The sequence below is a fragment of the Drosophila innubila genome, assembly GCF_004354385.1.
Source record: "Drosophila innubila isolate TH190305 chromosome 3L unlocalized genomic scaffold, UK_Dinn_1.0 0_D_3L, whole genome shotgun sequence".
Taxonomy (NCBI): domain Eukaryota; kingdom Metazoa; phylum Arthropoda; class Insecta; order Diptera; family Drosophilidae; genus Drosophila; species Drosophila innubila.
Genome location: NW_022995376.1, coordinates 16,412,396 through 16,679,474, shown reverse-complemented (window position 1 = coordinate 16,679,474; position 267,079 = coordinate 16,412,396). Strand labels below are relative to the sequence as shown.

Genomic DNA, 267,079 nt, shown 5'->3' with positions numbered 1-267,079 from the left:
ATTAGGAAACTTGGCCTGTGGCTGTTAAATAAACTTTAAAGTGCTGAGTGCTGACTTAAAAGTCAGAGCAGGAAATACTTTGCTAAGACGTATACCTTAATATATTGCTGGTCGCCTTTCATCCATTTCGTGCTGCTTTCGCCACTAGCGTGGACTGACGTTCAAAGTAATATGTCTACAATTTTAAAGTTGTTTTCTTAATAAGAATAATTTGCGTATACTTCGTATTTTGCTAGTCGCCTTTCATTCATTTCGTCACTAGCGTGGATTGGCTTCCATAAAAATGTGTCAACAATTTGGAACTGTATTCTTACTAAATATATTTTGCTTAGTTATTTATGAGGCGTATACTTACTCTACTCTTACTCTAAATTTTTTGCTTATTTATATATAGGGCGTATAATTAATATATTGCTAGTCACCTATCGCCTATTTCGTGCTGCTTTCATCACTAGCGTGGACTGGCTTCCATATTAATGTGTCTATAATTTTGAAACTGTATTCTTACTTAATATATTTAGCTTAGTTATATATAAGGCGTATACTTAATATATTGCTTTCGTCACCAGCGTGGACCATAGTAATAACATATGCCGATGATTTTGAAGTTATTTTCTTACTCTAAATATTTTGCTTAGTTCTATATAAGACTTATATGTTACTTAATATATTGCTAGCCACCTTTCGCCTATTTCGTGCTGCTTTCATCACTAGCGTGAACTGGCGCTCATAGTAACTTGTCTAATATTTTGAAGCTGTTCTCGTACTCAAAAGTATATGCAAATTTCAACTTATATGCCAAACAGTTGTCTATTTCTAAACTCTGGCTATTCTTAGTCCATGTGTGGATTTTCTATCATTTATACTCTCTTTATTTCTCTCTGTCTATCTCATGCCGTACATTCCCCATACGCTACCATAATTTAAAATCGTAAATCCTTTTAACTTGCTACCGCAATGTGCCAATTGCCGGGGCCATTTTTATTGTCGCCTCGTTAGTCAGGGAGTCGGGACAACTATTACCAAATCCTCGAGTGATGTCCTGCTCCTGTCTCCATTTTCCTCTCATTCTCTTGCCGTGCGTGTCGCCTAAGCCGGCGATAAGGTGTGCACATTCGTTGTATAACCCCTCTGCAACCCCATCCCGCTTCATTCTCTCCAGTACGTGCCTTTCCTTGGAGCTGCGATAAATTGCTATTGGTATGCTGTTTGGCCAAAGGTAAAGCTGCTAATTTATTAGCCAAAGCGGCAAACAAAACGGCAGAAAAACATAAATAAGCCAAGAGAATGGGGTAAGGCAGGTTTGCAGTTCGAATCTGGCCAAAGCATTCTTGAAATTGAGCAAATCTGGCAACCCCAAAGACTACTCTTTGCTCTCGTTTACTTTCTCTCTCTGTGTGTCTCTGCTGGCTATTTGGCTTTAATGTGAAACTTAGCAATGTGTGAAAGTGGCGTATAAATTTCAATGGTCAAAATGCTCGCTAAGCTGCACCTTTGTGTGGAGTATCAAGCCTAGTGTGTGTGTGTGTGTGTGTAAATGTGTAAGTGTGGCAACAATGGGACAACGGCAACGCATATTCAATAATGTCCTCGCTTTCAACTTTTATGCTTTGTAAATGCAAAATCTGCATGACATAGCGAGTGAAAGAGTGGGCGAGAGAGAGAGATATAGAGAGAGAGAGAGATGGCAACACATATTTTACAATGTTGCCAAAGCCGTGGACTAAAGTTCTTGTGAACAATAGAAAAACGAATTAAACAAAAAGCCAGGCTCGCTACATATGAATGTGTAAATGTGTTGGTGTGTGTGTGTGTGTTGGCCCAACAACAATAACTACAAAAAAGCAAATGCAACAAAAACAATAACAACAACGACAACATTAGCAACAATGGAACATGCCATGAACAGTGGCAACAATGGCGAAAGGCAAAAATGAATGCGTGTGAATGTGTATGTGTGTGCGAGTGTGTGTGTGCGAGTGTGAGTGCCTCTGTCAGTGTGTGAGTGCGTGTTAGTGTGTGTTCGGCTGCTAAGACGGCAGTTACTGTAGCTTTAACTGGCTTTTGTTTGCTCTCCCAACTCATGTTGTTGTTGTTTCGTGGCATCTGCATTGCATTTGAAGCTTTGTTGTTGTTGTTGTTTCGTTTCTTGCTATTGTTGTTGCATTAGCAACTGTAGTGCATTAATACCACACACTGTGAACGAGTGTGAGTTGAGTGTATTTTGGTGCGTATAAATGTAGTTCACAGTTTTTGTCAACCACTTCACACACTCAGAACTTGAAGTCAGTTTAGGCTTAACTTTTATCTTTGTCTTTCTGAAAAGTGTTCTTAAATTAATTCTTATTTCAAAAATAATAAATAGAATTTAAAGTTCGGAAAATGGGAGCAAATTGATTATTTTTAAATGCCTGTTATTTGTGTAATCCAGCCTCATACATGCATTATTTGAGTGAAACCAACAGGAAGGCGATTCTCACAGTGGCCAATGCCAAAGGAGCTAATACCAATAAGTCGGGCCTTATCGGAAGTGACCAGAGGACCGCCAGAATCACCATGACAGATGGAGTTGCCTCTTAGAGTGCTAGCGCATATGATTGCATTAGCACACAGTTTAGCATTTATTTCAGTGCAAAATTTACTATTGATAGTCCTCAGGTAGGTATATCGCAGATTTTCGGACAGTGAACTATTTGTATTGGTGCTGCCCCAACCAATGGCAGCGCTCCATTCCATTTTCTTATAATACGGCGTAGATTGGCTATCGATAAGGGGAATCTTATTAACCAATCTAGTAAATTGGATCCGGGGAGTGTTGATCAGGGCTGCATCATTTTCATAACTTATTTCGTTGTATTTCGGATGATTAAATATGACGATGGACTCAATTATAGTTCCTTGCAGATGTTTAAGTGAAGCATACGAAATCAGTACTTTTGGTGCGTTAATTGTGCAGTGTGCTGCTGTCAGAATCCACGTTTCGCCAATAATAGAACCGCCGCAAAACAAGTGATCATTTTTGGGCTCGTTTCGAGTTATCAGCAGTCACACAATGTATGGAAAATCACCTTCCGCTGCAAAATTGCCATTGACAATACGACTCTGATTATTGTCAGCCTGAATGCCTTTGACCACTTCCTTAACTGAAGATCCCAGTGCAAATACTGAGGACAAAGTAAGTATTAGAATTACTTGAAACAGCTTCATGTTTACAAAAACTTTGTTGTCTACAATGAATTTGAGCTCTCCCTTATATACTCCAGTGAACAGAGCAGTTTTCTTTGTAGCTACCAATCTTAATTATGTTAAACATATTCGTTGTCTTTTTTTGAAATACTTTTCAGATCAGTTATAAATGAAACAAATTGATGGATTTATTGACTAAATTGTTTCCAGTAAGTTTTCGCATTCCGCAAGCACAAATTGCAAGTTTGCTAACTGTTTTTTTTTTTTACCTTCAAATAATCATAAATCATGACGACCCGTTATATACAAAGGGGCTATTCGATAATATATTATCAGCACTGTCGGTAAGGGTAAGCAGTTCAGAAACAAAGTACAAACCGCACCGCTTGCTTTCCTTGCGACTATGACGGCAAGCAGTGAAAATACTTTGGTCTGTGAGTAAACTTGATCACACCACCTTTCATTCTTACTTGCAGGGAGTATAGTTGTTCACCTACTATTATCATATGTACATGTAACGCTTTGAAGGAGGAGTCGCATTTATGGTCCAAATAGATCACTTAAGGTGTATTCACCGTCATATTGAAAAACGCATAATTTAGTACACAGCAGGATCAATCTATAATTAAATATAGATAGCTGTTGATTTAAATTATATTTGAGTTAAGCAAATCAAATTTGTATATAAAAATAAAGTTCTTTAAGATAGTTTTTATTAGTATCTATTCAAATTATAGAATAAAATTCAAAAACATTTTGTGATGCAAATTGTAGTTTATTTAGTTCAAGAGAGATCGAGACATGTTGTTAGTCTATGCCTGTGTGATCACGTATCCAGTCCCGATGAGCACTAACTCGGCTAAAACCAGCTGGCAAGGAGCTACGGGTGAAGAGTGTAAAGGAGCTAACACCGACAAGTTTGGGTTCGTCATGTGTAACTAATGGACCGCCAGAGTCTCCACTGCCGATAGTTTTGCCTTCCGAAGTGCTAACACATAGAATGTTGTCAGATTCTCGACCAATCCCTTTCCAGCATTCATCTTTGCTTAGAATCTGCAAGTCGGCGTACTGAAGATCCTCTGGTGAATGACCGTCATCAGAGGCGTCTCCCCAGCCACTGGCTATAGCCCAATTACCTTCATAGTCATTGTCGCGATCCGCAAGCTCCACTTTGTCGACTAATTCTGTGAAATCCACATGGGGAGTCTGAATGAGTGCGACATCATTCTCTAGACTATCATCATCATAGCCATCATGCTGAATAATTTTATCAGCGCCGACCTTATGACTAAATTGACCCTCTCCACGTTTAGTCGAACCATAGAAAATTTCTATAGACTCAGCGTTATGTGTGCAGTGAGCGGCAGTCAGAATCCATGAATGGTCAATGATGGAACCACCACACGCTGAACCCTTTCCATTGTTAAGAGTGATGCTCAGAAAGACTATATATGGAAATTGACCTTCCTCTGCCTTTTCCCCATTGTAAATACGTTTCTGAACAGTAAAATTTAAAGGCAAGTCCTTGGGAGAGTGAGGGTGTCCTTCCCATTCCCATTTAATTCGACGAAGTGAAGACGTCTCAGCTTTAAGTGCCAAGAAACTGATCAGGGCCAGAATGAAAAGTGTCAACTTCATGGTTACAAAACTGACTGTCTTTAGCTTGAAGAACTCGTCTTTATATATGTTCAGATAGCTTTGAATTTTCCAATCAGGTGTCTTATATTTTATGAGCTGCAATTTCAAAAAATATTTGCAGTAAATTTCGGACTTATGGAATCCTTATATACTAATTAAGTATTATCTGGCGAGCCCCCATAATAAAGTTGATGGATCTATTGAGTTCTCTCTGCATTAGTTGGTCGGTTCTCTTTAAAATTTTAAAAAGAGTTCAAGTCTCAGTTTATACATTATTATTAAAGCTTTTCACTTACTTAAAAAATTCATTTGAATTAGTCATTTCTTTTATTATATTTGCTATAAATCTTAACGGATAATGTAAGCAAATTAAGTTGTTTATATGCCTGTCATTCGGTTAATCCAATCTCGCACATGGGTTATTCGAGTGAATCCAGCAGGAAAGCGACTCTCGCAGTTGCCAGTGACAAAGGAGCTAATACCAATAAGTCGGGAACCATCGGAAGTGACCAGAGGACCGCCAGAATCACCATGACAGGTGGAGCTGCCTCTTAGAGTGCTAGCGCATAGGATTGCATTAGGAGGCAGTTGAGGAAAAAAGGCAGTGCAAAATCTAGTTCTGATAGTTCTTAGGTAGGTATATCGAAGATTTGTGGATGTTGGACTATCTGTATAGGTACTGCCCCAACCACTGGCAACGTTCCACTTCATTTTCACTGCTATAATACGGCGCAGATTGGCTATCCATAAGTGGAATTTTGTTAACCAATCTAGTAAATTTGATATATGGAGTGTTGATCAAAGCCGCATCATTTTCATAACTTTTTCCGTTATATTTCGGATGGTTATATATGTTGATGGCCTCAATCACAGTTCCTTGCATATGTTGGATTGAACCATAAGAAATAAACACCTTTAGTACGTCAATTGTGCAGTGTGCTGCCGTCAGAATCCACGTTTCGCCAATAATGGAACCGCCGCAAAAAAAGTATTTAATTTCGGACTCTTTCTTAGTGATCAGCAGCGACACAATGTATGGAAAATCACCTTCAGCCGCAAAATTGCCATTGACAATACGACTCTGATTATTGTCAGACTGAATGCCTTCGACGACTTCTTCAGCTGAAGATCCCAGCGCAAATACTACGGTTAGAGTTAGTATTAGAATTACTTGTAACAGCTTCATGTTTGCAAAAACTGTGTTGTCTATAATGAATTTGAGCTCTCCCTTATATACTCCAGTGAACAGAGCAGTTGTTTATGTAAGTACCTATCTTAATTATGTTAAACAAATTATAGTTATTTCTTGTTTTACTTAGAAGTACATCTCGGTTCAGTTATAAATGAAACAAAATGATGAATTTGTTCACTGATTGCAACAATGCTTAAGAAAATTAAAACTCGTCTTACATTGTAGCATAAATATTAAATTGTTTCTAGTAAGTTTCCGCATTCCGCAAGCAAAAATTGCAACTTTGCTAACTGTTTTTACCTTCAAATAATCATAAATCATGACGACCCGTTATATACAAAGAGGCTATTCGATAATATATTATCAGCACTGTCGGTAAGGGTAAGCAGCTCAGAAACAAAGTACAAAACGCACTGCTTGCGACTATGACGACAAGCAGTTTAAATGCTTTCGTATGTGAGTAAAGTTTATTACAGACAACCTTTATCTTAATTGCAGAGAGTATAGTTGTTTGGTGTGCAACACTTTAAGTTCTTATTTATGGTACGAATAGACCACTTTAGGAATCACCCTATATATTTGAGATCAGAGAGATGAGTTTGTCTCTGTAGTCATGCTTCCCGACATTAGTTTAAATAATTAATTTAAACTTGGCAGACATAAAATGTAGTAGAGAGCAGGATCGACAAATATAGCTACAATATATAATAACTGTTGAATTTAACTAAATTTGAGCTTTAGCTACGTAAATTAAATTATTGTAATTAGATTAAGTTGTTAAGTACGAAATTTACAAATAAATCATCTAAAGATATCTTTGTTATATTTGCTCTGTAATTCCATTAATTATTAATTTACAAGTATTCATTCATTTTGTTAAAATTTACAAAAACACATTTTGGAATCCAAATTGAAATTTATTTAGTACAAGTATTAAGTAATAGCAAAAAACTGATTCAAAGAAAAAGAGATCGATTTGTTTTTACAATATGCCTGTGTGTGTCTGTATCCAGTCACGATGAACACTAACTTGGATAAAACCAGCTGGCAAGGACGCATCGGGGTTTATAAAGGAGCTAACACCGTCATGTGTAACCAAAGGACCGCCAGAGTCCCCATCGCCGATGGTTTTGCCTTCCGAGGTGCTAACACATAGAATATTATACTAATTAAATATTATCTAGTGATCCCTTATAATAAAGTGACTTGATGGATCTATTTAATTCTCTCTGTATTAGTTGTTCGGTTATCTTTAAGCTTTAAAAAAAAGTTCAAGTATGATTTTATACATTATTATTAAAGCTTTACATTTACTTGGCTCTTTTGTAAATGCAAGGATACTCCCTTTGCCTACGCCTCTGTTAAGAAGTCTTTCAACTCCGTGTGACAGACTGTACAAATGTATTATTGCATTTGCATTGTTTTGCTTTCAGAGCTCTCTTTGTTGCTGCTTTTGGTACTTTTAGTTGATCGAACTGGCGCGGAAAAGTGCTTGCAAAAACTTTCAAGTTCAATCGATGGGAAAAGTTAATGGAAAATGTGAATGCGGCAGCAATTGGCACGATCCTTTGCAGGCGGCAGGCATATCACTTGAAAAATGTTGAATTCTGGTCAATAGCATGCAATTTGGGTTAGGCAAACAAGTCAACAGCAGCGTGGCCCGGTTCGAAACGGGCTCCGAGTTTGGCAAACATTGCGGCATAATCAGCATGGATGCGGACGGAGGGAGAAGGAACACGTCCAAATCTTTGTCTGCAGCATACTCTACGATTGGCCCGAGGGGGCATTGCGCAACCTCTGCCAATTGGCCAAAAATGCCACAAAAACATATTTGGCAACGTCAGAGCCGCAGTTGCAGTAGGAGTTACAGGAGTGGCAGTAGGAAAAGTTACCAATACCACAAACTGCTCCTGGGTCAATGTTGATGTTGATGTTGATTTTGGACATGAAAGGGGGGCGATGTTGCCAGTCAGAGCCATAAAATCAGACAGTCAATGAGCCAAATGGCCAAATAGCTGTTATTGTTATGGCCGCAGCCTGGCAAATTAATGAGGTGTCCTGTTGGCCATCCATGCATAATCATAGAGCCCACCAAATGCATCAGTTCGCCTACTGCAGTCATCGTTGCAGTTTTGTAATTGACCAGGCCGGCTGGGGATATGCAAAAGTGAGAGAGATAGACTCAATTTAGCCAGATTGGCAACTGTTTGGCATGGACTTTAAGGACATGACTTTAAGCAGCAATGCGACCAGCTAAGATTAGCATTTTCCGTTCAGTTTCTTTGCTTTTCACTCTACTTTTGGCAGTCAGTCCAACATTTCCCCAGACAATATTTGCATGAAAACTGTTACTGCCACTTAAGCATATCCTTGCCAAAAAAACTTCCTTTACATGCAGCGACAACACACAAAAAAGAAAATACTTGGCTGGTTGTTGCTTTTTATTGTTTTTTCTTTCATTTTTTTGTCTCTTGTCTCTGGCATTGTTGTAGTTTTAATGACAGCCTCCGAACAACGAGCAGCACTCAAAATTGTCGCCTTAATGTCAGCGAAAGCGTCGCGACGCCTCAAAGTATGCAACTTTTTTTGTTGTGCACGAAAAAGTTTTCATTTTTATGCCGAACCAAGTTAAGCGAAAACGCAGAAATGCTAAATGTTAGCACAGGCCTCTGGCTTTCAGTTGGATTTTAACATAACTGCTGAGTTCTAGAAATTATGGCTAAAATGTTGTGACAGTTTGGTGAACGCTTAGAAACAGATGAAACTTCGTTAAATTAAAAGTAAGGATTGTAAATATAATAATTTAAATTTTTTGTCTTATTTTCTGATCGTAAAAAATAAGAAACTATAATAATAATTAAATTAAAATTTTTATTTAGACATCATTGTCTAATTATAACTTTTAATTTTTAAAGTCTACTTTTTCGTGATTCTAAAATGCTGGGGATTAGATGGTTTGTTAAGAAATATACTCGAAGCTATGGTTTGCTTTTTATTTCCATCTTTCACAGTAAACCAATGCTCGCGGCATTTAGTTCCATTTAAATGAAAGTTATAAAAGTAGCTGTCTCGTCGTTTACCTCGCAGTCATAAAACACTCAGCGCTCATACGCCATGTGTTACGCAAACAAAAAAAAAAACAGGAAAACTTTCAAGACAGTGACAGACATAAAACCCAAACCAATCTACAGCCAAACATTTTTAATTAGCCTAATGAAAAAGTTCAAATGTAAAATTTTTTTTCGCAATTTTCAGAGAAACTGCTGCTGCTGTTGAGGGTACAACAAAAGAGACAACGACGGCTGACAAATGAGGAAAACGCAGCGTAAATAAGCGAGCAATAATTTCTGCCATTGTTCAGCTGCAACGTTAAGGGGGCAAAGAAAGAGGGGAGAAAGCGAGTTGAGAAATGAGAGTTGAGGCTTTAATGCGATGTCGCAAACAAAGAAATGCGACAAAATGAAGCAGGAGAAGGAGCAAAGAATGTTGGTAAATAATACAAATATGAAAGACGTCGCAATGTCGCTGCAACTGGAGAGACCCCTCTTACTGTGCTCCCCTCCTCTCTGTCGAGACCCTACCAGACTGAATTGTAGAGCCATTCTTCGCAATGGCTTTTGGTTTTGGCCGACTATTTTATTTGCCTTTGTCCTTCGGCCGATCGGCCATGAAAGCAAATAGCGCTCATTACGCAAATGACATTGGGGAGAGAGCGAGCTAAAGAGAGAGAGAGAGAATGGAGACATTGCAGAATGTTCAATTAAAAAACTTTTCATTTTGTTGAATGGGCGACCCAATCGAGAAAATGCTTACGACATAAATACATAAGTATATACACGTACACGTTCACATACATAAACCACTTAAGAATTATCCTCTTCACAGAAAGTAGGCAATGGCTCATAATTGATTTTCAACATTTGTGCCTTTGGTTGTTTTTGTTTTTGTTGCTGTTGTTGTTGTTGTTGTTGTTTCTTGGCCACTTTGGCTTATTAAATATTTAATGGCAAATTGTCAAAAGCAGGCAAGTGAATGACAGGCCTCTTATCCCTCCGGGCCGTCTTCTCTTTTCTGCGGCAATAATTGACAAATAAAGTGAATTGACAGCAAAAACTTTTGCCAAAAGTCGCGTCGAGCTCTCTTATGAATACTTTAGGCTGCTTAGCAGCACAATTCGAGCTGTCCGACTGCCAATTTTCCAATTATTTAAATGTTTTTCACTGTATTTCTTTTCTTTTCTTTTCTTTTCATTTTATTTACGCACGCATTCGTGTGTAGCGAGCCCGATAATTGCAACAAAGCAAAAACTTTTCACAGAACATGAAAGCAAAACCAAAAAAGCAGAAAAGTAGACAACACTTTGACACCAACAAGTAGAAGTATCCAAAGGAAGAGAGCATTTGGAATGAGCCAAAAGGAACAAAGGAACTGAAAAAAAGTCGCCGTTGGCTAAAAACTTTTTCCATGTTGCCATCGAAAAGATTTGCCACAACTTTTGCGACGACGACTGAGGAGGAAAAAGTGTTTGGCCGAGGCTGCAATTAAAAAAGGGATTACGTGGCTGGTCAGACTTTGATTTGGCCAGGACTGTTGCTTCCTTTGCTACTTTTCGATTAAAACTTGAGCAAATTAAAATTGTATAATGACGGTGATTAGGCCAACAACAGACTGCAAATTGCCGGACTTCAATAGCACAACAGATGATTCTTCATCTATTCTTTTAGGGAACTTCAGTGATATCAATACTGTAAAGGACAATGAACATTTCTTTTTCTGAATGATGAATAAAAGAATTATTTGATTATATAGAAGAAGAACGTGAATGACAATTTGGAATAATGATTTGGAAAATTAAAAGTGTAAAAGATTTGTTAAAGAGTTTATAATTAAAATATTTAGATAAAAATAAACAAATTCAATGTAAAGACGATGGGATCCCATTTCACATTTGTTTAATGCGTGTACAAAGAGAATGAGAAAGCAGAGAGGAGGCGAAAAAATGAAAAACAATTTGAAAGCCAATGGGGAAAACGGAAAAATGGAAATGCGCGGCGTTATTATTAATATAAATCTGAAACTGAAATTGTGTCGCACTTAAAAGGCGAACATAATTAACGTGCGAAAATTTATGATTTCGCAGCTGCTGTATGGAAATTTGCATAATGAGAAATTGATTATTATTATTTCGATTAAAAATATTTTTGTTTTTTGTATATAAATTAAATAACTTTATTTACTCAATTATATTAGGGTACTGAATTATTTACATATTTAGGTTTATGCGTTTTTATTTATCTTAGTTTAAAATATGCAATACATATGCTTAGTACATTTATTTACGCTTAACAATTGAAGCAGCAACAACATTTAACATATAATTTTTTAATATATACTTTATTTATTTATATTAATTTAATTAAATACTTATTTACTTTTAGGGCCAATTGAAATATACTGAATAAAATAAACAAGATACAAACTAAACTTCAATTTATTTCAACTCAAACCGAGTTGAGAGCAATTCGAAATCTGTGTAATATTTAGAGTGTAACAAATTCACAATTTTCAAATTTTATACTCTTTAATATGTTCTATCAATTTGGGGGCTTTTATTTATAGCCAAAATTCGAAACTAAACTAGAATTATTTTCACCATTTATCAGCTAGGCGTTTCATTTGCAGTATCCGTGTGAGTTTTGTGTGTCCTCTGTGTGCGTGTGTACGTGTTTGTGAGTAACTGTGTATATATGTTTGTGTTTTTCTTTATAGATTATCACATTTTTGTTATAGAATATTCAAGCAAAATGATTTTGCCCCATGCTTAAGTCTAAATGTAATATTGTGCTAAATTTATAGTAAGAGATCCTTAAGATCCTGAATTAAAACTTTTGCTACTGCTCCGCCTCCAGATTCTTGGCTCGCAAATACTTGAGCAGCATCTGCAGCGAATCATAGGTATCAAAGTCATCCAGATTTCGTCTCGAGGAGGATATATTTGTGGGTCTGGGCATGGCCAGAGGCACGGGCAGCAGCTCCGGCATCACGGAATGGTGGGTTATTAATGCCTTGAGACTTGAAAACTCCTTGCGAAATCCCTGAACATACAATAATTGTTGAAGTCATAGAAAATTTGGTCATATTGTTTAAGTTTACCTTGATCTTGTAGCCTCGCGGTGATCGCAAAATGATGTAGTTGGCAATGTTGGGACCCGGAGGCGAGGGAACACGCAGAGTCAGAGCATAACATCCTGGCTTGGAGCTGCTCTTGCGTACGAGAAAGGCGCCAGGACTCTTGCTCTGCAGCACCTCGACGGCAATGTCCCGCGAGATGCCCGCCTGATACCAACAGGCATCCTTGAGCTCGGCATCCGCCTCCTCCTCGCTGCTGTGTGTGTTGGCCAGGCTGCTGCTCCGTTGATTGGCGGCCAGAGTTGCCGCCGCCGCAGCCGCCGCATTGTTCATCCGCAGGCGATTGGCAAAGATCTTGGGACTGGAATTGGCTGTGAAGATTACAATTAGAACTGATTTTTGCTACTTCTTGGGGTTCATCTCTTACCGCTGCTGGTTTCGCGCAGATAACGCTTCTTGAGATTAAACTCGCTGTTGTCGTTGAGATTCACATTGTCCAGCATGGGAATGGCCGTCAAGGATTGACGACAGGAGTCTCCAAACTTGCTGTCGATATAGGAGTCCTCATTGATGTAGCCATTTGAGTAGATGGGCTGACTGTCCTCGCCTTTCAAGGCAGCTCCGCTCATGGGCGTCACATTGCCCACAAGGGGGCGTGACTCCTCGTTGTGACGCAGCAGACCCATGGTCAAACGCTTAACCTGTGAATGAAAAAAGATGGCGAAGCAGCTTTAAGATTTAACAGTTGTCTGCACTCGACTCGACGCTTAAAGGATCAAGAAAAGGCAGCGCGTTCAAGTGGCAACAAAATTAACTACAATTTAAACACCTTGTAAGCCGAGCTGGGACTCTCCGTTGGATGGAGGGGGCGGCGTGGCCGTGCCCTGCAGCCATAGACCGGGGGAGGGTCGGAAAAAAAAGAATTTATTACCAAAAACCGCAACTAGACAAAAAGCTTGGCGAAACGAGCAGTCGAAAAAAGTTTTTTGCGCCTGCACTTAAACAGGAAGCGGATGCTTGGACTAGGAATTACTTGCAGCAAGCAGAGGGAAGAGGGAAGAGGGAAGAGAAGTGGCCCAAAGAAAAGGCAGGCCATAAAAGGCGCATAAATTGCTGGCACAGACGCAAACGCAGACGCCGACTCGCATTGCAACCAACGCACGCGACCGACTGGCAGACCGACCGACCGACCGACGGACAGACGCTTAAAATGTTGCAAGCCATCCGATGCGGCGGATGCGGAAGTGGCGTGCTAAGCGGAAATGTGCCGCAGGACTAACAGCAGCACAAGTAATACAAAAAGGAACAGAACAGAACAGAAATATATATGGAAGCGAACTATGTGGGCATAAAGGAAACTGAGAACAGGCGGCGATAATTCAGCTGCACTTGTGCGCGCATGTTGAGATCGTGTTCTCTGCTGCCTTCATCCTCTATTTTTTGTATTTTTTTTGTCCCTTACTTTTTTTCTATTTTTTGAGGTCAGTGGCTTTGAAAAAGTCTGTCTGTCCGTCTGTCTGTCTGGCTGTTCACAGCGGCTGCTGCCTGCGAGCCTGAAAGTAGACTACAGTTCAGCTCCCCAGCCATAGGAGTGTGTGTGTGTGTGTGAGTTTGGCATAATTTAAGGCGACATTGACAATGAGACGATGAGGCGGCAGGCGGCAGGTGGCAGTGGCAGCGTCGGTTTCATTTGGCGGTTGCTTTACCTGGCGAGAGCCTGACAGCAATTGTTTGCTCATTGCTGCATAATTTAACAGGGCTGCATACTTTTAGGCTGCTTAAGCAAACATTGTTTGCATATTTCACGGCGCATTGCACAGTGATTTGCCTGGCAGTCGAGCTCATTCTTTTCCCACTCACAACACACATTTTATCCTGTACTCTATAAACACACACAAAAGGTGTGCTATGCTAACACTCACATACACATACATTGCACAACTTGCTGATATGAATTCATGTATATATTATGCATTTTCTAACAAAACACGGTACACCCTTCCTGAATACAAATTTTGAATACATTTTTGCAACAATTTTTGAAGAATTTTTCAACAATTTGGATTTGGAAGCTAAATTAACTTGAAATTGAATGCAAAAATGATGTGAGAAGTGAAGAGCATTTTAGAAAGTATAACTTAATAAATAAATTTGACATTTCTATTTAATAAATTGTGAACTAAAACTTGCAAAAGTTCAAAAAATTAAATTTTAAAATTATATAAATAGTTTCATTTCAAATATGAGCATAATTATATAAGGTCTTGCAGCCCAATTATATTGAATTAAATACGATGGAGTGTAACACTTTCCTTTTAAATTATCTTATAGAAAAAACACTATTTAATTGTTTTGTATTTTTGATAATATTATTTAGATAATGTTTAAAAATAAATTTAACAAACGTTATCATTTAAAGCAACTCTTAATCAAACAATGTGTGCAGAAAGCAGTTCGCTTACCAAATCATATCGTACCGTATCAAATTCAAATAAAATGAAGAGAGCAGAAGAGAAGACTGGGTAAGCAGGTATCTCAGGTGTGTTTGCCAAAGCACAGTCTACTTTTCGGTGCTTATTTTTTTTTTGCCAGGTCTCTGTTTGTTTTTGGGGGTTGTCGAGAATTGTAGCTCTGTCTGTGGCTGCATATTACTTTATTACTTGCTGAGCTTGTCAGACACATTTGCTGTTTGTTTTTGATATTTTGATGGCATTTTAAATTGAATTTTGTTTTTCATTAGATGGTCCACAGTCATTTCATTTATGTGCATAACATTCTACATTCTACATTCTACATTTTACATTTTGCTGGCTATAAACAAAGTGTGTGTGTTGCAGACTAATTGCCTCCGTTGGCTTAATGAAGTGCCTAGCAGTCCGGACATTGGCATCAGCTGTTGCCAAGAATTCAGCACGTGCAACAGCAGCAACGAATGTGGCCAAAAAGCATTTATGCAAATTTAATAAACTGCTTGACTTGGACAGCATTGGTGGCAACTGAGCCACGTTTAAATTGGGCAACAGATTGCGGCCTTTTGTGGGCGTGGCTGCGTGTGGCCCACAAAATATTATTTATGGCATTTGAGCCGAAAAATATTATTTGGCCCCCATGATACACGAGTAGGCGTGTCGCTTTGGCCGACCACATGTGGCTGCCTAGCTGCTGTCACTCAATGCCAGCCACACTGCCAGCAATCCTGGAAGGACGAGTGCAGGACGTGCAGGAAGAGGACTAGATTCAGTATATTTGGTTTGCTGTTGGGCTCTGAGGTTGTTGTTGCTGTTGTTGCAGTTGCTAAACAAACATTTAGCGGCAACGAGTCAACAGCATCGATGCATCAACGCCAGCAACAGGACGACGTCAGGATCAGCACCATTGACAGACAGAGCGTTATTTCCGGCATAGCCATGCTCTGTCTATATATATATATATGTATAAATATTGTGAGTATGGGTGTGTGTGTGAGTGTGTGTGTCTTGTTATGCGGGTAAAGTGCATAATGTGCCATCGCATTTGTCTTTGGCTGCGTTTCGGTCGCTCGGTCGCATGTGCAACTTGCCTGCTTTATTTTGCTTATCTGAAATTGAATCAGGCAGCCAAGCAGACGACACTGCGATGGCGATGGCAACTTTGCCGTCGGGCACAATTAGGGTAGCTGCCATGTTCACCTCCCTTTATTCCCGTGTCCCTGTCCCTTTCTCCTGCCTAGTACTACTCGTACTTTATGCTTTGGGCCAAAAATTAATTTGCTTATCGCGCTGCAGCCGCACCCTGCTGCCACAAAATGATGTTATTGACAGGCAGCCAGGCGGTGTATTGAAAAACTATGTAAAGTCAGTCCTGCCAGCTCTGCCAGCAACTGCTGCCACGTGGCGTATGCGTGTTATGTTTATAGCAAAATTGATTTATTGACAAAACAGAAACAGGAGGCGAGCCCCAAAAAACAAAAAAATATGAAAAATGCCAAAGCAAAGCATAAGAGCTGCCTCTGAAATTGAGTAAAAGCGTTGTGAACCCTTTTCGACATATGGTTTTGTTTTTGTTCTTCTCCATTCTTGTGTTTTTGTTCTTGTCCTTGGCGAGCATTTTGCATATATACATTGCCATTTGACTGCGGAGTAAAAGGGCAAAGAGATTGACAATATTTATGGCTTGCCATTAGAGGCAACTGATTGGTTTTCGCTTTCGTTTTTAGCGCTGCAGGAATTTCAATTTTGTCGAGTGTTTCGTTTCGATTGCTTCGATTGCTGTTTTGTAGTGTGACATGGCATTGGAATTTGAGTTGCTGTCGCTTTTTGGGCTGTGACTGTGGCTGCACTTTTGCTCCATTTAAGGGCCATTAGCTCAAAACGTAATCATCATAATGCGCCCCAGTAGCAATCCGGCCATAAATAAGACAAACACATTACGCATACGCCGTGTGCACACAGCATACACCATAGAGCATAGAGCACATGGCACAAGAGTCTTTCTCAGAGTTTCTCATATGAATAAACTCGCACGTACTTATCGCATAGACTATGCTCGACTGCGCACAGCTGCCTCTCTGCTCCTATGATTATATCTACATATCTATGTATAAATGTCTGTGTGTGTGTGGCTGTCTGTATGAATATTTAAGGCGTAAAATTTATGAAAACAACGTGCCTCAACTCAAAGTCGAATACCGCGTCTTCCGTCCACGATTTCTGTCCCAACTAAAGGCCAAAGTTGTGCAATGCTAAGTTTTCGGGGTTCTGGTCTCCACGTGACAAAAAATGACAAAACATTTGATAAACATTGCACATGTGAAACAGTTCGACATCTCCCACTATCTCACTTTTCTCAGTCTACGTGTTATGACAATAGCCTCAAAAAAGGGTAGGAGAGTTATAACAAAAGGCAACAGCTTATCTATGACACAGCAAAGTTTGAATACTCTTGCAAGTTCTCATACACAAATAGTTTCTCAGCTTATGTGCAGCTCCTGAGGCTTACATAGTTTTAAAATAATTCATAAAAGTTATATTTACAAGCGCGTCAAAGTGTAAAGTTCAGGTTGCTTGCCCTTGTTTTAGGAAACCGACTACAAACATAGCTATGCTAAAGTTTCTATTAAATTTAGATATTGTTTTTCAATTCTTTAAGAACGCAAAAGCAAAGCAGAATTTCTATTATTAGGTTGAATAAAAATTAATTTATTTAAATAGTTTAAAGTAATTTTATGATGAAATAAAACCAAGATTATTTTCAGAAGTTTACTTATTGTATACCAAAACTAAATAGATTTCAAGTATGTAATTTTTAACAGCAGATTTTTGTGATTTCGAAACTATCAGGTGTGTTCCAGCAATCTCCAGAGATTTTGAAGAGAAATGTTTTTCAAGACACCCGTTCTAAATGTTGATCTTCCTAACATGTTAGAGATTTAATATTTTGGAACATATTTTTTTACATTTTTATTCAATTTAAAAATATTCTAATTCAATTTAATAAATAATTGCTTTTTTGTTGCTTAAGCGCTGTTAGAGATTTGTAGAGCACACCTGTATGTTCGAAAATAAAATTTCTGAAATTCCAGAAAAACTGGCAATTCGTCTGGATGTCTAATAAGCAAAAATCTTAGACGAAATAAAAAGTAAAGCCTACTTTTGGGCGTAGCCGTAATAAATGTCAGTACTAAAAGCTGAGTACTGTGAAAAAAATATAACGTGTTCACTTTACTTTGAAAAGATAAAATTTTTAGTAAAGAATAATTTAAAAAAAAAATGAATTATTAAAATGCTAAGCTGTTATCTTAAAGGAAATTTAATTTTATCTGAAACTATTATAGTTTAAACGAAGCAAATATTTGAATTCAGAATTTCTAATCATACATTTAACTCCAAAGCTATTAATACTCTTAAAGAAGCCATCGCAAACCTTACTTAATAGTCGCTATACCCTAGCTGACCAAGCAAGTGAATACAAATGGCATCAAATGGTGTGTAAGTCTGCAAGGGCTGGGTCAGCTGGGGTTTGGGGGCTGCTCAAGCAATTCATTTGGGGTGTGTCTAAACTTGCTTCAAGTTTTTTCTCTTCCGGTTCTTGTGAATTGCGTGCAAGTGGAAAAAGTTTCGCAAAAAGTACGAAAAAAAAAACGAGCTCGTCGAAGTCGCCCAAAAGAAAAGAAAAGGTTTAGCTGAGCTTAGGCAAAAGCTTTTGATGTCCTTTGGGCACACACTTTATTCAGCCAATAATTCATAAGAAGCGTCAAATGCAGCAGAATAAACAAAACCAAACAAAACAAATCAGCAAAAAAAATATAGGATTCATAAATTTGAAATATCTGCGAAAAATTGTCGATGACAAAAACCAATAAATGGCCGCAGTTGCCATCGCACCCTTATCAAAGTCAGAGTCAAAGTCAAGGCGCAGAAAACACATCTAATATGCAATGATTGAGGGGGGGTTGACCTTTGATCTGGTTTGTAGTCAAAAAACGGAAATAGATTGAAATTCTTAAGGTTTCTTGGGGGCTTTCTTACCAGTGGTGGTTTGTCCGTCAAACGCTTGCAATTGTTTAGCTCTGTGGGTGAGTTGTCCTCATCGGAACTGGGCGTTTGTGCCACCTTCTCGTTGTCATTGCAGCTGTGGAAATTAGGGGGGAAAGTGGGTGGGTTTAGCATATGAATTTGGTCAGATTGTATAGTCAAATAAGTGTATTATGTGGTTCAGTGTCGGATGAACATGAATAAAGCTCTCTGTAGGGGAATCCAAGCCACATGCTCTCTACTGTACTCACTTGAGATTCGCCTGGGTGAATAGCTGCAATGGACGACGTCGCCCCAAGGTGGCTGGCGATAAAGGTGTCGCTGTTCTGCCCCTCGCCATGCTCGAATGGTGCTGAGAGGATCTTGTCACTGTCGTTGCTGTATTCCTGGCATTATCATGCACTTTGCCCAATTGTTGTTGCTGGCGACTGTTGCAGGAGGAGGAGCGAAAGCGGGCGCCAGTTATAACCGCTGCCAGATTGGCGGCAATGCGATTGTCGAAGCGATTAAAATATGAAATCGAGTTCGAATTCGAGTTCACATTCGAATTGGAGTTGTTCAAACTGTCGGCAGTTGGTGACGAATTATTGCTGCTGCTGGCGCTGCCATTGCTGTTGCTGTTGCTGCCGCCAGCAATTGTTGCTGTCGCTGTGTCTGTTGCTGCCGTTGAGCTCTTCTCATAATCCAAATTATTGTTGGTTATCATTGTGGCGGCTTTGGCTTTGGCTTCACTCGCCTCGCTTTTGGGCATTAACTTTAGCAGTGTTTTTGAATTATGTGCGCATATAAAAACGCTGCGGGCGGCTTTTGTCGCACTGCGTGTGATCCCCGGCCAGGACGAGAGCAGCAGCAGCAGCCGGAGCAGGAGCAGGAGCGACCGCCAATGAGGGCGGCCTTTATTAAATTCTCTGCTTCTTTTTTGGGGTGTTGGGGGCGCAGTCTCTGACGGGGAGAGGGGATGCCAACACTAACCGCAGGGGTCGCTCGCTACTTCAGCAAACTGCAGGCGTGGATGAGGATGAGGATGAGGATGAGGAGATGGACGTGGTCGAGGACAACGACGCAGATTTAAACACAGAATTAATTCAAGCGGAAATTGGCAAAAAAGGAAGCAAGAAAACAACAACAAAAATAAAGCAAAACAAAATCGAAAGCGTGAAGCATAAACAAAAATGGAAATAGAAATGGAGATGGAGACAAAGGAAGGGAAAGTAGATGGAGACGGTTGCATAAAAACGCAAAATAGAAAGCGAAAATGGAAACGCATATGAAAATGTTTTAAGGGGAGAAGCCACAAAAATGCACATAAATAGCAGCGACAACAATAAGGGGGAGTACAAAAGAGTGGGGGAGAAGGGATTGTGAAGAGGGGAGCGGGGTTGTTGGCCAGGGGGAAGCGCAGCATGTGACGTCACGTTGTAAAGCGCATAAATAGCAGGATTTGCGGGTTGTTCATGACGATGATGATGATTGTTTGTTGTTGTTGTTGTTGTTTTTGTTGTTGTTATAATGATTTTTGTGGGTGGTTGTTAAATACAGAACAACAATGTATTTGTGTTGTTATCGTTGTTGTTTTTGTTTTTGGGTGGAAGCATTTGAATTTTGTTTTTAGTTTCGTTTCGTTTCGTTTCGTTTTGTTGTTGTTAGCCAATTTCACAGTTGAACATTTTTGCCAATTAGTTGCCAATTTTTATGCCATTTGTTGTTGTTTTTGATAATTTTATTTTTTTGCATTTTGCCAATTTGAGTTCGATTTCGGTTTTGGTTGGATTTTGATTGTGTGTGTAGTCCATATTTCATGTAAATAAAGAGTTCAGAGCACAAAAATAAGAGGATTTACTCTATTGATAAGTGTTTTCTCTATATACATACATATATTTTGTTTTTAAAAGAAACTTTTGCTGTGCTATTTTTTGCATTAAAACTTTTGATTATTTAATTTGATTTGATGCACAGGATTTGCCGTTGGCAGTTTGTTTATAATAGAAATTTAGCATACTTTTAATGGGTCAGCTAAATAAAAGTGAAATGCAAACTAGCACAGCTTTAGTTTTATTATGTTTTAACTTAAATATGCTAAGGATTCACTAAATACTCACGTTGCTTCGAGGGCAACCAAACTTTTCATTGAATTGTCAATGGGCCACGTTTAGAGTTGTGAAAACTGAAGCTGAAAATAAAAAGAGAGATAGAGTAAAAATTACTTAAGCAAACTGTTAACTGTTGAGTTAAATTGTAATTACAGTTGACTTAAAAGCGAGACTATAAATGGCAGCCATTCATGTGTGCTGGTGTGTGTGTCTCTGTGTGTGTGTGTGGCAATCATTAGACGCCCATAGTCAACACCTCATTAGGCGACTAATCAAGCGTGTGCTGGGCAAGAAATAACAACCAGTTCAGACACAGCCACAGATTAAAGCAACAGCAGAAAGGACGTTGCTGTGGAAAACCTAAAGCAAGTCAACAACAACAACAACAATACCCAACAGCATTGGAAGGCATTGGAGCCTAAGATCAGACGAAGAAGCTGCCACCACGGTGCAGTCGTGCGTTGGCCAAACGGAGTAAACAACCAGTCATTGCCATTGCCAGGGAATGAGACTGAGTCAGAGTCTGAGCCAGAGCCAGAGCTATAGTCATGGCCATGGGCCAGGATTGTGCCGCAAATAAAACGCACAGATTAAAGGATGCCCGGGTGAAATGTCTTCTTAATTACTTCGCAATGAACAGTACAGAGTACAGGGAGCTAAGGCGAAGAAAGCGGAGACAAGCGAGTGTTGTTGTGGAGCGCCAATGGGAGGTTGACTGCAGTGCTAGTAATTGAGAAGTCGACGGGCTGGGATACAGCAACGGTTTGGGATTGGAATTGGTATTGAGATTGGGATGGGGATTGGGATTGGGATGGGGATTGGGATGGGGATTGGGCAACCAATGTCTCAGCATGGACCGCAGCGTCATGTTGGCAGCGCACTTTAAGCGGAAGTAATTTAATTAATTACAAATGAAACGGAAACACGGCGAGCAAACGAAAGTCCTGTATCCTGTATAATTATGTGTGTGTGTGTGTGTCTGTATGCGAATGTGCGTAGACCATGTCAAATTTAAGCATAATTTAGTTAGGCTACAGCATGAGGCAACTTGGGATCCACTTGACGCTTGGTTAAGCGCTTTTCAAAAAATACGTCCCGGCAGCGCAATTAAAATTTTTCTATGCTCGTACCGCAAACTATTAGGACAGTGTATAAGCACACACATACACACACACACACAGCGACGCATTAAGCACAGCTCATTTGCATTGCGGTTTTAATTGCCAGGCAACCCCAAAGAGCTGGAGAGAAAAAGGAGTATTACTGAAGAGAGATAGAGATAGAGTGAGTGAGAGAGCGAGAGAGGAGGGAGTTGCAAAGCTCTGCCCGGCAAGGCTTACAAGGATAATGAAAACAATTTAACGACTCTCTCGACGATACACTGGGGCGACCGTCGACTGGGCCTGGCCAACCAACTCCTGACCAAAATTCAGGCCGTGCACTTTGAGCGCTTAAACAAATAGAAACCTTTTTCATATACCATTTTGCCAGTATTTTCCATTTCCATTTGCTTGGCATTTTTTTTTATTTTCTCCATTTCCTCATTCCTGTTGTTATTGTTGTTGTTGTTGTTGAACTTTGCGTGTCTGCGCAAAATATTTGCAGATATTTTTGACATTTTAATGAAAATATTTTGCGTAACATTTCGAACAGGCAAAAGGCAAGCGCCAAATGGTTGATGAATTCCCCGCATCGGGTTGGCTTAATATTATTTTAACGAAGTGAGTTTGCCAGGACGACAGAGCAGAACAGCAGTGAAAGCAACAGCAGCAGGATAAAGATTGCTGGCGAATGAAGACGAGCATTTTTAAGCTCCTCTGATGGCCAGTAATTAAATGCTTGACATGCCGTTGGGTGTGAGTTGCCGGATGAAGTGGATTAGCGCCGGACTGAGAGGATTGTGCTGGGTCTGGATCCGGGTCTGAGGTAAATTAACGCTGATGTTGGCATTATAATTATGGCATGTAGTTAAGGCGATTCCTGTCCAGACCAAGGACCTGACCTGTCCATGACAGGTTGATAAGTTAAAAGTTGCCAGCGACAGCGCAAGAAGTGAAAAATCAAAATGTTAACATTTAAATTTTATACTTATTAACTAGGGACACAAAAGGGTTAGGTGAAAGTAATTAAACACATTACTGTTGATACATTAAATGGACCCTATTTATGTACATATATTTTTATTACGTGTATAAATAGTTATTGTCTCAGCAGCTTGCACATTAACTATTGCGAAATGCTTCAAGTGTTATTGGAGTTGATTTTCAATTTGAACTTGAAAAAATTATGGAAGAAGTTGATACATACAGCAAATTAATGCAAGCACTTTTTCTTGTGAATTTATTTTATATTTTATGTTGTTTTTATACTGACTACAGTCAATGCAGACCGATAGTAAATAAATTCGTATAAATATGTAAATTTTTCATATCAAATTGAGAGAGATCTTAACTATAATATTATTTAATTACTTATTCTTGAATATCAAATATTTACTAGCAAGTAATATCATTCAATTGCTGCTCTTGCTGCTTTCCTGAGTAAATACAAAAATACAAATATAGATTTTCATATGGAAATGTTTGGCCATAAAAATGGTACATTAAATATTAAATATACTCATTTGACTAAGTGAGTGAACGATGGTAACAACATTGCGTAATAAAATCAACAGCCTAAACAAAAACATTAACAAAAAAGAAAAAACATTTGCCTGCAAAAAGTAAACAAACAATCTTGTTGCTTGTAGCTGTTGTTGTAGTTGTTATTCTTGTTGCTTTGGTTGTTGTCGTTGCTGCAGATGAAGTAAACAACGAGACAGGCGAATTTTGGCAGCCAAATTAAAACAAATCAAAATCATATGAGCATTTTCAAGTGATTGCCGCGAACGTCGACTGAAACTTCGCTCGCGAATCCTGTTGGCGGGCAAACATAAACAAGCAATTTAACAGGCACTCACACAAGTACACACACGAACACACACAAACACACATGCACGCCTACTCTGGTGTACAGCTGCAGAGAGATCCTTGAAGAGGCGTCAGGCAGTTGGCAAACAAACGAAGCGTTCAAGCGCAAAAAGCCAACGCAAAGCAAGGCAAAAAAAAGTGGAAAATAAAAGAAGAAAAATCGAGGAAAAACGCAAGAAAAGCGGGCAGGCCAAAGCAACCAAAACGTTTTATGTGGCACTGTGTGAACATCTGCCACAGCTTGCCTGTGTCTGAGTGTGTGCGTGTGTGCGTGTGTGTGTGTGTGTGTGTGTGTGTGTGTGTACCACCGCCACCGCAGATTTCTCACACATGCTTTAAAGTATGCCGCAACTTTTTGTTAATGAAATTTTAATCAAGCTGTAACCGAGTGACTTTGCATAGCATCCTTTTTAGCGTCAGATGTGTAAACTTTCTCTTATCCCTTTTTTTTTGTGTACTCTTTCGTTCATCTCAAAGCAGAAAAAAGCTCAAATAGCCGGCAGCTTCATTAGCAGCTGCCAACAACGCGGCGTATGCGTAATAATTTATTTAAAATGCAATTCGTTTACGCGAAGCATTAATCATAGCTCAAAGACGAGGCATCACGTACCGCACGAAGAGAGACAGAGAGTGAGCGAGAGTGAGAGAGAGGGAGAGAGAGTGTGTGAGCGAACAAGCTGCATTTATTAACAATTTATGTCATAAATAAAATTGAAAAACATTCATAATGTCAATGGGAGAAGTTTTGGAGACGTGAGTGCATGTTGATGATGCCGCCAGAGACATGAAGAGAGTTTGAGAGAGACATAAATCGCTCTGCGCCCAAAATTAGGCAACAAATTTACATGCAAAACGAGCACGACACACAGGTAAATCACCAAGAAAAACAACAATAACAACAGCAGAACGGAAACAAAGCGAACCCCACAAAATGACAAACATTAAAATGTTGAAAAAAACAACAAGAGTAATGGCTAGGAGGTAAGGAGGAGCTGCCAGGCAACATTTCCTGGCACCAGGACCTCCGAGCTAAGTAAAACACTTTTGCTTTTCCAAGCGCGTTTTCGACTGCGCCTTTTGTTCAGTTATTTAACATATTTCTTGTTGTAACGCCTTTGACTGAAGACCGAGGATTGGGGAACTGTACACCGAAGACCTAGTGAATAATGTGCACTTCTCACGCCAAATAATTATTTTCGCTTAGCGGCTTACAAAACGGCCAACTGGCATGCAATTTTTAGGCCATTTGACTGGCTGTAGTTTTTTTTAATATTTTTTTTTGTATAATTTTTGAGCTCTTATCGTCAGTCTAACACTTTTTGGCCTTCTCCCCCTTAATTTTGCTCACTTCCCGTTTTCAGTTCATTATGTGAATTTTTTTGAAAATTGTTTAGCTGCAGGGCTTGGGGCAGAAAGAGAAATGCCAACACGTCGAAGGGCTGAGTCGGAGGGTGATTCTTTATTTTATTTTGTAATTTTTGGTAGGTTTGAAACAACCCCCAAAAAAGGTGTCGAGTCAAGCAAAATTAGAAGGAAAAAAAAGCGAGCTGCTGTTTAAAATGTTTTAAATATGCGCATTTGTTATTTAGCCAAAGCAAACGGCAAGTTGAAAGCAGAAAAACTCAAAACAAAAGAATTCTAATTAGTTTTAATTTTGTTTTTTTTTTTTTTGGCAATTAAGCAAACGTTGCTCGTTATGATTGCTCTTTGTCAATAATAAACAAAACAATTATTTTCTTAACTTATGCACGAAAATATCTGCACAGTAAAAGTTGAAACTTTCGTTTATGAAAAGAGAATATGTATCAAATTTATTCATTTGTTTAAATACCATTTTTTTTTTTAGTGAAGGTTAGCTTTATATCCTTAAAAATTTGTTTTATGTTTAAAAGCATAAAATCGTTAGAAAACTAAGCTGTTTCTTAAATTCGGATACAAGAAACTCAAACTAAAGTAACTTAAACAAATTTAAATTTTTACTGACTAACAAGAACAAGGATGATGGAAGGAATTGAGTGCATGTAGGAAACATGCAAACTATTGATTAAAAGTTGTGTAATTTTATGGCCCCATAAAATTTGTCTCAGCCAAAAAATAGAACATAGAAGACAGCAGGTGGCAGGGTAAAGGAAGCTGGAAAAACCTGACGACTGAATAAAGAAAACCGAAGTTGCTATAGATTTCTTGGCTGGCAAATTTAAAACGACAGGGCACCAAGTAAAACTATTTTATATTCGACGACAGCAACAAAATAATGTGACTACCTTTCGGCCGCCCTCGGGGCAGACACCAACTGGGGGAATTTCCCTGGCTGAGGACGGCAGTCGGTCCAGTTGTCTGAGCAGAGCTCCCACTTCGACTCACATTACCCCAAGCAATAAATGTTCAAATCAATTGAAGCGTTTTGCTAAAGCCTCACACCTAAAGGAAAGTCGTGGAATGGGAAGACGCATATAGATCGAATGCACGAATAAATAGATTCCTGGGCAGCTTAAGGCTGCGATTTGCTATGCGCAAAAACCAAAATCGATAAGGGATGCCCAATACCACACAAAAACAAAAATATAGAAACGAAGGAAACGTAACGAAAATGTCAACTAATTTTGAATGTCGAGCAAGTGCAGCCTCCAAGAGGAAAGAAAGAAAGAAAGAGTAGAAGACGTTGCTCATACGCCGTGCGGCCACAACGTGGCGTCTTGTCCCATATTCGAAACTAGAATTCGTTCGACGTTGTCGAGAAGCAATAAAACGCAATTCGGTCATAAAAATAGTCGAACGTCGAAACGAATGAATGCCAGGACAAAGAGAAGAGGCCGCTTGACTGGCAGGCAGTTAGGCAGACAGTCAGACCAACAACTGCCCCTGGGCTGCCGTCGTTCTATGCTGTCGTCGTCCTGGGCCCATCGTCTGGCATGGCAAATTGCGAATTTTGCATATTGCCAGTAGCCGACGTCCCTTTGCAGCTGTTTCTACTGGCTTTCCTCTTTAGAGTTCGCCCTCTTCCTGGTCCATTAGTCATTTGGCCAGGCTACCATTTTGGCGTGTCGCCACTTTGCAGGATGAATGACCCCAGAGCACAGTTTCTCCCCTACTCACTCCTTCCTCCATTTGGCAAGTCGACTGCCCGCAACGGAAATTGCACACACGTCGTAGTCAAAACCGTTTTCATAGAAGCGATTGCTATTTTTTTTTAACAGTTCACAGTTCTCTTACCTAGCAAATCAAAAGAGTAAAAGGTTGAGTTAGACAAAAGTTAGCTGTTAACTTAATAACAAGTTGGAATGTGCTCTAAGGAGCCTCAATTACAGCAAGAGCTATAATTCAGTATGTAAAACGAATAATTGTACAGATTTAGTTACTTGAAATTAGCAGAAAAAACTTTAATTTGGAACAAACTTTTTTTTTTTGTGTTTTTTTTTACTTTTTATTCGATGACAGCTATTAAAATCTAAAATTATCTAAATTAGGCTCACTTTAATATCATTCTGTTTCTGCTGACTTATATCTGTCATTTAATTTATTTAAAAAATTGTTATTATTATCCAATAGTTCCCCTTTAAGAACAACGTTTTTTTGGTATATCATTAAACTCAACAGCTGCACTTTGCTGCTTCTGAAATTACAGTAGCAAACACAGAACCCATTAACCACACCCACTTGGCCTCATTATTAAACACACAGTGGCCTATCTTGAACATTGTCAGTTTTATTTTTTCCAGGCTTAAATTAAATATTATTTTTAATGCCTGGGCGCATTAACAAATTGTGCGCTCAGCTGAAATCATTGGCTTGTAAAATGTATATAAAAATAACTTTTGAAAAATATGCAGATAGTATGTTGTCTCCCGTTTCTGGTTATCCTGTTGCATTTTATGCATTTCACATTTAATTGATTTTTTGCATTCGAGTGCATCAAAGATTCATGCGTATGCAATTAATGACATTTGCGATATGTGGGAAATGTGTAAACTGCAAACTGACACTTCTCTCCAATAATCATTAATGATTTATGTAAATTATAGGACAATTGAAATATGTATAATTAAAACACTTATTAAGCCTAAATAATTGTATTTAAAAAGTGTTATGTTAATAAGAAATATGAATAAATATTTCAACTTGTATAACACACTTGCTTTAAGGACTGCTCTCAGTCATTTAGCAATCGCTTCAATACCCAGCAACAAATTGTTAGATAACTCAGCTCCTCTTTCTTCTCACTCACTCCCAAGCAGCCCACACTTCCGCCCGCCATTTCACATGTAGGTCAAACTGGCACAGCACAAAAAGCATTGCATACCTTCAGGCTGTCAATTTATTTCTCGCGCTTGGCACATTTTGCCTGCCTGCCTGTGTGTGTGTGTGTGTGTGTGTTGTTTATGTTGATTCTCTGGTCGCTCATCATGCGCAACGCGGCTCCAGTCACGGCTTGGCACACTGTCTGACTCCGTCCGTTGCCAGCTGGGCAGGCTCGCGTCCTTGAAATTTATGCGTTCGACGCAGGCGATGCGCCAAGCTTTGAGAGAACAGAACTCGCTCCTCGTGGGGCTCACCATGTTTGTGGCTCTGACTATGACTCTGGCAGTGGCACATGGCGTGTAAAGCGCTCATTATGATGCTACACACTCGTTTGGGAGATAAATGGCCATGCAAAACTAGAACTACTTACGCTTCATATACTTTGGCTGCTCCTCCTGGAACTGGGCCAATGTGAAAGGCATTGTTTCCTTTTCGCCTGCCAGCACAACAAATTGTGGCATTGGCATGGGACTACTGATAACTCTGCCACAGATCGGACCACACAGATAGCTAAAGCACAACACAACACAAAGCCTTGTTGCTCAATCTCTCATCAGCTCTTAATGTCTTTGGCTCTGGGCCGTACTTCAAATGGTGCTGCATATTCTCAACTTGAAGTTACAATTTGCCATTTTGTGCTGTGTCCTTCATTTGGTGTCTGCTTTAACGATTTTGGCCATAATCATTTTGATATTTTCGCGCTTATCTGCATGTTGTCAATCAGCTTAAGACCAGCCATGTCCAGACCACAAAAAGCAGCATTAAAATAGCAGCCAACTGAAATGTTGCGCATACGCAATGTTGTCTTGGCTTAAATTGTTTCCCTTGCCAAATATTCGCAGGCAACGCGCTTTCATTCCATAACTTCATGTCAATTTCATGGCAACAGAGCCACAGAGCCACAGGAGCCACATCCTTCCTTTCCGTGCGAAAGCCAGATTATTGAAGCTATAAATTTTTATGATTTTCCATTGGCTGCGTGGGAAAATGTATAGCGCACAACACGATTTTTATGTGAATTTAATAGCCCTGCAGATACGATGCAGAAAATTATTATAGCCTCGAGTATCGCGGCAAGGAGCGAGTGGGCCAGAGACACACCTAGGAGTGTCACAACTTTAATATTTCGATATTTCCAGCTGCAGTTCGGCGGCCATTAAAAGAAAATTTGATATAAAACTTAGAGATGTGAAAAAAGGAAACCCGCAGCTGACAAGGGCGCTACATAAAAAGCATATTGACATCATTCATCAATCACGCATGACAGGCGGTCCACTTGGGGGCGGGCAGGCGTGGCAACAACAAAAATTTATCAACCAAAAGCAGACAAGCAGAGGCAGCAGGACAAAAGCAGGAACAGGAGCAGGAACAAAACCAGGAGCAGGTAAAAGAAGTAATCTAATCCAATTACTCAACAATGGCAAACAAGCGGCAAGTGGGCGTGGCAGTTGGGTTGCGTGCTGGGCGCTAATGGACGACAACGAGCCGAGTCGAGCTGAGCCAACAAAAAAATCAAATGGAATTCCGTATACGAGCATATCACATGTCTACGTGAAAGTTAAATAACCAAAGGCAATCACAAAGTATCAATAACCAAACCGAAGGGCAGGAGAACAGGCTAAAGCCGAAGACGCAACGTATGTATCCTGTGCCAAAATCCTTACAAACTAGCGAGTCCTGGCAAATGCGTTTGATCATTAACTGGTAGAGAGTGCAAATCCAGTCAGCAGTCGAAATTGAAATTCATGCGCATTCAATGAATTTTTGTGGGCTTGCCATTGTGTTGGGTCTTTGAGCAGGATACACAGCCCTTCAGGACATTGTATTGACGAAATTATCATTTTTGTTGCTTCAATAAAATGACAAAGCAAACTAATATCAAAGGGGGAAAGGAAGGGGCAGTATTTCCTCTGTTCTCCCCCAAGTAAGCTGGCTTAGGCATGAAATTGAAAATGCGCCCCTGAAAGCTTTTCTTGCGGGGTAAAATGATATAGAAAGGGGATGCGGTTATGCTGATTGGATGTGGCCAACAACAAGGCTGTTTATAAGCTGTTACCAATGGGGTGGCATATTAAAGTAGCGAAAACTATTGAAGGCAAGATTTAATAGATATCTGCAAGTTCATGAGTTTTCTATCCTTTGGAATTTAACTCTTTTAGCATTCATCAAATAACAATTATGCCGCCCAGTTTTCAAATATTTGTCATTGACACTCTCTGAACTGAAATCGTTTATGTAAATATGTCAAACGAGCCAAAGAGCCAACGATTTCATTAAAAGCCAAACCGACACGCCTTATCTGTGGTGCCACACTCCCACACACGCACACACACACAGAGGGACACTCACACTCTTGCTCAACACTAATTTCAATATCAAAACCGCCTCAGGATAGTGCATTAATATTCACTTTAGCTGGTTTGCCAAACTGTAGGCGTGTCCTTGCTGATAAACAGCCAAAAAAAACCCACGTTTAGTCCTGTAAAAGAGGCGACAAATTGAACAGGCAACAAAGTCCGTACAAAAGCTCATAACAAATCCTCACACTACAGGAAAGACCAAAAAACACACACTCACACACACAGACCAAAGGGTCAATTTGGAGCGCATCGAAAGGACAAACTGTTGGCAGTATTTACTAGAGAGATATTTAGAGAGAAAGGAAGAGAGAAAAGGGACAGACAGGCGGCAAGTTAATAAACAGACAGAGGCCAAACAGCCAGCATATTTATAAACGCATTAAAAGCGCTTCACTTGATCAAATATTTAAACCTATTTCCAGCAAGTGCGTACAGTTTTGGCTTAAATGCCTGAAAGGTATTAGATGAATGTCTGGATAGTTGGTTGGTTGGTTAGAAGCTGCTTAACACTTGCCATGATACTGATAACAAGTATGCGCAACGTGGCAACTTGCAGAATTAACACAGCACAAGTCAAAGTCAATGTTTGGCAATGCTCAGCTGCACTCAGTCAACTGAGAATGTTGCCCCAAAAAGGGAAGGGCAATGTTGAAAAATGTCAGCTGCACATGAGAGCAAAGCGGAATTCAAGAAGCTCAGTAGCAGAAGGGCCTCTAAGGACATACACTAGATGTGTGTGTCAGAGAGGAGGAAGCTTGGGTGCTTTTTGAGGTCAACTTGCAGCTGGCGGCTGTTGCACTTGTCAACAAGTCAAAATGCAAGTAGCAGCATCTTCCCCCAATCAAATGCAAGTCTCTATTACAATTGGCGACTTGCAGCTTCATTTGACCCGCTTTGTGACTATCTTTTTGACTCTGTTGCCAAAGTTAAGCGTTTAAATGGCATTTAAGCATTTTATGGTTGTGGCGATTTGTAACCTTCATGTTAATGCGCTTGCCAAAGTTATTTATGTAAATTACTTGCAACTGCAACCAGTTGCAGTACTTTTACTTCTACTTCTTCTGCCACTTTTTTCACTACTCTGAGCTGCTTTCATGTTTTATAATTAAGTCAGTAATTTAAAAGTGTCGAGCATTGTGGGAAAAGCAACTTTTGTCGAGTTTTACTTTACTGCGTTTCTTGTGGCTTACAATTCGGTTGGGCAAACTTTTCATTTGTCGAGCAGGACAGAGAGTGAAAGAGCGACAGAGAGAGAGGAAAATTGTTAACAACTACTTTGACATTTGTGCTGTGCGTGTGAAGCAAAGTATTTATATTTGTATATGTATTTGTGTGCATTTGTGTTGTTTGCCAAGTTGAAATTACATAAGTGCCAGCGCGACGAGGCGTATGAATGGCAAACCGACTGACTGAAACGGAGGCCATCATCAGGTGTGAGTTGAGCTGAGTTGGCTCATAGATTAATGCCCATGCATTAGGTTGAGTATTATGAAGAGCTTCACACTGTGGCCCACATGCTGTGGTTGTGGCACACTCAGCGACACCCTGAGGCAGACAACAACTGGTGTCAGTGATGGTAACCAGTGTTGTCGAAAAAACAGCACAGAAATGGATGAAAAAAATTTAATAAAAAAGGACTTACTAAAAGTTCTGATATTTTAAATCTTTATAATATGCGTAAACTATTTATATATGGCTTCGTGAATGATATTTTAGCTACTATAAAACATTTTTCTGTCCAATATTTTTACATTTTTGTGGTGTTTTAATTATTGAAATAGACTGAAAATTAATTAAGCATGAGCATTCTTTTTCTGCGCTCAAGTGTACAAGGATTTTATAAATTAAAAAATATGTATACAAAAAAATTTCTAAATCAAAACTTAAAAACGATAAATCTTAAAATATAGAATGCTTTCCAATTATTCAGTCTGAAGTCGATTAATAAAGGACTCAACTATCCGGAAAAAGGCTAAAAGGGCAACACTGGCTGTAACAAAAATTCAAGCTGTCGCAGCGAGGCGTGAAGGACAACGAAACAGGACTACCAGAAAAGAAGAAAGAAAAGAAGGGAAAAAAAAACTATAGCATACTTTACAGCACGCCTCTCGCATGTCAGTGCCGATCCACAACAACAACAACAACAAATGCGACTTAAATTTGTTGTTACATTTGTTTTTTGCCCCCAAAAGGTATTCACATAGAGAGACTCAGAGAGAGAGAGAGAGAGAGAGTGCGATGGCAGAGAGATACGAGTACTCATGTTGTTGGCAACTCAACTGCATTCAGAGTGCATAAGTCAGTCCATGAGGCAGCAACGAATACAAATCGCACAAAAGTTGTTTGTTAGTCCAGCGAGGACACCCCAAAAGAGCTTGAGTTGACTTTTTGGCAGTTGTTCGCCTGTGAAATAAAAGGCCATTTATTTGTTTTATGCTAAAGTGTTTGAAGCTATCTCTCTCTCTCTGTCTCTCTCTAACCCCTTATCGCGCTTTAAGCTTGCCAAGTAAAGTTTGTGGCATTAAAGATTACACTTCCCTTTTATGCCTTCACTCGCTGTCCTGTCCTAAAATGCCTCACTTTGATTTGCCTGTCTAGCTGCAATCTCTATATTCACTAAGTTTACCCCCTTGCACAAGAAGTCTATCTATTGTCTCTGGTCTTTTTTCTGTGTTGTGCTGTGTAGACTGTCCGTAATAGCCTTGAGGTATGCATTAATTACTGTGACCATAAAAAGCGTCTCGTGCGAATTGCAGTGCAGTTGCCAAAGGAGTTGAAGCTTCTGTGCCGGCGAGCAAGTCCTTAACCCTTTTACTTTGTATTACATTTTGCATTTTATGACTCCAGACTATTGTTTTCCCTTACCTTTGACTGCCTTCCTTTTCTCTCTGCCTATCTCTTTCTTCAATGCATTGTTTTTATGCTGCGAATCAAGGAGATTTAGTGCATCGTTTATGCTTTTTAATGCTCTACTCGCTGTTTTTTGTACTCGTTGGCGTTCCTTCTACTCTCCTGTAATCTTCGTTGTTACTTTCTCAATTTAAGTTAAGTTTATTTCACTCGCTGTTTCTTGCTCTCGTTCTCGTTGAACGTATCAACTCTTAGTACATTGGCTATATTTTTAATGATTTACTCGCTGCTTTATTTCATCTATTCTCGTTAATATTCTGTACTCGTCGCTGCCGGCTTTAAAATAGCGCTGCATACTTTTAGGCCCGCAATAGCCAAGCAACAAATGACAAACTCATGTTGAAAGCTCATTTGTTTTATGGCAACGCTTAGACAGACATATGCGTCCTGTCACCCATCCCCCTTTTACACCCTCCTGCTCCAGTTATTTGACACGATTTTCCAGCTAGAGATGAAAAAAGGGCCAGACTACATCTTCGTTCTGCCGCATTCATTATATTGTCTGCTGCTGACACACTCACATGCCCTCATCCTCACACACCCGCAACACGACTATTTATCGGCTTACACTCTTTCACACACACACGCACACAAACACACATATGCAGAACATAATTGCGCTGTTGCAAAGAGCAAACTCGTTGCCTACTTTTTGGTGATTTTCTTTTTGAGCATTACAAAAATATTCAGCGTCTCGCCGGCGTATCAACTTTATTATGCGCGCCAAAATTAACAGACTTCTTCGCAAGTCCTGCCGCAAATAATTTCCCTCACTCTATCCCTTCTCACTTTCGCCCTTTGCAGCATAATAAATGCAGGGAAGAGTTTATGAGGAAATCTGCCTCTTTACAGCAATTGTGTGTGTTGTGCGTTTGTGAGTGTGTGTGTGTGTGCATTTATTCTCCACCTTGCTTTCTCGTTGTTTTGCCTGTTGTGTCCTCCTTTTAGCGTCGTTTGGCCCAAAAATGTGTCTTGCTTTGCCAGCTTGCAGCACGATTTTGTGCCCCTGTTTCAATCTGTTTGTATGTGTGCCTCAACTGAGTGTGTATGTGTGCGACGGAGAGTGTAAATTTGTGTATATGCGTGTGTTTGTGTGTGTGTGTGTAGTGCGTGCTTCGTTGTGTGTCTCGCTGATGTTGTGGCTGCCAAACGTCTGCTGTTGTTCCTGCTGATTTTGTGGCATTGTTCGCCGGCTGCTGCGCGCCTGGTGTGAAATATTTTGTTTGTGTGGGTGTAACGCACACAGACACCAAATACCATGATAGCTGCATGCATGTATGTGTTTTTGGGGGCTGTGTGCCTGTGTGTGTTAGGCTCAAATGTTGCTGGCAACATTTACGTTTACTGTTGCAAATGTTGCTTGCAATCGCAGTTTGATGTGTGCTTTTTACACATGTGGCACAAATACAAAGGCACACATAAAGAGATTGACAGACAGACAGACAGACAGACTCAACTCGGCAATTTTAAGCCGCTTAGAAGAGCCGCAGTTGAAAAGAGCCTGAGCCAAAATTTTCATTAAAATGCCAGAGGTGAATCCCCTAAGTAAATCCATGGCAGCGAATGAGCAGCCAGCTTCACATTACGTACTCGAGAGGTTTCTGAAAAGCGTTGGAGGCAGCAGCGCAAAAGCAAACAAAGATCAAATCTTATCGGCAATCATTTGATGCGCACTTGAGATGTGAGCAAACTGTGCTCCAAATTTGTAGACGTTTTGTACGTTGAGTTGCCAACAGCGCAGTCAAAGGCACAAGCAACATAATGAGCTGGGCAGGTGGGCAGCAGTCTTATCAAAAAGTAGATACTTAGCATAGACTTACAGACAGGCAACGACAACAGACAACTGACAACAGACAACATCGTCATGGAAATTCTTCATTAACTCAACTTGCGCATCTGAGAGAAAAGAAGTTTATGTTATTAAGAGTAGCGAAAGGGAAGGTCTTGTTGCCAAGTTACATTGAGATTGGATTGGCAATGGTAGGATGCTAGGAGGACGGGCAGCAGCTGTTGTTGTGCTGCTAGAGAAATGTGTATGTTTCACTTGACGACTGAGAGATAACGGTAAATGAATATGCAGCAATTTGCACGCCCACATAATGAGCAAGGCTCAAACAACGAATGAAGGCTGCAGTATGATAGGGTAAAGTAAGGTGTGGGGGGGATAGGGAATAGGGAGAATAACAAGTGCCGCCAGGCAAAGACTGAAATAATAACAGCAGCAGCAACAACATGAGGCAGGCAGGCGACTAACAAAAGTCGATAAACAACATAAACCAAGGCAGAAAGCGTGAGTTCAGCGAGGGACCAGATAAGTATGCTACACTTTTGAAGCGCCTCAAGTAAGTGCGTGCGTATGTGTGTGTGAGTAACTTCACATATATGTGTGTGTTTGTAAATGCGTGCGTGTGAATAACTGCGAGTATATGTATATATATATATGTGTGTGTGTGTGTTTGTGCAGCAAAAGTAAATTAAAACGATTTTAATTACGGTTGCCAAGACGATGAATGAAAATGTCAACGATGAAGTAGCAGCAACAGCGAGATGGCAACTTAAGCTTTTGGGGGCGTGACGCAGCAGGTGGGCGTGAGCCAGAAAAAAGAGGACCATGCTTAAAAGCGTTTCACTGTTGCCAATGCTTTAGAGCTGGAGTGTGAATTATTGCACATGTGTGTGTGTGCGTTACTGAAGCCTCTTACTTAAGAGCTTCATTCGAGATTTTCATTTAGGCTGCCACTGCAAAAAAATAATAAAAGAAGCAGCCAAAAACAACACAACAAAATTGTTGCCTTTCGCTTGCTGTTGTTGGCCACTCAGTTCATGGTGAAAGCAAAGTCATTGCCAAGAGCAACAGCAACAAAAACCTTGGCAAAAAAAAAAGCGTAGAGCGAACTGAGAAGCAGCAGCAAGAGGAAGAGTAAACTGAATGCAGCGCCAAGCTAAACAAACAGCCGCCATTTTTATGACGCTTTTTTGTTTTCTTTCCCCTTTTTTTGTACACCTTATTAACGGTTTCTATGGAAAGTTTGCCCGTGGTGACAGGCGTGAAAATTTCTGCGTTTCACAAGCTAAAAAGCTGCACAAACCGCGTGGCAAAAAAAACAGAAAAAAATATTGTCGCGGGCTGATTAACTTGACACCATTTACCTCTGCGGCAGGTGGAAAGATGGCAGCTTCCTGGGGGACACAGCTTCATGGTTTTTCATGCAGCTGACAGGCTACACCTGTCGTCATTGTCTCACTCCTCTCGTTGCTCTCCCCTCGTTCCCGCGTTCCTCATTCTACACCCACCAGCTGCGGCTGCCAAACCGCTCTGACATTTCCTTTTGCTCACCGCTGACGTTTGCCTTGACGACGGTTGTGAAACCGCTGCGGTTGCTACACATTTCAAAATATAATTCTACATAACTCACACTGCAAATTGCAGCTTAAAGTAAAACCACTTTAAATTTAATACAAATTTCTAGTGCACATTTAATTCAGTTTGTAATCTTATTTATGCTGACTGAATTTGTTAAATTTGAATAAATAATTCCTATTCAATTAAAAAATGATTCAATTGAATTTAGAGCGAATTTAAGCTGAAGTTTTCAATTATTTTTATATTTGTAGAAGTTTTTAAATTCAAATTTTTCTCTGAGAAACCTCTTATGATTTTTACTTTATCAGGATGGTTTTAATTTTTAATTAGCTTAGGTAGTATCTTAAAGCTATAACTTCTTTCATAAATAAATACTACTAAATATATGTTACTCCTAGCCAAATCAATAATTATTTTGAATATAAATGAAAACTGTTGACAAGCGAAAATTTTTTATTTGAGTTTTGAATTAGTTTAATGATTATGGAATTACTGTAGTCAATTTTCCTGATTTTCATATTCACGAATTTCCCTGATGATTTACCTTATTAGGAATTGCAGATTTCACAATTGTTTTTATTTTTCACATTTTTGAATAATATTATTTAAATTACCTTCAGTAAAATAGGAAGCATTTATTTGGCCGTTATTTTCATCTTACGAGTTAATAAAAATATCTTTAGTCTGCACAGAAACTCAAATCAAATCAAATCAGTGGCACTTTAAATTTGACTGCCCTTTTTTTTATTTTGAACTAATTCATCAACTTTGGTTTATGTAAGATCAACTTAAAACTTATTTAAATGAAAAAAAAGTATTCAAGATGCATTTTAATTTTATTTAGTGCAAGTTAACACTGTTATTTATGTTAATTAATTTGCATTTCATTTATATTTTAATCAAGTCTTTAAATAGTAGAGACTCATTTCCTTCGCTGCACTGTTCAAGTTTACTTTCGCCACAATGTCGACTGCATATAAAACAAGGCACAAATATTTAACTCCCGAGGCAAGTTGTAACAGTTGACTCAAAACATGTTGACAGCTTAACAAGGACTCGTTGCCAAACTTAACCAAGAGGCAGCATTAGGTTGCCTCCCCGAGAGGAATAGCTTACAACGCTGATGGAAACTTTCGGCAAGAAGATGTGAAACAGTTGCTACAGTTTCTAATTCACAGCTTGCAAAGTTTGTGTTGCATTTCGATGCGTTTTAATATGCGGCAAGTGCAGCGCTAAATGTCAACCAAAGTGTCAGCCAAGGTGGCGACAACGTTGATGTGGATAAGGATAAGAGAAAGAGTAGATACTGCAGCCGAGTTGTGGCATGTTTGCATAATGAGAGACACAACATGATAGAGTATAAACGCCTACTAAGAAACCTTAACGAGATCAAGGTCAGTGAACTTGTTGTACATTTAAAAAAGGGTTAAAGAAAAGGATAAGCCAATTCCGAATTTATTTCACTTTTAAATTGACCAGAAAATATTACAAATTCGCCATTAAAATTTATGGCACATGACAAAGATATTGTTGAGTAAATTTACCTGGTATAAGCTTCTGTTTTGTGTTTGGTTTTTGTATATTTTTTTTTGGGCTTCTCGTTGACAATTGTCGTAAGTGTTCAGCGTTATCGGGCCAGAAACAAAACAAAAGCTATTTGACAGCGAGCTGAAAAAGCCGCCAACTTTTCACATAAAATTCAATTACGATTGCGAGCGCATAAATTTCAACACTTTGCGCGCGTTTTACGAGCGGCTTTTGATTTGCCAGTTTCTTATCGCTGTTATCAGTCGCAGACTGGCAATAAAATTAGCCCGTTGCCGACATTAAAAGTTAAGCATCCCTTGGCCTTTTTTGTTGCCAAATTGGCAGTTTTGTTATGTTAAGTTTATCGCACCAAATGCGCTACTTTCACACTCGCCAAAAAGATACGTATCTGGCAGATACTTTAGCTATTTTGAACAGAAACTAACAGCTGTTTGGCGCCGTCTGGGCAACCGTTGCAGTTGAAAGCGCGCAAGGAACTGTTTATGCTCGACGAGTGTTAAGGCATTTTAGACTTGCTTGCGACGAAACTTGGCCAATGTTGGCCGAAACTTGGCATCCACCAGAACGCATGCGCTGGATGTCTTGCCACTTCCAGTCGGACTCTGTTTACGTGGCATGCAACTGGTGGTTGCCACAACAGGCAGTCTGAGTTTCCACATCAACATCAGCTTCAGAATCAGCATCAGCCTCGGTTCCCATGGGCAGCCATATGTGACGACTTTGGCTTTGACTGTGACTATGACTTGGCTTTGACTCTGGCATTGGCTTTGGTTGTCGTGACAACTTGATTTCTTTGTAATTTGGCTCGGCCCCAGAGGTTTTCATTTCAAATGACTTTAAGTTTAATGAAATTGTATTTTGATTTGCAGCTGCCAAGGAAGCTAACGCCATTGGCAACCTTTGAACTGTCTCCATTTAGCTTGGAAACTCAATGCTTTTTGGCTCACTTTTATGCCTGACAGCTTGTCAAATGAACGTTTATCTAATTATGGGACAGTTAAGAGTCGCATTGCATACTTTCGGGCGCAGCGGCAAACATCTGAGATGGGTCAACGGAAAAGGTCCCAAAAAGGACTCGCAAAACTGAATGGCATTATCAAAGCAAATCCGCTTAGTGACACAAAGTTACGCACAGATACAGTTGCAGTTAGAGATAAAGATACATAGATGCGGATTGAGATTGAGATAGAGATACACACGCATTGTTCATGCCAGTCTCAGCTCAGATATGCAGATCAGCAGCTACCACACCCTCATCACACCCACAAGAGGAACGTTGCCAGTTGCCAGTTGCATGTTGCATGTTGCACGTTGCCTGTTGCTGCCTTGTGGTTGCAAGGATGCCGACTGCTTAGTGCAGTAATAAATAGCCAAACCGCAAGGCGTACTCGAAGTGTTTGCTTGTGGGCGTGTTCCGGCATCTTTAAGACAACTGCAAGTAACTCGGCAGCTGGCCAAGTATCTGTAGCTGAAACCAGCGAAGCACAAAGTATCTACGAGATAAGCATTGTGGCAACAAGGCTGCGGCAGCGGCAGCGGCAGCTTTGTTGTTCTCATTGTTGCCTCACAAGCAGCTCATTACCAGCCCAGGTACAGACAATAGATAAACGGACTGGCAATGTTTACGTCTACCTGTCAGTCATGTGTGTAACTCAGCACCAAATTGATATCGTATCTCATAGATGCGTGTACGTGCGCACATATAAAAAAAAGCTAATAAAATCTCCACCTTTCGCACTGTGATTTTTCAGCGTTTTTCATGTCGATTTTTGTCATGCAATTTTTATACACATTTCTTTTTATTTGCATTCCATTTTATTGTTTATTTAACGCATTGTTTAGTTGTACTTGTTGTTGTCGTAGGCTTTGCTCTGATTTAATGGTTCTAAATTGGAATGGTTTTTCCGCCGAGCGAGTTTATTTCACGGAATTGCAAAAAAATATTGCGATAAATGCTTCGAAGGCAGCACGTGAAATGACTATTTTGATAGAAAATGTCTCTGTTGACACTCCAATTTTTGTGGAGAGGTGTATACCCTAGCTTATATCCAGGGTATTTTGATTTTATAAACGAGTTTATAAATTATATTTATTTGATTATAATTAAAACTTACAAAAATGCAATTTGTCAACTTTGGTATCATAAAGTATTTCAAATAATATTAAATCAAGTATAAAAACTTTCTTTTATTGCTCCACTTTATTACTATGTTAACTATTTTATAGCTATATAAATCTATCAATCTAAATTCCTCTGTCATAACATTTTACTACATTTTAAATCGATATTCCATTTTCTAATCAAACGAAACATTTGGGAATTTTGTGTATATTTGGACTTTCTCAGTTGCAACCGGAAATTTGATTTGTTACTGATAAATGTTATTTATTTTACTTATTTAAGTTGAATATTTCCTGGTTCCCTCACTCTTTATCTCTATCTATCTCTCTTTCACCATCTAATGCTATCAGCATCGACTTTGTTGTAAAATTCAATTGCCAAATTGATTCAACATTTTGCCTTTTCGCACGCTTCTTTCCCCTCTTCCTCTCTCTCCTCGATTGGAGGCAGTCTACAGTCGTGCTGAGCCGCAGATAATTGAATGATTTGAATTTTTATATTGAATTTTTGTGCCTTACACGTGCCACGCCCACATTTCCGCATGGTGCCCACGCGGCTTTTCATATTTATTCTATTTTTTTTACCATTTTTTTTTTGTATTCTTTTGTGTAGATTTTTTTCTATTAAAATGGAAATTGTTGGCGAATTGGAAAATTGCTTATCAATTGGCAGGCATATGCTTCAAGGATCAAACGGAGTCGAAATTAAAGTATGCGGAGGGCATAGGGGCCGTCAATGTGTGACCTGACTGTTGCCCTCCCCCGTCTGCCTCGCTCCTCCCTCCTTTCCTCCTCGCAGTTCCCCTCGTCGAGCTGTTTATGCTGCAATTAAGAATTAAATTAAGTTTTTCGCTTGGCAACTGTGAAGGCAACTTAATTGAGTCGTTGTTTGTGCTCTACTACGAACATAATTTAATATATTTTCACACACACACATATATATATATTTTTTTTTTTTTGTCGGTCTACTGAAGCGTTACGCCGACAGAAATGCATAGCAAATTTTTGATGCAGCGTCAAGTTTTTATTCTTTTAATTGTTTGTGCAGCTTATGTCTGGGAATTATAGACAACTGCCCGCATAACGGACTGGAAGTTATATATATATATACTACTCCGCTGATGATGTAACTACGCTGAGGAAGGGAGCGAATTTGATTAACTGAGAAGAAAGAGAATTGACACAGGACGGTACAAAATATTGCAGACTTTCTGTCGTCTGAGTGCAAGGTGAAAACGTGGTCTTTGTTCTTGCAACAAAAAGCATTTAGTTATTGCTTCGTGGAAGGCAACTAGAACACAAAGGGACTCAAGTGCGACCTCATTCTCTTTCTCATTCTCTATGCGCATTGTTTCGCAATCGAGTTTCAATTCAAAAGCAATACAAACATGCTCTGCGGGTTGCCACTTGAAAGGCAATCGCAATAACCGGAGCAACTGCGTCTCGTTGCCAACTGTAATTACCCAGAATTCACGCGACCTTTGCAACGCTCCTCAAGTGAGTGTCAGACGAGGGCGTTTGCTAGTGACGCCCGCCCGCTGCCACCAGGTACCGTTGCAAGTGGCAGCCATGCTGGACCCATATGTGTCACATAACTCGCTGACTGTTCCAAATGAATTAGGTTGGGAAACTGAAACATGCGCAGGCGCGCAGCTTGACTTCTTGAAATTGGGCAGCAACTTAATGCCAGACACACAGACGTCGACGTCGACGTCGAAGCATGCCACATGCTGACTTCTACCAATGCCCCATCAAAGTCATTGGCATTTCTAATGCAAAACGTGTGGTGACATTGCCAGCAATAACAACACATCAAGGGGCAGACACAGATACAAGTACAAGATACAGATACAAGATATGCTAGCTTTGAAACTTGCACACGTTCGCATCTGCCTGGCAGCTGACTGTCCCTTAACAAATGTTTTCTAAAATTATTAATACAAAATACTGTGGCTGACAGTAATTGAAGTGTGACATACTCATAATATGATTACGAGCTGTTTTAACTCAAAACTCATTCCGAATGCGTCGAAACTGTCGAAAGTGTCGACTGATGGCCAGATTACAAAGCATAAAGCCAACATTATACCAACAACATATATTATTATTATTATTATGTGGTGTGAACCAAAAGCGGATGCAATCCAATTAGATGTCAAAGCTGTTGATACAACAAATGCATACAAAATGGCAACCAATCAATTTAATGTATTTGCTTTATAGGTGATAAAATTTGACTTAAATATGTATAGTATATGAGAAGGACTTGCTAAATTATTGAAATATATAGCAAGAAAATATTATAATTTAAAGTAATAGCCAAACACACAAAATTAGCTAAATTTTATTAAATATGTATAGTATGTGAGAAAAGATTTGCTAAATTATTGAAATATATATAGCAAGAAAATATTATAGTTTAAAGTAATATCCAAACACGCAAAATATTTAAATTATATTAAATATGTATAGTATATGAGAAAAGATATGTTAAATTATTTAAATATATAGCAAGAAAATTTTATAATTTAAAGTAATATCCAAGCACACAAAATAACTAAATTATATTTAATATGTATAGTATATGAGAAAAGATTTGCTAAATTATTGAAATATATAGTAAGAAAATATTATAATTTAAAGTAATATCCAAACACCCAAAATAACTAAATTATATTAAATATGTATAGTATGTGAGAAAAGATTTGTTAAATTATTGAAATAAATAGGAAAAAAATTTAAAGTTATATCCAAACACACAAAATTAGATAAATTATATTATTATTACTCAAAATATATAAATAAATTATTAAAATTCAAAAGCTTTTTTTGTTATGATGCTAAACAACCCAGGCAACTATCTTATACGTAGTCGAAATATATTTGTATTCGTTTAAAATATCAGTTTCCTTATCTTTTTTAATTTTTGTTACTATTTTAATATCGTGTTAATAATCATTAATTAAATTATCATGAATTATAGATGTTATTATCAATAAAAATTAAAGAGTCTCAAATTGAAAAAGAAACTAACTCTAAATTGTACTTCTCTTTTATAATGCTTTTACTACTTGAATCATTCTTTGTTGAATGTCAACTGTGTGTGACAAAATAATAGAAATTTAAAAGAAAGTCCAGCTCAACTGCTGTCAACTGGTTAAACTCTCATATTACCTGTCACACTTTCACATCGCAAACAGTTAACACACACAAAGACACAGTGACGGAGACAGGAAAACAAACAAGTTGCAGTCTCCATTCTGATGGCAATCCAATTCAATTCCAGAACGGATAAGGAGAAGGAGAAGGAGCTCATATCAATAATTCGGAACTGCGGTGCACATAAAAGTCAAGAACTTAATTTCCAGCTGCTGTCGTTTTAAAGAACAATATCAGTTTTATGGCTCTTATGTAGAGCTATCAAAGATGGAGCGAAAGAGAGAGGAGAGGGAGTGTGGGATTGAAAGGGAGAGAGAGTGTGAGAGGGATAGCGACAGTGAAGAAGTTGAATACCAGGAAAAACTTTCGATATCCGTGGTCATATCCGGCTTACACACACACACACACACACACATACAGATATAAAGCTGCAGCCGCTTTGTTGACTTTTGTGCACAACTCGCAGCTTAAAACAAACAAAATGCGAATGAAAATGTATTTTATGCATGTTGATGCCGCTGTTGTTGTTAAGTATATGACATTGTTTTTGCAGTGACAACATAGACGCAGTTGCACCTGCACACACACACACACACACACACACACACACACACACACACACACACATAGACACACAAATACACACAAATACACGTGATGTTTGCCATCAACTGCAACTGGCAACTGGCAACAAAATGGAACTTGAAGCTCCCGAGGAGCTGTCTGTGGTTGCGCTTATCGGGGCAAGACTGTAAGATCTTTTTGTGGTTGCATTTAGTTTGTCTTTGTCTTTGTTTTCGTTTTCGTTTTCGTGTTTGTTGTTGTCTTTGTTTATTTGTTTGCTTGTTTGGCAAGTGGCTGCTGCTTCTGCTGCGTTTACCTATGCACAAGTTGAGCAAATAAAGTCGTTAAGTGGAGTAGGAAGCTGCTGCCCAGGTGAGTTGTCCCTGCTGCTATGGTATGTATTATCTTGATGATAACATCTCAGTTGCAACTCAGTTGCAACAGTTGCTGTGGCAACAGTTGCCGCTTTTCATTGCGTTTTATTTATTTTTGTGTACAAATGACAAGGCTGCTTTATGCTGCCAATCCAGTGACACGATAAACAAGCTAAAAACCCATCCTAGTCAGAGTATTCCCTTGGTGAGACTGAAAAAAAGCTCTTACTAATGCTAACGTCAGCTTTCTCCTACTCCTGCTCCTCCTTCTCCTCCTGCCCCATCTACTTTATCCTGGCAGCTCTTTTTCCTGTCGCTGTTTTGCACATTTATCCTGTTAGTGACACCTTCTTTGTCCCCATGTTTGCCGTCTGCATGTCACTCTTCATTCAATGCTCCCCTCCCCAACAGCTCCTTTTGCTCCTTCTCCCCCAACACGTAATGTTGCCGTCGTCGTCATATGAAATTCAAAGCAACAACTAGCATGCATGTTCTATTGCCTGTCTCCCTTCCTCCCCCTCTCTAGCCACATCCAGTGTGAAAAACGTGGAAATTGATTTTCTATTTTGCTGCTTGCTGTGGATTCCCTTTTTTCAGTACACTCTGCCACTGATTGTCAGTGGCAGCTACACGTGATGGAGTCTTATCTTTAGTTTTGTCACTTCAACTGCTGGCAGCTACTTTAAATGTCACCACAGGGCATTCCCATTCCCCCAGCCCCTCTTTACCCTCCTCCTTATCTATAGTCCCTCTCTCTCTCTCTTCTCTTCGCACGTGCTTGTGCAAATTTTTGATTTTTTTAGGGGGCGTTCCCCTAACTCTGATGTCTTGTCAAAGGCTTAACCAGCGCGTGTGCTGCATATGAGGAGTGCCACACTCCTTGTCCTTGCCCCTTGTTGTTTTTGGCTGCCCCTTCGTTAAGTGCAACACATGTTGGCACTTTGTTGAGGGATTTTAACACACACATGCGGCGATTTTAGCAGCTTGTTTTAAGCACATTTCACAAGAGGCTGAGATAATTTGGTTTAAATTGATGGGATTTAGTTAAGGTATACGACAAAGTCAATTGGCTAATGTTGAGAAAAAGGAATTCACAAATATTGTAATGTCATTGTTATAAATCAATTGAAATGCAAATTTAAAAGAAATTCGGAGAATCGAACCGGAAAGTGAATATGACAAAAATTTCATTAAATAAAAATGATCAAATATATAATATATATATAACATTTATTATTTAAAATAAAAAGAAAATATTTACAAAACAATAATTTATGAAAGTAATTTCCACACATATATTACGAATTTTACAATAAATTTTTTAATTATTTTAAACTAAATTTAATAAATTGTGGAATAAAAATTGAGCATCGAATCGAATCCCTTTTTGAATCTCTCTTCGAACATTTAATATTCTAAAGGTAAGCCATTGTGCTGTCAGTTTACTTAACTTTAGCTCAAAGCCTCAAAAGCCAAGTGGACAACAAAATTCGCAGAATTTACCTTGTCCCCACACTGGTACCAATAAATGAATTTGTATGTCCTTGTCATCCTGCTGGCAGCTTAGCCAAAAAAAAAGAATCACTTTTAAACAATTTTAACCAAAATATTTGTCTACACGTCAACAGCATCTAAATTCTTCCTGTTCCTGTTGTTGTTGCTGTGGAGAGTGAAATCAAAAGGACCGCAAAGTTTATTTAAGGCGCTGAGATGAGGACGCCTTTCTCCCCATCCCTGGCTAGGTTCGCCCATCAGCAAAACGGCATGGGACACATTAGCGCCAGTGCGGGAGGACTAACGACCCGCGGCCCTGGCCAGGACATTACGCTTTAAATTTATGTGATTAATAAATTTCCATAATTTTTGGGCAGCAAACGCATAGGAAAATATAAAAATGCCTGGCAGGCAAATAAAGCACAGCTTCATCGAGGACCGGAACTAGGAACACGGCCAGGAAACAGCATTACAGCTCCGCAAGGAATCAAAAGAAGCAACATCGCAACATCGTTTTCCCTGTCAGCAGTATTTCCGCCACTCTCCTTTCAGCTTCATTTCGAATGCGTGTTCAAAAACTGGGGAAACTGAGATTGCCAAAAGATGAAAATTAAAGATTGCCAAACAAATAAATGGCTCTGTCCCTTTGCCCACACAGAGGGTAGACTAAAATTTCTGTTCAAGTAGGTGCGGTAATAGAACGAACTATAGGAACTCCTTGAAACACTCTTCAATACAGAATGTAAAATTTAGTACGTAATCATTTGGTTTATATGACATTTTATAGTTTTATTCGCTTCACAAATATTGGCTTAAGTATTAAATAGATATTCATATATTTTTTTTATTACATTATTTATCGTCAACTAAAAGCGGTCGAAAAAAGTGATGAAAAGTTTTAAATATGTTTAAATTTGAAGTAACACTTACAATTAACAATTTATATAATAATCTTAAATTTTAATAGAAATAAAATTATTAAAAGTCTGAGGGTAGTAATAAATTTTAATCATATTAGTTATGTAGCTCTAAGAAAATGTTTTGTAAAACATAAACATGACTGTCTCCATTCCCTGTAAAATGCCTGCATAGTAGCATCAAAAAGAGAACAATAATTATATATACTATCTTTGTTCATTCAACCTATTAATTTTATCTAATTTTTTAATCCACAGCTCACAACTCATATAAAGAAGTGTAATTTAAACCAAAACACCCTTTTCTCTTACATTCCAAAGAGTATCCCAGCTGCGGTTTTATAGAGGTTTTCCCCCGATTTTGCCTGGGTAGGACATTTGCTAATTTTAGATATTTTTCTTGTGGTATTAAAATAAATTTGCGCGCTTAGATGCCAGCTTAGCTGTAGCTTCGTAGCGAGCGTAGAAAATTAATAAAAATTAGTTTGCAGACCATAAAAAATTAGGGCAGCTTAAGAAGGGCAAAGGAATGTGAGAAAGGAGGCAGGGGGTGTGGCAGCTGGCCAACGGGGAGCACTCTGGCAAATTTATGACAGTTTGCGCTCAACGCATAAATCCTGGCAATTGTGTACGATTTTTAATGCTAGTTAAATCGACTGAAAATGACAGTTTAATGATTGACATGCGCCACAGTTGCCGCTGTGGTTACGACTGAGCTGGCCCAGAGTCCCAATCGCATTCGAGTGTCACTGACAGTCCAGGAGTCCAGGGGAGGGCACAGGCTCAGTGTGTGGTTCTGGAAGGGTAGACAAGGGAATGAGAATGGAAATGGAAATGGAAATGGAAACGGGAGCAAGAGCAAGAGCGGGTTCATGAAGCGCGCAAACGTTTCAAATGAATGTCAACTGTCTGCTCGAATGACGAATACACTCGTTAAAGGGCATACGCCGGAATGAATACGATTTTGTGGAGCGTAACGGTGGCAGGGACGCTGTCGGGTTAGTCGGGTAGTTGGCCGGCACGCCCACTTGTCAGTGGCATACAAAAGCAGCTAACATCAACATCAACATCAACATCAACGTCAATGTTTATGACAGGCGCAGAGGATTAGCGGGTTACCCAGTCGGAACCGTTTCTAAGTTGGGAAAAGGGTATTCGAGGGCGCTGCAACGTTGCCATTATGCAAAATGCGCACAAGGGGAATATGTGAGCTGCCCCATTTTCCCCTAGCCGCTATGTGCTTATCAATCAGCGCCCATATTGAGAATGATGAAAAGTGCATAATGCAGCAGACATGACTGGGAGAAGGAGAAAGGGAAGAGGGGGGGTCTTTTCATCTATCCATCTGACCGAGCGACCTCCCACTGAATGGCGACCACACTTGAAGCCGTGCAGCATTAAACGAGCTGCCCCATTGCTGCAATCATGACTGCTGATCTCATTGTTGATAAATGCAGTGGCAGCAACATTCCAATGATGACCGACGACGTCTTCAATTGTACTACTGTGTACACTGAAAAAAGAAAAACTTTCATCTTAAATATTTTGTTCTTAAAATAAGACCATATTACTTATACTAAGAATATTAATCAAAAAATTATAGTTCTTAATACAAGAACAAATATCGTAATTTCTAAGAAAAGTATAAATATGTCATATGTTACTTAAAGCCAATAGTGGGCTTAAACACACTCTTAACAAGGAAAAAGCGTCAGTAAAATAACATTTCAAAAATTTCTAAGCCAGAATAAAATGTAAATAAATATTGTATATCAAAATAAAACAATAAAAAAAATTGAACTTTAAAATTTTCCTTATTTTTGACTTAAATTTTAAGTACATTTATTCATATTATTAATTTTTTTCGTATTATAAAAACTTTGTCTTGTTTGAAATGTTCTTAAAATAAAGAAGTGTTTACTTACTTTAAAAATTTTATGTTTTCGATCCATTATTTAGACCAAAACTCTTAGTTTTCAGCTTAAAATCTTGATTTTAAAACATTTTTTTTTATCAGTGTAGTCTGTCTGTGGCATGAAAATGACAAAAACTCACTTGAGACAAATTGTGAATTTACTTAAGCATCTTTTTCAAGTGCGCTCAACACAATTTGTTTGCCACAGTCACAGTTGCTGCTTGAGGCAATTGAAGTTCTTGGTTGCATGTTGATTAGTTGACGTTTTGAGCTGCCCCTTCCTCCACCTCTTCAGCCCCCCTCTTGGTGGGGGTGCTTGTCGTGTAGGCGTTTGATTCAAAATGCTAGATGATGATTAATTACAAGCACTTCAAGTGGCTTGTGCAACTTCTGGATGGCCAACGCGAAGGGCAATCAAAGGTCGTCTGTACTCCCTACTTATATCTCAAATGTATAAAGCTGATCAGCTAGCAACTATCTTTATAATTGGCAACTGGATCGTAATAAGCTTAGTAAATTGGTTTGGCCATCATTACCTTGGCAGCGCTGACATAATCTTTGATGATGGCAAAGAAAAAACCGTGAGATAAACATCGGCAAGGTATCATTTTCATTTTCATTTTCATTTTCATTTGTAGCCAATAGCAGATTTTGCAGCTATGGCAACTTTGCAACAGGGTTGCAAATGGGCAGTCATTCAACTGAAAAATAAGCAGACACACGTGCGAAGGGAAGCGAATGGAAGAGTAGACTAAAGTTCTCCCAGCACTCAACACAAATTATAATAACTGTAATTACCAGTAGCGGCAACATACGCCGTGCCACAATACCATCGTGCCACAGTGCCACGCACTTAACAACAGCAACAGGGAAACAGCTGAGGCACAGACAGAGGCAGAGACCGAGTCACAACTTACGTGTTTCCTACAATACAATTTATGGCTCAAGTGCAGGACACCCCCAACATCTAAAGCAACCCCTTGGCCTATAGGTAAAGCAATTCCTAACAACAACTTCAATTACTTGCCAACAATTTGGCATTGGCATCTATACTTAGTTGCATGCCGCTTGTTGCAACTAGCACTAAAGTCGCGAGACGCATTTGATAAATGAGGCCACGTGCCTTATCAGCAAAAGTAAACAAGCAAACATACAGACTTATAAAAATAGACCACGCTCCGATCACGTCGAGTACCCAGAGACACCCACTACTTTCCCCTCTCCCACATGACCCTCCATTCCCCTTCCTTCCTACACATAGCCTGTGATTATGCAGCAAGGCAAAATAGATGTGAGTTGAACACGAAAACCAATTTGTAAACGACAAATGCAGGCAACGCGGGGGGACACAGTCGGCTGCCGGGACGGGGGAGAAGGGGGACCAGAGACGGGGACAGGGACACGCTTATTTGACTGCCATTAATGCGCCATGCAAACGAAATTATATTTAAAATAAGTGGAAACATTACAGTCAACAGTTCAGCTATAAAATACCCCATATACCATTTACATGTTTTGAAGATCAACTTAATTTTAAGGGGAAAACTATTCGAAAACTGATCTTTAATTAATTCCTATTGATATTAATGATATTTATATAAATTGTTATGACACCAATAATAATAAAAATAATTAAATTAATATATATGGACAGTAAAAATAAGTAATAATAATTTTAAGTAAAATAATAATACGTTTTTTATACGCCCCGATTTAGCTATCTTAAAAATTATAAACAATTATAAGTAAGGTCTAATAGATTTTTTGTATTTTAAAAGACATACAAACATATAAAATAAACTCAAACTGATCAAGAGTATAAATATTATTTATATATAAGCTGTGATTAACTTCCTTTGTAAAATTAGATGGAATGTAATAAATATAATATTTATTTTATATAGAATATTCCATCACAATATACCCTTTATTTGCTTTCAGTTACAGGGTAAAAGCAACAATAATAATAATAATAAATACCACAGTGAAAGTAAGTGAAAATACATACGAGAGAGAGCATAAAGAGAGTATTAGGTTCCCCCACCACATTCTCTTTTGAGTCTTCAGTTCGCCCTAAGCCGCAGGGATCCCTAAGGACTTTGGCAACATGTCGCCAGCGTCAATGGCCCTCTCCTCCTCCTTCTCCCTCTGCTTCTCTGTACTCTTTGTGTATTGGTTTGCTGTTTGTTACCTTTACACATTTTGGCCGCCTATCGGGCTTTCATCAATTTTCGTTTCTTTTTTCATATTTTGTCAATCGGACAAAAGTCTGGCGCGCGTGTCCTGGCAGCGTTTTGAATTAATTTAATGCCCAGGGATGGGCACAGATGATGGTCATGACGTCACGGCGTCACAGCGTCAACAGAAAACATCATAATTCAAAAATTTCATTCAAAAACATGACGTTTTCATTTCGGCACGCGTCTATTCGTCGCCCCCGCCCACCGCCTACTTGCCACAACTGAGGCACGAGGGTTGGCCGAGAAACTTTTTTCGGGGTTTCAGTTTTCATAGTGCGCTATTCGGTGTGAAAGTTGCCGCTGGCGTTTGTTCTGCGTTTTCATAATCATAATTCCATTTCGCTTTTAAGTGCTGAGAAATTATGTTTATGTTAAGTTTAATTTGCAGTTAGCAGCTGAGACGAGACGAGAGCGGGGGAAAAGGACGAGCCCAGCCAAATGTTGTCCTGTCATGCAAAGGCCAAACTAACAATAAGAAGCGTCGAATTGTTATTGCTGTGTGGCCAAGCACAAAATTGCACAATAATGCAGAATGGCATGAAGATGGAGAAGTGAGTGAGAGTTTAAGGGTTGCATGCAACTGCAGACAAAAACAGACAAAGACAGACAGAGAGTGAGTGAGAGCCAAAGCTAGTCCAATGTCAAGTTTGGTGGTTATCTAATGGACTTGATTGATGACTCATTTGAGTGGCGTGCAAAGTGGCATATGTTTAGCCTGTGTGTCCTGTGACAGCTAAAACAAGCTCTATTTTTAAATATAAGTTGGCTAATGGGAAAACTTAGTACCAGCTGCCAAAAAAGTGTACTTAAAAAATCAGAGACAGCTCCAGAAATTCCTCGGGGAGTTGAGCTATAAACTTAAGCTTTAAATGAAAGGACATTAAAGTCACATTTCTCAAATTTCAACTGTCAGCTGACAGCAGCAAGCATTAAAAATGAATAAAAATCAATTTAATAATTCAAGCTAAATACCTTTCAATTAATGGAACAGCAGACCACAGTCAGACCACAATGTCTAAGCGCTCCTAACAGCAGGACGTTTCCTCTTAAGGCAACAGAATAACGCCCCCAAGCAGCTGAGCCATCAGCCCAATGACCCAATGGAGCGGAAGTCGATGATGCTGAGCTGCCAAACTGCCAAACTGCTGCTAAACTGCCAACCATCAAAACCAATAAATTTTACGATGTGGGAAATTATGAAAAACGTAATTGAAGCGTACAAGAAAGGAAAAGAAAAAAGGAAAGCGCGCATTTTGCTCATTTAAGAGAAAACATATAAAAACCCCGAAATTGTCTTTTATACTTCAACATTTACCTGTATTTGTAGGTGTATCTGCATCTGTAGGTGTAGAGGGTTCTAAATGGTGGGCGTTGGCCGTTAATAGCATTTCTAATTGGTCGATCAGGCAGTCGCTATTCTGAGTACTGAGCGGATCCTTTGATGACTACCCGTCTGACCCTCTAGCAAGGACACACACACAGCTTAGACTTTATTTATGTCTTCTTTTAAACAACGTCTAATTTTAGCGGGTTAATGATAATGGAATTCTAAATAACAAATTTATAGTTACAATTCTTTGTAAAATTATTTGTACTTAACCAATAAATTAAATTTTTATATATTCAAAATTAACTATTAATTATTAATTAATTATTCTTAATTATTCTTAGCGCAGTAAGGAGTTCCTTTGATTAATGCACTAGCTATTATTAGTGTCTGAGATTAACAGACTTTAAGAACTATAATAGTATATTATAACATTATCTTAAATTATATTTATTTTTCTATTTATTTGTTTATGTATGGTATTAAAATATGTTTATTTACAAAACAGCAGTTAAGATCTACATTATAAAGTTTTCTGTTTATCCCAAAAATTTCATGACAATCAGCTAACAAAAGTTAAAGTTAATTAATAATCCTAGCGTCAAAGTGCTGCCATCTAACGTTCTTAGGTGGAAGTAGGGGTAAGGTTAATTTAGAACTATCCCAGGGTATCTCCAAGTGAAACCATCTTATGTTTACTTGTTTAGGCCACAAATCTTGATATGTCGCACAAAGAGAATTTCAAAGTTTATCGATAAAAAAATGAGGAAAATCGGCAAATAATAAGCAAAATGTCGCGTTTGATTTATGGCAATTGACGCCTTTTGAAGTAGGTGCCATCCAGGCAGCAGTACGAGCTGAAATCCCTGTTGGTCTTAGCCAAACTCAGGCTGTGTGTAAATGTGCCTTTAATGGCGCTTTGTCATCATCAACATTTGTCCTTATGCCGAGTGCGTAGCCAGGATATGATTTATGTGCTCGCCTTGGCACCCACGCAAAAGGACTCACATACACACAGAAACACATGTGTATTGCATACAGTATGTGTGTGTTGTGCTATTTTTTTCAATTCAGCCAAAAACCACAAATACTACTAACGGGAAAGCCGCAGCTAACTTTTGGCTTTTTGGCATTTCGTTGACTTGGCTCGAAGTTTTTGTTCTGGCTACTTTTTGGCATACTCGCTTTCCTTTTTGCCTTTTGTCGTTTTGCCTAATGACAATTTTTCATGTCGTTTGTCGGGCCGACGCTTTTGTGTTCTTGTAACTTCCTTGATGTCCTGATAATAGTCCTAATCATAATTTATATACATTTGCTGCCTGCTTACGCTTTGTTCTTTAATTTTTGCTGGTATTTGCTGGCTTGATTTATGTATTTTAGTTTGTGCCCAGATTCGATTGGATCTTAATGTTGAATTGTAACTAAAGTTAAGCGACAATTGAAATTGAATTCTCAACTAATGAGCTGACATTGCCAGCAACTAAAGTTCTCTTTTGTCAAACTCTACTCTGAAGTGTAGTCTAACTGTCACACCCAGTCGAAAGGGAAAGATACAATTGTATCTCAATACATTGTCGCATTGTCTTGCACTTTGGAATGCTCGTAAATCATATTTCTCTTGACATTTCAACTCAGTTTCAATTGAAAAATCTTCCAACTGCGCTATTCTTTACATAAGCCAATTTGATTACGTTCCATTGACAATTGAATTGCAAGCCATCAATCAGACTTGAACTCAAAATCTATGCACTACTCCCACTTGGCCCAAAGAGCACACACACAAACACACACACATACACTGAGTGCAATGTAGTAGAAAAGACTGTAAAAGTTAGAATTGCAATGGAAATTGAATTGCTAACCAATGACAATTATGGCGGCAGCAATTGCAATCTCAAAGACTGCGTTGTCAATAAAGTAATTGAGACTGGCGCCGAGGAGCTAAACAAACAAAACAGATGGGAAAAGTGCTTGCAGGGGTTGCCAAATGCTGCTTAGAATGCGGGCCTGCAGTTATGCAAATAGCAGATACAGATACAGATACAGATACAAAGATACACTTACCGACAGCCTGTTTGACTGACAGACTGGGAAGCTAAATAAATATTTACATAAGCAGCGCTCACATTTAAAAGACATCAACGCGAAAGGGTTAAAATGATGCCTTGAATTACCAAAATAAACACAAATACGAAAATACTTTTAGGCAGTGAAGCGGGCAACTCACACACAGACACTCACACACACACTCACACGCACACACGTGCAGAGGGGTTAATTGGTCTGCTTTGTATCTGAAAGATACTAGCTGACAAGTCTGTCGAGTCTGTCGCTCACTGCTTATGACAGCTGTCGGTTGGCTAAAAGTTTTCTTCTGTTGATTTTGGTTTTGCCTTTGCTCTCAAAAATGATGACTGAAAGGTCACAGAGGAGTTTGGGGCGCAGTTCATTAAACATCGATTTCAGTTTATGAAATGAAATTATTTCGTATTTTCTTTTAATTTTGCTCGACAATGCAAAGATCCGTGCAGCATGAGAATGAGGACTGCCTGCTGACAGCACCATTTAAATTGGCCATTGTGCAGGATTTTATGCAGGATACTCGATGCTTGGCACAGGTAGTAAACACCGATCGCAGCTGCCTCATTCGAATTGACTTTGATTCGTTCTATTTCTGTCTCTCTCTCTCTCTCTTTTTCTTTGCTGCTCTGTGTTTGCTGCATGTTGCGGTGGATAGACGACATGGCGCGTCCTTTGGCAACGCTTTTCAAGCCGGGAAAACTCATTATTTCTCGTTTGTTTTCAATTGCAACGTCATTAACTGCCCGGTGCACTATAAATTTTACCCATCACCTTGTTGCCTTTGCCAAAAATTCATTTGTCGCTCAAGCGTAACGCCATTCTATCCATGTCTGGGACTCCTTCTGGGTCTGTTTCAGGACTTGTATACAGGACACTTCAACGCGCACAATGGGTGCCGTCCAGACAGTCAGGCACTTGGCTTTGTTTTCCCATCTCAGTTTTTTTTTCATTTTCCCGCAATTCTTTGTCCCAGTTTTTGGCATTGTTTTGCAGTTATTTTTTTTCGAAGCAGCGCAGCCTTGAAAATTAGAAAAGTAATCCATATATATGTGAAAAGGTATAAGTTATGGAAAAGGTGTAGATATAGATATACATGGACAAGGCTCATTGCTTTCCACTCGAAAATCGCATTAAGCGGATTTTCAGTTGTCTTCTTTCGCGCCTTTGTTTAGCCGCATCTTCATCCATCAGTTTACTTTGACATTTTGCATTGGAGTTGATGCGATTTTCTTTAAGTTGAGGGAGGAGGAAACGACTTACATACTTAAGATACTGTTTCATATGACAGTTGGCTAAGTATTATATCATAGTTAAGGCGTGTGTGTAGAGAGATCTAATTTGGAACATAATAAAGTCGCAGAAAAATCTTTCTTATATCAATAAGACTTGCCTTTACTTTCTCTACCTTTGATGAGGGTATTTTAATATTGTGAGGATATGTGTAACTGATTACCAAAAAAAAAACTTTTGTAATCTTAGAACAATATGAAAATTTCTGTATTTAGATTTAAAAATCTGCATTCGTTAAAAACAGTTGGAGGAATGAAGAACTACTTTAAAATATGAATTTATCTTATGTATCAAATCTTCCAAATTTCGTAAATCTTAAAGTCAAATTTTTTTAATATTGAAATAAGTTTTTAGATATACAACCTCAAAAAATATATATAAAAATTTGCATAATGTCTCTTAAATCAAATTAAATTACTTATTTATTGTCAAGCTATTAGCAACACAATAAATTTAAATTAAATATTCAAATAAAATTGTTAAATACCAATGAAAATTAAAGTTAAAATATGTAGATTTAAATTTAAATGATCTGGGTATCTAAAATTAAAAAATAAAACGGGTCGTAGTGTATCTAAGCTTCGTTAATCTCTTGACATTTTCGATCCCTTATCAAGCTCAAAGGATTTACATGCACATTGACAATCACATTTGATTCTCTTTTCAGTTGATATGCAAACAAACAACGAAATCACTTTGAAAACTAAAACCAAACACTAAGTTTATATAACTTAAAGAGATTCACCCCAAAGTTGATCCCTACCATAGCATATGCCGTAATGACCTTATGGATAACTCAATTCTAGCTGATTACCCTTATGGAGGAACATCAAAAACAGGACATAGGACACGGGACCGACTTTCTTTTTGTCTCTCGACACTGTTTGCTTGTTCGAAAACATTTTTATGTCTAAATTTCATTAATTCCAAACAAATACGAGGACGTTAAAGGCGACCGGCGCCCATATCGAAAATTACTTCCTCTCTGTCGAGCGTCTAGGAAAATATTAAATTTCCACAAGGCATATTTAAATGCAGGAATACAAGTTTCCCGGGCAGCTGGTCGCGCCTTGTTTGGGCTGCCATTAATTCAAAAGACAAGCCAAATGCCAGCTCAGTTTCGGCGGAAAACGGCTGTTGAGTAAAAGGATAACGAGCCTGGAGACTGAGAGCCTCAATGCACATGTCTTCATCCTCATTCTGATTAAGAATATGTGCGGCAGACACGAACTCAGTCACAGACACAGTCTCAGACTCAGACTCAGACAGAGACTGAGACGGACACACACACGTAGGAGGCAAGGCGCCTTAGTGCTCTGCACCTTTAAAGGTCGCCCTGAACAGGATGCGGCAGCAGGAGTCTCGAGTAGCTGGCATATTTTTTATGTTAAAGCGGCAAGTGTGACATTGTCACTTGGCCGTGACACCTTACATATGGTTGGGGAGAGGAGGAGGCGTTGCTGGCCCTGCTTCTAGAACGCATCCTTTTGAGAAATTGTCACACATTTGTTGCCAGACTCTAAAGGCTTTCTCCCAGTGTCTTTGCCTTGCAGCTATTACATATGATTTGTGTGCATCTTTTGTAGTTCATTAATCATGAGGGTTTTGTCGCTATGATGGCTCAGACATGTCCGTAAATGGGTCACTAAGGCACTGACATTTCGTAGGCACTGTCGCCTAATGAGCACACACAAAATACTCGAATCTGAGACATTGACTTAGGACAAGGAAAAGTACATTTTTCGTAGACAACGCCAGCAGCTTCTTTGACATTTGTATAATAAATATTCCTTGCATAGATTTATCATCCAATTTGAGCATTGCTTTTTCTCGGATCTATCGCAAAATTCGTTAGGCTCAACCCTCGAAATATTGGCAGCTGTTCGCACTACTCTATCTCTAGATCTCAGCTTAACAATGGACAGTAGCACCTACAGACGCCTGGAGGGTCCTATCATGAGTGCCTTATCGCTAGATTTTCCAGTTGCGATAACTCAATGCATTTCCGTTCAGGTTTTCCCGTTTTCCCAACAAAGACCAACCGCAAACGCCACGGCGTTGATTTTCCTGTCTTGGGATTTTTCACGCTTCTCCTTTTCGCTTTCGTATATGGTTTTTCATTTAATGAGCATGAAAATAAAATGCAGTACAACACGATTCGGCACTCTATCGCATATAATATAAAAAACAAACCCCTCGCACGCCAATTACGATTTATTTGTCTGTTTCAAGTAGGAACGTAAACAAAACTACCAACAACAACAGGAATGAATCCCTGTATTGGAAAAACTGAACCCTGACTGCATTTAATGCTACGATCTCTGCGTGTTCCACCTTATCAAGCACTTCTCGCTTTGTGGTTTGTTGAGACTAAAAAATAGGGTCATACTCGTGGTTTTCTATCGCTCGCATTTTGTCACGTTTTTTTATGGTGGTTTTTTCATTTTTCCAGCGATTAAATGTATCATGCATGGCATTAACAAAAACCCAAATAACCGAAACTCATTTGTAGTGCATTCAGTGTCTGCCTCGAATTAAATGCCCACTGGAGAACTGGAGAATTGAAGAATGGAGAATCGTGCTCAGAGTAGATGTTCAATCTAATTTCCATGCATGTTGGTTGCGTAGTTAGTTCTCTCTTCGCTTTATTTTTTTAGTAATTGCCCTTACAGGAAATTAGTTATTCAACTCGAGTTGTGCTTAATTTATGCATCGTATAATTGTTTGTGCTGCTGGAAAATCGTTTTGAAGTAGTTTCAATCGAAAGTTCTTGTTAATGTGGGCGTTATCGAATAAGGGGAAAAATACTCCGTATAAATATTTGATATGTAACGAAACGTGTGAGAAATTCAAATGCAACGCAACTCCAAGAAATGGGGCGAGTCTTTGACTTGGATTCCGACCACAGCGAAACTTGATGGGAAAATGTTGAAAATAATGTTATGTTGTTATAGATGTGCCACAAAGTTATCTACTCGTCTGTGCTATTGATAAATGACTTATTGATAAAGAAAAGTCTTCAACTTGATGGAAATTCTGTGGCAAGTCAAACAGACAAGTTAATGCCACTATCAGATAAGTACAGTAAACTGTTTAAACCCTCTTGAAATGTGTGTTGTTCTTTGTTTTTTTATTGATCAAAAAAAAAATACATAAACAAAATTTAAATAAATCAAATTATTCAAAATATGCACGCCCTTAAACATGCTACATAAACATAAACATAAGCATAACTATGATCGTCTGTCCCCCCTTAAATGATTTATGATAGAAGGCGGTGCCTAACGGGGCAAAACATCCAATGGGGAAACAGAAAAATAGAAACTGAAACACTGGAAAACATAAACCAAAAACGAAGCACAGCAATTAAAAATCTGTTGAACTTGCCGCTAGACATAAAGTAGAATTCCAAATGAGAAACCCAATGTCGCTTACAGCCAAAAAAAAAAAAAAGAAAAGAAAAGAGAGAACTATCTATTAAATACACTGTAACTATGCGGTTTCATTGCCCTGAAGACATTGACAATGCACAGAGCCAACAGAATTATAGTACATTTTAATGGTTTCACACATAATTCTTCAACTATTTATTGCCGTTGGATGCATATGAAATGAAGGATTACCGCATACGGACAAACACTTTAGGAACCGACTGAAGAATCGACCAACAGACCACCCTAACAAATCATTTATAAACATAATTGCCAGAGTCACTTGTAAAAGATAAAAGGGAAATTTAAAAAATAAGAAAAAAAAAAAACAACGCCATACAAAGACACCGCGGGCCACATTTTCTCAATGAAAAAAGCAAATGAAATGAGTTGAATTTCTGGAGTCTCTTTGGAGTCTGCTATATTACATTTTTTTCGAGTTATGTGGGCTGCCTGTGGCTATTTTTTATGCATTTTCACTAAACAAATTGTTGTTAAAGAAGTGATTTAACTACATTTTTAACACTTGCAGCACCCCTGGCGATTTCTTAATGACGTTTCAACTATGGGAAAATTAATTTACTCACATTGAGTAAAGTGTCCCCCCCAAACAACTATGTAACTCTAGTCGATCTAGTCGATCGAACATATTTGTTTAGTTGTATGTTGTTGATTTTTAAAGACCAAATAAATAACATTTATTTGCGGCCATAAATTAAACAAGCCAAGAACAAGAACAGCGTTGAGAGTGCTTGTAGGCCATTTATTGCTGCCAAAGACTGAGACTGAAACTGAAATGATGATGATGAAGCCATTAGAAGGGGAGGAGGATACAGAGAGGGGGGTGTTGGGAATTGAAACCGATGCTGAGTAGTGCAGTCAACAGTCATGTAAGTGCAAATGGCCATTAAAAACAATTTAGGGTAGTTTACTCGCAGCAATCGCACTGAAAATCCCAGCCAAAAGCGTTTAGAAATATTGCAAATTACTGCAAATAATTGACAAACATTAAGAGCACTTTTGTTGTGTGTCGACAGAGAAAGAAGAAGAACTGAGTGTGTGTGTGTGTGTGCGCGCTTGTGTGTAACTACAGCTGGCAATAAAAATCAAAAAGTAGATGAAATTTATGCAATTGTCTGGCTAAACAATTTGACAAATCAACGTAAAAGGTCACGCCACGTAACATAAAGAAGCAGAACATGCAAGGAAAAGCATAAAAGAAAAGAAAAGCTTTTTATGTAATGAAATTGAGTTTGCCACATGAGGAACACACATATATGTATGGAGTACTCGTTATCCTTTATAGTTCTCCGCTCAGCTGCAAAACGTAGGGGTTGCACTTGATTTATGAATGACACTTCGAGTGTCCTGCAAATGCTTTTCTATTGATAGCTGCAATATATTAAACGCTGCACAAATTCAATTTTCGATTTTCGCAACTGTTGCCAAATATCGAAAAGCCCTTCCCCTTTCCCCTTTTGTTGCACCCTTCGCCCTGGGTGGTTGCCAAATTTGAACATTTGTTAAAGCGACTTATTAATGTCATAATCTAATTATAAGCAGAGGTTTAATGCTCAGATTTGAAAGCATATTTCGCTAAATACGACTTTACCATTGATTATTTCCCTTAGCCTTAGCGAGGGATTTGTGAGAGGGCGTTGCGACCATAAAAAATTATATTCTATATAATACAGGGTGCAAAATATGGGTAATAAGATTTCAACTGTATCAAACTTACCCCAATTTGTAATTTTTTGAACGTTTTCGGTTTTTTTTTGTTTTTTTTGTTTTGCTGGCAACAGCTGAAAGGCAACAATAAAATGGATTAATAATAAGCTATAGCCGTTTTTGTTGGGAGTTATGACCTTAAAGGACCTGTATATTAGCAGTCTTAGTAAATATGTTGTTTAAATTTAAACAGCTGCTTCGAAATAAAATGCAAAGTGAATTTAATAGGCTTTAATATAACCCAATAAATGTTTCAATAAAAGCAAATACGTATGCAACTATTGCTTGAATATATATACATTTATTTTCAACGATATTGTATGGATTTGAAATCATCCAAGAAATGTCTACTTTGTACACATTTTTTGCTTCTACAGCTATTGAGACAGAAATAAACGAAAAGAGACCCTAATATATCCTTAATATCAACTGCAAGTAGTTTTATAGTGAAGAAGACAAAGTTTTTATACACCTCTCGTATATGAAAGTCTGGTTAGCTTTGGGGATCTCTTTGTGCTGTTGGTAAATCCAAACTGTGTACACAGTTTGCCAAGCAAACTGTTTCAATTAAGTGCATCCTCTTGCTGAATAACCACAACGTTTACAACGCAGTTGCCTCTGGCCGTGGCATGCAAAGTGCTGTCCATGTCCATGTCCATGTCCTTAGCCATACCGTTGAGCTAATTAAGCAACAAAAGCAAGCACAGTCTCGCTTTCTCTACATATTCTCTCTCTCTGTCTGCTCTCAGTCAGTTGAGCTGAATCTCAACCTCAAGCCAGATGGCAACTCAATTAAAAATGCGGCGAGCTCGTAAACAAGCCACAAAAACTTGAATGCCACACCGAAACTCATAATTTGCGGAGGTGCTAATAAGTTGCAGAATAATTTTCAATGAAAATGGCGCCATGGACTTGCAACAAAATGGCAAGTCAGAGACGTAGATGGTTGCAGCAAAAGTTGCCACAGCCAGCCACAAAGTAGAAAAAATTGACTTCAATTAAAGTGCCATAGTTGGCCATATAAACAGCGAAATGAAAAGCACAAAACGAGTAGCAAAAGGATAATGATAATTACGGACACATGCAGCAAGCAAAAGCGGTGGAGAAGGCGGTGCGGGGGCGTGGCACAGTGTGCAAATGAAACGTTGAAGTTGGACAAAGCCAGAGAGAGCGACAGACAGAGAGAGGTAGTTCCAAAAAGGCATCCTTTCTGCTCCTGAATGAGACTGCAAAGTTTTTGTGTTTATTTTATGCTCAAGCACAAAAAAAAAAAATGCAAAAAATACTTTTGGAAAAACTAAAAAAAACAAGGGGGCTCCGCCCCCTGCTCGCTTCGCTCGCCTACCTGGCTCCTTCGCTCGCGGTGAGGTGTGGCTACAGTCGAGCACGCTCGACAGTAGGATACCCTGAGCCCATGTCCTCTTTATAAAGTTGATTGTTGCCCATTTTCAATGGGCTCAGGTATCAAAAATTACACACGCGAAACTATGAACAACTTTCGGTTTTCTGAAGTCACTGTGCTTATCACTGCAGACTACGTTATTAATGCCTCACTGAACTAATACATCACTCGATTACGATTACGACTTGCGATTTACCAATTTATCAATTTCTAATTAATTTTAAATAAGTTTAATATAATAAACTTTAATATAATAAACTTGTTTAAAATTAATTAGAAATTGATAAATTGGTAAATCGCAAGTCGTAATCGTAATCGCTTGCAATCGATGAAGCGTGTGTCAAGAGTAGCCACAAACTACAACTTTGCTCAGCCTGCAATCTGGCAGCACCCATTTTCGTCTCTCACTCTCTCCCACTTACGCAACAAATTCAAGCCTGCCAAAGGCTGCTGCAGTGCGCGCGAAATTTGAAATAAAAGGCAATGTCTAATTTTATGAGATTCTTAAAGCGGAAAATGCTAAGCTTTTTTTTACAACGATAATAAGCAGATACTTATTATATATATGTGTAAGGAATCGAAAATATTAATAATTAAAATTATTATTTTGCAGCTTTCAGTGCTCGGCAAAGATGCAAGAGTAGTGCTGCAAAATGATCGCTATTTCTCTCATGCAATTTCATACATACATAGCTATCAGCTTCTGCTGATTTTTGCCATGCAAAAATACATATTTATATATTAACACAATTATATTTCAATCAAATTGTATATTTGTATATACATAAATTATACATTAACATTTTCATTACATGATATCGATAATATTTTTGCTTATCGCTTAATTCTTATTTGGTACCAAAAAAAAAATGGGTACTTATTCGTTCTGTCTTTGTGCGCGCCTTGCATACAAACGTGAACATGCTGTCTCGCTCGCACGTTTGATTTGCCATCCAAATGTAATTATTCAACTAAATCTAAATTCCGAAATAACTTCTTTATTTATGGGTCAATCGCTTTGAAATTTTCAGGGTCGTTTAATAGACTTACTTCTCAACTGATTGTTCAGTTAGGGAGTGCTATGTCAAAAATTGCGCCTGTAAATCGTTATTTTTCAATTTGTGGGCGAAGGAGGCGTGGCATCAAAAATTGGAAACAAACTTGACCTGCGTATGGTATCCAGGAACCTACATAACAAATTTGAAGTCTCTAGGTCATATAGTACTTGAAATCGAAGCACAAAAGAAAATTGGTACTATTTCTTACTGTGTTTGTGCGCCTTGCATACAAACGTGAACATGCTGTCTCGCTCGCACGTTTGATTTGCCATCCAAATGTAATTATTCAACTAAATCTAAATTCCGAAATAACTTCTTTATTTATGGGTCAATCGCTTTGAAATTTTCAGGGTCGTTTAATACGCATACTTCTCAACTGATTGTTCAGTTAGGGAGTGCTATGTCAAAATTGCGCCTGTAAATCGTTATTTTTCAATTTGTGGGCGAAGGGGGCGTGGCATCAAAAATTGGAAACAAACTTGACCTGCGTATGGTATTCACAAACCTGCATTCCAAATTTGAAGTCTCTAGCACTTACAGTCTCTGAGATCGACGCGTTCAAACAGACGGACAGACAGACGGACAGACGGACAGACAGACGGACAGGGCTAGATCGACTCGGCTGTTGATCCTGATCAAGAATATATATACTTTATGGGGTCTGCCACCCCTCCTTCTGCCTGTTACATACATTCTGCCAAACACATTATACCCTTTTTTGCCCATTTTCAATGGGCTCAGGGTATAAAAATAGAACGATGATGCAGCGCTTCCTCCACGTGGCAGGGGCAGGGGCAACAACAAGTAGCACAGCAGCAACAACAACAACAACATGTGAGTACGTTAAGCAAATAGGCAAAAGCTGAAATGAAATGTGCAGCAGGCAAATGAAGTAGCGAAATGTGGAGCACACATACAATGACAGCGATACAGATACAGATACAGATACAGATACAAATAGAGATAGCTATAGAGTTAAGCAAAAGAGACAGCGCTATATAGAGACGTCAATAGTCGTAACTCGTAACTCGTAACTGAAAATGAAAAGTCAGAGTCTGATCCGCCGTTTGGTCAAATGAATGCGGTACGTGAAATTGAATGTGCCGCCCAAGGGGCAACAAATTGCACCACCCACTCAACTTGTTGACGAGACGCTCTGAACCACCCTTCAGTCACCCTGCGTCAGTCACTCAAAATGAGAATCTGAATCTGAATCTGAATCCACGTCCGTTTCCGAGTTCGAGTTCGAGTTCGAGTCTCTGCCTTCAACTACAACTCACAGAGTCTCTTCTCTCATTTCATTTCCATTCACTTTGCCGTCTGCCCAAAATGAAGTTTATTTAGTTCTTTCTACTGCTTCGTCTCTTTTTTTTTGTGCAGTGTATATTCGTCGTAGTAAATTTTTCTCATTTCGCTTTTTGTTGAGTGGTTTTTCTTTTCTATTTTTCAGCCCTGTCGCTGTGAGTGAGTGTTTGTGTGTGTGTGTGTGTGTGTGTGCGTTGGTTAGTATTTTCTTTAGTTCTAGCTGTATCTGTGTGTTTGAGTGTTGTGCTCACACACACACACACACAAGCGCACATTGTGAGCTAGCGGTAAATGCTGTGTGGCAGCGGCAGCGTTGCATGAACAACGCCGTTTGTGACGTCGACAACGAACATCGACGTCGCCGTCGTCGTCGCCGTCGCCGCCCTGACATGAAATTTGTATCTCTGTCTCTGCTGCTGCCGCTGTCGCTGTCGCTGCTTTGCCTCCCTTGTGCGCTGTTGTTGTTGTTGTTGTAGTTATTGCTGACTGTTGCTTTGCCTCTGCCGCTGCCTCTGCCGCTGCCTCTCTGCTCTCTGCCGCGCTCTCAGTCGTGCTCATTTTCCGTTGTACTTTTTCGAATGCACTCAGTTGTGGCCCATCATTCCCTCTGCGACCGTCGCGCTGATCGCTAGCAACGCTCCCGGTACCCGGCACATATATATATATATACAAAATATACCCGATACTATTCGATTCAACTCGACTCAACTTTACACAACGTTATTGAACACTTGAAACAGTTGCTCTGTTCTTTTGTGGAAACAACGCAATAAGTTTGTGGATATTACGAGCACGCGTCTGTGTTTCAAAACTTTTGCACATTCTGCGTGTATTTGTGCGTGTGTGTGTGTGTGTGTGTGTGTGTGAATAGACAACGAGCAACAACAACCAACAGCAATATCAACAAAAACGTTGTTTATTAAAATTGTAAACAGTAGAACACACAAAATGGGTCGTCTGTTTCAGTACAATCGCTTTGGCGCCTTGGAAAGTGGCAACAAGCGCAAAAAGGATACACAAAAGAAGCCACATGATAAGGCCAAGATGGTAAGTGTTGACAGGAATACAGCCTAAGTTAAAGATAAGCAAAAGGAGCATAGAGATCTTAAAAAATTAAGAAGAGCAATATCTAGAGCTGTATGGGTAATTAATAGGTTGACAAGATTTTGTGATATTGGAATTGGTAATATGATATTTCAATAGAATAATATGGGGATTGTATTACTTTGATTTTTATAGAGAAAATTAAAGTCAGTAAAAAAAAAAGAACATGTTTCGGTTACAGAATTCATTAATTAGTAAGAAATATAATATTTTAATCACATAAATTGTTTATAAGAAAGACAATTTATCTATAAAGGTAATTTTACTCACAGAAAAACTGAAATTCAGACTTCAATATAGAGAGTATATTTATAAAATGAAAGCACTTCTCAAAAAAGATATGAAGATGCCATATTTATACTGAAAACAAATAGCTTATCTAAAAGTAACCATAGAACAGATTATAAATGGTATAGAAAAAAGCAAATGCACTTTTCTACACCTCTTTGTAAAGATAAAAGTTGGTAATTCCCCATTGATATGCAAAGTTATAGAATCCCACAAATTCCACCGACAACAGTAATCTGTTAACTTCAAAAAAAAAAAAAAAAAATCCCACGTAAAAAAACAGAACACGCACTCGAAGTTCATATGGCACTGCATAAATGTGGGGAGGAGTGAAAAAGGGGCGGGAAGAGCAGTAGAGGGAGCTGCAATGAAATTCAAAACACGAATGACAACAATTAAAATGATTTAGTGTCAGAGATAGCAGCAACCACAACAACAACAACAACAATGACAACTACGCGTTGTTGGAGGGACAACAAAGCATAATAAAGTCGACTGTCGACGTAAATCAGCCGCACACTAAATCAAATATAATCAAATAAATATGATTTGCATAAAAACTAAATCAAACTGAAGGCTAAAGCGTTAAGCTAACAAACTGAGAATTAAATCAAAGAGAGAGAGAGAGAGAGAGAGGGGGAGAAAGAGAATGGGAGAGAGCTGAGAACTGCAGAGATTTTGAAACAAAATCGTATAAATCAAAGCGAAAAACTGCGTCGAGTGTTTCCTATCGATAAAGCAAACATTGAATATGGAACTGGGAACATGGAAAACATATGTTGACTCATAAAGATAATGATTGATTGAACTAAACGCATTTAAGTATATTTATACACATATGTTATTTGTATTTCGTATTTGTATTCTTGTTTGATCTGTGATAAGCGCTAACTAGCCAGATATCAGACTATAAATGGCGACGTCTGGGTGCCGTTAGCTGACCGGGTTTATAGAGAGGGGGAGAAGGGGGAAGGGTGACCGATGCGATGCCAAAGCTGATTAGTCAAATGCCTTAATTAAGCTCTTACCCAGCTACCTGTATTCCCAAGTCAAATCTCTCTAATCTCTTGTTTGACTGTCAGTTTCAAAATATTTGTTGAGGTTCAAGAAAATACAACAACAATCACAAAATGAGGAGAAAAAGATAAAGAAAAAGTTTGTAATTTCAAACTGCATGACAGTTTGCGTTTTGGCTTCTGCCTTCTGCATCTTTTATCATCTCGTATCTGAGTTCTATTGCTTTGCTGTGCATTTTTCATCATCATTTTCATTTCATTGTTTCGCTTGTCATTTTTCACCGGAATTGACACCCATCCGTGGTCCGAGGCACTTTATCTCATTGTACTTCTCTCCTCTCTCCCTCTCTTTTCATATCACTGTCTCTGCTTCTTGCGTTCATGTTTTGTTTTGATCTATGAAAATATTGTTGTTGTAGGTGTTGTTTCAGCCAGCTCCCTAAAGGATTGTCTCCGAAACAAGCGACTATTGTTGCTACCACTCTTGTGGGTGTGTCTTCTATTCGTACTTACTCCGCGGGAATTGATTTTACTAGAAGAAGCAAGCGTGAAATGTCAAAAGAATCTTTTGAAAATCACAAATGAACCTGATAGTTGAAGTGAAGGAGAGTTCCACGAATACTCTACTTTAGATAGAACTAAGGAGACAATTGATGTACTTCGAATAAATACTTAAATTTCTTAGGTTTGTAGTAGGAACAACATAAACAATTTCAATAAAATTATTTTTATTCTTTTTCTAAACTCTTCTCCAAAAATTTAAATGAAATTCTTGCGTGAAATAAGTCATTTCAATCTAGTACTACTACTCTATAATAATTTGTTGATTTTAAAGAAGCGAAGGATCCTTAATTATTTTATAAGAATGACTAAATCGATTCCAAAGCTATCTTTATTGTATTCAGCATTAATATCTGACGATAAAGAGATTTATTGAAACTAAAGGGAGAACAGTATATTTTTTTTTAATTAATTATAACTTTGAAAACAAATAAATTATTTGCCTTTTAAAGGTATACTCGAATTTATTGCTGACACTTCCTTTCCTTTATTTAAAATCGAACTCCATTTGTAGCACCTCATTCTAGTATCTGTCTAGCTTATTACGAAAATCCCTTAGATCTTTTCGAAAAGCCCAAAACCGAAAATTTCGTTTATAAGCACGTCTATCCGGCATAAATCGTTCGTCACCTCAGACGAAGATTTCCACATGCCGCCATCGTTGTCGTCGACGTCGCCAACACATCCGTTATCAGCAAACGAACCGAAAAATTTTAGACTAAAACATTTATTGGCAAGACAAACGAAATGCAGACGCAGAGTAAAAGAAAGAGGAAGAGAGAGACAGAGACAAAACATTTCTGTTTACAGTCGCTGACAAACGTTTTCAATTAGTTTGTTCGAGTTTCACTTGAAACAGGCGAAAAGGCGACGCGCGTATTGCGGGTCAAACGATAAGGCAACAAACTGCAGACAAAGTGCACACACCACACACAGACACACACACAAACACACCACACACACACATTAAAACAAAACTAATAAAGTTGTCACAGAAATGTTAGCAACAGAGTACCAAACTCGACCATATGTCGCCAGAATGAGCCCAAGTGGACGCCGAACTCAACGACCATATTGCCAGATTAAAATCTAAAACAATTAAGCAAAGATAAACACTTTTTATTCTCTGCTTTTCTTTCAACTAAGGGAAATTTAATTTGTTGGCGAAATGCAAGCAGAAATTGACAGACGCTCCGACAAAGACAGAGGCAGTGACTGTGCTCGGAATCAGATACAAAGACAGATACACAGTCTATATAGAGTGGAGCTAATGGAGTCTGGAGTCGCTTCGACACCCTCCCTAAGTGGCAAACACACAAATACACACACACACACACACATTCTTATAGATCTGCCTCATAATTTGATATGAGCTCTGTCTAAATTTAAATTAACTTTGAGAACGTGCAGCGATTAGCAGCAATGAGTGAAGCATTTAAATTCAGAGGTATTTTAATGCTTACAGCCTGCTTTCAAGGGCAATGATTAATGCAAGTACAGCTATACAAGTGTCTATATATGCATGGCTAGCAGTGTGTTTATAAATAATATTACACATGTCATGCTATGTTTTTGGGGTTTGAATTTTGATTTCTAAGTAGTCTGTTTGAGCGTTGAAAATTAATTGCGCCGCTTTTAAGTGCATTTAATTTTGAAATTTCCATAAAAGCAAACCAACTGAACTGAAGTGCTTGGCCTCGTTAAGATTTATGGCCAAATGCAACTGCAACGTCAGCTTTTACTTTGGCGCTGGCGACTGCTGCAAATTGATGAGCATAATTAAATGACTGGCGACGGCTTCGTCGTCGGCGCATTGCATGCATTGTTGTAATTTATGCTCCATATTGCACCGCAAATTCCCCTCCTTTACATTGTCCCCTCAATCTACCCCCCTCGCTCAATTTGACTGCCCTGTCGTTTTGAGTAAACAACAATTTCACTTATTTTCATGCCGTCTGCCCGTCTGCATTGTTATTTTTACGCTCGACTCAATATAAATTTTCGCTTCGTTTTTTTTCATTCTCTCTCACTTGCTCTCGTTGCTGTTGTTGCCACATGCCACGCCAGGAAAATGTAATGCAAATATGCAAAAAAAAAAAAATAGAAATACAAATAAAAATAAGAAAGAGAAAAGCTTTCAACGGCAATCCAACAACGTCAATTCCCTCCTTCCTAATCAACATAACACCCGCTGTCTGTTGGCCAGGCCAACAAATAGTTTAGATGGGGGTTTACTATGCTTATGGTCTAGCCATCAACGTCTGACCAACAACAACAACAGTAACAACGGACAACGGACAACTGACAACATCATCGTTATCATCAGCTCGTCATGTGCTGAGCCGCGTTCGTTGAGCTGTTTGAGTTTCATATGGCTTCCACAAGGATTTGTGTGCATTAGAGACATGGCCAGAACAAGCGCAAGAAGAAGCGAGCGAGAGAGAGAGAGAGGGAGACTGGAAAAAACTATTAGCCAAACTAAAAATGTGGCTAGACATTGTTGTAGAAGAACTGACCAAAGCTGTCGAGAGCTCAACATTTTTAAAATATGCTTAAACAAAAGGCAACTCTATCATTGACCATAAAAAAAGTTATGTAAATTCATTTCAATGTTGAAGCACCTTATTAATATTTCTATTATTTTTATTTCATTACCATAAACAATTCCCAAGTTCATTGCACTTTCAATCTGCATATCTTCATCTGCCTCTTGAGACAACGACTTCAACAAAGATACATCTTCTTTTCTCAGAGATTCCCATGCATCTGCCCACATAAAAAATGCCCATAAAATACAATTAAAAAATTTCAACAATTTTAATTTGCATTTAATAAACTCATCAAAATGTTTTTTTGTTATTTTTTAAATTCCCATAAAAAAAAAATACAAAAATAAGCTAACCAACAGCTCAATTTGAAAAGCGTTTGATATGACCCCATTTTTTACACCTATAAAAATGTGAACAAAAAACGTGTCGAACGGCGTTAAAATAAAAAAAAACCGACAATAAAGCGACTACACAATGCCACATGCCACATGCCACAGATGTCTGTCTATGTGTCTAAACAAAGGATTTTCCAGCGAATGCTACGCTAATTGCAGGTTCCAAATAGATACAGCATATCAAAACCAAACCAGCCAGAAACTATAAACTATAAACATTTTACATTTTTACCTCGGCATAAAATGAAATTAGTGGAAAAAAATGTTAAAATCATTTTACGATAGTTTTTCGGGGCAGAAGTTTCCTAAACTTTTCCCCGCACACATATTTAAGTAGTAGTCCCCCCTCCTCCTCCACCTCCTTCTAAGAAGAAGTAGAGAGAGAAGAAAAATACCGAGTTCATAAATTTTCAAATACACCGCAGGGGCAGATAGACGCGTGTTCCACAAAATGTCATAAACTAGTCACAGTTCCATCTATATCTCTCACTCCCTTCTCTGACATTTTGAAAGCCCTGAGACACGTGTGTGTGTGTGTGTGTGTGTATGTGTGTGGATTATGTCGAACTTTTTGGTGTGGCATAAAACTGTCAAATTAGCTGGCAGCGTACAACAAAATGTGTCTTTCAAATATTCAAATAGCCAAGTTGCTGTTGCATATAACTAATTTACAGCTGTATCTGAGCATAGTTGACATGCCACAGCTACAGATACTGATATAAATGGAGCAAGCAATAGTTTTAGATACATTTTAGTTAGTTGCAAGCTAGACAAAGATACATTTAATTTAAATCTATTTAATAGACACAACTAGACCAAGATAATATTTTTAAAAATATTTTAGGTTAGCTGCAAGTCTTGAAAAATGGCCTAGAACTTATAGACACATTTACCTGCATCTTAAGTATATTCTATGAGTATAGATACTTTCAGTTTTATTGTGTGTATTTTCTTCGCATACAAATAGAGCTAACTAATAGTTATTGATACTTTTTCAGTTAGCTGCTAATATATACATTTAACTACATCTTAAGTATACTCCATGACTATAGATACATTTAGTTATATTGAGTGTTTTTTTCTTCGCATACAAATAGAGCTAACTAATAGTTATAGATACTTTTTTAGTTAGCTGCTTATGGATACATTTAGCTGCATCTTAAGTATATTCCATGAATATAAATAGATACATTTAGTTTTATTGCATGTTTTTTCTTCACAAATAGAACTAGCTAATAGTTATAGATACTTTCCAAGTTAGCTGCAATTCGGCTGTAGTTGTTGGCGGTTTTTGCGGTTGCTACACTGATTGGCATTGCGTGTGGATTGCATACCACTTTCAGGGTGGTTTTATTGAACCACTTGAGCAGCTGTTTGATTTTCCAGCATAAAATTTGTGCATATGCCGCGTGTGGTTCAAGTGCTTTCTCAATTCAAAGGTTTTATTTATACCCAAAAGCAAGAACCTTAACAAAAGGCAACATTTTGAACATTTCAATAAATTCATCAGGCAACGAAAAGGCGCAACTCATGCCGTGTCCACTTCAACTAATTTCTTTGGGTACCTCAATACCACTCTCTCTCGCTCTCTCTCTAAATGCACAATAAATGGAAAACTAACAACTGTTTTTCAAAGAAGTTGGTAAATGTGCCCCCGGGCAGAGAGCACTATTGTTGTTCTCTCTCTCTTTGACTCTTGTTTGTTGTTGTCAGCTGGCAGCATAAAGGTGTTCCATTTTGAATTTACCTGAACTCGGTTCATTTTTATTGTAACACAATTTGATTACGAAAATATATGCTAACACCTCGCTGGCCAAACAATGAAAATGGCCCCTGGCCATGCTTCATCATCAATTAGAGTTACCTTTCCGCAGGACAGGATCAGAAAAAACGTTAAGACGCTACGTCGATCCATCCCCATCATTATTGCATTAGCACGCACACAAACGTAGACAGACAGACAGACAGACAGACAGACAGAGAGAGAGAGAGATAAAGAGAAAAAGGTGCAACACCTTTTGGCTGCCACTGTACACGCACTCTTGTATTTACTACTCAAGCGTCTCTGCTCTATAATCATTTCAGTTGTCTTGCATAAATTAAAAATCATGTATTTGTGTATTTTCTTTCGTGTCGTTTCGTTTTTTTTTTTTTTTTGGCCTGGCTATTAAACGCCTGTTTTTCCGTCCATTTGGCCATTGTGTTTGATTTAAGCCGATAAAAGGTAAACTTTAACGCTTCTTACACGCCGCTTACTTGGCTCACAGCTTTCAACGGATTTATTTATGTGCTGTGCGTGGCCAACACATCAAAAGAGTTGGCCACGGCTTGTTGGCTTTGAATTAATGGCCAACAGTTTGTGGGTAATTTTAAAACATGCACGAAATATTCAATATATTTCCGATACTGCATGCAAATTAAAGCAGCACGGAAGTGCAGCAGTTGTTTTTCCGGAGAAAACTGACAGCAGGCACTAGAGAGGGAGAGACAGACACAAAAGAATGATAGAGAAAGACGCTGCCACTCAAGACAAAACATCATTATGATTATGGATCGTCTGGCAATCCATGCCATGTTCAATTTCAATCAAATTCAATCAATTTCAATTTGGCTTAACGCTCAGACTCATTTTTTATGAGGATGGCTACCTGGACTGTCATTGTCCTGCTGAGCAACTCCATTGAATGCTCATTATTTTGCCATTTTATTATCCACACTCGCAATGAGTGTGTGCGTATGTGCGTGCTGAAGTGTCATTGTATTGTACTCCCCCTCTCTCGCTCTCGCTCTCTCTCTCTGCCTCTCACTCTGCTTGAGTTGATTTTGGAGTGCATTGCACACTCGAACGCACTTTTCGACAATTTATTGAATACTTTTGCATAGGTGAATGGACTCGCATTGTGTGCCCAAGTGCCAAAAAGGGGTGTGTCAACAAGCGGGCGACGGATTTGGAATTGAAGAGGGGAGGCTGATCAGGAAGCAATATCGAGCAAGTTGTTAAACGAGATGATTTCCCATAGCAAATGCTAAGAGGAGCAACTCAACTTGGTAATGACCATATGACATGAAAAAGTAGCCCCAGGCAACAGGACCTTTTTCCTTTTAGCATATGCATATTTTATGGGGCAAATGAAAAGCAAACAACGCAAGTGAAAACAGGCAAATTACAGAACAATGAAGAGTTGTAACAAGCGCATTACAAGGATATCACGACAACAACAGCAACAACAACAACAGTGGTGAACCAAAGGCATTAGCAGCTCAGGGAGATATGCTGACAATAGCAAAAGTAGAAACCGAATAAAATAGAAAGAGTGAGCAAGAGAACAGCAGCGGTAACTGTGAAATAAAATGCGCATAATATGTATGTGTGTTATCAGGCCAAAAAGAGAAAATAAAGGACTCGACATCCTTTTGTCTATGCTAGTTACATAAGCGACTGAAATACGACTCTTTGTTTTGTAGATTTTTCAGGTAGTAGAGCAGCTCTTTTATTCTCACATTCTCTTGTGGCAAGTTGACTTGACCAAAACTAATCACGGTTTTTATCTTTTCTCTTTGCTTCATTCTCCCCACAGTTACGCAATGCAATCAATTGTCCGAGCTACACGGACATCTATTGCTCGAGCAACACAAATGCCGGCAAAAATCTTGACTTGGCCTTCAAGAAGTGTCAACAATGGAGCAACAAACTGAAGTTGCAGCCAACAACAACAACAACAACAGCTGCTGCTGCAACAACAACAACAACAGCTGAAGAGCCTGCAGTTCAGAGTCGCACGCATAAAGTCTATGACAGCATGAAGAACTTTCTGCAGCGCAAACTATTCGCGCATCCCTCGCAGCACAGACAGACCGAGGAAGAGGCAACCAGCGATTATGATGAGGTGTGTAAGAAATTTTATAAACTAGTTTTTATTTATTTAACGTGAACTAAGAGAGAAATTAATATTAGAAAATTGATTTGATTTAAAAATTTTTAGTTTTAAATAAACATTTAAATTAAAAACTATTTAAACTAAAAAATTATATTTGAAAAGTTAAAGAAAAATTATAAGAGTTATCTGATCAAAATTTCTTATCAATGACCTTCTCGAAAAATTAAAACTAGAAAATTATATCATTTTACATGTACAAAAGTAAAAATAAATTTTAATTAGGAACTAGAATGATAAATAAATAGAAATAAAATTTTAAAGAAAAAAAATTAATAATAATAGTCCACTGTTCAACAAATCAAAATTTACTTCTTATCAAGGACTTTCTCGAAAAATTAAATTTAATTTAACAATTTAAAAATATATAATAATATGTACATATAAATGCAAAATTAGTATTAATAGTTTTTAAAAAGAAGGACTTTAAGATTAACTAATCAAATTTAATTTGTTTAGCAGGACCTTCTCGACTCCTCGTACCAGGCAGACGCGGAGGAAGACGAAGAGGAGCTGGTGGCCGACAGTTGCAGCTGCAGCTCCAGCAATGCCACGCCCAAGCGCGCCCACAACAACAAGTCGCCACAGAAGTCGCTGCTGTCGCTCAACTGTTGGCAGAGCAGTCAACCGAGCGATTCCAGCGGCAGCGAGGAGGCGCCACCAGAGCAGGTGGATTCCGATGCTGGCATCTCCGATTGCTGTCAACTGTTGAACGAAAGCAGCAACAGCAACAGTGGCAAGCGACGTGGCACGCCCAAGAAACGTGCAACACAGCGCTACAACATCAACACGGACGATGAGGAGGATGAGGGCGAGGAGCCGGAGTTGTTGCAGTGCGCCTGGTATCAGCCACGCATCACGGCCAAGGCGGCACAGGAGCATCTGCAGCAGGCAACACCGGGCAGCTTCCTGCTGCGCCGCAGCACGCCTCGCAGCTTTGAGCTCTGTCTGCGTCTCGACCACAAGGTGAAATCGTATGCGGTGCAGTGCAGCCGCAACGAGATGTACAGCCTGAAAGGCGCCAAGAAACAATTTAGCACCCTAAAGGCACTCATCACACATCATTCGGTGATGGCGGAGCAGTTGCCGTTAACCCTTGACATGCCCAGGGAGCGACATTTGGTCAAATCCTCCGCAGTGCGTTATGCGGATGACTTTGAGCCTCTCGAGTCCCTCCAATTGCTGGGCATCTTAAAAAGTCTGCAGGCCAAGAACTTTGAGGCATAGTTAGTAATTAAAAAAAGGGGGAATTTTATTAGAGCATAGGGATTTATCGAACTGCAAAGGGAACGATAGGTGAAAAATATAATATGCTAAGTTTTATTCTTTCGGCCAAGGCCTTGTGATATAGTTTACGAAAGATACGATTTACGATTTAGATCTTAAGTGTGTGTACATTAAAAAAAAGAACCAACCTACACGTAGTTTTTTTGTATTCAATTGTGTTTATGCTTAAGTTTTCTATTGTACAGTCAAATATTTTGTGAGTTATGAAATAATAAAAATTGAACAATGCAATCCTGCAAATGCAACCCTCGAGTATTACTCCATTTGAGTTGGCAACCACGCCTCTTAAATAAAATTGTTTCCTGCCTCGTTTTCCGCCTTCATTGAGGATCTCGTTAGCTGCGTAAATTCCCAGTCCCTTGAGTAAATTGTGTGTTCCTGGAGGGTAAACCTGGACTGACTGTGCTTCACTTACATGTGATTAGCGTTTCAAGTGCCTCTCATTAAATTTTCAAGTGCGGTTCACAGCGCACTTCTCGCAATGTGCCTAGCAGCATGTTGCTAACAGCTTTAGCAACATTTCCGACTGGAAGACAAAATGTGTCTAAGCTTATTTGAACAGAGAACATCTTATTTAAAAACAACCGATCGGAAGTGCTCAAAATGTATTGGATATATAGTTAAACGTCTTTAACAATATCATTATGTTAACAATGTTTGATTTTATCACGCGCTCAAAAGTATGCCACATTTTAATTAGTTATTTCTATTACTCAGCAGCACAAAAGTATGCTACAAAAATATATTCTATCAGTAAGCATTTTTAGTGCATACTTTCAGATGCAATATTTACGTCAGCTGTAAGTTATGCAACATAATATTAAAAATAATACCAACCGCACTTACATTTTCTTTTATTTTTTTTAGCAAAAATTTTCAAAAAATTAACAATTTAATGAACATTGTTTATTCAAAATTAGACGATATAAAGGTACATTTTGTTGTCTCATAATGAATTAGTTCATCATTATGTATTTATTTTAATAGAACATTTTGTAGCATCATTATAAAGCCATCAGCAGAGGATGAGGATTGATAAACAATGTAGTTTACAGACAATCAGCAGGCTACTAAATAAATCAATGTAAAATGCAAATAATCACACTGCCAACAGCCCATGAACGTTAAAAGGTCGTTAAAATAACGACCCAAATAAATACAAAAAAATAACATTTGTAATAAAATTGCAAATAAATTAAGTAGCTGACACTCTTTATTGTGCAACATAATTAATAAAGAGGCATCGAACTGAATAAAATAATAAATATGGCGAAAGATTAAAGATTATAACAATATAACAAAACCAAAAACAGACAGGTCTTTAATTTAAACTGCTCTAAAAAGTGTGATAAATCCAAATCAGTTAAATTCAAACCAGTTCAATCGTAGTAATCCAAAAGTTTTGCTTCCGAATTTTTATCAAAAATTAAAATGATCAATTTAAAATTATATTTTTGTAATACTTTGAAGAAAATTTCCGGTTCATCAATTCGTGTGAGCATTTTTAATTGGCCTCATTTTCATTATTTTGTGCAAACAATTTGCACTCGATTATTTATAATGATATAAAACGATGGGATTTCAAAGTAATTTGTTTCTAATGTGCCTAATCGGTCTCTATGTAAGTTGTACTCTTGTTTTATTTATGAGCTATTTAGCAAATTGTTATTGAAATTCCAGGGCGTCACAATAGCCGAAAGAGAGTCTGTGTCAAAAAAAGATGGTACTGTTGTCTACAAATATGTTGATCGGGACGGCATGGAGTGGGAATATGAGCAGAAACTGCTTAAATTAGATAACAGTCTAACGCCATCTAGTGTGATGGTCTTTAATGGTCCCTGGACTCCGGAAACAAAGTCTGGTTCTGTCAAGAGTTCGCCATTCGGTTTATTGGTACTTGTGCTCTTCCCAGGAACACTCACAATTGTCTATTCATCAATTTAATTCATCGGCCTAAATATATGCGCTTACCTATTTGTAAATACGAGTAATTAAATATATTCTACATTTGGTAATATGGTCAACTCTGTTTGGTAATGTAATTTTGACACAAATGTTGGCATCATTCAAAATGAGAATTCAAAGCAAATGAGTGTAAAAACAAATATTCAACATTCTCTCTCACTAATGAACCGCTTTCAACTGCAATGTGTGCTCCTGCATTTATTTAATTTCCATATTTCCATACACTGCGCCTGTAAAGGACATGCCTTTCACTTAACTCCTGTTTGTTTAGCTTTTCATCGCTGACAGAGTGCGACACATATTCATACATATCAGTCATAAGGATACTGTAAGGACACAAATATTCGCTCTCGTTTTCATTTATTCGTTTGTTTATCGCGCACTAATTATGAATATTTAATTGCAATTGAAGCATCATTTTACTCAACATAATTAAGAGCTCATATCAATACAACAGACAAAATAATCACTTAAGTATATATATGTGTGTGTGATTTATATAAAAATTATATTTACAAAAATCATTAATATCTAAAGATTAACATAAATACGCTGCAGATTTTACTGCATTTATCATTCTACAATCTACAAAAAAACAAAGGATTAAAAAGGTTAATTAAGTACATTTTTAAACGTTAATCAGTAAATTTTAACGTTCGAATGCTCAAGCATTATTTCTCTATTCACCCAAGCATTTGAAAGAAAATGACTCAATTTAAATTAAAAAAAATAAGACGAAAATAGTTTAAAATAGTGATGTGAATCGAGTTTAAAATTGAAATAAAAAATATCTAAAAAAAATAAGGAAGTTTATGGAAAAAATGGATTTAATTTTCCAATTTTTTTTGGTCGAAATATAGTTGTTTTTCATGAAAATCGATTTAACTAACTCGATTGATTATCAAAAACTTACATCACAAATTTAAAGACTGCAAGTCAACCAACAAAATTTAACGGTTGTTGAAGGGAAAAAATTAAATAACTTCAATTCAGAATACAGTCTCATAGAAATCAAAAATAAGAGCAAACAGCATTAATGCATCCAATGCATTTTCAACCACTTAAATTCTTGAAAATTACCACAACGTCAACTGCTGTCGCAAGCAGAGAGTTGCAACAGATGCGAAACGAGTTTTGGCTTTTTGATTAATTAGAAAAACAGTTTTTCTAATTGAATGCACTCGAAATAGGAGCCTAGAACACGCACACAATTGCGAAATTGCCACGCCCCTTGTCAGGCTCAGTGATGTGCAGTAAAATCAATAAACGTGACTATTGAGATGCGACGACGATGGCCAATACATTCAGTTAACACACACACAAGCACACACACATCGCAACTGGCAGCAGGCATTCACCTGTAGCTGGCGAGCCAACATTACAAAGGAGTCAGGTGGAGGTGGAGAAGGAAGAGTAACTGCAGCAAGGACCAAAGCAATGAATGACGTTTGCCATGCTGTTGACGGGATTATCTGCTGTTTATATGCGATTTATTTGCCCCAACGAGCGGGAGAGAAAATCAGAAAAAGAAAAAGAGATAGGAATAGAGAGAGACAGGTAAAGTGGGTCCTTTTGGAGCAACTGCTTCTGTCTGTGGGCAAACTGGTTGCCATGACGGCCGCCATTGGCTTTGTACTCGTATGTTTTGTGCCATGTGTGTGTGTGTGGCCAAAGTGCAGCCTGGAAATTGCATAAATGTTGTGCCTTTTAATTAGCACACACACCCACACTCACCCAAGCACACACCACATTACATACACAGAGATTTTCACATCCTCTCGATTATCTGCTGTGCATAATTAGACGCATAAGCCGCGATACGTTTGGCATTTAATCCGCTTAAAGCTGCCAACGCAGTTGATGATGAAACATATATAAACCCAAAGTTGCAACTGTGCAACAACTGAGAAAATTCAATCAATTGCCAAGCGTAATGCAATAAGGAAAAATAACGAAGGGCAACCGCAGGATCGACCACAAGCTTAACGAGTACAGCTTGCCCGGAAATTATGTGCCACTCGAGTGTCCAACGAGGCGTCAAGCGACGAGCTCTTTGCAAGCCAAGTATGATGTAAGAAAGTGCACAACTGATGTGGCAAGAAATTGTGTCAGCAGTGTGGCAGCAGCTGCCAACTTATTAAGCTGATCAGCAACACACGCACAAGGATGGATAACCACGAACTGACTCAGACTCTGACTCTGACTCACTAACAGACTTATCCTTGTTACTCGCTTGGCCAGCACAAAGTGGTGGCAACATGTACGCTCTGACCTCAGCATTGGGGCACGAATGCATCACAGCAGCAGCAGACGAGGCAGCAACAGCAGCGCCTGAAAGTATGCAACAAGCAGCGCAAAGTGCACTCAATTGTGTGCAGCACATAAAGAAAGTAGTAGAAAAGGCTAAATGCCCAGATGACATTGAAAATGCAATCTCAATCTTTATGAGAAACATAATATTGGCTGCATCTTACGCTACTCCGGTAAATCAATGATTTTCAAGTCACCGTCGACAAGCTACTCTTCCACCAAGTGCCGATGCCCTCTTACGACTGAAAAGAAGAGTGAGAAAAGAATATGCAAGAACTGGTGATATTCGTATACATCAAATCTACTTAAGATTATCAAACCGTTTGCAAAAGGTTCTTGCAAAAGTCAAGCAAAGAAAAATTGATGACATCTTAGAGAGTGCTGGTCCAGATGCATCCTTTAACTATACTCTCTGGAAGCTAACGAGTCGCTTTAAACGAGTTGTCATTCCGAAAACTCCAATTAAAGACCCAGCAGGTGGTTGGTGTTACTCAAGTCAGCAGAAGGCCGAAATCTTTGCAGACAGCTTAGAGGAAAGGTTCAAGCCTCTTAGGTTATCATCTGCGGTTATTCGAAGGGCGGTTGAGCTACGTTTGGATGAGCCGTTTCAAATGTCCTTGCCTACAAAGCCAGTCACACTGCAAGAGGTGGTGCAGCAAATCAAGAATCTGAAGGCCAAAAAATCACCGGGAGAGGATCTTTTAGATAACAAGACCTTAAAACTCATGCCCAAAAAAGCCCTGCTGTTTATAGTTTTGCTCCTCAACAGTATACTCAGGCTGGGTCACTTCCCAAACAGCTGGAAAACCGCACTGATAACTATGGTACCAAAACCAGAGAAACTACACACAGAAGTTGATGGATACAGACCAATTAGTCTGCTCTCAGCGCTAGGGAAAATGACGGAAAGGGTAATCCTCAACCGTATGCTGCAGCTCGATCCCGTGATTCAAAGAATTCCAAAGTGGCAGTTTGGATTCAGACAAGGTCATGGCACGCCGGAGCAACTTCATCGTGTGGTCAATTTTGCCCTAGATGCAATGGAGCAAAAAATGTATTCAGTAGCTGTGTTCATGGACATTCAGCAAGCTTTTGACAGGGTGTGGCATGATGGCCTCCTCTTTCCAACTTGTAAGTAGCTTTCTCAAGAACAGAAGCTTCAGAGTAGTTGTCGACGGCGCAATATCTTCGAAGCGCCCAATCTGCGCAGGCGTCCCTCAAGGCAGCGTTCTTGTTCCTACGCTATACACTCTGTTTACAGCCGATATGCCTACCTCAAGCGTTATAACTGGATTAGACGAGGACGATGTGCTGATAGCAACCTACGCGGATGACACTGCTGTGTTGACCAGAAGTCCAAGCATTTTTCTAGCTACGGAAGCCTTGCAGCAATACGTGTGCAGCTTTGAGAAATGGGCTGCGAAATGGAATATAGGCATCAACAGCAGCAAATGCGCAAATGTTACCTTTGCTACAAGGACATTGTCGTGCAGCGGCATTACGATGCTGGGCTCCACCCTTATGCACAAGAGCTCCCACAAATATTTAGGTGTTGTACTGGACAGGGAACTCAATTTCCAAGCACATACAACAATGGTCCGACAATCGGTAATGGCAAAGGCCAGAAAAATGGCGTGGTTACTGGCTCCCAGAAATAAGCTGTCATTGTACAGCAAAGTCACTATTTATAAATCCATATTAAGCCCCATATGGAAATATGCACTTCAAATTTACGGCATTGCGGCAAAAACAAACTTAAACAAAATCAGAGTTGCCCAATCAAAAATCCTGAGGCGAATATGCAACGCACCATGGTACATGCGAAATAGGGACATCGAAAGAGACTTAAAGGTTCCTAAAGTGGGCGATGTTATGCAACTACAGGCCTCGAATTACGTTCAACGCCTTGGTGGTCATCCTAACGCGCTAGCCAGACGACTAACTACCAAACCCAGAAAGAGAAGACTCAAAAGGTGCCATCCATTGGATCTCCCTACTAGGTTCCTTCATTAATTTGTAAATTTTGTAAATAATATACTGTAAATAATATAATTCTATATATGTATCTCCTGTGATCAATTGTTCCTTCCCTTAAATGTAAAACTAGATTAAGTTGCCACTAATGGTAGCAGAAAACCAGTTTAAATAAAATATACAAATTTTTATGAAAAAAAAAAAAAAAAAAAAAAAAAAAGAAAAGGCTAAAATGAAGCAAACTCGACTGTGCGAGTCCCTGTACACATTGTGAAAAAAAAAAATACAATTTAAAAATATAACAAAATTATATTCTTTCAAAATAAATAATACAGACACTTATATTCCTGAAATAGGATTCGAAACGCTAATTACTAAGTCAATAAACCTTGTACTTGTCAAGTACAGGGCCTAAACCAAAGGGTTGATGAGGGAATGTCTACCCTTAATTATAAAGTTTATATATATAAAATAAGAGAGGCGAATGCATTGTGCTTTCTACAGAAAATACAAAGAGAATCAGTTGGCATTAAGCCAGAGCTGCAGATTAAATGCAGCATATCCTTTCCTATCAAAGCACCAAGCAAGTGGGTCACCAGAGCAGAAAAAACGCATAGACAGCAACAGCTAAAGGTGGATGAGATAAAATTGATAAAAAGTCAGTTAAAGTTGGAAAAAAAAAGGGATTTGTTTGTCTTAAGCCATGAAACAAACTATGATGACAGCTTAATTTCAGTTCAGTTAGAACAACTGCAGAACGTGCTTATCTGATGGCATTTATTATAATAATAAGGCTTAAATTGAGCCATGCCAAATACTTAAATAGCAACCCTCTGGTATACACTCTCCAGATACTACTTAATTAGTATTTACAAATTGCAGCTCATATAGTGTGAAAAACCCAATTAAAAAGCTCGGTGAACATATGTATATAAATGAGTTAGTTGAGTTAGAGACTCACAGTTCTTTAACCATGAAGTTGTTACTAGTCATTCTAGCTGTGATCGGTTTCTTAGCACTTGAAATTGATACAGCTTCGCTTGAACGAATTCGCTCGTCTTTGAAAGGGCATTCACGCACTCGGACAAAGGACTTGCCCAAAAACTTCACTATCCAGCAACGAACCTACAATGGAGTACCGGCAAACAAAAGAGAATTCCCATACATAGTCTACTTAAGTATTACTCTCAATAATGGAGATGATTATTCGTGTGGTGGTTCCATCATTGACAATTCATGGATTCTGACTGCCGCTCACTGCACAGAAGTTGCAGAATATATAGAGATTTTCTATGGTTCAACCAAGCCTGGAGTGGGTATAATAAGTCACAAAGTCGGCGCTAGTAATATTATTCAGCATGAGGACTATGATAATGAAAGTCTTGAAAACGATGTGGCCCTCATACACACTCCCCATGTAGAGTTCACCAAACTTATCGACAAAGTGCAGCTTGCGGATCGGGACAATGACTATGAAGGTTATTGGAGTGTAGTCAGCGGCTGGGGAGACATCAATGATGAGGGTGATTCACCAGACGAGCTTCTGTACGCCAATTTACAAATTCTCGAAAAAGATGCATATGAAGAACAGGCTGATCCTGACATTGTTCTGTGCGCTACTTCATCTGAAGGAGTAAACATCGGAAAAGGCGACTCTGGCGGTCCATTGGTTACTTTTGAGGATCACAAACTTGTTGGTGTTACCTCGTTTAACTTTGAATTTAATGCCTTGCCAGCTTGTTTCAGTCGAGTTAGCGCTTTTCGTGACTGGATTGATGAAAACACAGATATAGAGTAAAACCAACGATCTCTTTTTCGCTGAACCATTTAAAAATAATTCAAAAAATTAGTAGCAATCTCAGTGGTTTATTCTTAAAGCATTGTTGCAATTAGACAATAAATCCATAAATTTCTAACTTTTCTAACAGAACTAAAATAGTAACATTAAACAAACAGAATATCTTTAATATAACAATTATAATAATTATGAAAAATAAATTAAAATTAAATAAATAACTGATGGCATATTTCAAATAATACACGTATTTAATGATACCATTTGATTGTTATAAATTACCAGCTCAACATTAAATTAATATTAATGAATTTTCACATATTCATTTAGCGATTTCCTTTTTTCTCAAATCTAAACTCAAATCACTTCACTTCCGCTCCTATTTCCATCCCTTGCATATTAATTTTCCGTTTCCCGTTTCAATAAATCAAAAAGCGAACAACACATGATGAGGGTGTCTGTTGGCTTCAAAACTTTTAGCTTTTAATGTCTTTAATTAATCGATATATATATATCTCCCACCATATGGCTAAGCCTCAGAGCCAGACAAGCAATTAGAAAAACGTAGGAGAAGCAACAGCAACAGGCAACAACAGCAACAGCAACAATAACAACTGACTCGGCCCCGAAGGCAAAGTGAACAACAATAAATGAAATAACAATAACAACAACAACTGAAACAAACTGACACATATGGCAGAGGGTATGGTGACCCTCTCTTATATGATTTACAGCCTCAAATACACGGAACAACGACTCTGAAAAGCCGTCGGCAAAAGTTAAGAAATGAAATTTCAAGAAAATTGCACACACAAAACAACAGGAAGCCCACAACAAAAATAGCGATTGGGATGAGCGAGAAAATATTGTAAAACTCTGGCTATAAAGTAAATACACGATACGATATCGGCAGGCAACAGCAAACAGACGGAGATGCCAAACAATACAGCCAAAAAAGAAAGAATAAAGTAATACTGAAAAAGCCAGCACAAAAGTCGTTATCTTAATTACTTTTATAGCTTCGATTTGGGGCGAGAGAAACAGCAGTAACATGAGACCAACAACAGCAACAGCAACATGAGAATAACAACTACAAATAACTCAGACCCAATATATCTCTTTGGGGTGCAGATTTGAGTACTTAAAGCAGCAGTTTAAAGCCTGCCTGCCTCACATATGTGGCAAGCTATCTGATGCTGCCTCATTAACGAGTCTTTGCCATGGAGAGAAAATCTTTTGCATATTTTCACAGTTCATTATGACACATTTCTTTTACAGCTTTCATCAAGTGTGGCCTCATGTGTTTGCCGAGTTAACACGCCAGTTAATGAACTGCTCAACGCACACAGAAACATTCCTCCCCTGTATGTGTGTGTGTGTGTGTGTGTGGGTATTCAGGTTACTGGGGCTCGTCCTTGAGCCTGGTCATAGATATTTAATGAGCATGCCTTGGATATATATACATTTCATACCTAGCATATGCATACATATTTCATTTTCCGCCTAATTTCCAGCTCAACTTTCAGCTTTAAACTAGCACTTAATTAACATTGCGTATACGACAAGTGAGCCTGTCAACTGACTCAGCTTTACACGAGTACAGAACCAATTTCCCTGGTGTCCGGAAGTCCTCTAGCGGATATGAAAGACGACTGCCTATGGCAACAATAACAACCAGCAACAACAACCGCAAACATCAACGAATTGAACAACCACAAAAGCAACTACAACAACAATAACAACTGCAGGGCTGTTTTGAGAGTTAAAATTATTTTGACATTTGGCATTGTCGCAAATATTTTTCGGTTATAAAATGTTGAGAAGCCAACATCAATAAACTGTTGACAACTTGAAAGTAACAAGCAAGGTGCCGTGGCTGTGGCAGGGGCAGGGGGCAGGGGGCAGAAAGCTGGAGTGGGGGATTGAGATGGCACTTCGTTTATTGAAGTACGCTAAAAGTTTTAGTTGCCGTCGTTGCCAGCGTCGCTTGTTAATATTGAGACGCGCATTATTTATGGCAAACTTTTAGCAACACTTTGGATTGATGGGCGTGCCAGTCAAAGGTGTGGGGGGCAGGGGTACGGGATTTCTCTATATAGTTTGGCTGAGCAACTTTTAACGAGTTAGCGACTCACTCGGGGGCTGCATTTGTTGAAAGTTGCTGCAAATGTTTACACCTAGGCACTGCAATTTTCTCGCTTAGTTTTACATCAAATGCTTGCAAAAAGTTGCAAGCTGCTTAACTCGTTGCAAACAGTAGCAGCCAAGTAAAAAGGCTACAACAAAAATATACAAAATAAAAGTTGCTACAACTTGACAATCATACGCAACGTTGGCCCCTTGTTGCAAGTAGCCTGAACTGCCTTCAACTGGCTTTTTGCTGACTTCTGTCTTCCGACAGCTTTAAACAAGTTGTGTCGTTTCTATGGCAGCCCAACAATAAACACAATCAGCACAGTCTCTTTCCACTGCCCATTTCTAAACAACATCAAGCCATAAGCATTTCATTATTAGAACACAAAAATGTTGAAAATTTCATTAAATGGCTGCGTTGTGCAACCAAAGAACTGGACTCTAGTACTGCCCCTTCTACTGATTATGCCACAAACTAAAGCCAAGTTGAACTTATGATGGTTCTTTCTTGCTGTACAACTGTATACACTAAAGTACTATACTTGTATTAATATAAATATATTTAAAATATCAAAATTTTACAAATATACACATATCATCATCATATTCTGAGATAAAATTTTGAATTTTAAAATGTTTTGTTCTAGAGATAAAATCATATTATTAACTTTAAAATAAATACGTTTCAAATTGCTTTCCTTTTTTATAAATTAAATTTATGCATTTTTAAGTAATTAGTAGTATTTGTGAAAGTGTAGATTTATACATTACATTGGTAGAATAGTCTTAAAAATTTCAAAAAAGGTGATATCATACAAGGTTATGTTTTAAATGGAAGAAATAATATAAATATAGAGTATTTAAGCTTAGATTTCTATACAAAAATTAACTAGAAGTTGTGAAAATTATTTGAGAGTTACTTGCTCTGCTTATAAAAATATCTCAATAATTTTCTAGCTTAAATTTAGGGTATTAGTTATATAAACAAACATATCTAGCTCTCTAGATACCATCATCAGTATAGAGAACACATTTTAGCATTTATATGACAACAAATATGCATAAAGTTTCCGCAACAGCAGCTAGTTTAACCAACAAGTGGCAACCGCATCCCAAAACAACAACAACAACAATCTGAGCAACCGCATGGAAATTCATAAAAACGTTTAAAAACACGCAAAAGTGAAAAGCCCCACAGTCTGAATGCCCCAAACGCCTCGAATTGACCAACCGAAACCCCAAACACGAAATTCCCAGACAAACAGGAGCGAAGGGCAAAATGCAGAACTAAACAGGGTGAAGGAGCAACGGAGGCAGGACCAAAGGAGGCAGGACCACAGGACCATGACTGCACTCATAATGAGGGTTTGAGCAACTGGATGTGCTCCGAGTGCTTCGGAATGGGAATGGACTCATACTTATTTGTGGTGCTGGTCAGTGGCAAACATTGCAATTACATTTAATAACAAAATATTTGGTCAGCACAAGCGTCCCACTTAGATGCCAAGACGGAGGGGAAGAGAATGGGAGGGCGAAAGCGAGAGGGAGAGGGAGCAAATTATTACGTCTTTATGCAGAAATTATTTATGATTGGATTGTCTAGACTTCATGGCGCGCACACAATGCACCGGAATTCCGCGACGCCCGAGCAAAACCTTACAATGTTTTTTGTCTATAATTTATGTGCTGATTGCTCATACGCCACGTGTGCCAGTTTGCTTAAAGACGGTTAAATGCCGCTTAGCACGCATTAGGATGAAAGTTTTTAGGCATTGCACAGATTAATTTGCTCAAGTTTTACATTAGAGCTGTGTTTATTCATTTAAATTTGTCTAAAAGTTTTCTTTTAGCAGTTCTTCAAGACTTGAAACTAGGTCATAACATCAACTTTCAAGAAAAGAAAAAAATGATAGTAAAGCTTGGCAAAAGTAAAAGTTTTGCCGCGTTGACTTAAATAAATATTTATAAGGAAGATTTGCTAATGATGAAAAAAAGCAACGATGGATATCAAAATAAATTAAATCTGGAAGAGCTTATAGAACAATTTTTGATTAATAGGGATTAGTAGAGCTAGGCAACTAAATATCTTAATGAAGTTTCAATAAAATAACTTTTATAATTCAGACATAAATTTTTTGTTCCTGTTACAGATTCAAAAATATTATTTTTGACACTTAAAAAATATGATTCATGTCACCAAAAAATGCAACTTAAAGCTGAATTGCAGCTGATCAGGCAACAGCTGCCAATTGGCGGTTGGCGCAGCAAAAAAACATGGCTGTAAATTGCATTGGCAGAATTTAATTAACGTCGCATTGAATTTTAATCAAGTTCATTCAACAGCGACAACGACAACGACAACGACAACGTGACATTATTTGCATGCGAAATTAACCTGCGACAGGAGAAAGAGATTGCGTGGTTTTGGGCGATAGGTGGCGGTCGCGGTCGCGCTCGACAGGTGGCGCCCTTTGACAAACATGACACGACACGTTTGCAAAAAGTATTGGTATGACAGTAAACAGATTTTTTACACAGTACTCGTAGGTTGTTTGCTTTGTCATTATGTCAATAGATTGAAATTTTGTGATTTCAATAGGATTACTCCAATCAATGGTTGGGGCACTCTCTCAATTAAAGCTGGCTTCTTTAAAAATGGATTATCTGCTATTAGCCAAAAATCAAAATAATTCTAAGCATTCAGTTTAGCAAACAATTCAATTGCATTGTGCAAATACGAAGCATTTTATGGGATATCCTTTACCTCGACTGCAATTTGTAGTTTTGGCAACAATTACAGCCCAAAATATGCAAACAAATTTTGTAACAATGCCGTAGAGAGAATATGTCTGTCTGGTTGCCACCAACAACGTGCAACATGCCAAATCTGCAGGTTTCGTTTTCTCTCTTTGCCTTGCAATTCTGTTGATTATTTCACACTGCCTGTTTTTCCACTATTGTTGTCTCTCATCTCTTACTGGCTGACTTTTAATTGAAATATGATTTTCCGACTAACAATGATTGAAAGAAGAGCAGATGTTGCATATTCCAATATGTGGCTGATGCCACAGCATTTGATCTCTGGTTGCAACAACAAATGCAAAGTGCATGCACGACACGTCTGTTAGATGTCCTTTGGCTAGGACATGCGAATAGTGGAAAGTGGCAAAACTAGAGCCAACTAACTCTTTCTCCCTGGGACGCAACTTTATTCATATGCCAGGCACATAAAACTACACAAAACTGTCATGTTTCAGTCCATGTTTCAGACAAGGGCGTCGACTTCACTGCCAAAAGTCACAAAGTTTTGTGGCATTCAACAATATGCAATATGCAAAAATGGCCGAGGCGAAATATGCAAATCTACTTTTGCCCAGGAAAACTGAGAAACGCCGCACAAAATGAAAGCCAATAATTTTAACAGCAGTTGCGCTCGGAAAAACCACTTGAAAACCAAATTGAAATGAACTGAACATGGAAATTTCGACTGGTACAGTCCGACCCAAAAGGGGAAGCCAGAAACTCATGAGTAATACGAAAGTTTTGGCCAACTGCTTGCCAAATTTAATTAAGTTGTAAGACGGAATTGAAGTTGTGGCTTAAATAAGTTAATCTCTGACAGCAACTAAATGAGAAATGTAAGAGAAATGTAAGAAAATATTTATAAGAGTTAAGAAAACTGTGTAATGAATGTTGAATTTTCACAAAGTAAAATACTGTATTTATTAGTTTGATTATTTATATATTTTATTTATGCTAAATTTATGTTTTTTCAACAAAAATTTTTTTATTTATTTGTTTATTTATTTAATGTCAACTAAGAACAGTTGACTTAAGTTAAATTAAAATTATGATAATACCTTTAAAATTAAAATTTTAAGCTAAATCGGTAATGATAACAAATAAAACAAATTAAAATTATTTAAAGTATAGAAAAGTAAAATTCTGTTGAAATTAAAAAAATTATTAAGTGATACAACATTATCAACAATTATATGGTTAATATTCTACTTGAAGTGTTATCTTTTTTCCGCTATAAGATTCTGTATACTCTTCAAGATTAAGTTAGATAATTGAGTTTCTTTATGCCTTTAATAATTATATTAATATTTTAAGGAATCTATTTTTAATGCTGTACAAATTCTGTAAATTCTGTTATAAAAGTCTCTCAATTTCTAAGTTTACTTTTGCTTTGCTTTTTCTACTACATATTTCTGAAGATATTTTATTTCTTTCTTCTTCTTTCAACTTGCTGCTGGTCATTCAACAACTGTTCCATCTGTTCTCTGCAATTTTACATCATGTACTACCTTGAGCTGGCGGTCCAGTTAAACGCTTGACATATGACCATCATCATTTAGCACAGATCTCGGAGTCTCTTTTAAAGTTGCGCTTAAAACCATTTCAAATCACGCACTTCTCATCAGACTACATTTCCTCTCCCTCTCTACCTCTCTCTATGTCTCCACTATTGTCAGACCACATTTCACAGAGACAACAACATGGCAAGTCGCATGAAGTTGCAACTTGCAACGTCGCCAGCGTTGCATCAACAGCAGCAGCCCATCGAGTGGGCGTGTCAATGGCTCATTGCTGCATTTACGTAGCCCATTCCATTTGGACATTTACGATGAGGCAAACGATGTGCAGCAATTTCAGTGTCCCCATACCTCATCCCATCCCATAGTCCGACAACAGGACCGGACCGGACTGGACTGTAGCGGACCTTACCCTGGGGCAACCAAAATGCACTTTTCGGGCCACGACTAATTTTATGGCCAAAGAACTTTGTATGCGTCGGTTTTAATGGTTGTCGATCCGTCGAGTGATTCCTCTTAACTCATAATTGCCCGCATAGTCAAGCTCTGTGGCAAGCAACGTCTTGGCCATTATGACAATTGGCAATGCACCAATACCACAAATACGAGAGCCAGAAGCAGCAGGACGAGGCCAAGAACCCTGAACCGAACAAAGACATTCAAAAAGTTGGCAGCTTTGGCAATGCGTGCAAAATAAACGCGAGAACAATTAAATGACAATCCGTTTAATGACCAGACTGCGACGACCATTTCGTCGTCATCGTCTTAATGGCCAAATTATTGTCACTTTGAAGTCGGCGCCATTAAATTAGCTTCAAGAGCCGCAATGCTTCAACATTTTATGGCCACAGTCCAAAATTTAATTTGTCGCGATAAACTTTTCGCATGACTTTATTGTCGCTTCAATTTATCGTAATTTACAAGTATTTTGCACAACTTTTGCATTTTACATAATATACTTTGGCCATTTGTCAACACTCGACGCGTCACGGATTCCCCAATGGACCCAAAACAAAAGCCAATTCTCGCCAGAGTTCACATTGAATGAAATGCTCCCAAACTTTAATGGCAACAACAAAAATATTTGCAGATTTCGTGAACTCTGTCTGGTCTATTACACTATGCGAGAAAAATATGATTTTATTTTTCCACAACTCCAAAATATTTTTAAGCAATTTTAAGCTTTGATCCTATATTTATTGTAGAGATTTAAAATTATTTAAGTACTGACTAGTGTCAGTAAGTCCCTTACTCAGTTGCATAGTGTATTTACATAAAAAATTGACATTAATTGATAAATCGATTTATAGCGCCCACTAGCGTTGACTTTTCGTTTTATACTCGGTTCACTGCGCTCCGTTAATTTTTGTTTAAAGCTATACCCGCATTATTTTATTAGCACCTATTTAAGTTAACAAACTAATCAAATGTTTTTGCTGTTGGGCTGCCAATAATTAAATTTCTACGCAAAAATTTCAATTAGCTTTTTAATTTGATTTCAAAATGTATTTGCTTTTTCTGTTCGCCTGATAAGTTTATTTAATTATGCTAGCTAATAAAGCATTAAAATGCGTTCAACAGTAATTTTATAATGAAAAAAATGACAGCAAATATTTACTAATATTTGCATAATAAACTTGATAAGTTTACTACAATAATTTAGTAATATGTAAATGTAGAGTTTCCATTGAATTATAAACTTGATAAAATTGTAAACATATATTTTTTATGGATAGAGAAATTTAATTGAAAAAATGTAGTATTCATAGTATAAACAATTATTTATTCAATATACTTTTCATATAAATTAAAATGCTTAAAAAAGTCATAACTAAAACTATTGTAACTATAAATAAAAATGTCAAAAAAAGTTGTTTACTTTTTATTATTCTATGACAAATAAATCAAAATATTTGATTTGAGTGTAATAAATATTTGTTTAACAATTTTAAATAATAACAAGTTCGCTGCCAATTGTTTTTTATAAAAACGAATTTAATTTAATTTTAATAAATTCGCTTTCTAACCATACAACAAAATTGAATATTTGAAACTGTAAATATAAGTGACCACAGCAGCGAGAATCATCAAATTATTAGGTAAACGATTTGATATCATTGTCTCCATGTGACACAGTTTATTTAAACATTAACAACGTATTCAACTAGCCCCTAAAAGGAAAACAAGCTGAAAATGAGGGTCGACTTTGGCAAATACGAGTATCTTTGCCAGCAGCATTAAAACTCGGTTAACAATCTCTGGTGTGGCCAAGATACACATAACGCACGCATAGACACACAGCACAGAAATACACACACATCTAAACAAACACACACACACACAGCACAAACACACACAGACAGAGAGGAAAAGCATTTTTAATTTGCGTATTTTAGTCACGTCCAGGTAAATCTCAATTGAATCGAATGTGACACCGGATGTGAAAATTGTGCACATTTTCCAAGCATTTAACATCAACACACAGTGAGAAAGTGATAGAGAAAGAGGCAGTGAAAGAGTGAGTAAAAGAGAGAGCCATGTAGCAATGTTTGTTGTTGCACAGTTGTCATCGACGCGATGTTCGGTTGTAATTGTTGCTGCTGCAAAGCAAAGCAAAGCAAAGCACGAGACACAAACAAAGATCGCATCACTAAACATGCTGCAAATGTTCAGCAGCCAAAGGAAAACACGTAGTCGCATGTATCTCATACAGATAGATGCACATGACCAGCACTCAGACGGACAAACGGTCGCACATTGAGGATGAATGGCTACGACACGGCTACAACAACGATTCCAATTCCGACTTCCTACTGCGATTCCTTCTCTCGACATGAGGCAGCAACAACAACGGCAACGGTGTAAACAAAACGTTTAGAGAGTGCGCAACATTTCTACACCTTCCTTGCCTGTTCCACTTGCCACTGATGACGGCTAGTTTGTGTCGAGAGAACTGTTATAGCGATAACTCTATTTTATTTAAGGGTAGTATAATTTGGTCACGACATAAGTAACGCATTAGAGGAGACGTGTTAGACCCCATAAAATATAGGATTTATTTATATTCCTTATCAGAACGGCGAACCGAGAAGATATAGTCCTATCCGTCTGTTTCTGCATGTTTAGTATAAGAAACTTTCTTGCATTTTCAGCTGTGATCACAAATAAGAGTTATATTTAATATAAATCTTAACCCTGAAACTTAATTTTGATAATTTTTGATTAAAGTATAGCAAAATAACTTTCAATTTTGATTTTTATAATACAAATACAAAATAAGAGTTATACTATGATTTTCAAATAAAAATTAAATTATTATTATTATTTAAAAAATTGTATCAGAACCGTTAACTGAAACTAACCGTTTCATTTTTAGTACCGGAACTGAAACCGTAACTGATACGCCTGAACCGCTATGGTTACAGTTAAGTTGCTATGTCAAAGAGTTGACAAACTTCCAACTATCATAGCTTAAAGAAAACTGATCCGATTTTCAATCGGAATGCCATTTTGATCATGATTCGGTCTCTTAATTCATACTGCATTCAAATTTTGTTCATTTATTGAAAAAAAATATTTTTTAGTAAAATTCGATTTTGATGGTAAGGGTACCCCCTTTGAAATTTTGAAAATTAAAAATTTTAAATCTCAAGTTTTTACTTTAAATCAACTCCTTATATCGTGATTTGTATAAAACAACACTTTGAACTTGTTTCTGAGGCCTTTCATTTCTTGTCAAAAATCATGGGAAATTGATCAAAAATTGTGACTTGTAAAGTTGCTAAATCCAATGTCTGACCAACTTCTAACCGTCATAACTTTGTCAAAACTTAACCGATTTTTAATAGGAATGTCATTCTGATTATGGTTTGGCTTCTTAATTCATTCTGCATTCAAATTTTATTAATTTATTTAAAAAAATTATTTATTGCTAAATTTCGATTTTGATGGATCAGAGGCTTGAGCAACTTCGAACTGTCATAACTTTTACCGAAATAGTTGTTTCATAGCGTACCGGTTTGATTCCTTGATTGAAATACATTTTTATAATAAAATAAAATCTTAATTGTGATCTCTCTTACAAATTCAGTAAAGATTGGACTATATCATATATCAAATTCAGATAAAATCTGTCTACTTTGTCATCTATAATTCAGAGAAGCGATAAGTCGATAACTGAATACAGAACTCTGCAAGAGTGTATAACCTTCGGTGTGCCTAGAATAACATTTCTTTTTATTTTCATAAAAGGTCGGTGCGAAATTGTGAGTTGTTATAGCAGGCATTCACATTCAACACAGTTGGGAAAAATAGAAAATGTTTTCCTTTTGGCCGTTGTACGTACATGTTGTTGACCCAAGCAGAGGTGGCAAATACCAGCACAGAAAGGATACAAAAGCGTAAACGTCCTGCAGCTGGATAACTTTTGCTTTGATGTCGTAGCGTTTGCAAATATTGAACCAGCACATTAACGGCAATTCAAATTGCTATGTGAGAGAAATGATTTTCCATTGTCCGATACAATTCCCAGCGGCCTTTTATAAATGCTTTACAACATGTAATTGATGCCCTACTCATCGTCCAATTTATTTATATAGTTTTAAGCTGAACTCATACATCAAATTGCCGCAGTGTTCGGTTTGGTTCTGTTCAACACGTAATTACAATTTTTATTTATTGAATTTTCGCCCCATAATAACAAGAACAACAGCAGCGGCGACAACGACGGCAACTTACAATTTTGTCGGTTACCAAAAATTGTTTAGCGACAAATTGTCACAGACGCTGACGTGACCGGCTCATGTTGTCGTCGGTTGTCGGTTGTCTGTTGTCGGTCGTTGCATCCACATCCATATCCTCATCCGACTAACTAACCGACTGACTGACTGACTGACTGACTGTCCTCACATGATGCGTTGCTGTTGCTACCACAAAATATTCCACAAAGTCAACAACGACAGAGCTGCAAAATGAGGTCAACCATGAAAATTGCACCAGCGGCAGCAGCAATTTCTCATTTTGAGTTTAGCAGCCAAAATAAAATCCCAAAAACAAAGACAGCAACAACAACAACAGAAATAAGGTAATACAAAAAAGGAAGAATTTCGCGATGCGGTCCACTGGCAACAACGACAAACGTGTGTTGTTGTTGTTGTTGGTGGTGTTGTTGTTGTTGTTGCTTGTTCCTGCGGTCGATCCGTTGCTGCTGACGCTGCTTGTTGCTGTTGTTGCTGTAGTTGCTGCTGTTGCTGTAGTTGCTGCTGTTGTTGCTGCTGCTGGTGTCATGTCGTTCATCAGCATAACAATTTTTATTGCTCAGCGACCGCAACATTGTTGTCGATAAAATTTTAATTCGCATTGCCAATTTTTTGTATATTATTTTAGCCAAGTTTTTGGCAATTGCAACTACACCAAAAAATGTGAAATAAACTAATTAAAATCATTATACAAGAAAAGTAAAAATTACATGTAAATTAATTTATTAACGTAAATTTATCTCAATTAAAATACCCTGCAATTGCAGCGCATTTAACTGTCTGCATTGCTTTAACTTTTACTGCCTTTTTGCATGTTTCCCTTTTGCACAGCTCTTCCGCCAAATTGATTTATAGCGTTCGAACATGTTGCAAACTCCCCAAAAATTTATATCAGAAATAATAAAGGGAAAAAAACATTTTAAAAAGCAACAGTTTTTGAGAGCACGTCCCCAATTATAAATGCAACTAATTGCGCTCGCAAATGTTGCATGAAAGCGTTGCAAATTCATAATAACATGGCAGGCAAATGTTGTGCTAAATTGACAACATTAGCGGCCCCAACAAAAACAACAATAACAACAACATCAGTTGACAGTGTGGCATCAACAGCAGTGTCAGAGGCAACATTAATGTAACAACCATTCACAGATTCTATGGACTGCATTTATCATGGAGCATGCAGCATGTTGCAATGTCTGCCGGCTACCGTTTTTAGACTGCACGCTTTTGACCTGCGCCGGCGCGCGTGCCATCAACAGCAACAACAACAGCAACGACAACAAACAGACAATGGCAACACGAATTGTGGCCAAGTTGAACTTGCTGCCTGATCTTTGATCTTATCGCGGCCGCCAGGCAAAAGTGTTAACTGAAACTGTATACACATCTCTTTCACTCTTTCTACGCTGTCTCTTTCAACGACTGCCGCTTGCCTTGTCTCACATTGATTAATTGAAATTTCACTTTTTGTGCCGCAATCTTCATTTATTTTGTGGCACTTTAATTTATACCTTCCCCAAAAATAATGCACACGCCCCAAAAAACATGTTGCAAGTGCCACTTAGGGGCGCATTTGTTGTCGCTTTTAAGGCGTATGCGGGACACGCCCCTTGGGCATTGCGTTCCCCCTTTTTTTTTGCAATTTTGCACCAAGCAATTTGGCCAATATTAAAAATGAGTTGCACCCTCAGCTGTCAACCGAGTGAGCTTAATCATCCTTCATGTGGCAAACAAAGTCAATTATACATGCAAATTGCCAAAAACAAGAACAAAAACAGATTCTAGGCACTACCATAAGTCAACTGACTGTTTGTACTAGACCAAAAAACCAGATTCTCAGTTGCATCTGTAAATGATTTCCTGGGGGCTGCTGCCAGACTCGAGAGTTCATTAGCAGCTCACCAAGCCAAGAGCTGTGCGGCATCATTAATTTTGGCCATTATCAGCAGACTGATGGATAAACAAAAAATAAAGACCGAAAGCAAAAAAGGCCAAAAAATATATATGAAATAAATCTGAGGAAAATATATTTAACAATATTTGCTAATTTACTCATCTTTAGGTCGACTAAAAATTAAAACTGTTATTTAATGTCAATATAAAGCAAAAATAATTAAAATAATAATAATTATTATTATATGTAAATAAACATTTTTATGCAAAATTTTCGTTTATCGAAATTACTTTGAGAAATTAAGATTAAAAACGCATTTTTAAGTTAACTCAGAAAATTTGTTTAAAGAGTGAAATGTACTAGAAAATTTATTTATTTTAAAGTAAAGACTTTGTATCAGTTAAGTTTGAAACTGAAATTTTATTTTGCAGCCAGCTAACTTCACAATAAACTTGAACTTATAGTCATTAATAGGTTATTTAAAATTTATTTTAATAAACAAGAAAAAATTATTTTTGTATAGCTGCAATTTAAGACAAGATATTTTCTCAAAAATTTAGTTTACCTTACAATAAATACAAGAAAATAAGCTTAACATTTTTCAACATAATCTAAGAAAAGCAACAGATCAAGAATTTAGTGTACTCAGATTTTGAAATTGTTTTTGACAACCTGTTAACTTTTTAAAGAAGTCGTTAAAATGCGCATAAATAAGTTCTAGCAAGTTAATCTGTAAGAGTTTGATAAGTAAGAAAAAGAATCATGTACAAGTTAAGACACGATTCCAGTTGACTTCTAACGTTGAGCTGTCATTCGAGAGTTTATAAACAGAACTTAAAACAATTTAGCTTAACAACAGCCACACATTCACAGATAATCTGTTCCACTCTCTCCCATCTCTCTCTCTCTGTCTCTCTCTTGATCTCTTGTGTTTTTCTAGTTTTGCTTTGACAGCTCAGCAACATTTGGCCCCCATGGCAACATTCCAGGAACGTGCAACCAAAAGCAATGTTGCCATGTCGCTCGTTGCTGCTGGCGTCGACGCGGCGACAAAAAACACGCTGCCAACTGATGCGGCGCACAGCAATGAACTGCACGTGGATGTCAGCAATAGGAGCAACAGCAGCAGCAGCAACAACAGCAGCAGCAGCAGCAGCAACATAAGTAGCAGCAACAGCAGCAGTAGTAGTAGTAGTAGTAGTAGTAGTAGCTGTGAGGCAGCTAGCAACGTGTGGCACGCAAAACCGCGTGGCAGCAACAACGACATTCGCTTCGTATGAACAAGTTCGGCTTCTGTCTGCACTTCGTGTGAATGTGGATGGGAATTGTGCTTGAGCTGAAGATGTTGCTGCTGTGGCAGCTGTTGCTGTTGCTGTTGCTGCTGCTGCTGATAATGTTGCTGCTGGGAAATTGCCAACAATTGCCATGTGTTGCCAGCAAAGAAAAGAAATGATTCTCAAAAATTGCATTGGGGTTAAGTTGATGGCTAGCTGACTTGCTTTCTATTTTATTTTTTATTTTTTGGTACTATTCTAACTTGGCTCAGACGAAGGCGCTTATCAGTCAACGCTTCTGCGTCTTGTCATAAATTATGAGCAATGTTTGCAGCTGGCTTTTGTGTGCAACATGAGTGCTGCATGCACCCACACTCAAACTTATTCACATTCGGCGGTAACACTCACGCGTGGTCGCCTCGATAACTCATCCTTCATCCAAGTCACGCCGTCTGCGGTCTCTCGACATGTTACGCTTGCCTGCCCGAGTTCAAGCTAACAGCGGGAATAACTAAACCAAAAACCGCCTTGCATTTCCTGTCTCCCTCTTTTAGCACTCCCACTTCACCCACCGCATTGCAAATCATTTTGAAATGCAGCCACGCACGCAAAAAATGAGCTCGTTTGAAATCCAAACATTTTAGCTGCCTTCTTGCCACACACTCCCCTTTTAACTCCTCTCAATTCCCCATCGACATGCCTCCTTCAGTCTCGACTATTTATTCATTGGTGCGTGTTGCCAAATGCCAAACATTTTTAGATGCGACTGCGAACGATGCTTGTAAATACTTTGGAGTTGTGCAAAAGTGGAAAAAGATTTGCTGTCGCAGCTGTTTTAGCTGCCACTGCCGCTGTTGCTGTTGCTGTTGCTGTTGCTGTTGCTCTTGCTTTTGATGTTGTTGTTGCTGTTGTTGTTGTTGTTATTTGGTATTTACGAGAGAATTCGCTGTGTGCTTCTTTGACTTGATTTCAGCATCCACAGACTGCCTGGCAATGGAACACTTTGTGCGGTCCCCAAGCAAACGTTGCAAACATTTTTAATGCATTTTTAATTAATTTTCGGCGCAAACGTGCAAATACATTTATATTGTATTGAAAGCGCAAAACAAACTTCAATTTTTTAAACCAAAATCAAATCAAATAACCGAGTTATACATTTATCTTCTAGAAACATTCTTTTCATCATCTTCAAACATTTTATAGCCCCTTCACAATCTCAACAAATCATTGGCACATTTAACGATTATTGTCTAAAACTGCAGTAAACGCAACTTTAATTACCCAACAACAAGTTTTATAAAGTCATCAATTAATTAAGCAGCAAATAAACATTCAAAGCAGCAACAACAATTATCAATAAGCTGCACTTTACTTAAGACCAAGAAGTGCCACTAAAAATTTATGAAACTCCTCTAGCGTTTCTTATCATAAAATGACCTGTTATCATTAGAGATAAGGAAAGCGCTGTGGACGACGCCGTCAATGTGGATGCTGGAAGTCTAAACTTGTCTCTCTATAGGATCCTCACACAAGCACATAAGCACACACACTTACACACGTCGGCAAGCAGCAGTATAAGTGCGGCCTCACTTAGGTTCCACAAACAATATCCATGTGAATGGAAGGAAACTGGTTGTTGTCAGCACAGTGGGCCAGCAGCAATTGTTATCAGACGAAATTATTTGGTACTTATCAAATTTGTAATTCAAATACATATTAATATTGTCATTTTGAATTTAACTATTTATTAATCAACATTCTGTTTTTTTAGAGAAAATAAAATGATTTTAATTTAAATCTATAAGTATTTTCAAAACGGCCGAGTTGAAAAGTGTAAGATCTTGTTTAAAATTTTAAAATATGCCAGTGATACACAAATTTAGATTATTTATCACTTTAAATTAAATATATTAATGAGCAGTTGCTAATACCATTATTATTTATGAGTCAAATATTTTATCGTACATTGACAACTATTGTATACTATACTTTTTGATAAATTGAATGATATAAAAAACAGTATATCAGATTTAATAAGTACACTATAAATTTAATTAAATAATTAACCATACATATTCTTATAACTCTATATAATTTATTAATACATTATTTATAAGTCAAATATTATATCATACATTGACAACTCTTATATACTATACTTTTGGATAAATTGAATGATATAAAATACAGTATATCAGATTAAATAAGTATTCTATAAATTTAATAATATAATAAACCATACATATTCTTATAATTCTATATAAATTATTAATATTATTAGTAAATTGAAATAATTTTAGGATTGATTTCGAATATGTAAGAAAAGAATATGAAATTTATTATAATCCAAAATTTAGTAACTCAGCATTTTATTATAGAACTTCAAATGAATCTAAAAAAATTAATTTTACATTATACACTAAATAATATTTGTAGCCCACTGTGCGGCGTCGACGTCAGCTGCTGGCTGTGTTTGCTGGTACAGAGCGGCCGCTGCCTGGCTGCCTGGCTGACTGCCTGGCCTATTGAAATTTATGTGGCCGTTTTTAGTCGTTTACGCTTAGCCAGCGGAAGCGAACGTCGCTGTCGGAATCGGAGTCGGAATTAAAAAACGGGCTACCAAGTGAATAAATCGTCGGTGTCGTCAACAAAAAAAAAAAAAAAAGTTGCTCCACCGTTGCCTTTGTTTGTTCATTGCTGATGTGCCTACTCAGATTCATAGGTGCAGCTGCCTCCAAACCCATTTCGTAATACGTTTGAATATTGTGTAAATGATTTATAAAGTTTCACAGTGCAAAGTGTTTGAGTAGTGTCAAAATTGTTTATATAAAATTCAATAGTTAATACTAACTTAAACGGCAATTGATTAGTTTTTCTATGTGCTCGTTTAGCTTAAATATTTTGAAGGCAAACATAAACGTTCATTAGTTAACATTTGAAGCCAACGGTTTGTGGAAAACCTGTTGCTGCTGACGGTTGCCAAAGCGGATATATATGTAGCAGAGTGTAATAAAGTTACGTTCTTTAAGGTTGGTATAATTAAAGTATTTGGTGTAATTATTCAAACATGATCATCTAATCGCTTGCTCAGAACTAACAAGCCATTTAAATTAATCAACTTGACATACACAACTTATGCAAATTATTTATATTGAGGAAGTCAGAATAAAGAAAGAAAAAAAAAAACTGTTACACTTTGTTGGCCAGCAGAATGCAAAAGAAGCAAACAAGTTTCATGTTTTCACTGTGTGTGTGTGTTGAGGCTTCCCAAGCGTGAGAAAATTCACAGCGCATTAATTAGCAAAAAGTAATCATTTTAAGGTAATCGACAATGCGGGTAGCACTACCAATACCCAAGTCTCTCATACACAGTCCCAATCCCCATCGAGTTTAAGCCAGCTCTGCTTTTGGTCTATCCAGACTCTTTCGCATGTGAGCTTCATTTGGCCAAACGTGTCAGTTGACACGCTAGCCTCAGAGGCTGCAGCTGCAATTGATTGCAACTGCAACAGCAACAGCAACACAAACTGTTGCTAGCAGCAATTTTGGAATGTAACTGGATTTCTCACAGGAAAATCGTACAAAGCAGAGCTTATTATCTACTTATCCAACAACATTTAAGAGCATTTTTCCATATGTAGAATCAGCATTCAATCACAGCTGCAACAATTTCAGTTGTACATTTAAAATGGCCAAAAGAGGCGCATAAATTACACGAAAGCACAGCATGGTCCAAAAGCCAAACCAAACCACGATTCGTACAGACTCATTAAGGTTTTAATTTACAAGTTTAGCTGGAGATTTAGGCACTGCGATTTATATGCGTCGCAAGGCAATAATCAACAGCAACAACAACGTGCAACAAGCGGCAATCACGCAGCGTGCAATACCAACAACATGCACCAAGTGTCCTCCTACGCAGTCCGAGAAACAAAGCCAAGACTTTTAGGGCTGGCCAAGCAAGGGAAACGCTTGGGATGGAACCAAAAAAAAAGATAAAAATTAACAAACACGACAGCAATTTTAGCAGCGACAATAATGTAGAAAATAACATGAAAATGATAGCAGAAAAGGGTTGGGTACATCACAAAATATGTTGCTTTGATTAAACACAGCTTTGACAGGGTTTTTTGATTGACTTGGCCAACTGATTGGCGACCTTAGACAACAGCAGTCAACACCAGCAGCAGCCGCAGCAACCGCAGCAACACTCACTTTACACACCTGCAACCGCTGCCAATTATACAGAGAACTTGACTCGACTCGACTTGACGCACGTGCATGTGATTTGAAAGACCAAAAACCGTTCTAATTTCTCAACTGTCAGTGGCAAGAGGCAATTCAAGCTTGCAACAAGCCCGCACCCGAACTCGTTAGGTGCTTAGCAGCAACAGCAACAACAGCAACAACACTTGCAATTATGTAGCGCGTTTACAAAAGAAGGTCGTCAACGTCGTTCTTGCTGTTATTGTTGTTGTGGCTCATGTCTTCATTTTGGGCTTTTTGCACACACAACAACAACGGCAGCTACACATGTTGTTGCTGTGCACCAGAGCAACAGCAGCAGCAGCATCAACAGCAGGAGCAACGCTTTTTGTTTGTTTGTGTTGCCAACACTTTTTGGCCTTTGGCGTTGACTCTAACCCCAATGCGCCTGGTCCGCTCGCCCTTGTTGCCTTTATTAAGCGAGGACCGTACCAAAAGCCACTTGCTGCAACAACAACAATGGCCTGGCCTGCAATCGCAGCGCTTTTTTAATAGTTTTTTTAGCTGCAAACAAGTTTTTAGCCCGGCTGCTGGCACTTTGGTCCCCTCCGGTGTTGACGTCGCCGCTGGTTGCCGATTTTTTCTCTAATTTGCACCGCTTTAATTTTACCTTTTTATTTGCAACACTTGTCGTTTAAATGCAGCAGCCGAGCCAAAGTGTTGCCAATAAATTAAATGCAATGCAAGCAATGAAAAAAGGCCAAGAACGAATTATGTTTGGTGCAAGCCGAAGCTAATATACACTAATTGTAAGTAGTGTAAGTGGATAATTCTAAATAGTAATAAATAAGTTCACTATGATTCGGATTAATTTAACAAATGAAATCAAATTTTGTAAGAATATTTATTTTTATTATTATAAATATTTGCAATTTTATTCAAGTGTAATAAAATAGATTCAAATAATTTTCAGTTTAATTCAAAGTCTACCTTATCGCATTTATGTCATTTTATTTTTTTATACTCTGAAATTCTCTACTAACAAATACTTCTAAATTAGGCCAATAACTCCATAAACAAATATCTTAGCTTACAATTTTATTGACTGTTATTAAAGTAATAACTTAAATATTTTAATTGAACAATCTTGGTCGAGTCGTTGGGTTTTAATTTGAACTTGGCGCCGCGTAAACATCATAAAGAACTTATTAAACTTGCTGCAAGGGTATGAAAAATCCAACTAAAGCTGCAACCCAAGTGCAGAGCATGATGGCTGAAAATTATCTATGTGGCCGGGGCAATTCCCAGTTCTCAGTTCTCAGTTCGTTTTTGTGGCACGACGCAATCGCAACAAATGGCATTTTTATTGATATTTCGGTCGGTTTGCCTGCCTGGGCAGCTTCATGTTGAAATATGTGCGCCACCTGTTGATTTTGTTTGGCGATTGGAGCTCAGAAAGACTTCAGGTCTTCAGGAGGATATGAATAGCAAATGGCAAAAGACTTAGTCTCTGTTAAAGTCTCTGAATATGGCTGTGGGGAGACTCGTGATTTGCAGCACAAATTAAAAGCGAGGGCGATGCATATAAATAGCAATTTGGACAGACGAATTAAGGCAAATGACTCCCAAGTACACAGAACATGGACAAAAGTTGTAAAGTTGTCGTGTCACAGAAATGAACTGAAGTTATGTCAACAGCGTGACTCGATAGTTGTATGTTATGTTGTTGTGGGCAGAGACCAAAACCAAGTCATGTCAACTCATATGTAGAGTCTATGGGAAACTGAAAGAATCTTGCGTAAACTTACAGGCGGGTTAAGTTTCTGTCTAACAAATTGGCCATTTGTTAAACTTGTTTATGTCTATCGTACAGACTAGGTATCTATAAATGAATATTTTGTCCATCAATTTTAATTAAACATTATTAAATGCAGTGTAAATAAGTATATAATAAAATATAATATTCATTTATAATCTGCTATCTCAATCTTTTAGCTAAAGTTAGACATTTTATGAGGCTTTGCGATAAGCTAGAATGTAACTTTTTTCTTCAACTATTCAAGACTTCAATTGAGTTCCATAGACATTATCAACAATTACAACTTTATCAACTGCCTTCATCCAATTAAGAGTCTTCTTGCACGTTTTGTTTGGTCCAATAAGATAAGCAATCAGATGGTAAACTTCCCCTGCATTCAAAGTGCATTATAGACTTCAACTTCTTCATGTTGACAGACGAACGACAGGTAGATAAGTAGAACGTTGATAAGCAACAAATTTGACAGCCATAAAGCAAACGGGGCAACTGACATGGGGCAGGTAGAAAAGATGTCAAAACGGACAAAGAGTGGGAATTGAAATAGTGACAAGGAAATGAATTGTAGGGGAGAAAACACAGAAGCAGTTGTAGGTACGAATACAACTGAAAATGGGGCAAAAACCAGTTTTGGAGAATTTTTATTGTATTTTGCGCATGTTGCTTAATTAAAAGACAATCGAAAGCTGCAGCTGCATCAAAGACAAAGCAATAATGCAGATTGAATCTCACAGAATCCTCTCACAGGTTCATCAACAGAACAAGAGGAACAAGAAGACACAGCAGGAGATCCAATAAACCTGCTCCAAAAGCCCCCGAAAATGACATGTTTATGAGCCTCAGACATAAATATTTAGACGAAATCTTACGAAAGAAAGGGGAGAGTATTAAGACGGGAAATTTGACATGCCGCCTCTTAATGAAATGCTAACGATATTCATTGGAAAAAATCAAAAGCGTAACGAGCCAACTGAAACCACAGACTCTGAACGCCCAGGCAGAAAAAAAAAAAGAGTTTACATTTCCAAACGGCTTTTCCAACAAAAGAAAATTATGTAAATGCTGGAAAATTGTTTTGGCCATTCTCGTTGTTGTTGTTTCTGTTGTTGCTGTTGTTGGCCAGCAATTTGCGCTGCCTCCGCTTAGGCTCGACTGCGCTTTTGGGCAAATCAATTTGAAAAGGCCCCCGCGGTAGGGGCGGCTGCCTGCCGAAGGGCGTGGCCCAGCAGCCAACGAAGGCTTATAATAATAATTGAATACATTGATGCCGCCAGCAGTATTTTGACTATTTTGCAATTGAATTGAGCAACAGCAGCATCAACATCAGCATCAGAGGCTGTGGCAGCAACAGAGGCAGGTGCAAGTTGGGCCTGGCAAAAAAGCTAGCCAAGTGGAAATGCTATCTGCCGTTCTTGCTGCTGTTGTTGTTGTTGCCCCGCAGCTATTGTTTTGCCCATTCATTTGTGGCAAAAATCAATGCCAAAAAGCCTTTAGCAAAAAAAAGAAGCCAAAGCAAAATTATTGGTTATCAAATTTGGGTCATAGCAATTAAATTTTGCAATAAACTGATTACAATTTATGGCAAATTGAAAGACATTTTAAAATATATGTTATACAGAGATTTAATATTTTAGCATGATTTAAGTAAACAAATAAATTTGCAGCATATATTTTAAGTGGCAATTTGCAGTAGAATTTATATTTTCGTCGTATAATATACGACCACACAGCAGAGTGATTACGAGTACGTTGCATGCCCCATGCACCCGTCAGCAGCTTATTTATGCACATGCAACTGTAACTCTTCATCAAAATAATGTAATTATCCAAATTGTTTTCTTTGAAATTTGTTTACATCATTTTTTACTGGTTCGCAATATGCTAAAATGCCAGAACCATGCAATGCGAAACGCTTCCCGTTAAGAGCCACTTCAAGTTGAAGTTGCACACGCCTCGAGAAGTGGAAAGAGGGCGGGGGGCAGGGATTGTGGCAGGGACAGGGACTGGGACAGATGTGGCACAGCCAGAGTCAGAGCAGAGCCGCAAGCAGCTTTGCCACTGCTACAACTGCAGCTACAATTTCATTATGCATACAACGACAACAACAACAACAACGAGACCAACAACCAAACACATCAACAGCATCCTCAGCTACATCCATATCCACATCCACATCCTCATCCTTGTGCTTCCTCGCACACTCTTTCACCCTCTCCTTCTCTTTCTCTCTCTCTCCCCATCTCTCGTCTCGCTCTCCAATGCAGCGCCATAATCTTCATTATCATTAAAGCCTCGCGGAAAGCGACGCTAAACAGTTTTAACTCTTTTTGCAGCTTCCGTTTTGATTTTTTTTCATTCATTTTTATTTTATCTATCTTTCTCCTCGTTTTCATGCTAACTGCTTGCATGTGCCAGATAGTATAAGCACATATAAGCATATAGCAGCATTATCCAACTCAGCGCGCATTTTAATTGCATTCCACACCCACACACACACTCAAAACACACACACACACACACACACACACACATGGACAGCATCTCATCATGTTTTCGGGCTCGTTTTTCCAACTCCAGCATCAATTTCATAATGAAATATTTTTAGCAACTCAATTTTTTTGGGTTCTGTGTAAACCTTGCCAAATTACTTTGGCTAAAATGCGCGAAAATTTGCTAAATAAGCTTAGCCACGGTTTTATGAAGGGGAATCGAGAAATTAAGGCACTCAATAGTTTGTTCTTTAAATTAAGGAAATTACAGATTTTTCATTGAATTCAACTTAATTTTGAACTTTTACCAACGCTCGACGTCTCAAAAATTTTGGCAAACAAAGTTAGGTACAGTAAAATACAAAAATAATTGTTGTGTTTTCTGTAATTTTTTTATATCTTGATTTCTCAATATTAAAAAGTGAAGAACTTAAGCATTACTAACTAAATAATATTTTTTTTCAGCTGAAATTCTGAATTGAAATAATAAATTGCATTCATACTAAAATATTTTGTATATTTAAAATTTTATTTAGATCTGATTAGAAATACATCTTCATATTTCCTCACCCGATTCAGAATTTGTCGGGAATGTGTAAAGTTAATAACTCAGTACTTAAGTGATTATCTGATTAAATTGCTATAGTCGTAAATTGCTGATGTTTGCTGTAGTTGGATGCATTTATAAAATTGAGCCGGAAAAAAACGCTTAACTCTTAAACTTTGAAGCGCCATTAGAAAGCAGTTTTCAGTTTTCCGATTGCCTCGAAACGGCAGACAAGTGTAAAAGCTACACTTGAGCAACGTCAACTATGAAGTGTGTGCCTCCGTTCAGAGATGGGATAAGATGGAATAAGTTGGGATGCAATGTGATTCTCGATCACTTGGCGGTCTAATTGCTTTGAATTTTGACTGGGGACAGCTGTCTGGACATGGCAGCCACTTGGAGAAAGAGAGTGGTCAACACCCAACGAGAAACACATACTTGAGATACTTAGAAGGCAGGCAGTAACTCTGGCTGGTTAAGTAGGCGCCTCTTGTTGCTTCTATTGTGGGAATAACATTTCAATGGCGATGGCGAACAATGCAGGAAAGGCAACTCGGAAAAGCCACTAAATTGTACGCTGTCAGAGTGGAGCGGCATGTCAACAGCAATAATAATCGTAATAACCAACAGAGCACCATGTCCCCATTGCTGTTAGTATGTGAAATACACACACACACACATAAACACACATATCAAACTATTAAGGCCATGCAACTGAAGCTGGAGCAGGTTCAGCGGGTTGAGAGTGGAAGTTGACAGGCAATGCGGTGGGGCAATCAAGGCACAAAACTCTCTGCCAACGATTTACTTTGAGAATCGTCGTGTGGGGCGTCCCCGTCTTTAGTCTTCAGTCTTCAGTCTGTAGTCCATAGTCTTCTGTTGTAATAGTCTTGGTTGTTGTTCTCTTGTCCGGATGAACTGGATATTGGCCGCTAAGAATAGCGCTAGTCGCTAGGTTGCAGACGGACAATGATCTGCACACAGGACAGACGAAGTGCCTTGTAATAAAGAGCAAGGTTGCCAGATTGTTATATTGTACCTCCTGGCTATGTTAAGAAAGGCCATACGTCTAAAAATGTTGATGTGCGGAAGTTACAAGAAATTTAGTATCTCACAACCATCACTTTTGATAAACTTTGAGATTGGTATCTAACGGAGTTGCTATTTCCATCAGCTTGATGGAATTTCCAGTTTAACAAGACCTTTATAGGCTATTTCCACGACCACTCACATTTGGCTCATTTGGTCACATTTGGATGTGGCTAATTTTTGGCTTTCCACGACCAAATGTGAAACTGTTAAGACACTCAAAGCAAAACAGCTGTTCGGCTTCTGTGCACAAATTACAAAAAGCAGACAATAACAACATTTTATTATTTATTATGATATTTTAATTTGCGCAAATTTAATGCCTACCGATTTTATTGATGAAAACAGCTGGTTTAGGTGATAATTGCTATTTTTTAAGAGTTTATCGATAAACATCGCGTGTTCGATAGAAAAATACTAAAATTCACGAGGTCGAATGACAAAATATCGGCTCATTCATTATGGATGAGCCAACATCATTATCCGGATTTTGTACTGAAATGAAGTCCACATTCGGGCCGGATGATGAAAATGGCGTCGGATGAGCCAAATGTGCTGTCGTGGAAATAGCCTATTAATCTAAAATTCCTACTCCAGACTATTAATTTTCAGAATCTTTCTTGTGTTTTTTTTCTCTTGCTCTTTCTGTATATATTTCGGTCGCTCTCATTGATGATAAAATTTCTGCTTTAACTAAAACCTTGTTCTTTAACATTATTTAGTCTTAAACCTTATACTCGTAGTGCTATTTTATTGTCCAACCAATTCAAAAACTAACTTAATTAAATTTTGAGTTATAAAAATATATTTTATTATAATAATTTCTTTTATAGTTTATACCACGTTGCTAGAATTTTTAGAATTTAACTATAGATCTATAGATCTTTTTACATAAGATTTCGGTCAATATTATTTTCCTAATCCTATCCACACTAAGTATAGATCTTTTTAGGATTTCTCATTTTATCACCTTTTTCTGTAGTAAGGTCGTCCTCTTAATTTTATCTTAGGTCTAAATAGCTATTTGCCCATTGAAGAAGCTGTATATTTTCCTTTGTTACTTAATAAATATAATATCATTTTTATTACCATCTCTCGCTTTATCCCTCTCTCTTTCTCTCTCTCACTCTCTCTGTCTGCTATCCCATCAGTTTTACAACAATCCATCAGCTTTGCTAGCCAGTCCAACACTTCCTCGGGCTGAATCACCCGAAATTGCCGCAACTTGATTAGCAATTCCAATTAGAAGTTTTCTCATTTCTGACAGGCATAACATTCACCATGCCACAGCCAGAACACAGAGCAACAATTTCCAGCAACGAATCCACATCATCATCATTATCGTTAACATCATCATTGTAATCATAATCAAGATAATGAACATTATCATCTGGCATGCACAATAAAAATAAACAGATCATAAATAATATATGAATTCAATTCATATCCGAAAGGATTTGCGGTTAAGATGCCGACGCTGACGCTGACGCCGACGCCACGCACAAGTATGGACAGAAAACAAGTTCCAGAAACTGAACACTGAATGCACCGATTCTATGGATCAGGAACGTAGTGGGGAGTAAAAAGAATCGAGCTCAAGATCGCGTAGATGCGCTGCAAAAGAAAACAAGAAAAACACGTAGACAGCCGGCAAAGCATCTCTGTGTGTATGTGTGTGTATGTGCTGTGTCTTTCAACTCACTTTTTCACAATTTCCCGATGCCGGTTGTGAAATTTGCCAGAGCATCGAATGTTTCATGGCCAAGTTAACAGGCGCACAGAGCTCAGAGTTGGCAAACGGAGCTAGATAAACCAAACCAACCAGGCGAAGCCACTGAGAGCGATCTACTAGCCAAGCCAAAAGAGAGAGAGAGAGAGAGACCATCATTAACTCAATGTCGTGCAACATGCAACACTGAAATTCAAGTTCAACGAAAAGGCAACGAGTTATTGTTTCTAGACAAGATTCTTTCCACTTATTACACAAGTCATCAAGTGGCCGCAACGTCATCGTCATCGCTGTCATCTTTTGACATCACTCAAAGATCTTCTTGCCACAGCGAGTTGATGATCTTTGCCCCATCCGCCGACTGTGCTGGCTGCGCTGCCTGTCTTTGTTTCTGTTTCTGTGTCTGTTTCTGTTAACGGTCAATGTGGTTGCTACCAAATTCAGCAGGCGTTGCCGCATCATTATCAACTGATTGTACTGTACGTTGCAACCCCGGCTACCGTATCCTGACGATGCACCGGAAAGCGACGCGCAACATCAAAAAGTTGCCTCCTACCCTTTTCCTTTTCATTCCCTCCTTCTTCCACTCCTAAATCTTCCTATCAGAGACATTTCAGCGTTGTTGCATCTGTCTGTCTGTCTGTCTGTCTGTCTGTCTGCTGTTGTTGTTGTTGTTGTTGTTGCCGCCGCGCCTTTGATGGCACTAATTGTTAATTAATGGAATGCAGGCGGCATGCTGCATGCAGCATGTGGCGTGCCCAAGCAATGCCTTGTAAGATTAGCGCTCTGAGCATCACCTTGGCAAAAGTATCGACAGATTACCTTGTGGCTGCTCAAGTTAATTCGAATGGCTATTTACTGCAGGCTTTTATTTCACCCAAAGTCAACACAAATCTTCAACATATAATTATTATTATTTTTAGTTCCTTTAAACAAAATTCAAAGTAAATTTAGCTGGAGAGGCAATATATATATGTAAATACTCTTTAATCTTTATATAAAGACAAGAACAAATAAATATAAGCTGACAACTTTATAGAAAACTTAATAGCTTTGTTTTGAATTAATTATAGAAATATTGTGACTGAAAACTGAAAACATATTGAAAAGAATTTTATCTTAGTCACAAGACTAGATTCAAATAAGATAAATTATTTATAAACTCTTTTAATCTACGATTTTAATAAAATTTAAATTTTTGAAAGCAACATTTTGTTTAGAAAAGTTCAAAATTAAAAAGTATTTTTTTATTTAAGCAATTTAAACGCCTTAAAATTCCTCTTAGAGAATAAAAGAGTTATTCCAGTTTAGCTTTCTATTCCAAATTCCTATTTAATGTAATTTAATCTTCAGAATATTCCCATTAAATTAACTATAGTTTCCACTTAAATATTACGTCAATTAATATGCAATTATGTATGTTTAATTGTTTTTATCAATTTCATCTCATTTTCAGAATTTCTATGGCTTTAAACAAAACAATAGGCAAACAATTAAAAAAAAATTCTAGAAAGCCGAAAAGCTTAGCGAAACCCATGCAGATAAACTTTTTATAAATTAACCAAATATTTTGGGAAATCGAAAAAAAAAATAAAAAGAAAACAGGCTCACAAAAATAAAATCCTCGACGAATATTATTTTTTAAAACTTTCAGCAAACTTTACCAATTATATTTATAGATCTCATGAGATTGAAAAGCGCTTAATAAACCGTATACGAATCATATAAGTTATACGCTTTGCGGAATTGAAAAACTTGTCAGAAAACATGTCTCGTTGTCTGTGTCAACCGTTGACAGCAAAAGTAACTTAAGATCTGAGCGAGAAACCCAGTCATGTGACAAAGGGAAGCTGCATTTCTCAAGCGTTTCGCTTGTCTCCAAGGTGCTTATCGATACCAATGCCAGAGACTTATCCACATTCACAGACAGCATTCGCAGCTCAACTTTGCATTTTGCAGCGTTTGCTGTTTCCCCCAAAAAATTGAGGCGAAGGAGGGAAAAAAGTGAAACGCTGAAACATATTTCATTTTCAGCTTCAACGAGGCAAAAGTTTTTCAATCTCACCTGGCCAACCCTCTGGCTGCAACATCCTTTCACCCAAGCTGCAACTCGGGCCACAAACTGTGTCATCAGACGTCGTTTGTCGCCTAACTTTTATTGAACTGTCGCTAACGTGGCAAGGTGCGGCAGCGGGTTGGGAGGACAGGAGGGGAAAGGTGACAAGTGGCAAGTCAAAAGCCGCAGACATTTGTATAAATTATAACAGTCGCATGCGTGGGCGCCTTGGGGAGTGTTTGACTTTTTTGGCCCCCAACACTGCGGCGTTATGCATTTATGATTGCATGTGACATTTGCATGGAAAGTCCCTTGACTCTCCACCCCGCTCCTCATCTTACTGCTTGTTGAAATCAAAGTGCAACAGCTGAAGTTGCCGCTGCGGGGCGTGAAAATCGTTTGCGATTTTAGTTTCTTTCACCAATTCGAGAATGCTGGCAGCATTCAAGTTGCACGTTGCACGTTGCAAGTTGCTTTGCTTTGGCAGTTGCACGACACAATCATTAAATAGCCATGGCCAAGTGCTGACAACAACAGCAACAACAACAACAACAGCGACAACGACAACAAATTACAAGCGCACATTGTCAATGTTGCACTTTAGGCGACATAAATTTCATGTACATTGCCAGAGCAACATGGCTAAAAGGCAGCAAAAAAAAGCTAAATAAAAAGTAGGCAGCCATGAGGTGTCAATGTACAATTGCGGCAACAACAACAGCAACAACAATACCAACAACAGGAGCTGGCAAAACAAAGACGCGATTGTGGTTTTTGTTGCACTGCGCATGCCAAATGTGGACACGACGCCAACTTGCCGCATGCTGCATGTTGCCTGCCCCTTAACAACAACAATGTTGCACTCGCCCTTGCACTCAGTTGCTGCTTATTGTTGCTGCCTCATCCGCAAGAACGCGCTGTGGTTTCATAGCATTTGCAGCCGCTTGTTCTATTGACACACGCGACGTATGAGTAACGTCTTGGAATGTTGCCGCCGTCATCGTCAACGTCGTCCTCATCCTTATACTCGTCATTGTGGTTGCTATTGTCGTTGTCGTGTTGCATTCCGTAATTACGCAACATTAGCACAACATATCGAGCACTGCATTTAATTAGTGGGCACCAGGAGGTACAATCAAAGGTGGCAAGACTCCAAGTAGCAGCATTGAATCAAAGCAAGACAAACTGCACACATGTCAAATGAAATTGTTGGCATTGTTCATAATTGAATTGCAATTGCAGCTAGCTTGAAGGCTACATAAATCTTGTTACTGACAATGCTACCAAAATTTCACAAGATAACAAACTGATTTTTTAAACACAAAATTTTTATATACAAAAAATAAATTCACAAATTTCATGACTTTTTAATATTGCCAAATTGTTTGAAACTTATATTAAAATATCCCAATATAATAAAACAATATTAAATCAATCTTAAATTAATTGAAATAAGATTAAAATTTAACTTAATTAGTTTTACTTACTTTAAACTTTAAACTACTTACTTTAAAATTTGAACAAAATTAAAAACAATTTAGAAAATAATAATTAATTAATTAAAATCTCGCTCTATGTCTCTATAATATATATATTTCCATTGAAATTACACCGTGAAACTTTAATTTATTTTTTAAATTTGTAACTTTTAATCTAAATGTATAGTTAAGTGTCGGCTGATAATATTTAGCTTGACAATAAATAAATAAGATTTTTTAAATTTTGTCGATATCCAGCCTTAATTTTGTGTGTAAAGTCTGAAGAGACGACAACTTTATATCTTAAATATATAATAGTTTAAAAAAGTCAAAATCAAAGCAAGTCAAAAGCAAAGACTAAAGTCGCCTGTACCCGTAGTTGCTGTCTCATTGTTAGCCTTATTATTTGGTCTCTTTATGCGCCAACGTTGTCGGGCCAAAAGCGTTGCACATTTTAAGTCTCATTGTGGCTGTTATTGCCACTGGCAAGGGGCAAGAGAGGCCGACCAGGGCGTGGCTACTTACATGCCACATTGTCGGCGGCACATGAAACTGTGTCGCGGATTGTCACATAACAAAGACAGAGGCAGAGTCAGAGTCACAGACGGGGACGGAGACGGAGACGGAGACGGAGACTTGATTCCGAATCCACATAGTCAACCGTTAGTTATCACTCAGCAGAGTTGTTAACTTGGCCCTTGGTATTTTATTACAATGACCACCCAGGCGGCGGCTTGGGAATCGGAACTCAAAGTTCAAAGACTGCAGCAGACTGTTGACATTTTGTGCTGTTGTTGTTGCATGCAACAACTGCTGATTGACATAAGCGCTTTAAAAAGGCAGTGATATGTCCCAATCGCCGATTGAATATCACACTCAAAGAAAATATGAACTCAACGAGGAAACAGACAAAAATAATACAATAACAGCAAAATAATAACAATCTCAGGGGCATGACACTTTCACAGGGCAATCAACACACCGACAGCAGTTTCTCGAATCTATCCGAAATATTTCCAAGCGATTTCACAGTGAATTTCGTAACAAAATCTCTATGAAAATTGAGATAAAAGTGCCCACAAAAGACAAACAGAGACAGTCAGAAAGACAGACAGACACACATGGTATTGCCATCGTTATATGGAGTTAGCTTGATGGCAACTTCAACATAATATCAATTTCAATAAACTAACAAGCAAATGTCTCTCTGAGTGTGTGTGTGTGTGTCGCTGGCAATATAAGAACTTATAGTGAGAGCAAAGCACTTGGATATAAGGTAGTCATATGTGCTCCGTCTGGAAAGTATATCCCACTTTTGGAATGGGAAGAACAGCAGCTATAGTAAAAAAGAGGATAAGACAGACAGAGAAACAGCATATAAAGGTAAATTTCAATTGCACACAATGAGACTTTGACGATAGTGCAAAGAACATAAGAAATTCAGATACAAAGGATACAATTAAAGAGCTTATAGAGAGTTTGACAAAATATAGAAAATAAATTGAAGAATTAAATTTCATTTTAAACCAAACACTTTATCTAACTTAGTAACAAATATAGCAATTTTATCCAACTCTGAAAATGTTTGGTCGACTTCTTTTATTTGAAGTTAGTTAATTTAATAAATAATATTTATTTTTTGTATAACTTCACTGTTATGAGTTACAGACCCTCAAGAAATATTTATGTAAAGAAAAAATGCATAAGAAATGACAAAAGCGGATTAAGAGCTAAAACAGAAAGAAGTCAATATAAAACAGAATTACCATATATTAAAAAGGTTTTTAAATAACTAACTTGTAAAGTCTTCTGGTTCAAGACATTATTATCAAAGCAAATAAAAATCATTATTATAAAAATTTTGAACTTAAAATATAAACCTTATTCAATTATCTAAAACTTCTTAAATTAGTCATTTATCTATTAGAAAATTAACTCAGCTTTCAAATTATAATTTCAGCTCAAATTCAACTCATAGAAATTTGTTTTACTGTATTCCGAAAACTAAACAACAACAAGTCAAAACATGATAACGAAAATTTACTCAATCTTGTTGCAATTTGTATAATGCATAACAGTTGCAGTTTGTTCCAACTTACTACATTGTTGTTTTTAGGCACAGCCATTTGCCTGAAAAGATAAAAACTTTGCATTCCCTAATAAAAAACAACAACCGGAAAAGCAATAAAAATAAAGTTTGTAAAAAAAATTGAATCGAACTAAACTTTAGACTTGACTTGCAGAAAAAATTGCAGCAAATAAAGCAGAAATATGTAAAAAGTTTGCTTGAATAAAAGACGCATAAAATTATGCTATGAAATTTGTCACGCTGCAAAAAGTCATTGTAGTTGTTGTCGTTGTTATTGGTCTTGTTGTTGCAAGTTATTATCTGTTGTAGCAAGTGGGTACAAAAACATTTTGATGCATTCGTGTATGACAAGTTAAATGAACATGTTGTTGGGCGTGCCTCGAGATACAAGTGAAAATCCTATGGAATTACTATAATGCCAGATAAGCCAGTTTTCCTTCTAGTTGTTTTTGTTCTTGATTTTGTTGTTGTTGTGAGTGTTTCCGTTGTGTCTGCTGACATTTCGCTAGCAACTTTTACATGAAGTGCCAAATGTCAGCACATTTGTGTCTCATTGTAGTCGTCGCTTGTTAAATTAATGCAGAGCCAACATGGCGTATACTTGTTAAATGCAGAACAGCAGCAGCACCAGCAGAAAGTGCACAAATTTGCATAGCTTAAATTTAACTTGGCTAAAGGAATTCTAGTATGAAAGCAAAACCTCAACTGCAGCTATACAAAGACTCCTCATTCACTTTTATAGTGAGTCATTTGTGCTTTGCGCTGATTACCGAAATACCCTGTAACCCAAGTGGACTGAGGTGTAAGCCGTATTTCTCTAATAAATACATTTTACTCTTTAAAATTTAAATCGATCAAAATTTAAGATTAATTGTGAATGATAAATAATGAAATAAAATAAGGAAAACAAAACTTGGAGACTTTTATAAAGCAACAAAAATTAATATATCTATATAGAGGCAACAAATTTTACAATTTTAAAATTACAAATATTTTATTAATTATATCGTGATCTTAAATCAAATTTTTTAATTCTGACTTTTGCACTTTTTAATACTTCCATTTTAATATTCGTCTAAGATACCAAATTTAAGTTGAGTTTAAGCAATCATTCAATCTAGCTAAATTTTGTTCACCGGAACTTAAATTTTACTGAGCACTTTCAAGTCACGCATGCCCTACTTAAGTACCGCAAGGCACGTCTTCTTTAGAATGTTGCAATTCCTTTGTTATCGGGACTGACAGGCTTTTGTGCCTTGGCATTGTTGCAACTGCCTATTGCAGAATGTAGGTGAATGGCGGCAAGGAAACAAGTGATGCGGCAAGCTCAAGTTGCCCCCAAGGCAACAGGCAGACAATGTCTGTCCAGCTACAAAAGTTGGTAGCAGTGCCACAACCTTAACCCAATTTGCAACAGCTTCGCTTTCAATTAACACACACTTTCAGATCCCCAAGAAAACCAAAAAAAATATACAGATTTTTCAACTTAAAAATTAATATGCTGAAAATCTTTTGAAACGATTTGCAACTAATAGGCAAAGGCTTAAAATTGCATTAAAAACTTTGCAAAACTACGCACAAGGCCACACACACACACACAGACACATAGACACACACAAACACATATGCATAGTTAAATTCAATAAGTCAAAAGTTGTATAAAAGTTTGCAGCCATGGTTGGCTTTTAAGCCAACATGAGAGTGAGCTCTTAAAGCAAAACTTTTGCAAAAACAAGACCACAAAATGTGGAAATATGTTTACTCCCAAATAGGGAATAGGGATGGCAGGAAATCTTGAGCATTTCCATAAACTTAAAGTGACCAGTGGGTTTGCCAGTTGTGGCCAAGAAGAAAGGGTTGCCCAAACTTTTTAACAAGCTAAACTTAGCTCTTAATTCTTAATTCTCATCTTGTCAGATGCTGTAAGGATACCAAGCAAGCTTATGGCCATGCAGGATATACGCCTACGTCTCGAGCCGCAACACAGTACAGTCGCGTTCTCCACTTCGTGCTCCTCCTCCTCGCAAGCAGCCAGCACATCGACATCCACATCTCCATCTCCATCGCCGGCCACCGTGGAGACAACGCTCATTGAGACTGGCAAACCGACGACGACGACGACGACGCCGACGGTAGCATCGCCCACAAGGCGTCCTCAACTGTTGCCGGAGCTAAGCTTCAGGTAAGTTGCATTTTTTTTAATACCCTTTACCGAAAAAGGTCATTAAAAGGGTATATTGTAACAGGGAGAAGGAGGCATCTCCGACCCTATAAAGTATATATTATCTTGATCAGCATCAACAGTCAAGTCGATAGAGCCATGTCCGTCTGTCCGTCTGTCTGTCTGTCTGTGTGTCCGTCCGTCTGTGTAAGCGCCTAGATCTCAGAGACCTTAAGAGATAGGGATACCAAATTTGGCGGGCAGCAGGTCAAGTCAATTTTAAATTTTTGACGCGCCACCTTGCGTCAAACTTTTAAGATAATTCGGTTTTTATGGCAAATTAAGCTATCAATTAACATTATCAATTATCCCACTCAATCGCAGCAAGATCGGACAGTTAGAGCGGCAGTAATAGCTAGCCAAAGTCATTAAAAATGAAGGCAATACAAACACCCAAAAGTATGCAGTAGTTTTCATTAGGTAGTAAACTCTTTAAAGTACTTTAGAATATATTGAAATAATTAACGGGTATTCTATGGTCGAGACCTTAACTATAGCTTTTCCGACTAGTTACTTACCCGAAAAGTATGCAATAATAAATGGCTTCTTTGCAGCGAAACAACAAGTGCAGTGAATACAGCGCCACAACAGCATTATTATCATCATCATCATCACCATCCGCACTCGCATCCACATCCACATCCGCATCAGCATCCGGCACAACCAAGAGCCCAGCCGCGACATCAGGTGGAGCAGCTGCAACTGCTGCACAGTCACCACGCCCACAGCCATGACCCAGGGCTGCAGCAATTGCCACGCTCGCCCAGCTCCGAGGAGGACAATTCCCCAACAGAAATGAATAATTGTCGTCGTTTGGTTGATAAACCACCTCTGGTAAGTCCACATTTCCATTGATGACCATTCTTTTTGGGCCTTTTCCGCCTGCAATCTGCTTACGCTCATGAATTCGTTGGCAGGCGAAATCAAATCGATACGATTTCATGCGATTTGCGATTGCCTTGCAGCTGCCAAGGCAAATAAACCATTCCGAGTAAAATGCAAAAAAAAATATTGCATACTTTTGGGCGTCTTTCAATCCAATAAATGCACCAAAGTGCCAGAAAAGTAGCAAAAGTTTCTAAAAGTATCATTAATATTGACAACTTGGACTTTCTTTAGTGTTTTTTATCCATTCAACTGCGCTTTTGCCGACCAAGGAATATTACAGAAAATTGAATAAGATGCGCAAATATTGATAAATATTGGCATAATTGAACGTTATTGGAATTGTGAATGAATTTCTTAAGATGCTTATAACAAATAAAGGCAGTTAATAGAGTTCTTTTCTTGCATTTATTTTCTCAGTTTTTAATTAAAATCAAAATTGAAAACGTAATTAAAATTTATCTGATTTTTTTAATTTCTCTCCCTTTCTTCTTGCGATTTAAGTTGAATAGAAAAACTATCAACATGGAAGAAAGTTTAGATATTGAAATCTATTAAATTGGATTCACAGACAGTTCACTGTGACTCTCTTTCTGTGGTATTTTTGTTATTTCTTGTCACTTGTCCGTAAACGTCTAACACTTGCTTAAGTAACATTTGATTCTTTAATTCTCTAATAAAAAAACGTTTACAGCTTTAATGAACTCTCTTAAGGGCTTTACACTCCTCAATTCTTCTTTATCAGTCATCCGTAAACGTTTTTGTTCTGGCGTAATACTCTTAAGAACAAATGCTTGAATTATGCTGCATTTTAAAGTAAGAATATATTGAAATTTAAATTGTAAGTCAAAAAAAGAAAAATATAAATCCCTTCAGGCAAAAAGGTAAAAAATCCTTTGAGCCTGCAAAGGAATTGCCGTCACTCAAAAAGCAAATGGAATTTAGCAAGCACTTGAGTCTATAGAAAAAAAGTGTTTGCCACTGAACAAGACCCAAAAGCGTTCATTAAATTAATTTGCAAAAATGCAAATTACGAGCTAACGGCACTTTGGCACGCGCCGCCGGCAATTGCAACAAAAACAACTGCAACAACAACAAAAAAAACAACAACAGCTGTGGAAGTGAAGTGCAACACGCCATTTTGTAGTGCATTTGCTGGCACAACGGGAGCAGGAGAGCGAGAGAGCGAGAGAGAGAGAGAGAGTGTGGAAGAGTGAGAGGTCGAAAGAACAAATGAGAGTGTGAGAGAGCGGGAGATGAACAAGTTTCAGCAGTCATGTCAGGCAAATGGCAGCCAAATGCCGTTAACTTAGTGACTTTATGACACATAAATCGCAGCAACAATGCCGACGTGTCCTCTTTTCTATACACACATAAATACACACAGATACAGATACATATACATATATACACACACATTTGTAGGCCTACAAGAGCAGCTGACAGTTGCAGCTGCAGCTGTGGGCAATGGGATAAAGTTTGCTGCCAACAAAGCGACAGACAAAAGGTGGAGATAGCGAAAAGGAGCAAATCAAATGCCAACACAAACTAAACTTTTGAGTTAATGCTCGAATAGAAAATACCCTCTATATACATATGTTAAAACGAGATGTCTTGTTTATTTATTAACCGATTTAAATTGCAACATCTTTATAATATTAGAAAATTATATTTTTTTGCTAATCTGTCTAGATATGTTTGAACGCTAGCTTGAAAAATAAATATCATGTTTATTTACAAACCAAATAATATGATATATGAAAACTTATAAACAAAAATTGTTAAAATTAATTAATTAATTACAAATGCAATTTTTGGCGATGTTTCTTTTTTACGGAATAATTTTAATATGATTATGAAGTTTAAACACTATATAAAACAGAATAGAAGAAAAATTTTGCATTTAGTTATTAAATGCGTTTTTGAACTTATAACAATACCCAAGTATATTTTAAAACATATTTTAATAATTATAGCCTTTATAATCTTAACAATAATAATATTTGGTTGCTCTAGAAGTGAATGAGTTCCTTGACAGCTTAATGCATATAGTTTTAATTAAAAATAGGCTTACTTTTTTCTTATATATATATATTTTTTTTTTTAGTTTTCAAGAGTTTATTAAATAAACGTACTGTCAAATTTATAAAAGTAAAACACAGTTGATATCTTTAGCTTGTACTAACACTCTTAATGAATTGCAATGCATACAGGGTATAAAGAGACGTACTTTACAACTGCTTTCAACTTAGACACGCCCATGCCCAATTGTCCCATTGTTCCCAATGCGCCTACCATGTTTTCTACCGTCTTCATGTCTATTCTTTTGCATTGCAATGCATTTTTCTGCTTTATATATTTACGCCTTTTTGCTAGCAGAGAGTTGTACGCCGGATTTGTCGAGCAGCGCCTGCCGAGTGCCACTTGAGCGCATTGTCTTGCTAAGGACTTTGCTTACTTGTGAGAGACTTTTCCAATGTCATTAGCATAATGGGGGCATTAGGTTGGCTGCCTGCCTGGCACTGATTGCATACTTAACGATAAGGAACTGCTTGAGTACCAATTCAATTAGCTACAATTGCAGAAAGATGCACATTCAGACAGATCAAAGAAATACAGCGCAAGAAACTCATCAAACTATCCATTGGCAAATGAAATATATTATCTTTAATTTGAATCTTAATCAAGCAATCAATGAAATCATTTTCCTCATACTTAAAGTAAAAGTTCATAAATGGAAATTTGTACGAGTTAGTCTAATAAGTTAAATATTAATCGAACAATCAATGAATTTCCTTAGAATTCAATTATTTTTTTCTTAGAATTCTTTGAGTTAATCTTAACTGACGTAGAGCTTAGGAATATCTATTGTACTTTCGCATGCATTCATAAATAAATAACTAATTATGGCAGTTCATGCATGAATCTTTTGAATGCAACATGCTGAATAGAATCTAAGCAATGCCACACAATATTCCTATTGAATATATATCTGTAATAGCCCTAGAATTTAGCTGAATTCAATAGGCGCCTTGAACACTACGAAGCAGCAATTGAAGGAAGCCACATCAAAAAGGCATTTTGGCCAATTCCCATTCCCCTTGGGCAACTACATAAAATCAACATAATTATAACAAATTAGGCAAATAACTTATAAGGCAAGAAGCAGATCAGAACGGAACCAAGGGAACAGATGGGATAGGGGGAATAAAGTAACGTAGTCAACACTTGAGCAACTGTCTGCTAATTGGAAACGCTTTAAATGGGCTCACAAAAAGCAGCCCCAAAAACTTTGAGCCTCAACTCATTTCAAAGTAATTTACCGCAACCCAAAGCCAAAGTGTGGGCAAATCAGGGGCAGGGGCAGAGGGGAAGGAAAGGCAACGAGGCAACACTGACTACATAGTCAACATTTTATTGGTAACCAAAAATGTTACACATCGATTTGCAGGCGTCTCCTTGTTGTTGTTGAAAGTGTTTTGCGATGTTTGCTGGCTTTGTGGCAGGCAACAAAACTCAACCAGCAACAACAACAACAATAATAATGGCAATGGAATTGTTAAGGATAAACTAAATTGCAATTATTGCGTTGCGTCAAAAACTTTTGGCCCCCCCGGAGTTGTATACAGTGCAATTGTAATGGTTTCATTTCATACAAAATCTCTTTCAGGTTAAACGCCTCACCATGGGCATTGGATTGTTGCGTGGCACCGAGGATAGCCGCCCATTGGTGCACAACAACTGCTCCTCCTCCCTCAACTCGGGCTCATCGCAGACCATATCCGATGGCTATGTGAACGAAGCCATCTGTGAGCCGGACAAATATGTGGCAAGCAAATTCGGTGACTCCTGTCGTCAATCTCTGACGGCTCTGGAAACTGCCACACAACGTCTGCAGGCGGAGCTGCCCAATAGCAAAAAGTATTTGCGGGAAACGTGCAGCGGTAAGAAGACGGATTTCCTTAAATATTATAGATTTTTCATACATACAAATTTCAACAGCCATAACTTTTGAGAAATTAATACGACTCTTATGAGAAATGTCATTTTGATCATTATTAGGTCTCCAAATTGATTATGTATATAAATTTAGTGCATTTTGAAAGATCCATATTTTTAAAAAAAATTTACTTTACAAATATGCATAACTTTGTCAAATCTAACCCGATTTGAATGCGGCACGTTTTTTGCTTCTTATTTGGTCTCTACATTGATAATGTTTATATAGTAAATATAGTAAACTTTGGACAATCATTTATTTCCAAAAATTTTCAACAAATTTCTATTCCCTATGGTTTTTTTATTAAATTTATTTTTTAAAATATAAATATCAAGTTTTCACTTTTAGTCAACTCCTAAAGTCGAAATAAGTATAAAACATGACTTTAAATTTGATTCAGAGAAATTACATTACATTAAAAAAATTACATTTAAAAACATTTTAAAATATCTAGTTTTAATCAACTCCATATGATATTAATATATATTAAAAAAAAACAACTGATTACCATTTGATAAGTCCTTTTAATCATAATATGATCTCTTAAATGACTCCGATAATTTGTTATATTTAATTTTACGACTATTAATGTAATTTTTTTGAATAATCTGTAAATATTTATTTAATTCCAATGATATAGCCAACTCGAGTCCAAAACTGTTTGCACACGGCTCCTCACTGCGTTTGGACAACCTCAGTCTGGCCGAGCAGCAGGAGCTGAAGGGCGCCGCATGGTATCAGGCGGGAATTCCGCGGGAGATCTCACTGGAGGTGCTGTCACGTCAAAGTCCAGGTGCATTTCTGGTGCGACAGAGCAGCACAAAGCCAGGTTGCTTTGCATTATCCTTACGCGTGCCGCCGCCATCGCCACGTGTGGCACATTATTTGATACTCCGCACACCGCGTGGCTATAAAATTAAGGTAGGACAGAAATATATAGTTAATTAGAACACACTGATAAACAAAATATCAAAGATATTGTATTAAAGCATTCTTTTTTAAGTAAGACAACTTTTAAAGGAAAATATTTAAAATAAACACAATCTTTCAACGAAGTTTTTTCTCTTAATTTTAGAATCTAGTTTCTCAAGGCCTTTTTTAAAGTAATATTTTCCTCAGAATTTTCGACTAAAGTATACATTTAAATTATTTTTTTATCCGTATAATAAATATCTTTATACTTTTCAGGGATTCACCAAGGAATTCAGTTCGCTGCGAGCGCTGATTACGCATCATTCGGTGATGCCGGAGCTGTTGCCCGTACCGCTGACGCTGCCGCGGCCGGCGCATGTCCGGGCACAGGCTCAGGCATATGGAAATGGTGGCGGTGATTTTGAGATGTACGGCTCGCTGAATGACTTTCGGAAAATGATGGCCGATTTGAATGTGTGACCGTTGGGCGCATCTAATTAATTAAGTAATTATGTGACGTTGATTGAATTAAGCGCCACACGACTGGACATATTGTTCGACCCGGTCTGCTGCCTGTCTGGACAGGATAACAATCTGTTTAATTTGCTTAATTGGCTGTGCTGACGGTTGACATGGCTACCAAGTCGAAAGCCGCTCCAAAAAAACTCCAACAAACAGTGAAAAAAAAAAGTTAAAAAAAATTTTATGAAAATTAATAATCAGAGTTGAATCATAGAATATGTTGCCCAATGGCAGCTGCAGGGTATACACATAAACACACACACACTCTGACACACAGATTGTGCCACAAAAACTGCACTCAAATGATGCAACTGATTGAAAAACAAGTGCAAACAAAACGAATATGCAACAAATATGCAAATCGAACCTTACAATTATTATTTTTTTGAATACTTTTTTTTGAATTTTAATTTACTGTTACCGCTGAGTGGCAGGTGCAACACAATTCTGATTGCAGCCAACGGGATTAAATGTTAATGCCAATGGGAAAGCCTTTTGTAAAATGTTTTTAGCAGCTGCCAGATTTTAGTTAGTATTAAAACATTCTTAGTTAAAGCTGAAATTATACATACATAAAAGTATCTGATACAGCACAAAATGCAGCAATTAATATATAATATGTAAACGTAAACAAACAATTAAATGTGGTGTAATATTAATCATATAAGTAGCTAGGTTTATACAAAATTATGTTTACTCTGTAGTGTTTGTAATTTGTGTAATAAAAAATATTCAAACAACATTTTAATTAACTTTATTCTTTATCAAATTATTATTTAAAATATGTGCGCCAAACTTTTGAATCAGCTGTTTAACGAGGGCTGCATTTCGCATTCATCGCAACTATCTGTTTAACTAACATTAGCTGGTCACACTATTTATATCGATATGTGTCGTGCTATTGTGGAAATATCGATATAGCTATCGATAGCATTTGCAATGGCGCGCAATTTAAATTTTTTATTGCAATAATTAGCCAAAAAAATTACAATTAAATAAAAAGTTTTATTTGAAATTCTATGAAATAAAGGTGAATTTTTACTATGAATGTTGAAAATGGGCTTAAATCCGCAAACAAAGCCTGCCAGCCCGTTTATTGTTGCAATCTGCCTATTAAAACAAGTTGGCAGCTCTATATTTGTAAATCAGCCGTCTCGCTGAGCGTACGTCGGTATTGGTGCTCGCTCGCTCGTTTAATTTATTTAAATAAAAACTTAAATACACAAGCAGCGAGACAGGTGCGCTCAGTGGTTCGCCGGCTGCTCAAAGAGAGAGTTGTCATTGCGGAAAAGTCAGAAGAAACCGTAGCTCGTGCGTTAAAAAAATAGCTGGGCAGCATATTACAAAAACAACATAAAAAGTAATTGTACATGTATATCATCACTTAAAAAGCATTTAGCTAATATTAAACATTAACTGTGCATTATTTGTCGTATAAATTAGAGAGTGTTGTTAAACTGTTGGCGTTGACCAGGAAACTTGAGTTTTTGCTATTTTGCCACATGTATTTTTATCGTATTTGTGTACTTTATCGATTACGTCGGCGCGCTCAGCATAAAATGAGAGGAGAAGAGTACCAGGAATGGAAGATGAAAGCCCGAATGGTCGAGAAGATGTGTGTGAAGCGAATCGCGTGTTTTTCTTTTTTTTGCCAGGGCAGCGCGGTGGTGTGACAACATAAAACAAATATATGTATGTGTGTATATACATACATTGATAAAAATCATTGTATGTATGTGCAGTATGTGTTGAACAAAAAAAACCTTTTGGTTCATCGGCAACAGCAAAAATTTCACTAGAAATTTTGAAAGCGCTGGGCCGCGAAAAAAAACCGGATATGATACTCAAAAGCTAACCAGCTTACAGCAACCAAATGAAATGAAATTACCTTAGTGCAGTTGTGTGCGTGCTTGTGTGAGAGTTTCTAGCGGTGTATGCGAGTGTGCGTGCGAGAGAGTAGGACTGTTTTCGTGTGCGTACCAAAATTGTCGCGTGTCTGGCATGCAATTAGGCATTCAAATAAGTACAACAATTACACATGTACATATATAAGCTTAGGTATATGCATATGTATGCTTTTACTTCTGGCTACCTTGTTTATAGAAACAAATAGCACCCGCCACCGGCACCTGACAACCGCCTCTTGCAGTTGTTGCTGTTACCTTTTTATTTTCGCATTCTGCTTTGTTAGACATTTCGTTTTTTATTTTGTTGGTGTGCCAAAGCTCTTTTCCGCACGAGACTTGCCACGATTGAACGATTGAGGGATTGAATGAATGACCCAAAACAGCCGCCAGACTGGCGCGCGCCTTACCTACCACACCCCCCTCCACTCTCTTTATTACTTGTGCGACAAGTGCATGAAAGACACGAACAAGGCACGAGCTGAAGCTGCTGCTGCGTTTGTTGGAAGGTGTGAAATGCGGAAGAGGGCGCGATTCATGAATGAGTTGCATTTGTAAGAGAGCTTATGCTCACACACTCTCTCCCTCTCTCTCTGTGTGCACTGCTCTCTCAACATATGCATGGCTTACAGTCAGCATGCAAAATCAATGGACTCATCTGTGGGCGGCTGTATGCATCGGGAAGGTCACACACTCTCTCTCTCTCTCTCCCTCCCTCCCTCTGAAAGCTGAGACAAAACGCGCGCTTTTTGCTTATAAAGAGAAAGATGTAGCCATACGATTAAATCAGGGCAAAGATTAATGTTTATGTTCGTGAATGCTATTTTTATGATTTTTGAGTGATAAGAACCAAGAAATCCGAATTTAGAATAATAAATGTCACATATTACTTTCAATCTCTGTAGATTTCTCGCGCCTAATCTCAACGGGCAACCTAGCAACACTTAAGAAACATTTTCACAATAAGAAAAAAACACAACAGACGGCCGCAAAATGATCAATATGGACATCAGCGTGACGCCCAACTATTCCTATATCTTTGATTTCGAGAATGATTTCATACACCAGCGGACACGCAAATGGATGCTGGAAAACTGGACATGGGTGTTCTACTATTGTGGCATTTACATGCTCGTCATATTCGGTGGTCAGCATTTCATGCAAAATCGGCCGAGGTGAGTTCTATATATAAGTAAATAAGTACTACATATATAGCTATATAAGTTGAAAACCAAAACATGTGTTAATTTGAAGAACTTGAAATTTGCATCGGTTGCATAATTTCCATTTATGTATGTGTATCTGTATCTGCTTCTGTGTATCTTTTGTTGAATTTCAACTGCATTTGACATTGACCAATGTCTGTCCGACAGTCTGTTTGTCACAGCAGTAAAGTAAAAACATAGTCTATATAAAAGCCCTTGAACCCTCCTTCAGCAGCGTCTTTGCCCTCGCCCCAATGGATTTTGATTCTTCTCCCACCGGACAATTTTGTTGTTGACTTGGCTACAATCTCTCTTAACAAGAACGCAGGAAAAACAATATTGATTCTTTTTCTTGACTATAATATATTGCTTGGGAATATATTAAATATACACAGAGATCAGAAAAACTTTCCAGTAAAAGTGAAAATAGCTTTGAATATAAAAATTTTAAGTAAACATAGTAATAGAATCGTGTTTATGTATTAAGTTAAACTTTAACTGCGAGATATTATTAAATTTTACTTTCATTTCCATATATTTTTCGTTAAAACACGATTAAAAGCACTGATAATTTAACCAGATATTGAGAAACTGCGCCTCAAAGAAAGTTCTACACACATTTTATAACCGTATAACTATCGTAATTGTTGATAATGGAAATTTAGATATAAAAAAACTTGTTGGCTTTTGAACTTTGCACAGCAAATGGCATTTATTATAAAATATTTTTGGCGGCTCTTTCCATATTTAGTAGTATTCTCTGAGTAAACACCTACGCCAGTTCATAAAGAACCTTAAAAATGTAGCTACCAGATATTCAAACTATGCTGACTTCACCCAATCGGAAAACAAAACAATGGGAAAAAGAAGAAGAAGCAATTGGAACTTTGTATCAAGGTATAGATACGTAGAAATGGGTATAGATATACAATGTCTCTATAAACTATAATATCATATGTAGACATTTTTAAACGGAATCTCGTGCAGCTGTTGTTTTCGTCAGATTTGTAATAATAAAAGTTTTGCTTTTCTAATTACAATGCTAAGTATTGGTCGTTAACTTTCAGATGCCATTACTCCCTCGCTCATTAGAATTTCTAGTTATACCTGTACCTGTCTAAATGAGAGAAAATTATAGGTAATCCCAAGACACTTGCGAGTTGATAGGGTCAGATCACGGATGCAGTCAAGGTCAATGCACAATTCCATTTATAAAGCGCCTAATGCTTACGTTATTGTTGCGAAGTAACCCAAAAAAATTGCATGTCGAATTACCACAAAACTGTTTGCAATCTTTTGTTGTATTTATTGTTGGTTGTTGCTGTCGCAGTCGTTGTCGCCGCTGTCACTGCAACTGTCATCTGTCTGGATTGCAAATATGACGGGCGATTATATAATTCTCCATTTCTAATTGTCGCCAACGCCAAATTCAATTGGCGCGTGACTTGGCAACTATCTATGATTTCACTCTATAGGATATGTCATTTTGAATTACCTATTGTTTAATATCAGCACTGTGCCAGGCTGTCCAGAGTAATTTAATAGTATGCATGTTAGAATTAAACAGAACTTTGATATTTGAAATCATAAATTTTCACTAGAAATCGGAATGTAAAAATTCATAAAAAAAAATTTAAACAGAAATGTTAAATAAATTTCCCATTTTTTTGGTATATTTCTACTTTTTAAAGTATTTGCAAAAATATGCTGAAATTCCATGAAATTGAGTTTCTTATCATAAATTTCTTGTCAAATATAGCAATTTAAATGGTGCTCATCAATTCCCCCAAGCAAACTAAATGTTGGCATACACTATATATAAATATATTAAAACGATACTACAGCCCACACTTGAGACAACCTACGCTCCTTTCGAGTATCCAATTCAATGAATTATCATTAAATGTAGAGGCTTGGCTTTTCGTTAAATTCTACGGCGTTTACAAAAATGAAAAATGAAAAACCCAAAATCAATATTTAAAATTCTACACACATTGTACACTTTAAATGTTGTTTCAATATTTACAGACATGGAAGTGGACTTGGTACAGAAAGGTGTGAATTGGGAGGTACTTGGGGAAAACTACGAGACGGAGTCCAGCACGCTTCGTTTGTAGTATGGACGTCATAGAGTCTACAGACTACAGGCTTTTTAGTCTGAGATCATCTTGATTGTTTGTTGATTTTTATCACGTTGGAGCTTAACCTTTCCACTTTCTAAGCGAGAATTTGGTTGCCCTTGATTCTCAATTGCGAATCTATTGCGGGTTGTGATTGAATTTCCATGCCACCCGTAGAGCATGCCGTAATGAGCTCCACACAGTGACTGTTATCAGTAAAGCCATGTGTTATAGCAATGCCGGCAAAGTCGTCAACATGTCGAGCATTCTCTTATCAGGCAAAAATGAATTTCAACAAGTCACAGCGACAACACAATGTAAAAAAAAGAAAGAAAATACAACATAAAAGTACATAAAATATATATATGAATACAACTGTGAGTTGTCGTAATTGTTAATGATATCATTTGCAATGATTCACAAAAAGAGGGGTAAACTATAATTCGATCAGCGATTCAATCAAAATGTGTTGACCACATACATATTACTTATGTTTCCACTTGGAGAGTCAATTCAAAGTCATTTAAATACGACACAAGTTTTTCCCACGTAAAAGGCATTTCCATATATATTCATTATGTGTTTCATAATACATGAACCCACTGTCTCACAACAACACGCCAGAAGTGGGTGTGTCCTTAGCCGCTTGGCAACAATTTTCCCAAGTGGGTGAGGTAGAAAGAAGAAGACAACCCTGGCAAGCGCCAGGACATTCAATTACCTACATGGAAAAAATTGCGGCACGTTTTTTACACTCTCCAACATGAAACAGCTAATTGGCCTTTGACTAGCCTCAAGGTGCTGGCGACAACACACAACAACAAAAACAACAACGAAAAAACCAAAAGTAAACAAACATTGTAATTGCCTTAAAAGGGCAAAAACAAATTTCCAAATGAGAGATGTGCAAATATTTTGTAGCTGAGTGTTTGTTTCGGCCTCGACGCGTGTTGCGTGTGCTCCTCAAATACATATACATATGCATGCTGTAGGTGTATGTGTGTGTGTGTGTGTGTGTGTGCCCAGAATAACGGGACAGCATAACAGTGTTGTTGTGCGTGGGCGGTAGACACAATGTGGCGTGACACTGTGCAACAAAATATGTTACAAGTTTGTGTAACCATATATGGAAAATTCGTGGAATTCAAGTCTGTCAACAAGAGACTTCATTTATATAACTCTTAACTAAATCTCTATTTACAAATCACAGACTTTTGTTAGATTAAATAACCAATTTTTATCGAGAACGAACAACAAGAGTTTCTTTCGAAATTCGCAAGTTGTTGCAATTTACATTGTTTGTAAACGTTTCACAGATCGTTGACTAACTATATGAGTAATCCCACTGTAAAAAATTGATTTATTTTTATGTCAGCTCGCATAAAAAGCTAAACAACCGTAACGAAAGAGTATATATGTATGTATGTACTTTATAATGTAGTTCATCCTTACCCCTCTCATTGCTCACTCAGCCAAGTGAAAAGTCCTTTAATATGGGCACAACACGCAATCAACAGAAATTCCCCCAAGCACAGTCTTTAAAATTATTTAAAGAAATACTAGACCAGAGGGTACCCTATACCAAGCAAAAAATTACTGATTTTATTAGTTGTCTTTTTTTAAATATAAGTCAAAAATAATATAATTCATTTAGCTATACTATTTTAAAAAATATAAAAATTTAAAGTATTTTAGTATATTTAACTACCATTTAATACTTTAGCTACAGGGTGTTAATAATTGTGTAGCTTCTTAATGCTCACGTCTGGAGTTTACAAGCTTCTGTTGGAATTAATTATATTAATATAATTGTCCGTCCTGCCATGATGTGTCGAATGGGCGTGTCAGTTAAATAATTAGCACAAGGCACTTGCAATTACAAGTTACATCAACAATAACAGTTATACTACATATATTTTTTAATCGTATGTAACAATTACAAATAACAAAAAAATACAAAAAGTTTTTGAGACACACTGAAATATTTAAAAAAGTGAAACTTCAAAGCTTTAATTGACTTTGAAATTTCGGTTTGGGCTGCTCAGTAAAAAATAACCGTTAGCGTTGACAAATTCAAAGTAAGAGAGCAAGAGAGTTGTTTTTGGAGAGTACTGTGTGAGAGAGATTTGAATAAAGTGTGTCATTCAAATATTGACCACGAGTCGAGGCGACAACAGAAAGGAATGCAATCAAAGAAGAAATGCCGATTCTGTTTACCTGTTAACACGTAACTCCACTCTCTCTATCTCTTACTTTTACTCTCTCTCTCTTAAGCTCTCTATTTGCAGCATCTGTGTGATCAACAATCACGCTTTTACTTTCATCACGATTTCATCTCTTTACTGACTTCTGCTCTGGTTTTTTTACGATTTTTTTTAATTGACTTCTCAACTCGTTTCAATTGTTACTGTACATATATTTTTGTTACCTTAAAATATTAACAAAATGCGCAAAAAGTGGCACATATTTTTGTCCCAAATGTCAAATGTCAAAATCTTTCGCAATCGATTCCTATAAGTTGTTGCATTTAAATTCGATCGGAAATAATAAAAATGACTTATAGGCAAGTTTGCAATCTTTGCTGATAACCAAAATGTAGCAAATTTTAATCAAAGTGTGACCAAAAGTGATTACAAACTTAAGTATTGCAATAATCAACTCAAGATTAACGATTGGATTTATTTTGTTTAATTCATTGATTGTTTATAATTGAAGTGGCTAATTGTTTTAATGATATAGATGCATTTGCTTCCCCGGAGTTTCCTGATAATTGCTTTATTCCCAGACTATATAATTACCAACTGACAAAACATCTGTATAAGATATTGCTCTATCTAAAAGATACAAAATTGAACTTTGGAGTCGATTTCACCAACTCTAAGAAAATGTATGTAAATTGGTCAATAGGGCAATGGATGGTGGAATGCATAATTATTAACAACAACAAAAATTAAATACGTAAAAAAACGAAAATATATAAAATTAAACATAGGAAAAATTGACAGTCTCTAAAACTGGGAAACCGCAAAAATGTTGCAATGCCAAAATTGTTGGCCAAATTTAATGAGAGAGAGAAAGAGAGAGAAATACAAAATTGAAACGCGTCAGCTTCGAGACAATGTTGCGAATTTGTGGCCCAAAGGCAAACAAAACAAAGTGTAAAGCGGTCATAAGCAGAGAATACAATACACAATCATATAAGTGTGTGTGTGTGTGTATTTGGAACTGCATAAATCAAGTCCAACAATAATAATCAACTGGCCCAAGCATTTGATTTCATTTGTTTCGTTTCGTCTCGTCTCGTCTGTTTCTTATCCGTTTGTATACAGTTTGCATTTTGGCTTGCATAATTTTAGAGTCCACCTCATTGCAAAATCAGGTTTAGTGCCAACTTGTCGCTCTCTTTTTTCCTCACTCTTAACAGGAGAGGGAGAGTGGCACACTCTTAAAAGCTTTGCCTGCTCTCACTTTTGTTCGACTCTCTTTTTCAACTGCCCGCAGCTTATGCAATTTCGCACAAAGTGAAAACTTTAATTGGAATTTAGGGTCGCTCTCTACTCTTCTCCTCCCTTTTTTGCCATCTGCCTTAAAAGAAAGTTATCTTATTTTGTATGCATTAATCAAGCGGGCAGATCGCTACACCCAAAATGACCAAACAGCAGCCCGGACACAAAGTAGGCGCCGGTCCGCCGCTTGGTGCATCCAAAAGGGGACGACCTGTGCCCTGTCAAAAATTGAGCTTCAAGGAACGCCGACGACACGAGGTCGCGCGGTTATGTCCCTCTGCCTAGAAGCCAAACTGCCAAGCTATCAGCAAGGCAAAATTGGTTTTCCTTACTCATTATGTTTTGGCACAAATAACACAGCGTTGCCAATGCGCAGCTGTTGCTCGCGTTGCTAGAACCGTTTGGGAATTTTTACGCAAGTAAAACGTAAAAATTCACAACCGAGCGCAACAGCAGCCACAGAGCAAATTGTGTGCGGTCGTTAAATGCGATTGCTTACAGCGCAGCGCGTCGTCAAACTTAATGCGGGTTAATAAAATGAATTAGAATCAAGATATATATATATTTTTATATACATATATGTATATGTATGTATGTATGTGCTGTTTAAGTGACCAGTATACACGCAGCTTAATTGTCAAATTTATTCCCCTTATTCTTATCTGTGGCAATTTAGCAGTAAAAAATTGCATACGGAAATTGTGTCTTTTCTCTTGAACAGAACAGGCAAGCTAAAAATCTCAAGTTGTTTTATGATTTCATTAATTAAAATTGTATAGTTCAGATTCAACTGGTTTTCACATAACTTATCTTTATCACAATGCTGAGTAACCATAAATTCTATCGAAAAAACTTTGTACTCTGTAATTAGTAGTTCTATTGATAATACAGAAAAGTTAGTTGAACACCTGTTTAATTTTAGGAAACTTTAACAATAACTGTTTAAACATAATAGAAATGCTTTGAACACCTGTTTAATTTTAGCAAATCTTAACTTTAATAGTTAAAACATAATGTAAAGAAATACTGTAACGATTTGATTTCGCCAAAAAGTGTGCGCAACAAAGTAGTTAATATATTCCAGGAAAACTTTAATGTATTCCTTCCATTTGCTTCCATTTCGACATACATAATTAGATTTTACTGATTTCTAATTTAAGCAAAAAACATTTGCGTACACATGTACAACCTTTTGAAATTTGAATTGACCCCATTAAATAATGCAGTTGCCAAAATTACCCAAAACATTTACCATGCAGTTGAAATTTGCACAAGCAATATTCGTATATTGTGGAACTGAATTAAAAACACGCCACATTCCCTGATAAGAGTCGAATCACTTTTTTTATTACTTTCTGATTTAGATTTCGCTATGACTAATAAACGGGACCTTATCGGATTGATTTTTTTCGTAAGGGTAGACAAAAATGTGCAAAAAAAAAAAAAAGAATACTATTTAGTTGAATGGCAATTTAATTGGAAATGCCTAACGATATGATTATCAGCTGATCAAGTGGCTGAGTCGTTGACTGATTTCATTCCCATAAGCTGTTATTTTTTCAACCAACTTTTTACCGGGCACGCCCTTGAGTCATGCTCGTCCGCCGACAAATTTACTCACATTTCAGGAGAGCTGTTATTCGCCGGCGGTTTAAAGACCCATTAAATCTGACTTGAGACGCCCAAAAACTCATTCAAAATGCAAAACATGTTTGAACGGGGCAAGTTTATTATTAAATAAGAAATTAAATTAAATTAAATGTGATAAAAATGATTGATTGTGAAAACGAATTTTAACACGTGGCTAATTTATGTAAAAATACTCGTTTCCTACATCTTGAAAACTTCTACTTACCTATAAAGTACCTATTTAGTACATAGGAAATTTCTATTTCTCTATAATGTATATGAAGATTTTTCTTAAAAGGGATCTTCTGTTAAATAATAATCTTTTGATCATATTTAACTTTGCTTGTCCTTCCTGAAGGGTATATACAAATCGTGTCATTCATTCATTTGTAATAATGTCATAATCTCAGGCGATCGTTCGATTTCAGCGTGAGATCTGATAACTCAATACAGAAATCGTAACACTGTGCAGTGGTCACCTTGTTTCATTAACGTTATTAAGTTTGCTTACATAAATGCATTTAATGAACCGACCGAATTGACTCTCCGTCAATTTAAGTGCTTAAGGATATTAACTTAAATCATTTGGTTGAATAGCTAATGAATTCTCAATGCTATTTTCGAGTAACGACCTTATTTCGAGTCATTGTTTTTTTTCTTTTCAAAAAGTACTTGATCTTTTCCCACCTCCCGCATGAGACTGAAACCAGTTGAAAAGTTTATTGATCTTTGTTTTATGCAATGCAAATTTACATAGATTAATGATCAGTCGAAACAAGCCCATTCCACATGGGTGTCAATTGAATAAGTCTAAAAGCTATTTACAAATCTTTTTACTAACTGTAAAATAAAGATATAGGTTATTTTTATACCCTGCAAAGTTTGCAAATTAAGATAGTAAATAAACAAAGCCGTTACAAGTAGCTAAAGTATTTATAGCAGCTAAATTAATTTATAGGTTATTTGTAAAGTTAAGAAAATTAAGACAATATACAAAAGAAAGCATTTTCGAGTGGATATAGAATATATTTTTATTAAGAATGACAGTTCAAATATATTAAAATAATGTTTGAGTAGACTATGCTGTTTAAATTTGATTTTAATCTTGAATATTTTGCACAATTTCATTACAATTGCATACAAATTACAAAAGTTAGTATGTATTTTGATTTATATGGTATTGTATCTGTCAGGTTTTAAGCTTGTAAACTTCTGAAACTAAGCTTCTTATTATGAGAAATATTTATTGATCTACTTTACATCAGTATACAAAGTATTCTCTAGTCGAGCACATTTGAGAATTATAAGTACTTGAAATGCAGTAGCTAATTAAATGATATTCCTTTACAGATTTCAACTACGAGGCCCGCTCATCATATGGAACACACTGCTGGCGATGTTCAGCATAATGGGAGCTGCTCGCACGGCACCTGAACTGATTCACGTGCTGCGTCATTATGGACTTTTCCACTCGGTCTGTGTACCCAGGTAAGTTTTCAACAGACTGTCACTGGCACTGTCACAGTGTGTGAGATTGTCAAGGTCATCGGGTATTGTAACCTGATTTTCCACTGTGATTACTGACCGTGCACTATCTTTATATCTGTCAATTGTAGCTATATTGAACAAGATCGCGTTTGTGGCTTCTGGACCTGGTTGTTTGTGCTGAGTAAATTGCCGGAATTGGGCGATACGATATTCATCGTGTTGCGTAAACAACCGTTGATCTTTCTGCATTGGTATCATCACATCACAGTCCTGATCTACTCGTGGTTCAGCTATACGGAATACACAAGCTCCGCCCGTTGGTTCATCGTGATGAACTATTGCGTCCACTCGGTGATGTACAGCTATTATGCACTGAAGGCGGCACGCTTTAATCCACCCAGATTTATATCGATGATCATCACGTCACTGCAGCTGACGCAAATGATCATTGGATGTGCGATCAATTTGTGGGCGAATGGTTTCCTCAAGACTCATGGCACATCATCATGCAACATATCGCAGCGTAATATCAATCTATCGATTGCCATGTACTTCAGTTACTTTGTGCTGTTTGCGCGATTCTTCTACAAGGCATACCTGTCACCCGGCGGACACAAGAGTCGTCGGATGGCCGCTTCCTTGGTTGCCCAGAATACCGCCAAGCTCTCCAGTCCGTCGACCGCCGAGCCGCATTCCAGTAAATATGTTGGCGGCATTGATGATGCCCAAAATGCCTATCTGCGCAAGGCCAAGGCGCAGTAAGGTGTTGCCCCATGCCACATGCCACATGCAACAACTACAACTACAACTCCCTCTACTCCTCCCACTATTTCTACTACAACTGGCAAGCGCCCCTACACCTCCCTCTAATGGCTAAGGACATTTTACGATGCAGTACCGGTATAAAAGTTGTTTTTTAATTTTAACGGACACACACACACACACAACCTAACAGACATACAGCAACACGGAGACGCACACGAGGGGCGTTTGAAGAAAAAGATTAATTATAAGCATAGAGTTTTACCAGGCGGCTGGCTTATACACATACCAATAAACAGATATATATCTAGATAGATATATATGTTTATATAAAGTCATGTATATAATGAAAAACTCTCCGAATTGTGTTTTGTAAAAAGTTAGCAATGAATGATCAACTTTTCGAAAGCTTGTATACTCGTAGAGTGCAGCTCCCCTCCCTCTCGTAGAATCGGATAACATCTACACATATACTTGGGGAGCTACATGGATAAGCCCCTAGGCGAACCTCAGAGATAAACATAAATATAACATAACATAATATAATTTTCATTAAAAATTTCAATTGTCAATTTTGGGTTCAGACCGCCGCTCAGTTATCCAAGAATACGTATATGATATATCCCTATATACAATATATAAATATATCTCTTTATGTATCTCTCTTCAAAAATTATTGTGTTGGGACGTAGCAAATGTCTTTTGTAGCTGGAACCGAATTGTACTTTAAGTCTCGAGATATATACTTGTATTTTATGTATATTTATATAACCAGCAAGTTAACAAAACAAACAGAACGAATATGCTAAAATAAGTTAGTCCTTTCAAACTTGTTCAACATGATGATGACGATGATTTAAGCGCAAATTGTTATTGTAATGTAATAAACTGTATACAATATTTAATTTCATAACCGCATAGCAAGAAAACAATTACAAGGGGCGTGCATTTAGTAACCTTTTGTTTCGAAACTTTTCTTCGAAATCAAAGTTTCTACACCGCAAGCAAGCAGGAATGAAGGAACGATTAGGTCCTTGATATGAACGTAACAAAACAAAAAATAACAAACAAAATAAATGTTTAAATTATATATTTATATTTCTAAGAAAAACCAAGGAAAATGAAAACGTAATGCAAATAAGCAAAGAAGTCCTACTTGAAAAGTTAATTTAGTATAAACGACGCAGAATGAATGACTAAAAACAGAATGGGCGGAAGCGAGAGAAAGAGATTTATGTAGAGAGAGAAAAAGAAAGCTGAAGGGAGAGCGATTCCCATTTGGATCCTTTGAGCCAGTCAAATTTGTAACTAAATGCAAAAGTAAGCTAACAATTTGGATTTTTTGTCGGGTAATTAAAACTAAAAGATAAAAAACAACGGATAAATAAAACGTAACAAAGGAAAAGGAACTAAAATATGTATTTTTATTTTTTTTTCGATTCTGTGAGAAATATTGCAGGATCAACCAGGAACACATTCTAGTAAACCAATTAATGAACCTTTGGCTTTTAAAACACTTCAGACTGTAAGTATATGACACAATTGGATCTGACTTATCTCATAATAACAACCTGAAAAGCATAATACAGATCAGTTTATTCGACATGCATAGATAATAAATTTTATTTCTTTCGCATAGTTTACTCTGATGTATTTATTAATTTATTATTAAGTCATTTAAGTTTACATCAAAAATGGGGAAAAAACATTTATTTTTCTTCTTGGCTTTTGGAAAATGTTTCACTACACACTGATGTACATTAATATGTATGTATATAATTTTTTGTTTTTCTTGTTTTCGTTTTTTTTTTTAATTGTTTAAGTTGCATAAATTTTACGCAAGGAAGTTAATTCTCCAATGATGCGATAGGAAAATATTGAAAAGTCTATCGCTTAAATTTAAATACTAGACTAGAAAAAGTTGCTAAAATACATTTCACATATTTTGTATAATATGTTTAATGTATTCTTGTATCTGTATTTAAGTGTACGCACATTTCAAGACCCTAGAACCTAGGCGTATTATTACAATATATACGATAGATTACAAAAAACCGGCTAAGCGCTAAAAAAGTACACATATGTTTATCTATGTATGCATGATTTATCATTTCATTTAATGTATGAATATATATATGAATGAATGTTATATATATATATAAATTTATGAGAACAACCACTAGATGAGCCATGTGTGTGTGGGGAAAGGGAAGGGAGGGGATTCGAATTGAATTGAAAGAAATCTGTATGTTGGTTTTTTTTATGTGTATTCAATGCCATTTTTAATGCATAAATAGTATATCCATAAATTAGATCAAGTTTAAAAAATAAACTCAATTTTTTGATGTAACAAAACAATAGTTTATAGTAAAATGCCAAATGAACAAAACATTTGTTCCAGCCATGAGCACAAAATGCAATGCTTTGTAGCCATCGTTTTAATATCATTATTTTGATGTTATTTTTTTTTAATTATTATGTTTAGTTGCTTGTTGTATGAGTGTGATTGTGTTTGATGATATTATTGATATTGAATTACAATAGTAGAATTTTTGTCAGAAATTAATAAAAGAAAAAGAAAAAAAAATAGTGGGTAATGTTTATGAATCTTGGGATTCGATATTGACAAGTTGCGCTCATAGTTGGTGCTTATTTCATTGTTGCATGCTTCGATTGATTGCTGTTGTTGTTATGTTTGTGTTTTTCTTTTTATAACTCGTTCATTCTCCTCGTTTTGCTGCTGCATTAGTTTTGACCCGATTTTGTTTGGTTCTACAGCCTCCCGATAGTGCTTCATTTGCGTCTGCTGCTCACAGTGCTCCAACCGGACTCGTGCTGTTGTTGTTGTTGTTGAGTGTGTTGCTGTTGTCTGGCAATTCTGTGCGTTGGAGCGGAACTTGCTGCAGTGGACGCAGCAGCATCATCTCACTTTTTACCGGGAGGCGCCATCGGTTGGCCGCGCTCCTTGCCTCGTAATTTCATGCCAAGCACACGCTCCATTTTACCGAGTATCAAGTTGTTTGGAATGCCGCGTCCGGCCTCATAGTCAGTTACCACTTGCTGTTTCTCACAGATTTTCTGCAAATTGAAAATTCATTAGATATTAGGATTTATAATTATATGTTGAAGAGTTGGAAGTTACCGTGGCCAAGTCCTTCTGACTGAGACCCTTGTTCTGGCGACCCTGCTGAATTATTTTGCCCACATCGAGCGGAATCTTGTCGTGCCGCAATTCTTCAGTCTCACGATCCAGCTTGGCAGTGTTCTTGGTTGTCACATGCTGCTTGTTGGTGCCAGCACCATCTAAAAAAAAAAACACCAAAAAATTAAATCAATTAACTGCAAGAGACAACATTGGTGTTTGTAGGTCAGCGATAAATTTGTGGACAATATGGCCGACGCTTTTGAGAGGGAGGAAAGCTTTCAATTTCACATTGTGCACAAATGCAAAAGCGTTGCGAAATTAAAAAACACACTCACGCAGACACACACACGTGCACACATACTAGCTTATGATATGATTAAGCCGAAGAAAACAACAACAAACGCCACGCAATCCGTAGCTTTGATTGCAACTGCCCTGCTTGTCAACTTTCCACCTTCCCCTCCCTCATTTACCGCTGGCGCTGTTAAATTAGGCTAAAATAAAAGAGCCGACGGATTTATACATACATTTTTGCTGTGTATCGACTGCAACTCCCTGACGGCGTGCTTGATTAACAGCTGATTCGGTCTTCAGTTGGCTAGACTTTGGTGCCTTTTTTCTCAACACGGTTACCGTATCCCAGTCCGACATCTTATTTTTGTGTGGCGAAAATATGAAATAAACATAAAATATGAAGCAACGCGTCTGGCAACTTATTATAACTTCAACGTGCTTACCTTGGGTGCTTTGTTAATGCTTTACTTAATATGAATATATGACTATTTTGTAATTAAAACTATGAATTCCAGAACTATCTATTTATTTAGAGGTTGTATCGGAATCATTCAGAATAGAGTTGTACTGCCTTAAAAGACAAAGCATTGCCACCTTGCCCAAGTGCTGCCACCCTGTTAAATTCACCGATTTGGCAGTGTGTACTATTCTGGGTCAATTGTCAAAATTGGTAGCTTAAAATTGTTCTACCGTGTTTTCACAATTTCTTAATTTTGAAGCTAGAATTTTTAAATTTTTGCAGAATTTTTGTTGGACATTTTCAGCACTTTAAATATTTTTTTCAGAGTTAAATTTCTAACGTTTCTCCCCTTGCGAAACCTTCATTAAAATGTTTACCTTAATTTTATGTAGTTTAGAATTTTAAGTTTTCTTAAAATTATTAATTTATTTCAAAGTTAAGGCATTTTGATATTTCAAATACCTAATTATAAAATTAGCTAAATGGCGCCAACTCTGACCAAGTGAATAATGAACTAAATGACTGAGCGAACTAATTAAAAGACTTGTTCGTTCAAATACTGAACTAAATCCTTCAATTGAGCTACGATATGGGCGATAATTAGTCAATTATATTTTTTCGATAATGTAATATAATCGATTAAGTAACTCCCAGTATCTCCAAAGTTGGCAGCACTGTGCGATGTTATATTTCATTTAATTAATGTAAATGTTAATTTTAAATAACATTCTATATATTTGAAGTAGCGCAATTCATTTTTTATTTTAAATTTTTTAGCAATAATTTGCCAAAACGTAAACATTTTATTTCGAAATTAACAAAATTTGAACAAAAATTGTGCACAAACTTAATAACTTCTTTCTATCTTCATTATTAAGAAAAATTTAAAAAAAAAAATGAAGTTTTCTTAGTTGGAAATGGAGTTGAAATGGAATATGCTGCCAGATTAGAAAATTTTGCAGGGCTGCAGCCTTTGGGTCGGGTGGCAGCCTTCCACACCGGTGCTGCCAAGCTTTAGGGGGAACAATAGCTATTTCTGGCTGAAAATCATCTAAATCTGTTTTTGTGGGTGTTATTGCACAGCTTAACCAAAAATTTTAGCAGCAAAACTTAGCAGAAAATATATTTCAAATAGCCAGATTTCCAGCTATTAGCAATTTTGAAATTTTTTATTATAAAACGATCTGCGGAGATAGCCAAAACTAGCTAAAAAATATCTAAGTTGGCAACAGTGCTAGCCACCGACTAGTCAGTCGTCTTGAAAATTTCAATAAAGTCGGTCGGTGTCCGTGTGTTGTGCGGGTGGTAATTTTTGTGTGTGTGTAATAGGAAAAATGCAAAGCTACAGATAAACTTGAAAGCTGCAGTTAATACTACAGTATAACTCAGTATCTTAAGTACGTTGAAAATGCGAAATATGTAAGAAACGCAGCGGACGACACGCAGACGCAGCGAAAAGACGTAACGGGCAGACAAAGTGCATTTTAGGGCGTGTTTGTAGCCAGCCAGACCCCTTCTCCCCCCCAAGGCTGACACTCAACAAATGTAAAAAAAAGCCAAGCACTTGCAAACAGATTTAATTGTTGTCGCCCACAAAAAAATTTGGTGAGCAAAAATCGCAACATCCTTGAATTTTGTCTACTCTCAAATTGCAAAGTGGAGTGGCAAAACGGAACGGTGTGTGGAGCGGGGAGCAGAAAAGAGCGTATCTCGTGAAAGAAAGAAAAGAGACGACGACGCACGAAAGAAAATGTGTAGAGCAGCGAATTAAAATAAAGCAAACGCGAATGCGATAAAATACAAAAAAGAAAAAGTGCATACAATTATTTATCGCAAGGGAATAAAGCAAAAAAAATAAGAAAAATAAAAAAACGCAGTTGCAACTGAAACAAAATTGTGCAAAAAAAATTGATATATAGTATAAGAAAATAGTGTATAAATTGTTATTGCTGCGCAAGAGCGTATCAGCAGCAGTAGCAACAACGACAGTAGCAACAGCCACCCCCACCCACCACCAGTAGCAGCAGCAGCTCCATTTGTGGGTGCATGTGATTGAAGATGGGGGCTCAGCAGGGCAAGGAGCGGGGCTCACATTCGAGCGGGGGCGGTGGTGGACATGGCGGCACTGTCAGTTGCATCGGTGTCTCAAGCAGCAGCAGTCCAGTAGCATCTGGATCACCACATTGCATTAGCGTGGGCAGCTCGGGAGGCGCCCTAAGCGCTGGCTCCACATTACGCGGCTCACGCATGAAATCACACCAGTCGGCGGGTCATGGCAGCAGCGGCATCAGCATTGGTTCAAGCGGCTCCAGTGGATTGTCATCACATCGGGGTGGCTCCAATACCTCCCATAAGGATAATCGTTGCAATCCAACCGTCGGCCTAAACATATTTACCGAACATAATGGTGAGTATGCGTTTATGTATGTCTGTGCGTGTGTGTATATATGTACATCAGCCACCCGCAGCAAACAAATGCACTGACAGTGTGTATGCCAGTGTTGCCGCCTTAGCCTTTTTTCGGATAGATCTGTTATTTTGAGGCTGCTAAAGTCGCAAAAAAAAATATCAAGCATAACCTATTCTAATTTATTTTTAAATTTAATCCTGTTTCATTCTCCGAATAATAATATCTGTTAAAAATCATAACTTTTGCGGAATATCAATATATCCTATATTCTTTATTTTTTTTTATTGTTTTCTTCCTGGTTGGTTTGTCCTGTTTCTTTGGCGAGTTGTTGGCATCACTGGTGTATACACTCATACAATCACACATACATACAAGTGTACATGGAGTTAACATTTAGCTTGACAGCTCATACTCTCTCACTCTATTTCTTTCTCTTTCTCTTGCTTGCCTACTCTCTGCCCCTGCACTCTGTGGGCGGCCGCTCTCCAATTGAGCCAATTTCTTTCTTTCATTGCTTCCGATTATCATAGAAGCGGAATGTGCGTTGTTGTTGTTGTTGCCGGCATTGCCAATGCACATATAGTTCTACATGTTGTTGTTGTTATATTGTAGTTTTTGCTGTTCGCTTTTGTTTACAAGAGCAACACAACGAGACACGCGTCGAAGAAATGTATTGAATTTGGAAAATTGTTGTTGCTGTTGCCGTTGCCGCTGACAGGGCGGTTTCGGCTGTTGCTGCTCCTTTTAATACGCACCCGCCCCCGCACACACTCTCTCACTTGCTTCCCCCTCACTTCTTTGCTTCTTAACAGTGGTTGAAATTGCGCTTGTGACCTATGTACGCAGCAGCAACAGCAGCAGCCACCCCCTCACTAAATGAAAATGAGAGAAAAAAAAAACAGTTGACAGGCATTTCCTGCGTTTTTCCTTACGCATTTTTCATCCTTTTGCCTTTTCCGCATTTCTCTCTTTTCTATTACATATTTGTTATTTGTTTGCCTTGGCAAGTTGCAACATTGCCCCTTCATGTCAATTTTCTAATAGCTTTTTTATGTCCCTGTCGTTGTTTCTTATCCTCCTCTACTCTACTCTCTCCACTCAGTTGTCGTCCTACCGCAACGAGAGTGGGAAACACTCCGGGGCGTATGATTAGATTTATTATCAGCCAATCAGCATGTACTCGGGAAATTACATGTTACTGTACACCTGACAGCTCATAACTCATTAAATGTCTCAAGAGTTGCACAAATGGCACAAATTGTATCAGTCAGAGACTAATTGCCTCTCGTTCCAATTAGAACGCTCTTCTTCTTTTTCATCTCCTTTGATTCTGGCACTTCATATTCCCATTTCCACTTCCACTTTAGACTTTTTTGAGATTATATCAAAATTATTGCATTTCATTTGCTTGCTTATTGTTGTTGTTGCTGTTGCTGCGATGCAATTAATTTGCAATTATTGTTATTTAGCTTTACGAGTACTACGAGCTCTCTAACTGCTCTGTGATAAGCCCCTAAATATATATATGTGTGTATGTGTGTGTGACCGCATTGAGTCACACAGATTGGAGTACACATTCAGCTGAGTATGCAGCTCATAACCTTTGTTTACATCGAACGGCAAAAGCGAAATTCTAGTATTTATCAAGCAACAAAGTGACCATTTATCTAAGTAGTATTCAAGCAATTTCGATAATGGATGAAACACACTTGCATTGTTCAACATAATTGCAGTGTTTTCTATTCTTTTTGCTTTGTTTTGCACCTATATGATTTTGTTTTGTATTGTAAGTGGTATTTATTGAAAAAATTGTTCAATAGACATTCCTCATCAAAAGTTTAAATATAAATAAGTTGAATTTAGTTGGTTATTACTAGTTCCGTTTACGTTAATGTGAGTTTAGGCGCTTTAGTGACTTGCTGCAAATGTAGCTTTATTTCTATTATAACAGATCAGCATACTTGCCATTAGAGCTGAAAGTTCATCAGCAATCAAATTACACTTTTTTTTGTTTTATTTCGTGTAAATTTCCCACACAAAATTATTCAACCAAATTGCAATCGAATAGAGGCAACATAGAAGATGCAATTGCCTTTGTTGTTTTCGTTTTTCTTTAGATTTGATTTGTGTGTGCTTGCAGTTGTTGTTGTAATTACAAAATTACATTGTACAACTGTGTCTGGGTACAGATTACAAGCCACCGACCGCAGTCGACAGTCACTCACCATTCGCCAGTCGCCACCAGGTCGATCTCAGACCAGACCCAGACCGACTGGCAGCCGCAAACTCTAAAACTGAAAAATCACAGTCACACACAAGCCAAATAAATGCGACAAGCGACTAGCAAACAAGTAACATGGCAATTGACGACACAGCACAGTGGGACGAGTGTTATGTTAATAGAGATTCAATGCAAATATACATGACAAACAAATTCTAGCTAGAGCCGCGACAGCTTATAGTAAACACTCGATATGGTAAACATCAAAAAATTTTAATATTTACTTGCTATTCAGAACAATCGATAACCTCCAGTTTCAAATATAAATTTTGAAAGCAACAATATCTGCTATGTAAAAGTAAACAGTCCTTGCCAAAATTGGTTCACCATATAAATACTTTTCTTGAGTTTGAGCTCATAATTTATTTATAATATACAAGCAGACATCATAATTTAAACAACAAAAATGCTTGAGAATTTTCAATTTCCTTTTCTGACTTTATTTATAATAATTATTATACAAAACCATAACTAATCGCTATAAAAGCTTTATTATTATAAACTTTTTACATATTTTAGATCTTCCATTTAATTTCAATATTTTTGCATAGATTTTATATTAATAATAGCTGAATTCATTTCACAACATTTACTATAATTTCAGCTAAATTATTGGTATTTTAATTTTTATAGCGCCTCTAAAATAAATGTCTGTGTTTAGACACATTTCAATTTGTGGTTCATAAAATTAAATGCTATTTTAATGGAATTTTGAGCTTCTGTAAGTCTTTAGCGTTTATTCACGTTTCTATTTGTTATGTTAGTTAATTTTTCCATCCCTATGTGCTCACTGTGCGACTTTTAGTCTGCAGTTGTAGGCGTTGCCTCTGGCGGAGCGGAATTTGACTATAGTCAGAGTCGTTATACGACACGATGTAATTAGATACTTTGGGGGCAACGATAGAAACTACATTGGATTGGATTTGGGTTTTGTGTCGCGCTGGGAATGCTGCTGCTTCAGTGGAGCTGCCAATTGCAAAAAAAATAAATAAAGATCGCACTTGTGTGACAGTGACAGGAGAGACAAGAGATGGAAATGGAAAATGGGCATGGGAATGGAAATTGAGTCTTCAACATGGGCCACTGCAAATGTCTCAAAATAGCCTCAAGTGAGTGTTGGAACTCCTTTTGGCATATGGAGTGTTTCTCACTTTCTCTCTCGCTCTCTCTCATATACACACTCTTTGTAATCTGAGTAGCCTGGACTAGAAGCGGAAGGAAGAAGAGGGAGGCGTCAATGGCCGTTGGCTGGACGTTTATTTGCTAACATGCAAGCGGCAAATTATGAGACGGGGCAAATGAACTTTTCACATGGCTAATGGACGCCACACGCACACACACACACACACACGCACACACACTACACACATGACCAGACTAGATACACTGTGTTGTGTTGTGGACACACGGCAAACAGGTGATGTGTGTAATAGGAAAATGGATGTTGGAAAGATTGCACTGTAGTGTGTTTACTTAACAGCTTTCCCACTCGCATATGATTATGTAAATATATAAATATAATTTCTTCAATCATTTTATGCGCTTTAACATCATTGCTGTCTGAGTGTGATAAACAGAGAGAAATAAAGAGTGAGAGGGAAAGAGTTCGAGAAGTTGAAGGCGTTGTCTCCACTTTGCCACTTTGTAGATTTTCTCAATGTCTTCTTCTTCGTCTTCTCTGTACCCATCATGGATTTTCTATTATTAGCCTGGCCATATCTTTGTGTTTCTTCTTCATCATGTCGTTGCTTTTTATAATTTTCTTTACTTTTACTTGGTTGAAGTTGCAGTTGCAACGTTGGAACGTCGCGTCGCCTGTTTCCTGGCAAATGCCAGCTCCAAAGTGCCACTCATCGTCATCATTATTATTATTGTTGCCTCAGTTCCCTTAGTTGCTGCTGTTGTTTTTGTTGCTGTTACTTTGCATGTTCTTCTTTTGGGGCCAAAGGGCTGTTTTCGATCAAGCTCGTAAATCCTTTCGTGCTTCGTATTTCGTGCATTGCAATGCACTTTGATGTTATTTTTAGAATTCAACACACAAAATACAAAAATCAACAACAACAATGCCAGTTCCTGCTGAGCATATTTCTTATTGTATACCATACAATCCAATAAGAACATCAACTCCATACAACAGCTGTGAATACGAACTCCAATTAGTTGTCGAACAGTTGTAAATATTCATATAGTAATAGTTTTGTTGACAATTCTACCTATAAGAAGTGTTCCAATTGGACAAACAGCTGGAAAACAATGACAGCTAATAAAGATACAGTTAGTTGAGTCATTGTTTTCAACACAAAAACATTTTTCATATTTTTTTTTTTTTATTTAAAAAAAATAAAAATACTCAATGAATCGCTTAATTTTTTCTATTCTAAGAACAAGAATAAGACACATATTCAAAACAATATTTAAAAGTATTATGTGAACTGTTTTCGTTGGCTATTATGACAAGTACAAAAGAGCAAGCCAGGTTTTTAAAATCTCGAGACAACTATTTATTTTGAAAAGTAATTGTGTAATTAATTAATTAATATTCTCTCATTTTATTGTAAATATTTCCGCCTTAAATCTATTTTATAAATCATAACGATTTCCTAACGTTGCCGTTGACATTTTCATGCATTTACATTAAAGTAAATTCTTGCCCATTTTCTTAAAATGTTTCTTTATTTTTATATATTTGCATTCCCAGTGAAGCGTTGCAACCGCCCACACAGCACCCGCATTGCTTGCCCCAAAAAAAGAGCGCATGCCGCATTTCCATGATGCGGTCCCCTTCAGGGATGCGCCTCATTGAAAACTGTTTGCATAAATTAGCTGACGAAAAGCGAAAGAAAGAAAGCGAGCCAGCCAATAGTAGGAAAAACAAACATAATTTGTAAACAGCAGAAATTGAGAGACCCGAATATTTATTTTCCTCAAAAAGACGAAAGGGAGGGAAGTATGGAGGGAATGCGTCAACTAATTATAAGCACATGAAACGCTTCCATATTCAACATTTTCTCCTCCGTTGTTGTGATTATGTTTGAGGTCATAAATTTTTGACGCCAGTTGATTGATTGACACAGAAATATAGATATGTTTATATGTGTATATTTATAGTGTACATATATTTATGTACAGAGGTGTTTGTTTAAAGGGGACGCATCAAATGAATTATATTCCCCAAACAAACAAATGGGAACTTTACCCCCCTGTACAATCTGCCTGCACATTTGTTGCAATTGATGTGTTTATTAAGTTTAACCACTTACTCTGCTACCCCCTCTCGCTCACACTTACCCCCCGCCCCCTGAGTCTGCGTTGCCCGTTAACAAGCACACAAGGTCAAACACATTAAGCTTGTGCAAAAATCAACAGCAAAACAACAAATGTTTCACTTTTTATTATAAGGTATACATGATATGCTATATCTTATTTAAACGTACATATGTACATATGTACATATTTTATATATATTTGATATTAAACATAAACAAATTTATAAGTAGTCTGCAATACGTTTCAAATGCCATAAGAATCGCTTTCACGACAATCCAAACAGAACCAGGGAAACCTGTTCTTCCACGTTAAGCTGTGGAGGTAGCATTGAGAGGATTACAGGGGAGATTGTGGAATAGGGGAGGGGAACAGAACTGCATTTTGAGGCGGCGTCAAATCCATCAATGAGGCAACCTGCCTCCAGTCTCGATATGAGACTGCAGCACAAATCACGTTCGTAATTGTAACTGTAATGAGAATTGAGTTTTCTCGCTTGCCACAGCACGTACCAGCTGTATATATATGTATGTGTATGTGTGTGTGTGTATCTGAATCTTACTGCAATTTACCTGTAGCTAGATACGAGCTGCAGATACAAACACCTCTCACATGTGCCACAATCTTTCTCTCTCTCTCTCTCTCTCTCTGAACTGAGAATGGGGCATGGAGATTGGGGACTGAAAAATTGAGCGCCTTGAGCCTCAATGCCAGTGGCCACTGATTGAATTTCAGATGCCGACTTGGAGCTTAGCTAGATATAGAATTATATGTCTGATTATTTTTCAAGTATAGAGTGATAACCAGATATAAGGCCGCAATCAAAGTAAAGTATTCAATCTGTGAAAACTTAGCCCAAAGACCATAAAGCTCTGCAATTTAAATCGAATTTCAATTTAAATGTCATAAAGTCATGGTATTTATCTACGATTTCCGTGAAAGCAAGTAACTTTGCTAAAAATTGTATTTTAAAAGCTACGGAAATGTCTTTTCCATCGATAGTATGCGACATGGATTCAACCATAGCTGAACAGTTTTTTATATGCACTTAAAAAACATTAACAACATAAAAAAAAACAGCTTTTAATGCCTAAAAGTCAAGTCTAATCTTTATGGAATGTGTTAAATAGATTCCCAAAATGGCAAAAGTCGTTAAACAGTCATCGAAAGTAACTTGTAAATGCAGCTTGTCATGTCCATAATTCCGCAACTATTTACATTCCTAACTCCATAAATGTCTAGGTCAATATCGATTTAATCATATTAGTAAAAGTCTTACAATCATGGCATAATTTAGTTAAATTTCACTAAAATTTCTCTCTCCAAATAAAAACAGATGTTCTTAAAAAAAACATCAAAATTATTTGCCAAAACGAATCAAGAAAATTGGCAAGCATTTGTTGTAAAAGCGAGCTCCAAAAATAAAGTAAAGAAAAAGCATAACAAATGAGCCATGGAACAGCGCAAAACCAGTTCTTCAACATTGAGATGATGATGCGAGAGCATCACTCTCTTTCCCACTCTCTTCTTCTGTCTATCTCCTTTTGTTAACTCTCAGCTCCCAGCTGACCGGCGTCCGGTGTTCATTGGTGTTCCAACATGGTCAGTGAACCGTCAGTGTGGAAACATGAAATGAAAATTGTGGCCAAAAAAAAAGTTAAGTAAATAATAAACAAAGTAATCTCTAGTTGAGTGTACTCGACGAGTAGATGCTATATAAAAAATACTTAAGTTCTTTAATTCGTACTGAATGGTTCTTGTAAATTTAATTTAAAACTTCATGAGAAACTAAATTCATTTTCAATAATCCTGAGAATTATAATTTTATACTTACCCTAAAATTTGGATTAATTAATTAAATAATAAATCATTATTGAAATTTTATTGATTTAAATATTTCTGCCTGCATTACAAATCTGAGAAAGATTTATAAAAAATTATTGTATTTTAGGAAAATGGTATCTCGTTCTCACAATCTTATAAAACTCCTTCTACTTGTCATGCACAGAGTATGAAGAAAGAGCACCAAAAAGCAACAGCAGTTAATTTGAACTTCATAAACAGCTCTTTGTGTATGCATGTCTCCTGTCTGTCTCCTAAAGTATTTTTAAGTAATTAATGTGAAATTTAATTCATTTAATAGCTGCCTAATGGCTGAACTGCCGGTTCTTCTGTTCAACACGGAATTCGGAATTGAAGTTCCAGTTGAAGTTGTCGCCACTTTCGTTTTTTGTCTCTTTTCTGTTGTTTTTTGTTTTATTCTTTTTATGTGCACTTTTATTATGATTTTCGCCAGGCCATTCAGAATTTTGTCTTTTGTGTGCTCGTGTTTTTTTCAGTTTCTTGATTTTTCTGTTGTTTTTTTTTTTTGTGGATATGCGACGTCTGTCAATTTTTACGCCGTCTGGCAATATTTAAACGACATCCCACATCCGCAGTGTCTCGTTGTGGCTGTGGTCTCTGTCGGCCTGTCGGTCCTCTCCATATCCGTCCTGACTATTGCACTTGATTCCCGGAATCGCATTGCTCGAACAGTCGACGTTGAATCACCAAAGAGTTGATATTATACGTATACATGTAGAATGTTTACAACTGCCAACGAGTCAGAGTCATAGATACTGCCTCTGGCTGCAGATACTCTCAATATTACCCTCTTGAGCTCATTAAGTGTGTTTATACTGCTTTGGTTGAAGATCTACGTCAATATGTCCCAAATTGGGATCTGTAAATTAAATGCGAATTGTTTTATGAAAAACTCTTGTTTTCCTAAGCAAAATTTATCAATTAATAACTGCAAAATCTAGCAAATAAATAAAATAAATAGCAATTGCAAAATATTTAAAATACATAAATATCGACCAGAAAGAGCATTAAAAATTCGCCACAATTGTAGCTTCTATTTTAATTTTCAGATATTTGCATTTACCAGTTGCCAGACCGACATCTCTTTAGCCATATTCTGCGAAAACGAATTCGCTCAACTTTTCCTTGTTGTGTGTATTCCATACGGCGTGTTTTTGTATTCCGTAAACCACAATCTAGATACGGACGGGCCAGTACTTTGAAGTCGACACGACCGCACCTTGTCTGGCACTGTCAGTTTTGATAAGAAACTCCGACAACTTTGTTGGAAAAGTACAAAAGATGAGGGGAAAAGTTAGCAGAGGACATGTTGGACATAAATTACTATAAAACTTTGAAGAAATTATATAAAAGGTTCTAAAAAGTTGCAAGAAATTCGCTTAACAGTTTGTAAAAAGTTGAGTAAAGTGAGAAAGTATTTGATGCTTTGAGATACATTTCAGTAAAACTATTAAGGAGCAATCAGGAAATATGACGAAAGTTTGCACATTTGAGATACATTCAAGAAAAAATCCGTTAATGTGATGGAAGTTTGGGATTGAGATACTTTATAATTAAATTTGTAATTTTCTTTCATAGTCATCAAATTGCACAATATTTTTATTAATTTATTAGTTTATTAATCCCAGAAGTTCAGTCAGTTTCTAATGCTTTTCCGGCTTTGCCATTAATAACTCAATAAGCATCCACTTAAGCAGCTCCCATCTGAACATTTTTAGGCCTGTCAAACCATTTTTCGTAATTTTAATAAATGAAATTGCCGCTACCGAAGTTGATGTTGAGTTTAGAGATCAAAGTTTCACTTTGTGTGCGGTGAATACATGTGAAAATGTACGGTTGTATTCACTTTGCTCGAGCGTGTAATTACAGATTGTCATAAAGTGCCGCAATAAGATACACACACTCAGATACGCACACATACACTCATTCAAGCACTCACACTCAACTAGCAATCAATTTAATCTATGCACTCGCATCATATTTTGAAATATTCATTCGTATTATTGCAAAGTGTAAAAAACAATTTGATTATCTCTTTTGGGGATTGTCAAGTAAAAAGCATTATTTTTATAAAAAATGGTTAAGCCCCGCCCGCTTCATCCATTACCTGCCCACTTGCTGCAATTATATTTTGCTTTTTCCCATTTTATTGTCCGTCATTGTCAATGGCGGCGCCAGCGCATTTTTCATTTTCACTCGTTTTTTTTTCGTTTTTATATAATCGCCAAAGTGGAAACCAGATTACTGAATGTCGGGAAAAATGTCGAAATAATTTGAAAGCAGAGTAAAACAAAATCACAAAAACCGGAACCCGCCATGTTACAGTCTGTCGCATCTAACGTCCATTTATATGGCTAATTGCCTCAAAATTGCAAACACCTCAAAAAAATGAATAAAAAGCTGCGATAGAACTTGAAATTTTATTGTAGCTTTTCCAACTGCGTATTTCCTCATTTATTTTACATTTGATATACCCACTATTTATTAAAAGTGAAGGAACTGGGAATGCTTATTAGATATATATGCTCTTGATCTTTATTTTCACTCATCTCTTTATGCGTCGACTTTAAAGGGTGTCTCATAGTCTTACAAGTTACTTAAAGAACCATACATTACAATAATTCTCAGCTTACATAATTCAACGGATAACTGCAATTGAATAATAATTTCCTACAATTACAATTACGCACACTCGTTCTCTCGTATTCTCAATTATTATTCATTTTCGCGTCAAGTGATTTTCTGGCTATTCACGTTTTGATTATTCGCTATTTTCGTTGTTGTTTTTATTTTTGCAGTTTTCAGTTTCGTTTTATGTGTTTGGCTTTCAGCTTCAGTCGAGCGTGGCGAAAAGAAAAGCTTTTCGAAATTTAAGCTGAGCTTCTTTTCAAAAAGGAAACTTTTGATTTCTATTTATTGTACAAATTAACTGACTGACTGAATGACTGATTGATTGAATGTATTCAGTCGTTTGGCATTGTACAAAACTGTTGAAATTGTGAAAAACGAAATCAGCTCAAGGAGAAAGTTTAGCACATTTTTCCCCACCTTTTTTTCATTATTATTTTTTTTGTTCGTATTTTGTTTAACAGTTTTGCACCTGTTTATAAATTATGAACAAAATGAATAAGTTGAATGAACTTCATTTGGATACAGGTGTCTATGGAAAAGTGAGTGTTACTTATAGACTTAGTGTGAGTGGCAAACGTGAAGGCTAATAAGATACTTAGTTAATGAAATGAGGATTTATTTGATATACTTAATGTTGATGTTTGTAGATTGTTATAATACCATGATGACTAAAATGATATCTTTACGATAACGAGATCTTAACATATATAACAAAAGACCCACAAATTGGCTTTATCTCAGCCACATAATCGCAGCCTCGTAAATTACGTTGAAAATGTGCATAAAATTATTAAAAAGCGACCTCAAGACAACCATTTCAAACAATTCACAATAGCCACAACTGTCACAATTGAGCTCAGTGCCAACTTTTTTTCTTTTTCTTAAAAAAAGAACCCACGGATTTGTTTTGTTATCTTTTCCCATGCTTTGAGTGAGGAAGAACCCAACAATAAATATGTAATACCCATTGTTGTGCTCATATCTATTGCTTCTTATTTGATTCTTCTCACATCTGTTGTTGGAGCTTTTCTTTTCATATTTGCTTATCAAAAAAATATTTTATGGTCAAATGCTTTTTTTTTATCGCATCTTAAATTTATTATCTGTAAAAAACGCCCACGCGATTCGCTGAGAATGTGAATGCTACGAGTATATTCATTCATTCAGCAGACGGTCACGAACAGACTGACAGTCAGACAGGCCGAACACAAGCAAATGCAAATGAATAAGCAATAACAAAAACAAAAGCAAAATGTTAAAAATACTGAAAAATACTTGACAAATTCCACGCACTCGTTGCCTGCATAAACAATAAGTCATAAAAATCATAAACAAAACAAGCGACAGGACAGACAGAGACAGAGCGAAACGAGAAATATGCCCACAGACATACGATAAACATAGAACATAGGAAAAATGAACCGTGGTACGAGTACAATAGAATTTCAATGCTAATTTTTTATAATTGTTGCTGTGAGTAAATTAATGAAAGATCACGTTCTAAGCATTGTAATCGATCAGTTAAAAATTTTGGTATTTAAAATATGAAATATAAAAATTTAGAAAAATCATTGAGGAATTACGATAACATAACATTAAAATAATTGATTTTTGTTGTTATTGTATTTTAAGTAATTAGATAATAAAATTATATATTATAAAAAAACTGCCAGAAGGTTTCTCTCTTAATAGCTAAGAAATATAAGCAGAAAAATTATAAAATTTACCAATTAGTAAAATTATTTTAAAATTAATAAGCAAAAAAAAAATGATAAATTGGGATTGAAGTTTAGTTAACGACTTCAGGAGATCGGTTCTTTAAATGCGTCTAACTTTTTCCACTGTGCAGACTGACTCATTCAGTTGAAAGTGTTGCGAGAATTGTGTTTGACCAACGTGGCGTATACTTGTTCTCTCACTCTCTTAATTTTTATATGCAAATTCTGAATCATATTTGCATGCCAGGCTACAAACAGACAATAACAAAAATAATATAAAAGGCAAAAAAAAAAAAAAACAAATGTGCATACCATTGCTTTTCTTGTTGGTTCTTTTTTTTTTTTTGGTATTTCTGTTTTGGCCGCCGCCGACTGCCAAGTCAACAATTAAAAGCCAATTTCATTCACAAATAAATGAGGACTATGAACAATGCGATTGACCATCGGGCACGTGATGACTGCCATGAGGATTGCCGTTGAGTGCAGCAGGCACTTGTGTACTTGGGTAGCCTTGACCGAACACCTGGACCTGCGCCAAGTAATTGATAAGCAGATGAGTCAGACATGAGACAGTAAGAAAATATCATTTTAAAAAAAACCTTATCAGAATGAGGAAGATTATAAGGCAGACAAGTTTACTTAAAGATAGAATGATTTAAGAGTAGAAAATTAGTATCTATAAAACTTTCTTTGAAATAGAAACACGATATCTATCTATGATATTTTATACCGGAATCTACAGAGTAGATAACTATTCATAACTATCAATCTTTTGCACATTTTGAACTTGTGAATAGATTTCAAAGAGCTGAAATAACTTATAAATTCTTTTCAGCATTTTTCAAAGAAATTTCTCCACTTTTCCCATAAAATACTCAATACAACCCACACATTTTAAATAGTGTCAGCTATTTATGAACATTGTAAAAGCTTTACATAATCCTATCAAATACCCTTTTGTTCATATCGATCCAATTGCTTTTGGGTCACATAGGCTCAATGAGTTGACCTTTGAAGTACTTGCATATGAATAGTTAATGTTTGTATGTATGTGCATACTCGTGGTGCATAAATTGAGGATGCCAAGGTCCCTTTGTATGTCGATTCAATGGGTTTCTAGTCATATGAGCGTCATGAAAGTGTAATTAGAATCTTTGTGGAATCTATTCAGCTGACATTTCAATGCCAACAATGTTGTTGCAAGGACACTCTTCTATAGTTGTTGTTGCTGTTGCACATTCATAAGTGGCAGTTAGAAAGATACTTGTATCTATATCTACACCTCGAACAGATGCAGACCAGTATAAATGCTAACTGCAATCGATAAAATCATTTCTATACATTTTCTATGGCACCCAACGACTGCAGCATCAGTCTGTCCCTCAATTCTGTCTGTTCAATTAATTTTCTCAATGATATGAATGGTTTATAATTATGGTTTTGTCAACCAAAGTGCACTCCGTCTCAAAGTTTTTCCATTATTGATTTTACTTCTTTTTTGTGCTTGACTCTTTTAATGTGTATTTATTGCACTCACTAGATTTTCATCTTCTCGACAACATATGGCCAGTCTGGAGCTCTGTGAGTGTGTGTGTACGTGGGGGGCGTGGCAAGGGCTTGACACACGCCTGCAGCGCTGCGTCACTGTGAAAATGTTTCGAGTACTCGCCATACCCTTCATGATATGCGTATTTTACGACAGGGACACGAACCACGGCCGCGATCTGGGACTGGGAATGGGAATGAAAGTGGGTTGGAGGACTAGCCTTGAGTGGAATCCTTACAAAAGTGGTAAAAATTGCCAGTGGCATACCAAAGTCGCCGAGTCAGCCAAGGGTGGATTTACCAAGTGCAGGGACAGACTGCGCCTCACCTCTCTCTTACCTCAACTAAACTGAACTCAACTCTTCAGCCCCATTCTCATAGAAATATGTTCCTTTGTTTCTTTGCATCTTCTCTCATTTTTATTTCAATTTTTTTGTTTGTGTATGTTTCGCATTTCTCGTTCTCTGTAGTTTTTCTTCGCACATTTTTCGCACTTTGTTGGTTTTTTGCGGCAAAGAAACTGGAACTGAAACACACCGAGCGTCCTCCACGGGAGGTTCCCTTTTTTCTCACCTTTATGTATACAAGTACATACATATGTAAATTTTTACCGGCAAAATTAAATTCTTTTACATTCTCAACATTATGTCAAAGTGTCAGTTACTTAACATGCGACGTCAAATTGAAAAATGAATAAGGGGAGTATGTATATAAAATATGGGAAACTCTTTTGATTTGTTGCCTAGATAGACCATATGGTTTTTGGTTCAGGGAGTACTCGCCCTATTGCGCAGTTTGAATCTATGATACATTTAAAAAATGCTAGAAATTTTGTATGTAAGGAAATTTTAGTTTGATGGAAATATTCTTTAATATAAAAGTTCTTTAAAGATACAATTCTGGGATACATTCATTTATAATTTTCTGCATCAGAGATATTTTTTAATACCATTAGAAGACTTCAATATTATCTAACAATCTCTTTAAACTAGACAAATGTTATATATTCTATTACTTCAAGTTAAATCAATCTAATTTAGTGAAAATTGACTATAAAATCTTTGATTTTTTTAAAATATGAAACTTAACTAATTGCTTGTAGATCTTTACATTTTTTTGTTTTATAGTTCCCATTTAATCCCTGCCTTCTGCAAGAAAGGATAATTTCACACATCCATAAAGTAGTAGTAAAATAATTCTCTTGGATAATCCGATCTGTATTCATGCAATTTTAATGATTGACCAAGTTTCACCGCAAAGCAGAAGATTAAATTAACTTATGCTTAGATATGCTGCTAATTTGGTTGTAAATAACTTATGTACTTGGCCTAAACTCGTTCAGACGATGGCCAGTTTAAATCAAAGCAAACGGCTCTTGCAATCGTCCAATTTGTTTTCATATTTGCAACGGAAGCCAGAAAAATGTCTAATTAAATTTAACCCGTAAAAGTTTATTACCATTGACTGTTGACGTGGCTAACTGGCGGACTAACTGACTGACTACCTGACGATGGGTGACTGCTGACTGGACATGAACTGCGTTTTGCCAAAGGCGTCGTTGTGAATGAATCCGACAAGCGAAGGCGAAGCCAGTCAAAGGCCCAGAAGAGTGCCTAGACCCGAACTCGAACCCAAATCCAATGGAGGGCATGACACAAAAGCCCTTCAGCTGAAGGAAAAAGCTGCAAAAGTGGCAAAAAAAATATATATATATATACAGCAAGAAGAAGAAGACAAGAACAAGTCAAGAGAAAATGAAGCAACTAAAACGAGACGTGCTCAAATGCAAAAGATACAAATACAAACGAGCTGAGAGCTAAGGGCCCAAAGACAAACCAAACCAAATGAAATGAAATAAATGAATGAACTGTGAAGCGGCTAATGAATGAATGACAAAACGACTAACTGACAGACAGACAGGCAGACAGAGTGAGAGAATAACAGGGAGAGAGAGATAGACACTAGCGTTGAGTGAATTATTGAATAAAACGCAATGCAATGAATGAAGTTTTGTGGTGCTTAAAGACTTTTCTTTACAATAAATCACACATTGAAGCGCATTTAGCTGACAGCACAACAAAGAGGGGGAGAGAAGACGGTAAATAAGATGAGGGGAGGTAGACATAAATAGCAGACACATCAAGTTTAATGCAAGGACAAGCCAGTAGACAGAGACAAAGACTCGAGCCACTGAACTGAAGAGCCATCAAATGTTTGGTCAACACATAATACGAGTAGTTTTTTGATTGGTTTAGCTAACTTTTGAAGAGTCCATCAATTGGAGGTCGATTGTATATTGGCTTTATCTTTTTTTATACATACGTTATCCATCTATCTTTAGACTGAACAATTTTCCGCTGCAGTTTGCATATTTACTCGCGAAGCTGCTGATGAGAGAGATAAGCTAGCTTTGTTGGTAATTGCACTCGAGATTCAGCCCTCACCCCATTTTTACTCACTTACAACTACTTCTATGATTAGCTGTGCGTCATTTCATCTTAAATCTGAGCGTAGTTTGCTCCAATTCTCCGTTAATAACACTCTCGCAAGTAGCTGACGCATGTGTATCCAAGTATCCGTGAGTCTGGTTATGTCCGGACTTCTGTTCGGGAGACGAAGCTTTATAGTTCGTTGGCCTCAATTCCGACTGCCAACTTTTTTAAATCGCATTTGATGAGGGCGACCGAAAAACCAGCATTTTGTCAAATGTCTAAAAGGAGGCGTGGCAGCTACTCTCTATTTGTTTTTGTTATTACACTTTTTTCCAACTAACGGCTGCGTTGTAAAAATGGCATGGCATCCGTCAGATACTTTTCTTATTTTCTTACCCCACTCAAGATTACAGCATTTAACATGACTTTGTTATTATTCTTGTTGTCAGCCTTGTTGTTGTTGTTTTTGCTGTTGTTGTATACATTTTTCTATGTTCTGTGTGTTTTCTGAGTGTGTCGAGGCTCTAATTGGCCTCTGGCTTTGGCTTTCAGTTCTTCTAGAGCGTATAACTAAGTAGTTTTTTATGCGAAGCCGCTTTGATGTCATTCAACTAACTGTAAATAGATTTCTATGTATATAAAATTATTTATTTATAATTGTATATATTTAGATATTGTGTACATAATGTATTTTCTTTTTATTATTATTATGGTTTAATGTCTGGGATCTCATCATCATCCACAAGTCATTGTATAAAGTATTTAAGCCATTGCATTTCAATCTCTACAATAGAAATATAAGGAATAATAATTGGAAACAAGCGATGATATTTTGTTTCTTCATTTTCTCGTTTGATCACGATGAACACGATGTATTGCTCTTTCTTTTTTCTCACTCTCTCTCTTTCTACAGGTACCAAGCACAGCTCTTTTCGCGGCCATCCCGGCAAATATCACATGAATTTAGGTAACAAAATTTAAACGTAGTGTCATTGATAATAATTATAGAATGAAAACTATTTGATATATATAATTAATGCATGATAATCAAAATTATTCAAGGGGTTAAGCAATAATAAAAGGGGTATGGCAAGCAAATATATACACAAATCATATGTAGCAATAATCTTTACATTAGATGTGGTTCATAATAAATCACGAAATTCCCTTATATTTGATAGGAAATTTTAAAGACTTTTGCGATAATAATAAAGAAAAGCATTGACTTGGTTTTATAATGAACAGTTTCATTAAATTAAGTCACTAAAATTTCATCTAATATTTGTAAATTCAGCTAAAAATTAAAAAAAAAAAACCCATATCTCAAATTACCATCTCAAAAATATATAAAAATACTTAAATTGTTTAAATAAGTTGTTTGCCATTGAAAGACCACAATTAATCTGAAAACTTATCCGATCGATGAATCCTTCTACGAATCATTATTCTTACTCATTATTATTCAAAAATGTTTTCTTCAGAGTAAGGTTGCTGAGTCAACGCGCTAGAGATGTTTTGAATATACGTTATGTTTATATACATAAATAAATCTAACGACCCCATTTCTTTATAGAATAACACAATGAGTCACCATTTGAGTTATAATTGAACATATGGTCTGGGAGGTCTGTCATCACAGGTTAATCGCAAATGCATTGACCAGACATTGCTGTGATTTGGATTGCGGACAGACCACCACGATAAGCTCGAGTGGAGAGAGCTCTAAGCTTCCGCTCTTCTACCCCTCTCGTCTTCTATTAATTCCAGAATCTATTGCTATTAATATTTCCTGCCTCGCGCGCATAAATTAACAATATGCGCATTGGGCGACAAGGCAATTGAATCGAATAGCAAATGTTGTTTGAAATGGATCCAGAATGGGAATACTCCAAAGGGAACCCTTCTCAAATCATTCATTATGTTTTATTATTTTGGGTTTTATGACTTTCGGAATCGCAGCGCACCCACATTCAAGACTAATTTGAGGCGGCTTTCCAAAGTGGCAGGCAGAGTGAGATACAAGACATGAAAATGGAAAAACCCATCGTGTGCTGTGAGCGAATAGAACGGGAGAGGGAAGTGCGGTGTCCGGTGTGTGTGCTCGCCCAGAATCTGGGTGCCAAAGCGGAAGTGGCTGCTTAATGAAAAAAAAAACCGTTGCACACACAAACGTATAGTAAATGTAAATTTTCTCAATTATTTGTGATGCCACCAAATGTGGCATGGAAAATGCGGCAAGTTGACAGTAGTTGAAGTTGAAATACTCTAGACGTCGAAACGAGATACTTTTTTTTTTTGATTGAGATCTCAATTAAAAGATTGCCTTGAAATTAGAGAACTGTTAAGTGGTTAAGCAAATAAAATAGAATACAACAATATTACCAGTTATACAGGCAGAATGCGCTATGAACAACAAGTTTGATATCTTATTTAATAAGAAAAGAAATCTTAAAATATTAGCATATAGATATATGAAAATATTGTTGAAAAAGACTTAAATTTATGCACTTATATGTATACATATTACAAATTAAATTACTAAACTTATAGTTTACAAAATTTTAATATAAAAAAAAAAAAAACATTTGACTTATACACGTTAAAATGCATCTTAAAGACACAGAAAATATATATAAGACTTTATTTATATAGCAAAATCGTCTCAGTTCTCAGCCATTTGACAGAGTTGAAATACTTTTAACAAGAGTAAAATAAAGTGCCACACAAACCACCGCTGTGGTGTCGTGCATCCGACAGATACAAATACAGCAGCAGAGATAGATATAGATAGGCATATACATAGATACACATTGCGATACTCGGTTACTGAAATCTGTTAGAACTTCCCACAATAAATGCGATGCCGACTGGGACGTGGTCGTTGTTGCTGCTGTTGTCGTTGTCGTTGTTCCTGGGCAACGTTTTGTGTAATTTTATGCCGTTTTATGCATAATTTATTTTTTTCAATGAAAGAGAGTTGAGGGTCCCCCTTCGTCCCCCCATCTGCCCGGGGCAGCAACAAATTGCCCGCATTCCTGATGTGAGAGAAACGGGTTTACCTTGAGAGCGTAAAAGAGTTGTGCATTGTTTCGTGACCAGGCAGATTGAAGTTAACATAACGTTCACTCACCTTGCTCTCTCCCATGTCATTCTTGTGCATCTTGCAGAGGCACTGCTCCAGTCACGTCCATTGCCACACATTCCGGCCGGGAGCACAGCGGCCACATTGCTTGCGGATGCCGCTGAACTCCAGAGTCAAGAGTCAAATGTCGGTAACGTGCTCGCATCTCTCGGTGGACACAGTTCGGCGACATCAGTATTTGAGTCGGCGCATCGTTGGACATCCAAAGAGAATCTGTTGGCACCTGGACCCGAAGAGGATGATCCACAGCTGTTTGTGGCTTTGTATGACTTCCAAGCAGGCGGCGAGAATCAGCTGAGCCTGAAGAAGGGCGAACAGGTGCGCATCCTTAGTTACAACAAATCCGGCGAATGGTGCGAAGCTCATTCCGACTCTGGCAACGTTGGCTGGGTGCCCTCCAACTATGTGACGCCGTTGAATTCGCTGGAGAAGCACTCCTGGTACCATGGACCCATCTCCCGCAATGCCGCCGAGTATCTGCTCAGCTCAGGTATCAATGGCAGCTTCCTGGTGCGTGAGAGTGAAAGTTCTCCCGGTCAGCGCAGCATTAGTCTCAGGTAAGCCAGGAATTCATATTTATTTTTAATATAAATGGAATAGACAACACCTATCCATTGATATACCAAATATCCCAAAAGGATTATTCACATAATATCAGTAATGTCCGTTGGAGTTTTTAAAACTAATTACAAATCTTGTCTAGGTACGAGGGTCGTGTTTACCACTATCGCATATCGGAAGATCCGGATGGCAAGGTCTTTGTCACGCAGGAGGCAAAGTTCAACACGCTGGCGGAGCTAGTGCATCATCATAGTGTGCCACACGAGGGACATGGTCTGATTACTCCACTGCTCTATCCAGCGCCCAAACAGAACAAACCAACAGTCTTTCCATTGAGTCCAGAACCCGATGAGTGGGAGATTTGCCGCACAGACATTATGATGAAGCACAAATTGGGTGGTGGTCAGTATGGCGAGGTGTACGAGGCGGTGTGGAAGCGTTACGGCAACACGGTGGCCGTCAAAACACTCAAAGAAGACACCATGGCGCTGAAAGACTTTCTGGAAGAGGCGGCCATCATGAAAGAGATGAAGCATCCCAATCTGGTGCAGCTTATCGGTGGGATTAGTCGATGAAACACTTGTTTATCAAAAATATATATGTAACCTATCTCTTATCTTCTAGGTGTGTGCACCCGTGAGCCGCCCTTTTATATTATCACTGAGTTTATGTCGCACGGCAATCTGCTCGACTTTCTGAGATCAGCGGGCAGAGAGACGCTGGATGCGGTGGCTCTGTTGTATATGGCCACGCAGATAGCGTCGGGCATGAGCTATCTCGAGTCGAGAAACTACATCCATCGGGATCTGGCGGCGCGCAATTGCCTGGTCGGTGACAATAAACTGGTGAAGGTCGCCGACTTTGGGCTGGCGCGGCTGATGCGCGATGACACGTATACGGCGCATGCGGGGGCCAAGTTTCCCATCAAGTGGACCGCCCCCGAGGGATTGGCATACAACAAGTTTAGCACCAAGTCCGATGTGTGGGCCTTTGGTGTGCTACTCTGGGAGATAGCCACTTATGGGATGTCGCCATATCCGGGAATTGATCTCACCGATGTGTATCACAAGCTTGAGAAGGGTTATCGGATGGAGCGACCACCTGGTTGTCCACTGGAGGTGTACGATCTTATGCGACAGTGCTGGCAATGGGATGCGGCGGATAGGCCCACATTCAAGAGCATACACCATGCGCTGGAGCACATGTTTCAGGTGGGTGACGGTGACATCGATTTCGAGGTCGAGGTGTGGGATGATGATGATGATGACGTCGATGATGTCGATGATGATTATGATGGCGACAATGACGATAATGACGACGACAATGGCATTGAGCTTTGATTTCAATTGGCGTCGTCGCCGCTCATGGAATGCCAACGCACCAAATGTGATAGTCTCACAATCATCCGTAGTGATAGCAATAATGATCCACGTGCTGCACGTCTCTCCTTCTTCGCTCCGCAGGAATCGTCCATCACCGAAGCGGTCGAGAAACAGCTTAATGCCACAGCCAGCGCCGGCTCCACAGCAGCAGCAGCGGCATCTGGAGTGGCAGCCGTTACAGCGACAGCACCCGTAACCACGGCCAGCGCCTCCTCATCGGCATCGGCATCGCTCAGTCTGACGCCACAAATGGTCAAGAAAGGTTTACCCAGCGTCGATCCACAGCAGCAGCAGCAGCAGCAACAACAACAACAGCTGGCCAGCACACCCATGTCAGGTGAGTTAAACGTTTCCATTTGAATTGCAACTGTTTAGATTCATTGCTGATTCATTAAATCATCCTAGAAACCGGCTCCAGCTCAACCAAGCTGAGCACCTTCTCCAGCCAGGGCAAGGGCAATGTGCAAATGCGTCGCACCACCAACAAACAGGGCAAACAGGCGCCACCTCCACCCAAGCGCACCAGGTAAACCCAATCCTCTCAATCTCCCAATAAATATGAGAGTCATTTAAATATGTATCCATTCAATTATACAACATAGAAGATGCCATATTTACCAGAATAGTTTTTTTTAAATAATTTTTTTTATTTGTTTATTTAGATTGTTGTCATCTACTAAATTTTTAAATGCGATTTTCACTAGCAGTATATTTTTAATTTTTTACCACCACCTCATTATCACTTAATTTAGAGCTGTCATTGTAACTATCAATAAATATTTATTTAGTTGTAATTTTCACCACCCTTATGTATCCCAACAATATATATAAATCTATTAACTAATATCCCTTTATACTTTTATGTAGCCTGCTCTCCAGCAGCCGGGACTCAACATATCGCGAGGAGGACGCAACACACAACTTTATCGATGAGCTCAATACGAATGGTAGTAGTAGCAACTTCCACTTCAAGTCCAACTCCAACAACATTTTTAGCCAAACCCTATGTAGAAATTTTAAAACCCAAATTCCAACCCAGACAAAAATACGTACACAACAACAACAACAACAATTATTACAATCAGTACAACAACAACAACAACAACCACAGAAACAACAACAACAAACGTATTCTATTAAGAAATCATCCTCCTGCAGTAGTTTCCTTTACGACATCCTATTTCGAGGTATTTGTCAATGGAGTAAGAATTCCTATTTACAATTTATGTTTCGTTTTAATTGGTTTGTGATGCACACAGCAAAGAAAAAGGAATTTCCCTTTTTTTCCTGTACTTATTTTTACTTTTCTTATTTTGACTCTTGGTATATTTATGTAACTGGTATATTCAAAATTTAAATCGTACTTAGAACGCAATTTAAGTTAGTGATGAAAATTACATTTTCTATGTATTTTTACATCACTAATTTAATTGTTTTGCTAATAGATTTAAAGCCTGAATATCCATCGCTTTTTATGTGTTTCTGTTACGATATTATGATTCTTTCTATTTTATATTCGGGGCATACTCGAGTGGAATCTATACATTAATTTAAAACTGATAGCAGTCGAAAAAAAACATTTTGATTTTAAGCAATCCAAACTATGAAGTTAAAATTAAAAGAAAATATAATAATTTGTATTATAATGTTGCCAGTTCAGCTTATAAAATGAACAAAATTTTCTCTTAATTTCAAATTCTGGCAAATATAAATGTTAATAACCTGCTTTTACTTTAACATTTTGGATATTATGTTAAATACATTTAATGTAAAGGTGTATTAACATTTAGATTTATGTTAATTAAGCCTTAATTAATTTTTAAATAATTTTTACTGCAAAAGCTTAATTTAACAACAATTAATAGAACGTTTAAGAAGTACTTAAACATGTACTAAAATGTATAATATCCCAAATAGCCTGACAAACTTAAATTCCACCGTAAATGCCCCGAAAATGTATTTATATTTCTGAATTTTCCTTCTATATGTAGCTTTTTTGGTGTATGATTTAGTTTTAAAATTTGTTTTTCTTAGCTATTAATTTATGAAGTTTATGTTAAATTTGCTTTATGTTTGTTTTTGGTTTTCTTTTGTAGTGCTTTTAACTTTTGTTTGGTGTTGACAAATATTGAGCAAAATGGGTTTGTCGCCACGACCACGACTCTCAGCTCCCGCTAATCCAAAAGATAAAATAACCCTCAGTCCCCAGCACGAGCATGCAATTGCACCAAACGGCACTGGCACTTAACTGAATCCTTCCCTGCTTTCAGGTCTTACCAGGGATATAAACAATTTGACGCAGCGTTATGACTCGGAAACGGATCCGGCTGCAGATCCCGATACGGATGCCACTGGCGACAGTCTGGAGCAGAGCCTAACGGCTACACCGCCAAACAAGATGCAGCATTCGCTGCATGGCGGCGTCCCAGGGATGTCGGTGGGCATTGGACCGCGTTCCTCGCAGCAGCACAGCTCCTTCAAGCGTCCTGTGATGGGCAATCGGGGACTGGAGACGCGTCAGAGCAAACGTTCGCAGCAACATCCAGCCAGGGAGCAACCTGGCAATGGGAATGTGAACACCAATGGAGGAACACCTGTACTGCCGGCTCATCCCATCACTGTGGGCGCCTTGGAGGTTATGAATGTGAAGCGTGTGGTCAATCGCTATGGAACATTGCCAAAGGTGGCACGCATCGGTGCCTTCCTGGACAGCTTGGAGGACAGCAGCAGCAGCAGCGGTGAGGCAGCCAATGGACATGCCACGCCCCCAGCACGTGCCCCACCGGCGGTGCCAACCGCACTGTCGACGGCAGCCTCAAAGGTGCAGCAGCCACAGCAGATGATACGCAGCAACTCTTCCGGCGGCGTGACGATGCAGAACAATGCAGCCGCCAGTCTCAATAAACTGCAGCGACATCGCACCACCACGGAGGGCACAATGATGACATTCTCCTCGTTCCGAGCCGCCGGCAGCAGCAGTTCGCCCAAACGTGGTGGTGGTGGTGGTGGCAGTATTACCCAGCCGGCATTGGCCAATCTGGAGTTCCCGCCGCCACCGCTGGAGGAGTTTGAAGCATTGCCGCCGCCACCACCACCGCCAGCGCCGGAAAGTGCCGTCCAGGCCATACAACAGCATCTGCATGCTCAGCACAGCAGCAGCAACGATGTCAGCAATACGGCGCCCAGCGTCGAGGAGGCCAGCTCCCGTTTTGGCGTCTCGCTGCGCAAACGTGAACCTTCAACGGACTCGTGCAGCTCACTGGGCACGCCACCGGAAGCAGCACCAGCGCCGCTGCCCGAGAAGAGTCTCAATCTCAAGGAGAAGCTCATCACCGAGATCAAGTCCGCCAGCAAGCAAACCGAGTCGTCCAATTCCGGCTATGCCAATGGAAGTGCACCAGCAGGTGCTGCTCCGCCTGCCGTTGTGGATCCAGTGTCGCAGCTGGTGACGGAGCTGGCGGAGAGCATGAATCTGCCCAAACAGCTGGCTACAAAGCTGACCAATGGCAACAGCAATATTAACAGCAACTCCAACACCAATACCAGCAACAACAACTTCAAGGCACAGCTGAAGAAGGTGGAGCCAAAGAAACTGAATGCGCCAATGCCAAAGGCCGAGCAGCCCTCAAATATAATTGACTTTAAGGCGCATCTGCGCAAAGTGGACAAGGAGCAGCAAGCTCCACAGCAGCAACAACAACAGCAACAACAACAGCAGCAGCCGCAATCCCAGAGCAATCCAAATCCAAATGCCAACAATTGCAACAAGTTTAGCAGCGCAACAGCAGCAGCAGCCGCAAATCAAAAGACTGAAATCAAAATCGATGTTAGCAACTCGAATGCTGATGCGGAATCCACCACGACCACCAACACCATGGAGATGGGCACAGATGCAGCGGGCAAGCGACGCAGCACAGGTAGTATTAATAGCTTAAAGAAACTTTGGGAGCAACCGCCTGCTGGGGTGACAGATTATGCCAGCACCACAATCCCACAAGCGTCAGTGGCCAGCAGCAATGGTGCAAATGGTGCAAATGTTGTTGTTGCATCGCAGTTGTCGCCCAAGTATGGACTGAAGGCGTCACTGCCAATGGCCACGACCAAGCTGTTTGGTAATAAACCGCCACCAGCGGCACCACCACCACCGCCCCCCATTAGCACCACACTGAGCACATCATGTCCGTCAGCACAACCCAAACCACAGCAACCACAGCAACAACAACAGCAACCAAAGCAGCAACAACAGCAGCAACAACAACAAAAACTAGTAGCAGCAGCAACATCTAAACTAGCAACAACTGCAATAAAAACATCTCTTTCAACGCAACTCTTCACAGATGCCGAGATCAGCAGCAGCCCCACCACCAGCAACAGCAACGAGGAGCAACAACATCCAATATCCGAGGGAGCACAGACGGAGATAATGACGCAATCGTTGTATGGCAACGAGCAGCAGCAATTCCACAACTCGACTCATCAACAGAATCAGAGCAATTCCAACAGCAAGCTGAGCACCTCCAGCATCGTGACGAGCAACAGCCAGAATAAGCCTGCCGTGCCCCATAAGCCAACCAAGTTGACCATCTATGCTACGCCCATTGCCAAAATAGCTGGTGTTGGTGTGGGCGGCGACAACATCAATTCCACGCAAATCTCCAGGGAGAGCATACTGGAGCTGGTGACACTGCTGGAGGGTTCCCTAAAGCATCCGGTGAATGCCATATCTGCATCTCAATGGTTGCAACTGAGCGACAAGTTGAACATATTGCAAAATTCATGTGTGGTTTTTGCGGAGAATGAATCGATGCCGCCGCACTCGAAATTCCATTTTCGTGAGCTGGTCACGAGAGTGGAGACACAATCGCAGAATCTACGCACCGCTGGCAGCAAAAATGTCCAGGACAATGAGCGATTGGTGGGTGAGGTTGGTCAGTCGCTCAAGCAGATTTCGAATGCGTTGCATAGGTAAATGATAAGAACGGGGATGGATCAGCAGAGGAGCGGTGAACCGGACAACAATGGCGCTGGCATTTGGCTGGACGCCGAGGGCAATTTTATCAAGCGAAGGCAACCACAGTGATAATAACAACAAGAACAGCATCGCTCCCACCATCCCCCACGCCCCTCACTGGCGCAAACACAACGAACGAACAGATACAGATACAGATACAGATACAGATAGAGATATAGATACAGATACAAATACAGATGACGACAAAGATACGCAACGACGGAATTAGAACGTATAACTTCAAGCCCAGCGAAGAAGCGAAGAACAGAAAGAACAACAACAACCTACAACTATATTTAATTATTAACTATGAACTATATAAATATATATATATATGCATATATATATATAAATATCGTAAAGTAATACCATCATGAGTAGTATCTATCTTTAGTAGCCGTAGCGATTATACATACATACATACATCTAGTCATATATATCTGATGCATCCGCTTAAATTCGATTGAGAGATTGGGGCGGAACACAAGGCTTCTAACTGAGTTGCAAAGCAAAAAAAAAAACAAACATTTTCTATATAGGCATTTCTCGCGTTTCTCTTCATTTTGAATACCTTTCTCCCATCTATTTACTTTTTAAATTAAGAAACATATATTTTGCAGATTAAGGTAGAGCTTCGTTTTATAAACAAACGTACATACATACATTGAAAGACATACATATACATATACATACTGACGACGAGAAAGAAAGGCAATACGAGGAAGATAGAGAGACAGAGAGTGCATGATGAATAAAATATATATTCATAGAATATCTCAATAAAGTAGTAATTATACATACATATACATATACTTGCACTCACACACAATGCAAATATATTTATATATATACAAACATACATTTATTTACATACATATATACTAGTCGGTAAAAGTGTTTTTAGTATATCTACATATATAATATATATATATATATATATATGATTTATACGTGCGTTAATTATAATATGATGCCCGTTAAATGCAAATCGAAAACTCAATCTACAACGTTTAGACTTTTCTTCGTGTTTTAGTACTCGTAATACCTACAATACATTAAAACAAACAAATATATGATCTATGTGTACTACTTGGCATAAATTATAAACAGTAGCAAAGCCCAAAGATATTATTATTAACGACTACTCGAAAAGATATATATGTATATGTGTTAGTTGCAAAGACTAATCGGACTTATTTTTTAGTTTTATGTTGATAATGCAAAAGAAATAAAATTGGTGGCAAACGCTTTTTAGACATACTTATTATACACAACAAATTGTAATTATTATCTGATATTTTATGGATTTTAAAACTACTTTTATACGTAAACAAAAACACATACACACTCACACGAAAAACAAAAACCAAATAAATATTCATTTCATATATGCAAAAATAAAAATGTGGAAAGCAAAACGGATCAACATTGGGGTGGGTCATACATATGTAAACCAAGCTGACATACTTACATATAGATATGAATGTGCATAACCATTAATATACTTCACCTTTATCAAAATTATCTACCCCAAATAACAAACAAAAGACATTGTGCATTCAAAAGATATATAAATATACATATATATATTTCTGTAATTTCTATAATATCTGTGCGTTTGAATGCGCTTAGAGCATATATTATTTAAAAGAAAAACCGGATCAAAAATACTTCAAGGAGAAATAAAATGATATTAAAACAAAACGACTGCAGTTTTATAAGATTTTGAAGAGGCAAATGAAAGGGTTGGTTTTTTTTATATTGATATTTTATAATTTTATTAAACAAGTAAGCAGTTTCATATTAAGAGTTTTAAATTTTAACTACGCGCCTCCCTGTCAGTTCCCTTTAGTCGAGCCGATTGTGGCGGTCGGGCGATATGTATTGGCTTCCATCCCTTGCGATTGCACGCCGCTAACGAAAGACGTTTGCCTGCTTTTTAATTCAAATTCGAATTTCATATAACCAGTCTAGTTCAATTTACACTCAAAGTTTTACACATTTTTGCATGAATAATAATTTATATTTTTTAAATTTGTTGCTTTATTCAAGTACCGATGTGTGGCAGTTTCACGAGAAATCACTCGCTGTTAATAACAGTTGATCAAATGGTAATGTTATTTTGCTGTTATGTTAAATAACATATCTGTTTGGCATTCGTTCTTTTTTTTCATAAAGAAAATAAGAAGAAGAGAAAGAGGAAAAAAGACGAAATAATATATAATAATAGAATATTATTTATACTGTGATATATAGCCAAGCATTGTTTTGTGTCTGCAAACAAGTAAATTGAGCAAACGAAGCAACAGTAATCGAGCAAGAGAACGAGAAAGAAACAAAGCCAATTGCAATACACAACAACATCAGCAACAGCAAAGTCAGCAGCCAAAAGCAGAAGCAGCATTCATTTTACAATGCCACTGTTTGGTAAATCACAGAAGACGCCAGTCGAATTGGTAAAGTCGCTAAAGGAGGCGATAAACGCACTGGAGGCGGGCGACCGGAAGGTGGAGAAGGCCCAGGAGGATGTCAGCAAAAATCTGGTGTCAATCAAGAACATGCTGTATGGTAGCAGCGATGCGGAACCACCAGCGGATTATGTGGTTGCCCAGCTGTCGCAGGAGCTGTATAACAGCAATCTGCTGCTGCTGCTGATACAGAATCTGCATCGCATCGACTTTGAGGGTAAGAAGCATGTGGCGCTCATATTTAACAATGTGCTGCGACGACAGATTGGCACACGATCGCCCACAGTGGAATACATATGCACGAAACCGGAAATTCTGTTTACACTGATGGCCGGCTACGAGGATGCACATCCGGAGATCGCACTCAACTCGGGGACAATGCTGCGCGAGTGTGCACGATATGAGGCGCTGGCCAAGATCATGCTGCATTCGGATGAGTTCTTCAAGTTCTTCCGTTACGTGGAAGTGTCCACCTTTGACATCGCCTCGGATGCCTTCTCCACCTTTAAGGAGCTGCTGACACGCCATAAGCTGTTATGTGCCGAATTCCTGGACGCCAACTATGACAAGTTCTTCTCGCAGCATTACCAGCGACTGTTGAACTCGGAGAACTATGTGACACGACGTCAGAGTCTGAAGCTGCTCGGGGAACTGCTGCTGGACAGGCACAACTTTACCGTAATGACACGATATATATCAGAGCCGGAGAACCTAAAGCTGATGATGAACATGCTGAAGGAGCGATCACGCAACATACAATTCGAGGCGTTTCATGTCTTCAAAGTGTTTGTAGCGAATCCGAACAAACCGAAACCGATCCTAGACATCCTGCTGCGCAACCAAACGAAACTCGTCGACTTTCTCACCAGTTTCCATACGGATCGATCCGAGGATGAGCAGTTCAACGATGAGAAGGCCTATCTGATCAAGCAGATAAGGGAGCTGAAACCGCTGCCCGAGGCTTAGTGGGCAGCGGCAGCGGCGTCAACGTCGGCGACAGTGCTGGCAATGTCGAGGGCGATAACGAGAACAGGAACGAAACGAAGACGATCTTGGCTGTATGGATGGATGACGATAGCGAAAACGAAGACGAAAGCAGGAAAATGGACAAAGGACAATGGATACAATACAATAATATGTGTTGGCAGGGAGTGGGTTAAACAATTGCAGGACATAATAATACACGTATTTAATAACAACAACAGACGATGACAATGAAGACGATGACGACGACGAGGACAGGCACTTGTGAGTAACTAAACAATAATTTAGACAAAGCAAACAACAAAATGATAACGATAAATAACGATAATGCAAAATACATAAGTAGTAACAACAACAAGTACACATATTATGAGTACACATTTATTATAATGTATGTATGGAATAGCGTAAAGGAATAATTGCAGACGCAGAATATTTTGCGAATTTAACTATATTATAATAACTAAACAAAATGAAAACGAAAACAAAATATCAAAACTCACTCACACACACACACATACACACACCTTTATTTACTTATTTCCCAATTTCGATGCAGCTTCGTCTAGTTCGCTTTTAAAAATGTTCAAGAGTTCGACTTGTTGTTGTTGTTGTTGTGGTTCCAGATCGAGATCCTCGTTCGCTTATAGACAGAGACATATAGACCTATGTATGTATGTACGTACACCTTCCTGTTACTACTACTTTTCGTAAAAGGTTTTTTTGTTTAAATTAATTTCTTCTTTTGCCTATTTAAATAGTTGTTGTAATGAAATTTAGCGTTTTTGAAACGAAAATCCCCAGGACAATGAAGATAATATGAGTTTTGACTTACAATTTAGACATTAAACATTTCAAATGTGCGCCGAAATTAACAATTACGGTAAATTATTATTATTAAATATATATTATATGTATGAAAACAATTGTAATTGCACACAAAATGTTCATTCAAAATACTGCATAATAATTATATACATATATAGTTATAATTGAGAAGAGAAAGCATTCAACAAACACACTCCACCCACACAAACATCCATACGTACATAGTTAAAAAACAAAAAGAAAAGGGAAGTAAAAACAACAACATTACGAGCAGCATAATAAAATATCTGATTATTATAATTTATATTATTCCCAAAATTAAAGATAACAGCCAAACAAAATTCCATCATGTGTCATTCTGATTGGAAATTGGGGGGTGGGGAGAAACGGAAACTGTTTCAAAATGCTTAAGCTCCTGAGTCATGTGAAACTTACAGGGCTGCACAAACAAATTATTGCTAGTTTAGTTAATGATTATAATGACTATTTCTGATCAATAATAAAAATGGAGTTCGAAAGAATATTGGTGTATTTGACATTCTTTCAAAGTTACTTTATATCAATAATTTCTTCTGTTAACAAAAAATAATTAAAATAATCATTATTTTCAGTCCCTGGTTAGAAATTTTAGATATTTTTACTAACCAAAATAATTAACAAAGTAAACTATGAACTCGTGTGTTTATATATTAATTATCGAAATACATTTTATACTAAATGTACAGGGTATCAAGCAAACAGACTGGCGTGGCATCTTAATAGTGTCCAGCCCTGGTGCCGATCAGCTGTCTTCAAATTTCGGCGCCAGTAAATCAATAAAAAAAAATGTAAAGGCAGTATCAATTGTTTTATACTTGAAGATGTATAAGCGATTTCGAAAATCAAGAGATCAAGTAGTTATAGGAGATAACAGCAGCAGTGATGATGACGCTGCAGATATTGTTGAAATGAGCAGAGTTCTTGTCAAAAGGCGTCCTGCAAATATGCAGAAATATGTACGCATTCAACGTGTGGAAACTCTGGATAATGCTGACATTTCGGACACGAGCAGCGATGAGATCAACAGCCAAGACCAGGAGAACAGCAGGTGTATTCTAAACACTAGCAGATACAGAGACAACTCCAAAGCGTTGATAGCAACACCCACAAGTAAATTCCAACCATTATCAGTAACCTTAAGCGGCAAGAGAATTTCACCAACGCCGTCGCCAACTCCATTGAGCACTAGAGTGGGTGCTTCTAAACTGGACAAGTCCATTGCCGGAACTCCGACATCAACATGCCGTACAGCTTGGAGCAGTTTAAGGGAAACGCTTTCAACGCTTAGGCGGGATCGTCGAGGCGTGCTGCAGGAGGCATTGGAGGATACGTTCATTGAATGCTCACTGTCTGCCACATCCATTGAGGCCAACTTGAGGACATTGGTCGACAAGCAGCAGATGCCAAACAGTGCCAAGATGAATGCCTTACTTCGAAGGAAACAACGATGCGTTAAAGGAGGTTATTTGCAGGAGTACAAGCGACTGATGCAGAAGGAGCGCATGGATCGACGTAGTCTTAACCATAATCAACGTTTGGGCATTAGCCAAGGACATCGAGTACTTGTGCTGAGTATATGTGAATCCTTTGGCGCCCACATGGCTCGCGTACAGTCCGTAGACTCCAATGAACCCATTTTCAACGTCATAGTAGCTCCCAGCATGGCACCCAAGATCACTGTTGGCTCCAGTCTAGAGCTTTACTTTGATTTCAAGGTGAACTCAGCGCTGTTGTTACCAAACAAGGAGCTCGTATATATAATACCAAATAAATTAGTTTTATTATAAGGACGAGTACACACACTTAAAAATACTTGGAAAATAATTTGTAAATACATTCAGATATGATTAAATCCCAGCTAGCGTCGCTTTTTCTTCTCCAGCTTGCGTATTTTGTGCAAACGTCGAGCATTGGTCGGAACAGGCTCATCGATGAGTCTCCCCTCGTCATCGCTGTTATCGTGGGACTCGTTGCCGCTCATTAAAACTGCCGCTGATATGCAGATAAACTGAAATATCGCGCCCACGAAGAGCCCATACCGTACAAGCATGCTAAATAAGTCTTCCTCTCCATATTTATCCAAAGAAGCGGCAACACTCAAATGTTCGGTTGTCATTTCATTCACTTTTGTTTTCTAAAAAAAAATTACTTTTGTTTACAGTTTTGTGTATGCGGCGCAGTGTTGCCAGCTAGCTATAAAAAGCTAAGCTACGAGTTTTGACATTTGAACTAATTGATGCACATTGCCAGATCGGGGAATTAAACAGGATGGCAGCCTTTTGGTCGGGTGGCAACATTTGGGACAGGTGGCGACGTTGTGGGTAGAAAAGCGTTTTGCATAATTAGTTTTTTAAGTATTTATTTTAATAGATTTGCGAAAAATATGTCGTGTTTTCGATTAGCTATAGCAGTTAATGCCACACGGCCGCTGCCTTTAAACGGGCAGAGTCTTCGTCTATTGCCCAAAAGAAATCAGGAAATTTCTTTTACGCGCCGGCAATTCTCAAAGGCATTGGAGGAAAGCAGTCATAAGAAGAAATCCACTGGGACATTGAAGCTGGCGCTACTGGGAGCAAGTATTGGAGCTGTCGCTGGATCCGGTTACACGTTCTACTCCAATTTCACCGACAAGAATGCACACAAGGAGCACGAGCGAACTCCGCCACAAGTTATAGAGTCTCTGCCGGCTGGTCTGCGAATAACGAAGCGGTATTTGAATCCCAAAGACAACTCCGGTCTGGACATTGTGCTGTTCCAATTCCAGACATGTCCATTCTGCTGCAAGGTGCGTGCCTATCTGGACTACATGGGCGTATCCTATTCAGTGGTTGAGGTGGACGCAGTTCTAAGGCAAGACATCAGATGGTCATCGGTTAAGAAGGTGCCAATGGTGCTAATCCGCCAAAAGAATGGTCAATATGTGCAGATGACAGACTCCAGTGCCATCATTTCTCTTGTCGCTACCACGCTGAACGATAAGCGCTTGGATGTCGGCGACTTGGCACAATTCTATCCGCAAATCTCGTTCTTTGATGATGAGGGCAAGAAACGACATGATATTATGAACAAGTACTTCCTCATGTACCAGGATCGCACACCAAAAAATATGACTAAGGATTTGGAAGAGTAAGTGATTAGATTTCTACTTTATATGTACTATATAACTAGAAGACTCTTCTTAAGGAATGAGCGCAGGTGGAGAACATGGGCGGACAATCATCTAGTACACCTGATATCGCCCAACTGTTACCAAACCCTTAACGAGTCCTTTGAGACCTTTGAATGGTTCTCCAAGGCAGGCGAGTGGGATGTCTACTTCCCCAAGTGGGAGCGGAATCTGATGGTGTACTGTGGAGCAACGGCCATGTGGGCCATAGCCAAGTTATTGAAGCGGCGACACGACCTGTCCGATGATGTCAGATCTCATATATATGATGCACTCGACAAATGGAATACGGAACTTAAGAAACGTAACACCAAATTCATGGGCGGTAAACAGCCCGGTTTGTCAGATCTCTCAGTCTTCGGTGTCTTAAGCAGCATGGAAGGATGTCAAACATTCAAGGACTGCTTACAAAATACCAACATAGGTAACAAAACAACTATTTAACAAATAGTCAAATGTATTAATGATTTCTCATTTAAGGAAAATGGTTTTACGATGTCAAGGAGCTTGTAGAACAAAACCGCGGGCAACTTCAAAGAGAGCGCATAGTGGGAGTGGCACCACAAGCTTAATACAGAGTAAATCTATAATCAAGTCAATATTCAAGTCATTTACAGCCACACATATTGTTTACAAATGTTTAATAAACGCCACACTTTTTATTTTAAATTGCTCGTTATGGCAATATTTAAGGAGAGAACGCTTTATTATCAATATAGGATGTGCATATTTGTGGGAGGCTGCCACTTTTTTTGTTTGACAAGCCCTGGGTGCGACCAGATCCGTTTTTACAGAAAGATCCTTTTTCCAAAACTAAATTCATTAAGAATTTCGAGGTCTGGCAACATTTATATTATCGGATGCAAGAGGCTGCCAGACTACTGTATTATTTTCTGGGAGGTGGCAACCTTCAGATATTGTGTGAAACGCCGCTGACAGCAAAAAGTGCAAATCACTTTGGAATTGGTTTTCTTGTTACAGAAATTTAATATTATAACAAAAATATGAATACTCTTGGCGTTGAGCAGTTCCCGGACTACAAAGTTCCCGGAGTACAGCATGTAGACTTTAACCCCTACGAGTCGAATGGCGGGTGAGTGTGCAAATTCCTGTTCATAGATTGTACAATTTAATGGAATTCGCCTTGCAGGTCTGTTGTGGCCATCGCTGGTGATGACTTTGTGGTTATTGCCGCCGATACACGATTGAGCAGTGGATATACCATTCATTCGCGCGACCAGAGCAAACTTTTTCCAATGTCGTCGCAAACAGTTTTGGGATCCACTGGATGCTGGTGCGATACGCTGTCGCTCACTGGTCTGGTCAAGTTGCGCATGCAGATGTATGAGCACACTCATTTGAAGACAATGACAACGGATGCTGTCGCCCAAATGCTGTCGATCATTATGTATAACCGGCGGTTCTTCCCCTACTATGTGTCCAATATTTTGGCTGGCCTGGACAAGGATGGCAAGGGCGTCGTTTACTCCTATGATCCCATCGGTCATTGCGAGCGTGCCACTTATCGTGCTGGCGGCACTGCTGGAGCCCTGTTGCAGCCGGTGCTTGACAATCAGATTGGTTACAAAAATCAAAATTTGCCTGCCGATCAGTTGCCGCCATTGACCAAGGAACGGGCTGTTGCAGTCGCTTCCGACACTTTCATTTCGGCCGCTGAGCGTGATATATACACCGGTGATTCAGTACTGATAAACATCATTACTAAGGACGGTATTGAGGAAAGAACGCTGCAATTGCGCAAGGATTAGTAGTGCTGAGGGCAAAGGGTACAATTTTTGCATTCTAATAAAACAAATGTTCGACTTAAAATTGTAACTATATAAATAAAACATCTTAAAGATAATCTAATTAATTTTTATTTGTTCAAGATACTTTAAAATAATATAAAACAATATAAGCTTTATAAGCGACCCTCGGTTCTTAGCTGTCACGATCACTGTTGCCTACTTAGCCATTTTATAGCTGGTTTTGGCTATTTTAAAAGTTCGATTTATAGAAAAATTTGAAAAGCTCAAAAGTTGACAGCACTGGTCGCGATTACAACTCATCGGCAACTTGACAGCCCTATCAGCTGGCTTTTGTTTCTTTCGAGTGCGCTCATTGGACGCCCAGTTTTTTTTTCATTTAATGTACAATTTATTTTTTATATCAGTGTTTTTGCTGATTGCGTATAATTTATTTATCATCCCCTGTCAAACAGATATGTTGGCATCAATTGTAAAGCCTGGAATCTTCCGGCACATTATTTGCCGTAACAATGTGTATCCCCGTAGTAGTGTATCCCGTTATCCAGTGCCGGATGAAGTTGTTTTTTGGACAGAGTCCTATGATGAGTACTGCCCGCCGTCTTACACAGCACCACACATAGGAGGGCAGAGCTGGGCGGATGCTCCGTTGCCCAGCGAAACTGTTCAGCCAAAGTGGAATTACAATGATGGCATCGTAAATCGCGTCTCTTTCCATGGTGAATATAAACTAAAGGACGGCCTGCCTCAAAATCCAATGGGACGCACTGGACTAACTGGCCGTGGCTTACTCGGACGCTGGGGTCCTAACCATGCCGCAGATCCTATCGTAACACGTTGGAAACGGGATGAACAAGGAGAGACTCTACGCAATGATATTAGTGGAAAGTAAGTGACAATGGATGCACTGCATCAAGCATATATTTCAGCTTTTCTCAGGAATATTCTACAGATGGTGGCCATACAACGATCTGACAACAAACTGTGGGCCATACCAGGCGGCATGGTCGATCCCGGCGAGAATGTGACCGTTACGCTCAAGCGCGAGTTCACCGAAGAGGCGCTGAATTTCACCGATAAGGGCAACATGGTAGAAGAGTTCTTTAAAGACGGCGATCCTGTTTACAGTGGCTACGTGGACGATTTCCGCAACACTGACAACGCTTGGATGGAGACAACTGCGCTGAACTTCCATGACGAAGATGGCACCAAGGTTGGCCAGCTCCAACTGGAAGCCGGCGATGATGCCACAAATGTCCGCTGGACGGACATCGATGCGAATCTCAAGTTGCACGCAAATCATGCGGATATTGTTAAAGAGGTGGTACTCAAGAGAAATGCTCATTGGTAATTGAATAGACGATGAGATTTCTACAAGTTTCAAATAAATATTAATATCTCTAATTGTGATCCTTTTGTACTCTGTTATTGCCATCACTTTAATTTAGTAATAAAAGTCTCAGTCATGTTTCGTGTATATTTATTTCAGACTATTCACTATTCGTACAATGCCCATTTTTGGGTAATAACAAGTTAAGAAAATGTAATTTCAGTAGGAAACCATTTCGATTGTGTGGTTTTCTATTAAAACATTGGAATTCTTCAAGCTTCGCTTGCTTCGCCAAAGTCGTTCAATAAATTAAGCTGCTCCAGTGGAATTGTAAAAAATTATAGCGCCTGCTTTAGATGATTTTAATTAATGTGTGGGTATTAATGTGTATAGAAATGTGGTTAAACTGCTGCCGAGCATTCTTATAGGGTTTGCAAAAAGTTGTAGACTTCAGGACTAGAATTGGCTACGTTGTTGTATTTATCTGCATATTGTGTGCTTATTTCCTTGAGGAAGGCAATTGCTCGAAGTTTGCTTTCTTGCTCGGGCACTTGATTCTTGTGCAATGAGTGTATGATGACAGCCAGAATCTGTTCCAGGTGATCCAAAACAACAGGACGTGCCTGCATGTATACAACTTCGAATGCCTTAAGGATCATATCATTCTCATCAAAGTCTTCGCGTAGTGGCAAATTTGATAGAAAAACGGGCAGCACCTGGGCTAAAGGCACCAAATTATGATTAATTACAATCATGCGGGCCACAGCTCCGCAAATGTTGTCCAGAGCCGGAGGATTTGTCTCCGAGGCAATGGCACCGGATAGAGCTTGTAAAATGACAGCGAAGGATCTGCATAAAAAGAATTATTAATTTCTTTACACTTATCAATATAGTATTAATTACTCACTCAAATGATTTCTCCTCGCCATGCAATACAAGCTCGCCCAATCCGAAGTAACAATTCTGACGAGCCTTTGCCTCGGGATCGCTTACACCGCCAATAAAGATAGGACATAGGGTATCAAAATATGTGGGTACACAGCTTCCCAGAGACTGGAAAGATTCGGCCAACACGCCATAGGCAAAGATGCGCTGCTCAGACGATTCATTTTTCTTGCCTTTCTGCTATAAATTAAGTTGTGTTAATATCTTTGAAATTTAGTTGCAAACTAAGCGAATTACCAGCTTATTCAAGAAGTACTGGAAGAGGCGTCCAAAGTACATGGAGAACACTTCCGGGTTCAGTGCCTTGCCAAACTGAGGCAACAGATTTCCGGCATTTTCAATAAGCAGTTCATCAAACTCGCTGTCCTCAATATCTTCCTCATCGCCGGCACCACCGGGTTCATTAAACTGACAAGCTATTTTGTTGTTTAGCACATCCTTGATACACGCAAAGATCAGGTCGGCAATTTCCTGAGAAGGAACCGCCTTATGTCTTACATCGTTGAACATGAGGCCAACTACATCGAGCAAATGAATGACCACCGTCTGTTCATCATCGTTTCGAATGATATCCGCAAACTTGGGCAGGATAATCGAACTGGCACGTTTCACGCCATCGCCGTCACCCAATTTGTTGAGAGCAGTCACAAAGGCACAGAGAGCTTCAATGGCAATCTTGCGAATGTTATCGTGTGGATGCTCAACAATCTTGTAGACGTTTTCAAAAGACGTCTGCAGGTAGGGAGCAAATGCGGCACCCGTATTGGTCGCAAATTCTTTAAGTGTACTAATAGCTTCCTCTTTTTCATAAACAAAGTCATTCTCCACCTGGTAACCATCATCTTCATCGTCATCCTCACCATCCGTATTATCCAAGTCAATGTCCTGTTCAGTGCCAGCGTCTCCGGGTGTGGGAGAAGCCTTTGAGATGGGCAGTATGTCATCCGTAGAGATTACCGATTCTATAATGCGATCCATGATCTTTGGAAACACGGTCGACATGCTCTCGTTCACTACAATAGACAAGGCTCCCATCAGGTTATAAATGCAGCGTCTAAAGTCTGGATCATCAGGACCTTCGCTCAGCATCATTAGGCAATAAGCCATAGTATCATTTGCCAAAGGTATAAAGTTATCCTTGCCCACGACGCGTGTAATAGAGGCCAAAGTTTCAATTGCCTCGTTACGCAGTTCGATCATGTCTTCAGCGCAATCCTTAACCAGATAAACCTGCAATATCTCAACTATTTTGGGGAAATATGGCATCAAGTGCTCCTTGGCGGCAATAGCTGCTGCTGATATGGTAGATAGCGCCATTACACGTAGATGTGGCGAGTTCTGAGGTTCCAATGTTTCGAAAAGACTGCAAAGACGGAAGCTGAGCAACTGAATTCAACCTGATCATTTGATTCTTACCGTTCCATCAACAAAGGCAAATGGGGCACAATATTCTCTTCCAAATTTTGGCAGTACGTCTCCAGAGCATAGAACATGCGATCCGTATGCTTGGGTTCAGGTTTTCCCATCTGAAATGTTTTCAATTTAAAATTTAGTTATCTAAACATGACAATAGAATTTTTGTGCTGGATGATCATGCTTTAAAAAAATGTGTTGTACTAAATATACTTGCGCCATTCATCCCTAATCCCAGATACTTGATTTATTTTTATTAAAAATATACCAAGCATCAGCGTTCAAATTGAACTAGATTTTGGATAATTTTCTAAATTTAATACTATGATTCCTTTAGGCAACACAATGACAGTAAGATGAAGTGCAAAAATTGTTTGATTAGAACTAGTAATTCGAATTAAAAGAAAAGCACCCTGTATTTGGTGAGAACTGATTTGCGTTTGATTTGCAGTTGATTTATGTATAGAATAGTATCTTTGCCAGGTACGGGAATCGCCTCGTTGCTGTTTTTCTCAGCCTTATGGACGCAGCACAATCAAAATAAGAGATATCATGTAGAAAAATATGTGCGAGATCAACTCATGAATGCGAAAATCTTACCTTTAGCTCGACAACCAACTGGTGCAGAAAATCGAAAAGTACAGGCAAAATCTCTGACGCATACTTGGATATATCTGGCTGTAAATGCTCCGAAAACTGGCCCAGAGCAAAGAATGCAGCAATGCGCACCATGGGCGAAGCATCGACAATGCCACCCTTAATGATATTCAGCATCACTTGCATGTATTTGCTGCAGATTGCCTCCGAGCAGCCTTCAGCGATTACCGCGATGCAGAGGAATGCGGCACGACGGCGCAAATGATCAGCACTTTGCAATGCTGGCTCGAGCAACTGCAGCAATGGTGGTATTAGCTTCTCGGGTGCTATATTGAGAGCAATCAAGTCGAGAGTTTGAGTTGCAGCTGACACTGGATTATTGGTGTTCTCGCCCAGAAAGATCTCGTCAGCTAATAAAAACGAATTCAATTTATAACCAATAAAAGAGAAAGCATCATCGACTTACCATCATCCAATTCGGTTTCGCAGCACATCATCTCAAAGATGACGCCCATAATGGGCTCGAGCAGCTTTTGTTTGACCAGGACCTTCTTCTTAATACGCACAATGCGTCCAATAAAGGTAACAACCTGAACGCGTATAGATTCATCAATTTGCTTATTGCCGGCCGTTGCAAGGCAGAATTCCATTAGAGGCTTAACATTATTGTTCAACAATTTGGGCACATACTCCGCAATACTGTCAACGACGTCGAAAACAACGGAGAACTGATCCTCATCACCGTTTTGGGCAAATGCATAGGTCATCTTAATGATAAGAGGTAGGACCCCCAGCACGGTTTGCTCCGCAGTTGTGTGCCCACTCACAAACGGCATCAGAGAACACATGCCCATAGTGATATTCACGATTGTTGGTGATATCAAAGTACCCTTGGACTCGGCGGCCAGGAGCACATTTGCAAACATCTGGCAAATGGAGTCCATGTGACAGACAAACTGATCGGGTGCCGAATCGGTAAGTGTGGCGAATATCGAGGAGCCCAGCTCACTCTCCTTGGGATCTTCGGCACTGCACCGGCTGTATATGAAGTTTAACAAATCTGCCATCCATGAATCCTTCTTTTCCTGCTCATGACGTACTAATGAGCCAATGAGCATTGCAATCGCGTTCTTGACTGACTTCTCATTTTCAGTGATTAATGCTTGAAGCATTCCCGTCTTGATGCTGCAAGTATAGTCAAAGTTTTAACTATCTAGTAATGAATTCCTTGATTTGCATGCGTTTCTTACCTTTCCTTCTGCTCAGCTGGCACCATCTGCCAGTGTCGGAGCTTCTGGAGCCGCTTATTTAGCAGGACGGCAGCAAATTGACGTATTTGCGTCTCGCGATTGGAAACTACAATCCGACATAGTGCCGGAAGTGTCTCGGGATTCTCATGGGCCTTGTTCAGCTCATTGGTGGCCTAGCAACAAGACAGAATATGAATTTGAAATTGTACATTAATTAATTAATATCCGGCAAACGTGTGTGAGTGTGCCAACAACGTGCTTCCAATTACATACACAATTAAAATACGTACAGTTAGTCAATTGTGTTTTGACAAAAATATGTATTTTACTTTTAAAATTAGCTACATCCAATGAATTTTATTATTTCGTATTTGAACTTCTTTTAAAAAAAAATAAATACAATTGTAATAAAATAAAAGAAATAATAAAAACCAAGAAAGTGGATTTTATGTTGCAAAATTAAATGTGATTCTTTTTGTCAAAATAATTACTTGACTGACTGTAATTTATTTGAATGTATCGGTATGCGCACATGTTAATAACTATGCATGTGTGTATAACAATTTCATCTATAATTTGCACATATGTATGTATGTACATATATGTATGCAAAAGTTATTGAAATTATCTATATGTTTAATAGTTTATAGAAATTTGGCAATCTTATTGTGACACACATGCAAATTGTATTCTCAAAATGGTGTCAGAAAATGAGTGTGTCAAATGGGCGCGATAAATAAGGCGTCGGCACTCCCCGCCAACAGATACTGAAGGATATTCACCAATGTACAATTATCATGCCGGTTTCTTACCTGGGTAATACGTGCATTGTCCGCGCATAGCAATTCTGAGATGATTTGATCGAGGACAGCCTCCATTGCAATGTTACCTTAAATTATCAATTGGCCGCAGAGTCAAATAAAGGAGCAAATATATTTATTATGCCGCCGAAGCACGAACTCGAATCAACTTTGGCGAATTTCCAAATGTGAGTGTGGTGTTGCTAGGGCTGAATAAATATTATAACCACGTTTTGAAACTTTGAGGGCTACAGTAAATTTATTTTGTATAAAATTATAAAATATTTTATAAAATTTGGTTGCTTTTCTGTTTGTCCTATAAATTGTTGTAAAATAACTACTTTATATATATGCTTACAAAATGTAATTTATATTTAAATAAATAAAATATGTCAACGGAACTTCGATAATATATCGGCAAGTGTGACCAGCTTGACATACAGAATAGACGTGATTCACGAGCACCATTTTGAACGCAAACGACGCGCGTTTTTGTTAATCTGTAAAATTTTATTGTATTTTGTATTGTAATTGTTTTGCTAAACTCGCGCGATATGGATAAAAGTACGAGCAGCCGCAGTAGCAGCAGCAACATGGACCAAAACTCGTTGGGCATTCTAAGCATGGACAATCTTAGAGGTAAGTAAGAAATCCAAACTCTGCTTCACATCCAAACTGTAAATTTAATACTTTTGGTTTTTTTTCTATGCAGTGTTTGGTGATTTGTCCAATTTATCTAAGAATAGTAGTGCTAATAAGAGTAGAGAAAATACAGATGTTCATGAACGACTCAAGGTAACTATAAAAATACAGTTAAACACACAATACAATTACAAAAAAGGCGCTCTTTGAAATTTCAGGCGGGACGGCAAAAGGCATTGGAGACATTGGAGAAACCTCGAACGCGTCTCAGTTATCAGGCAGGATCAATGGAAAGAAATTATAATCTCGGAAAAGCCAAGCGTGAGTGGAAAATGTTAAAAGTAAGAGGAGTGTGAAATATTCCTTTTTTATTTTATAGCCACCAGTCGTGCAAGTGCCGCGCCCAATAGTGTCGGAAATTACACCAATATATCTGATCTGATCACTGAAGAAACGATTGATTTAAACTCGAGCGGTTCCCTTTTACTGGAAACTCCAGCGCCAACGGGCTCAAACGTATTCTTTGAGCCAGGCGAGATTACAGGTCGTTCAACACTCTGCAGGAATGAGTCGCGATCGTCCAAACAAAGCAGTCAAATCTCTGTGGCAGACATATTAAAGTCATCCTTTGTCGAGAAGGCGCGGGTGCAATTCGCCAAGCGGCTGGAGAACGCGCCCAGCGATGAGAATACAAACACCAGTACCATAAGTGATTCATTTAGCTACTCTCGCAGTTTGCCGCGTACTGCGGACTTGAGCAACATGAGCCTCAATGGCGGCGGTGGCTTCTCCTTTAACTCGGCAGCCGGACAAGGCTTCGACGAGAGTTTCGCTCCCGCTGAAATGATGCAGTCCAAGCTGGTGATGGGAGAAATCTCTTGGGCACAAGAATTTGCGGCTGTGCCAACGGCAACGCTGAGCAAACAGGCATTGCAGAAAATTGCAGCACCACCGCAAACGCCAGAAATAGAGACATCAGTGTCCAAGTGAGTAGTATAATGAACTAAATTATTCATTTATTAATGATCAATTGAGTCTTGCAGCTCAATTATTGCAGGCGATCCGAACTTTTCATTGGGCAACTATTTTCAAATGCGCTCGGAGAGCATTTCGATGTTTGTAAGCAACGATAATCGCAACAGAAACCAACCAGAAGTTGCTCTTGTAGAACCACAAACAGTGGCAAATAGCGTAGTGGAAATAACGCCACATATCGAGAATAAAACATACACAAAGGCCGAAAGCGCCAAGATGGAACGCAATCTAATGAAGAAAATGCAGCAGGATAAGTTTAACAAAGCACTGCAAATCGAAGGAAAGAAGAAGCCACCAACTAGCTCGGAACTGCTCAGCCTGTCAGCAATAGATGAAGCTCTACGTAAGTATACTATGATCATGCAGAATAATAGATAAACTAATCACATTTTTCTTTTACAGGAAATCTGGATTTGTATTCCGACACTTCTGTCAACGACGTGGTCGAGAGGCTTCGTCACCATGGATATGATCACGACAAAGATGACGAAAACAAAGAGAATGAAATTGCCGACAGCACACTATGTAAATCAAAGTCGAAACTCATGGATACAATGAGCTTCACGGATTCCTTGTTGAATACGACTGATTTTAAGGAAATTCAACACAGTATTGCGGTGCCAACAAAACGTCAACCTCTGAGTCCGCTGGCGGACCTCAGCAATCCAAATATTCTGGTGACGCCTTGTGATGGTCACGATGCCGACATTGATGAATGGCCCTCTACTCCAGTGAAGTCGCCAGGACGTCGTGTGCGTCACACCAAATCTCCAAACTCTCAGAGAGTCGTTAGTCCAACAAGCAGTGATGGAATTCAGCCATTGCCGACTACTGATGAGGATGATGACGAAGACAAGACTCCGGTAAACAAGAAACACAGTGTTTCTGTGGCAACCGCTCGCAATCAGAATTCCTTCTGTTCGACACGGCTTGATGGCTGCGATGCTGTGCCCTCGTCTACGGAATGTGACTTTGGAATATCACCAAACCTAGTGAAAAGTGTGCGTAATGTGTCGCCGTTATCCTCTCCCCGTAGTTGCCTGTCGTCGCCTTTGCTGGACAGTACAACAAATTCTGAGCGTCGCATGTTGCTTTCAGGTGCTGGTAATGGTAATGCCTCCACTGTGGCCAGAAGGGTCAACTCTTCACCGGCTGGCAGCGAAGCTAGCTCCACGAGTGGATTTAGCACATTGCGCAAGGGTGTTAACGGCACTCAATCAAGTGGAGCTCCACGCAGCATGTCCCGCTGCTCAAACTCCAGCGAGTTTAGTCATCGAGATGGAAAAATACTGCCCCTAAAGGTGACCCACACCAGCCTGGGCTGGGGCAGCACTAAGCTACGCACGGATGTGCGCAAGTCCATGCAAATCAAGAACACATCTGACAAGCGTCTGATGGTACGTTTGTGCATACAAGGACCCGGATTTCAGTTGGTTGGCGGCGATAGCAACACTATCACGTTGCAGTCAATGGAATGCCGCAGCATCTGCGTCAACTTCTGTCCGACGGTCAGCGGAGCAGCCATTGGAGCACTCTCTTTTTATGCGCCCTATGGCGCCAATAACTGCCAGCAGCCTGGCATGGAAATACCGCTGTACGGCTACGGTGGCAACGCATCTGTTACCATTCAAGGGCTGCTCAAGGGTCCGGTTGGCGCAAGCTTCCTAACCGTTGGCAATGTATGTGAATTGGCCTCCGGTCCACTGACTGCCTCCTTCAAGTTTTACAATAAGGGACCGTTGACAGCCTTTGCTGGCATCACAGTTGACTCCACAGTGTTGCTGAAGCCACGACTGAATGCGGCATTCGAGGTGCGTCCCAGCAAGATTATTTTGCCCACAAACAGTGAGGCCGTGGTCCAGATTATATTCCGACCCAATCGTGAGGATATCAAAAACATACTGAAAAAGACATCGCAGGTGCTGACGTTGGCAAATATGCGAATCTTCTGCGGAGATGAACCCAACAGGCAGCGCATGCGTGCCTTGGTACAGCGCATGTCCGGCGAGCAGCGGGAGCAGTTGACCTCGTCAATGCTGGACAACATTTGGTGCAGCTTTCCAGCTGAGCAGCCCATACGCAGCATTGCCATGTTGAACGAACCGCCGGAGCTTATACTGGATCTGGTGACGGGAGTCCGGATAGTAGATGTGGCCTTGACCCTAAATCGTGACTTTGATGAATCCGCTGAGACTTCGCATCTCTGTTTGCCCGACGCGGAGGAGACTGTTCTGTTTCGTACAGTGTGTGCTGCCAATTCACCAACGCCAAGCAATATGCTGGAACCAGTCGATGAGCTGCATGAGGCGGATACCACTTCTGCAATTGATCAGCAGCCTCTGGAGCGGAACTGGTCAGTGCAACCTGATGCGATTACCTTTGATTTGTCTGGTGGCAGCAATGCAATAGACGTAAAAAAGATTTTTATAAAGAATAGCTTCAGATCGCGCCAATTTATTGAGATCAATTGCAATGTACGAGATTTTCTGCATATTTCTCCAAGCGAATCTTATATTACACCAGACGGTGGACATGTCGATGTTACAGTTCGTCCACTGCGCTCTCTACGGCGGGAAATGCTTAAAAAAGATTTCCAGGTCTTCATTGAGGTGTCCATGGAAAATGAACGAATCAATGTGCCCGTTAGTTTTAAAGTTTAAGTCTTTATTAATTTTACTGTGTCTTCATTTTATTGATGTTATAATTTAGTTATGTTGTAAGAATAACACATTGTACTTTATAATTAATTCTTTCTGTTTGTCATAATTTAATAAACGTGCATCTTAAATTTAAATCACGTCTGTGAAAACGCTCCATTTTTTAAATGTCGGATTGCTTCTATTGTCAAACTTAAAATGCATATTTATTCCGTGCCGAAAAGTATGCAACAGTCTTGTTGTCAATTTAGTATATTCAGTGCTGCCAACTTTTTAAAGGAAAAATAGAAGTTTCTGGCTGGAAAGCATTCAAAAAATAGCTAAAACAGCTGGTTTGTAGTAGAAGTGCTGCCGACTTGCTTAAGACGGGCTGGCAGGCTCACGCTATCCAGATTAACCAAAACAAATTCTGCATTTGTGCCGATTTGTGATTTTTAATTAATTGATAATAGTAAATTAAACATAGCTGAGCAATAAAATTATTAATATTAGTTAACACAATCCAATATGCCTTCCTATGAATTATCGTTGGTGCTGCGGCAGCTTCCACGGGTTTGTATAAAAAAGAATGCAGCAGTTATGTAAAGTAAATACTGAAATGTGCGTTTGTTATAGCCGGAACTGATTTCTGTCATTAAGCGAACAGCTGAGTCTATTTTCAACAAAGGCGGCATTATCAGGAAGCTAGAAAACCTGGGATCACGTCCGCTGCCCCACAAAGTGAGTGAGCATGGTGTGGTTCATCGGGAGGGTACGCACTTCAACATTATGTTTGATACGGCGCCCACAAAGATATTGGATCTCAAGGAAGAGTTTGGACGAGACATCGATATTATTCGGAGAAACATTTACAAGGTGGAAGAAGCTGTAGAGTTCAAGTGCACGCTACATGATGAAATGCTGCCCCCGGCTTATCGCAAGGATGTGCAGGAGATAATTGATATCGCGAAAAAGAAACAAAAGCCCAAATACAATTATAACTCGGGACTCGACTATTATCCTTTCCAGAAGTAGTTCAACAAGAAAAGAAAATAAATGTTACGAGTTTATAAATACTTTTGTGAATCCTATAATAATTTAATTATTATTAGTACCCGCAATTTATTTCGTATTACGACCAACTTTAGTTCTTCGATGAAATATTAACTTTATCAAGCTATGTATTTGCCAATGTTTGTCTTTATTAGGTATATGGCATACAATTAATGTTATCGCAAATTGATAAAACGACATAATCAAATCAGCTATAACTTTGCAGTACCTAATAAGATAGTACCTACGAATAGTCGTAGTTCAATAGTCAAGAAACGAGCAATCGAAATTCGAGAAATGCCAGCCCAAATACGTCCAATCTCTGAGGAGTTGCAGGCCAATGCCAAGGAGTTCCTCAACGAAGTCCCTGAGCGCATTGAGAGTGACCTGGAGGCATTGAAGACATGGATCAAGCAGCAGCCCCATCTGAATCCTCGCACAGATGATCAATTCTTGATTGCCTTTCTTCGCGGCTGCAAGTACAGTCTCGAGAGAACCAAGGCCAAGTTGGACAAGTACTTCACATTGCGCACCAAGTACCCAGAACTTTTTAGTGTAACTGATGTTGACAATCCCAAGCTGCGTGAAATTCAACGATTAGGGTAAGCTGAAAATAAAAATATTGAAATGCTGAAGGTCGATTGATAATTTCAAAACCTATCTAAAACAGACCCATAGTCTACCTACCGAACCTACTAAATGGATGTCGTGTGGGCATGTTTAGAATCGGCGTTTGTTCAGCTGATAAATACACGATGTTGGAGGTAATGCAAGTCGGTCAGGTTATGCAGGAAATTGCCCTGATGGAGGATGATCACGCTATAATCAACGGCGTTATTTTTATTATGGATTTAAAAGGTGCAACTCCAGGTCACTTTCTCCAAATGACACCTGGAATGGCAAAAAAGATGACCGCATTTAACGAAGAGGCCTTGCCGATGAGACCCAAGGGACAACACTTTATAAATACGATTACTGGATTTGAAACCATTTTCAACATGTTTAAGCCCATGATGTCAAAGAAACAACAGGGACGACTATTTGTTCACGGCAAAATAGAATCGCTGACAGAACATGTTCCTCTCAAATACCTGCCCAAGGAGTATGGTGGTGAAAATGGCTCTATTGAAGAAGCTATTGCTGTCTGGGGTAAAAAGTTTGACGAATACAGAGACTTCTTTAAGGATAATGCCAATTATGGTACCAATGAAAAACTTCGTCCTGGAAAGCCAATTGATTTCGATAGTATCTACGGAACAGAGGGTTCATTCCGCAAACTAAATGTTGATTAGAATTTTGTCAACTGTTATCCATTATTGTGAATTAACTTTAAACAAAAAGAATTTTTTTGTTAAAAGCTGCTTGTTGAATAAATATTGCATGTTGGGTGATCCAATTTAAATTTACCGCCAAACAATTTGCCATGTCACTGTCTCTAATTAAATTATCGATAGATCGTTTGCTCATCTGTCAAAGTCACATGTTTGTTAATATCAGTGGAGGCAATGTTAATGTTATTGTCGCTGTTAAGTTAAATAACACCTCTGTTTTACCATGACGTATGTGCGACTTTGACGTATGGAAAAAAATGTATCACATAACACTGTCGTAGTTGTATTTTTTATTTAATTGAAACGTATAATCGTTAAATTTGTGGCTTGCAATTAGTTAAAAGTGGTTGTTGATGCCACCAACTACGTCACAGTTCGCGAACACACCGACACAATTGTTAAATCGATATCTATATGTACATATAACGAGCATCCGATAATTGCGAGTGCACGCGTTTCGTTCGTTGCGTATTTGCGTCTTTAAGAAGATGCAGTCGCTTAATTGGACATCGCGTCTAATCTCGCGTGCGTTACGTAGCAGCTTTTCGACACTGCTCGACTCGGCAACGGGCACAACAACAACCAAAGGTGCAGGTGCTGCAAAGTCAACCTCAAATCGATCTCGGCCCCGATTCGTCTCGGTGGTTTGTGGCTTTGCCAAGGACAATCTGCGACACAAATACAAGCCGGGCAAATACGGCGAGGACTCGTGGTTTAAGGCGTCCACAGACACAGCGGATGTGATGGGCGTGGCCGATGGCGTCGGCGGCTGGCGCAGCTATGGCATCGATCCAGGGGAGTTTTCATCGTTCCTCATGCGCACATGCGAACGCCTGGTGCGATGCACCCATTTCAACCCGCAACGACCTGTTAACCTGCTTGCCTACAGCTACTGCGAACTGATGGAACAGAAGAAGCCAATTCTGGGCAGTAGTACAGCCTGTGTGCTCATCCTGAACCGGGAGACGAGTACGGTGCACACGGCGAATATCGGTGACAGTGGTTTCATGGTGGTGCGCGAAGGCGAAATTGTCCATAAATCGGATGAGCAACAGCACTATTTTAATACCCCATTTCAGTTGTCGCTACCGCCACCCGGGCATGGTCCCAATGTGCTTAGCGACAGTCCCGAATCGGCGGATACCATGAGTTTCCCCGTGCAGGAAGGTGATGTCATTCTCATTGCCACCGACGGTGTCTTCGATAATGTGCCCGAGGATCTGATGCTGCAGGTGTTACGCGACGTGGAGGGTGAACACGATCCCGTCAAGCTGCAGATGACAGCCAATACTCTGGCACTCATGGCCCGCACTTTATCCTTGAACAGCGAATTCCTTTCGCCCTTCGCCCTCAGCGCTCGCCGCAACAACATCCAGGCACGTGGCGGCAAACCGGACGACATAACTGTGGTGCTCGCGACCGTGACCATGTGAATCGTTAGTCGCTAGTCGTTAGTCCTTATCCCTAGTTCTTAAATGTAATTAATTGTAGCTTGTACTCGTTTAGTTTTTAGGAGTGAGTTTGTTCGCTAGTTTTGTCTAAGTTTAAGCTGCATGTTGAGATTGAGAAAGCGAAAGATACATTGATTGATTGTTATCTACACACACACAACCACACCCACTTTTCATACTCTCATATACTCTCTTACTAATCGACGCATCCTGGTGAGCGACCTTAATTAAATATGCAAAGTCCAAAGCAAAGCGAAATCATTCAAAGCGAATGTAATGCCTTGAGCTATATATTATAATGTATAAGCAGAAGTGCTTTCAAAACGAAATTATCAGCCGAAATGATCGTTGTCGTCAATGACAATTTACTTACGAGTTCTAATCAACAATAATATACATGCATACATACTATGCAGTATGCAATACACACTTACATATACACATGCATACATAACATCCCTCAAACAGTTGAGCAAGTTGAAGTGCAAACTCTATGCTTATGTATTTATTGTAATTATTGAACTGAGGATTTATCCAGGCGACTGTCTTAAAAACTGTTAGTCAAATGTACTCACTGATATTGCGATTTAATAAAAAAAATATTCATTGAAAATTAATACATTTGTGTCTTTTTATCTGTTTTCAGTTATTTTCATATTATGCAGTGCATGCAAGTCTCTAAACAGAGTACAAGGTTCAATTATACAAAATCTGGTTATAATTAAAACGGTTGGATATTTCCAGCTGACTCGAAATATGTCAACAGACACTTCTGTGAATGTATGTGTGGGACTGGAAAGTTACCAGCCCAGCTATCTGCACCAGAAATTGTACCCTGTGTACCCTGCAATCTTTAATTTATTAAATAGGGTATAAAAAGAGTCCAGTTAAAAAAAGATGTCGCCCCCGTTTTGAATTAACAATCTTGGTTTCTAGGAAAAGGAACGATATCTATATTTGGCGTCTTTTTTAAAAGAGGATCTTCCTTTACTCTTAATTTAAAGCTAGAAAATTACAAATTTTTCTTAATATTTTTGATTATGTCGAGTTTCAAATTTTTTATTTAATTTTTTTAAATTAATATAATAAATTAAAGTTTACTCCCAAAGGAACAACATTTATAAACGTTGTCAGCTTTATTTTATATAGTACTATACAAAATATATACTAATATATACTATACAAAAATTAAAATAAAATATATTTATTTTCTTTAAATTGTGCGCAATTGAAGGGAAAATTATCTGTTTTTGGCTTTAAAGCATCTAAATTTGTTTTTGCCTGCAGATTGTGGCGGTCCGTCTATATCAGCTGTTGCGCACTGCGCGACGTTCATCAACACTGAACTATCATTTGTGCAAAGAAAACCAAAACAAAAGCCAAAAAACAACGAAAGAACGACAAACAGACCTAAACTAAACATTTGAATGCAAATGGAGCCGTAAAGCTAACAAATAAGATGAAGCTTTACAAATTGAACACGCACACGAGGGGCTGCAATAAGTCATACGGTGAGAAATGGCAAAAATTTATAATCTTCAAGGTTTCTAAAAGTATGTGTATTTGCGTGGGTAGATGCCGATTTGGTGTTGAATCCACAGGATCATCCGACAGCCAAGGTTGGCAATGTGGTGGAAATCTATGCGCCTGAGGATGAGAATGGTACTCATCTGCTGCTCCAGATAACTGAGTTGAATGAACAGAGCAAAACCGGTCGCAATGTGATAAGCATCGAGTCGTGTATTGCGACAGCATTTAAAATGCGCTCCTATTCCAATGTTGTTATGCAAATTGTAAATCCCGCTGATGTCGCACTCGATTCCATAGAAATAACATTCAAGGATCAGTACATGGGCCGATCGGAAATGTGGCGTCTGAAGACGTATCTGGTAAGTAGTGTGTCGCAAGCAGAATTGGCATGAATACATCTTCATTTATTGATAACAGACCAATACATGCGTGTATGTGAACAAGAAGATTGACTACAACGACATGCAGATACGCTGTCAAGTGTACGAGATGTGGTCACAGGGCGAGCGGGTAGCCAGTGGCGTTATCACAGACGATACAAAGATTGTCTTTCGCAGCAGCACATCGATGGTCTATCTGTTTCTGCAGATGTCTTCGGAAATGTGGGACTTTGATATACACGGCGATCTGTACTTTGAGAAGGCTGTCAACGGTTTTCTCACCGAACTCTTTCAGAAGTGGAAGAAGCTTGGCTGCAACCACGAGGTCACCATTGTGCTCTTCTCACGCACCTTTTATGCGGCAAAAAGTTTGGATGAGTTTCCCGCCCACATGCGTGACTGCCTGCAACAGGACTACAAGGGACGCTTCTACGAGGACTTTTACCGCGTCGCCATTCAAAATGAACGTAACGATGATTGGTGTACCGTGCTGGCACAGCTGCGGAAGCTTTTCACCTCCTATCAGGAAACTGTTTTACGCTATCATGAGCGTCAGAATATGCGCATTCCACAGGCAACTAACTCGACGGCAACGCAGGGCAACTTCCTGGAAGTGTTGAACATATCGCTGAATACGTTCGAAAAACATTACCTGGATCGCACCTTTGATCGCACTGGCCAGCTGTCCGTTGTAATTACTCCTGGTGTCGGTGTATTTTCTGTGGACAGAGAACTAACCAATATAACTAAGCAGCGTATCATTGACAATGGAGTCGGCAGTGATCTCGTCTGTGTCGGTGAGCAGCCGCTTCACGCGGTGCCGCTGCTCAAATTCCATAACAAGGACACTACTTTAACATCGGCCGATGACTACTCCTTACCCCATTGGATTAACCTAAGCTTCTACTCTACCAACAAGAAGATTGCCTATTCCAGTTTTATACCCCGCATTAAGTTGCCCATATTATCGTCTGTTGATGAGTCGGATGTGGAGGAGAATGAGCGTAACTTTCTCAGCTGCAATCAATCGGAGTACATACACAACTCGCTCTTTGACTATGATGCATACGATGAGCAAATCTTTCAGCCACTGCCAGCGCAAAGCACCTGGTAAGATCCTATATACACTTTATTTTTAAATGATCTTTGCTAACCGTTCATTCTCCAGTTCCCTGCAGCGCGTGGTGCGTGCAAAGAAGACATCGGTGCCCAGCTTTGAGACGTATGCTTATCGTAACAATGATTGGGAGAACCTGACGCCCACTAAGATACCCAGTTTGCGACGAAAAATGTCTGATCCGGACATACATCATGGCACGTCGGGCATGCTGGCTGCCTTGACGGACAGCACCAATTTATCCGAGTCCCTAGCCTCTGAGAAGAATGCCAGACGTGCCATTGTTAGCATTGCACCAATTGTACGACCTGGACGAGCGCTTATCAATCCTTTTGATCCGTCGCATGTGACGATTAAATTGACCTCCAATCGACGCCGCTGGACACATATATTCCCAAAGGGACCCACGGGTGTTCTGATTCAGCAGCATCATTACCAAGCCGTGCCTGCCAAGACAACGCTCGCTGTCAGCTATCATCGGCAACTGCAGCAATCCAATAGTAACAACAACAACAACACGAATAACAATAATGACAGTGATTACAATTCAGCTGCTGGAGATCAGTACGACCAGGTGTCCACACACTCAATGATAAGCCTCAGCAAATCCATCGTATCACAGAACTTTGTAATGGGCGAGGAAAAATCAGATTGTAAGTAGTAATTTGTAGTCATTTGTTCATCCTAGCGCAATATTTAAATTCTAATAATTATATTAAGTTCAGCTTCAGTTCTGTTTTATTTAAATTCAATTTAAACTTATATTGAATTATAATTATAATTACGTTTAGCTTAGTTTCAGTTTTGTAATTTTAATTATAGTATTTATATTTTTATTTGTATGATTTTATTTCAGTTATTTTAAATAATAATTCTAATCTTATTAAGTTTTTCTTTAGTTCTGTAATCAACTGAATCATTTCCAAGGTCTATTAAAGAATATTGAATGAATTATTGCAGTTTTCAAGCGACGCACCAATTCCCTGTTAACTGCAACGGCATCTGCTGCCAATGTGCCCAATTTGACGGCCACTCAGGCCAAATCCTATGTGTGGGGTGCCACGGGGGAGCAGGAATGGACGCCCGCAATTACAACTGGTATGTTTGCATTGCTTGTATTAGTTACTAATTTGCATCTGTGTGAGATCTTATCGAGGGCGGGTACATAAGTTGGACACAAGTCGGTGTCAGTCGTGTCCTGAGTCTCCGAGCAGCATGAGGCGTCTTCTGCTACATCTGGTGACAGCAGTCATGGCAACAGCAGCTTGGCCAACAGACGTGGTTCAGTTGCTGGATCGGATTGGACGCGTATATAAAGTGGAGGCAATCAGCATAATGCACAGCGCTGGAGCCACAAATCCAGGCTTTCAAGATGCACTGCATCGTGCATTGTCTGTAAATGACAGCAACTACTTTCGTTGGCTTCCTAAAATCACATCCACGGAACAGCAAGCTGGACCCTTTAGCACATTCACTGATGAGGCAACGCTCTTTGTGATCTTTGCACGACATTCAAGGGATCCCGTGATCAAGATGCAGACGGAAAGGGCACGTGGACGTCGCTTTTGTCTCAGCTTGTTTGTGTTGGAAGGTGACGAGTCACGTTCAAGTCTGAGGTCCTTTTTTGAGTACTTGTGGCTGAAAGGATTTCGTGCTGCTTTGGTCATGGTGGCTCAACGGCGACTCTATCACATGGATCCGTATCCCACTCTCCGTGTGCTACAGCTCAGTCCAAGTCATGATGAACGCTCGCTCTTTCCGCTGCCCCATCGATTTAATTTCAAGGGCTACAAGCTGCGTGTGCCCGTCCAGCTGGATGTGCCGGCCACGTTTTGGTATCGTCAGCAGGGCAAGCTGCAATTGGATGGCTCTGGCGGCACCTTGATGAGGGAACTGATGCGACATCTGAACGTGTGTTTAGAATTGTATCCGCTGTACATCAACGACTCCAACAATATGAATATGCCCGCTCTGGTGCAGCTCATTGTCGAGGATCGTGTGGAGCTCAGTCCACATCAGTTTACGACATTAAAGCAATCCACGAAGGTGGATTACTCCTATCCCTATCGAGTGGTGCAACGATGTTTCATGCTGCCATTGGGTGATCCGATTCCACGTAGCTTATATATCTTTCTGCCGTTCAAGCTGCAATTGTGGCTCTGTCTGTTGCTCCAGGTGTCACTTGTGACACTTGTGCATCGTCTGACGAGATTTGTTAGACCTTGTGAGCCGGTTTTGCGCCTCTGGTCACTCCTGGGCGTACCAGGAAATCGCGCTGCACAGGTTCCCGAAGCCAAATGCTGGCTGAGGTTTCCCTGTGTGATGCTGCTCTGCTGCATCTTCGTCTTCAGCGCCTCTGTCATCGTGCAGTTCTATGCCACCAGGTTGACTGCTCTCCTGGCTGTGATTCTGACTAGCAAGCCTTCGATTACGCTGCTGGAGCTCTTCCAGCTACCGTTTCCTATAGAGGTGCTGCCCAGCGATGTGGACGCCATTGTGGATTCGTTCGGTCACGAGGAGCAGTTTCTGCGGCAATTTAGATATGTGGACGACAGCGCTTTCTATGGTCATCGTGCGGAGATGAGTACTGGGTATATCTATCCGATCAGCACCACACGTTGGAAATTTCTGAGCCAACAGCAGCGTTATCTAAGGCACAAGCGATTCTGGCTATCCCAGCTATGCTATGGCACATTTCCCATTCAGTTCCAGTTGCGCATTGAATCGCATTTCAAGAATCCTCTGCATCAATTTGAGCTGCACGCGAATGAGGCGGGATTAATTGATTATTGGAGGAGCGACACTTATCGTCGTGCTTTGCAATTCGGATTTATCCATGATTTTGCCAGCCTCGAGTATTTTGAGCGGATACATGAAGTGCGTCCCATGAATCTAAATCTCTTGGCGTCTGTTTTTTATCTGTATCTTTTTGGTCTGCTCGTGAGTCTGGGCGCATTTCTGGGCGAGATTGTGCCACAGATTGTCCTGTAAACGTAGCTACTACTAACCGCACTTTTGTTTTAAGGCATTCAGTAATTTTTGGATTTAATAATATACATATTCAACTAATTAACTTATGTACTTATTATTTTTGGATCTCATTTTTAACCCATTATTTTATTATCGACGATAATCGACTTGAATTGAATTGAAAAACCAAATTTTGAAATTATATTAACTAAATATATATATATATATGTATACTATATGTATTTAATGGCCAATTCACAAATCCCGCTACTCCACCAACACATCAAAACGCTGCGGCATCAACAACAACAACAAAAACAACAAATAAATCGACAACAAAACTCCCAATTGGATTCTCAACTCGATAACCACAAATTCAAAATTCACCATAAAAATCGAATTTATTGACATCGAAACGTATCATCGGCATAACGGTATAACGTTTAGAAAGTGGGATTGCAACGGGAAAACATATGAAACCGATTATCGAAAGTGACCATAGTAATTTTGGAAGCTCACCGCTTGAGGCTACAACAGAGACGGTCGGCAAAGGAAAGATCATCATAGGTTTGGCAAAAAACAAAACAATTCACAATTTTGTACAAAGCAATGCATCCAACCCCAACACACACACGCACACACACACACACACCCCACACACACAAACAAGCCTACCATTTACACTGTAGCATTCTTAGACAAGAACATATGTAGTTATCCTTATCGTAGTGTAGAACTTGCACCCACCTGTGACTAAAGCACACCCAAGTGGCTTCTAGAATTTTATGTTGTCGCTGTTAAACGAAGCTTAAGCTTAATTACGGTTGAATTATATTAGAATAATGTTTGAATTATATTTAAATCTTTTTTCTAATATAACCTTTTTCCATTACAAAGAGTATGTACTTTTTAGTGCATTATAAATATTAAAACCGCTTGAAAGAGTACATATTACACATAAAGAGAAAAAAGTTGAAGATAGTATGCTAAAATTAAATGTCTAAGTTTTATATGCTTAATTAAATGAAATTAACCATAGAAATGAAAAAAAAAATTTTTAATTTTTTGTATAGAAAATATTTGTAAATTGTAATTTGAAAAAATTGTAAATTGTATCATGTATGAAAAGTTAGCACTAAAACTATGTTGTCTTCCCGCTCAAATTAATTGGCATAATATCATTCGGACTATGGGATTGGAGTCCTGTACATATTCGACATAAGCGCGACGCTTCCACCGACACCATTTTGTAATAGAAGCATGTAATTAGTGCCCATTAAAAATCCTTATACATGTAGTTCAGTACTCCAGTAGTTTTTTAGAGTGTCCACCAAACCTTTGCACATATGTATGTATCTTGTCACCACATCTGACCGAGGTGACGGTTTCGGGTGTAAGGTTAATCCTCACGAGCATGTGGCATGTGGCATGTGATCCGTTATCAGCAATCTTCTTTAACCTTTTAATGTTTGCATGCTTTTCAGACACGCCCACCTGCACTGCACGCACGCACCTGCTAATTTAAATTGATCACAAATCCTTAAAAATAAAAAATAAAAACCCCAAAATTTATAGCTGGTGTTAATTTCTGTACACTTGGAGAACCTGGTCTTATATAGCTTGAGCGTTTTAAAAATTGTATAACTATATATATACTTATAAACACTATTATTTAATACTATTGACTATTATTTATACTATTACTACTACTTATGTAATTGTATCTCGTATCGGCGTTGGCTTTTTCTATTTGCGTATCTTCTTGAACACTTCTTGCCCACTGCACGCTGCGGCGTCCGCTGCTTTGTATCCTTCTTACCACTGCTACCGCTTTCAGGCGTCGACTGGAAATCTCTGTCCATACCCGCTTGCCTGCCCATCACCACGGACTACTTTCCGGACAAGCGTTCGCTGCACAACGACTACGTCATCTCCGACTACACATTGCTGCCGGATGACGTGAACCTGGACTATGCCAGGAGTCGTGCTGTCTATCGAAAGCCTCTGTCCACGGAGGAGGTCTGCAAGGAGATTGTCTCACAGCGTTTGGCGCAGGGATTTCAGCTGATTGTCGTTGAGGAGAAACCAAGCAACTCGAATAGTTGCTGCTCGGCAAGCGGCTCCGGATGTGCTGTTACCAGCAATCAATCCACTTCTGCCGTGTTGCCGCCGTCCAGCGAGACAAAGAAAGAGTATCTGCTCTCCATTGGTCGCATTTTTCACAAGATCTCGCTGAGCGGTTCGGTAATAACCGTTACAGGTTACAGACCCAGGTGAATTCACTTCGAAATTAAAACATTAACAATTTGAATATTATTTCCATTTACGTTTAAGGCATCCATATCCGCCCATTAATGTGGATTACCGCTATCGTTTTCATGCGCCGCAGCATGAAACCTACGAGATTTCAGGCGTTAACTTTACCACAGAGAAGCTGGAAAACTTCAACTGGAATCACATGGATTTGTACATTTGTACACGCGGTGACGTGGACTATCCGCTAATGGAGGTGAGTATCTTGAATCAGCGGAAATTAAACAAAAATGTTGACTTGTAAAGTTGCTAGATCCATTGTCGGACCAACTTCGAACCGTCATAACTTTGTCAAAACTTAACCGATTTTCAAGCGGAATGTCATTTTGATCATTGTTTTGCTTCTTAATTCATTCTGTATTCAAATTTTGTTAATTTATTAAAAAAAATAATTTTTTGCTAAAATTCGATTTTGATGCTAAGGGTCCCCCCTTTGAAATTTTGAAAATTGAAAATTTTAAATCTCAAGTTTTCACTTTTAGTCAACTCCTTATATCATAATTAGTATAAAATAACGCTTAAAACTTGATTCTGAGACATTTCATTTTCTTGTAAAAAATCATGGGAAATTAAACAAAAATTTTGACTTGTAAAGTTGAAGGTCAGAGTCTTGACTAACTTTAAGCCGTCATAACTTTGGCAAAACTTAACCGATTTTCAAGCGGAATGTCATTTTGATCATGGTTAGACCTCTTTATTCATTCTGCATTCAAATTTAATTTATTCCGAAAAAAAAATATTTTGCCTCTGTTTTCGGTTTGATTCCTGACTAAATGTTATCTTTGCAGAGTCTCAAATACTGGCGTTTTCGAATGTATCTGTTGCCGCGGGAGAGCATGGTTAATAAGATCGTTAGCTTTGGAAGCCCTCGCTGTGATATCTTCACGGAAGCCGTTGTGGACAATACGAGGGATCTTATTGAGGACTTTGTGCGACTTATCGAGAATGTCAGCAAACTAAAGCGACAAATTGGACGAAAAGCGCGCGTAAGCTGCATAATAATTTATTTCGCTTGTTATTGATATTAATTTGAACGTTTCGTTAAGTGTTAATCCTTAATCGTTTTTGAACTTTCCAGTGCTGCGTAGTGTTTTATCAACACTGTTTCCGCGGCAGTTTTAAAAAAATAATAGCGGACTGTTAGTTTTGTCAGAGTTGCAGTCTTCTTATCGTTGTTGTTGTTGTTGCTGTTTTTATTTTTGTAACTTACCAACAAACTGTTAAATGTTAATGTAGTGCTTACCGCTTACCTTAATGTACAATTACAGGACAGCCCCACCACCCACAGCCTAACCAAGCGGCGACACAGTACGAGCATTATATCCAGGCCTCCTAACCAGGTTAACTATCCACTTTACCAATCTAACGCCATACGAATCAAGAAATCTCTTCTTTTTTTTTTTTTTTTGAGTTGCGCACTTTTTGTTTGAATTTCTTTTATGTAATTTTTTATCAACTGCTGCTTTCAAATGCGCACGCTTTTCTATTTCACAATTAATCGATTATGTTTGAACTGATAATATGTCCTAATTCTAATGTATTCACTGTCTTCCAACGCCAATCTCCTTCCTGTCTGTGTCTGCAGGGACTCACGAATTCTCCGTTTCGCGAACGTGTCGGCAGCAATCGCCTGCCCGAGAAAAGACCCAGGTTTTTATATCGTATCCAAAATACATAAACTACACAAACACACACACTTACACACACGTACACATACACGTACACAATGAATTGCATCTGTATATGTTTCAATGCGCCTGCGAGCTGAGCTTTTTTGTATCGTCTCACTTACCCCCTTCTTCTTCTTCTTCCTCTTTTGGTGACTGAGTTTGTAGTTCCTCTATGTTATGTTTGTTGTATTTGGTTTGTGCACTTAGTTTGTAGTGTATTTTATGTACTGCTATGTTCTACAAAACTCTAAAACCCCAAAATGGTTTGATATAATTGTTTAAATCAAACTAGATCGCTTTTTAAATTGCATTAAAACGTTGAAAAACATTTCAAAACTTTTATTAAAAAGCCGATTTCTGTGTCTCTGAAAAATGTCCAAACAATTAATTTGACATATCAGTAGCACCGGTATTTAATTTTCTAGATATTTGTAGAACACACCTGATATTTATTGCAATTTAAATGCCTCGGCTATTATACTCTTTGTTTTTTTATTTTTTTTATTACACTTTAATTTGGTATTTGGCTTTCAGCAGCATGACACACCCACACCTAGATTCACTGAAAAGAATCATAATCTATTAAACGCACCGCAGCAAAGGTTTGTGCCACGCCAGCGTCCAGTTAGCGAAGGCATTCAGAGCAGAATTCAAATCTCTCTGACTGCATTCAGCTCTGGGCGCGCATATCTATCATATTTATAACCCAATTGCATCCTGTTCCCCGACAAAATTCCCCCAACACACTATAACAAATTGGATGGCTAAATTGTAAGCGAAAGTAAGAGAAAGAAAAAAAGTTAGTTGCACTTGTAAATATATAAAATATAAAGTATAAATTTTGGCATTTACACACAACACACACACACACTCAGCTCACGAACCCAATCTCCTAATATAATTGGTTAGTTGGAATCGACTAATCCGGTTTTTAACTTGACAGCATTAATGTGCGCTCCAAGCTAGAGGCGAGTCGCATTTCACGCATCTTTCCCGGCACGGATGCAGCAGCTGCTGCAACTGCTGTTGCAGTTGTGCCTCGAGATGACCAGGATGATGGGTAAGTTATTAATACATTAGTTAAATGTACTACTAGCTACTCTTAGTTTTTAATTTAAAATGTTATATAATTTTATTTTGAGATCTAAATAATCATCTAAATTTTCTATTTAATTATTTTCTATAACTCCAGACCTTTAAATTGATCATTTCTAAAATAAATAAATAAACTTATCCATTTTCCTCTTTCTTAGTTTTCCTGTGGATAACAAGTTCAGTGCAAACATAACGCTAGCGGAGATCTTTGAGGCAATGAAGCATCCTTCGACTGGAGTTGGTTACTTTTCCCAGACTCAGTCCTTGCCCTCCTGCACCTTTGTCTCCTACGATGCATTGATGTGGCTGAAGGCGCGTCTCACCAACGGCCGCCATCCCTTGGATCTCTTGGAAGCCATGCGCAAGTGAGCTTCGCTAACTAATCTAGCTACTTCTTGTCTAATTTAAAAGTGGTATTTATTGTCCAGGGAGCGAATGATTTGCCACGCATCCGGTGATTGGAATCAGCCCGTTGTGCCAGGTTTTGTCTTTTACTATGTGGTACAACAGGACAAGAATGCCAAAGGTAAATCTTAAAATGTCACAGGCTCCTTCGAAGGAATAAACTAATGATGCACTTTCACAGATTACGCTCCGCCTCTGAACGATTACAGTGCATTTGTCAACGAGTGGCTGGAGATTGAGTTCCAGGGCTGCAGTTTTCTATGGCACGACGAGCCGACGCCCTCGCATGTGCCCAATTTCCTGCGCGACACAACTGCACCTCAATCCTGGACAGATTACTGCAAGAACAGTGAGTACTTTGATGTAGGAAGTAAGGTTCAAACTCATTTAATTGCTTTCAGAGCGTGTCTATCGTCAGTCGCACTTGGAGATTGATGTGAACCAGAAGAGCGATCGGATGGAGTGGGGACATGTGAAGCATCACACGGTCATGCAGCCAGGATTTGCATTTGAGCTGGTCGTCGAGTGGGTTACCTCATCAGGACCCATTGTATCCGATTTGGTAATCATTTTGATACATGTTATTCGCATGCATTTTTTAATATTGCTATTTTTATTGCAGATTTCCGGCTGGATGCGCAAGGCAAATCATTGTAACTATCAGCTGGTGTCCGTGCCGGCGGATCCTATGGCTGAGCCTTTTACAAAGAAGTCGGATCCATTGCGTGGTCCCATTTTCATTCCACTGTGTGTTACATTCTTGCCCGATGGCGCCGCGCTTTTTGAAGGTACGAATTTTGGCAGCATTTATCAGATTAGAACTAAATATTATTTTTTTTTCATTTACAGAATTCCCCGAGGACAGCAGATCGGATCGCATGCTCTTCCTGCAGGAGGCCATCCTGGCCAGATTTGGTTTCTCGCCTTGCGTGCTGGAGGAAACAAACAAAGACGTGAGTTGTTACTTAGTAAGTGATCTATCAACTTATCAAATACTATATCCTTTAGCTGCCCAAGGAGTACCAGTATGTGCATTGCACTGGCAACATGTTCGCCCTTATACGGTAAATACCAAGAGCTAGACACTCGAATTCTTGCTAATCAAGTTATCTGTCTTTAAGCTGTGCCAGTCACAATTATCAGATGGAGTCACCAAGTCGCCAGGAAGCGAACGTCACGCGTTGCGTTTATGGCCACACCAACAACACGAATGTGCCCAAGAAAGTGGGATTTTTATGGGCGTGGAACCACATGATACCCAACAAAAAGTGGAAAGCGTTGACCATTAACAATTCCGTGGATGGTGAACTTTTCCAGCTTAAAATGCTTAAGGATTTTCGCGAGTTTTGCTCCAACAGTGATCAACGTTTGGCCAACTTCTGGGCAAATTGTCAGGAGCTGAAGCGTAAATCTCTCAAATTTGAAAACAATAATAACAACGATGATCCTAAGAATATTTAAGACTAACGTTAAAACCGTGCTTGGTATATTAAAGATTATGATATGAATTTTAAAAGATATTTGTCGCGTGTCTTAATTGGTAATTTAATTGCATTTATTTATTTATCGTCATAAACTCAACATAATATATTTGTTATAGAAGTATAATATATAGAAGTGCACATTTTATATAGAATGAGCAACTTGAATTATTGAACTCGGCTATAAATGCCGCTGGGCTCTAGATGTGGGCCGGCCGTGAGAGATGCCGAGAGATGTCAGTTTGTATTTAGTTGCTGCTTAATAATGCTAACCTATTTGGCTCACTTAAAAGGTGTTTGTTGTGACAGCTTTGGTCGGGTTCTTGTTGTTATAGTTGTTGTTGCTAAATGCTTTGGTATGCGTCATGTCACCGACTCGCCTATTCGCCCTTGAGATACTTGGACAACTTCTCCAGATCGCGCTCCAGCCAGGCGGCATTAAGGCGAATTGTCTCCACGGCTTGGGAGACAGTACGCTCACAGCCGGGTATCTGGTTGGTCTTAAAGAACTCCTCCACTTCGCGGGCCTTCTCCTCGGAGGCAAAGTTCTCAATCAAGTATTTGATAAGTCGCGTCAGCAGAAAACCACCCTGAAAAGGATTTGGATGATGAGCAATTAAAAGACTAAAGAAAGTTTAAGTTAGTAACCTGATATTGCTCCAGCAGCTTCTTGTTGTTTTCCTTGAAGAACTCCCAGGACATGTCGCGTCCTTTGGGATTTACAGCCACGGCTACAATGACGAATACCGAGTCCTGGGCGCGCACCTCTCCCTAATTGACAAAGACAGTGATTAGCATTTGATTACAGGAATATATATTATAAATTTGCAACTACTCACCGACATGGCAAAATCAATGACGCGACGCAGCAGATTAACATCGCCGATGCTGCCGAGAGCGCGGGAAATACGATCCTGTTCCTCGTGCAGATCCGTCGAGCGATACAGCGTGAGCATCTCCTGGAATATCTCTTCATTGCCGTCCTGTAGAACTGCCTTGTAGCAGGTACTGCGCAGATCCGCGGGCAACGGCTTGGTGCCATTGACATGGCTGCGGAAACGTTTGCGTGCCTCCTCGGTGACCTCGGGGCTGCGGAAGGAGACGAGGCGTGTCAACACTAGGCTGCGCAGCAGCGTGTCCAGATGATTCTCGTTCTCACGTGGCTCCCAGCCAAGACGCGAGGCAACCGGCTCGTAAAGACTGCGTCCAAATTTATTAAAGTCATTCATGAGATCTGTGTGGGAGATCAGTACATGCAGATTGGCAAGTGAATTGGTGATGGCTGTCCACACGGTATAGTTCGTCTCATTGCGATAGGAGCCAACGAGCTGGAGCACCTCAACGGTGCTAGCCTGGCCAGCCTGCACCATGGCAAACATGTCATCAATTAAACCAAGACGATCCAGCGGCGGCAATGCCATGTTCTCAACGGCGGGCAGCAACTGCTGCAACATTTCATGCGAGTAGCGTGTGCGGTAATAACCGACAGTGCCGGGATTGATTTTGATCCAGTCATCGGCACTAACATCGTCCAGCACCACTTCCATGGAGGCCTTATCCAGTAGGAAAGTTTTGGCGATTTGGTTGGGATTGCGCGACGTAGATACCGAAATGGGGATCACCCAGAGGCAATCTTCATCGGCCTTCGATCCATCGGCGGTAAACTTGCTCTGTCTTAGACGTAGCACTCGCTGTGTATCGTTCTTCTGATCGGATTCAACGCTGACAACGGGAAAGCCCTTGTACTTGGTCCAGCTGGACATGACAGCGCCCACATTCTTTGAGCTCGCCTCTTGCAGTGCCTCCCACAGATCCTCAGTGCAGGTATTGCTGTACTGATGTCGTGTCAGGTAAAGGTTCATTCCCTTGCGGAAATCATCCTCGCCAATATAATCGTGTAGCATGCGGATCACCGAAGCGCCCTTGTTATAGCTGATCTCATCGAAGATCTCGTCAATCTCCGAGGGATGTCCCACCGGCACCTCAATGGGATGCGAGTTCTTCAACGAATCCAATTCCAGAGCACGCGTATACATGTCCGTGACGAACTGTGTCCAAATATCGTACTCCGGGAACAGATGATGCACGCAAAGGAATTCCACAAAGGAAGCGTAGCCTTCGTTGAGCCACAGATGAGTCCACCACTCCATGGTGACCAGGTTACCTGATTAAATTTGCAACAATAACAACGATTAGTTTCTAATATGTACATGTATAGATGATGGTGAATCCGGATGCTTACCGAACCATTGATGAGCAATCTCGTGTCCGACAGTAAGAGCAATCGATTGCTTGCGCATCAGTGACGTGTTCTTGGGATCCACCAGGACAAAGGTCTCGCGATAGGTGACCAGACCCCAGTTCTCCATGGCGCCAGCCGAGAAATCCGAAATGGCAATGAGATCCATCTTGGGCAGTGGATAAGCAATGTTGAAGTAGCTCTTGTAATAGGGCAGCACCTTGGTGGCCACCTCAAGAGCGAACTGACCCTGTTCCTTTTTACCCACGGGCGTAAAGACGCGCACAATGACGCCATCCGCCGACTTGGCCTCCACAAAATCGTATTCGCCGACAACGACGGCCACCAGGTAGGTGGACATGATGGGCGTACGATCAAAACGAACGCGACGCATTTCACCGGGCAAATCGTCCTCCTTCATCACTGGCATATTGGAGAGAGCGACACGATCCTTGGGCACCACCAAAGTGATGTCAAAGGTGGCCTTAATAGCCGGCTCATCCCAGCAGGGAAAACAGCGACGGGCATCCGTAGCCTCAAATTGGGTGACTCCAGCATAACGCTCCTCCCCAGAGGCACTGAAGTATTTGCTGCGATAGAAACCCTTCATCTTATCATTCAGCTCGCCGGTAAAGGTCATGTAGAGCACACCGGAAGTGCCAGCTGGTACCTCCTCGGTAAATTGCAGTGTGGCCGTCTCATTCTCCTTGGAGTAATTGATGCAATTCGGCTTCAACTTCTCACATTCATATTGCAACTCTGCACTATCAATGGTTATGTCCAGGGCATTCAGGGTGATCCGAGACGTTGGCTCTTTGACCTGCAATGATAATAATTACAGACAATTAGAAACACTCTTCGCAGAACTTCTGTGTGTGTGTGTGTGTGTGCTGTCTACGAAGGGGCAACAAGTCAATGATCGTACGTCAGCATACTGTCATTATCCGTTAGACTACCACAAAGATCCATAAAACATAAAGTAAGCAAAGCGAAAGAGCGAGTAAAGCGATTATAAAGATAAAAAAGTTTCGTTATGAACAGTTATTTCAAGGTCGCGACAGATGTACAGTGCACACACCTTTTAATGAATTTCAATAATAAATAATTATTCTTTTTATTTATTAAAATAAATATTTATCGAAGACTCCAGACATTAAAAAATGTGTATTATTAGTTTCTAAGCTATTAAATACAAATATTTTTGAATATTTCAAATTAAATATTTATCTATTTTATAAATTATTGAAAATATCAATTTTGATTTGTCACTTAAATTAACTTAAAATCGTAGTTCTTAATTTTTATTTAAATTTCGTTTAACTTTCGCTGATTGTTCTTAGTTGACAAAAAATAAGTACAATATCTTTACAAATAAATAGAAGATATACTTGAACATTGTATGAAATTTATTCTATGGTTGACACTGTAAAGCAGTGTTTTTCATATCGCATGTTTACTGTATGTGAATATTTCGCCAACCAGGTTTCCTGCTTTAAGCCGCAAGCTAACAAACCCGTTTTGGCCAACAATGTTTGTATTTTTTTTGATTCAATACTTATAAATTCTGATAGTGAATTTTGATGAGCTTTCGAAATAAATAAAACAAAAAAAGGTAAAACCGTTGCTGTTGTGGCTTCTGAACGTAAACACAATGCATACATATAGATTTAATACGTATTAATTTTGATAGTGTATTCGATGAGCGGTAATAAAGTTAAAACAAATACCCAAAAAAAAAGAGAAGAAACCCGTTGCTGTTGTCTTCTGAACGTAAACACAATGTATACAAGCATATACCGTTATGAGATCAGCAGAGGCGTCGGCAACGACTGCATACGTCAGTGAAGGGGGCTATGGGTTTTGGGGGGAGGCGGTGGCCTGTTGTGGCGCACTTTAAATAAATTTGCGATAAGTGCCAGTCACTGCTGGTGTCAAGCGGTATGTGCCACAACAAAGAAAGAAACATTTCCTAGTCGTGATGTCGTATATGTATGTAAACGTTGCTTGAATGCAAATTGCAGCATAGAGAGAAAATGACACATATGCATGTATGTGGGTGTTGGTGTGTGTGTTTGTGAGCGAGTGTGAAGGAGAGTGTCCGATGTTTTTGCACACGTCAGATATGAATTCGCAAACACACACACTACATACATACATACATACATATTTATGATTTGTTGTAGAAGTGAAAGCGAAAGCTGCGAGAGACCGACAAACAAAAAAAAAATGAACGAAAACAAACGAACGGTCGAACGGTACTTACTTTGATTTGCACGATTGTCTTTCCCGTAAAACTGAAAGCGGTCAGATCTGGCTGCAGCATAAGTTCATAATGCGTTGGAACCACATTGGTCGGCAAGCGTGTAAATTCGGTTTCAGCTTTTTCCATATTGCGTCCTTTTTCCTCCTGATGGCGATGCGTACAACAGTTGTGAATTAATCTACAATTGCTAGATTTTGAACCAGTTCCAGATCCCGATCCTGTTCCGACGTCTGCCGAGGTATGTTCTAATATGGCACGATAACGGCTGCAAAGATCGCCCAAAAGTGGCGCGTCGCTCGATTTCAATGGAACGCCCAACGAGACGGTCGAGTAGTCGCGATAAAACTGTTTTTGCACTTTGACAAACTGCTTCGATGATACCAGAGTATTGAGGTGGCACGACTCTGCACGTAGATAATACGTAAAGCGACAACGCTTATCAACAAGGCGGAGACGAAGGGCGTTAGTAAAAGCACAAGCACAATACTGAAAGCTCTTGAGAGCCAGTTTTAACTCTGGAGATGATTGGTGTTTTTGTTGGTTGCTACGATAATACGAGTAACAACGGGCGTTGGGTTTGTTTAGTAACTGTTGTTGTTGTTGTGGGGAACGGGAACAGCTTTGAACTGTTGTTGTTGTTACTGAAACTAAAAGTGGAGAGAAGCTAGCACAAAAGGATTAATTAGTTATGCATGGTAAATGCGATTACAATCGGTTTATTTGTTATTCTTTGATTGGCTAGGAGTGTGGTTGGCAAGGGGCGGGGGGATGTTGGTCTATCTCTATCTCACCTTCACACAAATGCTGCTCAAAATCGGAATTTGCTTTAGCTAAATCCAAATTGAGTTTGCCAATTTCTGCAAGTATGACGTTTAAAATGCAATTACAATGAATTTTAAAGAATTATTTTTGTAATTTTATAGCAGAAATTTAGGAAGAATACTGCGGGCAAACTGCTGGCGGCTTCTGCTGGCGAAAAACAACACGCTTTTATTGTGACCCAGTTGCGCGTGGTACGTTTTGGAAATGGGCCACAACAGCTGATCGGCGCACTTACAGAAGTGTTTGTTATGCAGCCAAATTTGATTGCTTTTAAAACTATTCTATGAGTGAATATGTTTGTAATCACCGTTTCTAAATTTCCAGGCCTGCCTTGCTGTTCGAATACCTCCCTTCAACGCATGTTTGTACATTGCGTTAATCGTTCAAATTATTTTTAAAAGAAATCGTTAAAATTGGACTCGCAGTTGAGGCATACTTAAGCCGAGGGTTGCCATCCCGTAAAAATTTGCGATCTGGTTTGATTTTTTTTATTTAAAAAAATAGGTTAATTTTCAGAAAAAGGTATTCGGGTACCTTTAAATTTATTTGTTTTTGCAAGAATTTATTAAATTTTTGTTAAAATTTTCTCGATTTTTTTTATATTTTTCTTAGAATTTTAAATTTACAATTTTTATCAGTGCTGGCATTTTGGTCGTCGGTGTTGGAGCAGCTGAGCAGCTTCTCTCGGAACGTTGTACAGCACTTGTTTCCGGTAAGACGGCGCGCAATTCAAATGTGAACTTCGTTTAGCAATAATTTAGAAATCAATTTAAGTTTTTAAGAAAAATTTAAAATTCGAAATTAGATAAAATGAAGGTGATCATTTTTATAAAGAATTAAAGCTTGACACCCCTCGGGTGAAGAAGTTGTGTAATTTAATTCTACAATAAATATTAGAAAATCGACAAAATCTCACAAAATCTCTGCAAAATTTTTCGAAATTCTAGCTTTAAAATTATAAAAATTGCAATTTTTAATACTTTTTGAAAATTGATAAGAATTTGAAAATGGCCTGCCAACCCGTTTTCTGTTGCGACAAAAAAAACAAATTGGCAGCAATGCTGAACACATAAAAATGTTCCAACTTTCAGTACTTGATTAGTGATTCGGTCGTATGGTTTCTTGGGTCGGCCGAACTTAATAAAACTCCGTGCTTGTTCACGTAAGAATAGCACCACATGCTTCCCGCTCAACTGCAACACACCGTGACTCCGACTTCAATTTAATTTTGCAGTTGGCAACATTTAAAGAAATCCTTTTGCAGTAAATTTGAGTTGTGCAACAGAGTTACAAAACATAATATGATTTTGTATTCATCGCCACAAATTGTTCTAGCTGTCCTGATAACAACAGTCAGCATATTCGCTCCAATACATGCATCTCCAATTGGATGGGGTAAGTGTTTCCATTAAACCAACATCCAACAGCTACAACGAGATTATACAATTAGTGCGAAAATTAGCAACATATTTAGAAACTTATTCAATCTTAATGGCAACGCTTGGTCACATTACTCGGTAACAGATGTCAATAGATGCATTCGAATTGGCAGACAGTGCTTGCTCTTTTTTTTTATGCTTGCTTATGTAATCGTTTGTAGGTTGACATTTATTTATTGCAAAGCGCAAAGCATTCATTCTACTGAGTAAATACGTATGTTTGTAAGTGTATGCGTGTGTCTGTGTGAATATTTTTGGCCATGTCGTGCGTTTCAACGTGTCGTGTTTACGTGAGCGTCGTCTATCAGCTGATTATTCCATTTCATTTCATTTGATTATGTTCATTTTGCGCTTGTTTCGCATTTCTGTTATCAATGCGAATGGTGTTTATCAATTCCAATACCGCAGCACACTTTATGAATTTCATAACATAGAACAGAAATCTGTTATTGGCTCTCTGCCATTCAATATGTGTCTGGTTAGTTTTTCCAATCAACAATTAACATTTACGCGCACTTTCACCCCAATCGGCCTTTTCTCTCTTTCTGTGCAGTGTGCAAAGCAAAACCGGCAATGCTTGAGGGATTGAGGGAGAGAGAGACCGCCATGAACACTTGCTCTATTGTCACGTATGCCATTTATATGCCGATTTTCGCTGACTTGATTGTTTTTCTCTTCTTAATATTTCACAGTTTCGTGTTTCACTCAGCTTCGCTTTCCAAAAAACTCCATGACAATTTGTTTACCTCGAGCTCACATTTTTATCCAACTCGAAATTCGCCGACTACGCGTAAATTTACAGTTTCTTTTTCTTCGGTTTGTACTGAATTCGTAGAATTTAAAACCAGTCTTGAAACATATACATAAATGCATGTCCATATTGTATATTCCAATTACAGCTCCGACACCGAATTTCCCATTACGAATTCCAATTTCCACGTGTTAAACCGCTCTGAAGTAATAGATATAATCCAAACCACATGTTGCCAGTCTGAAATTGATAAAAAAAAAAGTCGGGAAAAAATTGTTTATTGAATTAGATAAATAATTACATTTTCTAACTCGTTTTAATTCATTCAGTAAGATCAATGCAACTAAAGAAGCAGAAGAATTTTAAAAAGGTATTCAATATGCTAAGATATTCCAATTAAATATGTATTAGGTATAGATAAGATCTTGATGACTATCAAATCGCCCTATTGACTTTTAAAATCTTTAAAATCAACCACTCAATTGCTTAACTGAAGAATGCTTTGTAAAGGGCTTCATCGGTTATCAAATTCCCTATCATTATCAGCATTAGATTTGTAAAATATATTTTACACTTGAAAACGTTATCTTATAACTCAAATTCCATTCAAATATGTATTGATAAAGAAATTGGCGCTTGGAGATCAGTCTATGGTATATGAATTTCAAAACAAATAAATAGAAAGCTGGCAGAGTTCAAGTTGAGCCTTATCTAAAGGACCTGAAGGTCAATGTCATTCATCACTGAATTAATGGTCAAATCCCTCAAAATTCACATTCTCAAATCTTGCGACGCAAAAACATCAAAAGTTGCACATTCAATTTTGACATTATTATTTGTTAGTCCTCCATAATTTTAAGTAAATGAATCAGAATAATGCTTATCCGTCATTCGATTTTATTGAGAATAATCCATAGTTTGCTTTGATAAAACACTCTTAATTGAACTTATAAAATATGTAAAACTTGCAATATTCGAGTGTTCTATAAAATGAACCTCGCGTATTATTAATTCAACATTTTCTGCATCGATAAATCGTTGACCTCAAGCCCCAAGAGCGAAGGTTAATAGCGTATGTTTGGCTTAAGACCCTCACCAGGCCTGAGCGTTGGAAAGGTTCGCCAATACGTTTTTTTTTTTTTTTTTTGTAGTTTGTTTTTTTACAATAAACAATTAGCCACTAACGTTTAAAGCCATAAAATAAACAAACATACAAGCTAATGAATTACCACATCTATATGCATGTATTTTTGTGAAGTTGCCATATTTTTATCTATATATTAACCTGCCCGGCAAGTTGGCCACGCGATGCTTTGCACACGACAGTGACCCACAAAATTTGGACTCCAGCATTAGAGCCAATGGCCGAATAGAAGAATTTTTTGATTGATTGGAATCGCCTATAGTTTGTCACTTGATCAATAGTTGTCGCTAAACCTATGATATTGCGAATGTATAGGGGAGAAAGTGAAAGCCAGATACAGCCTTGGGTTCTATATCCGTTACGGAACTGCTGATCCGTCCAGTTCACTTGTTGTTCCGTCAGGTAGTTCAACTACAATTTCCGTGCCGTCAGGAATGCTGATTGCTTTATTTGTTTTATATTTTTTGTTAATCATAATGAATTCCATTAAGTGCCAAATTAACAGCTGTCATGCGTGTATTGGCCAAAATTAGAATTCCCTTTTGCCAACCGGTTCGACAACGATGATCGAAAAAATCTGCTTTCAATAATTGATTATAGCAGGTCCGACTCGTACCTGGGGATACACACAAGTATATAGATTAATGCGTGGCTGCGTATTATTTTTCCTTAATTCAAATTACGTCTTAACTCTTAACCTTTATTTCTGATAATTTTCACTTGGGGTTTTCCCAGGCGACCCCAGTTCAGACCCATCTTATCAGCCAGACTCTAGAAATTGTAAATATTTTTTAGGTCGAAAGAATTGTGCAACAGATTGTCAATAATATATTGATTACTTATAAATAACTAAAGTTATCGCGTAATTGAATGATATTTATATTATAAATGAATTCTGAAAGCAGTGGCATTCGCAAATTGTGATACGATTTTGGTTTTTTAAAGAAAACCTTAATAAAGGAGAAGATGCAGGGTAACTCAATTGAACGCTGATTGAACTTAATTTTGAATTCAATTCTTTTTTCTATCTTCCACTCTCGCACACAGTGTTGTCGTTTTGGCGCGGTTTTTCACTACATTTCTTTTTTCTTCATGTACGTTTTTTATCAATACTATATGGTCCGATTTTTCTATGAATATATATTAACTTTGAAGATAACAGGAGTCAGCTAATAATCCTATCGTTTTAAGTATAATTAAATGTTTACGAAAAACATCGAATTCTGCAGAAAATAGGAAGAATGTTCGTATATAATAAATAATTAAATAAAAACTTAATAAAATTAATTGCATTAAGTCAATTAAGTTCCTAAACGTAAAACGTTAATTTAAAAAAAGATTGGTGGTAAATCAGTGTTTATTTTTTAAAAGTGTTTCAAATAGAAAATGATAACACTGTTCGCACATCTTAGCTCATATCTTATCTATCGATTGTCAGTTATCACAAGTGGCTTATGCAACCATTGCACTTTTTCTTTTCAGATTTTGCTGTAACGCTGAAGAGCAAGATCCTGTTCCTGGACAGGAACATGCTGACAGTTGCCTCGGCAGCCCACGAATATGATGAGCTATCGGCATTGGCATTCGATGAGGCCGAGGAGATGATCTACTTCAACGATCAACAGCATCAGAATGGCAGCATCTTCTCGCTGAGACGTGATCCAAGGGCTGCCTCTCACATCGTGGAACAGGCTGTGCAGCGTACGGGCAACGAATCGGTAGCCGGATTAGCCTACGATCCACTGAACCGTAATCTTTTCTGGGCTGACATGGATCAACACAAGATCTTTTTCGCCAGCATCGATACGATGTACACGGATCCGCCCATGGTGCTGGTGGATCTCAGTGCGGAGGGAGGACGTCCCGATGGAGTTGCTGTGGACATTTGCCGACGCCAGTTGTACTGGACTAACTGCAAGGTCAATAATGCCAGCGTGGAGCGCATCGGATTGGATGGCACGGGGCGTGTGAAAATCGTTAAGGATGATATTGATATGCCACGTGGCATTGTGGTGGATCAGCTAACGGATCGCCTTTTCTGGATCGACGACAAGAATGGCATCTTCTTTGCCGTGGAAAGTTCACGTCTCGATGGCAGTGATCGTCAGTTGGTAGTTAAGGATAAACACCAGGAACCCATTCAGTTGGCAATTAACGACAACGACATCTACTGGACAGACAAGTCGGACAAAGCAGTCTATAGTTATCCCAAGCCAAGCTACACATCAACTTCGAATACCACACAGATCCTTGATGATACACAGCCTCAGCCCGCAATCAAAAAGCTGGCCATCTGGAAAGAGGATATATATGGCATTGTTGCCCGCACGGGATTCTATCAGCGACTCCAGAAGGATGAGCACTGCACGGGCGTCGTTAAGAAGATTAAACAGCGCCTGGACTTAAATATGAACAGGGCACGTAATCAAATCTCTGACGAGGAGGATAAATTGGAAAAGGAGCATTGTCTTAATGGTGGCAGTTTCGAGAAGAATCGTAAATTTTGCATCTGCCCGTTGGGATTCAAGGGAGCCCGTTGTGAGATTTCCGAGTGCCACAATTTCTGTGTGCATGGCACCTGCGAAATCTCTCAGATGGGATTCCCTAAATGCTATTGCCAGCCGGACTTTTATGGTGAACGCTGCGAGTACTACAAGTGCAACGGCTATTGCCTCAATAATGGCCACTGCACGCTGGACAAGGATAGCGGAGATATGGGCTGTGAGTGCCATAAGGATTTCAGTGGATCACGCTGTGAATTCAATACAACGGAGAGCTGCATCGGCTACTGTCAACTGTTGAGACAACAGCCGGAGACTGAAGTACCCGAAAATTGTTATAATATGTGAGTAACTTGGCATTATTATACCCTTTACACAAAGAGAACACGGGTATATTGTTTTTGAGGAAGAACCTTTAGTGTCTATATATTCTTGAACATCAACAATAGTCGAGTTTATATAGTTAAATTAAATGTACAGGAAGTTATGGGTGCTTAAAGTTAACAAGTCAAAAGGAGTTTAAAATGAATCGATACAATCAATATATTTAAATTGAGTGCGGGTATCTTATAGTCGGAGACTCGACTTGTTCTCTTGTAAGCTTTTGCAAAAACGCTTTCTTTCTACCAATAGCTGCGAGGAAATGAACAGCAATGGCACAAGTATAGCCGTATACCAGCGTCCTGCTCCACTTTGTGGCTCCCCCCGTGCCTATACGAGCAATGTGATCATTGTGCTGGTTGGCGGAATCGTGGCGAGTTTATCGCTGGTGGCATTGATTGTTCATGGGCTTCGCCTGCTGTACAAACCGAAGCGACCCCACATCAAGAAGACCTTTGTGGTTCGCAAACAGGCGCGACACAATTCTTCCAGCGACACGCCCCTAACGAACCGCCCACTAGCCACCGAGCAGTGCGAGATCACGATTGAGAACTGCTGCAACATGAATATCTGTGAAACGGTTGGTCGATTTGCATTCATTATGAGTCTGTTAAAAAAAAAGCTAATTAAAACTTCTATTTACTATAGCCATGCTTTGATCCAAAACTGGTGGAGCAAACATTCTCAGCGAGGGATAAAAAAGCGTCAAAGGATAAAAAGGAGGATAAAAAGATACTTATACATAATGTGGATGATGATCTCATGTCCTAGGCACCTGCCTATTATGAATACCCGTCATTGTCGAGCATGGATAGGAGGTATGCGAGCTTTAAAAGCTGCTGCCGCCCCGGCTCGTTGATCAGGTGCTTTACCAAAGCTCAAACAAAAGTTATAGAAGAATTCATACACACACACTCACACAAACACAAACACACACACACACACAAACAAGCTGAGAGAAAGAGAAGGACACACACACATACTTAATGCAACAGTGTACTTATCAATCTTTTGATTAGTCTGGTCTCATTAATTTATTTCAAGAATTTTTAAAGCCGGATAACAATTTTCATTTGACGGGTTGTTTTTATATCATTCATGTAGACGCTTAAAATGTATATTGTTACGGCATTTGGCAATGAAAGTTATGAAATTCAAAGAAATGTCATACGACTGACGTTAGCTTTAAAACACTTACATAGGTACATACAAATTTAGATACATAAAACCCATACATACACAGATAAATCCATGAATGATCGCCTAATGCGCAATAAAGGCCGAAATTGTGATTCATAAATCGGTTGAACTGTTGTAAATAGTTTAAAATGAATTGTATAAAAATATAACAATTAAATCGCTGTTAAAATCTATGTATATCTGTTCACATAGTTCCTTTAATTTGTAACTGATTTTGTATATATACAAATGCTTGAATAATATATATTTTAACTGCTCCTTTTTGTTCAACATTAAATACGTCATGACATATGACACTGCCAAGCCCTACAACTACAACTAGTTCGCACCAAAATTGCCTTTGTACTTAAAATTAATTTTTTTTTGTTTTCCGGGAAAAAAAAGAAACGCATAAAACAAAAGCTAGAGCGAATGAAATTTGTAAATAGGTGTAAATTAGATTTTTAGTTTTAGATCTAAGACACACTGGTTGAATAATAAAGAGAACGTACCTTGCAGTTTAAATAATAAAATGAATTTGTTAGCACAATTTAATTGAGACGGTTTTTCTTTCACTGAATGTTATTTACCACCACCTTCAATTGTTATTGCAACAGCAGTGCATCCTACAGCTGATCTGCAGAACGCGCGTAGTCACGTCCGTCCCCAACTGTTAAATTTTCCGTTCGACGACTCACAACATAAGTGTGGTCACAACATGAGTGTGAATGGACAAAAAAGGGTTGTTGCTCTTTAAAATTAATGAGCGAACTGTTCTTTATTTTGTTGCTTAATTTGGATCCAATTAATTGTTCGTCGTGTTTTTAAAAAGTGCCGTTGCTTTTTGGCCCGTTCTTAAACCGAGGGCTGCCTATTCTGTAAAAATTTTAAATCTGGCTTAATTTTTTTACTTAAAAAATAAAATCATTTTCGAAAAAAGGTATTCACAACTTTTTTTCAAATTTTATTTATTTTTTAGCTAGAATTTTTTAAATTTTTGCAGGGACGGAACAGCTAATTTACAAATGTAGTAGCAGAGCTGCCAACTTGTTTATTATGTTCAATGTTTTATTTTAATTGCTCGCCGTTTACCAACACTTTTTAAGAGTATCGATTCCAAGCGGTAATACACATATATCGATACCAACGCAAGTACTTTTCGCTCGTATCCATTTTTCTTGACGTCACACGAATTTTTCGCAAAAGTTTTACTTTTTAATTCAACAAAATATCTAAGCTAAATATACGGAACTAAGATTATTTTAACCGAGCAGAGACGATGGTACGTTTAATTTAGTAAAAGTAGCATTTCCTGCCTTTATTTGGCCTGCTGTGGTGTTTTGTATTTGGCGTGGTCTATGACATACTGCAATCTAAACGCGTGCTCAACAAATTTTTTGCATTTTCTCTTGAAATTAATGTTCGTTGAACTGCGAATTGAACTTGGATGCGATGCACATGTAAAAAAAAAACGTTATTTGATAGCACTTTGTGAAAATTGCATCGTGAGCTTGGCATCATTAAAATACGAATCCGTGTGTATCTATACGCATTAACCACCCCGAAGAAACTCCCGCTTTGTTGCGTTGCACTACGTAGTACGTACTAACCCGGTGACCTTCGATATCCATTTTTACAGGGCAGCAACGACAGAGCCTCCAGATCGCCACGTTCGGACGACCAGCGCGATATTAACGAGATGCCAGCGACAAAACGATCGCGTTCTGACTCGGGTAAGTGTTTTGTTTGATCGGGGACTTTTTTCTAATATGCATATAAGTAATGTACATTGTATGTATGTTTGAATGATAAACGATTCAAGTATATATTTATATATATGTAAGTTTATAAAAAAAAAACAAAATAAAAGATATGTACTATGTAGGTTAAAGAAAGAATCGCAAGGCAACAAATCAAACAAAAGAAAAAAAAATATATATATATACAAATATATCATTATTATTGTTGTTGTTATTTGTTTGTTTTTTTTTTTTTTTAAATCTCTGTAAACATAAACATTGCATACACATGTCTCTTTTGAACTACTTCTACTTCGTTGCATTTTAAGGGCCAGCACAGACGCTATTAAATAATCGGTTTTTCTTTTTGTTCTGCTTAAGTAATTGCAGACTTCATAATCGCACGATGATCTCAAGTGAGGTGAGGTGAGAGTCAAACAATAACGAATACGAATACGAAAACGATAACCAATACGAAACAGTATCGAAACATGTCAAGTCAGTCAATCCACACGCGAGATCCCAAAACAAATTGCGACTCGACTCAAAAAGTGTCCATACGAAATACCAAAATAAAATAACCAAACTATATTTTGATATCATATAATTTATACTTACACATAAGATCTACAAAACTCGAAGCATTTGGCTTGATCAATTCAATAACAATAACGAATCAAGAATACCTATTGTAACTAGGGTCTCAGCCAGAGTGTATGTATCAATATCACAATATCCAAATATATCAGTGAATCCTCGCCGCATCAACACTGAACCGCAACGCAGCGCTAACTAATCCAAAAAGCATATAACTATTCTCTCTCTCTCTCTCTCTTTATCTCTCTTTCTTCTATATTCTCTTTATATATATATATATACGTATGAATATTTATTTTGTAAGCGTTTTTTCTTTATGTTTGTTCCGCCCAAAACGACTTGGTTGATCGACATCGATCAAGAGATGCCAACTTTAGAGTTAACTATTACCACTACTACTACTACTACTGCTACTGCTAGCTACCAATCAACCAAGAGAGATCAACGACATGTACATATCTATATATCTCGCTTCTAACAACATCCCGCCCCGCCCCGAGATGGGTCATCGTCGTCGTATCCTCGTCATATGTGCTGCGCCAATGCCTTGGACTGATCCAACAAAAAATGCCATAAAAGTCCTGATATTATAATGATTTCATCAACACCTAATTGTAGCTTGATCAGATCAAAAACCCTAATCACATGTGATCCGAACTGTTGTCCGATAGACATATTTCTTTTAAATATACTCTTAAAATTAGATAAAATATGTGAGACACTCTGATCTAAACGATTTCATCATGTGTAGTTATAGTATTATTCAGTTAGCATTTACAGCCTGAAACATACGAATTATACAAAATTAATGATATACACAAAGTAGTAGATTTATGAGAAATATACACACACAACATGAACAATGATTAAGGTACGGCGGAAAACTTAACCAACTTAAAACATATTGTTGCTCTTATTATCGTTTCAGCGTCTTGTTTTCTTTTTATTTTTCTCTTTTTTATCACTGAGCAATGTAATGTGTGACCCTTCAAGTCAATATACCACGCCCCCAACTCATGGAAAACCGTATCGAAACAAACGCACATAAGGTCGCTTATAATTTCTATTTTTACAATACATTTTTACAGGAACTGTGCACATCGCTTTTAACCCCCCAATAAATCATATCTATCTCTCCATAATTATTTAATGAATTGGATAGCTTATTTGATGTATTTTTGGAATATGTTGGGGACTGCTTCGGTGTGCACAGTTCATGGGTAATTTCTTCTTTGGTTTCGATTTGTGCGGCGACGATTTGCCGACTGGATGTCCGTTGGAAGAGCTTTAAATGAATTCGATTGAAATACTCGTTAACTGCATTTTATGTCTATAAACAACAAACACACACACACACACACAGTCGTACTCTTAACTATTTTACTAGCACAACAAAAATACGTATTTGAAATCTTAACTACATATACTATAACAAAATAGGAATATTTATGATTTATTTTTATGGGTGCTTTCTTTTTATTCTTGCCTTTTTCCAGCCTTAACGAGAATGAATTATCAAATGCCTTGCAGTCAGAGTCAGACAATACAAATAATTGTATACTAAATATTATATATATATCAAATCGAAATCATATTCGTGAATCAAGAAAAAAGAACCGCGAAGCTAATGACGATTTAAATGCTGTATTTGAGAGAGTAACATCGATAGCTTTTAATTGTCATTGTGTTGTAGCCTCTCGATCTCAGTGACTGAATCATCTGCCAAGTTGGCAATTGGCAATTAACCCGTACAAGCAGTTCCAGATCTTCTCCGGAACACACAAACACACAGATACTGATACCAAAAACAATAATGTACTTGTTCGTCGGCCAGCAATCTTTTTCTGATTAATGATTTTTTTTTTCTATTTTTTCCTTTTTGTCTTTATCTTTCTTGCAGGCAACGGTTTTTGTTTTAGTCGCTTCAAATGCACTTATTACCATGGCTAATTGTGCCCTGCCCTACATATGAGTGGGCTCTCAATTGTTGCCTCGAGTTGCCTTTGGAGTCGACGTAAAACTAATGAAAACAAACCAAAAATGAAATCAAACCAAATACCAAATCCAAAACCAAATCAAACTTAAAAGAAAAAGAAAACAAGTCGTATTCAACCCAAAAATTGCTTAAACGATCAATTGTCTACTTGATCGATTTGATGATGAACCCATCCAAAAACGTGTCAAATCATATGAGATGCACTAATCTGTCTTCCCAATTCTAGGCAAGTCAGCGGACTCGAAAATTCCATACCTTTCGCAGCCACTGTATGATCTGAAACAGACGGGCGATGTGAAATTTGGACCTGGCACACGATCCGCATTGCTTGGACTTTTGGGCGGTGCATTGCCCAAGCTAACATCCGAGCAGCATGATCTCGTCAGCAAGGCCAAGAAGTATGCAATGGAGCAGAGCATCAAGATGGTTCTCATGAAACAAACACTTGCCCATCAGCAGCAACAGTTGGCCACCCAACGGACCCAAGTCCAGCGTCAACAGGCACTCGCCCTAATGTGCAGGTAATTTCTAAGTCAATCTATCACATCAATCTCCTGCTGCGTTGTGATGCAAAACATACTAAAAGTAAAGTGAATAATGTCACATCCTTGCCGCTGCTCCGCGTTATTGGAGTCGGTTTGGTTAGTTGTCGTTGTCTGTGCAACTTGGCTGATAAGATCTGAGCGCATTTTGAATTTAACATTTACATGCATACGAAACTTACTCACCCTTGACTTGTCTCTTTTTATAGGGTATATGTGGGCAGCATCTCGTTTGAGCTCAAGGAGGACACCATACGCGCCGCTTTTACCCCATTCGGACCCATCAAATCGATCAACATGTCGTGGGATCCCATAACACAAAAGCACAAGGGATTCGCCTTTGTTGAGTATGAAATTCCGGAGGGAGCACAGCTGGCATTGGAGCAAATGAATGGCGCTCTTATGGGCGGTAGGAACATCAAGGTGGGCAGGCCGAGCAATATGCCACAGGCTCAACAGGTCATCGATGAGGTGCAGGAGGAGGCCAAGAGCTTCAATCGCATATACGTGGCCTCCATCCATCCCGATCTGTCGGAGGATGACATCAAGAGCGTGTTTGAGGCCTTTGGTCCCATTCTATACTGCAAGCTGGCGCAGGGAACATCTGTGCATTCGCACAAGGGCTACGGCTTCATTGAGTACGCCAACAAACAGGCGATGGACGAAGCCATTGCCAGCATGAATCTCTTTGATTTGGGCGGACAACTCTTGAGGTGAGTGCAATTAAATGTTAACTGTATGATAACGTGGTTTATTCCTAACTAAATTCATAGAGTTGGGCGATCCATCACGCCACCGAATGTACTGTCCTGTCCCGCAACAAATTCAACAATGCCAACGGCAGCTGCAGTAGCCGCCGCCGCAGCCACAGCAAAGATCCAGGCTCTGGATGCAGTTGCCAGCAATGCGGTATTAGGTCTATCGCAGAATACACCCGGATTGGGCATTGCCGCCAAAGTAAACGCGATGCCAGTGATCACAGCAGCGACGACAGCAGCTGCCTTGCATCCTGCACTTGCCGTGCCCACTGCACCAACATCGGCACTGTTGCCACCGGGAATATTCCAGGCACCTGGCCTTGGTGGACCGAGTCTGTTGGGCTTGCCAGTTGGTTTGCCCACTCTGCAAAGCGTTGCACCCACACTGCCGCCACCTGCGCTCCTTGCAACACCGCCAACTGTCGCATTGGCAGCCGCAGTTCCCGCAGCTGTTCCTCTTGGAGCTGTGGAGACCAGTAATGGAGCACCAGCCGTATTATCAGCAGCTGCCAACAATGCAGCAGCCACTGCAGCGAATCTTTCGGAGAATATCAAGAAGGCACAAGAGAAACAGCAGGAGGAACTTCAAAAGAAACTGATGGACGAAGGAGATGTGCAGACGCTGCAGCAGCAGGAGAACATGTCCATCAAGGGCCAGAGTGCACGACAGTTAGTAATGCAAAGACTAATGCGACCACAGGATTCGCGTGTCATCATTTTGAGGAATATGGTCGGACCCGATGACGTCGACGAGACGCTGCAGGAGGAGATTCAAGAGGAATGCAGCAAGTTTGGCACCGTCAGTCGTGTTATTATTTTCAACGAGAAACAAACTGAAAACGAGGACGATGACGAAGCCGAGATTATTGTTAAAATCTTTGTTGAATTCTCTGCGGGCGTCGAAGCGATTCGTGGCAAGGATGCACTCCATGGACGTTTCTTTGGCGGACGACGCGTCGTCGCTGAGCTCTATGATCAATCGCTTTTCGACCAGGGCGATCTGTCTGGTTAGAGATATATAGAGAGACAGCAAGAGAATGAGGATTGCGATTGCATCTTTAGGCATACTGATTTGGACCTTTATTTGACAGCAACAGCCTTTTTTACGTAGAACTTAAAAAAACAATTATTTATTTAACTTTTGGCGCAATGTCACAAGCCACAAGCGAAAGAGATTGTAAATTTGAGCAGAATCTATGATTGAGCACACAGTATCTATTACATTTATTAATACGTCTAATGGACAATTGGATTTTGATTGAGTGATTTAGATATTTAACAATCCCAAAAAGCAATTGTCAAATCTGTATAAACTAAGCAAGTGCATGTGATCTTACAGCACATTCGAGTTTGTTTATGTCGCATACACACAACTAACAAATTGTACATTTTTTTCAATTCAGCGCTTAAAACTTACAATAAAATATAGTTTCCCATAAAGTAAAATATACGCGAATTCGTTTTTTTTTGATGACCGGAGGTATTTAAATTTCGATTTTTATAAATCTCAACCAACTTATCGAGAAACAGAAAGGTTTCATATTTTAACAGCATCAGTTGTCAGCACCAAAATACTATGTTAACTCAGCGCTATCCATTGTCACAATCGCGACTACGTTACTCCTAATAAGCAATTCGCTGCTAATTAAAAGTATCACCAAATAAAACGGCGCTCAATTCAAATGTTTTTTTTGCATCGCCATTTCAGCTATTTTTCGAATGCTCTTCAGTCAGAAACAGCTAGTTTTTACTTTAAGAAGTTGGCAGCACTGGACATTACACAAGTATGCATTTTGAAGCTAAAGTCCTCTTTTAACAAAATCGATTTATCAAAACTATCGATTTAAATCGATATTAAGAAATCGGTCCAGCACTAAAGAAAATAGAAAATATGATGCCAAAAAGTGAATAATAAAGTAATTTTCAGACGAAAAAGAAACAATAAATTGTGTTTGTGTCGCGCACATGGGATGTTAACGCGTTCCAAACCGTGCTGCGCCTTCAATTAATCAAAAATTTAAGCAGTTGAAATTAATTTGTGACAAAGACATCGCCAGCAATAGCAGCAGAAGCAGCAACAAATATCGACGACAGCGACTTCTGGTCGCTCAGTCGCGACTCGCGCGAGCTGTTGAGAAAAAAGGTACACATAAAACGGAAACGAAAAAAAATTGCAAAAGCAATGCTGCTCCTTTTGGTTTATGTCAAATCATAATGAACGTTTGCATTATTGTTAGTTTTATACCTGCTACTCTCTGTGTGCTCTCGCACTTGCCACACAGCTGACGACAAATTTCTCGCTGGCCTTGCCTTGATAAGCGCAGACTGTCTGTCTGTCGCACACGCACTCACACAGCTCCCCCCGCACCAATACACTCATATTGTTTGCGTTTACATACATACATATATATATATATATATATATCATATCTCCAGCAATTGGTTACAGTTACTTCCGTTGACTTTAGTGAAATTTCCATTTAACTTTGGCATTGTCAGCTCATTGTCATTGTTATTGATGACGCTTTAAACGGGTCCAGCTATCAACTGAGACTTTGTCCTTAGCCAGCGTCTTGCCCCCAACGCACACACATTAAGAGACGCACACACACACTTAATAGTTTCGACTTCTTACGTAATTTGTCTCAAGCAACAAAACCCCTCAAAAAACAATAAGCTATTTACAATCACGAGTAGAATGATTTCAACACTTCATACCAAACTAAACCAAATTGATAAGATCGGATTTTTGAATGAGTAAATTGATTTTCAACTGGTCGATCCTGGTATCTGGTCTAGCATGTTATCCTGACACTGTATCATTATCTTATCTTGTTATCAGACATTGCTTGTTGTTACCATTATTGATTAATAATCTTGAATTTTACATAGTAAATGCAGAGTTGATATCGACTAATCCTTCTACTATTTTATTCATAAATGTCGAAGCAGCTTTTCAATATTATCGAGAAAAAAAAATTGGAGAGAAACTCCATCATGCTGTCGCTGTATTTAATGTTTGATTCGATCAATTCAAAAATTCTAGTTTTTGTCTCATAGTACAAACAAAGCTGACTCATTACCTTATTATACCATTACAGTTCCCAGGACAAACAAACAGAGAAACTGCTTGAGGGAAGTGGAAGATAAAGAAGAAGAAGGAAAAGGAGGAGGCAGCATATACAGTCATAGAGTCAAGCACAACACGAGAGAAGACAACGCACAAGATGAGCTGCAAAGTGCGGCTAATGGAGGATGGATCACTGGACGAGGAGCCGCTAACACTTAAGGAGATCGCCTATCAGAAGCTCTGCAACAATCTGGACATCATCAGTGGCTACACGGAGAGCGGACAACGCACATTGAACACGGGCATTGTGCTGACCAATGAAATCTGCGATGCATTTCTGGAAAACTATCAGCGCTTCCATCGGCCACTTGACGATAGGGTTATAAATCTATTTAGCGACACTCGTCGCACTTCCCTCAAGATTGTGAATCTGCGTTACAGCACACTGAGCAGCTTAGGTTCGTCTCCAGCTCTCGACAATATCCAATATCTTGTAATTTGTATTCTCTTTATTTTGTAGGTCTAGAGACGCTAATGCGTCATAAACTGTTTGCATTGTCCATGTGGTATTGCGATAGGATCACAGTGAATTCACATCACCTGCTGGCACACTATGGCGATAGCTTACGCTCCTTGGAGCTGGGCATCAGTTCGCATCTGCTGCAGAATGCCGAGCCCAATGAGAAGGAGCCAGTGGACTTTCAGCTGACCTGCCCACATTTGCGGCGTCTGGTGCTCAATGGCGTTGTCATGCATCATCGACTGCAGTTTGCCCACTTGCAGGACCTGAGTCATTTGGATCTCACATCCTGCGTGCTGGCCAACTTCAGTCTGGAGGCATTGGTCATGTTGCCCAACCTGCACACACTCATTTTGTTTAATGTGTGGCCCATTGCCAATCAGCTGCATGCGATCTGCTGTCTGCGACGTCTCTGCACTCTGGACATTTCAATCTCGAGCTCGGGTAACGGACATGGCACCTATGACCTGCCCGATCAGACACTCGAAATGCTCATGGACAACCTGCGCCATCTAACGCATCTGGATATCTCGGGCACAAATTTAGCCGGAAATGGCGTGGCCACCAAGGAGTCCACTAATGCCAATACAAAGACAGAGCAGCACTTTGGCCCCACGGATATACCCGGACTTGCATCTCGTACCCAGCGACCGCTACAGTTTCTCGGACTTTACCACACGGCGCATTGGGCGTGCAAACGACACGATATACCCGCTCTGGAGGTGGCCGGCGATGCCAACGAGCAGCAGATACTCACAGCAGCGCGATATTATCACGACAGACCCGTTCTCCTGACCAGAGTGAGTAGAACATCTCAGCATAACCGAATTAAAATCAATTATAAATGCAAACTCTCCTTAATTAGGTGCTCAATGATCTGTATCATCTGTTTCGCTTTGAGAACTGCAAGGACATACACACAGCGCTGGATGTTGTGCTCTGTGCCATGGATAGACATTTGAAATTCAAGCACATGCAAATATCGGGCAGGTGAGTTACCCTGAATTAAAGCAGGAATTAGTTATACCAGTTAAAATTCGGGAAAAACCTCAGAAAACTTGTATTACAATAAATCTACAGTCTAACTTGCATTAAACTCTCGATTCTCCGCTAGCGCAACACTGTTCTACATTGTAAAAGGTCGCGATCGTTCCAAATTTGGCACACTGTTGCGCAACCACATAATAAGGACTCTTTTAAATGGCATGGAGATGCATCTGACGGATGACACGATGCTACGCAATGGTTATCTGACGTTGACACAATTCCACATGCCAGTCGATGTGGTAAGGCGTAAACCATAGTCAATATCTGGAATATCCTTAAATTACCTTGTTGTCTTCGTTTCGCAGCTGTTTGAATATGAGCGGCTTATCAAGATACTGCTGCATGGCGTGTCCAAGACGGAGCAGGAGGGTTTTGTCCAGCGCATTGCTATCTATCTGCTCAACACATTGGCCTGCCAGGTGGATGGCAGGCAGAAGCTCTTTCTGGGGGAGCTGGGTGTGGTCAGCGTAAGCGTAGCAAACAATATGTCTATAGTTATTCCATAATTATTGAGGGGAAATTGTAATTTACAGACGATGCTGACGCTGATCAAGGATCGGCTGACGCGCTCAGTGTTCGACGATGTGATGGAGGTGGCGTGGTCGACCATGTGGAATGTAACCGATGAGACTGCTATTAATTGTAAGAGATTTCTGGATGGACGCGGCATGGAGTATTTCCTTAAGTGTTTAAATGTGAGCAAATGGTTCGATATAGATATGTAGAATTTTAATACTATTGCCTTTATACTGCCCACAGACATTTCCCGATCGTGACGAGCTCTTGAGAAACATGATGGGACTGCTGGGTAATGTAGCCGAGGTCAAATGGCTGCGTCCCAAGCTAATGACGCAGGAGTTTATTGAGGTATTTGCGCGTCTGTTGGATTCGTTGAGCGATGGCATCGAGGTGGGTCATCAGGGTGGAAGACTAGCCAATGACAATGCTAACCATCTGCGCTTCCAGGTCAGCTACAATGCGGCTGGAGTGCTGGCACACATTGCCTCCGATGGCGCCGACGCATGGACCATTAAATCGCCCACACGACAACATGTCCTGGAGCGTATGGTGGCCGCCATACAACGCTGGAATATCAAGAGTGAGCGCAACATCAACTATCGCAGCTTCGAGCCTATTCTCAGTTTGGTACGCTGCTATGAGACACCTCAATGTCAACATTGGGCTGTCTGGGCACTGGCCAATCTCACACAGGTAAGACATACATCTATTCGAATCATCGAAACGTACAATCACATGACAATCTCTGTTTTGCAGGTCTATCCGGATAAATATTGTCAGCTGGTGGAACAGGAGAATGGCATACAAATACTGACCGAGCTGATCGAGCATGAGAGTCCCTATTGTGAGATTAAGCGCATTGCTCGCCTGGTCATCGAACAGTGTGACTTGGGTATGGAGCGCATGGTGGAGGGTTAAACAAACGTGAAACCCAAGCGAGAGTCTAGTTTTAATATTCGAGTTTGTTGTAATGTTTATGTTTTTAAGGCAACAGCAAGTGTTATCGTTCAGATTCTTCCTCGATTTTTTATATGTTTAATTGAAAAAGAAAAATTTCAAAATGAGATATGCAAAAAAAAGTGTGAAAGTAATTGCTCGTTTTTCAGCGAAATTAGGAAAAGTATGCTAAATATCTATATATTATAATAATTACTAGGTCATATAAACGATATATATTTGTGTATCTATATATCATGTTGTAAGCAAGCAAGCGATTTTTTTTAAGATGTGATTAAGGCCCTGTCGGAACTGTAAATATTGTTAACTTAAAAAAAGTAAAACTCAAAGGAAAGAAAAGAAAAGGCAATGAAGTATAGCTACAGATTAAATAGAACCTTAATTAAATAACTTTATGCAACCTAATGAAGTCTTTCATATATGTACGCAATATCTATATAGTATATTATCATGTATGGGTATTTAGCTTATGTGTAAATGTCTGCTCGATTTGTTTTTAGAATTTAATACATAGTTTAAGCCGAATTCAGACCTTATGTTTCTTGTCCGCTTTGTGTTCAATGCAAAAGTCTAAGTTTGTTCCTTTCTTAAAACTATTTTGTTCACTGCATGTTCAAGCTCGTGTCTGCAAAATTGTTCTTAACATTTAGAACTTAGAGGTAAGGCTAAGCAATTGTATATATTAACACATACATATATTACATAGAGAACCGTGTATTTTTGTGTGTAATTTGTAGATATTCTTTGCATTATTCACAGCCTAATGCTCTCTTTACACTATCAAAATGTAACAACTGTGTTTTACGCAATTTTTTTAAACTTGAAATAATTTACATTTCTTGCCAGTATAATATGGAACAGGGATTGCAAATAAGAGTTATCTTAATGGTTAATACATATTTAAACTCCTCTTCATTTTTTATTAATTTTAAAATCATATATATTATAACTCTTATTTTATTTTTTATTATCATTATGTGGCTTCAGTACCTTTCATAAGATACATAAAATGTCCTTAATGGGCCATAAATATTAATTGAAAAATAACGGTTTATTTTTATAAAAGAAAAATGGAAAATAAGAGTTATATTATGATTTTTAAATAAGTTATACATTTAATAATTATTTATCATTATTTTTGTTTTTATATCGAAAATAAGAGTAAAAAGAATACAATTCACGACAACTATAATTTTTCAAAATTAAAAAGAAGTGTAAAAACTGAAAACAAAAGTATACATTTTCATAGTGGAAAGTGGCTATTAACGATAAACAGCTCACATCTGTATCTTACAGTCCACAGTCTCTGGAATCCACATCAGTGTTAGCCCACACCAATACTTCTCCATCTGTGCGTGTACATTTCAATAAAGCTATGTATGTGTCTGTAGCAAATTACGGCAGTCTGGTGGCAGTTGCGTCATGGGGTTGGTCTTGTGGGTGGATGGTTGTGGTTGGGGTGGCAAGGAGTTTGAGAGATTGCAATGTGAAATGCCAGCGAGTTGAAAAGCGCACAAACGTGTGACGCATGTGCAGTGTCTAAATGAACTCTGACCCACACTTCTCTGCCGCCCTCTCACTGCGTCATCATCAGCAACCCCTTTTGAAGTTTCGCTCTCTTTTTGCTCTGCGCTCCACATGCAAGAAGTTGGCGACACTCTCTCTCACTTGTCAGTTGCCATTTTGCCGCCCGGTCGAACGTTTGTTTGTTTGTTGTTGAGTGGAAAGAATAACAACGGTAAATGACATCAAGATGTTGATGCCAAAAACTTTAAATATATACGGTTTATTTGGTTAAACGTTTACTCTCCCCTTCATAATCAAACTCTTTACCATAATAATTGACAAGTTTTATATTGAAAGCCAGTGAAAACAAAGGCAAAACAAAAGTTCGTAACGGATTCTGCGCACTTCGCATGGAAACAACAACGAAGAGTGTGAGTTTGAGTAGGGTAGGGGATAAGGTAGAAAATAACATCAACATGAAAATGCATTATTCGGTTGTCAGGTCGGGTTTTGTATTTGCCGGCTCTAAGTTCATGTGCTTCCGCTCTACAAAATTGCCAGAGGGAGATCAATAACCTTGTCCAAGATAGGGACAAACCCTCAAGGAGCTGTTACCATGACAACAATAACAATGTTTAAGCAAACAAATGAATTGCAATAAAAAAAAATCTGTATTCCGGGCATGAAATAGACTAAGGTATTGTAGTACCAGTTTTAGCCTATGATTAACCGAAATATTATTTTCTCTGGCCCACGCAAAGTGTTGCAGCAATTCCAAACACGACAAATTGCAACAAAGTTAATTTCACAGGGCGAAATAAATTTTAAAAACTCTTGAATCAGAAAAGATGATATCCGATGCGACTGGGATTCGAACCGCAGACCTCGAACAAAATGTTCTCAAAGCATTGCAACTTAACCCGCTCGACCATTGCCATGCCTAAACGGCATTTGATAATTCGGCACTTGAACGAAAGCTTTTAGAACGTGCGTAGCGTAGAAAAGCTCGCACAGTGCACTGCAGTCAATTCAAAATGGGATTTTAAATATTTAAATGCAATTATTATCTAAAATGAATATAATAATATTGAATTAATATGGAAAACTAGCAGCCTGAGAGTGAAATATGAATGAGCTGTATTTTTAGTGATTATAATAATTAATAATAATTCAATAATTATTGCATGTGAATAAATTTGTTAACATTAAGAAGATAATTAAAATGTTTATACTTGAGGAAATACATAAGTAAGGTTAAGAAAGGTATAAGAATATTGATGAGAAATGTGATATACAGCATACTTTTAGGAACATCTAAGAATTTACAATTTCTATTGCTCACCAAAAAGCATGCTTTAAAAAGCAAAAAAATTTGTTTCTAAATTTGAAAATTGGCAGATCTGGTAATATTCATATTATAAAGATTTAGTTTTAATTTTTAAATATTTACATTTATAAATTTGTAATTAAAATAAATAAAATATAAAGGTCAACTTCCATATTCAAGCTTTGACATCTATTTCCCATACATGCATATATTACTCCACAGTACCATAGGATCATAATCACTGCCAGATTCAGTTATAGGATCATTTACACAACTTACATAAAAATCCTGGATTGCATAGAACGCAATACGGAGGCAAGGACGCGACATGTGGCCCGGCTCCGAGCGAGGCAGCTCGCGAGCATTGGAAATACCGACAAGTCAACAAAATGCTGGCGGTAGTAGCCAGCAGGAGACACTGGCGGACATAGAGCACATATCGACCATAGCTGGATCATTGGCCTCCATTGGTTCACTGTCGCATACACAGATGCGATATGTAAGTATTGAAAGACATAATAAATATTTGCTATATCTAATTAATTTAATTCTGATTTCTAGTGCACAAATGATGCTGGCTATGATACGGAACATACCTCATTAAACTCTGACTTTGATGAGGCTGAGCTGCGCAGAGAATTGCTGAGAGATGTAAGTACTTGTATTAAAAACATGGAAACTACTATAATAATTTAAATCTTATTTTATTGTCTTGCAGAAATGGAAACTTTTATTTGATATGGTAATTAAATGATTACCGAATATTTTAAAGTAGATTTACATTTAAATTTGTATTCCTCTTTAGTTCGATCCGGAGGGTTTTGGCGAAATATCTGTAACAGAATTTTTGGTGGCATTGAAATCGCCAGAATTTCTATCCCAAGTGCCTATGAACAAGCGGGAACTGTTGCTGGAGCGTGCGAAGAAGGCTCAACTGCCTAATGGGCCGGGCTATGTGACGTTTCAGGACTTTGTGAACGTGGTAAGTGCATCTAAATCGAATTCCCTTGTGCCACACGAGACACACACTCACAGACATCCGATGTGGCAGGATTTGAGTGCAAACACAGGTGCATGTGGCAGTTGCAGAGACTAAAGTGTAGGCTCGTGTTCAAACACAAAGCACAGCCAGGACGTATGAATCCTACACGCCAATAGCAACATTCACATTCCATGTTGTGTGTTGTGGCAAATGCAAAAAGTCCTTTCGTCCACTCGCAAAATAAATGCACCTTGGGCACGAAAAGAGACACGCCTCGCTGCCTCGTTGGATTGTTTACCTGGACTCCCAGGGCTCTTGTTGGGTTCTCTGTTTGTGCAACGTTGCCACAGCAACAGAAGGATCTGCTGTGGACAGAGGGAATTCACGAATTACGTTTGAAGTTCTTTCTGCAAGAGTTTCGATATAAACATAAAAACGATTCGAAAGGATTCCCCCATTGTCAATCCTATTGCAATTTGATTGATTCTTCGCTTGATTGGAACAAACACACACCATCCTACACACACATGCATAATCAATGAGTCAAGTGTAGGTATATTCCTTGTGTTGCTCTCTTCCTTTTGTTTGGCCAAGAGTCCTCCTCACAAGTCATGAATTAGCCAGGCCATCACAAAGTGTGTCTATTTACCCTCTTGTCTGTGTGTATTGTCAATGTTGATGTGGCTGTGTGAGTGTGTTTGGGTGTGTGTATCTAACGGGGAATGACGACTTCATTTGTTTGACCACACAATGCTCTGTTGATGACATGGTTAGCATTTAGCTTCTGTTGATGGGATGGTAATGATTCCTATCATCAACCTTTCGTTTTACGAATATTTCTCAAGCTAGTTCGAAATTTCCTAAAATATTGCTCAATCTTCTTCTACACTCTTTGAGTAAATCTCAATGTATTTCCATTTTTTTCACCTAATTTTAAATCGCTCACGTCGAATTAAAAAAAAATGAAAATTAAATTATGACAGTTCTTCAAATAAATCCATGTCCTTTTAATCCTTCCCTTACATTTATTTATATTTTTATTATTTTTTTTTTTTTTAATTTGCTTAAGCTATTTGTATATTTCCAATATTTTGTAAAATAGTTCTGTCTTTTATGACTATTTCTTTCTTAAATATTTTTTTAATTGCTTACTGAATATTTTTATCTTATCAAAAAAAAGTAGTTCTATCTTTGGAATCAGCTTTAAAAAGATCCTTGTCGTTACTCCACTCAAAGGTGTCACAGCAGCAAAAACTGCAGTCCTTATCATTAAGTCGGGATCGTACTACACAACATTTTTCCACTTAATTATAAATTTCAATGATCGAAAGATCAGGAGGAGTACGAGATGGAGGAGGAGAGGGAGGAGTTGACTTCGTTCGGCCATATGGGCCAGCTAATGTGTCCTTGTTTGGTTCGCTGCTTGAATTAAAGCAGGAATGCCGCTAGAGAAACGAGAGGAGCAAGCAACAAACTGACATGCATAATGCAAACGGCGTGGAGGCGATTCCTATGCCGACATCGATACAATGGAGATTGCCCGATGATTGCTGAATTTTTAACAAAAGCTCGCACGTGACAAATCCTTTTATGGCAGCGCAGAAGCAGAAGCTTCCCCTCAGCCAACATTCAGGGACGTGTACGAGGATGACGATGTCGGCGCCGCCATGCAACGAGCCTCAACGAAGAGGGGCAAACGTGTTGAACGTTATGACAACTGCAGGCACGAGGCTGTCGGTCGTCGAGATCGTCAGAGCAGAGTTGAGCAGAGCATCTGGTCAGGCACAGCAGGCGACCAGTGTAAGATGCAGCTGAGCTCAAAGAGAATCCAAACAGCGCGAATCTTTTCAATAAACAACGAAGCATTGATACTCTGTTTTTTTTTTTCCTGTTTTGCTGATTCTTGTGGCTCGTGAGCTCGTGAACATTTGTGGCATGATCGTATTTATAATGATTTGCACACTTGCCATTTAGACCCCCAATCCAAAGGGTACATTGCTTTTAATTGCAGCCCGATCAGCGGGCACAACAACAAAAAAAAATCAGAAACAGTTGAGGAACGCCGTGGAGAGAATTCTTGCATTAATCAGAAAGTCAACGGAGCTGCCAAGCGTTTCGATCTTGGATCTTCGATCATCATCATATACGAGTGTACTCGTAAACGAAAGCAATTGGCTGAGAGTCTCCACTGGCAAGTCACAAGTCGCCTCCATTATCATAATCAGTGGACGACGGCGCAGCTGGCAGACGCCAAAGCTGATGCCGAAGCGAAGCTGAAGATGCTGCTCCAACCAGCTGAACCTGTGCCGAGCACGCACCAAGAAATTCCTGCGGCTTGTAGTATTGAATGGGGAATGTCTGCCAGGTTGCCAGGCTGCTGCTGGCCTGCAACGGAGTGGAATGTTCGCCTGGCCAGCTGGCGACGTCTGCGATCGGGTTTATTGAATAAACATTGCCAGTCGATGCCTCTTCCTCCTTCTGCTGCCGCCATTCTCCATCCTCAGCTCCAGCCTGGTGGCGTCTGCTCTCTGCTGATTTTCAGCGCTGATAGGCGGCGGAATCAGATCAGCTGCGGACTTTGGAGCCACCGTTGCATTGGAAGGTGCAAAATGCCTTGCGCCTTGGCCTCGGGGGACGCGAGTCATCAGACGGTTGGCTGCAGTCGCGCTCGACGCGGTATTAAATCAATGCCAATCCATAAATGGTCTATGCGACGCGCAGATTCAATTGGAATCTCTTAGCGATTTCATTATTCCACAATAATATCGCAAATCGCATGAAAAAAGGAATAAAAAAAACCCGACAATTTGAAAGAACTGCAACTGCCAACGGGTGCTGCCTTTGAGCCATTTTCCAGTTAAATACGCCAAAGACTTTAACAGTCGGCATTAAGGTGTGAATAGGCTCCATAATAGTTCATTTGAGATCATTTTAAAGCTACTAATTCAGGTACACATTGAGGATATCGGCTGCACTCATAATAATATCCAATAAAAGATATCAATTATTAGTATTGTCAACTTACCCGAGAATTTTTGAAATTGAAAGATCTTTACTTTGATTTTTATGGTCCTAAAAGTATGAACAAAAAATTAGTGAGTATTTGATATTCCCAATTTTTTAAAATATTTTATGATAGTCTTCCATTTAGTTAGCATTCTAAACTGCTATTTGGAGTGTTTTTAAATAATAAATCTTTTGAGATCAGATTTATGAGTCAAAGTCTTCAATTTTTGATATGATTTACATCTTAATTAATTTATCCGATCGGATTCTATAGGATCTGAAGTTAATATTTACTTGAAATACTCAGTTCAACATTTATTGCCATCCAAGGCAAATTTTTCAGTTTAGTTACAACTCCTAATATTTTCCTTTCGAGTCTTCTGACAGGATAATCTCCTATTTCTTGCCTATTTCTTATATCCCCTGGAGAAGATTCTCTTTTCAATTTCGCCATTGTGAGATTTAAGCGTTTTCGAACTTGCTTAAAAGCAAATCGATGCTAGTTTTCGTTTTACAAAGTCCTTCATATCCTTCCATAGATAACAGTTTTCCATTATCGCTGCCTGGTTGCTTTTCATCCACACACACACACACCCACAAAAACACAAAAATGGGAAAAATGCAGAGCAAGTGAAGTAAAAATTCATGTTTTTTGCTCCTGCCCGGTTAACTCCAACATTCGTTTTGACTTGTGGCCGATGCCAAGGACGTGACAATGCCAAAGATGACAAAAGAGGCGGAAGGAGGCAGAGATGCTGCTTCTGTTAGTGTTGCTGTTGCTGGCGATGTTTGGTCAATGGTCAATTTGGCAGCAGTTTATTTTGATTGTTGTGCATCCGGGGCAAGGATAACGATGTGAACATAAAATGGCACAGCACCAACTGCAACTGTCTATATTCCCACACTCTCTCCCTCTCTTTCTGTGTGCTTACTTTGCTCTCTGAAATATTTGTTGCCATAGTCACGAAATGTGCTGATAACGAGTCCTAAACCATTTTAGCTAGGATGCTGTATGTGTCGGCAATCGATGTCCTGTGGCAGTCACGCGCTTTGCTCTTACCCATCTTTTAAAATGAAACGCTTATGCATTTTTTTTTTTCGATTTGCAGGTATAAATGCCACAATTTCCAATTGTTTTTGCTTTAAAAAAACATTTGTTTTTGGCAATTGTGGTGTGTCCTTGCTGTGCTCATTAGTCATGTTGGAATTGCCACGATTATAAATGAAATTAGTTGCCACTGTAATGGCCACAACTAATTATGTTGAATAAATTTAAATGGGCAGCGCACCTGACATTTATGACGGCATTAAAAACACTACATCCAGCCCTCGATTGCTATTTCCCCTCGTCTTTTGGCTACTTTTTTTGAGCAAAGGTCAATGAAACTGACCAACTTGCGTCGTTGATTTGAAGGTGCCACCGTCCCTGACCCTGCACTGCGCTTCAAGCTCAAGTGCCTCGCATAATTGTGACACCAATGTGTTGGCGGAAGCGCGCGTCTCTCCGGGCACGGCGCGCACATCATTAACCCGTGAATCCCCCACAAAAAAAGAAGCCAGAATTCGTTGGTAATTAGACATCAAGTGCACAGCATTTAGAAATGTCTCTTTTGGTTTGGGATGCAGACACGCGCTATCCATGTTTGCACCTTGTTGCAATGCGGCAGCTGCTGGCGCTGATTGTGTGCGTACGCGCAGTCGACCGGAAAACTCTGTTCAAAAAAAAAAAAAACAAAAATAAAGTTCAAATACAAGAAATTTTTGATATCCGATTACTACACACATATGCCTACTTCTAGTTCTGGGCAGGCACGCCCCTTGGCTGGCTTTAGTTGGTCCAACAATGCGTGCGCTAAGTGGAATGAAGTCTTATTTTATTTCCCATTTCCATTTTCAATTTCATTTCGCCAATCTTATGCCAAACAATGACGTGGAGTGGCATGGCCTGTGCTGCCTTTTGTGCCTTGCGTGTCATTCCATTTCCGCCAGCCTCGAATCGCAAATCAAACACAGACGACGCCGACAGCTGCTTCTTGGCTTTGCATATGTGCATATATGTACATATATCCTTGCTTATACATTATGTAGTAAAGGGCAGGGCAATCTTAGTGTATATAGCAGCCATAGCTTTTGATTTGCAGCACATACAAAGCCAGAGTCAAGACAAAAGATGCGGCGTCAAAGGCCAAACGTCAAAGCGTTTCTTGAAGCAATCGCAAATAAAGTCTTTACAGTCTGAATAGTCTTTACATATGCGTGCAGCATTCAATAGTTTGTGTTGTTGTTGTTGTTGTTGTTCGTCACACAGGAAACTGCAGAAAGGTGCAAACGAACTTCCGCTCCAAATCAGTTTTCGATTTGTTGTTTAACTGCTGCTCCAGATTCAAATTCAGCTCCGTCTTCGTCTCCAGCTGTTCTATCATTTTGTTTGCTGTTTGTTTTATCTGGCACGCGCTCGAATCTTGCAGCCGGCAGCGTCAAGAGACCAAGAGAAGCTCAATCCTCAATGGTTTGCACAGCGCCTAATCAATCATCATCATGCTCAGACTTTGCAGAAGCAAAACGGTTGAAAGGTTGATTACCTTCACACAAGGACTATGTGAAGCCATCGCCGTTGCCGTGTCCATCATCCTTTTGGCCTATAATTAGCCAACGGTAGCAGTAGTTAAGCGTCAGATCCTGCAAGGCAAATGTGACTTTAATGAGTAAAAATGTGATAATTAGTAGACGCCAAGAGACCGACAAAGACAGCGCAACAGCAAAAAAATAACTTAGAGAAAACTGTTGGTAATTACAGTGAAATAACCATTTGGCCGGCAAATTGCGCACTGGGCGGCCTGACGGATTCAACTAGAATCAACAACAAGTGCCTCCAGCTCTTGGCAAACAATACAAAATGGCAGATACCATTTTCAGCTACCATTTTCACCTGCGGCTTTTCACTTGACTTGGACAAACAATGCAAATTGAATTGCTGCTTGCAAAAATATTGTTATTAAATTAGATGATGGAGTGAGTGCGGTGCTTCTTCAAGTCTGTCTTCAAGACAATAAACAAGAGAATAGAACTAGGCAAAGATATGATACTCTTCAAGAAACTTGTATTTAATTTTAGACTGATTGCAATATTATATTGTATATCGGTTAAAAAGAAAATTGGTCAGGTTGTATAAAGCCGCTCTAAATACAAAATCTGTCAGATTGGTTGAGAAATTAAAAATTATCATACGAAATGTTGATATTGGAACGATCGCTCCTATGACAACTATATGATATAGTAGTCCGACTTTAACCAAATTTGGTCGGGATGCCTAGCACAATATAATATACACAATCTGTAAAATTAGTTAAGATATATAAAGAAAAATTTAACTTTTTCATGTTTAGGGTTGATATTCGGTCAATTGTTCCTATGACATCTATAAGGTATGGTAATGGCATCTATAAGATATGGATATGGTAAAAAAAAAGAGCTTTAAAATTGAAATTAACTATATAGACTCATCTCGTCGTTCTTATAAAGAATGTTTTTATTTTATAATTAACAAATTTCTGAACCAAATTAAAACCCTCTCTGCAAGGGTATAAAAACTTCGACTAGCTCTGGTCAGTAAATGTTAATAGATAAAGTAACTGGCATACATCCACAAATGTATGTATAAATATGTACATATATAGATATAGATTATTGGCCAGCAATCCGGGAATTCGAGTAGTTCAGGTGGCTGGAGGCAGTTTGTAAATATTTTGCTCAACTGCTTGGAATAAAAATGTCAACACAGTGAATGAGGGCACATAAAATGCATAATGGAGTGCACAGTGTTCACAACGTCGTCGGCAACCAAGAGATGTCCTTTTTTGCGCATTGCCCATGGCTAACAAGAATACACACACACACAGTCACGTAATTCAAAGGAATTTTTTCCTAGGTTTTCCTCACAAAAAAAGAGACGCCGCCAACGTCGCTGCCGTCGCTGGTGAGCGCCCTTCTGTCCCAATGTTGACCATGTAGTGGATGTGTTGGTCGGGGGAGTGTGTTAAATGTTTTGCGTCAATTTGTCGCTTTATGTTAGCGACCTAAAAACGTTGCCACATCGAGACACACACTCACACACATACACTCGCATACTCATCGTCCTTGTGAATGAAGCACAAATAGAATGTATGAGCCGTACATATAACTCAGTTAAATGAAAATGGATCGGGAATCTAGCAATTTACCTGACTGCAGCCTGAGTGACGTCATGCGGTGTTGTTGCTGGGCCGCTGGGTAATGTCATTATCAGGCACGGCCGCAAGGCTAGCGTCCAGTGTCCAGGGCTTGAATGTAATTCGCACACCCGTCGTGCACGTCACAAAACAAATGATAAACAATTATTTGTTGGAAATGTTCCGGCAGCGAATATTGGCCCTATTTTTGCCGCCTCATCGTTTGATCTGTTGTTATGTTGGCCAAACCAGATTTATCACCGCCTCACAATGCATTTGGGTGTTCCAATTGTTCTCGGCCATTGTCAACAGCTAACAATTTAATACGTAGAAACGACAAATCGGAAGTAAAATATGCCTATTTGAATGCTCTGCATTAAGGAAGTGGAGAGACAACAAAGATGACAATACTAATGCACCCCTGGGCGGGCATCGACAGCAATTGCAGCAAGTGGGCAGTCCTAATATGTAGGCGAAAAGGCGAAAGCAAAGATCGCAAACTTGGCAAGTTCGAAAGAGAAGAATATCAACGACGGCGTGTAATTCTACGCAAGTTATAAATTAAGTGTTTTATGTACATATTGTGTGTTAATTATTGTTTAATGCGATATTAAGCATTATGTCAGTAAACTGTGCACATCGATAAGATAATTATTGCCGCTGGGATTTGTGTCAGCGTTTACATATTAAAAGCGCGCCAAGTTAAAAAATACGTTGCGTAAGTAGGGTGTAAAATAAAAAACATACATAAATATAAACTTTTATCAGGTTGTTCTTTTTTTCTCCATTTGTCAATTAAATATTCAATGAGCGCTTTATCTAGTAAATTAATGCCGTTATAATTGTGTGTCGTACGATTATGCCTACAAACACTATCTTATGTGTGTGTGTTTTGCTGCGGTGCTGCCACTTTTTGCGGTTGAGTAGGTGTGAGAGATGAGAGGACAATTAAATGGCTCCGCAGGCGATTTATCAATTAAACAAATTTGATAATTACTAATATTAAACTGTCGTGCGGCTAACTAGCAGCGACACTTGTTAACTCCCACGGCCCCGCAGAGGCCACAACAGCAGTGTTGCGGTTATTAGCGGAAGTAACTATTTTGTTTGCCTTCCCTTTTGGCCGGCAAGCTTAATTTGCAGATTGCTTTCTGCTTTTTTGTAAATACCCTGTAAACAAATGCTGCTGTGAGAGGGCTATATTAACAGAAAAACGTATTTACGTAGGAGTAATTATATTAACATAGTAAGAGGCTTTTATTAACATATGTTAACGAGAATTTTGGAGCAATGTAAAGTTGCATTACTTTTTCACAGGGCATATACTCGTGCAGCAATTGAAACCATAATTTTATTTTATTTTTTGCGTTTCGTAATCTTGAATTTTAATTGCGCGTAGGCTTCATTTGGATTTTCTTGCTGTCTCAGTTTTAATTAAACACAATACACATTTTCCGCCTTTTGCAGATTTTCGTGTTGTTGCTGTTCTCCACTTTTAGTTGCTGTTAGTTTTTATGAGCGCCTTAATTGCCCGCCCCGTTTTGCATCTGTTTGTGAACATCTTAATTACATAATAAAAATTATTTGGTTTCACAGTCTCACTGTCCCTCTGACCAAGCAAAGACAGTCCAATCCTAATCCCAGCTACATAGTCATCATTCGTAAGAGGCTTTGTTTTCATAATTTTATGGCTCGTTTAGTTTTGGGGTTAAAGATTTATGTTTGCAGATTTAGAGATACTATCTGAGATAGTTCATAAGCATGTCCAATTGGAGTAATAACAGATATTTCCCATGGCTTCCCTTTATAATGCCTCCTCTCAATATAATTCGATTTTGCACTATCGTTCTTGAGTTTAAGCTAAAAGTTAAGTTCTGACATTTAAAACTTATTTTCAACAACTATTTTAAGTACGAGGTTCAAAAAATTGGATTTGTTATGATTTCCTTCGAGGTTGCGCTTCAACTGCGTCCAGTTCTTGGTACATTATTAAACGCCTTAAATTAAAATTAGTTCAAGTTGTAAACTCTAAATGATCCATGATATCTCTTGCTTTTACAGATGAGCGGCAAGCGAACGCGTAGCTTCAAATGCGCCGTACACCAGCGGGATCGTGAAGTGTGCTCCGAGAACGACTTTCAATTGGTGCTCAGTGAGCCGCCGCTCTTCAGGAAGATGGTGCACGCGGTTGCCCTCGAGGTTTTGCCGGAGGAGCGTGATCGCAAATACTACGCGGATCGTTATACATGTTGTCCGCCGCCCTTATTCATAATACTGATCACAATTGTAGAGGTGGGTTACATATCAATGTAGTAAGTCTTTAATCCTAACTTAATTTGCATTCTTAAGCTGGGCTTCTTTGTGTATCATACGCTGGCCGCGGGAGAAGCTGCACCAACGGGCCCAATACCCACCGACTCCATGTTTATTTATCGACCTGATAAGCGTTATGAGATCTGGCGATTTGTGCTATATATGGTGCTGCATGCTGGCTGGTTCCATCTGGGATTCAATGTGGCCGTGCAGCTGCTCTTTGGTCTGCCCTTGGAGATGGTACACGGATCATCGCGCATCGCCTGCATTTATTTCTCGGGCGTACTGGCCGGCTCTCTCGGCACCAGCATCTTTGATCCGGAGGTGTTTCTCGTGGGCGCCAGTGGCGGCGTTTATGCCTTGCTGGCAGCGCATCTGGCCAATGTGGTGCTCAATTACCACCAGATGCGCTACGGCGTCATTCGCCTGGCATTCATACTCATCTTTGGTAGGTATTCTCTTTCGCATTAACTGTTGCAGTTTATCGTTTAACTTCTGTGATTGCAGCCTCGTTTGATTTCGGGTTCGCCATCTATGCACGTTACGCTGGCGAGGATGCGTTGCCTGCACAGGTAGGCGCCAACTCAGCGTCTGTCTCATATGTAGCACACTTGGCTGGAGCGGTGGCAGGTCTCACCATCGGTCTGCTTGTGCTGAAGAACTTCGAGCAGAAGCTGCACGAGCAGCTTCTCTGGTGGATTGCCCTGGGCACCTACATGGCCCTCGTCGTCTTTGCCGTTGCCTTCAATATACTCAACGGTGTGACACTGTTCAACATGCGCGTGCAAAAGATTCGCGTCACCGAGACTTTCTACAATGACTTCCAAGTATAACAAAAAAGGCAGCCGCATTTGTCTTTTTGTTGATTCCCCCAAGATATCAAGATTATGGATTTTTGTTTACTATATATACATTTTTTTTTGATTCGTTGAAGTTTTTGTTATTTAGTTTATTGTTTTCCAACTGGACAGTGAATAAGTTTATAGTTTATCGTTTTGTTAAGTTCATTAACTGTGTGCAATATGTGTACAGACGCGATATGTATATGTATTTGTATTGTACAATATAGACAATCGTCTTCTATATGGAATCAACTACAATTAAGAATTTCGTATTGTACGCTTCGTTTAAAAGTACAAAATATGATGAAATTTACATTGATAAAATGTATTTACAAGAAATCGGAACTGATTAGAATACATACGTAAAACTTGATGCTCAAGGGATTCGAAATTTGCAAGACACAAATTAAAGACTTTCTTAGGAGTAAGCATAAAAAAAATCACAAGTTTAATCCTTAAGTTGTAAAAAAAAAATACAAATGCTATATTGAAACCGAAACTAAAAAGCCCAAAAGTTTATTCTAAATTTTCAGAACTGTCCCAACGCAGGCCTTACATATATTTAACGATAATCTTTAAACTACCTCAAATCGGAAAAGTAGATAAGTTGGAAGATTAACAAATATCGGTTTCAAATTAATAAATAGCATTTCTCAACTGCCCTTATGAAAAAATCATCACTGCCAGCTTTAGTGAAAGATAACAGCACCAATTTAATATAATAAATATATATATGTATTTTGTACATATTGTACATATTGGATAATCACAAGAAACAATACAAATAAAGCAAAAATAAGAACTGACTTTTTATTGTATACTTTTTTGATTCCGCTTTCTACAATACTTCGTCAAAAGGTCAGCGTTGCCACCTGCGCCTTTTAAGCTTAACCGGCAATATTTCGTTATGCAGCTTGTGTGGACACACTGGCCATAAAATTCTTATTTTTTTCGGCGGTTGTAAATGTTTATTAAAATGAATAATTATGAATATATTTATATGTATGTTGGCAGATTGCACAAGAGCGGAACTTTAACAGGCAAGGCATAAATATGTGCTACGTTGTAAAAACGTTTAAATATTTGATTTCAACATCACACACGCAAACTTTTATAAAAATTTCTAAATGCGATAAAATATCTTTTAGCGTGTATCCAACTTTATCAGGGCAGTTGCTTTATTTCTTGGCGTGACAGTGAAAAGCGAAAAACTGTAGAATTTTCATGACAGTTACGTGCACGCACCTGGGACAAGGCAACCCGCCTGTCAGTTTCTACATCCTCCTGACTCCCATTTCCCAGTTCCAAGTCGCTGTCAACAATGCGTTGCACCTTGGCTTTTTACTGGTACTCGTACTGTATCTGTATCTGTACTCATGTAGTTGACGGCCGAATGTCAACATCTCACTCACACTCACCGTTACTCAAAGTCTCCCATTCCATTCACACCAGCTCCTATTGACGTGCTTCTTCTTCAGTTAACAAATCCCAACGGACACGAATTTATGTTTGTTTGAGCATATTTCACCGTTAGTCATTCGTCTGACGTTGTCACGCAAAAAAAGGGGCGACAAATCCAATGGAAATTGGGGGGGCAAAAAAACATTGTTGGCCAAAGTGATATAAGCAAATAAACTGTTGGCCCAACTGCTACCTTTTTACAACTGGGACTGGAATCGGATTGGACAGAGAATAGAAGCAAAAACTGCTGCTTGGACAAAGGATTCAAATGACGCTGATTAATGCTGGATGTAATTTGTACGAGTTCCTATTTATAATAAAAATTGGTGAAGCTTCAAGGGGAATACATAAAAAAATGGATATTGATGGGAAAAAATTTAGTTTTTTTTATTTTGATGCAGAGTTAAAATAAATGCGAAATGATGTTAAAAAATTACAACACGCATGAATATCGGTACAGATTTGACAAAGTTATGGCATTTTAAAGTATTTAAATATGCATCAAGGGAAATGTATGAAAAAAATGGACAGAGATGGAAAAAAATTGAGTTTTCCAATATTGGTGCTGAGTCAAATTTAAGTTATGCTGAAAATCGATTTAATTAACTTAACAGATCGTAAAATAAAAATTCGAGTTAAAATAGTTGAAAATCGCATCGACGGAAATCGACTTTTTGGGTTTTCAATGTATTTTTATATTTTACAAACCTTTTGGGGAATCGTAGCTTAAAATTAAACTGAAATAAAAGTAAACATAGCATTTTAATTGAGTTAAATATGAACAACTTGAGCATTGACAGAGCTTATGGCGAGTCAGTAAATAAATCATATCAATAAAAAGGAGCTCCAAACGCAACACACACACACACACACACACACACTCCACACACATACAGATAGACTGTGGCAGCTTGTCCTTCGTTGTCTGTGGCAGAGCCGCAAACATGTTTATAAAAAGTACAAGTTAATATTTATGTAATTCAGCAGATACGAAGTACAACGAGCAGATCATTACATTGACATATTCATGCACACACGCTTCATGCAACTGCAACGTTGTGGCTGCAACTGCTGTCCAGGAATTCCACTGAAGAGGCGAACAATGCGAATGTAGGAAAGGTAACCAGATGGACAGAGGAGCGGGTGCGGAAACGGGAGCGGTATGATGACCAGGTGACCATGTAAACGGCGAACGTTGCGTCCCACGCGACGCAGAGGATCAACCTGCGTTTTGTGACTCTGCCTTTGGCTTTTGTTTTGTTTTGGCTCTGATGACAGCGACAACGATGTGGAAAAGTATCTCAGAGACAGAGACTGAGTCCGAGTCTTTATCTGTGACTGTCTGTGGATGCCTGTCCATGTCCAATGCATGCTTATCAAAGGGGTCTCTCTCTCTCTCTCTTGTACCTGTCATAAGGCCCACTGAAATATTGTGACCAGGAATGTGTAAAATCAGCACAGAATTCAAACCGAAGCAAGTAAAGACTGTATGATTGTGTGGTTTTTGCCTGGAGGCCATTTGCAGTTAACTTTTAATAAACTGCAGCTACCTATCTCTCTGTCTCCCCCTCTTCCCCTCACCTGTCGCATCTCCAGGTGAGAACGTCCTTTGCCAGGATCTCTCCATTTATCTCACTCGACGCCCGGCAAATATGGAAATTTGTAGGACGCCCAGCTTTTGTGCACCTGAATTTTTTTTGCCACCAACTGCTTCATTAAACACTTGAGCCACTGCAGTATCCTGGCAGTCCTGGAGTGTCCTTAGGTCCTTGTGGTATAATTAATTTCTGAGGCCTGAATATGCTAAGGACAAATGGAGGAAAAGCTAGAAGAAGTTAAACGTTAAGTAATTATCAAAAAACGGACAAAAGAATGAAAAATTGTAGCATGCAACGTAAATGTGGAAATAATAACTGAATGGAATCTGCAAGGATTTCATTTACACGGCAAACAAATGAACGTAGCAAACGTGCCAACCAAAAAAAGGTGCTGAGTTATCCTTCTTCAGGTGTAAACCTCAACCCATTTCCAGTCCTAAAATCAAAGAGGCGCCACACGAGCTGCGGGCGCTGTTAAGGTTAATCTATTCTTAGATTCCCCCGAAAAATGTCACCAGCAGCGACATATTAAATTTCGTGGCAAGGAGCAAGGATATGGGCCGTGGCCTTTTAATTTTGCCTTTTAGGTTAATTGCCTGTGTTGCAATCGACAGTCAACTGGCCGGACAAGTCGTATTAGCCATATATGAGGTCATTGTGGCTTCATTAAAACATAGATTGCGACTTTGAGCTGACAGGATACAGGACACACGACTCGCAGCACAATCAACGCCACATTATAGACGTCATTAGTTTTCGTTTATGCAGCAGGCGCTGCCTGACACCGCCATCAATTCTTTAGTTCCCTCCAAGGGCGTAGGCTGAGAAGATCACGCCCCTCAGTACCCCTACATTTATTAGCTTCAGAAATCCGTTGGAAATAAGCTGGATTTTTGAATTGTTTCTAAGCTTAAATGATAAATAAAAGATTTAAAAATAGTAGTGATTATATGTAAAGATATTTTTAAGTGATTTAAAATTTGTGTAATTAATTTAATACAAATAATTTATTGCTGGAAAAACTGTAGTAATTTAAAAAATTTTAGTTTCAAATAAAGTAGAACGCATAAAAAATATGCTTACTATTCCCAGCTCTGTTTGAAAGGTATTCAGAATATGCTTGAATCTTGGTAAAATAACTGGAAGAATAAAAATATTATTCGGGCGCCTGAAGACGATTTATATATATTATTATTTATGAAATCTAAGAATACTGGTCTACAATATCAATTTCAGGTGGTATTGGATACAAAAACTGAAAAAGTTAAAGGTATTATATTTTTATGATATGTACAGATTAAGATCGTATTTTAGATGATTAGAAAAAAGCACAACGACAAATATTTATATAAAATTTTTATTATTAATAAGATTTATAGTAAGATCCTTAATGTGACCCCCCTTTATACAAAGCTGGCTACACCTTTGCCTCGCTCAGCTCTTTTTGGCGCCTTTTGTTGTGCGTGTTTCATGGCAATTTAGCTGCTGACTTCCCCATGTGACTGTTGCAGACAACAAAGGATTTGTTTTGGAGGTGGAGGCACCTGTCAGACATTTTCATAATTTTCACATGCTCAAATCCCGTAGGTGTGCGAGTGTGCGTGTGTGCGGGTGTGCGAGTGTACGGGTGTGCGGGTGCTGGAGTTGTCAACGCCGTGCCTTGCTGGGTGTGCCGCTTAATTGCCACAGCTCACGGCTTACAGGACATGTTATCCCCTGCCACCCGCCCTCCCCCAACCAAAATCCATTTGGGTAGTAAACTCTACAAGGTCGTTTCCTTTCCAGTTGACTTGACAAGTCTGTTTCGAAATTTTCCCAATTCTGTTTGTTATTTAAAAATGTGTTGAAACAACAATGAGCGAATCAACGGATATACAGCCGGATTTTAAGCAATTCCCGCCAGGGATTAGCTATACAATCTTTAGCAAGGAAAGCGAGTTGAAGGACATTCAAAGCCTGATCGACAAGGAACTCTCGGAGCCTTATTCCATCTATACCTATCGCTACTTTGTCTACAATTGGCCCCAACTCTGCATCTTTGCTCGGCATGGAGAACGCTATGTGGGTGTGATTGTTTGCAAGATGGAATCCTTGGGCTGCATGTTGCAAGGATACATTGCCATGTTGGCTGTGGATCCCACGTATCGTCTATTGAAGATTGGCACAACGCTGGTGGAGAAGGCCATTGATGTGATGATTCAAGAGAGTGCCGATGAGATTGTCCTCGAAACGGAGTTGACCAACAAGGCGGCATTGCGTCTATATGATAGTCTGGGTTTCATACGAGAGAAGCGTCTGGTGCGCTATTATATGAACGGTGTGGATGCACTGCGTCTCAAGCTGCTGCTGCCATGGCGTCAATCCGACGAGGAGAACTCCTAAGCTGCCAAATTATCGAGTTTTTAATGATTGTTTTATTTTATTTTATTTTGGTTTTCAATGTTGCGATGTGATGATGAAGTCTGTCTTTTGCTGTCTCTCTCTCTCTCTCTCGTTCTCTTTTTGTTTTTTGGCAGTTCCCTTTGTCAATTAGCGCCCCATGGAGCGACTACTTGATTGTTCGCCTGTTCTTCTTCAGAAGCCGACGCTTGACTCTTGTCTCAATGAGCTCTTTGGGCCGCAGGTAAACAAGCAAACAGTTTGATAGCCACCTAATTGAGTGCAAATGCTGGGCGAGAAGGAACCTCAGGTGATGGAACCTCATGCAGGAACACATTACCTTTCATTGCCCTTGCTAGCTACTCTTGAAGGGATAATTGCCATTCAGGGTCATGTCAAATGACTTTTTGGGTTATGGAGTTGTTATGTGAGATTCAGGACTCTTCTGATAAGGATTCGCTTTGATAGCCATGCTAAGAGGTGGTCCTTTGTCTGCTGACTGCTCAGCTGAATGGTAGCAATGGTAATCCAAAAGAAACGTGTGCTACTTAACATTTTTAAAGAGTTTGCTTTGATTTCCCAAAAGCAATTAGAGCTGGAAGAGAGTATAAAGAGTTTAATTGGGTTGAAAGGTCCTTAAGCAGCTTTGACTGTCACTTTTGAGTAGCTTTAACATTGGATGTGGAATTTTTCTTGAATTTGCTTTGAAGAAAGAAAAAAGTATTTTATTCATAAAAGATTGGATTTGTTTTAGAAGTATTCATTATTTTTAGAACTATCTCGGTTTTAAAGGACAGATCTTTCGCTTATTAAAATTTGATTAAGTGAATACAATTTTAGTAAGCGAAAGGTCTGTCCTTTAAAATCGAGATAGTTCTACTGATATTTCCCTAGATCCAAATCTTTGGTCCCTTGCCTAACGAAAATTTCGAAAGTGTTGAAAATTGGCCTGAAGATTCTACAACGAGTTTTCTAGCCATGTTCCGAAGATCATGCTCCCAAGTATCTATAAAGTTGTGATTTCCTGACGAGCTACAAAAATACTAAAACAAGAAGCGACAATTTTAAGTTATTGATCACTTAATGCTGCTCAACTTTAGGAAGTTCGTTTCCTTTATGAAAATGACATAGAAAAGAATTGAAAATTGGCTAAAAGCAGAAGTATCATAAAACTAAAGATCATAGATCATCTGAGTGGCTTTACAGTTGTGTTTTGTCTGACAAGTTGAAAACTGAATAGGATTTCCTTTGCTCTCAGATGGCCTCAGAAAAGCCATATAATCGTTCTGTTCGCTAACGTGTTTATTTGTTACCATTAGACCTGTTGTAATAATATTGCTGAAGAAATGGCAACACTTGAGAAAGTGTGGGTCGAGGGGAGAGTGGGAGAGAGACCTCTTCGGTTTGCCCTCTTACGATCGTTGATCTTTGATACCCACTTGAAAGTATGAAGCTTCCATGCAGCTTCCTCAGTTAGCGGCACTTGAGAACGAGAGAAGAGGAAGACTTCACCTTTGGACCAAATAAAAAGCCAAAGTCAAAGCTCTGGCAACTTTTTGGGCAGGTGGCAGGTGGCGTTGCACGTTGCACGTTGCAAGAGTTCGAGAGTAACGTTAAGGCTACCGACTGCCCGCTGACTCGCCAGATGCTGCCTCGCGGCGGCGTTGATTGAGTTGCACCTGCCATTCGCAGAAAACAAGCTGAACGGGCTCTGACTTCGACTCTGTCTCGAACTCGGACTCGATACACAACTGACACAACTGTGACGGTGCCACAAGTCTGGAGCATGGGGCATGGGGCATGGGGCATGGGGCAAGCAGCTACTTGATGACCGACGCCCGTTTGCTCGATAGTCGCGTTATTTATATATTTCACTCACAAGTCGCCTGGCGTCTTTCTCTTTCTCTCTCTCTATCTCTCTCTCTTTCGTCGTCTGTCGTTGACATTTGCCTGAATTTCAATTTGATTCATCCTCAATCCTGCGGCTGCTACACATAAATCTCTGTTGTGTTTGCTTATCAGGTTGCAAGGAGGCATGCAACTATATTAAGCTCGAACACCAAAATGTTGTCTACGTCAATGACAATTATGCCACAAATTTACAAATCATCTGCATTTGACTTTTGATTTCCATTCTCCTCCTCTCTCTCTCTCTCTGTCGCTCTTGATTATGTAATTTACTTAGATCCAATGCAAATTCATAAATAATTAGCAGATGCAGTCGAGCGTTTCTGATTATGGATTTTGAATGCCAAACGACTGAGAAAATGTCACGAAAATCATTATTCGCTTCCTTGATTATTATGCTCAATTCTAGATAATTTTTGATTGTTTAATTAGCATCAATATATTCATCAATGCCTCCCTGTGTATCTCATTAATTTATTGCCAATCTCGGTAGATTATTTTGACAGCTTTTTTGCTGAAAATAATCTGCTTTGTCCTGACGCAAATTGGGTATCCACCTCTAATCAAAGGAATTTCATTTTAGAAATTTATTGAAATATTGGTGAATTTGTTAGTCGAGTTAATCTTTTAATTAGCATTCTTTATGGCCTTGTCCTGTGACTTGTTTATATTCTTTTCTGTTATTTCCTGTAATTACTTGTCTTCGACCTCCTCTAAATAATAAAAATATAGTTTTAAAATTCTGTTTTTTGGCCTATAAACGAATTAATTATTAACTGAAAGCGCTTTAAGACAACTTTCAAATATAGGAATGGTTTCTCATATAAAATACCATTAGATGATTTCCCCAGGCGAAGTCAAGTTTATTATTCCCAGCCATACAACAATAAATAAAAACAGTTGAAGGATTTTCATTTATAATTTAGACATTTATTTTGTTCAAATTTCTATTTTTTTAATTTTCATGTTTTTTTCATTGCTATTTTGTTGTCTTGTTCTTGACATGTACGTCGAATACATTTATTATATATTATGGGGACGATTAGGGGGGAGTGGGTTTCTTGGGGGCGTGGTCACAACTATTTCTTTAGCTTAGCTTTATTATTTGTAGTTGGGATTTTTTTTGGCTTACGCTTTGCTGAGTTTTACGCTAGATTAGTTTTTGTTTTCCTTCTAGTTTTGATATTGTTTTATTTCAAGTATTCAAGTGAAAATATGTTTGAATAATCGTATTTATCGTTCAATATGTCAATATGTCAAGAAGTAACTAACTATTTGTAAATGTTTAATTGATTTATGGATTTGAATTTGTTGTTGAAAAAATGCTTGCATTTTTTTTACAATTATTTTGATTATAATGTTCTTTGGCTTTTCGGTTTTGTTTTTTAGTTTTTTCTAGGATTAATAAATATGCATGCATTTGTGTGTGCATTTGTTGCTTTGTTGTAATTTTGAACGCATTAAGTGGCATTAATTTAATGTAATTTAATTATTGTTTGCTGTGGTTTTTGCTTGTTTTGTTTTGTTTTTTTTTTGACTAGTGTGCGACTTAATAATATTTACAATTTGAAACAATTTGTTATACGCTAGTTATACATATGTATGTGTCTACAGTTTATTAATTTAAATAATTAAATAGACTATAATATAAACAAAGGTTGTCGGATCAAATTCATTAGGCTTTAATCGCAAATCCTATCAATAAGTTAAATGGACAAACTAAACGGTGCCAATAAATACATAATTAAAACGAAAAACATAAAAATTATAAACAATGGTATAGGAAATCATAGCGAGAGGCGATTAATTATAGTTTACATTTTCATTTTATAGACTGTAGGGGATGGGACTAGGGGCAGGGGTTGAATTGGGGGGTTGGGGGGTAGGGGATTTACACGCAAAATAAATTCAGTCTTTGGTTCTATCACAACATTTGTTTACACGTTTCGGCCCGTTCTTTTTGAGTAGTTTACTTTGTTGTTGTTGCTGTTGTTGTTCTGTTTTGTTTGCGTGAAATGTTGAAAATGAAACGCGCTTACGATAACGGAACAGAACAGAACGGAACGGAACGAAAACTGAAGCCGAACGAATTTCGAATTTAGTTTTGAACTAAAAACATTCGAGTGAACTTTTTGTATCTCTACTTCTTTTTTATATCTCTTTTTCTTTTTACTTCTCTTGTTTTTTGTTTTTTCTTTTCTTTTTTTGTATATGTCTATGTTTCTCTCCTGGTTAAATATTTTGAGTACTTCATTGATTTAACTATGCACTGCTTTGTTGCTTAGGACACGCCCAAGTCGTGCAGCAAATGTTGTGTGATCACCTCGCCCTGCTCCTCCATCAGCTGTGCGGTGACCGTGTTTATCAGATTGAAGGCAATCGCGAACACGGTGAATGCACAATAGACGCCCAGCGCCAGCCACCAAATCAGCTGTTCGTACTCGCGATGTCCAAAATTCTTGAGCACCAGGAAGCCAATGGTCAAACCAGCCAAGGCGCCCGTCAGATGCGCAATATATGACACCTGAGGACCCTTGGCAAATGACGACGAGGCAGCTCCATCAAAATATTGCGTATAGAGAGCATAACCCAGGTCGCAAGATACTATAAAGAGAGAGCAAAATAAGGAAAGGTAAAGTTAGTTTAAAGTTCCAAATCAAAGTAGCTACAAATAATTACTATATATTCTTTTATTTTAGCTTGATTTTAAAACAGTAACTATATAATAAAATCATAATTTTAAGTTACAATCTCTTTTATCTTTAAAGAAATATATATTTTTCTTAATATTTTTAATTTTTAAACAACTAAGATTTATTTTCCCAAAGATTCTCAATTTAAATATATAAATTGTGAATTTTGTTTTAAAGAAAGCGACTTTTAGATTCTTTACTAAAATTATTTTATAGGCGTTAAAAAAAATCTAAGAATATTTTAAAAATATTGTTGATTACTTACCAAAAATGACCACGGAGCCCAGCTGCGTGGATGCGGACTTCATGTGCGCATAGTTGAGTGTGATGTTGGCCAAGTGGGCCGCCAACAGGGCATAAACACCGCCACTGGCGCCCACAAGGAACACTTCGGAGTCCACGACGCTGGTGCCGAGGGAGCCCGCAAAGACGCCAGCCAAATAGATGACTCCAATTCTCGCCGTGCCGTGCATCACTTCGAGTGGGATGCCAAAGAACAGCTGGATGATGATATTGAATCCCAAATGGAACCAGTTCGCATGCAGGAACATATAGCTAAAGAAACGCCAGACTTGTAGACGACGATCGGGTCGATAGACGAGCACCGAATCACTCGGAATGGGCACCAGCAGGCCAAAGTTCTGGGCGGGCATTGTATAACGGTCATAGGCAAAGATTGCAATCTGCAAAAGCAAAATAAAAGAAATAGATGGGAGATTAGTTGGAGTCACAATTGGGGTTGCTCTGATTTATGTGTAGTTTGGTTGTTGTTGCTTCTCAGCACGCGACGTTGAATTCTCATGTCCCAAATAAACGACAAGCAGACACACACACACACACACAGACACAGCACATAAGTGTTGTTTAGTCCTGCCAACTTTATTTTGGCATTCGTTGAAACTTAGCTCGCTCTCCCGCTCTCAGTCTCTTGGCGCTCTCTCTCACTCAATGTCTTCGTTTTAGTTGTTATGCTTTATGTGTGTTGTTGCTGTTTTAGCTTGTTTACAATCGATTTTGGGGGCGCCAGGCAGGCAGCCAGAGACGGAAAACTTCTTACGCTGTCTGCGTGTATATGTATGTATGACTGTGTGTGTGTGTGTGCACGTGTGTGTGTGTGTGTGTGTGAGTGTGAGTATAAGAATGCGCAAAAGAAAGCAGCAATTTTATCGCTTTTAGTTGGAAGTTAAGAATTTGTAAAGTTCTTCAACGAATTTTATTGCATTTTGCGGTTCTTTGATTCAATAATAATAATAAATTATCAACTACAACAACTACAATATATAGTACTCAAAATAAGAACTAATGCTTCTTTTCAAAACAATTTGCGAAAACAAGCGGAAATAAAACACAAAAGAAATTGAGCAGTGTTTCAAGTGAGAAAGAAAAACCTATTGGTATTAAAAGGAGCAGTAAGAACACATGGAATTGAAACACTAAAGTAATGGAGCACAGTGTTTCAAGTGAGATGAAATACTAAATAGTACAGACAATTGAGAATTAAACACGAAATAGTCGAGACAACATTAAACAGTAGGAATGAGTTAAATTGAAACACGTAAATTTCATTTCGCTATTGCCAAGTGAAACTTTGGAATACTTGGACAATTTGGAGACTGGAATGTCAGCGATTACTCACCTCAATGACGGAGATCAAGAGTATGAACCATGGCCAATGCTTGCGATGCTCGAACTTGAGCATTGTCAACTCATCCGAGTCCAAAGTCTGCAGATTACAGACGCCGGATGTGGATGCAATTGTTGTTGTTGTTGTTGCTACCGCTGTTGCTGCTGCTGCTGCTGCTGATGTTGTTGTTGTTGGGGCATGTTGCATGTAAATGTGCTCCCCCTGGCGGGTGCAGCAGGTGCTGCTTGCCGTGCTGCAATCCGTGTCATAGGACAAGTTGCACGTTGCAGGAGTCGTTGGAATGTCAATGATGATAGACGCTGTCGACGTCGACGTCGTCGTCTGTGCTGCTGTGGTTGTTGTTGTTGTCGCTTGAGGCTCCTCCTCATCCTCCTCCAGCTGCAGCTTTGTGTGTGTTGTTGTTGTTGTGGTTTCCATGTTTCCCCTGTTTTTACAAAAGTCTTTCACGTGGTACAACTGCAAAGGGAGAAAACGAAGCAAAAAGTTTATAATTAATTAACTGTAGCGAACAATAAACAAAAAATCAATTAAGTGCATAAATTATTCATAAAACAAGCACAAAGCAACAACAGCAACAACAGCAATTACAAAACTTGAGCAGTTTGTTTATAGTAAGAGAATCTTGCGACTTGCATTCCTAGCCTGTCTTCCTGTCTCCCTTCCGCTTGCAGTCCCCACTACCACTCCCTCCTTCCACCTCTCTCACATACACCACAACGTGTCTGCTTGTCTGTATATGCAAGTTTTGTTTGTATGTAGGTCAGCAGTAACATCTTCTGTCTCGAGGCTCATAAAATTTGATGGTCTCTCTTTCATATGCTTGCAAGTTGCTTCTCCCTCTCTTAAGGGCGGGTTTGTCTACTAAAATTAGCCAAAGGCGCACTTTGAAAAATAGTTGAAGTTGAAGAAGAGGACGCGACGTCTCTTTCCCCCACCCTCTTTGCTTGGTTTAAGTGTTGTGTGGGTTGTTTATGATATAGAGGGGAAGTTTGAGGAGTTTTGGGCTATTTTTATGTAATGATGCTCATGTAATTTTCGTTTAATGCTCAAAGTTTTCGACTGTCCAAGAGACTGACATAACTAAATGGCTTTTAAGTTAACTGCAACAACAACAACAACAATAATAACAACAAGGCCGCTTCACTAATGGCCAACCAATCAGCTAATAACCGAAATTATTGTAATTTTTTCTTCAAACTACAATTACAGTGTCTTCAAATTATGTTAATCGCATTCGTTTCAATTACCAACACTAATGACATTTTTGTTGTTGCTGCTGCTGCTGCTGCTGCAAAAAAAGAAATCAATTGAAATCTCTTCTTTTCTCTCTCTTTCTGGTTTTGATCTCACTCATTGTGCTCACATTTGCACGCCTAAATTGACTTAAATTCTGTTTTAAGTCGCTCAACAATAGGCAAAAGTTTCATTGCACACGCCTTGCACAATACACTCACTCACACATACAGTCATAAGCATATTAAAAAGCTGTGTGACGCGCTCACTTCCTCCCCGCCCACACTCAAAGTTCGCTGTGACTTAAAGTCACACTCAAAAGCTACGCTCTGCTGCTCTGTCTGCTGTCTCTGCAAGTGCTGCACACACTCACTCACTCATATTTCTGTTGCTGTTGTCTTTGTTGTTGTAATTATGTTTAGCACTGACTTTATTGTGTGGGAGCGAGACGATTGAGGAGAGACTCCAACTGAGGCTCGAAGCGCACTTCTAACTGTGTCTCTTTGTATGTGTTGTTGTCTTGCTTGGTTGCCTAGCAGCAAGTAAGTTTTTATAATTTTTGAGTGTATTTTGTTCTTGTTGTTGTTGTTGTGTTGTGTGGGGCATTTCAATACGGCACGAAATCACAGTTGCTGCTTATTAATTAATTAATTTATTAATATTTGATGGAATTTACATTTTGCGCAAGTTGCACCAAATAAGCAAAGAGCCATGAAGTTGTTTTTGTTGTTGCCGCTCGCGTGTTGCACGTTTGCCAATTAAAAGAAGTTGCATATGATTTTGACGTCAAAGTGCAATAAATGCAATTAACTCGACAATCGACAATTGCCGTCGCATTGTTTCACATGACCCTACCACAGTTGGCAACTTGCAACTTGCAACTTGCAACACATGTACTTGCCACCCTTAAAAAAATACAAGAACTTGCAACAACAACAGCAATTGCCGAGTTGAACAAACTCATTAAGCGTTCTTGCCTCTCTGCCCCGTGTTGCAGCCCGCGTGTTGCACTCATTTTTGTTGCCTGTCTGTGACAATTTCTATTGCAATTTCCCGAGCTGTTTAGTTTTTTCTTTTCTCATTAAGGTCAAAGTTGCATTCTTACCTTTTTATTTATCTGCTTGATATTTTCTAAAGTTTTTTATTTTTAAATATATGTATGTATATTTTTGGTATCGCCTTCGTATTGTTATTTATCCAAAATGCGTTAAATCCAAGTGTTGTTGTTTCAGTTCGATTATTTTTGTTGCTGTTGCTTTTCACTTTGTTTTGGTTTTTGTTGTTGGTTGATAATTTTGAACTTTGTTTTAATGCTCATAAAATTCATTTTGAGCATAGAGCGAAATTTTTAGTTGCTTTTCTTATTTCTTCACAAACACACACTTTGAGCGATTTTTCCTTTTGTTTTTCTCGTTAATACGAATTTTTTGTTTATCCGTTAACTAAATTCGAGTCTCACGCTAACGCTACTTATTTATATCTTTTGCTTTTCTGTATCTTTCACGATGCTCTCGCATTCGCGTCTCGCACGCAACTAAAGCAGCTCCAAGCAAGTGAGCTCTTTAAATAGCTGGCCACGCAACTTCTTACACTCGCAACTTGAGCATGGGGGTGGGTTGCCATCATACCGGCAGGTGAGGCGAGTGTCAACGGTGAGTAAGAGACTGAGAAAGAGAGAGCGCCAGCCTTACAACATGTTCGAGCCTAAGCGGCTCTAAGCGACTCGCGCTGCACTTTTTAAACATACCATTGTAATTAATTACTTTTTTTAAAATGAATTATTTTTTTCTTTAATTTTGAATATAAATAAATGTTATTTGAACATTATTTAATAGAGTTGAATTTTTTTTTTTTCAGGTAACAAATTCAAATTGAGTGAGCGCGCGTGCTCGAGCTGGCGTCAAACATGTTGTGTTTTCGTTTTCTGGTTTGAGAGAGTAGCGAGTATAAGAGTACGCATAACACGGCGCATTGTTGTTGCAGTCTACAACATGCATGAAACAGCAAATCCGGTACTCGAAACTTGTATTCATTAAGGAAACGTTCATGGTTAAACAAAATGTTTGTTGCACATTCCATTCAAAGTATTCATGCCACGCGAATGCATGTAAATATGTATGTATGTATACAAATAACTTGGCAACTGCAACATTTGAATACAGTTAGTTGGCGCTTGGCTGGAGCTCCCCATTGATTATGCGTAATTTGTGATTAGTCAATCATCTCGGTAATGCCCTGAAACAACGTGTATAACGGCATGATTCATCGATATTACCAATATACAAATATACATATACATATAGCTGACTAAACCTACCGCAAAGATCTCTTTGTGTTGAAATCTTCGAGTTGCCTTTAGTTTCAGTTTCTTTCGTTGTTCTAGGGGAATTTACTCAAAACTCATGATGAAATCGTCATCCGTCGTTTTAAATTAATTCAATAAAATTTGTTATTTTTTTTTTTTTTTTGAAATGAACTCAAAAGTTGACTTTGTTTCAAATGCATTTTGAAATTTTTCTAATAAACATATTATTAGAATAATAATTCTAAATGATTTTACCTCTTTAAAAAAATATATATATAAAATATATTTAAGTTAGGGACACTTAAATTTGCATTTAAAAAGTACGCTTGAAAATTCAATTTAATTTTTACTTTCAGCACTTTATATAATCGTTTTTGTTTAATTAAAAATATGATTTAAAGCCATTTTTTTTTGAGTTGAGGATCCTTTTATGTATAAGGACTATACAAATTGGAAAAATCAAATTTTCTCGACTGTTCGCATTTTATTGTCCGTTTCTGTATAATTAAAAAAACTCACTTGAATAATATTGAATAAATGCAATATTGAACACATTTACGAGGTCTTGTTTTGCTTGGAGCGTGCCACATTGAGTTGCAACAACAAGGGACAGGTGCCACAGACAAGGGAATTCTACATATCTACAGCAGGTGTCAAGTTCTTAGATTCGTGTTACGAAATCAAAGTGGAATGCAAATCAATAAAGAATTTCTTTGCCTTTTGCAAACCAAGAGCTAAAGATATTCCTTAACTGTTTTTGTTTCCCTCAAAGATCACATCTTCCCGGTAGCCAGGTGATATTAAATTTCACACCTCAAAAGGCGAGAGAGACAGAGCGAAAGAGAGAGAGAGAGAGAGAGTGATAGATAGTTAGTGGAAGTGGCAAGGCTAGATAAAAATCGGTAGCAAAAATAAATATTTATACAAATTATTAGACGATGCTTCTTGCATGATCCGAAAACAGCCTAAGTCCAAAAAGGGGATAGATGTATAATACTTTGGTAGTTCGCGGGAAAGGCTGTGCAACGAAATGTTGCACAAAAGGAGTTGAGTGCTCAGTGCTCAGTGCTCAGGATCAGACGTGGGTACGTGTTTTGCATGATAAGCCGGGAATTTACACAGATTTGATAGATAAGATAAACACAGCTGAGCCTTTCTCTCTCTCTCTCTCTCTCTCTCTGCCTCTCACTGTCTGTCACTCTCACAAGAAAAGTGAAAACCTCTCACACACATTTCGAGGCTGAGTTTCTGCCATTCCGCTGAGATTTATGATGACTTTTTAACATGTGCACGCAACAGGTAAACCCGCACACGGAACTCACAAAACTGTGACCATGACCGTGACCAGGCACGTCATCAACCTCGGTCTCAGTCTCTATCTCAGTCTCAGACACGGCAATAGCCCAAATAAGCATCGTAAATCCTTTTTTCCCACGTTCCCTCAGCTCTGCGTCTGGGAGGCACGTTCAACTCCACAATGCACAGTCACAAGTCGCAGTCACAATTTTTTCTCTCTCTCTCTCTCACTCTTTATCTTGCCTTCTCTGTCTTTGTCACAGGTACTCATAATTGCCTGTGGGCGTGGGCGGGCTTTCCTCATCCTCGTCCTCATCTCCGTCTCCTTCACCTTCTCAGTTTCAGTTGGGAAATTCCTTACGTTTTTGGCCATCGTTTTTTCCCCGCCTAACAAACATGTGCGGACCACATGTGCCATGCGTATCAGGAATTTCCGCACTTCTTTCCCACAGGAACATGTCCTTGCTCCCTTCCGTCGCATTGCAGATTTTCATTTGAATTGCCTTAACGCATTCGCGACTCCGACTTTTGTTGCACTTGCCACCACGTCAAAGTTTCCGCTAAAGTACGTGTTCATTTGCTGTTCATCTGTGTTTTTCCCAAAGAATCTCCATTTCTAGTGTCCTCTTTTGTCCTGTTTCTAATCATGGACATGGGTGCGTCTGTCGAGCAACTTCCCAGAACGTGCAACTAACGTGTTGCAGATGGCTTAAAGATGCATGCCTTCTAGAGTTTTCAGCTACATTTCAGCTACAACTAGGCGTATGCTTAATATCAATTGATTTAACGTCAACAAGTCGACAACAGCAATTATTTTAAACATTAATAATTTTAGTAAAATTGTAAAAAAGTTTTTGAAAATAACAGACAACAGTTGTAATTTTAAAAAGTAAATTTTTAAAAAATATTTAGAAATATAGTGTTTTGAATTTAAACTAAATATATTTTAAAGTATTTTTCTACATTTTCATTTTACACTATTTAAAACACATTTTTTGTATTATTAAATAAATAAATTTATTGCAAATGGTGCAGGCAACAAATGTTCTTTTATTAAAAATGGAACACCTGTCCCGATAACTGCTACAGTGAAATTGTAAAGTTTTTTTTATAAAGAACCAGAATCATGCAAAAATTTATTATTTACGAAAAAAATAAGTCGAATCGGAAGAAAATTTACTTAAAGTTTATCCATTTGTGTTATTATTTTATTTTATATAAATTTTTTGGAATTGTATAGAAAACAAAAGTACATCTAAAAGTATTAAAAATGAAAAGAAATGTGCAAAAGCGCAGATAAAATACAACAACTTTGTAGTGATAAATAAAAAGAGTTACAAATCTTTATAGAGAGATAAGTTTTCATTTCGATTTTAATATTGTGGCATGCTATTAGAATATAGAAATATTCTCAGGCCTCGCAGTGGTTCCTTTAAAGACATCCTCTTTCTTATAGCTTCTTTTTGACTTAGCTTGATCTTTCAGTTTGATTTGAGCCTTTCTTTTGCTAGCCTTTTCACTTAAGGTCTGTTTATTTACGTATTGAGTTTTCCATTTGCCAAGTTGCAGCCAATTCTAATTTTGCCATTTTGATGTTTCAATGACTTCCTTGCTCCCAATTTTCCTGTGCGTGTGTGTGAGACAGTATCTGGCAAAGTCCTTGAATCAACAAACTGAAACAAAGCGTTGTCCTGGCAAATAGAAGTCGGCTTAGTCGGCTTGGTTGTTCCGTTGCCTGGGAAAAACTATGCCAAACTATGCGAAACTATGCTGTGCTCAGCATACAAATGTCCTTTTTAACGTTCGTCCTGTGGTCAGTTGTGAGTTCATTTTAGTTTTGGTTTTGGTTTGGATTTGGGTTCACTTGGGGATTAGGATGCACAATAATTTGAACAATTACTACTTGAATGCAATGTTTATGTTCAATTATTGTCGAAACTGACCCGAAGCCACAACGGACAGTCGCAGGACTCTCGCAGGACTCCCACTCCCATGATACAGTTCATTGATTGACATTTTTATTATGCATATTCAGTGGAACAAACTCTGAACCTTTACGCCAACTATCCTTTGCTCAGTTACTTCCTTCCTTCCTTCCTGCCTTTCTCTACTTTTCTCTCTCTCTCTCTGTCTTTTTCTCTGTCTCCATAACAATAAATTTTCAATTTGTCTTTGGCATTGGCCATAATGACGTTCACAAAGGACTTTAATCCAATAGATAAATTTGAGACTGCGTCTTCAACTGAAGCCAGGACAACAGAAAATAAGAGAGAGAGAGAGAGAGGGACAGAGAAAGACAGAGGGAGTCCTTGTCATCAGTTTTCGCTGTTATGCTGCGGACAGTCTCATTACTTTCACATTATTATTGCCTTCATTCTCAATCAATTTTTCAATTTGATTTGCTCGATTCTGTGGTCGCTCAAGGAGCAAACAACAAGAAATTTGCATTTACCAGCTGAAGTTGGCTATCATCCCCATCCACATTCCCATCCCCATCTCATTCCATTGCCATTCATCCCTTTCACCCCATTTCTGCTTGCAAATGGAAATTTACTTTGCTGTAATTTGTGCATCGAATTAGTTTCAACTGCACTTCGATTTGAGCCATGGCAAAAGGACTTGGTTTGTTTACATTTCGGTCCTGTTTTCCATTTTCGTAATCCAATGTGTTTTTTGGCTTTTACTTTTCCATTGTTTGTGTAACGTGTTTTTGGTCAGTAACTTTCGCATAAAGTTTACAACATTTTGATTGCAATTAACAAATTATTTCAGCTCGAGTGCAAATTGGAGCAGCATTGACTCATGTGTATTGCCTCTAAATTTAAAGAAATTTCATTAAAATATAAATTAAGATTAAGAATGCATTTATAATCCTTGAGTTATTTAAAAGTAAAATTACAGGTAAAATAAAAATAACATCTTGGAGATTTAGTTGATATTTATTTAATTTTTTATTCAGTAGCAAATTTAGGCGAATAAATAGAATAAATCAAACATTGTTGGTAAATAGAAAATAAGTTATCTCATAAATTATGTGTATATTCAAGAAAATATTAAGTATATTTTGTGATTAATTCTGTTTATTTGCTTAAATTAAATTTTAATGATATACTCTAGTTCTTATTATTTTTAACCCATGGTAAAAAGAAATCCATTAAAATAATATTCACAGTGAAAAATGTAATTAATTTTTCTCTAGATTACTTGGTGTAGTATATCCCTCAGTTATTCTGTAATTCTGCATTTAAATATAATTTATTTTTTATCGCTGACAAGGCTTAAACCCTCCCCAATCCTCTTTCCGAGCTCTTCCACTCCAGCGACAATGTTGACAAGAGCCAAAACATATTAAAAGTGCGGTCGCTGGTCAGTTTAATTATGGGATAGAGGATGGGGTCAGGTCAACTCGCTGATGACCCCACAGTGCTGTGGAGAAGTTGTGCACTCGTCGCACTAATCAGTTCAGGGGCACTTGTCCACTTTGGGATGCTTTGGTTTTAATTACGCGGCAAAAGTTGGACCGCAGCGTAAAAGCCGCGTTCCTTGATGGTTTTGCTGGTGGCTGCTGGTGGCTGCTGGTCAGCAGCATCAGTTGCATCCACTCAGAGACTGTGGGGCAACTGTGGGTCAGCACTCCAACTGATTTTCAGTTAGCTAAAAGTGCTGCCAACACATTAAAACTGCAATTCATCCGTTGCCGCAGTGCTCACACATGCCACTGGCAAAAAGGAGGAATAAAGGGATTAAGGGACGGGCAATGGGATTGGGATAGGGATTGGGAGGATACAGCGCAGCAGGAGCTGGCGCACTAATGAACATTTTATTACAAAAGTTCACTTCAACTGAGAGTGAAAGAGAGAGAGAGAGAGAAGGCATGTAGTGAAACTTTTGGTGCTTCTCCAGTCATGTATTTTATTGCATTTCATTTGGCTGCAGTTGCTCAAGGATTGCCAACGGAAGCTGTCTGGCCAATTTGAAATATTGTTATTCCAAGTGGACGCCTGAGACGGCCAAGTGCTACTCGACCATAACTCAAAATTTAAATTTGCCCGCTGCCTCTTGCGGCATGAAATCCTTGCGCTGCTTAAACCAAATCCGTGGAGTACTCGGCACTTTTGTGGCCTCTTTGGCACCCCATTCTCAGATGGCCAACCCCTGCACTGTTTGTCTGGCGAGTGTCTAGTGGACACGCCAGACAGAACACTTGTAACCCAATATGTCAACCAATGTCCACAATGCTCACTGGGTAAATACTCGTGCTTGGCGTAGTCTTCATCCCTTTCCGGGTTCGTTTTCTTCACTTCAGTCAGCTCTGTAATTTCATTTTAATTTGCACCCACGGCGTGAACCTCGCGACACGCTGACCAAGGAAATGGATATCCTGTTGGTATCCCTAACCCTTTATCACCTCTCCTCTGCCCCCGTCTGCTCCCTCTGCCCCCGTCTGACCTTGTTTGCTTATGAACTGCAGCTTGACTTTCTGTTGGCCATCAAAAATTGTAATTACGGATTTACGCAAACATTGCAGGAAATTTTCATTTCAAACATTTTCAAATAGTTTCCCATTTGAACGAGCGCAGGAAAACTCCAGTCGTCATCGTATTTAGTTTCATTTGGTTGGAATTTGTGAAAGTTTGTGGGTGAAGCCGAGTTTTTATGAGTTCAAAAGGGTTAGGGTTTCAAGTTTCCAATTATGCAAGTTTTAATTACTTGCAACATCTTTTTTCTTGGTATTAAAATGTAATATATTCGGTTAGGAAATGGAAAGTAATTAAAAGGATATTCGGTGAAGTTGTAATCTAATAAATGCCTTAATCATTGTGGCAATGCTAATGATAATAGTGAATATAATGAAAGATATAATGCTGACTAAAAAAAATAATAATATTATTAATGATAATGCTGCTACTAGTAATGTTGATAAAAATGCTAATGCTGATTAAATAAAGTAATGATTCAGATAATGACAAGAAAAGTCAACATAATAATAATGGAATGATATTGCAAGTGCTAATGCTGATAATAATAATATTGATAAATAATGAAAATGCTGATGATAATGATAATGATAATGTTAATGATAATTATTATGATAATGATAATGTTGACGAATGTGAAAATTATAATGATAATAATAATAATAATGAAAATGGTAATGAAATTAAAAATTCTTAAATGGTTATTGTAATGTTTTGGCTAATGCAAAATCTATCGTTACTACTCTTCTTAATCCTAATTCTAAGACTACTGACTGAAAATAATATAGATTCATTTCAAATTAAAGTTTTCTTTTCGTTAAGAATTTAAGTAGTAAGATCTCTACAAGTGCAATTCCCTTAGTGCCTGCAGCTTTTCACTTTTCATTGTGCTTCCTTTTTTATATCTCAAGGATAACGTTCCTCCTGTTTCTGCCCTGGCTGCTTTGTGGCCATCACATCAATTAACAGCCCTTTTTTTTTGTGTGGGCTGACTACCTGCCATAAATATCATATACACCTGTTGGGCTGTCGTGAAAAACCCAGCTACCAGTTACAAGATTACCAAAGGGACGACTGCCAAGCCCAGAGAGCAAAAGGGAGGCCAGAGACCAGCTCCCGTCTCGGCTGCCAATGATGGATTATGCTGTCAATCTCTGGTAAATTGCTCGGCTTAAAGCCGCCTGGCGCACGTTGCCCCATCCATGTGGCACGTGCTTGCAACGCAACGATCTCTTCCTCCCCACCGTGTGGAGTGGAGTGGAGTAGAGTGGAGTGAAGCCTCGACAAGTCGTCACTTGAAGCTACACCGTTGTCGGCATTCATTACAAGGAGCAGGCGGCTAATTGAAAGCTGCATTCAAAAAATTGACGGCGGTAAAATGTGAAAAACGTTCGACGGTCAAAAGTGGAAAGGAGGAGTAGCAGGGGGAGATGGGAAGCTAACTGCAGCTGGCTGGTGGTAGCTTGCCGTGAGGCAAGTTATGTAAAAGGGGGAGTCGCAAGCGGAATGGACCCCCAAAAATAAAAGCCGAGGCAGCTGTCGATTATTGACACTGCGGTCGAAGTGGAGCAGAACCAAAGGGAAACAGGGAGCCAGAGGAGTAGAAGGTGAATGGGGGAAGCATCGATAAACTGCGCCGCCAGGTGCTGCAGACGGGCTATGGGGCAATTACAACACGCGAGCCAGACAACAGGTTGAAAACGGGGCATCAACCGAAACCGAAATCGAAACCGAGACCAAAATTGGAGCCTCGATTTCGGCCCTTTTTTTTTTTTTGCTTTTGGTTTT

General features: G+C 38.7%; 31 protein-coding genes, 2 long non-coding RNA genes and 1 other non-coding gene across 56 annotated transcripts; 23 read left to right on the top strand and 11 right to left on the bottom strand.

The window, feature by feature from the left end:
- Window positions 1-2,433: 2,433 nt before the first annotated feature.
- On the bottom strand, window positions 2,434-3,207 carry LOC117787138 (collagenase-like). The gene is made up of 2 exons (XM_034625578.1): window positions 3,094-3,207; window positions 2,434-3,024 (listed from the first exon to the last, which is right to left on the bottom strand). The coding sequence occupies exons 1-2, from the start codon at window positions 3,205-3,207 to the stop codon at window positions 2,434-2,436; spliced, it is 705 nt and encodes a 234-aa protein (XP_034481469.1).
- A 733-nt stretch (window positions 3,208-3,940) lies between these two features.
- Window positions 3,941-4,834, bottom strand: LOC117787164 (serine protease 1-like). Its single transcript, XM_034625611.1, has one exon. The coding sequence runs from the start codon at window positions 4,822-4,824 to the stop codon at window positions 3,994-3,996; it is 831 nt and encodes a 276-aa protein (XP_034481502.1). The 5' UTR covers window positions 4,825-4,834; the 3' UTR covers window positions 3,941-3,993.
- A 294-nt stretch (window positions 4,835-5,128) lies between these two features.
- Window positions 5,129-5,558, bottom strand: LOC117787665 (serine protease 3-like). Its single transcript, XM_034626243.1, has one exon. The coding sequence runs from the start codon at window positions 5,533-5,535 to the stop codon at window positions 5,203-5,205; it is 333 nt and encodes a 110-aa protein (XP_034482134.1). The 5' UTR covers window positions 5,536-5,558; the 3' UTR covers window positions 5,129-5,202.
- Window positions 5,559-11,612: 6,054 nt separating this feature from the next.
- On the bottom strand, window positions 11,613-19,408 carry LOC117787135 (rho GTPase-activating protein gacZ). Its single transcript, XM_034625575.1, has 5 exons — window positions 18,909-19,408; window positions 18,652-18,754; window positions 12,573-12,846; window positions 12,170-12,516; window positions 11,613-12,111 (listed from the first exon to the last, which is right to left on the bottom strand). The coding sequence occupies exons 1-5, from the start codon at window positions 19,406-19,408 to the stop codon at window positions 11,908-11,910; spliced, it is 1,428 nt and encodes a 475-aa protein (XP_034481466.1). The 3' UTR covers window positions 11,613-11,907.
- A 45,788-nt stretch (window positions 19,409-65,196) lies between these two features.
- LOC117788747 lies at window positions 65,197-75,984 on the top strand. 2 transcript variants are annotated; one of them, XM_034627592.1, is made up of 3 exons: window positions 65,197-65,651; window positions 74,096-74,404; window positions 74,915-75,984. In XM_034627592.1, the coding sequence occupies exons 1-3, from the start codon at window positions 65,553-65,555 to the stop codon at window positions 75,677-75,679; spliced, it is 1,173 nt and encodes a 390-aa protein (XP_034483483.1). In that variant the 5' UTR covers window positions 65,197-65,552; the 3' UTR covers window positions 75,680-75,984. The 2 variants fall into 2 exon arrangements, with proteins under 2 accessions (XP_034483483.1, XP_034483481.1); XM_034627590.1 differs by having other exon boundaries at window positions 74,912-75,984.
- Window positions 75,985-77,258: 1,274 nt separating this feature from the next.
- On the top strand, window positions 77,259-77,763 carry LOC117787550. The gene is made up of 2 exons (XM_034626098.1): window positions 77,259-77,360; window positions 77,420-77,763. Exons 1-2 carry the CDS (start codon window positions 77,313-77,315, stop codon window positions 77,681-77,683), a joined length of 312 nt encoding a protein of 103 aa, XP_034481989.1. The 5' UTR covers window positions 77,259-77,312; the 3' UTR covers window positions 77,684-77,763.
- A 5,190-nt stretch (window positions 77,764-82,953) lies between these two features.
- Window positions 82,954-84,004, top strand: LOC117787313 (serine protease 1-like). Its single transcript, XM_034625806.1, has one exon. It carries the CDS (start codon window positions 82,962-82,964, stop codon window positions 83,784-83,786), a length of 825 nt encoding a protein of 274 aa, XP_034481697.1. The 5' UTR covers window positions 82,954-82,961; the 3' UTR covers window positions 83,787-84,004.
- Window positions 84,005-101,070: 17,066 nt separating this feature from the next.
- Window positions 101,071-124,941, top strand: LOC117787480 (protein sprint). Its single transcript, XM_034626022.1, has 6 exons — window positions 101,071-101,189; window positions 117,577-117,841; window positions 118,435-118,714; window positions 122,436-122,709; window positions 123,406-123,686; window positions 123,954-124,941. Exons 2-6 carry the CDS (start codon window positions 117,603-117,605, stop codon window positions 124,155-124,157), a joined length of 1,278 nt encoding a protein of 425 aa, XP_034481913.1. The 5' UTR covers window positions 101,071-101,189; window positions 117,577-117,602; the 3' UTR covers window positions 124,158-124,941.
- Window positions 124,942-125,405: 464 nt separating this feature from the next.
- Window positions 125,406-138,058, top strand: LOC117788560 (elongation of very long chain fatty acids protein 6). Its single transcript, XM_034627344.1, has 4 exons — window positions 125,406-125,559; window positions 127,009-127,278; window positions 135,914-136,051; window positions 136,180-138,058. Exons 2-4 carry the CDS (start codon window positions 127,097-127,099, stop codon window positions 136,811-136,813), a joined length of 954 nt encoding a protein of 317 aa, XP_034483235.1. The 5' UTR covers window positions 125,406-125,559; window positions 127,009-127,096; the 3' UTR covers window positions 136,814-138,058.
- Window positions 133,054-133,283, bottom strand: LOC117789287. The gene has a single exon (XR_004617852.1). It is a non-coding gene; the product is annotated as a U12 minor spliceosomal RNA (small nuclear RNA).
- Window positions 138,059-139,061: 1,003 nt separating the features above from the next.
- Window positions 139,062-140,855, bottom strand: LOC117788561 (endothelial differentiation-related factor 1 homolog). The gene is given in 4 exon segments (XM_034627346.1): window positions 139,062-139,891; window positions 139,956-140,116; window positions 140,486-140,609; window positions 140,696-140,855. Coding segments are annotated over 3 exon segments (570 nt in total). The 5' UTR covers window positions 140,696-140,855; the 3' UTR covers window positions 139,062-139,606.
- Window positions 140,856-141,965: 1,110 nt separating this feature from the next.
- LOC117786247 (tyrosine-protein kinase Abl) lies at window positions 141,966-170,221 on the top strand. 6 transcript variants are annotated; one of them, XM_034624391.1, is made up of 9 exons: window positions 141,966-143,119; window positions 159,770-159,823; window positions 162,024-162,555; window positions 162,702-163,117; window positions 163,184-163,770; window positions 164,023-164,278; window positions 164,347-164,467; window positions 164,809-165,143; window positions 166,212-170,221. In XM_034624391.1, the coding sequence occupies exons 1-9, from the start codon at window positions 142,771-142,773 to the stop codon at window positions 168,908-168,910; spliced, it is 5,349 nt and encodes a 1,782-aa protein (XP_034480282.1). In that variant the 5' UTR covers window positions 141,966-142,770; the 3' UTR covers window positions 168,911-170,221. The 6 variants fall into 6 exon arrangements, with proteins under 6 accessions (XP_034480282.1, XP_034480284.1, XP_034480287.1 ...); XM_034624396.1 differs by having other exon boundaries at window positions 142,771-143,119; window positions 164,809-164,888; XM_034624392.1 differs by having other exon boundaries at window positions 142,771-143,119; window positions 164,809-165,128.
- An 894-nt stretch (window positions 170,222-171,115) lies between these two features.
- LOC117787275 (protein Mo25) lies at window positions 171,116-173,573 on the top strand. 2 transcript variants are annotated; one of them, XM_034625759.1, is made up of 2 exons: window positions 171,116-172,443; window positions 172,492-173,573. In XM_034625759.1, the coding sequence occupies exon 1, from the start codon at window positions 171,367-171,369 to the stop codon at window positions 172,384-172,386; it is 1,020 nt and encodes a 339-aa protein (XP_034481650.1). In that variant the 5' UTR covers window positions 171,116-171,366; the 3' UTR covers window positions 172,387-172,443; window positions 172,492-173,573. The 2 variants fall into 2 exon arrangements, with proteins under 2 accessions (XP_034481650.1, XP_034481649.1); XM_034625758.1 differs by having other exon boundaries at window positions 171,117-172,451; window positions 172,488-173,573.
- A 330-nt stretch (window positions 173,574-173,903) lies between these two features.
- LOC117788719 lies at window positions 173,904-175,128 on the top strand. The gene has a single exon (XM_034627560.1). It carries the CDS (start codon window positions 174,093-174,095, stop codon window positions 175,056-175,058), a length of 966 nt encoding a protein of 321 aa, XP_034483451.1. The 5' UTR covers window positions 173,904-174,092; the 3' UTR covers window positions 175,059-175,128.
- Window positions 175,024-175,452, bottom strand: LOC117788720 (protein anon-73B1). The gene has a single exon (XM_034627562.1). The coding sequence runs from the start codon at window positions 175,385-175,387 to the stop codon at window positions 175,130-175,132; it is 258 nt and encodes an 85-aa protein (XP_034483453.1). The 5' UTR covers window positions 175,388-175,452; the 3' UTR covers window positions 175,024-175,129.
- A 108-nt stretch (window positions 175,453-175,560) lies between these two features.
- On the top strand, window positions 175,561-177,106 carry LOC117788349 (prostaglandin E synthase 2). The gene is made up of 3 exons (XM_034627094.1): window positions 175,561-176,397; window positions 176,455-176,861; window positions 176,918-177,106. Exons 1-3 carry the CDS (start codon window positions 175,655-175,657, stop codon window positions 177,007-177,009), a joined length of 1,242 nt encoding a protein of 413 aa, XP_034482985.1. The 5' UTR covers window positions 175,561-175,654; the 3' UTR covers window positions 177,010-177,106.
- Window positions 177,107-177,354: 248 nt separating this feature from the next.
- LOC117786583 (proteasome subunit beta type-1) lies at window positions 177,355-178,301 on the top strand. The gene is made up of 2 exons (XM_034624914.1): window positions 177,355-177,530; window positions 177,588-178,301. The coding sequence occupies exons 1-2, from the start codon at window positions 177,442-177,444 to the stop codon at window positions 178,204-178,206; spliced, it is 708 nt and encodes a 235-aa protein (XP_034480805.1). The 5' UTR covers window positions 177,355-177,441; the 3' UTR covers window positions 178,207-178,301.
- A 244-nt stretch (window positions 178,302-178,545) lies between these two features.
- LOC117786605 (ADP-ribose pyrophosphatase, mitochondrial) lies at window positions 178,546-179,682 on the top strand. Of its 2 annotated transcripts, none has more exons than XM_034624943.1 (2): window positions 178,546-179,091; window positions 179,143-179,682. In XM_034624943.1, the coding sequence occupies exons 1-2, from the start codon at window positions 178,586-178,588 to the stop codon at window positions 179,552-179,554; spliced, it is 918 nt and encodes a 305-aa protein (XP_034480834.1). In that variant the 5' UTR covers window positions 178,546-178,585; the 3' UTR covers window positions 179,555-179,682. The 2 variants fall into 2 exon arrangements, with proteins under 2 accessions (XP_034480834.1, XP_034480835.1); XM_034624944.1 differs by having other exon boundaries at window positions 179,007-179,091; window positions 179,156-179,682.
- On the bottom strand, window positions 179,667-184,734 carry LOC117786604 (importin-4-like). Of its 2 annotated transcripts, none has more exons than XM_034624941.1 (8): window positions 184,551-184,734; window positions 183,739-183,911; window positions 182,955-183,673; window positions 182,492-182,898; window positions 181,895-182,004; window positions 180,716-181,841; window positions 180,441-180,658; window positions 179,667-180,382 (listed from the first exon to the last, which is right to left on the bottom strand). In XM_034624941.1, exons 1-8 carry the CDS (start codon window positions 184,614-184,616, stop codon window positions 179,956-179,958), a joined length of 3,246 nt encoding a protein of 1,081 aa, XP_034480832.1. In that variant the 5' UTR covers window positions 184,617-184,734; the 3' UTR covers window positions 179,667-179,955. The 2 variants fall into 2 exon arrangements, with proteins under 2 accessions (XP_034480832.1, XP_034480833.1); XM_034624942.1 differs by having other exon boundaries at window positions 180,441-180,655.
- Window positions 184,735-184,995: 261 nt separating this feature from the next.
- LOC117788676 lies at window positions 184,996-189,009 on the top strand. Its single transcript, XM_034627510.1, has 6 exons — window positions 184,996-185,177; window positions 185,251-185,333; window positions 185,399-185,501; window positions 185,560-186,166; window positions 186,224-186,558; window positions 186,618-189,009. The coding sequence occupies exons 1-6, from the start codon at window positions 185,093-185,095 to the stop codon at window positions 188,873-188,875; spliced, it is 3,471 nt and encodes a 1,156-aa protein (XP_034483401.1). The 5' UTR covers window positions 184,996-185,092; the 3' UTR covers window positions 188,876-189,009.
- Window positions 189,010-189,252: 243 nt separating this feature from the next.
- On the top strand, window positions 189,253-189,937 carry LOC117786367 (probable 28S ribosomal protein S6, mitochondrial). The gene is made up of 2 exons (XM_034624573.1): window positions 189,253-189,424; window positions 189,488-189,937. Exons 1-2 carry the CDS (start codon window positions 189,380-189,382, stop codon window positions 189,884-189,886), a joined length of 444 nt encoding a protein of 147 aa, XP_034480464.1. The 5' UTR covers window positions 189,253-189,379; the 3' UTR covers window positions 189,887-189,937.
- A 215-nt stretch (window positions 189,938-190,152) lies between these two features.
- On the top strand, window positions 190,153-191,306 carry LOC117786366 (alpha-tocopherol transfer protein-like). Its single transcript, XM_034624572.1, has 2 exons — window positions 190,153-190,506; window positions 190,575-191,306. Exons 1-2 carry the CDS (start codon window positions 190,202-190,204, stop codon window positions 191,194-191,196), a joined length of 927 nt encoding a protein of 308 aa, XP_034480463.1. The 5' UTR covers window positions 190,153-190,201; the 3' UTR covers window positions 191,197-191,306.
- A 172-nt stretch (window positions 191,307-191,478) lies between these two features.
- Window positions 191,479-193,303, top strand: LOC117786364 (protein phosphatase PTC7 homolog). The gene has a single exon (XM_034624571.1). The coding sequence runs from the start codon at window positions 191,724-191,726 to the stop codon at window positions 192,666-192,668; it is 945 nt and encodes a 314-aa protein (XP_034480462.1). The 5' UTR covers window positions 191,479-191,723; the 3' UTR covers window positions 192,669-193,303.
- Window positions 193,304-193,975: 672 nt separating this feature from the next.
- On the top strand, window positions 193,976-205,686 carry LOC117789162 (GATOR complex protein Iml1). Of its 10 annotated transcripts, none has more exons than XM_034628230.1 (20): window positions 193,976-194,197; window positions 194,262-194,575; window positions 194,634-195,706; window positions 195,765-196,366; window positions 196,674-196,811; window positions 199,131-199,250; window positions 200,521-200,956; window positions 201,018-201,192; window positions 201,785-201,982; window positions 202,265-202,336; window positions 203,204-203,268; window positions 203,610-203,726; window positions 203,920-204,126; window positions 204,190-204,287; window positions 204,348-204,515; window positions 204,568-204,728; window positions 204,789-204,954; window positions 205,016-205,119; window positions 205,175-205,230; window positions 205,288-205,686. In XM_034628230.1, exons 1-20 carry the CDS (start codon window positions 194,146-194,148, stop codon window positions 205,625-205,627), a joined length of 4,662 nt encoding a protein of 1,553 aa, XP_034484121.1. In that variant the 5' UTR covers window positions 193,976-194,145; the 3' UTR covers window positions 205,628-205,686. The 10 variants fall into 10 exon arrangements, 9 of the variants coding, with proteins under 9 accessions (XP_034484121.1, XP_034484119.1, XP_034484120.1 ...); XM_034628228.1 differs by having other exon boundaries at window positions 203,201-203,268; XM_034628229.1 differs by lacking the exon at window positions 203,204-203,268 and adding an exon at window positions 202,582-202,646.
- On the top strand, window positions 196,841-199,263 carry LOC117789165. Its single transcript, XM_034628237.1, has one exon. It carries the CDS (start codon window positions 196,929-196,931, stop codon window positions 198,702-198,704), a length of 1,776 nt encoding a protein of 591 aa, XP_034484128.1. The 5' UTR covers window positions 196,841-196,928; the 3' UTR covers window positions 198,705-199,263.
- Window positions 205,687-205,699: 13 nt separating the features above from the next.
- On the bottom strand, window positions 205,700-211,046 carry LOC117787134 (puromycin-sensitive aminopeptidase; the record flags this gene model as incomplete). Its single annotated transcript, XM_034625574.1, has 6 exons — window positions 205,700-206,237; window positions 206,296-206,418; window positions 206,487-207,811; window positions 207,890-208,706; window positions 210,150-210,823; window positions 210,941-211,046. Coding segments are annotated over 6 exons (3,255 nt in total), but the record flags the coding sequence as incomplete, so codon positions are not given.
- Window positions 211,047-212,047: 1,001 nt separating this feature from the next.
- On the top strand, window positions 212,048-218,921 carry LOC117786329 (protein cueball). Its single transcript, XM_034624522.1, has 4 exons — window positions 212,048-212,366; window positions 215,788-217,150; window positions 217,440-217,767; window positions 217,836-218,921. The coding sequence occupies exons 1-4, from the start codon at window positions 212,273-212,275 to the stop codon at window positions 217,956-217,958; spliced, it is 1,908 nt and encodes a 635-aa protein (XP_034480413.1). The 5' UTR covers window positions 212,048-212,272; the 3' UTR covers window positions 217,959-218,921.
- Window positions 212,662-213,586, bottom strand: LOC117786331. Its single transcript, XR_004617625.1, has 2 exons — window positions 213,463-213,586; window positions 212,662-213,401 (listed from the first exon to the last, which is right to left on the bottom strand). It is a non-coding gene; the product is annotated as an uncharacterized LOC117786331 (long non-coding RNA).
- Window positions 218,922-219,498: 577 nt separating the features above from the next.
- On the top strand, window positions 219,499-225,448 carry LOC117789031 (poly(U)-binding-splicing factor half pint). 2 transcript variants are annotated; one of them, XM_034628018.1, is made up of 5 exons: window positions 219,499-219,648; window positions 220,006-220,099; window positions 222,925-223,219; window positions 223,450-223,953; window positions 224,014-225,448. In XM_034628018.1, exons 1-5 carry the CDS (start codon window positions 219,646-219,648, stop codon window positions 225,008-225,010), a joined length of 1,893 nt encoding a protein of 630 aa, XP_034483909.1. In that variant the 5' UTR covers window positions 219,499-219,645; the 3' UTR covers window positions 225,011-225,448. The 2 variants fall into 2 exon arrangements, with proteins under 2 accessions (XP_034483909.1, XP_034483910.1); XM_034628019.1 differs by lacking the exon at window positions 219,499-219,648 and having other exon boundaries at window positions 221,631-223,219.
- Window positions 225,449-225,819: 371 nt separating this feature from the next.
- Window positions 225,820-230,516, top strand: LOC117789030 (protein zer-1 homolog). Of its 3 annotated transcripts, none has more exons than XM_034628016.1 (9): window positions 225,820-226,141; window positions 227,100-227,526; window positions 227,589-228,388; window positions 228,454-228,578; window positions 228,703-228,874; window positions 228,941-229,102; window positions 229,169-229,330; window positions 229,395-229,847; window positions 229,911-230,516. In XM_034628016.1, exons 2-9 carry the CDS (start codon window positions 227,226-227,228, stop codon window positions 230,070-230,072), a joined length of 2,337 nt encoding a protein of 778 aa, XP_034483907.1. In that variant the 5' UTR covers window positions 225,820-226,141; window positions 227,100-227,225; the 3' UTR covers window positions 230,073-230,516. The 3 variants fall into 3 exon arrangements, with proteins under 3 accessions (XP_034483907.1, XP_034483908.1, XP_034483906.1); XM_034628017.1 differs by lacking the exon at window positions 225,820-226,141 and having other exon boundaries at window positions 226,966-227,526; window positions 229,395-229,544; window positions 229,602-229,847; XM_034628015.1 differs by lacking the exon at window positions 225,820-226,141 and having other exon boundaries at window positions 226,966-227,526.
- A 2,734-nt stretch (window positions 230,517-233,250) lies between these two features.
- Window positions 233,251-245,101, top strand: LOC117788645 (protein rhomboid). Of its 2 annotated transcripts, XM_034627477.1 has the most exons (7): window positions 233,251-233,443; window positions 233,506-233,595; window positions 233,663-233,686; window positions 233,750-233,926; window positions 243,202-243,432; window positions 243,490-243,901; window positions 243,961-245,101. In XM_034627477.1, the coding sequence occupies exons 1-7, from the start codon at window positions 233,273-233,275 to the stop codon at window positions 244,284-244,286; spliced, it is 1,431 nt and encodes a 476-aa protein (XP_034483368.1). In that variant the 5' UTR covers window positions 233,251-233,272; the 3' UTR covers window positions 244,287-245,101. The 2 variants fall into 2 exon arrangements, with proteins under 2 accessions (XP_034483368.1, XP_034483367.1); XM_034627476.1 differs by lacking the exons at window positions 233,251-233,443; window positions 233,506-233,595; window positions 233,663-233,686; window positions 233,750-233,926 and adding an exon at window positions 241,650-241,858.
- A 4,090-nt stretch (window positions 245,102-249,191) lies between these two features.
- On the top strand, window positions 249,192-249,819 carry LOC117787637 (N-alpha-acetyltransferase 30A). The gene has a single exon (XM_034626209.1). It carries the CDS (start codon window positions 249,209-249,211, stop codon window positions 249,734-249,736), a length of 528 nt encoding a protein of 175 aa, XP_034482100.1. The 5' UTR covers window positions 249,192-249,208; the 3' UTR covers window positions 249,737-249,819.
- Window positions 249,820-253,302: 3,483 nt separating this feature from the next.
- LOC117788325 (protein rhomboid) lies at window positions 253,303-258,621 on the bottom strand. Its single transcript, XM_034627065.1, has 4 exons — window positions 258,318-258,621; window positions 255,971-256,435; window positions 254,600-255,017; window positions 253,303-254,245 (listed from the first exon to the last, which is right to left on the bottom strand). The coding sequence occupies exons 2-4, from the start codon at window positions 256,394-256,396 to the stop codon at window positions 253,923-253,925; spliced, it is 1,167 nt and encodes a 388-aa protein (XP_034482956.1). The 5' UTR covers window positions 256,397-256,435; window positions 258,318-258,621; the 3' UTR covers window positions 253,303-253,922.
- A 21-nt stretch (window positions 258,622-258,642) lies between these two features.
- LOC117788327 lies at window positions 258,643-259,560 on the top strand. Its single transcript, XR_004617758.1, has 2 exons — window positions 258,643-258,864; window positions 259,070-259,560. It is a non-coding gene; the product is annotated as an uncharacterized LOC117788327 (long non-coding RNA).
- Window positions 259,561-267,079: the final 7,519 nt, after the last annotated feature.

Excerpts from the sequence above, each read along its gene's own strand:
- LOC117786364 (XM_034624571.1), top strand. The coding sequence starts at position 191,724 with ATGCAGTCGCTTAATTGGACATCGCGTCTAATCTCGCGTGCGTTACGT.
- LOC117788676 (XM_034627510.1), top strand. The coding sequence starts at position 185,093 with ATGGATAAAAGTACGAGCAGCCGCAGTAGCAGCAGCAACATGGACCAA. Across the intron at positions 185,502-185,559 it reads TAATCTCGGAAAAGCCAAGC|CCACCAGTCGTGCAAGTGCC; the intron begins GTGAGTGGAAAA and ends TTTATTTTATAG. Across the intron at positions 186,559-186,617 it reads AGCAATAGATGAAGCTCTAC|GAAATCTGGATTTGTATTCC; the intron begins GTAAGTATACTA and ends TTTCTTTTACAG.
- LOC117788560 (XM_034627344.1), top strand. The coding sequence starts at position 127,097 with ATGATCAATATGGACATCAGCGTGACGCCCAACTATTCCTATATCTTT. Across the intron at positions 127,279-135,913 it reads TTCATGCAAAATCGGCCGAG|ATTTCAACTACGAGGCCCGC; the intron begins GTGAGTTCTATA and ends ATTCCTTTACAG. Across the intron at positions 136,052-136,179 it reads CACTCGGTCTGTGTACCCAG|CTATATTGAACAAGATCGCG; the intron begins GTAAGTTTTCAA and ends TGTCAATTGTAG.
- LOC117787637 (XM_034626209.1), top strand. The coding sequence starts at position 249,209 with ATGAGCGAATCAACGGATATACAGCCGGATTTTAAGCAATTCCCGCCA.
- LOC117787138 (XM_034625578.1), bottom strand. The coding sequence starts at position 3,207 with ATGAAGCTGTTTCAAGTAATTCTAATACTTACTTTGTCCTCAGTATTT. Across the intron at positions 3,025-3,093 it reads ACAATAATCAGAGTCGTATT|CCCAAAAATGATCACTTGTT; the intron begins GTCAATGGCAAT and ends ACTCGAAACGAG.
- LOC117787135 (XM_034625575.1), bottom strand. The coding sequence starts at position 19,408 with ATGCCCAAAAGCGAGGCGAGTGAAGCCAAAGCCAAAGCCGCCACAATG. Across the intron at positions 12,847-18,651 it reads TGACGGACAAACCACCACTG|GTTAAGCGTTTGACCATGGG; the intron begins GTAAGAAAGCCC and ends TTTCATTCACAG. Across the intron at positions 12,517-12,572 it reads TCTGCGCGAAACCAGCAGCG|CCAATTCCAGTCCCAAGATC; the intron begins GTAAGAGATGAA and ends TAATCTTCACAG.
- LOC117786605 (XM_034624943.1), top strand. The coding sequence starts at position 178,586 with ATGTACAATTTATTTTTTATATCAGTGTTTTTGCTGATTGCGTATAAT. Across the intron at positions 179,092-179,142 it reads CGCAATGATATTAGTGGAAA|GAATATTCTACAGATGGTGG; the intron begins GTAAGTGACAAT and ends AGCTTTTCTCAG.
- LOC117788720 (XM_034627562.1), bottom strand. The coding sequence starts at position 175,387 with ATGACAACCGAACATTTGAGTGTTGCCGCTTCTTTGGATAAATATGGA.
- LOC117788349 (XM_034627094.1), top strand. The coding sequence starts at position 175,655 with ATGTCGTGTTTTCGATTAGCTATAGCAGTTAATGCCACACGGCCGCTG. Across the intron at positions 176,398-176,454 it reads ATGACTAAGGATTTGGAAGA|GAATGAGCGCAGGTGGAGAA; the intron begins GTAAGTGATTAG and ends ACTCTTCTTAAG. Across the intron at positions 176,862-176,917 it reads CTTACAAAATACCAACATAG|GAAAATGGTTTTACGATGTC; the intron begins GTAACAAAACAA and ends TTCTCATTTAAG.
- LOC117789162 (XM_034628228.1), top strand. The coding sequence starts at position 194,146 with ATGAAGCTTTACAAATTGAACACGCACACGAGGGGCTGCAATAAGTCA. Across the intron at positions 201,983-202,264 it reads AAATTGGACGAAAAGCGCGC|GACAGCCCCACCACCCACAG; the intron begins GTAAGCTGCATA and ends GTACAATTACAG. Across the intron at positions 204,516-204,567 it reads GACAGATTACTGCAAGAACA|AGCGTGTCTATCGTCAGTCG; the intron begins GTGAGTACTTTG and ends AATTGCTTTCAG.
- LOC117787550 (XM_034626098.1), top strand. The coding sequence starts at position 77,313 with ATGGGATTTCAAAGTAATTTGTTTCTAATGTGCCTAATCGGTCTCTAT. Across the intron at positions 77,361-77,419 it reads TGTGCCTAATCGGTCTCTAT|GGCGTCACAATAGCCGAAAG; the intron begins GTAAGTTGTACT and ends TTGAAATTCCAG.
- LOC117786247 (XM_034624391.1), top strand. The coding sequence starts at position 142,771 with ATGGGGGCTCAGCAGGGCAAGGAGCGGGGCTCACATTCGAGCGGGGGC. Across the intron at positions 143,120-159,769 it reads CATATTTACCGAACATAATG|GTACCAAGCACAGCTCTTTT; the intron begins GTGAGTATGCGT and ends CTCTTTCTACAG. Across the intron at positions 164,279-164,346 it reads GGCCAGCACACCCATGTCAG|AAACCGGCTCCAGCTCAACC; the intron begins GTGAGTTAAACG and ends AAATCATCCTAG.
- LOC117787665 (XM_034626243.1), bottom strand. The coding sequence starts at position 5,535 with ATGAAGTGGAACGTTGCCAGTGGTTGGGGCAGTACCTATACAGATAGT.
- LOC117786583 (XM_034624914.1), top strand. The coding sequence starts at position 177,442 with ATGAATACTCTTGGCGTTGAGCAGTTCCCGGACTACAAAGTTCCCGGA. Across the intron at positions 177,531-177,587 it reads CCCTACGAGTCGAATGGCGG|GTCTGTTGTGGCCATCGCTG; the intron begins GTGAGTGTGCAA and ends TTCGCCTTGCAG.
- LOC117787480 (XM_034626022.1), top strand. The coding sequence starts at position 117,603 with ATGGCCATGCAGGATATACGCCTACGTCTCGAGCCGCAACACAGTACA. Across the intron at positions 118,715-122,435 it reads TGGTTGATAAACCACCTCTG|GTTAAACGCCTCACCATGGG; the intron begins GTAAGTCCACAT and ends AATCTCTTTCAG. Across the intron at positions 122,710-123,405 it reads TTTGCGGGAAACGTGCAGCG|CCAACTCGAGTCCAAAACTG; the intron begins GTAAGAAGACGG and ends CCAATGATATAG.
- LOC117788719 (XM_034627560.1), top strand. The coding sequence starts at position 174,093 with ATGTATAAGCGATTTCGAAAATCAAGAGATCAAGTAGTTATAGGAGAT.
- LOC117787275 (XM_034625759.1), top strand. The coding sequence starts at position 171,367 with ATGCCACTGTTTGGTAAATCACAGAAGACGCCAGTCGAATTGGTAAAG.
- LOC117787164 (XM_034625611.1), bottom strand. The coding sequence starts at position 4,824 with ATGAAGTTGACACTTTTCATTCTGGCCCTGATCAGTTTCTTGGCACTT.
- LOC117788747 (XM_034627590.1), top strand. The coding sequence starts at position 65,553 with ATGGGTCGTCTGTTTCAGTACAATCGCTTTGGCGCCTTGGAAAGTGGC. Across the intron at positions 65,652-74,095 it reads CACATGATAAGGCCAAGATG|TTACGCAATGCAATCAATTG; the intron begins GTAAGTGTTGAC and ends TTCTCCCCACAG. Across the intron at positions 74,405-74,911 it reads CAACCAGCGATTATGATGAG|CAGGACCTTCTCGACTCCTC; the intron begins GTGTGTAAGAAA and ends TAATTTGTTTAG.
- LOC117789030 (XM_034628016.1), top strand. The coding sequence starts at position 227,226 with ATGAGCTGCAAAGTGCGGCTAATGGAGGATGGATCACTGGACGAGGAG. Across the intron at positions 228,579-228,702 it reads CACATGCAAATATCGGGCAG|CGCAACACTGTTCTACATTG; the intron begins GTGAGTTACCCT and ends ATTCTCCGCTAG. Across the intron at positions 229,331-229,394 it reads ATTTCCTTAAGTGTTTAAAT|ACATTTCCCGATCGTGACGA; the intron begins GTGAGCAAATGG and ends TACTGCCCACAG.
- LOC117786367 (XM_034624573.1), top strand. The coding sequence starts at position 189,380 with ATGCCTTCCTATGAATTATCGTTGGTGCTGCGGCAGCTTCCACGG. Across the intron at positions 189,425-189,487 it reads TGCTGCGGCAGCTTCCACGG|CCGGAACTGATTTCTGTCAT; the intron begins GTTTGTATAAAA and ends CGTTTGTTATAG.
- LOC117786329 (XM_034624522.1), top strand. The coding sequence starts at position 212,273 with ATGATTTTGTATTCATCGCCACAAATTGTTCTAGCTGTCCTGATAACA. Across the intron at positions 217,151-217,439 it reads CCCGAAAATTGTTATAATAT|CTGCGAGGAAATGAACAGCA; the intron begins GTGAGTAACTTG and ends TTCTACCAATAG. Across the intron at positions 217,768-217,835 it reads ACATGAATATCTGTGAAACG|CCATGCTTTGATCCAAAACT; the intron begins GTTGGTCGATTT and ends TATTTACTATAG.
- LOC117788325 (XM_034627065.1), bottom strand. The coding sequence starts at position 256,396 with ATGGAAACCACAACAACAACAACACACACAAAGCTGCAGCTGGAGGAG. Across the intron at positions 255,018-255,970 it reads TCTTGATCTCCGTCATTGAG|ATTGCAATCTTTGCCTATGA; the intron begins GTGAGTAATCGC and ends TTGCTTTTGCAG. Across the intron at positions 254,246-254,599 it reads GGGCTCCGTGGTCATTTTTG|TATCTTGCGACCTGGGTTAT; the intron begins GTAAGTAATCAA and ends CTCTCTTTATAG.
- LOC117787313 (XM_034625806.1), top strand. The coding sequence starts at position 82,962 with ATGAAGTTGTTACTAGTCATTCTAGCTGTGATCGGTTTCTTAGCACTT.
- LOC117786366 (XM_034624572.1), top strand. The coding sequence starts at position 190,202 with ATGCCAGCCCAAATACGTCCAATCTCTGAGGAGTTGCAGGCCAATGCC. Across the intron at positions 190,507-190,574 it reads CGTGAAATTCAACGATTAGG|ACCCATAGTCTACCTACCGA; the intron begins GTAAGCTGAAAA and ends TATCTAAAACAG.
- LOC117786604 (XM_034624941.1), bottom strand. The coding sequence starts at position 184,616 with ATGGAGGCTGTCCTCGATCAAATCATCTCAGAATTGCTATGCGCGGAC. Across the intron at positions 183,912-184,550 it reads ACAATGCACGTATTACCCAG|GCCACCAATGAGCTGAACAA; the intron begins GTAAGAAACCGG and ends TCTTGTTGCTAG. Across the intron at positions 182,005-182,491 it reads AGTTGGTTGTCGAGCTAAAG|ATGGGAAAACCTGAACCCAA; the intron begins GTAAGATTTTCG and ends AAAACATTTCAG.
- LOC117789031 (XM_034628018.1), top strand. Across the intron at positions 220,100-222,924 it reads ACGATCGCGTTCTGACTCGG|GCAAGTCAGCGGACTCGAAA; the intron begins GTAAGTGTTTTG and ends TCCCAATTCTAG. Across the intron at positions 223,220-223,449 it reads GCACTCGCCCTAATGTGCAG|GGTATATGTGGGCAGCATCT; the intron begins GTAATTTCTAAG and ends CTCTTTTTATAG.
- LOC117789165 (XM_034628237.1), top strand. The coding sequence starts at position 196,929 with ATGAGGCGTCTTCTGCTACATCTGGTGACAGCAGTCATGGCAACAGCA.
- LOC117788645 (XM_034627477.1), top strand. The coding sequence starts at position 233,273 with ATGTGGCCCGGCTCCGAGCGAGGCAGCTCGCGAGCATTGGAAATACCG. Across the intron at positions 233,596-233,662 it reads GCAGAGAATTGCTGAGAGAT|AAATGGAAACTTTTATTTGA; the intron begins GTAAGTACTTGT and ends ATTGTCTTGCAG. Across the intron at positions 233,927-243,201 it reads TTCAGGACTTTGTGAACGTG|ATGAGCGGCAAGCGAACGCG; the intron begins GTAAGTGCATCT and ends TTGCTTTTACAG.